Below are 288,358 nucleotides of genomic sequence, written 5' to 3'. Positions count from 1 at the left end.
CACATCCACTGAATGATATAGGTTTATTAGTATACCATGCCAACACAAGCTAAGATATTGTCTTTGAACAGAAACTATGGATTGTATACCCTGGTTATTCTACATCACAACAATGCATGTTTACGTCACTGGTTCTGCAATGCTCAAAATATGAGTCTAAGCATTCCAACCTTCACTTTTCCCATTTTTCATAAATTACCGGTATGCTTAAATCATATTACTCCACAGTATTTTTCTTCATTCAGCTGGAAAATACTTGCGACCTTTGGGTTTGTCACTACTTGTCAAGCAACTCGGTGACAAGGTCCCTCAGGTCACTCTAAACAGTCCTGGACTGAACAAAGAAAAATATTGGGGAATAACATCTCAGTACACATACACAATGAGTAATTATTGCACATACATGTATCCACTGTAATAATAATGCTATAGGTGGCAACTGTTAAATATTGCAGTGGTTTGCATGCAAAGAGTTTTACATCCAGGTTTGATCCAATCTGACTGAAATAAGCTGTTTTAGGTAGCTAGTTGTTTAGGGCAACTAAATAGTCAAAATTCAATTGTATTGCCTGTATTTTTTGCATTAAATTATTATTTGCATTCCATTATGTTTATATTTTCATCTTGATACTTCAATAATACCCTATAAATACAGGTAACTGTTCTCTTTGATGTTGAATCCTCAGCCTATATGAAGACTTTAAGTGGTCAAAACACATAAAGTAGTTCAAATTGAATACATCAGTGAATTTGTCTGTAGTACAAATTGTACCAAATGCAGCTCTTCAGTTGTAGATATATTGGAAATAGCAAAGACACACATGTGAATTAAAGTGGAACAAAATATGATTGTTGGATTGAAAAACAGATACATGATGTGAGACTTTGTAAAGAATAATTCTCACCAATATTACAAATAGCAATCATGCAACTAATGTATCATATTTACCTACAGTTGCCATAGCTGAATAAATTTGGTAGGTGAAATATGATGAAACCATTTGTGAGAACTTGAATGACAACCTTTATATTAGTACTGACAAGCCAATAATGCTCTTTCATCAATCAGCTCACTGCATATTTTGTGCTATATCTATTTAAAGGCTAAATTTATTTGCTATTAGGTTTTAACATCTGGCAATTTAAACTTCTACACATTTACAACTGACATGGCCAATTGATTATTTTGTTTGGAATTTTCATAGCCTTTCTGAGTGCATACATACATTTAGTTCAGGACTTCATACTTGACAGAGCATACACCCTCAGACTACATGCTTATGGTATGATGCCACATGTTGGGTGTGTCGGGTCGTGACCTGATGGAGATTGAACATGCTACTCGACATAACTTCAGAACGTGAAATGGCTTGCCATCTATACATAGACAACACTGCATTCATGTAATTCAACATTTATCTATCATCAAAAGGTAAGAATGAAGGCTGAAGAGTTGTACACATACTTTTATATTTTGTTTTGATATATCACAAATGTATGGGTGTATGTCCTTACTATGATCACAAATTACTACTAATTATGTCTTTAGACAGCCAATGATAACATAGTTATCAGCAACAAATGAAGGTGAACTAATGTTCCACTGTTTGTTATCCATGCCTACCTAATTCTCTCTGGTTTCCTGCATGAAAGGTCATAACTGAGTAGTCATAATTGCCAGGGTCATTACAAGTAAATTACAACTACGATCAATTTTGATAACTCCTTATCCACTTATCAACTTACCTCCAGTGCCAAGCACTTTCAACAACTCAAAATTTTCTCTTCCAACTTTTTCATGAGGATAGCCTGTCAGGTTTGCTGTGAATGATAAAAGATAGGTAGGTAGGCATTTAGTACTGGTTTTAATAAATATAATTGGTTTAATTTCATGACAGTGTGTTTACTTTCAGTAGTTCATTGTTATTTTGAATTGTTAAAACATGATCAAGTTGATATGATTTCAATTGCAGCCAAATAAAATGTCAGTTTAGTATCGCACTAAATCAAACTACCTCAATGACCAATAATAACAAATAACTAATATTAATACTATTATACAGCTATGCAGTGTGCCCTCTAGTAATGATATCCAAATGTTGTTGTTCCGAGTCAAAATGAGGAAACTGGCATTTCTTGTGAGTCAACACATAGTAAGAGATAGGGGAACACCAAATTTTTGTATGTCACTAGAAATTGTGTGCATCAGTGGCATGTCAAATTGGTTTAGAGGGCATACTGCAGCTATGCATAAATTATGAATTATCATTTTTTTTAAAGTAGACTACACAAACACCATTTTCCCCGTCAGATGATTAAAATGTCATTGTGGTTGTGTGCGGTACTTCTAGGACTGTACAAGATGTTGGGTCCATGTTACTTGGCTACTACTGTACATGTAGTTTGACAAATGTCAATTCTGTCATTGATTCTGTATTGGTGTATTTACTGGCCACAGCTACAAACATGACACACCACCGTCACATCATCAATGCAAATCAAAAAAAAAACAGCTGATACTGAAAGTCACACTGATAACCTTGCTGCTGAGAAGGAATATAACACATCTTGATTAAAGCAATCAAAATGACTATCCAGGCATAAATACGGGTAACGATATCCACAAGTATGTACATCATATTTTTATTGGATTTTGTGCTTTACCTTGGTTTAAAATTTTGGAGATGTTGGTGATGTGAGGTGACCTATTGTCAATTGTGACGTAGCATAATGTACAAGTTTGTAAGTCATTTTGGAAGTTTTCATGACTAAATATTTTGGTTACTTGCACCATAGACCCTATGCTTACTGACCTACCAGTAGTCAAAAAATGTGACCAACCAAATCGTTAGCTTTGAGTTGTACATAATGTGTTACTGTTTTGACTCAATGACATTTATACCCTTTGGTGACAGACTATTAGTTGTATTATTGGAACAGTACTATGTAGTGTGTGCGACACAATATGTCCCTCAATACCTACAGTATTCTAAAATTACAGATTCTATTTAAATAGACTAGGGAAGTAAACGGAACTCCATTTTTTTAAATTTACATCTAAATGCTAACATATTGTCATATTTTTGTGTGTGTATTCTGTGTACAAATATCTAATACTTCCCTATGGTGTTAGAAAACCTTCACCCTTTTATTATATTGTACTGCTTCAATTATTGGTGAGCAGATGTTTACAACAGAGAAGGCTGCTGTGAAAGGATCAAACACTGGACGTTGAATTTCTCAACTCTGGCCTCCATACATCTTTAATAGTTATATTGGCTCGTTTTCAACAAGTCCACTGCTTGAAAGGGAGTTAGTGATTTCAAGTTCACTGTTAAAGGGGGTTAGGCTATAGTAATGGCATTCAAGGTTAAATTTTGCTAAGTAACTACATGTACCAGTCCACAGTGTTTTGTCTTGATATCTGGGATACGGTACAAGTTGACAATACATATGGTGGTAGTGCAATAGAAAGTTCATAATTCTACAATTATGTATTTAATGGTTTGTTCTATTAAAAGGAATGAGGATGAATATTTCTTACATGTTTCCACAGATTTCACAAAAAAATGTTAAGGCTTTACTAACTACTGTTGTTTCATGGGTGGCAACTCAGCAAGGATAGATTTTCTATTCCATGTCTATTGTATTATCCCAAGTAAACCCAGACTGTCACACACAGAATATTCTTTATTGGAGTCATCAATACTGTTACCTTCATGCAATAACTATATAAAAGTTTGGACTGCAGTTCAGCAATTTATCATAGTAGTACTTTGTTAGTATCGCGTTTGTAATTCTCTCCAAAAAAAAACCAACACAATATTACTCTGTCTAAAGGGCACCTTGCTTTCACCTTGATCAAGTTGAGTTTGAATTTTGTACTGTACATGTAGATTCGTAAGACAAATACATTTTAGCCAATGTCAGCATCCCAATATCTCTGTTGATATGCACAAATGTTCATTAACGTTTGAGCAGGACTTCCTACCATTTAGTCTGAATTGTACCCGTATAAGATTCATGAGAAAAATATGTTGTTGCCAATATGTCATTGTCAGTACATTGTACATGTGATACACATGAGGTGTGCATCAATATGTTGATATAGATAAAATCAAAATGTTCACAAAACTTTGAGTACTGCCTACAGAGAAGAAAACTGCCGTAAAATCTTCCCACATATTTTCTGGTATGTTGTCATCAACATATTATTGCTAGGTTAGCTATTTGGATCAAAATGAAACTCTTAAAAGTAAATAAAGTATATTATGTTGACACAGTCACATACACAAAGCCCTGATCAAACTCACATATTGTAATTTCTAATATCCCTGTTTACCTCCTAATGGAGTTGTTTACCAGAAAATGATAATCCTTATTAAGTTTTAGATTTAGAATAACATTCATGCATGAGCAATTCCTATAACATTTATTTATTAATATTGATTCTTTCTATTTTCAAGGGCAACACACATACACAGCAGCTCTCTCTCTCTTTTAGCAAGGACATATTTGTTTTTGTTACACTAATTACATGTAAAGTCATATTATTACTTCCACGTTTGCTATATCAGTCGTGAAATCATTTGAAACTGAAAACATGCTCCAGATTCAGACTACACACCATGTAGCTTTGATCTGACAAAATCCAGTTCTGTAAGTCAGTGACCTCGCCAGAGTACATGCATAATCATGTAAGAACTTAGAAGAATACTTCCAGCTACACGTATGTGATAAAGTATCAGTTTTTTAAAAAAAGAGTGAAAGGAAAGAAACTGTCTTAAAGTGGTTCCTGTGGATCTATTTTGAGACGGGATGTTTTAAATTGGGATTCCTAAGTAGGACATTGGTGTCAACCTAGATACATATAGGTCATACTTATACGATTACAAATCTACAACTCCTATGTTTTGATGTCTACAATAAATTCAACTAGTCACAAAATTTCATCAAGTCTGATATTTTCTTAAAAGAAGATTATTCAATGGTTTGTGATCAATGCACAGATACTGAGATAGTCATAATCTGGGTGATGCATTTAGGTAAATATTCAAAATGTAACATGTCAGGATTGTGACAAACGAAAATCAGGCATTCACTAATTTTATTTTTTTTTATAAGTGGATACAAATGTACCTTTAATCCATACAATTACAAACAAATTAGTTCCGAACGTAGAGCGTACATCATTTTGTATATTTCAGCTATGACTCCAATATAGTGTCCTTGGTTGTACATGTAAATACAATTGAGGTTTCATTTTATAGGATGCTCAAATTGTACCAGATTTCCACCTCCTTGTTACATGAGATCTAGGGAGTAAGAATTTGTTCTGCAAACTATAGGTTTGCTTTGCGCCAGTAATCTTATCTAGTTATGATGCTAGGTGCACACACACACATGTTACACCAGTAAGACAAACCTGAAATGGCAACAGTACCATTTGATATGCACTACCTGAGAACTGACAGCTTGGACTGTTGCTACACATATATCTGAGTGCTATCTGAATATGAAGTACAAGTCACGAGAATTCCATGGTTGTGTGGTTCTTTTCATTACACGCAAGACATATTACCATAACTTGGTTTTCCCTGTTACTCCACGACTCAATAAACATTCCTAAATTCAAATACACAAATGAGTTTTGGTGGAAAAATATCATTTAAAGGTGATTCAAAATGCTCACATTCACTTTTGCTAATTTGCTAGACTACATGTTTGTGAAATGCATTCTGGTTTTAAAACTTTTCAAAAGCGTCTGCAAACACCTTAAAATGACCTTTTTTCAGTCACTTCCCTTCGGATTTACTTCGAGAGTTTTCGGGTATTTCCGGTCCCACCTTGACCACGGAATTTTATGACGTCATAGAGAGACATGGTTAGCACGTAGCCTATGACGAGCGTAGTCAACAGGTGAATAAAACTCAACAGCATTGTGAAAAAAATACATTGCTGGTGGTTGTAATAGACATCAGTAAACAAAAACTACACTCTACATGTCTTATTAACCAACATTTACCGATATTTACTCACACTTTCTCACTAATTGGCAGTGTCTGTGGGTATAAATGCTAAAATATTATCTCCCCATATTATGGCAAAACGGCGAGACTAGATATATATAAACACTTGTAATGTCGCGTGTTTCACATTCATTGACTTTTATTTATCTGATTTTTTATTTTTTTCCGACAAGAAGCATTACGATACCGTCATGACTTTTGACGGCATCCCCGGGCCAAGGACAGCATATTTTAGCCCAATCGTACTCGCGTCGCCTTTTGAACAGTGCATTTAACAACAAAGTAAACATATTTCATCTCGAATAAATATACTAGCTATTAGAATACCAATGGGAAACTTCAAGAAGGCGTATCGGGACATGTGCCACAATATATTTGTTGGTCCCATAATACACTAATTGATTCGATTTGCTCCCAGCATATGGAAGTACGCTCCGAGTCATTGCATCATGTAAATGGAACTGTGACCGACCTTATTTTTTGTCCATATATAAAATGAGACTGACCTGTAAATTTTTCACAGTTTTCGTTGTGGTCTTGTATTGTCACATGTTTGGCTTGTGAATACAAGTTTACATCTATTATTGTCTAGGGCGTAATACTCTAGTCCGAGTCTGAAACCCATATAAAACCTAAGAAACTCGCATTCGGATCGGACAGAACAGAAGTAGGTCTCATCGACTTGTTGGGGACTCGAATTATTGCTTGTTTTTATCACGGTATACAGGTGATTATTATATATCGGTAGAGGGGTAGTGTTGTCAAGTTTTGTGCAGTCACCGCGGCCGCGGCATAGGCTTATACTAGGATAGTTCCGCCGATCAAAGCTGAAGCAGTGTATGTACAATGTACGTATGGAATCGGGAGAGCACAGCGCACATTCGTGTCGGGTTAAATTTATCCACGTTTTGATGTAATCCATATTTATCAATCAGATATATTGTAAAATTCTTCAAGTCGTACAGAAATAACGTCTCTAACTTCAAAACAAACCCTGAGAAACTGGACCGGACGTGGCTAGCCAAGTATCTAGTTGCAGGCTTTCTTTCATAACCATGTGCTGGGGTCACGACCTTGATTGCCGACGTCAATATTGTCCAATCATATTTAATATCATGAACACATCGCGATATTTGATTTGTTGGTTTCCTAAACTGTATACTTCGAATACCATGATTCGTTACAGAATTCTTCTAATGAATATTAAATAGGCCGCTTGTTGCATTAAATTAAGTGATATCGCAACAAGGGAAACCATACAAGTTTTCTTTCAGACGAGTTGCTAAAGTCATGTAAATGACAACACTAAACTCACGAAATTTCCTCAATTCTTTACAATTTTATTGCCGATAATATGGCAATCTAATAGCTAGTATATTTATTCAAGATAAATATGTTTACTTTGTTGCTAAATGCGCCGTTCAAAAGGCGACATCAGTTAGTATAGTCGAGTATAGTGGGCTATAATATGCTGTCGACGCCATGCCTGTCGAAGATATTGTAATGCTTCTCCTCGGCAAATAATCAAAAAAATCAGATAAATAAATTGAAACACGCGAGCGACATTACAAGTGTTTATATATATCTACACTGTAGTCTAGCCGTTTTGATTTATTTTGCCATAATATGGGGAGATAATATTTTAGCATTTATACCCACAGACACTGCCAATTAGTGAGAAAGTGTGAGTAAATATCGGTAAATGTTGGTTAATAAGACATGTAGAGTGTAGCTTTTGTTTACTGATGTCTATTACAACCACCAGCAATGTATTTTTTCACAATGCTGTTGAGTTTTATTCACCTGTTGACTACGCTCGTCATAGGCTACGTGCTAACCATGTCTCTCTATGACGTCATAAAATCCCGTGGTCTAGGCGGGACCGGAAATACCCGAAAACTCTCGAAGTAAATCCGAAGGGAAGTGACTGAAAAAAGGTCATTTTAAGGTGTTTGCAGACGCTTTTGAAAAGTTTTAAAACCAGAATGCATTTTACAAACATGTAGTCTAGCAAATTAGCAATAGTGAATGTGAGCATTTTGAATCACCTTTAAGGCATCCTATTCAGTTCAGTTCAATGTCTGCACTTTTAACACTGGTGACCTCTGAATGACCTCCCCCATGTTGAGAAACAAAACAATTTTACCTTGTACAATATATCACAGATATAATTAGTACAGCTGCAACACTGTAATCATGACTGTCTTCAACATAAGCAAGGGTGTTGTAACACAATAGGGATAGTTTAAAAGTTTGAAAACTGTCACCACAGGAACATACCACATGTTGCTTACTTTGTTTGCAAATCTAAGTGAAGGACAGCAGTGTCAACAGCTGGCCTACCATCACTTCACATGCTTCACTTAGGTTAAAATAATACCATTATGTCTACAGATCTTTGCTAGAAATCAAACTTAGGTTTCATTTTACAATGCATAATATGGGGTCCTTTTTTTTGTTCTTTAATTAAATACTTATTTTGGGCTACTGTGATAAGAAATCATAATCTATTTAATATAATAAATATGTTAGAATTTGCATATAGAATTTCATACTTGGAGACCAAAATTGTCAAAATATTTTACTTCTCAAAAAATAAACTGTGATTAAAAACTGGTTGCTGCAGTTAGATGAAAGGCAACAACTTAAATTCTGAATGTCACCTTTGTTTCAAGGTATAATAATAATAATGGAAATTTTCCATGGGGATTTCCCACGCTGTGCTGGAATCAAAGACTTGGAATCCCTGGCAAGGACCAATGGCACCAGCCTTTTTAGTACTGGGGCTGGGTACAGAATTCCTGCTACTTCTATACATGCTTATTACATCCTTCTCACAGTAACCTCCATCCTACTAATTCCTAGCAAGTCCCTATTTATAAGGCTGGGTTGACTGGGACACAAATTATCTATAGGTAAAATCTTTCCAAACAAGTGGCATTTGCAGCTCAGTGAGTCTCAACTACATTGTAGCAGCTTGTAGATTCCATGCTCACCACTCTAACCATTCTAACATACATGTACATGAAATGTTACAATAATTTAACGTTTTGTCAGGTTTATAGATTTCTATGTAACAAGTAATTTTATCAGATTATTAGTTTGGTCAATACCTAATAATTATTCACACTCAATATGTAGAATATGCAACAAGTATATTAATACAAATGTATTTAGAATTTACTGAGGGTTATCGTTTCACACATTTGCAGGTACTACTACTACATGTACAGATGTTGCAGCTTTACACAATCACTTGATTTGGTGGGGCATGGCAGACTTCTCATTTCACAGTTTTAAGCAATAACACTCCAAACACAATGTGCTAGATACAGATTAAAGTTATGACATTTAGATTTACTGTCCAACCTTTCACAATTAACGAACATAGTCATTTTGTACACAGATGCATTCACTTTCTTACTATACCATGACTACTGTAACTGTAGCACAGTGGGGAAAATTGTATTATTTTTAAAGGCCAATAATCCAATTCCCATGTTCTTGCATTAGTGCTATCTTATCAATGGAGCCATAATTCAATTGCTTCTTTTAAAGATATGGAAACAAGGTAAAGTATATGCACATTTCAGACATGGATAAATATTAAAAGTTGTATAACAAAGTACACTGTCATGTATTTATTATTTAATTTTTGTGTATTGACACCTACTGGCTTAAACCACAATCTTTAAAAAAAAAATCTGATTTGTAATTTACATGTAAAGGTGAATATTTTTGCCTTTTGTGATTTGCCATCATCATGCATAACATTGATCGATATGTAATTCCTATAGCAGAGCTGCCTGCACTCTGATCAGCAAAAACAAGTATATATATATCTTTGATACAGTGTGAAGTAGTTTATTTTGCCTTGTGAATAGACCTTGAGAGTGACAACTGAAAAATAACAGACATACATAACCTACATACACCTACACATAGTCACATAATATCACACCCCAGGCTCTTTATTTTATGCTTGTTTTTTTTCAAAATGGGTTAGGGCATGGATGGTTAGGGTTACCAAAACATGGCAATAGAAAGTAAGAAACATGTTTTGCAATGTTCATTTTGTTTTATAATTCAATTGTACTAGTAATAATACGATATTATTGGGAGTCCATCACTATCCATGACACTCTTCTGCATAGATATCTCGACAAACTATTCATTAGTTTTCAAATTAAAGGGGGAAAATTGGAAGGTGTATTGATGCATTCAGCACTCTGATAGTTTATTTATTTACTTTTTTCAATCAAAAATTTTCCAGATGAAGACACTCAACAAACAGACTGAAACTTTACAGTATATTTGTCCTTCTAGCGGATCACAATAGGTCTTTGAACCGTTCTGCCATGTATGGGTTTCCCCAGGTGAAGTCATATTACGATATTTGTAAAAAAAAAAACAGTGGCGCACTTCAAAATTGCAATTACAAACGTTTGTCAAAGTTTTTTTTTAACGATGAAAAATCCTGCAAGGTCTTTTGAAATATTAGCTATTAAATGTTAATAAATATGTGCATTGTGATGTCAATATTATGATGTTGATGGATTTGTTGCTTCCTCAGATATTGTTTTTCGCGATCGTCAATCGAATTCTGAATTATATTCTTCGATGAAGGTCCTGTTTACGAGCTTTTTACTGGACGAATTATCACAGATCGTTCACTGCAGTGCGCAAACACAGTTGAACTTTATGTAGATAGCAAAATACTAAGAAAACGTCTTACCGTCTTTCAGTTCGAGAGTAACTGTCTTTTGCTCTTCGGCATTTAGTGAATCCATCGTAGTAGTTCACTATGTAGTGATCTCGGGGTATTTTCACCCCTTCCAATAAACAGCCTCCGCACCGGAAAATTGCGGTCTGAGATCTTGATCCCGTCCCGCTAATTTGACCCTTTAACTTCAGTACTAACAACACCACTCCTTTTTTTCGTAATCAACGGACGTGCAGAGGAAAGACCAAAATTATCCACTCATTTCTAGCAACTTTACAATCGTTACAGTTTCACTGCATTTCATACGTCTTCTTTTTCACATCGAACTGTGTGATAGATGTCCAAACGTAAGCTACACTATTATTCCGATAATTTACATCCACTGAGGTGGTCTTGTTTCACACTTTTCTCTCCATGTTCTCTTTTGATTGGTTGTCACTCTGACCACAATTCTCTCTACTTCCGCTATAACCACTTGCTCGAACTTTGACATAAGATAAGATAGCAGCCGACCAACTCACGTTAACTGACGTTACGACGTCATTTGTCGGGGTGTTGATGTCCACTCGAGTCGTATTTTGTGTTGCCCGCAGTTTTCTTTATCGGCGGAAGAACCCTTTACCGTGTAAGTACATATGCATTAGTGCAACTTTAAGGATAACTTTAGTCTGTGGTTCGACGGAGCGTGGAACTGTGATGCTAAGTAATATTTACATATGAATTGGTGCAGCATAAATGTACCCTGCACAAAATGGGGTTGGCGTCATCAAGTTCTTATGGGAGTTCAGTTTTCACTCTCTCGGTACTTGCATTGCCATTACTTGTATTGTATGCACAAAAGTATATGCTATTCCGTTTGCGTTCATGTTATCAAATGGTGATATATTCATACAAGTTGTCGTCGACAAGCAACATACTAGTAAGTAACAGGGAAAAGTCCAGTAACTTGTAAGACTTATTTCTACCTTTTGCACACTTGTATTGATACTGATAGCTGTAATACTGCTATCAACTTGAATATAAAGATGATTTGATTTGAACCTCACGATAACCTCAGCATTAAACTTGCTCAACTTTGAAATCTTGTAAAGAAACCCTTGCACTTCACATATGTTCTGCCATTTTTGGAGATTTCTTGCAAAGGGTTTTTGGGAAAACCATGTGATGACATATTTACATTACAGACAAGTTCAGAACAATCATGTCTTCCCAACCAAATGACGTCAAGACTGGAAAGAGTGTAGAGGACGTAAGTACAATGTTACCAAAGGATGTCAGGCTGATGATCAGAAACAAAAAGGTCCCTGCAGGCACTGGAACAGCTGGTCTATGTGAAGGTAAGAGTTCAACAGCTCATGTGACATATGTATTACTTTGAAAGTATCATACAGTGACACTATTAAAACTATAAGTGGATATAGCAATGATACTGAATTTTGATATATATTACTTGGGGGGGGGGGGGCATTTCGAGCAAATGAAGATCAAGCACATTACTATAGAAAGACTTAGTCTTGCTGCTAGACGTTCGGGCTTTCTTTCGATGCTATAACTTTAATCGAACAAAGTTCGCATGTGAGGGCCTGCCCGAACAGTCTAGCGAATGTCATTTTCAGACCGGACATTCCATTGAGATTACGATAAGCGGTGGGTTGGGCTATATATGCATATATATACTTTAATATATTCAATCTCTGCATGCAGGTGTTGACAAACACATTTATGTCTTACTATATCTTATATCTTTATGGTAATTGTGTTTGATGAGTGTTTAGACGTTGTCATTCACACATTTTAGTTAACGCATTGGTGGTTATTTTTACAAGCCCCTCCTTAAGGTGAATATGCATGAAAATTTAGCTATTGTCCTCTGTTTGTGCTTGTCGCTAATACGGTTCTCTGATTGGCAGTTATTTATATCCTGATGACATTCGCTAGACCTCGGATGTTCCATCCTCGATAGCGTTGTTCGGCTGTGTGTCGTATTTTATCGGAAGAACATCTGAGGGCTAGCTGATAGACTAAGAAAGACTTTGATTCAATTTTCAATTTTTTTTCAATATATTTTTACTACCTTAGTGACAGTCTGCAGAGAAGGTGACCTCTTGTGAACAATGAAACCTGTCTTTGAAATGATTTATTTGTATGCTTTAGAATGTAACATAATGACAGTCAGTCTGAAAATGCCACTGTCACACAACATGAATTATCACTGAGAGAGAGTTTATTTATTTTCATTTTAGGTTACACACAGGCTAATATGGCGATAATACATAAATCGGTAGCTGATGACTTTGAAAAGTTCTGTCATGCAAATACTGGACCTTTACCCCTGATTTTCAAATCTCAACCTGGTCAATATACAGCTCCAAAGATATCACAGTATGATTCTGATATCAGGTACATATCAATTTCCTGTAATATCAAGTGCTATACTTTAAATCAGACTAAACCATTGACGTTTTTTCACTCACATAAATTACATTATTCTGCATCTATGTATGAAGTGTAATACTCTCACCAAATCTGAATTGGGCACATATTTTGTTGTGTTATTTACATGTATCATGACAGTACATGCATATTATTAGCTTCTAACAGCAACTACAAACACAATGGACAAAGTGAACAAGTTACGTTCTCTCCTTTTTTTTTCAAATGTGTTTTTACTTAGACAGCTATTAAGTGTCAAATTTTGCAAATGTGACAGAAATTGCACATCATGTAAACCTACCTGCTTGGTAGCAGACAAATGCCAATAATGGATGTGTTAATAATAGAGTGTGATTATAATACCTCTGCAAAGACATGACCCACACCGATGCCATCATCCACATCTTATGAATGTTTTATTGTCTTATGTCCACATTATATATCAGGACTGATGTACCAATGTATTGTGTAATGGAAGATGGTGTCAAGACTAAAGAAGTAGAAAATCTGATGGGATATGAAAAAGAAATGGAAGACATGAGTTCTTTTTACTTAGGATGCAGTTTTACCTTTGACAAAGCATTATTGGAAGCCAAAGTACCTTTAAGGAACTTAGAACAAAACTGTACGAATGTTAGTATGTACCAAGTAAGTATTTGTCTTGGTCACAAACTCAGTATAACAGTTACTGTACAAAATATCACTGGTAAATCTGTCGTTTTTAATTTTCAGCACAAGATTGTAGGGAAATCATTTATAATAGAGCATTTGTTTTCTTACATAGACCAATGTACATTGTTACCCAGTTGGTGTATTTGACTGTACTCAAGTGATGTCAATGAAACCCATTCCTGTAGAAATGATTGAGACTGCTTATCAAGTCACACACCCAATGGAAGATGTACATGGTGCTCCTGCACACATTGGGGACCCAGGTATGTGTGAAAATTACTTTAGACTCATAAGGAAATTGCTAAATATCTTACTATACAACATCTTATTATAAGAAATCATTTTTTTTTGGCATAAATGAACTTAGTTCAGCTTGCCCTTTCATTGCAAGATCAGGAGAAACCATGCATGTTTTTGATAAAATAATTACCCAAGACTGTCTGAGAACCTTGTATTCATAAACACCTACATTATCTATCACCCATTTGCGTGGCAATTCTTGCTGAATACTAACCACATATATAAAATGTACCCATAACATTCAACTGTGTCATGTATGAAGGCTTGGTTTTTGTTTTGTTGTTGTTGTTGTTGTTGTTGTTGTTGTGTTTTTTGTGGGTTTTTTTTATGGGGGGGGGGTATTTGTCTGTTGTTGTTGTTGGGGGAAGAGGGGTATCATATCCTTCTTTAGTCTGGACTTTGATTAGGCAATATCTGTATACTACTTTATAGTAGTATACAGATATTGCATTCAAATTTAGCAGTTTTAAAGGCAAGGTTGATTTCACCCTAACTGCTGTAGTTGGTGTCCGGTATTAAAATTACAAAAAGATTAACTTTCACCACAGTTGTGTTACTTCTCAAAGAATAAGAGAAATAAAATGATCAAATCAGCCATGAACACACCTGTTGTAAACTGGGTAGAGAATTCTGGGTATGCAAACAGCAGAGGTGCTCAATTACATATTCAGATATCACCAATTCTCCTATATATCAGTCTGTCTACTGTTTCTACCTATGATGTATGGAAATGAGGCTTAAGACACCATGTGACCATAAGTTAGAAACAACAGATACAAGCACTAAAGCTCTTGGTGATGTAACCATATGTGACTGAGCTCCTCCATTGTTTGCATATCCAGAATTCTGTACCTCAGTGTCCTGGATATGATTTGAATAATTTTATTTCTCTTATTTTTAGAGAACTTGCATGATGCAGTCATTGTGAAAGTGACGTCTATAAAGTATGAAATCAGCCTCACCTGTTCCCCCTTAACATCTGTGACAGTTGTCAGTGTACTCATATGCTAAACATTTAGTTTAACTTGTTTTCTGAATAGCAATGATAGGGGTTGAAGATGTACAAAAAGTCAATATGGGTGCAAGCATAAAGTTTCATGATGGAGATGTACCTGTATTCTGGGCCTGTGGAGTGACTGGTAGAACAGCTTTATCTACTGCAAGTATGTATTCAAAGTTAATCAGTTTCTCAATTCATAAACATCTGTCCATACATTTAATGGAAGTTTTTTTGTCTATCTGTACTTGTTCTCTCCAGGCGTTTCTGTCCCATCAACTTCTATAGAATGTCTGCCTTTGTTGAAATGAAACTGTGCATTGAAATAATTTTTACAAATTGTACAATTCGGGTAGTGTTCCAATGTGTTTATGTATAATAATATTTATTAAAATACCATAGGCCATACCATAATGTGTTTATTACATGTACACAATTAATATTTATGATACTAAATATAGCTGAACTTTAAATACTTACTTCAAGTATCTGGCTTTCTTTTGACAGAGTTACATTTGGCCTTTACACACAGACCTGGCAGTATGTATATTTCAGATACACCTGCCATGACACATGATGCTAGCTCTGACCAAGATAAGCCAAAGGTCATCGGCCTTCGAGACAGTCCATTCTTTGCCAGTGTTACAGCAGAGTCAGTTCTAAATAAAGTACATGCATTAGAGAAGAGTATACAAGATGATCCTGGTAAATATGATGATTAGACAGTATTCCCCAGTATTTTTCTTTGTTCCAGCTGAATGAAAACAAATCTTTGGGAAGGATGTAATCATACCTATGCATGCATAATTTATGAGAAATCAGGAAGAGTACCAATAACTTTGAATGTTTTGACTGTGTGTTTTGAGCACTGCTGAATGAATGGCATAGATGCACATTGTCGTTTCATTAAACGACCAGGGTATAAATCCCACATTCTTTGTTTGAATGCATTCAAGTTGGCTAGAATGAGATTTAATCTCAATGATAGACCTTTGCTTCACATTGCATCTAAGCATTTAATTGACTCTGAATTTCCATATTATATGTGCAATCAGATGAACATTACCAAAAAGCACAAAATACCATTTGTTGTTAAAATACTAATAACCTATGGCTGTGTGACTGCTAAGTAATTCACACCTTGTACATATACTTGTGTAAAGAAAAAGGAATGCATACACCTTGGAAATGTTCTACAACACATTTTAAGGAGTATGCGACATACAGTACTGTAGTAGTAATTTCAGCAATGACTTTGTTTGAAAAGTATTTTTCCATGAAGGAATAGCAAGGTTTAATTTTTATTTCTTGTAGGTTGCCGTGGTATTTCCTCTCTACACGTTAAAGGTGAACTAATCAAATCTGCTCTTAGTTTGTCACATGCATCTTCTGTTGCCATAACAACAGGCTTCCCATGCCTTGTTGATAAAATACCTCCATATGAGAATGATGGATTATCAGGAGCCATTGCCATGGCAACAATGTTACAAACCCAAGGGAAAGAAGTCACTATGGTAGTGGATACCATGTGGGAACAATTGATGAGAGATATTGTGGCAGATCTTGTGTCCAAAGGTAATTTTTATATTAATAAGGGAATTAAATTAATTTCTTTCATGTACTATCACTCAGAAGTTTAATATGACAATTATATAAAAATGCAGACACACTGTCCATTATGTAAATTGTGCTATAATGATGTATGAAGGCATAATATGATCATAAATAGACAGTCCTAAGGTTTTATACATGCCTAGAAAATCTATGGTTGTCTTCCATTGCAAATCATTTCTGGGAAAGCCTAGACAATTTGGAAATGGCAAGAGCTTTCCTGGAAATACCCTTATATCACTAATCATGTTTGGGAAATCGTGGAAATTGTAATTGACAAAATTCGAAAATGACAGTTTACCAAGAACTTTCCTGGAAATGTTCTAACATTGCAACCCACCACTGGGGATCCTAGAAAATTTACAAAAACTAACAAATTGACAGGTACCAAGAACTTCCCAGAAATGTTATAACATTGTAAACCACTTCTGGGAAATCCTACAAAATTGGAAAATGACAGTTTACCAAGAACTTTCCTTGAAATGTAACATTGCAATCCACATCAGAGAAATCCTGGAAAATTTTAGTGTACAATTTTGGAAAATGACCATTTACTCTGAAAGTGATTACTAAATCCTGGAACTGTATATAATGTGTGACTCAATATAATGTATGAACCCTAACAGCACAAATTGATACCCAAACGGAATACTGTCAGAGTTACTACTCGGTGATGGAAAAGAATTGTGTCACATTTATAATAAATATTCTTCTTGTAACAATTACACTCTAAGACTCCAATTATATACTTGTATATTTACGGAAGATATGCTAGTATTGACAAACTATGATGAACACAGACTACAATTATTAATGTAGAATGTGATAGATTACACAAGTGAGTGATAGTGGTGTCTGACTGTATAACCTGATACTCAAGGTTGAGTAAAGAACACTTGAGGAAAGAACTCACTTTCAGACACCACCCTATGTGAGTGTAATAATTAAATTTACATCCACTGACAGCTTAAGCCTTATAATGTTAACATGTTGCAACAATAGTTTTAGAGTGTTCACGTTTCAATAGTCGCTCTCTCATTTTATATTATATATAGGTCTTTAAAGTTTTTTATGCGAGTGTTCAACTGACTTTACTAGGAAAGAGTGAACATGCAGGACAAATAGACAAATGTACTACCATCATAAATCTTACTATTTTACAGGAGTAGTAGCCAAATCTATAGATGTGACAAGTTTTCCACCTCCAGGACAAAAGGCGACTTTAGAAACTGCTAGGGAATTCTTACAGGGTAAAGATGAATTACATCCCAAATATCAACACTTGGTTGCTATTGAAAGAGTTGGTAGAGCAAGTGATAAAACATGGCGGACCATGAGAGCTGTTGACATCTCTTCAAAAGTCTCTCAAGTTGATCTCCTGTTTGATGCGGCCAAAGATATGACATATGTTTCCACTACAGGTAAGGTTGTACATAAGTTTCTTTATATTATAATTTGCTGTAAATACCATATATGTAACCCTCTTAGTGAAATGCCATATAGAAAATAAATTACTGTAATTCCTAAGAAAATATATCTTTTGTCAAGATGGAGGGGGAGGGGGGGGGGATGTTCATTGCTATTTTGTGCAAGAATAACAGATTTTTCAATATTTTGGTTGTCACTTCATGGGATGTTTTATTAAGCATTAGTTTTACTCAATACATGCAAGATGTGTAACAAAATATTTTAAGATGTGAACTACTTGTAACAGCTCCCTTTTGAATATTCTAACAGTTGGGCATTTTTTCTTTTGCAAGGTATTGGAGATGGTGGCAATGAACTTGGAATGGGTAAGGTGAAAGATAAAGTCATTCAACACATTACCAAAGGCAATGAAATAGCCTGTGAGGTGGCTGCTGACTATCTGATAACTGCAGGTGTATCTGACTGGGGAGGATATGCCCTCAGTATGGCTCTATATCTAGTTGCATTGTGTCCTATACATGATAGATACCTCAGAAAAGCTGTGGGTTTTCCTCTGCAGAGTAAAGACAAACTACTCCCAGCTCTACCCACTGTAGAAAAGGTAATCCTAATGTCATTCCTTTGCATTCTTGACATACATGTAGCTGAGGAACATACTTTTGTAAAAAAAAAAAAAGTTATTTTCATAATAAGATAGGTTTTTGGAGTGTCATTTAGTTTACATAACTGTTGAAAAATATGCAGCTGATTTATTTACAATCATAGCATGAAATTGTGAGTATAAATTCTATATGGCATTACAATGATTTACAGTATTCAAACAAGTATGGAACAATGTATTTTGACAAAACCAACTCAATGACTTTTAATATCCTATATTGAGCTGTACTGTGTGTATGTGTGTTACATGCACTTTACCATTAAATTACTAAAATTGATGTATAAAAGCGAGTACCACAAATTAAAAGAATCATTATCAAAATTGTTTATTCAGTCTAAAAATGTGTATTTTCCCCTCTCATTTTTTGCAGCAAGAGGCCATGTTAGCAGCATTGATAGACCATGGAATACATGATGGTGTGTTACAAGAACTGAGCATGTCTGTTGATGGACTTCCATTTCATCCCGTTCATGCTGACAAAATTAAAGAACTCACACAAATTTCTGTGTAGAAATTGAAAACCAAGTATTAAAAAGACCATTTACTTACCTAGCTCACTTTTAATTACTCTTCCTTTGGGCTAACGACCAACTGAATGTCTTCCACAAGGGCATTGTAATGTTTTCTTTATTTGCCAGAGATAATACTCTGCTCTATAATATATGCAAATTAATTTTAGAAGATGCAAGCCATGTTACTGACATCTTTAGGACATGTCAGTTTATTCACCGAGATAATACTCTGCTCTATAATATATGCAAATTAATTTTAGAAGATGCAAGCCATGTTACTGACATCTTTAGGACATGTCAGTTTATTCACCGAGATAAAACTCTGCTTTATAATATATGCAAATTAATTTTAGAAGATGCAAGCCATGTTACTGACATCTTTTAGTCTTTAGGACATGTGTCAATTTATTCACCAAGTGAGATAAAACTCTGCTTCATAGTATATGCAAATTAATTTTAGAAGATGCAAGCCACGTTACTGACATCTTTAGGACATGTGTCAATTTATTCACCAAGTGAGATAAAACTCTGCTTTATAATATATGCAAATTAATTTTAGAAGATGCAAGCCATGTTACTGACATCTTTAGGACATGTCAGTTTATTCACCGAGATAAAACTCTGCTTTATAATATATGCAAATTAATTTTAGAAGTTGTAAGCCATGTTACTGACATCTTTAGGACATGTCAGTTTATTCACCGAGATAATACTCTGCTTTATAATATATGCAAATTAATTTTAGAAGATGTAAGCCACGTTACTGACATTTTTAGGACATGTGTCAATTTATTCACCAAGTGAGATAAAACTCTGCTTTATAATATATGCAAATTAATTTCAGAAGATGCAAGCCACACTAATGACATCTTTAGGACATGTGTCAATTTATTCACCAAGTGAGATAAAACTCTGCTTTATAATATATGCAAATTAATTTCAGAAGATGCAAGCCACACTAATGACATCTTTAGGACATGTGTCAATTTATTCACCAATTGAGATAAAAATATCTTTTATAGTATATGCAAATTGTTTATATAAGATGCATCCCATTTAATCATGTCTCCATGTCACCTCATGATATCACTAATTATCATGTATCTGGTAAAATAAAATTCAGCGTAACCATTAATGACACAGCACCTTGTTGAAAAATTTCATTAACTATGCAAATTATTCAATAATATGCAAACAATACGCATCATATTTTTGAGACACATGTCATGGTATTTTCAAAGTACCCACCATGTGAGATGAAATTCCTAACAACCATCAGTGATATGAACGAGATTTGTTACCGTAATATCAACAATTATGTAAATTTGAATTGATGAATTTCACTCAAAAATTGAAGAACTCTATGTTGGAAAAAAGCAGACAGCTTTTGAGATAATAATGACACGAATGAAGTAAGACTGTAATAGAGGGTGTTTTACTGCCCATCATAACTGTTCACATTGGTACATCTGGCAACCATCAGCAATGCTGTGCCTTTGTTGGATCAGATTACATGCTGGTGTAAAATATGTCAGTGCATCAAGCACTAGCATAACCTGTTGAAATGCTTTCTAATTTACACAGCCTGTTGTCAGCTTTACACCATTGTACCAATTAATCTGATTAAAAAGTGATGTAGTGAACTTGGCATGATTTCTTTATTTAGGCTGTCAAACGTTTTTGACCTTTCTCATGTTTCTAGGACTGATATGATATGCAAACGTCCAGCAGGACTCCACCTCCAGTCTCTTAAACTAAAATATGTGAGGATGCGACAACATCATCATGTTTTCACAAACGCTGTTGGGGGGGAGCACATAATTCTGTGCATGAGTCATGGGCTTGACTAGATGGTAAAAGTGTATACTGTCTGCCATGGAACTAGACTAATAAAAGTAAGAGGTACATAATGAAATAGTGTCAAGTTGACTATATCAGATTTTAATCAGATTGACTGTTGCACCAACATTCTTTATGTATATACATGTACATATACTTCTAATCCAAATTACATGTCCAAGATATATATCAGCAAATTAAAACATTACATGATATATGTGTAACATTTATGAATATTATGATTAAAGAATTTTGGCAGAGGGTTACCACTGTTGTCTAGTACTTTATTACTTACAATCGTGGATTCTGACTACAATATTGGTATCACTCCACATTCCTTGAAATCCTTGTTGGGGGCATGTTGTGTGTTTTTTATTTTATTTTATTTTGTGTGTGTTGGGGATTGCTCTAAGTTGTTTTCTTTTTATGCAGACATATACACACTTGCATCATCCTTCATCCTCAAACACGATCACACATTTCTACAGAAATCCATTCACGATATTTGAGAAGGGCTATGTGACAGGGCTATGTTGCAGTGTTTCTTTGTAACTGGGCGAAATTTATGTGATGTGAAATATACATACATTTTCCAGATGCAGCCAACGAGGGAATTTTCTGAATTCTTTTGCAAAAGCGAAACAAATGTTAATTGACTATGTGGACACAGTTTGGGGTTTTTGCAATTAAAGATGTTAAAGGGAAAATGAAAGCTATTTGTATATGCCCTCCTGCTGGATCCAGTGCTCACTACCAAAAGATGTACATGTCCATTTTCCTTCCCATTCCCCATATCTGAATAATCCCCCATCATTCAGCATTGAATTGTATTGTTGATACCTTCACCTTCTCCCCTTGCCCAAACATTTTGCTAAAATATAAGTTATGCCTCAGGAGTCTGAGGTTTAATGCCCACTGACACACTGTCATTGACCAAAATAACAAAATCCCCTCCCAAAATCATGTAGGAACAACTTTTCACACAAACAGCTTCGTTGGTTGTACCCGATTTTCAGTAAAATTTGGTGAATATTAATTCCATATAAAAAATATAAATTAGACCGACGATGGTAACCATAGCAACACATTTCTGAGATGTCGCTTTATAAGTTGTCAGTGGACATACCCTTCCACATACACACATTTTGTATTTTTTCTATCTGTCTGTCTTCACTTATTTATTTGATTGTTTGTTTGTTTGTTCATTACAAGTCGTATCCAATTTATATATTTAAATAATATTATTATTATCATCTTAATGTAAGATTATTGTGACAAATAGACGTCATTGTGGGCCATGTTATATTTATTTGCTACACATAATCAGTCCCTGGGGATTATTAAAGAGAAAACAGCTATAACCAAATTTTAATTACTAATAAAATACAAAGCAAGTTAGAGATAAAAGGAAAGACGCATTGCATTCTGAACTATTAACTTTGAGGTGACGTCATATTGAATTGCTGTATTTACATAATAATTGGCCTAGAGTTATTGAAGTATTATTATTAGACATAATTTCCTTGAACTTATTTTTTACTGGGGGTATTACATTTGTAAAGTTGACTTATTGACTATACCCGCCTCAGAATACATGAAGACCCAAGACAGCATACATATATGAAAGGCCTAAATGATCGACGAGCTGACCGTGAAATTTACGCACGGCCCAGAAATTAAAAAAGTTTTAATTTTCATGTCACCCGCCTTGACCTTTTATTAGACATCATTTGTTTGAACTTTACATGTAATATTTTCTATTGGGAGGATTTAAGGACCAAATTTATCGACCAAATACGTCAGTATTATCGACCATTTCTTATATTCTGAAACATATCTCAGGTCATAAGTACAATGTCTGTGTATAGAACTAGAAGGTGTGTTGATTATGTTGTTTTTTTTACTTGGGAAGTATATGTTAAACCGGTTTACCCGAACAAGGTAAAGTATGTTCTTCCGCAGCAAAGGAAACGTGTTGTCATTTGATATATTTATTGGTCTGGGTTCTTCTTCTTATCTTAGGAGTCACTTTTAAACTTTAAGCTTTCGCAACTAAACAGTTTAATTTGGCCAGAGGGTGAAATTTGTAAATAACTCGACAAGTGTAATACATCGAGTGAAAGTTCTGCGGAATGATTTATATTCTAAAGGTATGGTGATGCGTCTCGGACAAGATTCAGTTTGAGAGGGCCTAGGGTAGCGAGTCAATTCCCAGTGAGTCACGTACCAGAACTGTTGGAAGGTCGTAGACGTAGGTATCCTGTCGCTTCTCAACCAGCTAGTACATGCTATAATGGATCCTAAATGGTTGTTTATCGTGAACTTGGTTATCGGTAGGTACCCTCTAGCAATTCACTTAGACTTAAGTGACACAGCCGTGCGGGGTCACCCATTTACTAAGTTTTATTTTTTTTACCTGTTGGAATGTTAGTATCAGTGTCATACAAAAACAATGCATGTGCTAACAATGTGCGTCGCTCCTGGGATGTCGCTGTGTATTTACCCTGATCATATGATTAAATTTAAAGTTAGAACATTGTACAGGGATCACAAGTACATCAACAATTTCACATTTATATCATACTATGCAGCCATATCTGAGGAGTTATTACTCGAAAAATGCCAAGGGGCGTTTTCGTTCAACACAGGTGAACACAACATTTCAAGGACATAAAAGTCATAAAAGAAGCAGACGTGCTCTAAATTTAAATATTTACAATTGATTACATTGTTCAGCATGTTCCAAGGTTGCAGCAGTACATACGCACTGTCGACAAGAACGTACTGACTTCTCCAATCTCCATGAGCATACCTAAAGTATAATGAAATCTATCCGACTATTTTGTTCGCACTGATATGATGTTCCTGCCAAAGATCTACGGAATGCTAGTGAACACGATACTTGCCTTTGTAATGCTTTACTGCATAAACTTTTTAAATTAAACCACTATGCTCCATGCTGCAAACTCATTCTCGCATAGTTTTTGTTTTTCAAAGTCATGGGTGAATTTACATGATAATTAAAACAAAATTCAACAAGTGTATTAGTCTATGAGACATCTGCGCTTACACTTTAATGCTTTCTAAGAGTTTGTGTGAAGAAAAAGTAACTTCACTGAATTTTCTGAAAATTTTAAACAAAGTAAAACCCTATAAATTTCCTGATTTTTGAATGAATGACTGTATTCTACTATTTTAGGTTTGTGTGGTGCATCAAGGAAAGATTGGATTCCAAACATTGATTATGAAAATCCAGACAACTGGAACGTGAAACGCCTTCCATGTTCAAATGATCGTATCATTCTTGGCAGTCCCGTAAGTAAACCAATACATCCGATTTATTTGTTGATAATAATTATTCATTATTATTTTCACCCTTTTGTAAATTCATGTTAGTAAATTTGAAACCCTCAACATGAGTCTTGAAGGTATTTTGATTAAATTAAAAAATGGGTGTGGTTCACCTCAGTATGAAAACATGAATATTTAACATCCAATAAAAGAAACAAAACAGTGGTTCATTCTGGCATCAGTGAATAGAATGGTTCAGTGATTTGTCTGGCCTAGGTCTCTGGCTATTGTGTACATGTGTAGGGCTTCTAAGGTGAGAAAAACCAATCAATCGCAGTAGAATCACAACATCTCACTGCAATACTCCTTTGTGAAAGAACAAAAGACAGTGTTCTACCAGTCACTCCTATTGTCATAGGAGAAGAAGCAATGAAGCCAAATAGTCTATTATCACTGTTGTTGCATTCTTTGAAAGAGAACATGTGAATGTTTTCACAAAAATCATGAATGTACTTATTTCTAGTAAGATGTGTAACAAGTCACAAGCTTCTGACACAGATCTTATAAGTTTTACTTTCAGAAAGCATGTAGTTTCTTTGTTTCAGAACACATTTGCTAAATTATCAGTAAACCTGGTAGATGAGGTAGTCTAACTCTCCTAAAAATCCCTTTCAATCTTATTGACAATCATAGATTTTAACTGTTGGGTCAGAGTTCATGCCAGTGAATTTGTATTAAATTGTAAAGAATATATTGCATGCAATGTGCCCTTTAAACAAAATTAATGTGACACTGATGCACACAATTTCTAGTATGCACCAACATTTGGTGTTCCCCAATTTCTTACTATGTGGTGACTCACAAGAAATGCCATTTTTTATCATTTTGACTCACAATAACAAAATTTGGCTGTCATTAGAGGGCATACAGATGACATGTAGTGTGAGCCCTGGATCTTATTCTCTTATTGAGTTTAATATAGAAGGAGATATTACCAATGTAAATGAGAAATGTTTCTTCTTTTAGAGTGATACAAATGTATCAGTCTTCATCCAATCAAATGCTACAATGAAAGAAGTTGTCCTGCCAAATGATGGTGTTGTGGCATTAGGTAATAATGTGGTATGGAGTTTTAGTGACGAGGATGAAGACGCTTCATGTGAAGGGACAGGTACAGTATTTATATAAAACAATGGTAAACTTTGGAAATATGACAGAATTATAGTCTGTAAAGTGAGCTATGTTGGGCACCCCTTACACATTAATCAACCTTTTTGAGTAATCGCTGATAGCATGGCAACAACATGCTGTATCCAACAGACTAACAGAAATTATTAAATACTTGTAAATATTAAACCAAATATTAGAATTCAATTCAGTAATAAAGTTTAGGACACAGAAAATTCATTCAAATATTCTCGTGTATTGAATGTACATGTATTTTAATCCTTCAACGCCTGACACCCTTTATATTGAGTGTAATTACATAGAGTTACAGAAAAGAGCTCGTTATTGTTACAATGTATTTTAGAACTATAAACATACTGCAGCTATGCGACTTACCTGACATTGTATATGATCGAATTGTAAGTTGGTTGTAAGTGGCATCTCGTGTATGCAATATTTTGAGAAACTGTTTATGGTCAGACCTAGTAACTCAACATACGTGTCTTCAGATGTAGAATTTGTGCGTACTGGTGTCAAGGATTGGTTTGACCCAGCCAACTGGGAAGATTCTCAAGGTGTGGCTTTATTAGAGACTGAACAGATCCCATGTGCATATGATGATGTTGTATTTCCACAAGGCAGTCGCTTCTATGTCCAACTAGATACAGATGTGACTGTTGGATCTATGCAGTTTGCTGGCCAGGTGAGAAAATCAGACATTGTTTATACTAGTTGTAAATAGCAAGGAGAGAGACTGCAGCATCAGAGTGTTGTTTTTTATATATTCTTTATTTCAGGCCATTAAAAAAGTCCCATACAACCACAAAAAAATAAAAATACTATAGAAAAAAACCCCAACTAATTATACAATACAAGTCGGTAGTTTTTCCAGAAACTGGAGTAAAAATAATTGTCGGAGAGAATACACGTCTTAATTATTTCATTGTGGCTCTCAAGTAGCCATTTTGAAACAAATTTGAACAACAAGTTGCGTTGTCATGAGGTAAAATTAAGAATATTCCTACTGACACAATTGTTACTTATGCTAACTGCCCCTCTAAGGCCAAAAACTAATCGAAACGTGTTGTTATATGCCACCTGTATTTTACGAAGCATCGTGTTGCTATAATTACACCAAACTTGTAAACAGTAAACACTATATAAAAAACTCCTAAAAAGTGTGCATTTCACATGCTCCGAGCAATGAATAAAATTTCTGACAATAAAATTTGCCCTCGCATACATAGCTCTAAGTTGTCTCTGCATATCTGCTTCATCGCACCCATTGGAGGTCACTATGTATCCAACATATTTTTTAACTGTAGCAAAATTCAAATTTTTTGTCGTTGAATTAAAAGTTATCAAATCATGCAGTTTCAAAACTGAAAAGTGACAATATTTGCAATCAGGACCATTTATAATATTTGATTATTTTTTATTTCCTTTTCAAGGGTCATACTACAAATTCATTCACGTCATTCTTGGAGAGCAGCGATGGTGAAGAACAGTTCACCTCAGATGGTGTTGTCAGTGTTGCTGGCTGTCAAGACACCTCAGGCTGCCCTTGTGGAAATGACGGTGTGGTAAGTTGTGATAGATAAATAATAATCTTTTATATTCCAAAGTTTTATTGTTGAATTGATAATAATGATATGAAGTTTGCAAATTCACTTATTACCGTGATGATGCACAGAAATCCACAAATCTAAGTGTAAACAGGGTGTATGCCTAAAAATGGGTCTATAACAAACGTACAATAGATCATTGCAATATGGAACACAATTAGGTTTTGCCGGGGGGGGATGGAGCTCAATTTATTGGCAGTTTATACTACAATGGCCTTATGTAAAGTCTAAATGTTGATATAGGGTAGACTTACATTTCTGTGAAACCAGAGGGAAAAATTGATAACTTATAAAGATTTGATTGAGTGGCTGGCTTCTTAAATAGATTTGTGGTAACCAAGTGCTTGTTTTGCTTGATTGTGTCTACAGGTAAGGGACAGGATTTGTAAGATGTCATGTTTACCACCTCTCTGTAAGAAAGCTCTTTTACCAAGTGGTGCGTGCTGTGCAAAGTGTGGTAAGTGTGGAAGAAATATAATGTGATACTTACAATGTAAAAGCACCAAAGTAGATAGTGAAACTAAAGTCTGGAATTTTGTATTAGTTCCGAACTCGACACATAAATAATTTACCGAGTATATTTTTGCTAAATCACTCAGCCCTCTTCAGCTGTTATTGTAAGACCACTAGTTTTCAGCCAAAATTATTACAACAGGAATGGAGTGTCACACATTGCTTGCTCAAAAATGAAAATATGCTGATTTTCAACAAACATATACACTTTCCTAATGATGTTTGCAGACTATCTATTAGACTGATTATATCTAACAAGTGACAAATGATCTGGAAATGCAAATTTTTAGAGTCAACTTGTCAAATAGTGTATCTTACAGCATCAACTATTTGTCTAAATCATTGGAAGCTTTATCTTTTATGGAGTAGTAGGTATCCCTAGCATATAGCTGTTTAAACTTTCATAATTAACATAATTCAAAGTAGTCTGCTGGTTGTGTTTCAGGTTGTACATTGACAATGCAGTACAATAAAGACCAGTTTGTGTTGGACACCTTCAAGAATACCATAAAGAGCAAATTTCAGGTTGGTCAAATTATAATTCATATTTCTCTTATATGAGACCATAGCTAAAATATGTCGCAGTGCTTTGAATCTTGTTTGGCGTAACATATATATTTTTGAATAATACTAGAAATGTTGTCTTTTGGTGTTGTGGCCAACAGTGATAATCTGCAATAAAATATTAAAGTACAAAAAAAAGTTAGAATCTCCTAAGATTCATCTAGCAATGATAGAGTAGATATATGATCTTAATGGCTGCTATGGATCATGCTACAATGTAATTTTTGCGTCATCTTAAAGGCCCACAATTCGATCCCTGGTTCTTGCACAATGCTATCTTATCAATGGAGTCATAAAGATTACTGTACATATGATCATTCTTTTGTTTAAGACCAATTTTTCTATAGCTTTACTGTTTTGTCACCATGATTTTATTCCAAATCCAATATGACATATTAATATACACACGTATCAAATTTCCTCACAACATAAACAAACAAAATTTTAATGTTTTTGCTGATATGTTGAGTATATAAAGAACAGACTGTGAAAATATGGAGTCAATATCTTTATTTTTAACAAAGTTATGACATTTTTACTAAGTAAAGAATGGGGATGAAAAATAGCCTGCGCAGCAACCTTAAACATTTCTGTCCTTATTTTGTTATCTTATTACAGAATGATTACACCAAAGTATTGACGAGTACGTCTAAAACTAAGGATGATAACATTCAGTTCTTTGCAACTGATGACTATGAAGGTAAAGATGCCGCAGCAATGTGTGAAGCCCTACGTCAAGATATCCTAAATAGTAAGTTTATCTCAGTCTTTATGAATACACAATAGCAAATGTTTATCTGACTACAGCAATGGTAGGAAATTGAGATTAAAATCCTGTTAAAGGGTGCTCAAGATATAATATTGCTCTAAGAGATATTTTCTTTCTAAACTTCTTTACTCAAATTACTGGTGCAAGTTTGATATAGTCATGGACATTCACTGATGAAAAGAGCAGAGAGAGTTTGTACGTACAAATTGAATGGCTAATGGCTTTTACTTGATAATTCAGTGTATTGTGGTATATGTTCCACAAGGGAACAAAATAAACATACTGTAGTATTTTGCAATGTGACATCAAAACTTTGCTGTACATCATCAGCACATGGCCATCAAACATGTACAGCTTCCAACTGTATCATTGTCGGTGCAAAATAGTGAACAAGAATGCTGGAAAAGGATGTGTAAGAGCAGAGTTAAATTCATTGGCTGTTACTAAGGAAGTTACACTTACAGCGTCCATTTTGGTATAAACTCATAGCGGAGAATTTCCTTAATCATTTGGATTTCAACATACAATTGTTTTCTGATATTTTTTTAACTCAGATAAGGCGACTTATGGAATCACCAATGTGACCAAATTAACATCTGGAGAAGGGACTGGCAAACAAACAGGTAAGCATGGAGAAGGCTTAATTTGTTTCAGCTACAGCATTTGAGGTCTACTATGATTTAGTCCTTGATCTTTGTATCATCTTTTGTATAGAAGGTCATTTTAAAATTGAACTTGTTGATGAAAAATAATCATGTTCATACACAGATCAATTCAGCAAAAGTATTTTTTTAATCATCCGTTTATAAGTCAACATACTAAAAAAATGAACTGTTCAAGTATGTTGACTTATGTCAGTGTCGACCTCAACGTGATTAGTTATTTAGTTATTTATTTCTGGACCTCTGGCCATTTGCCACAGTATTAAAGATAATATTATATGTTAGGCTTTAGCTTCCACTTTTGATCTCAACTGTCAGCTATTTAAATTTTCTTCCAAATGTTATGCACTGAGATTAAACGTTACTCATCTTTCCAAGTCAAATTATTGATAGAAGTGATGGGTTTTTTTTCTACATACGTGAATATTCGTTTTTGTCACTTTTACCAGTAACATACTTTGTGAAAGCATGAGGCAGATATATTCTGACACAAATTCTAATTTTTTTTCTTCCTTGATTACTATCCTGTATAGATTCAGCTCCCCTTGAAACTGGTGCTATTGCAGGCATTATTGTTGCTGTCTTAGTTATTCTTGCCCTGGTTATGGTGGTTGCATTGATATTACGCCGTGGGTAAGTTTCATACCAGAAAGCTTTATTTTGTAATAATATAGTTTGAAAAGTCCAGTGCTATTATGTAGTGTCACTCTGCGTGTGTTTATGGAACCATATACCTACTGAAATACCTTGTATGCTTTCACCTGCACCTAATGAATACTGAAGGCTAATCTTAGTATGTTTTATGAAGAACCATAAAGTCTGTGCTGTCTGATTTCACTGTTATCTCACCCTGTGTCATCTATGTAGATGGTGTAGCAGACGTGATAAAAAGCTAGACATTGACATGGAACTTGCCGGTGCTGAATTTGTTAACCATCCCACTGATCAATCGGCTGTATTGAGGGGTTTTGACAATCCAATGTATGACACCCCTCCAAAGGTAAGCCTATATTGTTCTTCAACCAGCAAAGTGAGATATGATAGTCTTCAAAGGAGGATAGAGATTTGAAGTTGGATACAGATAGACCTTTTTAACGAATGATCTGATGCATTACACAAAGAATGTATTCTTACCAGTATAAGAGTGCCTACATCATGTGTTGAATTTATACCATTGAAGTTGTACTGATGTTCTGAAAGCATCTGTGTATGTATTCTATTGTAAAGCCACTAAAACTATTTCAAGGCCTTCCTCACAGGCATCACTTATAGTGGATTTACATTATCACTTCCTGTATTGTTTTATGGATGGCCACTCCTGTACACAAGATGAATTCAAAAAGCCTAAATTGTGTTGAAATGGAGCTTGTCCCAGGCTAAGCATATGCCAGAAATAGTCAAGTGATATGTAATACATAATCTTTCCATATGACTAATTCATTTATTTCTAGTCAGATACCAACGGTGGTAATTTCAATTGACACATTCACTTTTTGACTTCATTCACAGAGCTACATAGATGATACAATAACCAAGTACAACCCCATGTATTCATCAGCTGGTGTACTTGATGACGATGATGATACAATGAGAGGATTCAGTAATCCTGTTGACGTTGATGTAGAGACAGCCTTCGCTGACAGCCTTGCTGACTTAGACACAAACATTAAGACACCATTAGATAATAGTACTGCTTAGGTAAGGAGGTAATTTTTAAAGGCCAGGATTCCAATCCAGGTTCATATCATATTGTATTGTATTATATCATATATCATATCATATCGTATCACATATCCTATACCATTTTCATATATATCATATCATATAACATTTATCATATATCATATACCATTTATCATATATCATATACAGTTTATCATATATCATATATCATATCATATACCATTTATCATATATCATATACAATTTATCATATCATATAATACCATTTATCATATATCATATATCATATCATATACCATTTATCATGTATCATATATCATATTAATTTCAGCTGTGAAAGGGCTAAGAGCTCTATGAGCTGATCAAGTGTCAAATGCCAGAAAAATACATGTCAAATTTCCAAGAATTAGCATTTACAGTACATATCTGCAACAAAGTAATAAATCAAATACAAATACTACTACAGCTAGTAGCAGCCATCGATTCATAGTTGACAGTTGATAGTTCAGTTTCATATATAAACAGTGTACTACATAAATAAAGAAATAACAAAGTTTTCAGAAAATGGTTAACAGTTTCCAAGTTCCAGAAAATACCACATTATGGTGGGCTTGTATTGTCCTGTATTGCTTGGGGATGACATGGGCTTGCTTAATGGTTCATGCATAAATGTTAATCTTATCAGTGGAGCCATAAAGATTGAATAGAATTAGTCTTTTGTGCTGGTCCATCTCTAGTTCTGCTAGACAACTGTTTTCTACACCGTAAAACTCATTTTTGAGTGCCTCCAGAGTTGGAAATGTTACAGAACTCAGAAATTGGTTCTTTTTAGAGATTTCAACAGTACAAGAAGCTGACAGCAATCTATGTTATGTTCTATTTCAGGTACATTAACAACTACTGTGATTTCTATATAATCAAGATTTGACCAGAAATGGTGAAATGCTAGCAGTCCTGCTTTTGCCTTGTAGTAGTGTGTAGCTGTCACATTATGATGGATGGCAAAACTAGTGTCATGGCGACAACATCCAAACCAAGATGAACTCCCAGTATCAAAGACTTTGGTCAAGATGTAGAGGTTTAGTGAGGTGATGGGATATTTTATAACCATGATTATGGACATTTTACTGCAGGAAATATGCCTATCCTGATTTTAAGCTAACAGAATTGTAATTTGGTCATAAATTGCCAGAATGAATTGTACTTAAAGAGCATTGCAATTCATAAGATGAAGTAGCCTTTTAACATCATTTTTTAATTCAGCTGAGCATTCAGTGGCTTGTGTACCTTTCATAGGTGATCATGAACTTATCCACTTACTTGTTCTGACACATTTGAAAGCTTTTTATTCAACTTTCAAAAGTTAAGACAGCATTATGCCAGAATGTGTACACAGGTGGAATATAAACAATGAATAAATCACTGGATGTATTTTTTTAAAACAAGGCTTTTACTTTTTAGATTGTTGATCAAAATATTGAAGAAGTTTTAAAATGTACTTCAGTTGGAATGAATGACATGCAAGAATTTTGATGTTTTTTTAGACAAAAGGATGGCAGACAAGTATGACAACTGAATGTGTTGTATTTTATCACCAAATCAACAGAATTATTCTGTGACAAATTCAGTTGAATGTCTTACATTTTTTAGTACTTTTTATATGCAACTCATTAATAAAGTTAATAAAGTCTTATAGTGAACAAGCAACATCAGTTTCAAGGATGCTGTTTTCATCACATTGTGATGATGTAGTTTGTGTGTGTGTGTGTGTGTGTGTGTGTGTATGCGCACATATTTCTTAAACTAGACCCAATGAAACAATCTCATTAACACACCACATTAACTATCAATGCAGTAGGATTTACTAAACTGATAGAAAATATGACAACACATACACTACAGGCAAACAATACCAATACCCCAATTGCAAGTATGCAGTTGCACTACTTATACCAAAACCCCTTGCACCCAGTTACATTATTACATTGTTTTATTAGAATTGGCAGTGATGTTCCACAGCATGGGGGTTGTGTAAAATTATGCTGATGGCGTCCGAGCGATCCAAACGAACGCTACGTAGTTGCTTCAAAAACTAGATTCCAATAAAGTAATTTCACTACTACTAAAAAAAAAAGTATATAAAAAGTGGAATAAAGTATCAATTTGTATTTTATTATAGAGTAGAATCTTTATTGCATCCATTAAGAAAACTATTTCATCATTGGATTTTCTGCAATAAGTATTTGGTGCTAAAACAAACTAGTAAACATATAAACTACAATAATATTAGTTAAATAAGGTTTATATGCAAGTTTAAACTTTAGGTTAGATAAATGTAATATATAATATCTTTAACTCTGCAGAATGTCTTTCCTGTTGATAAGCACTGATTTTATGAAAATTATTTTATGGAGTTGCAGAAGTCAAGACTATATATAGATCTACTCAAAAAAGGTAGTTATTGATAAATACAATATGAAATCATGTGTTGGTCACTATCTTTCCTGAGTATTACAAAGCTGACAAGTTACTTTTTCAATAATTTATCAAATTTGATACATTTTTAACGATGAGGAAAACATATTTATGCCGGCCAACTAACTGAGTGAACTAGGTCAAAGTTCAAATGAAGTTCAAATCAATCCAGTGAGGGCGCTGTACTGATACTGCCCTCAACCAAGTTGACAAATACATGTAAAAGGTTGTCATCTTTCCGTTACGTTTATTTATGTCGTGCCTAAAACCTTGTGATGTTTAAATTGTAACATGACATGGAATTGTTGTTAATAAAGCTGTGTGTTGTCTTTTGTGAAAACATTCTGTGAGAGGATGTCCTACCACCTTGCATAATTTCATGAAATAACACACATGAATGATAAGTATGTAGTCAAAGCATAGACCCTATGGTCAAAGTTTATTACCAGTAACAGTAAATTGTCAAATTATGGAAATATACAATTATGAATAGTGCACCAAAATTTACAAATACAAATTTAAAATTACATTGAACATTGAAAAAAAAATCTTGTATAAAAAGTAAGTCTAATTCCTGTAACTTGTGTCATGCACACATGGATATTATTTCATTTTGTACCACAATATTAAAACTGAATTTTCTGCCAAGTCACTTTGCATTAGTGTTACTGAAATACTGCAATTACTGCTTATAAAACACTTATGTATTAACTACTGTCAGGCAGTATCTTTTAGTATATTTACAATTATACTATTACTACCCCAGTTAAATATACAAAGCACACGGTGGACAACTACATGAAAGTGTAAAACTAGAACCATTGTTTACAAAACACTAATGGATTCATTGACTACAGAACTGCAATATTATGACAGAACCCCATGATGCATGAATGCAAGTGTGGTATACTCTGGGCATTTGCACAAGTGCTTGTAGAGTTCTATGTGGTTATACTTCCGCAAGCATAGTGAGTGAAAGTGCACCAGAAAATAACCCAAACACAAGTGCAAATCTCCCCCCCCCCCCAATACAATGCTAGCACTACTGTGGCATGGTGTTCTGTATCATGTTTATCTGAAGAAGCAAATCTTCATAAAAATCAAACTGTGCAATCAGGAGAATTCATTTGTCAGGAATGGTTGCAATTTGCATATCATTTACATGCAGGTTTGCAATAATATTTTCAGTATTGCAGTGCAGTACAAATACCACTAGTATGCACATGCATCAGTGCAAGTAATCACTGTTACATATTGCAGTGATACAAAGCAGTAAGTGCACAACTATGAAAGCATGTAAACACTAACTACAAACAAACCCCATGAATCAACTACTTGCATGTTATATCTCACAATAGATTTAGAATTATACCTAATGTACAAAGTAGAGAGTGTACAACTCCATGTATTTAACTATAAAAGCATGCAAACATTGATTTTTTCCACAAAAAGTCCTCTATTCTGTATCAAGCTTTGAAAGAGCAACAAAATATGGCTCAACAGCTTTAAAGCATTGACAACCTTGGCTAAATACAACACTAAAAATTGAGAATTTGAAGGTAGTGTCTCTGAGTACATTTACAATTTACTAAATAAAACAAAGTGGAGAATACCATAGAGAGATTGTATGAAGCACCAGATGGCAGTCATGAGAGTGATTCAGTAGTAATAGCTATAACTGTGGTACAGGTTGGTTAGAGCAAAGCCCCTCTTATTACAGTAAGATCTCCTTTGATTGAAATGTTATCATATTATATTACAACATACATATTATATGGACAGCTGATGTGTATCCATGGGATCAGGTGTAGAGTTCAGGGTACCCTGAGAAATGTCACAACTTTGGTGGGACAAAGTTAAATACTCACAGCAAAATTGCATGATATGACTGTAAGTAGCATTTTCCACATACATCAAACAAGTCTTCTGCTACTGTCAATATGTTGTAACTTTGTGTTATTATTGCTATCTGAGTGCACTTTTGATTTGAATAGTACCTTTTTAAAATTCACTAGTAAGGTTATGTTGTTTCATTTATTGGTTTTATAACTATTGCAGACAGTCTACAGCAACTTACAGGATTTATCTATAGCCCTATTTACATGAGTAGGACAAAGCCTACAAACTCCTGCTTGTATACATCCTGAACATACCTCTCTACCATACTCAATATAAAGGACAGAGAGACAGAGAGTCTCCTGTAATGGCCCTGAATCCTAAACTGAGTCCTAAGCTTTATAGTACACGCACTATGTAAATCTATAAAACTGTCTCTACTGTGACTGAATGACAGAACCCCATGAGACATCAGTCCAAGTGTGTTGAAATCAGGGTATTTTCACTAGCACTTGCCATGTTCTTTGTGGTCTTACTTTCACAAAAACACTGCCAGCACAAGTGCAAATACGCCTGAATACCCACACTGCCATTCATGCAGCTAGGGTTCTGGTACTATTAAATATGTATATCTGAAACAGCAAATTTCCATAAAAATCACACCGTGCAATTATGCACTTTTGTGGACAAGGAATGACCACATCCTCATATTTGCATGCAGGTATGTAATGTTTCAGTATTGCACTGCCAGTGAAAATACCACTAGTATGTATGTGCACTGGTTAAAGTAATCACTGGTATATAATATACAGAGTGCCTGATGTAGAAACGGCCAAACCTACATGCATAGAGCTATTTAAGAAAACAAAAACAGCAATAGTCTAAACTGTTGATGTGCTTCCCTGGTAATAAAACCCTTAATACTTTCACTTCGCAGATCTATACCATATAGTATATCTACAGTCCACAAATTGGATTCTGACAAGTAAAGAAATACCGCTCATCTGTTCCTTTAAAACTGGCACTTAAATTTTAATATCTATTGACGATTTGAATTATTGTTTGTGCTCACATTTGATTCAATTCTACATGCATTTAGATATTAGATAAATAATACTAGAAATATTTCATTTTTGAAGTTTACTGGTAATATCTTCTCACTGGAAATAACCCCCAAAGTTTGGAGTATACATTGTGTTAGAATGTACAATACCTCAATGAGTATACATTTGACAATATATACACAATGTTTACAGCTTGTTTCCTTCGCTTTAAAATTTTGATTAATATTGTATTCTTGAACAATTCTAAGTATGGCAGGAATGTTTTTGCAAATCGAAATGTTCATTGGATGGCTGTACAACTTCCTAATGAAAGATGATGGTAAAAGAGCAACAAGTTCAAATTGAATAATTGAAAAAACAACAACTCTATCTTGCAATATTGTGCCTTGTCCTTGTCATAGACTTAACACAATACTTCCCATAATAATAATAATGGAATATATAATAAATACCATAAAATAACATCACCTGCAAGCCAGCATAACCCATAATCTCACACTCTAGGTGTGCGATTGTAGTGTTTAAGTTAGATTAAGTTCTTGTAATCCATCTTGTTCATTATGTGCATGAATTTTTGGTCAATTGACATGTCAACAAGAAATGGCAAACTTAAAAGTTTCTACAAATCAACAGAATAGTTAAAATTGTACAATTCAATAAGTTTTGAAGATAATTTAAATTCAATGTTAAAAAAAACTGAAAAAGTACCCAGTACGTATGCAGTGTTGCTTGACTAACAGGAACATAAAAGAAAGCATAAAATATCACTGGGTGCAAGCATAAATCATTGTTTTAGGGAATGCATTGTAAATAACTTGATCAAAGAATAGGACTACTTCAGTACACTGAATTTCCCCATGCATAAGTAAATGGTTTTTTTTGTTCTTTTCTTTAAATAAGAAACTAAACGTATTGAAACTTCTCACTGAAAATGTTCAGTTGGATGTTCCATTGGGCATGAGTTTGCTTGAATGATGTGGTTATAAATCTACCTTGAGAATGAGGATACATTATAATATGTACTTCATACTCTGCCGTGGGTTGGCTTCATCCTTCCCCAGTTTGAAGATAAAGGTACATAAATTACATCAAGTAATGTAAGTACATGTAAGCCTGAGGTGAGTGATCTCAGTTGTCTCATACCATAGTATTGGCTTATTTCAAAGGTATACCATGGCAAATATAATAATGTGTATGATGGTAAGCCCAAAGTATTATATTCAACATTCATGTAGTGTATAGTGATTCTAACATAACGGCAAAGGTCTTGAAATTTACTCATCTTGTGTGAACCAGCTATTTCCAGTACACTAACATTTGACATATATTTTATCAGTGGGGGTTATGACCACATGAAATGTTACTGTGTCATTGACAATGAATTCAGAAGGTAGGGAGTGTCCAAAAATCCTGATGCGATGGAAATTATAATCTCTGACCGTCAGCTGGGTAGAGTGATGTACCTTCTTGAACATACTACCATTCCTTTTCCCATAGAATACAGCTAATACCTGTACTGATCTTTCTTCTTGTTCTGGTCCAGGGTTTGATATTTCTAGGACTGGCTCCTTGTTGGCTGTACCCAGTCGATCAGTTCTACCACCCATTGCAACCGATGCAAACCAATCCCAGTTGAGAGTCCTGGCTGGTCCATTGGAGGAATATGCAGGGAATACCTTGACATATCTGTTGTTGTCATTATGACTCTTAGAATAGTTGGGTAGGGTGAACTTACAGGAATAACCTTGGTAGTAATGTCGTGGTGTTACTTTACTCATGGACCAGTCACGGTTTGGGATTGATGTAGCATGAAATTTGTAACTACTGTTGATTTCAACTCTCATACCTGGATAACAGGCATTGATGGCATCATCTTTCTCTATGGAATCTAGCTGTTCTCCTGTCATCATAGGATAACGTACAAGTGGTAAGAGCACACCTAGATTTGACTTGATGTCATCAGATGAACATGATCTATCATACGCAAATGCCCAATCTTTGACACTCTTGAATAATGTGTACTCATCTGGTACATGTACATCTGAACATTGTAAGATTTTGACAAACTGATCAATATCTAAATTTAGAAATTTCTTGGAATCTATCAAGAGATCTACATTTTGTTGCATGAATATATGACATTCAAGTGACAATCGAGTGATATTAAATTTGTTGGCATACTGATCCCATCCTATAACATTATCACAGTTGAGTTCATTACACATGTAATCAATACAAAGCCTAGAGAGTCTGTGTACCATGTACTTATCGGCTAATGTTCTTAGAGGAATTACAATGTCGTCAGAAATAAATATACGGTTAGTATACAGGAATTTGAGGAAGTCTGGAAATACTGGCTCACAGTGGAAACCTTCTTCTAACTCGATCTCATGTGTTGTACTTTCAGCCCAGTTGTGGCCTGTCAACATCGTACGAAATACATCACTACCACTGACTAGGATTAGTTTGTGGGCATGATAACACTGCTTTCCAACCTTCAGAATGATATCACTCAATTCATGGTTATTGTAGTAGTTTCCAATCTGGGTTAGGAAGTCATTAGGATCAGCAGTTCGATTGGCACCACATAATACTTCATCCTTTGAACTAAGAGACTTAGTTATATCTTGCCTTGGATAATCACTTGCAGAACTAGCCATTCTGAAAAATACAATTGATAGATTATAATCATGTGCGTTTTCAACAAGCTGAGATTACAAGTTTCATAACATTACACAATTAATTGAACTGAAATAGGAAACAGATACCATTGATGAGATAAGTCAGGCATTTCTTTTAAACTGCCAATGATAGGATTATAATCATAACTGTACATCATATAAGCAGGTGAACGCGTTTTCTGTCGGGTTCATATTTCTGTACTATGATACAATACTGAACAGACAGTGATCACAGTATGTGCTACTGATCTTTACAACCACAAGCTTGATTTAGACGGACCGGTATTGTTAGCAAACGTATCTGGCCTTGCTAGGGCACATGAAGTGTATTGCCACTTCAGAAATTACGATGTATTGTATCAATAATTATACACAGATACTAACGACCTAATGATAGTGACACACTTTGTATAAAACTTACATGTAAAAGAGCTTAAAGTAGCACAAGATGGGTTTATAAAGCGTTTTTACTTGAGTGAAAATACTCAGAATCAAACCTAAACTAATGATATATTCAATGGCATTAAAAATAGTCTTCTGGTATTGTTAAGTACTACATGTACTACAATTTTTTCTCTCTCTTTCATTTCTATATATTTTATTCAATATCTGTATAATCTGTATAAGTTCTGGTGAAATAAATTTCAATTCAAATCAATTGCATAATAGGGGTTCCTGACACTTTACTAATTATGGCAGTGAAGTATTACCATATGTCTTATACCAGAATACCAGGCTTTAGTTCTTCTAATACTAGTAATATTAAGTAATAGGTAAGTATGACTCAGATACAATACTATTACTATACTACAAGTATGTGTATAAAATTCAGAGAACCTTACCTGGTTTCCTTGGATCTGGTGAATGAAACCCACAAAGGATGAGTGACCTCAAATCATCAAGTCAACAATCCATCCAACCTGTAATTGTAGATAGTTTATATTGTTAATGTCATCATACATGCAGAAAGCCTTGGATGAAGTGACAACGAAACTGTAGTCTTGTTGATTCTAATTCTAGACAGTTATTGTCTATTTATATCAGCTTGGAGCAATAGATAATGGAATCTTGAGGTTTATCACACTGATGTCACTGAATTTGATGAACAATGACAAGATTAATGGATATCTATCAAATTACTGTGATGTAACCTGTCACCATTTTTATTTTTAGCTGCAAACGGATTATTAAAATTATAAGTGTGTTCCAGCAATGGTTTATATAAGCATGTTTAGGGAATGCTCATTTTCACACAGGGAGGCGGCACAAAGACATGATCATCCTGTTTAGGCACAGATAAGTATTTCTCTGTGGTTTAAGTAATTTCAGACTGGGGAGGGAGAATTAAATTGCTACAGAGAAAATGGGGAGTGTGTAGGGGGGGGGGGGGCATGAAAATTCTGGTCTGAAGGGGGGACGGACAGAATATTTTGCTCATGCTTTGAGCCAAATTAATGTTAAACCTCAGAAGTGGTCATTTACCAGGTACATTTGCTTAATTTCTTGCAACTTTGACAATACATTCTTAAACCTATATTGAATTATAAGGCCACTGACTGCCATGAGAATGGGTGTTGGTTTTTTCTCTCTCTCTACTGTTTTTTGATCCTCACATCTTCAATCTCTCTGAAATTGTTTAGAAACATTATTTTTCAAGACAGTATGTCTTGATTGGATGCATTGTAATGCAGGGTGGCTTCTCTGCAGATCTGGTGTACTGTCGCAACTCATCAAAGACCTTAACAGGTACAGTTGGTGAGACAATAGTCTTGTTTAGGTCTAAAAAAAATTGTTTGGTTCCAGTTAACCGACCCCCACCTACTTTTTCACTGCCGACCCTAAACTTTTTTTTTTTACGTTTTCAAGAAAAAAAATAATTAAAAAATTGTGAAAATCGTGAAGTCTTGCAAGAAATAGTGGATGTGAAAACTGTACATCTGATGAGAAGAAACCAATAACACAGAGACCATATGGAAAACAACATATATATAATTTTTTTTCTATTCTAAAATTGAGCGTAATTGGAACCACACATGACGTTTGTTTTTGTTAGGCCTTAGACACAATACTGGAGTATGGGACTCGATTCTGACAATGTCCCTAAGAAAGGGGAGGGGACATTGTCAGAATCTAGTCCCAACTCACTTCACCTACTAGTGACACCAGTTGTTTCATGAAAAAAAAGACATGGCGCCATTGACAGAAAATACTAGCACACTTTTGCATGTCTATGCATGTATCCCCACTATAGAATATCCATGACATTGGTCTACTACGTAGCAACTTGACATTGAAATGTTTTGAGCAGTTACACTGTACAGGATGGCATGGAGGTAGTCCTGCTTGCAGATGGTGCACGGGTAAGGTCTAGATTACTGACATGACACTCAACACTTGTCAGAATCGAGTCCCGAATGACTCCTTATCATGCAAGCAGGACGAGCAATAGCATGTAGGTAGAAGATCGTCAGACCACTGGGTCTTGCAACGTTACAAAGCACAATTACCTGTGGGCTGAAGAAAGTTGTAACCAAAATTTAGCAATTACTAGCATATGGGAAATATAATAAACTCCTGAAAGTGAATGTAAATTTCACTCTTGAGTCTTGGGTGTAAACATGGAGATATAAGGCCAAGGGGAGATCCATGCCCAAGGTTTCCTGAATGAATAAACTTGAATTTACAGCCGAACAGCAGGGTTTTTATACAGGAATTTATGTCAAATACAAATACTCAAGAAAGAGGTATATACTTCCAGAAAATCATTATTTCAAATTTATTAAGATGTTTACATGTACGTATTTCCGACGGCCCGGGCCCGACGACCGACCGACATGCACAGTTTGTAACATCTCTTAGTGGTCTGAGGTATCGGTAACATGCGTGTCCCTGTGAAATCCCACAAGAAGTACAAGCGACCGAGCGACCGGGACCGTGACCGACCGTCGACTACAAACACGAAAAGGTTTCAGAGGACTGAATCACCATAAAGTGGGTCCACAACCGTCAATGGCAGGTCCAAGGATTAGCTAATAAATGCTTACCCGGAATAAAGTCCTTGTATCAAACAAGGTTCAAGGTCGTTGATACAACAAGGCGTCCCAGATCCTAGATTCTGTCGTTGACGCTGCTAGCACTTTCCCTCCGCTCAGCGCCGATTCACTGCTCTGCATGTTACAGCGCCCCCGGACGATTCCCTAGTCGAGTTGTTTGTACGAACTTCGACCCGAAAGGATCTCCAGCTCAGTCACCGCGGCATGCAAGTACCAGTAAATATTGTAAACACAACAATTTCCACGATTTAATTTGCTCCGAGGAGCAGAACGATTGAATATTGTATTCCCACTATCACAGTATATGTAAGTACTATTTTACAGTCGACAGTTTCACTTGATAATCCTAAATTTTACAGCTTCATTCACGATCGATGTTTGCCGTCCCTCAACTTCAAGCAAGCAAGCAAGCAAGCAAGCACTGAATTGTTTTTCCGTACTGTCAGAGCTTCTAAGAAGAAGTCTTTCCAATCAGTGTTTTATATCAATCACAAGTGGTCAGTAGTCTTTTTGTAGTAAAATGTGTACCAATGTCAAAAGTATATTTTGCCGACGAAATATTTAAAAATGACCGCGGTAGTATATTATGAATTTATGTAACAATACATTCTATTGGTTCATTATCACCTCATATTGTTCAGAGTGGAGTAAACAGCCAATCACAGTCACCTTCTCGTGGTGATTTTGTTAGTACGGGTGGCTGCATGGATGTGTTGTTTATGCGGCTTTTATGAGGCAATGTATGTTTATTTTGGATAATTACACTGTTTGACAAAAAAAAACAAAAAACAACAACAACGTATTGACTTGTTCATGTTATATTACCTTTTGATAAAAGTGTGGTGAAAACGTAACGTTTTTGGGGTGAAAGTTTTCAGTTCATCAACTTTTATCAATGCATTGACTTATGATAAAGAAAGACTTCAGCTAAATCAAACATGTGTGAAATAAATAATATTTTTGACACAGTGCTAAGTTTAAAAAAAAATTATGCAACATGTCAGATGTGAGCTCTGTGTGTTGTACTTGGATATTTATAGGACATTTATAGGGAAAAATTTCTGTTGAAGATTTGTATTTTAATTCATTCAAAGTAAATAATCTAATTGTAAAGTCATTTTATGCATATCAGTGTCACTCTACTATGTTCTTTGTATGTCACATTATTTCAATAACGAATCATGTATATGACCAACCCAAGACATCAGACTGGTGAACTTACTCTGCAGTACAAATGAGAACAAAAGCTTGAAAGTTTTGCAAATTTTCAACAGTGTGTCATAGTTTAAATTCACTGTTGATCAATTTCTGTTGATTAAGAAGGAAGTGTGAGAAATTAAGTGACACTCACTTGTTTCTATACTTATTTACACAGAGGAGTCTGGTGGATTCAAGCAAGGTAGTACATTATGGATGATCTAGAAGAAGAGGTTGGTCGTCCAGGATCCCCAGTAGACATGCTCTGGGACATGAGCTTTGCATTAGCTGAAAGTGAAAACATAGATGAATGGGTTGCAAACAATATTACTCAGCTTGTTGATGATGGATGTACTATACCTTTCATTGCACGATACAGGAAAGAAAACACAAAAGGCATGGAACCTGATAAATTGAGAGAAGTAGTTTCTGCCTATGACCAGTTGAAGTAAGTGTCTTTTATATGACTAAGATTGAAGCTGCACTAGTGGCCAATGAAAGATTTTTTAAATCTGTTTTGTTAGAATAATGGTTTAATACTCATAATATTGTACACTGAAGAGAACTGAGCCACCCATGGATAAATGTATTTATGCCACCTCTACATAAATAAGTCCAATCAAACTGGGTTTTGGGTCCACGCCCAAAAAATTAGGACCTCAATGCAATCATCATTTTGTTACTTTTATAAATTTGTAGGAGGGTACAAAATAAAGCAGCCAATGTGATAAAGCAAATTAAAAAAGTGGGTAAGATGGATGATTCCCTGAATACCTCTATTCGATGTGCCCGAACTATGGAGGAACTTGATCACCTGGTAAGTCACCAGCAAGATGAAAAATACTTTATATATATTGCAGTTTGTGGACAACAAATATGCTCTTGTCTAGATATTTTTTTCTACATTTTTTATGCAAATAGACATATTCATATGGTGCTTACCAGAGCATGTTTAGCTACTATCATCAACATGTATTTTGCATTCTTTAGAAATTGACAAATTATTACAAATAATTATTTGTTTACAGGTAAATGATTAGATTCAACACAGAATTTTCACTAAAACTTAATTATTATTTTTTTTTGCAATTACAACGAGTAACTTGTATATCACATTTCATAAGAAAGGTTTTTTACTGCTTAATAATAATATATTACTTTCATTTTTAGTATACACCATACAAGACAGGAAGCAAGACAACTCTAGCAGAAAGAGCTCGTAAACTTGGACTTGAATCAGCAGCAACTTTGTGGATGAAAAGTCCTGGTGGCATCAACATTCAGTCATATGTGAAGCCGGAAATAAAAGGTGAACATTTTTCTGATCTCAAAATTATTACGGAAAGTAATCCCTCTGAAATTTTATTTCTATTGAATTATGATGTAACAGGCCAAAAGCACTGGAAACAGTGGAAAGAAGAAGGGAAGAAGCACACTAATTTATAGCATATGTGGATCTTGTCCCAAAACTAATCACCTCTTTTTATCCCAAAGAATATATGTACAAACTTTTCTTGACCTTTTGTGATACCAATGCATACTTCTGTTTATAGGTCTGTCCTCAATTGCTGAAGTAAATAAAGGAATACAACACATTATAGCTGATACTGTAGCTAAGGATGTGGAAACAATGACCAAGATTAGAGAACTGTGAGTCAAATTACTAGTATATCTCTATTAGAACTGATTGCATGCAATGACCACACAAAAGCCACAACTCTGTATTAGTAGGTCTCTGTACTGCTTGTTGTATTTGGTACAATGTACACTTTGTGTATTCACAAGAAGATACTAGAAAACATTATTATATGTCATAAATTAAGAGAACTTCCCCTTCGTCAAACAGAGTGAAGTATACAGAGAAAGTGAAATATTATACATGCAGCCAGTATTCTAATAAAAACAGATAACAATCCTCATTACACAAAAATTTAAACTTGTAAAAGATACACACTCATGCAAACAACTAGATGTGTGTTTAAAATCAAATAAAAGTTTGATGAAGAAAAGAGTGGAAACTATGGAGGTGCAGGCCATAAACACATTTATGAAAATCAAATGTACACAAAAACAAACCAATGTAAAGAAAATATACATTTCAACTATTTCAGTTTAGGATGCTAATTGTAGCAGATAAATATTGACTTGGTTCTTACTTTTGTTGTAAATTTTGGGACACAAAATCATCTCTCTGATCTCAAAACTTCAAATTCCTGAGACAATGTGACATTTATCATATACCGGTACTTCTGAATCTATATTTGGGTTCATATTTTCAGATTACAAAGGAAAATTTGTTCTCACACCCACAGTCAAAAAATTGTTTTGAGATGAATCTCAAAATTTTGCTAATGTCTTGCCAGCATTGTCAGGGGTGTAGTACAATGGGCTGGTGTATGGGATTTACTTCCAAAAGATTTTTTGCCTGTGATTTTTTTTAATTTGTATAAACTATGAACCCAGAGTCCATGAACATTCATTCTTTCATCATTACAGATGTTCAGTAGGTTATGTGACAATACAGTCAAGCAAGAAAACAAAACCTGCTGAAGATGAAAAGGCATACAAGTTTGAACGATATTATGACTTCAGCTGCACTGTGAAAAATGTCAAACCTCATCAGGTACGTTATCTTGTGGTGTGTAGAAACTGTGTACTATTTCATTGAATGTGTTCAGTCACATTCATGTGGAAAAATATTATCTGGTGTTTGAATCCCACAGTCTTGGTTTAGACATAGGAATTAGACCCTTTCTTTGGTTCAGGACCAACATTTTCTAGAGCTTTTACCAAATCCTAATACAACATTGGCCTTAAAAAAATGTTGAAATTTAATATTGAGCATGAATATTTTAGATGGTTCCAGAAATATACCACAAAGATACAATATGGAGGTTTTGATCATTTGAATATTTCAGTGTTTATAAAAGTAAATGACATAAATACAATTTATAATTAATTATTGTATCAATTTTATTTCCATTATCAGGTTCTTGCCATGAATCGAGGTGAAAATCTGAAAATCCTGACCATAAAGGTTATCATAACAGATGGTATTGTCAGGTCATTCAAAACATGGTGCAGTAATAGATGGGTGCCAAGAAACTGTAACCAGACTGTGAAAGGTTTCATTCAGAATTGTATAGACGATAGTTATACCAGACTTATACAACCACTTGTCGTTAGACAAACCAGGTATTAAACCAATACTTAAGATACAAATGTAATTAATGAAATCTGTACATGGATGTATTGGTGGATCAATTTATAGATGCACGGTCTCTGAGATATGATGTGTCCTGCCACACTATGAGCTATCACTTCATATAAGAAGCCGGATAGGGCTGAATAGACATATTGTATCTTACAGTCTACAAGATAATATGCTGTCAAACCTCGTTAATATGAATAATTTTGGAACTAGGAACTAGAGTTTGTTGTAACAATATTTCAATATAACTGTTTACTGACACTTGGGGTGCTAATGCTGTACATACCCCATTTACATTACAATTCAATTTCTTGCCGATACAACCCGTATCAAAATATGTACCCCTAAAATAGAAAAAAAACTTTTCACTTTTATCTTTATCTTCATATTTAGATCAGAATTGACAAAGAAGGCTGAGAATGCATCGATAGAAGTATTCTCTCACAATTTGAAAAGACTGTTGCTAACTCCTCCTGTACGAGGCAAAGTTGTATTAGGTGTTGATCCAGGATTCAGACATGGATGTAAACTAGCGATGCTGTCACCTTTAGGTCAGTGATGATGATATCTGATAATTAGAGAAATTGAGGCCATAAGGAGAGAACCAAGTGCCAACACAGCATTACTGGAAATTATCTCCCATCTGCGGCTTATGTTTCCATTCACACATTTCAAGTAACGTTGCAATGAATAGCAGTTTATATATTGCATTTGTCAGTACTGTTGATAAATAAAAACATGTTATATGCATGCACATTTCACTGTTGTCATATATAGTCTACAATATTCTCCTAACCTTTGAGAAGGAATAAAATATCATTGATATAATACTATGTTTGTTGTTCACCCATCATCTCTAATAACAACAAAGTCCAAGTTTATGGGAAAAAGAAGTGCCATGTGTGTTTACAGTATGATGTGATGCATGTGATGTTGTCTTGTTTCAAGGCCAAGTCATTGCAAGCAACCAATAAGAAATAAAATATGGCTGCTACTCATGGCGGCAATACTTATGTTTAAGGACCATGAGTTTAGGATGTTATGTGTTATACTTATACATTTTGTACTAGTTACAGAAATCGTAATAAATTGTAATAAGTTGTGCTATGCTACCCTTGGCTCCATTTTCAAAGCTTACATGATGTAATAATGCTGGTTAGTGTCCTCTGTAATCATGGTTTCCTTTCTTAAAGCATACCAGTAAGTCTCAAACATACCTTACCCTTATTAGACCCCAATAAGTCAGCTGTAACCACAAATATAAATAATTGTAACTGGCAGCAATTTTCCTTTTAAAAATGGTAGCATATAATAGATAATTAACCATTATGCAAATGAAACATTAAAAGTGTGATCAAATATGTACAGACATGTACCAGGATTAAAGGTATGTTGTATTGACCTGATAAACATCTATACATTCAACAACCATAATTATCTTTAAATGTTTTACCTGTTATTAGGCCAAATACTGTTTACAGATGTTATGTACATACATGATAATAGAAGAAATAGGGAAGCTATGAAGATTAAAAACATGCTTATCAACTACAGGTGAGATTATGACCTTACAAAGCAATATCATACAATATTGTGTTATGGTTGATTTAGAAAAAAAAAGGTGGTTAAGGGCCATTTTGCTGAGTGTGTCTGTAGTTTCCAAAATGATAGATTCTAAATATGTATTCCAATCATACCAATCTAAAAAAAAAAATTAAATTTTGTTAAAAGTTGATATACAGGTCATTTTGCTGAAAGAGCAAATATGAAGAGCATTTCATTTGTTTAATTTAAACTTTTTTAAATTTGCTTATCAAAGTAGTTGGAAATACTGAGATGAACGGCAATATCACATTTATATGATAATAGAGGTGTGGAAAGGACTATACATTTTCTTATGCTTTCAGACATGCTCTTGAAGAAATCTTAATATGTAATGTATTTCCATCATATCTCTTTTTCTACCACAGTTGTGAAACTTTGGCGATAGGGAACGGTACGGCATGTAGAGAAACAGAATCATTCTTCAGTAATTTAATAACATCAGGGTTCTTTAGGCCTCTCAATGTCATGTACTGGTATGTATTTAACACTGTCAACAAAGTCTTATATAAGAATTCTGGGTTCATAGTTATGAATATGTATTTCCTTCTCACAAAGAGAAACCTACTTTTAGAAAGATTTTGAAATTTTCATTGATATATTGGAATAGGACTGATTCAAAACTGTTTTGACTATGAATGTGTTAATTTGAATGTTTCCAAACCACCCCTCAGTCAGTGTATTGCACAACAGACATCATGGTTAAATCTAACTACTGACATGCTGTCACATTGCCAAAAGTTTGGAAGTCCATGAAGCCATGCATGTTCAGTCACTTCAGATATATATGGAAACCACAGAGCTGTATTACCAGCTAATCATTTTCAAGTACTAAACATCTGTTTTTCCTGTTACCATTGGATAGAGTCAGTACTGGAATTATTTGAAAATGAACTACAAACCACCTTTTTGGTTAGACCAAATTACCAATCATCGTAAAACCACTGGCCTCTTTATGGCATCATTCAAGTTGCACCAGTGTAAAAACTTGCTCTGGCTTGTGAGAATGAAGTCTTGATACAAAGGAATCTCTAAATGTTGTTGTTTTTCTGTACCCATAGCATTGTTGATGAAGCAGGAGCGTCCATCTACAGTGTTTCAGATGACGCGCAAACTGAACTACCAAATATGGATGCTAACCTTAGAAGTGCAGGTATAACTATGAGTTTATGATTTATACGAGAAATCCAGACTTGATATTGGCAGCTAGAAGCAATATGAAGTCTGACCATGCAGGTTTAAAATACCTGTTAAAACACATAATATGATTGCTATAATTATCACATTTGTGTTATTGATATGTTCTTTTTTTATGTTGTAGTATCAGTTTTCAAAAGTTGATTGTCTGAATTTGATGTAAAGCTTCTGAATATGCTTTTTGTAAAACCTGTGTCTGAAGTATTATTCTGTGTTTGTTACAATAGTATCTATCGGACGAAGACTTCAAGACCCATTGATTGAACTTGTCAAGATAGAACCCAAACATCTTGGAGTTGGAATGTATCAGGTGAGAAGATATTAATAGCACATCGGATAATGTATTTATTACATTCACAGTTCAGATGGCAAATTCAGTTTCCTTTGCTTATTCTCATGTACTTTTCAAGCACATTTTAGAATCAGAAACTAAAATGTGTGTGTGTAAGTACTTCACATATTCTGCCCACCAATTGAATTTGTACAGTCATAGAAGACAAAGAAATGAGTGTGTTATCTGTTTTCTTCCATAGCATGATGTCTCTGCTAGCAACCTAAAAGGAGCCCTGGACAGTGTAGTTGAAGAATGTGCTAGCTTTGTAGGAATAGATCTCAATGTATGTACTGAAAGTCTGTTAAGGTTAGTTACTTTTAAACATTAATATATAGGTTTGTAAACAAAAAAATAAGTCACAATCACTTTCAAAACACTTCCAATATGATTGTGATAAGCGCAACAAATTTTGAAAGCTGTAAGAAAAGTTGATAAAACAAGCTTGCCAAAATGCTATTTGTTTCATAATATTTTTTCCCACATTTAGTAAATGGCTGTTCAATTTCAAGTCTTATGCTGGAGTGTGTGTATTGCAGTCTATAATATTGGAGTTTGCTTTACTATAAACTGTACAGATGCACCAGAAAACATACTATCTTTGCTCCCATATTGATTACAAATCCATATATGTGTATACATTGCATCCGTTTATTCAAGGAAAAAAAATATATTGTGAGGGTTTATTAAAACCATATCATCTTATACTTCTTGAACCACTATGTCCATAAAATGATGTTAGTTGATTGTGGATCCATACTGATTCTAAAAGTACATTATACTTACATTCCTTGTTATTATTTACAGGAGAATAGCCGGGTTAAGTGCAAGTAGAGCAACCAAGATTATTGAGTGGAGAAATGAAAAAGGATCATTTACAAACAGAGAACAACTCAAATCAATCAAAGGACTTGGACCCAAGACTTATGAACAGTGTGCTGGATTTGTCAGAATTAATCCACAAACAATACAAAGGTACAAATAAATGACATTATACAAATTAAGTTTTCCCCCACTTTTGACTACAAACTGCCATTATTGGTTGTGGTTGTTGTTGTTGTTGTTTGTGGTGGTGGTGGTGGTGGTGGTGGTGGTGGTGGTGGTAGTGGTGGTGGTGGTGGTGGTGGTGGTGGTGGTGGTGGTGGTGGTGGTGGGAATGATGTTGGTGGGGTGGAGGTGGAGGGGTAGTGACAAGATGACGATGACAATGATGATGATGGTGATGATGATGATGATGATGATGATGATAATGATGATGAGGATGAGGATGAGGATGCAACTGTATACATAATGAAGACAGAAGCAATGAGAATAATTCTTGATACCCATAATAAGCATTTTATCTTATGCTAGAGGGTCAAAATAGAACAAGAAGGTTAACTTATTCCCATATGTGGTTATAGTTATGCATGTATAGTGCATGGAGTAGAAGTCATTGTGTCAACCAAAATGTCAAATTCAACTGATTGTTAATGTTATGACATGACATGTATACATCCCGAGTCATATCACATAGCAGAAAAGTAAGTCCAAACCTGTGATACCTGTAGGTGATAAACTCTATTTTATGTACCAAGAATTGTGAGATGATGATGCTATTGTATGTGTAACATGGTGCTTTCATTGTCTTACTCCAGAGGAACAAAAGAAGAGAATGAAACTGAGCAAAGCAGTAGTAGTTCCAGAGGGAAGAGAAAAGCAGGGACAAGTAAAAGTAGTAAATCAAAGAAAGCCAAAACTGTGATACAAACAGCAATAAATCCCCTTGACATGACATGTATACATCCTGAGTCATATCACATAGCAGAAAAGTAAGTCCAAACCTGTGATACCTTCAGTAAGTCCAAACCTGTGATACCTTCAGTAAGTCCAAACCTGTGATACCTTCAGTAAGTCCAAACCTGTGATACCTTCAGTAAGTCCAAACCCGTAATACCTACAGCAATAAATCCCCTTGACATGACATGTATACATCCCGAGTCATATCACATAGCAGAAAAGTAAGTCCAAACCTGTGATACCTTCAGTAAGTCCAAACCTGTGATACCTTCAGTAATAAACCCCCCTTGAAATGCTACATTTAGGAATATCTTTGTATCGATTTTTGTATAGAGGTGGGGGGGGGGGGGGGTGTCACTGTGGGTTTGATGTTTTCATGAAAATACTTCTAAAATATGGTTGTAGAGTAATTGAATTCTTGAATTTGTACAGGTTTCTTAAGAAGATGGATGCATCTGTAGCAGAAATGGGCCAGTCCAGTATGAGAACAAAGATGGACCGGACTGTGAGACAGTATGGTATGTCCATAGTAATCATTCTCGCAAACCAGAGTTATTATTTCTACCACTACATTTCGGTGGGAGGCTCGTTAAGAACGTTGCCGTAAAACAGGCCATGGTTTGCGACGATGATAATAATTAGCTTGTCATATCTCATTTGAAACAGTCTTCGTCACTCACTCTAAGTCTTCCTTCTGCTCTGCCCTTAAAACTTACCTATTTCAATCTTAACTCTCACCCACTTACAAACTTCTCTCTACATCCTTCCATGTTTTCAAATTGTTTCTCTGTATCCTTTCATTTTGTTAGTAGTTCTGTTACTGTGCCTGTAGCTTTTCTGAGAACAGGCGCATTATAAATGCACTTTATTTTTACAATGTATATTATCATTATGGTGAAAAACTGCAAGCAAACTTAGGTCATTGTTCAGAAATGGATATCTTTACAGACTGTAAAGTACATGTATATTCAGTAGTACTACAACACCATTGGCTCTATAATTATTTTTACAATTAGGAATGGATCAACTCGCTGAAGAATTTGAAGTTGGATTACCTACATTACAGTTGATCATGGATGGTTTGAAGCAGCCTTTAGACTATGATATCAGAGCTAGTAGGTTCATTCATTTTGTCAGTCAAATGTATCAGACCAAGTTGCTTGGCACTGATCAGTCTGTGTCTGCATTGACTTCTCAAAGATGTTGTTTTCTGAAAAATGCACCACTAGTCTTTTATTCTGCAATTAAGTAATAATTTACCTAAAATAGGTACTGAACTTTGTAATCCTTAGCATATACTTGGAACTCTGTGAAAAACTTTGCATTCTCTCTGATAATGTTCACAAAAATGTCCAATGAATGTATGAGTTATCCTTCCCTATGCAATATGCATTACACATACAGCCTAAGTTAGTGACTTCATTTGTAAATACCTTGGTATTGCACACTTTTGCCACTTTCCATTAAATCAAACTGTTTGTGTAGATATCCCTGTGTCCTTTTTACATGGCAGGGCATATAAAATTTGTTGTGATTTTTTTGAGTTGTTGATATATTGTGTGTTTTTTTTCCCCCCAGAATATGAAAAGCCTTTATTCAGGCAAGGTTTGATGTCTGTAAATGACCTGCAGATTGGAACCATATTGACTGGTCGAGTGTGTAATGTGGTACAGTTTGGAGCATTTGTAGACATTGGAGTAGGCCAGAATGGACTGATTCACAACAGTGCTATGCCTGCCTATAGATTACAGAATGGGAAACCCCTTGGACCTGGAGATAAAGTACAAGTAAAAGTTACAAAGCTGGAAATTAGCAAAGGAAGAATTGCATTGGAGCTGATAACTGTATTGTAATAAGTAGAAATTTATTCCAAAAGGGTTGTGAACTAAATTGTCAATTTTATGAGATCATTTACTTCTATTAGCTCTGTACGTAGGAGCTCAACCTGTTTAAAGTATATCACATTTACCAGAATGAGCACTAAATTGAGAAGTGCCACAAAACACCTGTATTTGTGTATTGTTGCAAACATTTCATACATTCATTTCCTTGCCATTGAATGGTATTGGAGAAGACATGTGTTGCTAATAGTAATGTATGTTGCCACTGCTAAATTATGTGCACACTGCTTGGCAATATTTCATAGCTCCTAACATTCTCAATGATCAAGTATACTAATAGTATTACATGTACTATTAAGTCAGGAATGTCTCAGTGTTTCCTTACTTCAGATTCACCTGGGTTACACTGTTTAAAATTATTCCCTAATAGTAATAGACATGGTCAATGTTTTTGAACTTTTGTAACGTTAGTGTTAGTTATTTTGAACAAATCATGTGATAAGCTTTATGTGTATACATATGTAAGGTATACATTTATATAAATATAAACTATCAAAAATTAATCAGATATATTGAAAATTTACCATAACTTTATTTTCATAATAAAATATCTTTAGAAGATTATGTTATGAAGTCTAAAAGAGACAATAAACAAAATAGTGTGTAAGGTACGCCATGACGAGGCACCTTCACACATTGGTCAGAGGAGGCCAGTGATGGTCGAGTGGCACGGTGTATCTTACAGTCTATAAACAAAACAAGTTATAATTATGTGTACAATTTGTCGTAGAATTGAAAAGGAAATATTTAATTTCCATCTTCAAGTTATTTGCTTTAAATCTCTCAATATCAGTTTCTGGCATCATGTACTAGACAACTTTTGTACTGTCTCATTGTCAATATTCTCCTTGTAAATATAAAAAGGTTATTTATCTTTTTAGAGCAGGTTGAAATCTCCTGTTATGTTTATCAGTCACATTTTCTCTTCTGATGAACCTTGAATAAATACAAAATGTCTTGCCATTTCATGTTGTGTTTGTGACTAAAATTTAGATCAAACCTGTAGAGTAGGTTACCTTGTACATGTGTATGGTAACAAGCATCATAAAGGAAGCTATTGATTAACCACCAAATGGTTGTTCGAAACTCTAGGTGTGATCTAGCTCAGTCGAGATCTTCTCACAAGACAAATATTACAAAGTTGTAGTGTCCACCTTATGAATGCTCAAAACAGACAAAGTGACATATTAAACAAACTATTGATTTTTATTCTGGACATAAAATGTTACATTTTTAACGTTAACAGAAGAAGCTAACAATTTATGTACCTGTTAGGAAAGCTTTGGACAACTGAATAGAAAATTGCAAATCATGAATGTTTTATATCCAGTGCATTAAAAATTTGATTGAAGGCATGCATTGATATTTTCTGTGTTACTTTTACTTAGTATTTGGGATAACTATTTGTCTCAAAAATGGCAATATTGACAACAGAGCAAAAAACAGCAGCAAATCACAACAACTTTAGACGAAGGTTTTTTTTAATTATTCAATAAACAGGAGGAATATCCAGCAAGGTGTAACAAAATAAAGGTGTGAGAAAGAAGAGTTACAACAACAGACAAGTAACACAAAGTTAGTCTCCAAATTTACTTCACTTGTAGAAGTGTACAGTAAGGTACTTGAAGATTTTATGATCTTATCACAGTTGGATACTGATAAGCTAGCAGTCAATGGATTTGCCTGAATGAATAGACAACTTTATGTACAACTTCAAGGAGTGCTACAGTTGTCTGCTTTTCCTTGACTATTAAAGTCTTGCTGTCTTTTCAGAGATATATGCTCATCAATTTTTTGTTTGAATTAGTCCGTGTAAATACCTGCAAATTACAACTATGAAAAAATGCACATTTTTAAAGTAGAATTACTGCTATTGTTACACGTAGAAGCTATATCATTCAAAAATACATGGAACTAGTATTTCCAGACAAGGCGACTACTTTTATGTAATATGTGTGCACCCTGCAGGTGTTTACTGCCGATAGTATCGCTAAGTTTTAGTGTAACTTCAACAATGTCGACGTCTGTCAATGTTGAGACAAAGTTGGAAACCAACACTACTAATCTTTCAACATCATAACATTACCGTTCTTTCTTTTCTTGTAATTTGTCGAATCGGCTGGTTCGATTCAGAAAGTGCAAGTGTTAGATCACATGATCATCATGAACGTCAGCGAAATAGTGACGTCACACGCATACTGTGGGGATTCCCCGTTTTAACAGGAAGTATCGTCATTGCTATTTATAGTTCACTAATGGCGACGTGAACCAATCTTTCCTGAGACACGCTTTCTCATTTTTCTGCCTAGTATTTTGAGATATGCAGACGCTGAAAGATGGCTGCTGAAGGACATGCTCCACAGGAACGAGTTCAAGAAGGTAAACGCTGTGTTTGAACATTTATATCGAGAGTTGGTTGATTTGAATGCGCCCTCAACAGATGTGTGTGTTTGAAATTGAAGTGAATCACTTTGTTGGTTTCGTTGTCAGTTTTCGCCTGTGATGAGTAACGTTGGTGTTATGTTATTGCAATCCCACATACTTAGCTCGGTTGCCCTTTTGTATATTTTGAAATCCCTTGGAGAGTACTCTTTGATATATTGGATGGCTGGTTAACACCAATAGATTTAATACAGAACGTACTAAATGTTTAAAAATCAGGGTTAAAAAGTGCTTCAAACATGTTGATGACCCCACTGAAAATGTAAATCAACTGTAAATACTAGTGTAGAACACGGTGGACCGAATACAGGTATGGTTAGGGTTATTTTATGTATATGGATATAGTGTCATTCGGAGGAAAGAGTCCCCCCCCCCTCCCTTTTTTCTAGCGAACACTAGATCAAGGGAGGTGCTAAATTAAATTTGTTTGAGTGGACGTTAGAGTATAACGTGGGAATATGTCTTCAATCATGAACACAACTTTAACTTAGATGTAGAAGATATCTATATTCTTCAATTAGGGCCCAACTTAGAGTTGGAAATGTTTCTGAATCTTGTTCCTAAGTAGGTATCATATACATGTCACTTATCACTTTAATATTTTTCCCTTACCAAATCATTCTGAGATCGATACTAACACTTATTTATCATTGTTGAGTAACATTTTCCCTTACCAAGTCATTCTGATCCATGCTGACACTTATCACTGTTGAATATTGTTTTCCCCTTACCAAGTCATTCTGATCCATGCTGACACTTATCACTGTTGAATATTGTTTTCCCCTTACCAAGTCATTCTGATTCATGCTGACACTTATCACTGTTGAATATTGTTTTCCCCTTACCAAGTCATTCTGATCCCTGCTGACACTTATCACTGTTGAATGTTGTTTTCCCCTTACTAAGTCATTCTGATCCATGCTGACACTTATCACTGTTGAATATTGTTTTCCCCATTACTAAGTCATTCTGATTCATGCTGACACTTATCACTGTTGAATATTGTTTCCCCTTACCAAGTCATTCTGATCCATGCTGACACTTATCACTGTTGACTATTGTTTTCCCCTTACCAAGTCATTCTGATCCATGCTGACACTTATCACTGTTGACTATTGTTTTCCCCTTACCAAGTCATTCTGATCCATGCTGACACTTATCACTGTTGACTATTGTTTTCCCCTTACCAAGTCATTTTGATCCATGCTGACACTTATCACTGTTGAATATTGTTTCCCCTTACCAAGTCATTCTGATCCATGCTGACACTTATCACTGTTGAATATTGTTTTCCCCTTACCAAGTCATTCTGATCCATGCTGACACTTATCACTGTTGAATATTGTTTCCCCTTACCAAGTCATTCTGATCCATGCTGACACTTATCACTGTTGAATATTGTTTTCCCCTTACCAAGTCATTCTGATCCATGCTGACACTTATCACTGTTGAATATTGTTTTCCCCTTACCAAGTCATTCTGATCCATGCTGAAGATGACAGTAGTCGTGAACGCCTAGTTAGACCTATTGCCAACAATATATCAGATTACTGTAAACTGCCAGGACAAGTGGAGTTCAAGACACACTTCAAGGAAGGTAAGTAACATCTGACATAAGCGAATTATCAGTAGTTGTCATGGAAACATGGATTTGAAGACACAAACTCCCAATATACACAAATTGGGTCAAATTTACAAGTTAGCGTGAGTTGTAGAAACAAAGCTAAACAGTTACTAATGGAAGTGTGTGTGCTTTGACTATTATCCTAGACCAACTTGTTGGTTTTGCTGTCATTTACTTTCTGCAGAAAACTGATGTGATTATGTAGTGAAATGTGCTGAGGTGAGATGTGCAAACCCTTAAAACTGACTTGATTCTGTAGTGAAATGTGCAGACCCTTGTTGACAAATAATAAATACATGATATTAACTCGCTGATTTTAACATTTGAAAAATCCCATTCAAGAAGAGCATATTTTTGCTCAGGTAACTCCTATAGAAATATAAAATTCATCCTAAGGAAAAAATAGTTCATCAATCATTTATGATTTTTTTAAAATATTGCTTACATTAATTATTAATATTGCTTACAGGACAAGATGTTGGAAAGACTGTTTTAGAGCAAATGAATCGAGCAAAAGATTCTACCAGACAGAGCAGTACCAAACAACTCCATGCAACTATTTTGTTTAGTAAAAAATTCTTGGAATCAGTAAAAAAAGACAAAGATGTAAAAAGAGCCATAGAAGGTGAGTAGAAAATGGTGTTTGAGAAAAGATGTAGGAGAAGTAGGACACTAAACATGCTGAATCTGTGACCAAGACTGAAAGATCCACCGTTGTTTCATCTAGTTGAAACTTGTGGTTAGAGAAGTGGAAATTGATGGATCTTTTAACACTACAGGTATTACATTTTCTGTACCCTATCCATAGACCCTCCACCAACCTATCCTCTATCATGTCACTGTACCTGTACTTTATAAAAGTCATCACAAATTAACATATTTGGAAAAAAAAAAGTTTACTCAACAATGTTGATGGTTTGTGATGTCCTGTGATTACTGAGTGTTTTAGCTAAGGTTTGGAAAGCCCAGTAACATAAAGGGGAAGATATGGTAAAACTGACCTAAAGCCCCCCATACATTATACCATAATATTAGTGTGGAACCCTGGAAAAATGACAGGGGAACTCAGATAGATTTTACCTGTTTGCTGCCCTTCACTGAAACACTTACATACTCTTTGATATTAACCCACCCCCACCCCCACCCCCAATATTTTCTTCGTTCCACCAAGGAAAATATGAGCAACCTAAGGGGCCATATGTCATTGTGAGCTGTGAAACAAGTAGTAACAAAACCCGTATAGATCATGAGTATTTTGTGCCTGACTGAAGAAACATATTTGGGAATAATGATATTTATACCTCTTCAAGGATAATGTCTGAAAAATTAGGAAGAATATAATTGCCAATTTGAAACGTTTTAACTTTTATGTCAAGCACCAGAGAGCCAATGACGTAACTACAAGTTGTTGTGATACAGGGACGACTAGAGTGTAAAACCCAACAATTTTTGTTTGAAATCATTCAACCTGGCTTGTGTGTGGTATGGTATGATGACTAGACTCATGTCATACAGTTGTACTTGTTAGTATTCATATCTATCAATGTTATAAGTAAAACTGAACTGAATAACACCAGAAATGAACTCTTGGTGCTATTTACATTTCAGTGTATGATTATTACTGTAAAACTGAAATTCTGTTCCATCATTGTTTTTTTTTGACATTTGCATGGCAAAACATCTAGGTAATAGTTTATGCTAACAATTTCTTATTATTGGTATAATATCATTGCTATTGCCTCACAAATTGGATATTTAGAAGTCTCATTTCTTTTTTTTAGAACTCCTCTTGGAGGATAAAAAAGGAACACTGTTTGCCCTTATATGGATTGATGTCAGTCAAACTGATGTTGAAGCATTTTCTGCCAAACTAGCCAATCAGTGGAAAGATCTGAAAACATTCCCAGGTGTTCAAGCTGTCAATTACAGAGAATATAAAGATGATTATGCTGCACTTGCTGAGGCAGTTTATAAAATTTGGAATGGTAGGTTGACTATCATGTACTTGGATTCCTCATCATAAGCTGGTTCTGTTGTTGTTGTTGTTGTTGTTGTTGTCGTTGTTGTTGTTGTTGTTGTTGTCATCGTCGTTATTGTTGTTGTTGTACATTAAATTTGTAATATATTCTATTTTGAGATAAACGAAGTCTGAAGTTTTAAACTTTTGACTGTCACTAGCTTTTGTTGATAATTTGATTTAATTTCTTTCTTTCAGGGGCAGGTACCTATGTAGAAAAGCCCAACCAACCAATGTCATCAAGAGAAGCTCAGATGAGTGGTGGGTATCTATTCTATTCACTTGGGAGTGAAATTTGTGTTCTTTATCGCCTGAAATGTTTGTAGTCATGGTAACAGTTATTCCTGCTTTTTATCCCTCAGTATTTATTTTCATGTTCAAATACTGTCATGTATATATTGCTGGGATGAATTCCCTTGGGATAATTCACACTGCTTAACCCACCCCACCCCACCCCATTCCATGTAATTTATTCCACCTTTAAAAAAATACTATAAATAGAATACTTAAAAACTTTGATTCAGGGTTTTAGGTAAATGATAAGGTCATTCAAAGAGCCAGATAAATACACGAAGCATAGTTAAAGAATTTGTGAAATTATTTAGATTTCAAATAAAATGAAATGATTGACAGCTTCAAATGAGTCATACCCATAGCAACAATTTTACTTGATTTCAGAACCAAAGAGAGAGCCTGTAGAATCAATGGATCCAACTGTTGCTATGGCGATGGATGCGGATTCTACAAGACCTACCATTGGAACTGAAGCAAATGAAGGGTTGTTCATGCTCCAGGACAAAATGTGTAAGTCCATACAGTATTTGTATATTCTTAGTTTCCTGAGTTACCAACTTTTTAGAAAGGATCATATCATTGTCATAACTGCAGGATTGTGTGCCCTAGATTATGATAAATTTTATTTAAAAAGTTTGTCCAAAAGACTGATTATATAAAAATTCTTTTACAGCATCAAGTGATGATAAAAACATGACAGTAAACAATGTCCTTGACAAAGAACAAAAGAAAGAGGGAGGAAAGGTGACACAGCATGACACAAATAATGAAGTTGGTCAACTAGCTATAGATGTCAGTGATGGCAAGAATTTATTTGATAAAGAAGATTGCAGATGTAAGTATACAACTGTATCTTGTAAAGTATGCTAACAATATTGAAAAGTATCAGTATAATAAGCTTACTGTGTATATTTAATTATTTGGTTTTGGTAGCAATCTCATAAAAAAAAAACTATTTAAAAAAATTGCTGTATGTATAAGTATAACGTAAATTGAAATTTGATAGCCCTGAATGTGAATAGTTTGTCACAGCAAATGCTTGCCTGAGATATGGATGCACCATATAATTTCAATATGTGTGTCTGTATCACTTATTTATATGGAAAATAACAACCAAACAAATGAAAAAACATGTGTAATTGAATTATAAATATAGTTAAGATCAACTTTCATGCACAATATTAATGGAATAACTTAGTTAATGATCACATGAAGTCAGATGTTATAACACTGCATCACAGTTTTGCAATGCTACAAGTTTATTTTTTTATGGCTCCACATTTTTCTGAATCTTCTATATTGTAATACCAGTGTTTGTATATTTGGTCAAAAATTGGGCTTCAGTTTCAGACTGTGGTACCTGAACAAGACATAGTCAATGATTTCACACTGTATCCTAAAGCTTAGTGCTTGTATTAACATGACACAGTGTTTGTGAAGAGACAAAAAAGTACTTTACCCAGACATGCACATCAGACAATCACTAAACATAAACTTTCAACTTCAAGAATCATTCAGGTTGTAACTGCAACTGTTGATATTTACTCACATGTACACTTTTCTTGTTTATTTCCAACTGACTAAAGTAAAGTGTTATACTTTCAAATTGTCATTTTAGCATCTGAAAAACATGAGAATGCAGACTGCAACTTAAAAGGAGCATCAGCAGTAGAAACCGGTAATGGTAATAGTGAAAAAGTCATTGATGTCAATAATGCACCAGATTTCATTAATGGTATGTTATATTGTTACTTACAGTTTTGTTTACTCTATATGTTTTGATGTTGGAGGGGACTGCGCTACAACTGTTAATAGAGACTGCAATCTGATTGACACAACTCTAGACAAATGCACATCTTCTCACAAAAGTTGCAGGGTTGTCAAATCTCATCCAATTAGGTCGCTTTGTATTTAACAATTATTGTTTTGTGTGTTGATATATATTTAAAAATTTGAATTATAAGCACAGCTTTGATTTACTAATTCAGAACTATATGTACAGCTACTTGCTCAAACTACACACAGTTCACTAGCACTTCCATAAGTAAAAGGTGCTACAATGGGTACCATGATTTCTTTATCACAACTGAACAGTACTATTATAATAGGTATGGTTTAGTCTGGCTATTAGTTAGTATGTATGTAATTGATTCAAAAAACCACAAGATTGATTGCCTTGTAATCGGATTAGGTTTAATTACTTTTATTTTCTACTTGATAATTTATTGATTTGATTTGATTACTCGTTGTGTTTGCCAAATGTAAGCCAAAAGTATTTGATGTGTAGTTCACGTAATTGTTCACTTGTTTTCAACAGGTGTAGAACCAGACTGTAATGAAAAGGACAGCTTGGCACATCAAAGTGAGGGTTGTATGAGCATTCAGTCAGCTGGCCAGGTAACCACATCTAAAGTATAATATGTATTTATCAATTACATGTAAGATGTCAAACCACAGACCTTCAATGTATGAATTTGGTATCAATATGATAAAGTTAATGTATTATTAGAATCCATTATGATGTTAATCAACTTAGAATATTTTACATTAAAAAGTGAATACTCCATCAACATATAGTCAATGTAAATGTGTAATAATATATAAAGTATCAAGTCTACAGTCTTTCCATGTATCAATTTTCATTAGCTAAATTTGAAATTTTATAATCTTTGTACGTATCGAAAGTAACGATTAACCATAAAATATGGTTACTAATGGAGCGTTGGTGACTCCAGGATAGGCTGTGGACTGACAGGGAAAGTCTTCAGTGACAGTTCCACAACAATGTGATATTGAGCATGCAACATAGCTCTGTCATATAGTCCCAAGTCGGAATGAAGTTCTGTAGAAATGTGTGTATATGTCTGCTTCAAGATATCACTGGGAGCCATTATAAGCAAGCACAAAATATGAAAATATATGGTTAGTGACCACCATCCTTGTATTGCAGGATTCAATTGACTTAGTACCTAATGCTCTACAAGAAGATAGCACATTACCAGTACAGGATGTGGACAGAGAAAACGATGACTCTAGTAAAAAAGAAGAAAACGAAAACTCAAGTAAGTTATCATAACAAATACCTCATCTTACAATTAAATTATTTACCATAGTGAACAAATTATACTGTGATCTCATTATGATAAACTCAAATATTTTCCCCATGAACTTTTGGCTGTATAGAATATATGGCACATTCTCTATATAGTCTACACATAATAAAATGTCCAATAACACTGCTAAACAGAGTTTAGCACAATTGTTTCTACTGATTTGATAATTACAAAACTATAGTGTAGTTATGTTGCTATATTAGTCTTTCACATTCACTCATGTGACAGTTGATATTATTTATAGTCCCCTTTTCTCTTAGTTGCTATGACTACAAGACTGCAGATTATAATTAGAGTGACAGAAAAAGAGCAAGCTAAAATAAATATAAAATATCTGGAATCCTTGACACTCGCATGTGTACATTTGACATCAGTGGCTCCTAGAAGTGTGACAGAAATCATACAAACTGGAATGAACAGATAGTGTGATGTATTCATGTGATGTTTAACACATCGTAAGGGTACTTTATGTAAATATTTCTGTGTCTCGTCATCAATTTCAAAATCTGTTGCAGGGTCAGAAAATGAGGAACCTGAGGAACCAGGATTGATGGTGAATGCAAATGGAGATGGAAAAAATATCCAGGTTAAAAAGGTGATTATTAGAAGACGACTTGTGAAAATACTGCAACTTGGGTTTGATTAAAGTTTCAAGTTTTAAAGTTTGCAATTTTTGTATGCACTGGTTTTTTATTCCACAAATGCTACATGATGGGATGGCTGCCAAATATGATCAGGCACACATACTGTCAGTTAGACCACTCTTTGTTTTATGACACAAATATTTCAGAAAGATTGAAATGAGTTTTGATGACTGTTTTATGATTTAAGGAAAACACTTAAACTGGACATTCCAAAGAAAATGGGTAGAAGGAGAAGAAAACAATTTCACACAGTGTACTAATTGATACACTTATTTTTTTTACTTACAACCCACTTGTCTGACATTTTACCTTCTTGCAGTCTGTAGAAGAACAACATCCACCTGAGGTAAAGGAAAACATCACTTGTGATGATCCGGAGTGTCATTCCAAAAACAAAGGTTGGTCAAATATTGTCAGCACAAATGTATTATGCATCATATCGTTTCATAGGTGCACCTAGACTATACCAGTGGTGGTACTCCACATGTATATAGGCTATCATGTTTGTCGGTGGCCGAATGGTTAAGCCACTTGCCTTTTACCACTGCAGTCGGGGTTCAGACCCATTTAGGGTTCGATTAAATTTACCACGCTGTAAGTAAGAAGAGTGTCATTCAGTTTGACTCTACCGAACAACGCAGGTTTTCCCCGGGTACTCAAGTTTCCTCCTTCATTAACACTGAACCCATGAGGGATGGGCCTCACTGGACTTCTTGGGAGACAAGTGTTTAAATGCTTAAAGAACTATCCAGTATAAATAAAATGATATGGCCAGGTAATCAGTTGATAAAGTCTAGTAAATGTGTGATGTGGTCAGGTAGTCAGTTGATAAAGTCTGGTAATTGTGGGATATGGCCAGGTAGTCAGTTGATAAAGTCTGGTAATTGTGGGATATGGTCAGGTAGTCAGTTGATAAAGTCTGGTAAATGTGTGATATGGTCATCTAACTTGATTAGAAAATACATCTTTTCTTCTTTACAGTGATACCAGAAAGCCAGTTTTTCAGTTCAACCAGTTCTAGTAGTAAACTGGTTAAGAACTTCAATGAGGATGTAAAAGAGGAACTTATGTGCCTATTGGATCCTCCTTTTGCCTGTGTAAAAGACTGGAGACATCTAGCAAGTAGAAAGGGGGTGCCAAACAAGAAGATAACATATTGGGAGAAACAGAAAGAGAGTGGTACAATATGTTATTTAGAGTACCTTGCCAGCAAACATCCAAAGTACACAACAGAAGAATTCAAAAAAGATATCAGAGGTATTAGTCGGATGGATGTTTTAGATATGTTGGAGGAACTGAAGATTTAGGTTGAAGAATCCAGGAAAATTCATGTCAGAAACTAAATTCATATATAAACTTTCAGTTTATTGACAACTTGTATATTGTAGTACTTTCAGAGTCTTGTAATCCAGAAACAAAAAGAATGTCGTTCGGTTTAGGTTTAGATAATATCTTGCATGATTCATTAGTAGCAATATATCACAATCCTCACGATGTTATGAATTGTTTGCTTGTTTGTTGAATAAATTTTCAGCAAATATTTGTCCAAGATCATATATATAATGTGGAACAATGTTTTGCTTTGAGGTGCTTCATTTGGTTTAAAAATTCAAAAGTAAACAGTTTTATTGATAGTCTGCCACTTTTGTAAATTAATTTTGGTTGTATTTGGCCAAACGGAAATGTGTGATTCCAACCAGACCCAGCCCTACCATAGAACATAGTGATGGAAAATTTTTCAAAAATCAATCATGAAAGTGAAATATTCGAGTCTTATTTTGAGTACAACATGGCCTATCCAGAGCCTATCCTAACCTACAGACCACAAAAGTTTAAAAAATCATAGATAGAAAAAAAAATGAAAGGAAAACTTTGGAAAGTTTAATATCTAAGATCCAAATATTTTCAGTCTTAGATCTTGACTCTTGTAAGTTGACATATTTTAGGTTGTAGGCAGGTGTTTTGTGAAGTTGAGTTTCATATACTTATTGATATGATAATCAGAAATGTTTAGTGTCGTTCATCTCATACAAAAAAATTCCACGCTGTTTTTATTTTGTCATAGGTAAAACATTCTGATTATGTGGAGGATATATTTATACCTGATAAGGAAATATATTTGTATGATACTAACCTAAGCTGTGGTAAAATTCAAATCCTCTCATAGCAAAATAAAAAGTACAATGTAAACAGTTTGATTGTTAGTAGAGGCAGATGTTTACAAAGTAAAACATTTGTAACAATTATGTAATTTTTTCACAACAAATTTTGCTTCTGCTGGCATATTCATGCCTGTTCTGTTGTATTATATACATTGCATACCATTGGCATTGCAAATAAAACTTAGAATTTTCATCCATTGTCTACTGTACTGTCTGTTTCCCCCCCCCCCCCCCCCAAGTGTGTATATACCATGGGTACATTATTATTGGTCACAATATTTTTCAATATGACAACAAACTGCTTTTTCACAAAATGTACAACATTTGTATTACCATTTCAATAATGCTACAAGCTTGGTGAAGTATTTGTCTGTCTGTGCATACACAAGACAAGATGATCCCATAGTCAATTTGGGTCTAAACATAGATTTTTAAGCTTTAAAAATAATAGGATATTTTTAGGGTTGTCAAGATGAAGAATTGTTCACATAGCATATATTCTGAATGATTTCCACTGGCTACTAGTTCAGTATGGAATCAATGATTTCCACTGGCTACCAGTTTAGCATAGAATCAAATTCAAACTCCTATAGGCCTCCTATTAAGCTTGTATTGATTTGGCAGCAATGACATGCAAACATATGACTATCAAAACCTGCACACACACACACACACACACACACACACACACTTACATCAACTCAAAACACTAGAGAGTACTGAATAATAGGCACATCGCTTGATATTAAAGAGGTTATTTATTCATTCATAGACCAACGTATCACCATAGACAAAATTGAAGGCATTCAGATTTCTATATTAATTTTATACAAATGTACAAGTTTATATACCAAGTATTTCTAAACCAAAAAAGGCACTTTTTGTATATGCTCATTTCAAGAAGCCACAACTTGATAGAGTGATAAACATCATTTAGGTTGGTTTGTGATCACCTACCTTTATAAATTACTTGCTACATGCTCACTGGGCACAATTCACATTACTGTACAATATTTTGAGCATGAGTTTACCTTTCACTTGAGTTTGGAGATATTTGTGGTGCATGAGAGATGAAACTCTGTCTTTATCGACCAATGTTTGAGAAATGAATACATTTAGACATAAGTGGACCACATTAATTTTTTTGTGAAAAAGTATCCCATTTTTAGGATGCCTTCCCCATTCACCATACTATGGGAATAACTCCCCTACCCTGTTAACAAACCATTCACTCCAAAATATCAAATACCCTGCCTGTCGACTGACTAAAAATTATAACTATCTAAAAATCTCCATTCTTAGTTTAATAGATATATTCATAATTGCAGCACATTTTATTAGAAGGAATGAATTATTTACTGATCCCTTCACAAAATTTGAGTGTGTGACAGAAAAAAGAATTTAAAAATCATAATGTACACACTCATATTCTATTTCAATTGAGGCACTTGTACATGTAGGAGAAGAACACATTTGATGAATTCCAGTACTTGCAAATTAACATGAAGTATCATAAAGTGAGCTATCAGCAATACACAATGTCTTTATCAAACATCAATGTAGAGTCTAATGTGATATGGGCATGTATAACTATCTAGCTGCATAACATGTACATGGTCTAGTAACAGAAAATAATCTTCACGGCCCGGATATAGGTTTTGTGGCCAGAAGGGCCTGACTTTAGGAGTGCCTGTAAGCCATACTACCAAGGTCCCCAAAACTCATATCCAGGTCATAAAAGTTTTATCATATACCCCACATAGTGGCATGGAAACATTGTTTGAATCATATAATCTGATTACAATTTATTATAAATTGGCAGAGAAATAATAATTTATTTGCAAAAATGTAAAATAGTTCGTGACACTTTAGTGACAAGTGAAGAAATTAACAACGCCAAATCACTGAGTGAACGGATATTGATGAGCATGCCAATTGCCATATTTGGAGAAAGTGTGCCGGGGCGTGATAACGGAAAATTATTCCCTGGATTCGCTACACGTGCTCTCCATTGAATTGCATTAGAATTGATACTGGGTATATGATAACATTTATTATTGTACATTTCTGATATGATTAAAAAGCAGGACACAAAAAATAGGAATTCTTTTTCGTAAAGATATGTGGATCCTTGTAAATCACTAAAATTTTATGATAAATTGTTCCTCACAAATGTAATAAACCCAAAATAGAATAGTTCCTGACAGGTCTATCCACGGATCATCACGGTTCACACCATTTAATTGTTGTTATCATGAAGAAGTTACTGTCTGTCGCTCAACTAACCGTCTGAATATTCCCTCAGACAATGCCATGAGTTGGTCATAAGTTCCTAACTCAGCTATTCCACCATTATGAAGTACTGCTATAGTATTAGCATTTTTGATTGTTGATAGTCTATGGGCAATAGTGATAACAGTTCGTCCAACCATCACTCTCTCCAAGGCTTCTTGTACAAGGTGTTCACTCTCAGCATCTAAGGCACTACAAGTCAAACCATATTGTTGTAGTCGGTTACATTTGGTGACAATGTTTTACATGCATATATTCTGGTCAATCTAAGTTTTAATAGACATTACCAAGAATAAATAACAGATATGAGCAGGATCAGTGGAAAATGTTTTAATAAATTAGTTGTAGTGGCTATGGTATTCTGTTATATGTTTACATCATGTCTATGAAAAGGTATATAAGGATAATTTAGTTCTTGATTACAACTTGACTGCCCCAAGGAATTACTAATTTGGTTCATCTGCCTTTATAGTTCTCATTAGATTTTCAGAACAATGCAACAGAATAAAAACTATCAGCAACCAGTATCCCCCCCCTAAAGTAATTAGCCATGTCACATTAACCTATCCCATACCATGATGTGGTGACTCTCAAGAAAATCTACTTTTATTTTTATCATTTTGACCCACTGCAACAGAGAGCACACTGTCAACTACATAGTGACATGTATGTTTCATGTAGTATTAGATGGGACAGACATGCTCCAGTACTGTAAACACACTGTAACAACCATTCTATTCTACAGCAAAGTATTCACACATGTGTAACATGATCTTACCTTGTTGCTTCATCTAATAGTAGAATTTTAGGATTCTTCAGAATAGCTCTAGCAATAGCAATTCTTTGCTTTTGTCCACCTATAAACAAACCAGGTATTAATAAGCATCACCACACATAGAGTATAAGATACATGGTGTCCTTCAGTCCTCTTTACAGACCAAATATGGGTTTTGCAGACCAAGGTTGTATGGCATTAGGGCCTGACTTTGGAAGGGCCCATTAAGTCACAATATCAAGGTCTGCAAAACCTATATCTGGCCTGTAAAGGTTTTGTCACGTACCCCATGGAACATTAGAATACATTAGAAATATTCTTTTGCTTATTTTTCTTAGAAGAAATGGTTGAACAATTTACACAACTGACTTTATTTGGGCAAAGTGTGCCTGAGCGTGATAAAGTAAATTATTGCACTGATGTGAGGGCGCTGTTCCCCACCAAATTAAAATGTAGGCTATACAGATGTGACAGTGGGTATATATGATAATGTGGTAAATGTTGTATCTTACAGACTATACCACAACATGCTTGCATTACAGTCTGTTTTGAGACAAATTCCAAACCCAAATTATTATCTAGCCCTTTGAGCACACACTATTTTCTTTCTTTGTCAGGTGGATATTTTTACTGTTAGCTCATCCGGTATGAATTTATTTCTATAACCTTGGCACTCTGAAGAGAACACAAATGCTTATTTTAAAAATTCCATGAAAAATATGAAGTTAATAGTTTGAGTTGAAAAGAATTGTTTTGTCACCTGATAGCATGATTCCTCTTTCACCAACTAGAGTATCAAACCCTGATGGGAAACCTTGTACAAAATCATATGCATTTGACATCCTAGCTGCTTCATATATGTCTTCTATTTGAACTTGAGAAATATCTCCTGCACCGTAAGCTATATTATCAGCAATAGAACTGGAAAACAAGACTGGTTCCTGGTAGAATCCAAACAGAAAACAACTTTTATTACATGTGTGTCTAACTTTCTTGGTACAAAACCAACTCTTCATTGTTTTTGGGTTGTGGTAATTACCCTACTAATAAGTTTACTAAATAATCTCTAAAATATTTGTTGGTATATTGAATCAGAATTTCCTCTACAAGAGATTATGTCTGTTCATCTATGATCTGAAAACTGGAAATGAGATGTATCCATTTTGTGTATGGTTTTACAGTCACAAATCATGACAAATTTTGTGGTCATTACATACTCACATACTCACCTTTTTAATCTACAAAAATGACAATCAAAATACCACTGGCCTTAGTTACTGTCAATGTTTGATAGCCTCATGTAGAAATGATTTCTGTACATGTGATTTATACTGTGTCTTGGTTGGAGACAGACTTACCTGACTAACAATGCCAATTTGATTCCTTAACCATTCAGGACTTAGAGATCTGATATCAATATCATCAATGAATATAAGACCTACAGGAATGTCAACACAAAGTATGATGTCAACATATCTTAGATAAAATATTTTGAATGTAAATGAAATGCTGTGTTGCTCCATTGCACACTTGTAGAGAAAAAATGAAATGCTATAATTCAGAACATCATTCATCAGAATTCATCTATGTCAAGCCAAGAGCATACTTATTACATGTACTTACATTGCATCAATCATAGTAGTGTGACCACTAGTTTTCATCATGATTTACATAATATATAAAGGTATGATGTTGCCCTTGTGAACATTTCTTTAGGAGGAGGGGGGAGGGGTTTTTGTCCTAAACAAATGATGTTCATTTATTGAGCTCATGTGACATTGTGCGATCGTCCTTAACAAACCAGTCTATTAATCAGGAACTCCACAATGTATAGCACCATAGACAGTGGAGGGGCCATTCGCAGTTGTTGACAATGGTTTCAATTACACAATTCCCGAGTATCAGGTAGTTCACTTGCACATTCTGTGTTTTGATTATGTGTGGGTAACATTTAAAATCTACCTGTGCTCAGAAAATATTTTTCTGGAATTCCCCACCAAATTTATGCAACAAGATATGGAAATCTGTTCAACTTTTACCAGACCCCCTCCTCTTTGTTATCAGGGGGCTCCAAAATCTAACCAAAAAACACTTATAGTTATCGATGACATCATCATCATCATCATCAGGCACTTTGTGATAGTCCAAATTGTTACTATCAAAATTCAAAACACCTGATCAACTTGTTTGTTTACCTTGACTGGGATCATAGAATCTCATGAGTAATGCTGCCAATGTAGATTTACCAGAACCACTGGACCCAACTACAGCAGTTACTGAACCTGCATCAACTTCTAGATTAAAACTCTGAAATATTGATGCATCAGGACGACTAGGATAGGCAAAACTTACATCCCTGAACTTAATTGCACCCTGAACCTTTGATAATACTGGTCGAATACCATCTGGAAAAGAATGAAGTAATACATTTAATTCTGTTGCAGACATGTTGTTATTTATTTGTTTTACTACATAGTCATATTATTATATTAGGGTATGCCAAACTTTGCAGACTGCTTTACATTGTATGTCATTTGTTTTGTCAAAACATTATTTGTGTATGTTAAATACAGTAGTCTTTTTCATACTGAAAAGCATTGTTACAGAGCAGATACAAACTATATATTCAATTATCATGCTGTGGTGAAATATACCAATTCCCTCATCTTGGTGTCAGTCCACCTTAGTCACACAAATAGGCAACATTGTGATGGTTTCTATCAAAGTCTTAACTTTTCTGTTGACACGTTAGTAGTGGAAGAATCAGTGACAAGGTACTTGAAGATAATTCATATTGAATGTATTTGTGAAATCACAGCAACTGTTTTAATAATTTCAAGACCATTCAAGTTTAAACTAACCTGTGAGTGGTATCGATGGTTTTGTGTCAATCAATTCAAACAGTCTTGTACTGGCTCCTAGTGCCTTCATTAATTCAGAATAAAAAGAACTCAACCCTGAAAGATCAGGAAAAGAAAGGTGTGACAATACTTGTACCATGACTGTCAGTAACATAAAGTGAAAACATTATACAAAATGTATGCAGTATACCATGCAATGATAGTAAACGTATATTAGTCAGACACTACACCAAAAGTGTGAATAATCAACACCACTTTTTCCATATAGAAATAGTACATTACATGGGATGCTTGCTGATTGACTTTCACAATTATCACAACAACTTTCATTTGTTGCAAGCTGACTACATCAAATAACGTAGGTCCACTTCAACTTGAACATGAGAATTATCACTGGGTAAGAATTCATATATTCTATATCAAACATTGTATTTCAAGATGAAATATGTTGGTCGTTATTGAATTTTGCTGATACACATGTTGGGCTGACATTTTTATCCACAATAACATGTCTTTTACTCCAGTGCATAGTTATCTATTTACAAAATGTTCATCAAAACTTATTCAAATATCTGTTTCTGTTTCCTAATTAACAGTTTCATAATTACTGTTGTATATTTATTCACGAAAATAGGTCAGAGAAAAAGACACAATTTTTGAGTGTTAATTTTCAGATGTACCAAACAAAAATTAATTTTTTTTACTTTCACACAATTCTACTTTTAGAAATTATTGAACAGAATTCTTACCACCAATTGAAATTCCTACAAAGCCAGCATATAGTAAAAATGCTGACAAATCACCAATACTTAGTTGTGCTGAATTCATCATCATACCACCACTATATAACACTGATAACATGATAAAATTCCCAGACAATCCCATCTAATAATAAAAAAACAACATGAAATATGAACTTTTTATTTTCAACTTTTATTCTCATAAAGAAAACACTGTCAAAGCATACACGTGCATATTCAGTTACAGGAAAGACAAAAGATTTTACGGTTTGGCCACTAGGTGCACTGTTTTCAAGCTGTTTTGGGACTGGAAGTGAGGGTCAGACTGAAAATAGTAGCGTATTCTAGCATAAGACACCAGACAAAAAGTTGCAACTCGTTTACATATTGTTCTTGCTGTACTATAAATTGTATTAGTGAATACCAGTGATCAAAATAGGCTTAACCACTTCATGGAGATTTTATTCACAGCTTCTTACAATGCCATACAATCAGTGCCATGTCAAACATTTTAGCCCTCACTTTACCAAATCTGGGGCACACTCTTGTCATACTTTACCTTCAAACACTTGTTAACTGGAATTTGGCATATTCCAATCTGATTAAAATCCGAGGTAGATGTCGGCTAATCGTTCATTGTTATTTTACCTTGGTATTTTTGCTTGAATTGACCTTCATGATACAAGTTTATGTTTTCGTCTTTAGAGCCACCTCTATGAAAATGTAAACATGTATCACAAAGGTCAATTCAAGCAAATATACTGAGGTAAAATAACAATGAACGATTAGCCGACATCTACACTGGATTTCAATCAGATTGAGCATATTCATGCCTTTGCCACATCATAATTAAGGAACTCCACTGTAGTCTACATCCTGGCAGACAAGTCATTAGTTTTATATAAATAGCAATCATGCTATTAAGGTATTAGTTGGTTTTTTTCACCATACTTTACTCACCATACCAAAGAATCCTCCCCTAACAAGCGCTTCTTTATAAACTAATACCAGGACTTCCTGTAGCTGTTTAGAATATGACTGACTTTCTTTATTCTCCTGTGCAAATGCCCGGACTGTGCGTATATTACTTATCCTCTCATCAGCAACCTGTTAATAACACAATACTGAAGGAATTGGAATTGGTGTATATGTACGTCAGTCACTAATGATGGTTGATTGAGTTAAATTTCAGAGAGTAACATCAAATGTAAATAACTTCTTTTGAATGATAAACTCATTCTTGCAAGCCAGAGCACACATTGCTGCTCAAGCAATGAAATATGAATATGAAATATGTACCTGTTGACTGGTACATTTCGGATGGTGTTGTAAAGAGACCTGAGGTTTACAACACAGGTTAAACTATAAAATCAAACCTTACAGGTGATGTCTGAACTTTCTTTCTTCTATCAACAGCACTGATATCTCACTCATAATATTGACAAAGACAATTAAGTTATTGTCGTATTCTTGACTTTTTCAAAAAGGTACTCTATTTAGTATCTTGGGGTAAATTAAATGTTTTTGGCCGGACATACAATGTTTTGTTTCACCCCCTGTCCCTAATGCAAGTAGTAGTAGTAGTAGTAGTAGGCTGAATAAATTGACAGTTACATTGCAGGGCTGCAGTATATGTGCTCATCGTGAATCTGCTGGATATTGATAGGTACATCCAGACATTGAAAGTGTGTTATCATATCTGGCTCTTAAAATCCTCACGTATGACACAAATTTACATATTCATGATACATACTAACATGCTACAGTTAAATTATTTCATCATAGTTCCTGTGAGACTGATCCATGAAAACAGAAGTCTCATTCACAGGACAAGTACAAAGCATATCGCAATACGATGCACTGTCTTGGGAAGACGGGCAGAGTTCTTCTATGGCCTGAGTTCTCTTGACACCCTTCACTGTATATTATCAAAGAAATTTCTACTTACCTCAGTGGCTTTAGCGAGAGAATCCTGTATATTTGTAGTGATTTTTCTCAAGTATCTGCCATATATAATGGCAAAACCAGCAACTGGAGGAACTATGGCCAATACTACACTGGCAAGCTGAGGTGATGTGTAAAACTGTTGAAACATGGAATATTATAATAATAGTAAATCAATACATGAAATAATCAACTCTGTGGTCCAGAATTTGTGCACAATCAGTGTACATGTGTCTATCAGACAAAGTTTGAAAATGAAATAAGGAACCTAAAAATTGTTTCTTCAAGACAGAAATGAGACAACGGTTTTTAACAGAATATATATGATAATGTGTAAACTGACTTTTTTATACTTGAATTGGTCTTCATAATTATAGATGATGGTATTTCAGTTGGTTTATAAATCTATGGAGGGATGCTATTGCAATATTACTGATTTTGAATATCACATGACATCATGACATCAAACTCAATGTCATTAGTGACTATGATTTGGCAAGGATTTGTTATAGCTGAATCCATTTACAAAACGTAACAGCAAATACCAATATGTTACATTACTGTTATCATGTCTTATCCATTCTTGCATTATTATTTCTACCACTGCACTTCGAAATAAAGTAGGGACCGGCTCGTTAAGAACAGAACTGTAAAACGGTCGCGGTTTGCGACGATGGTCTTATCTTGTCTTGTCCTGTCCTGTATTTCAAACACAAACCACCTCTGATGTGATTATAAACTTACCATCATTCCAACACCACCAATGACTTGTGCTGTTGATCTCAGTCCATCAGATATATTGGTGGTGACAGACTGACCAACAAGCTGAGCATCAGATGATAAACGATTTATCAGCTCACCAGTCTTTGTTTTATCAAAAAATGCCACATCCTGACGCATTATTGAAACAAAGACTCTCTCTCGTAACCGCTTGATAATCCTTTGCCCTGAAAGACAATAACAGAAGGGCATTATATAAGATCAAGAAAGTCTGATTTGGTCAATATGGTGTGACAGAAATTGTGGGCAGGGAGGTTCCTAGATCTTTGAACTTGTGATGTAAGCGGTAACTCAGAGAAAGAATACATGAAATAAAAAGAGGGATATTTTGGGTAATAACATATGCTATTTCCATATACAGACTTTAGTTACATGTGTCACCATCATCTACTGCAATGACAACTGATCCTTAGCAAAGGAGTGCATTTTATGATTCATATGGGCATAACATGTAGCCTTTCAAAATATGAGAAAAGTTTAATAAAAGCATCTGAACACACGCACACACACACACGCACACACACACACACACACACACACACACACACACACACACACACACACACACACACACACACACACACACAATTACATTTCAATAGATATGTAATTGGAGCCACAACATTTCTTTTACTCAGCCTAATAATACTAATTACATACAATGTCATCATGGCATGCAACCTAATATGAAAGCTGGGCAGAAACAAAATTCTTGTTGGAAATTCTTAACAAAATAAAATACTTGTCAAGTTAATAACTAGCATCAGATACTGACCTGAAATTTGCATCAAATAGACACGTCCAAAATTAGCAGCAGCCCCAAAGACAAAGACTCCTACAAGGATCTTAGTTATAGTTTTTAAAGTTTGGATCATTTCTTCTGTATCCAATGAAGAGTTAATAATGTCTATAATTTTACCCATACAAAATGGCACTGACATTGTAACAGCACTGGAAATACATAACAACACAATTGCACCTGTACAGTAAAAAAAGAGAAATATTTGGTTATTCAATTAAGAAATGACATTTTTGACTGTTAATTTCCCTGCAAATGATTCATTACTTGTAATCTTGTAAAGTTGGAAGACGTTAGAAAAGATATGAGTTTTGTCTTCTCTACATTTACTAACCTTTATTTCAACCAATCTCAGTTTGAAACAGTACCATGACTGCCAGCCAGCCAGTCAGTCAGTCAGTCAGTCAGTCAGACAGACAGACAGACAGACAGACAGACAGACAGACAGACAGACAGACAGACAGACAGATTCACAGATAATTTAATATAATAATAATAAGTGGTACATTTACCCAAGCGTATAAATGATTACAAAATAATGGTAACAAAAAAACAAAGGAGAGAAGGGTAAATGGGGAGTCAAGAAATAGCTTACAGCTAGTCTAGCCTTACCCCGACATTGTACATTGTGAATGATAATTATATTGAGGTTCAGCCATCTAGGCCAGACTAGGGGACTGAAACATAAGTGGGAGAAGAAAAAAAATAACGTTACATCTAATGTAATAACTAATATGTATGTTTGGAAAAAAAATTACGAACCTGCAAGTTTTGTTCTCTCTGGCTTCGCCATGGAAAAAAGTCGCGAAACCTCTCCTTTCTTTGGTACAACAACACTTTTCTGCCCTACATTTTTAGCTTTAGTACAGTAAGTTCTCCAGTAGTATGATTTGCCAGTTTGCACACATCGAAACGAACGTGTACATAACAGTGACGTAGTTCTGCCTATTTTCAACACTGACTGCACGGACTCACTACATTTATAACATCCATGTTTTGAGATTTGATGAGTAAATGTCCTGCATATACTCAAATAATGTACATTGGAGTAATTTGGAAAACCAGTTCGCAAAACACACAGTACATGTCGAAGAGGACTACCCCCGGTACGAATAATTGCAGACGACATTCTGTGACCAATTAGCGCACTCGTTGGTATAGACGTGTCTTTGCCATCCACCTCGCTTAAAATCTTCTTATCAACAGTTTACATCGATAAAACTTGCCAAAAATCGGAATCCTGAGAGGTAATCACTGCATACCCGGCCCTGTGTAAATGAATATTGACCTCAGGCCTATGCTTATTCAAAATGCATGCTGGGAGGTCAACCGGGAATCTCTCGGCCTCGTTTTCAGTGCAAGTGAATGTTTACGTTAGCAATGACACCTCAAGGCTGCATTCACAAATAATGGGCGGGGGGGGGGGGTCGGAGGAATCATGACAAAATTAGATTTTTTTTTCAAGTCCCCCCCCCCCTTTATAACCCAAAAAATTCAGATCCCCCCTCCACATGGTCAGAAATTTTCAATACATACATGCATACATACATACATACATACATACATACGTACGTACATACATACATACATACATACATACATACATACATACATACATACATACATACATACATACATTGTCTCTAATGTAAACTCATGTCACATAGTTATATACTATGGTGTTTACATTACAAATGTAATTTTATAACTCAAACAGTTTTCAAAACCATTGTTTTCATTGCAATTTTGTATACTTTCATGTCTCTTTTTTCATATTAAAAATAGAATGAAAGTTTAGCTGGAACTGTCATAAACGTTTCGCTTACATGTAATAAATCAGAATTTGTTCAACAAAGATGATCAATATTCATTAACAAAACGACAAACACATTGAAGTAGGGTAGGAACACAGTGATAGAGGGACTTTGGCAAAACAATTATCGGCTGATATATTTACTTCAAACAAACAGATAAACAACTACGAAAATCATAATTATCAACACACGCAAACATACACACGTGAACAACACTGACATAGGTCATCGTTGCTATGCAACTATTGACATAACATCTGTCTAATGTACAAATATAGACTAGTGAACTTTACTACGTATATGCTCTTGATTTATTTGTTTGAGTGTGTTTATGCCTTGTTTACATGTATTTTGTGCAAACGCCAGAACAGTCTGAAACACGCCACCATATGATAGTCATTGAAAATGATCACGTGAGATGATACATGTTGATTGACAGTGATTAACCTCTGCTTCCGAGTAACCGTATACCTACCAGCCGTAGTAAAAGTCAAGCTAAAGACTTGTATGAATTTCCTTCATTGTATACTGTTTACGATTGAACACCTCTTCATCTGATATATAGGCCTATACAATGTAAAGAGATGATTAATTAAATGTACATCAACTGTTTCTTATCAAAATCATTGTTTGATCGTTCCATATCAAAAGGTACATTTTGTTTTACCGAATGTGTTTAGGTAGTGTCATAAAAGTCACAGTGCGTATTTCAAGTACAATACAAGGCATAACAAAATAGGTCAGAATAGAATAGAACACAACACGACACGACACGACACGACACAACACAACACAACACAACACAACACAACACAACACAACACAACACAACACAACACAACGCAACGCAACACAACACAACACAACACAACACAACACAACACAACCATAACAGGCTGCACAGTTGAAATTACTAGCTGATAGTTCGTTAACTTAAAAAACCTAACTAACTAACTAACTAACTAACAAACAAATGGTATTACATGTAAATGAATTAACGATGACATGTGATGTCGGATTATGTCGATTAACGACAGATGTGACATCACAAACCTTACTGCTTTAATACTCTTTTGTTTATCATTCACCGTTTTATCTTGCAGTTGTAACATTTGAATTTATTTCTACCATCACAGTCGGCCACTTTCCAAAGCTGTGTTTAAAAATAACTGATAACGATGTTATAACGTCATGTACATAAAACACATCCGATTGTGTACGTACATTTCTTGACCGTAGAGGACAAAACACTACTTTACTGCGTCGAATAATAATATTGCGATGGAGGCTCCACCCTTTTACATGTAATAGTATTGTACACCTACAATTGAACAGGTGAAATTGACATGTATAGTACAACAATACCGCTTTGAAATCGACATCAGTAGCCACACCCGAGAATAAAAATTGTGAATTTATGTCACGAACAAATCACTTTAGGAAAAAATGTTCAAATACTGTTTTATCAGAAGTGGTGGATGCAGACTTTCTGAGTTATAGTGCTGATGTGTTTTAAAACTTACGATATGTTGTGTATAATTAGTCTTACTCAGTTTGGTCATGTGTCTCCATGGTAATATAATGAGCCTTTACAAACTTATGTGGCATTTATTATCATACAACGCTTGCGTCTCACAACAAATTTGAAAATAGAAAATGATCACCATAAGGAATTAGTAATAAAATCAAACTACATGTACCTCCATACCGTTGACTTGAAAGGCTTACAGATTGTACAAATTCTATTTTTAAAAAATTAAACACAGTATACGCAAAAACGACTGACGAACAAACACCAGTTAAATTCTGCCTAACTACGGCTTTAACGAAAAAAAAAGTCTCCGCAATTTCGAACTTTAATAAGGGAACATACTCAAAAAGTCTTTCAAACAAATTACTCCATTTTTTTCTTTAAAACACGCCCATATATGGCCACATTAGAAATGTCAACATTGTTCGGAAATGTCAGGCTCGAAATGTTGACATTGCATTGCGAATGTTTTATAGAAACTACTTCCATGAAGATGAACACACATACATGTTTTTATCTCGCGTTTGAACCAAACGTGGCTTCTTGCTGAACGATGGAATTATTGTATATATACCGGAATTCCACCAAACACAAATAATACACAGTACAATGATTTGTGACATTGAAAGAGGCGAAGTTTTCAATTTTAAATATATCGCGTGATTTTGGACAGGCTTTGAAAGACGAAGCAGTGATGACAGTTTGTATTACAGGATTTCGAATACATTTTAAACAGTTTATAGTTTACAACAGAATAGTTTTAAAATAAACGAAACTGTTAACAAACCCAAAACTTTCAGTTGACCAAGTGGTTGAAAATACGGTGCAGACAGTGTAATGTTTGATTAGGACCAAATAATCCAAAGAACTTATAATATTGATGCAGATAACGAATAACGAGAGAGTGTGCTAAATGACAAGGTTTCGACGTGTGTATGTTTAATAGGCAGTGTACCGTTAAAGAAAGTACCCTAAACATTTTCAAAAAAGTTATGGGTCAATTGTTCTTTCATGAATAATTCTGTGATGTGTGTACATTTCACCGATTACATATGTATTATTTACATCCTAACAATAAAGTCTTTGTTTATATAAAAACTGCCTTTATGTCCGTATTTATGTTGTATTTGTATGTCCACTAAAATGCAAATACTAAGGTATTATACTACTGTATGTATGTATGTATGTATGTATGTATGTGTGTGTGTGTGTGTGTGTGTGTGTGTGTGTGTGTGTGTGTGTACGTATATGGTACTTTTTTGCCTTCAGTATTGCATACAATATGTCAAATTCAATAGATTACATGTATTTGTGCCATGATAATATTTGACAACTTAGGTACGCATGTCAGTTTCACTAATATACAATTTAAAGCCTTATCACTTCGCTCAAGAATATTGCCTATTGTTGCTCGTATAAGGCTGGGATGAGAGCATTGTTAAAGGCTTAATCTCGGCGAAGTATTCACTATTTTACAATAAGGGCGAGTAAACTATGGAGATGTCTCTTATGTTTCGCACTCTTGCTGAATTGGCTAACTGAATGATATACACTTTTACAATGCCACTATAGTAGCTCACTGCACTGTCCGCCCTTTGCTGTGCGAGGAATGACAATGCGTCTTCGATTGCCCTACTTTTACCTTTATGTACTCTATGAATATTCAAATCGAACACCTGGCGTAATATTTTCGCTGTGTGATTGGGCTTTGAATGCTATATCATCAATAGTACCAGGATCTGTATGGTAGCTGTCACGTGATTGAGGTCACCTCAGTGCAGATATTTGGCTCACCTGCCTTTATCTTGTAGGGACTCTATTCTTTTTAAAACAGTGTATATTCTGTGTGTTTTGATAAAGGTGAACAACATCTCAAGATATAATCCTCGAAGACACCCGTCTCCAGGTGAGTAACACTACTACTAAGATGTAGTTGTCCACTGTCCTTGACAAAACCATGGAAGTATAACCCACGATAAGTGACAGGGACTTTAATGAATCGTCTTTTCGTTGGTTGTTGTTAGGGAGCCTTCAGTATTTACAGGGGGTGGGGGTGGGTCACATTTTACAAACCTGTTCTTGGGGGGGGGGTCATATTTTGCATTACAATGTTTGGAGAGGTCAGATTTTACAATCCGTAGTTTTGTGACTAAATTGAAAATTCAATTATTGTCAATTTATAATTTAAGTATACTTGAGTATATTTTTAAGTATAATTGAAATGTACTTGACATTCCAAAGTATACTTCAAGTATAGAATAAGTACACTTTAAGCATACTTTTTACCGTTTCATTTTGGTAAGGGTTGTTTTGTGTGTTTTGAGATGTAAAAGTTAAATGAGTACTCAACATTTATTTTTACGAGTACTTTACATGCCAAAATACAAAAAATAAAATACATATATTGTTGGAAAATTGTTTAATAAAACGATGCATATTGTTGAGTGTACCATCTCACCTTATCATTCACACTGTTCGTGAATGTTCGTTAAAATATGATGGTGATGGTAGCAGTGATGATGATGATGATGATGATGATGATGATGATGATGATGATGATGATGATGATGATGATGATGATGATGATGATGATGATGATGATGATGATGATTTAGTTTTGAATGTCATAGAGAACACGGACAGTGATACAAGTACTGACCTCAAGTAGTGACAGTGAGTCAGATTAAAGTGACACTGATAATAGCAATACTGAAGGTGAGGTGATGGTGATGACAATGATATCAGGGAACTTTTACGAGTGACCAGATTATGCACAACATGGAAATCACATTTTAGATACTAACTAGATTGTGTATGATTATAAAATACAGAGTCAAAATCATTTATTTTAATTTGTATTCATACATATAATGGGAATATTGATTAACTTTCAGTATATGCAATTGTCATGGGGAGGGTCATGTTTTACAAAATGGGACAAAAGGGAGGGTCACTTTTTACAAATGAAGAATGGAGGAGGGTCATGTTTTATTTAACATACCATGTGTGATTTCCTCCGCCCCCTGTAAATACCGTGACTGGAAGCTCCCTTAGATTCGTTAACACTGTATCCACTTTTCAAATCGCTGTCATTCGCTATCTTTGTATTAGGTTTTCGCATCAGAGCGTAATCTTCGGTATTTTCATATCGTGTAACACCCGTTATGAAGTTTGAACAGGTATCATAACAACCTCAACGTATTCTATTCTCTACAGATTTGTCATATCGACCGTAAAAACACAAACCCGTGAAGACGTGATTCAAACACTACCACGAATGAACAATACCACAGATGAACAATGCGAAAGTTTAGACATTATATCTGTTAGCGTATACTTTCTCCGTTGATAATAGTACGGAGTGTGTCACATGGGTTCTAATAAAAATTCCCCCCTGGTCTCTGCGCCATTCTTTATATAGTCAATGCACCCCATAAAATGCGGTCAGATTGCTGCCTTACCCGTTACAACAAATACAATCTGCAGGCTCTCTTCACCTAGTAGACATTAAAGGAGTCCGACATGTAATGTAATTTAGCACCGTGGCCATTCGATACGAAATATTTTTACTTTATCGCTGTTTTTTGTTCACTACGAATTAAAATGTTCAGTTTGATAAGTATTAAAAAGCCCACAGCTAAATTGTGTGTAAATGCACATAGGCTTACTGGAAATTCTTAACGGATTTCTTTCATTTCAAGTTATTCACACGCTTTATTCTTTTAGATAAATAAATTGCCTGCAACCAGTGCCACGTAAATTGACAATAGATTGCCTCTTCCGACAGATCAATGTATTCCATAGAAAATATGTGACAGACATACTGTTTGTATGCAAGGGAACAATAAACTGAATTAAACTCGATTTTCAAACAAATCTTCAAATTTATCATTATGCTGAGTCAACCAGAGACTAAATGAAAGTGGAAATGTTTGAAGATGTCAAAAAAATAAATCCTTTCTATGCTTGATCTTACACAAACATTTAGAACCATAGTTATATAGCACGTCTGGTCAATACTGTAAATACTTAGAACACTCTAATAATGCATGAAGTGGTTCAAGTTACTACAGCAATTTATACCATATAAAACCACACAACAATAACAGGTAAGGTCAAGAGGTGAATTGGTAATATCTCTTGGGGAGTGTTTCAAGTCAATTACAGGATATTTTCCTAAGAAAACAACCACACAATAACAGTTTGGGTAAATCTATGTAGGATGGGGTAATCTTTTAATTGGAACCACACCCACTTTATTTCACTTGATGTAATGTATTATCGTGAAGACAACCATGATGAAGACGAATTAATTAACACTCGCTATTTCAATTGAGATGTGTATATTTGAAAGTGGTATTGGTTGACGCATAGACCCTACTATGGTTGACGTGGTTGGAATACTACTAGTATTACACGTACAGTGGAATAGTGCTATGTAAACAATTTGCCCTTACACTTCGTGTTTCTTTTAGGCACACGGTGTTATTCTACCGTCACATAAAATATGTCACTGACGCAGAACTTCACTAGTTATGTTCACACTAAAGAGCTACGTATTAGATCTTTTATTGACACACAAATTCGGCGATAAAATCCATGCGTTTTCGTATTTTTTCACCTTGGAATTTCACCACCACAGGTGTAGCGCATTTCCTTCGTATTCCCTTCGTATATATCCCTACCCATACCTACCATATTCTTTTTTACTGGAGAAGCTTTTTTCTATAGTTATACCAGTCATAGTTCGGGTAACACAACTTGTCCTGCAAACCTTGCTTTTGATAGGATTGAGTGTCATTGTCGTATGATTTCGGTGCTATTACTTTCTACAAAAAACTTCAAAAAAAGTCTTTTACACCAACTAAAACTGACAAAAACGAGATATGATTTCTCGTAAAGAAATGAATAATGCATGAGAATAGTTTAGCTGTATAACCTGAGATGTAACGAATCATGCGAACTAAAAGAACCCAAACCCCGGGGCTCAAATACCAAAACATATACAAGTCTTTCTTGTGTGAAAATCATTGTATGTCTTTTGTAATGCCAATCTAATTTATGCTTGATATCCAATGATGTGTTAGTGTAATATCAAACTAGCATTCTTCAAGTTAACAATAATCATGGCAGGGTAACAAAGGTCCAATGACGTCATCACGTGAATTCAGGCTTAAAGATGTTCACGACTTTCAATTCACATTGTACCCTTATTCGGTTGTCTGCAAATTTAAAGGTTATCGTCTAAGTTGTATGTTTTCTTTGTTCAAGGCGGAGGTATGTAACAATATGAAGCAGTCGGTTGTATTATTCGTAACAATCAGTCTCGCAATAATCTCTATTTGTGGAGCTCAAGACGATAGTAAGTACATTTATTGCAATTACATAACAGATTGAATTCTGGATATTCTAGTACAAGGTATAATCATAAACGATGATTGCGAAATTTTGACGACTTTAATGAAGAAGAAAACCATGTATTAAGGAAGTATTTTTTGTCATTGTGTACTCCAACTCCATGCAATATAGCCAGTAGGTGCACACTTAGTGACCCCAAAAATGGTTCTGGGACCAGTGTCATTTTCCATGTCTGACAGCATTTAAACCATGATTTTGAAATAGAGAACCATATTCTAGAGAAAGCAACAGCCCGAGTCGTATCCCCCGGGACTCCCCCAATTGTAATCACTGAAGGTTCCTTAAACCTTTCTTTTTCCGTCATGTCGCAATAGATAATGATTGTGAATATGGAGGAGAGACATACAGCCAAGGAAAGACCAGAGAAGAAGATTGCAATACTTGGTAAGATTTGTTGAATGGCAATTCATACACACATGGTGTACATGTCGACACCATCATTTTATAAATGTAAAAGATGGTGTCAAGTTCATAATTGAAAACAAGATAGTGTTCACATAGGCATGTCCACACAAGAGGACACAAATCCATATATACAAACGCAAACAAACGCATCTATCCATCCATCTATGCGCGTGCATGAACGCATACGTACAGAGAGAGAGAGAGAGAGAGAGAGAGAGAGAGAGAGAGAGAGAGAGAGAGAGAGAGAGACAGACAGACAGACAGACAGACAGACAGACAGACAGACAGACAGATTTTGACACACCGTAAGACTTGAAGGCGGTCGTTTTCTTCTGATTTTAGCCGTTGACCACTTACTTCAAAGTAAAACTGTTGTCTCGACTGCGTGTTCCTAGCCAAATACTTGAATTGTCTGTGGTCACAAATTAATTTATAACGATTCGACAGATTCTACTATGCTAAATAAACATAAATAAATTCCAAAATCATATCGTATTTTTATGTTAATTATCTTATACATTTAATTCTTCAATTCTGTACTGGATACTCATTTTAATTTGCTTTTCTCTCATTAGTACTTGCTCAGATGGTGAATGGGCGTGTACGGAGATTGGATGCCAGCAAGGTAATACAATTAGTAATTATATCGTGTTCTGTCATTAACAGTGTGATCATGATGTGAATAATTATCTTATACCAGTATATGTACTGTATATTATAACGAATTCAAAGATATTGCATTTAAGATGGGGGTGTCCTTCTCCCACAGTAAGCACTTAAAAAAATAAAGACATGTAGGAGCTTTAATGCCATAAAATTTCAACCATATAATGTAAAAAATGTATTAAATGTAACATAGTCAAGGACTAGCCATCACTCACAGGAGGGTATATACTTAATACTTTGCTGTAAAGAGGAGGGATATTTACTCAATACTTTCCTGTAGAGTGGGGGGGGGGGGAGATATACCCAATACTTTGTTGTAGAGAGGAGGGTCAATACTTTGCTGTAAAGATGAGGGGTAAATACTCAATACTGTGCTGTAGAGATGAGGGGTATATACTCAATACTTTGCTGTAGAGATGAGGGGTATATACTCAATACTGTGCTGTAAAGATGAGGGGTATATACTCAATACTTTGCTGTAGAGATGAGGGATATATACTCAATACTTTGCTGTAGAGAGGAGGGGTAAATACTCAATACTGTGCTGTAAAGATGAGGGGTAAATACTCAATACTGTGCTGTAAAGATGAGGGGTAAATACTCAATACTGTGCTGTAAAGATGAGGGGTAAATACTCAATACTTTGCTGTAAAGATGAGGGGTAAATACTCAATACTTTGCTGTAGAGATGAGGGATATATACTCAATACTTTGCTGTAGAGATGAGGGATATATACTCAATACTGTGCTGTAGAGATGGGGGATATATACTCAATAGCTTGCTGTAGAGATGAGGGGTATATACTCAATAGCTTGCTGTAGAGAGGAAGGGTAAATACTCAATACTTTGCTGTAAAGATGAGGGATATATACTCAATACTTTGCTGTAGAGATGAGGGATATATACTCAATACTGTGCTGTAGAGATGGGGGATATATACTCAATACTTTGCTGTAGAGATGGGGGGTATATACTCAATACTTTGCTGTAAAGATGAGGGGTATATACTCAATACTTTGCTGTAGAGATGGGGGGTATATACTCAATACTTTGCTGTAGAGAGGAGGGGTACATACTCAATACTTTGCTGTAAAGATGAGGGATATATACTCAATACTTTGCTGTAAAGATGAGGGGTATATACTCAATACTGTGCTGTAGAGATGAGGGATATATACTCAATAGCTTGCTGTAAAAATGAGGGGTTTATACTCAATACTGTGCTGTAAAGATGAGGGGTATATACTCAATACTTTGCTGTAAAGATGAGGGGTATATACTCAATACTTTGCTGTAGAGAGGAAGAGTATATACTCAATTACAAGCTTAATATTTGACAGTGGATAGAAAATTAAGAATAAGTGGCCTGATTATCAATGATAAAACACTTGATGAACTCCTTATCTAACGCCACATTAAAAAGGTCAACAAATTGGAATATATTAAGGTATATTCATTTCAAGTATATAAAAATCATGTGCCGTACTGTCTTTTGTCACCTTTTGATGAAATTGCCCTTGTCATTATAACCTAGCTCCTTAAAAGTACCACAACAAAATATGCTGTCAGTGAACGCATACCCGCGACTTGATTCTTTTGGAAAAATGTTTTGAAGGAACAACTTTCTGGCGTCATCCACGAGAGGTATAAATGAATTGTGCAATGATTTAAATATTATCTTTGGCCTAGATGTCAAACCTTGTAGTAGCCACCCTTCCCTAAACTGTGCTATATGGTACAATGGTCATGATGGCAATGTCTTTTTCTGTATGTATGTTATGTATGTTATGTATGTATGTATGTATGTATGTATGTATGTATGTATGTATGTATGTATGTATGTGTGCATGAGTGTATGTATGTGTGTGTGTATGTATGTATGTATGTATGTATGTATGTATGTATGTATGTATGTATGTATGTATGTATGTATGTGTGTATGTATGTATGTATGTATGTATGTATGTATGTATGTATGTATGTATGTATGTATGTATGTGCTGCCTGCCTGTGTCTGTGTCTCTGTATGTATGTATGTGTGTATGTATGTATGTATGTATGTATGTATGTATGTATGTATGTATGTATGTATGTATGTATGTATTTATTGGTGGAAGGATGGATGGATGTATGGTTGGATGGATGTGTCAAAGAGAGAGAGCGAGTGTGTATGTATGTATGTATGTATGTATGTATGTATGTATGTATGTATGTATGTATGTGTGTATGTATGTATGTATGTATGTATGTATGTATGTATGTGCTGCCTGCCTGTGTCTGTGTCTCTGTATGTATGTATGTGTGTATGCATGTATGTATGTATGTATGTATGTATGTATGTATGTATGTATGTATTTATTGGTGGAAGGATGGATGGATGTATGGTTGGATGGATGTGTCAAAGAGAGAGAGCGAGTGTGTGTGTGTGTGTGTGTGTGTGTGTGTGTGTGTGTGTGTGTGTGTGTGTGTGTGTGTGTGTGTGTGTGTGTGCAGATGAAAAAGTTGTCAAATGAAAATGATCGCACCATATGTGTGTGATTTGGGTCGAAAAATATGATTCCTGGTGTGAGAAAATGCTTCCAGTCTGAGCCTAGACTGAAAGGTTATTGTTTTAATGATGTCATCTGCTTTTAGCACAGCTAAGACAACATGTAACAGGTTCATTCATGCTATAGACATGAGACATGAGACCTGCCTATCTGTGGGTGGCTTAAACTTGAAGTCAAACCACCTGGGAAGATTACTTTGACATATATTTCAGTCTTTAGTTAGCATATTGCTCAAGACAAAAAAAAAATATTATCTGCTTATCAACAGGACCACTCTCATGGCAACTGCCAAATGGTGTTGCATACTGCAAAGGTAACAACAGGGATGGATAGGCAAATAATAGATAAAACAGGAATGGAAGGACCATGTTACCAGAGACAGGGTGTTTAGCCAGACTGACTGTGCAATATTATGCTCATGTATCAACATCTTGGACTAAGTAGAGTTTAATTTTCTCCTGTAGTGGTTTGGTGTAAATTCACTTCTGAATCACTTAATGTTATGTGCAGATATTACTATGTATTGCCTGATGAACTTATGAATTACAGGACCATATGTTAGACTCAAACAACACGTTAGTGTAGGGGATTATGTCTTCGAGTGCACAAGACTTGTTTTATTTGTATATATATTGTACTGTGGGAGGGGGATACCCCTCCTATACCCTTCCCCATCAGTATATTCCACACATACATATGGGCCACGTGACATGCAACACATATCGAATAAGAATTTCAAACATTTAGTATTTGGGTATATAGTAATGGCTAGTTGTGTATTAGGTTAGAGTTAGCTTTCGTTTTCATTAAATTCACCACCAGTATACTGACGATAGTTTTAACTGTTGATTGAACTGACCATTTGTGTTTTAATCAAGTTGTCATTCTCAAGATAAAAACTTGTTCTGAATGAAATTGTAGGAGCATTATGATATTAGCTAAATCTGAATGTATTAACGGAAGGCATAAAATGTTGAACATAATGTACTATTGGTATTGATACACTGCACAGAGTTATATTGGATTCTATACATTTTGTTTCATCATGTTTTACTGCAGTGCATAATACCACAAACATGTATATCATGTACCATAGGTAGCCTCATCAAAATATATTTTATGTTGCTTTCTGTCAACAATTGCTACGCTTGTAAAGACAATTTTTATAGAAAGAATTGTATAAATTGCAAGTAATTATTGTCTCCTATGGAATATGCTGTGTACTGAGATACCCTAACGAAATTACGTGTTCCATAGACTCTAGATTTAAACATACAAGAAACAAAAATACCAAAAGTAATGTATTCTCTTAATAAGTAGCAACATTCGATTATATCCATATGGTGTTATAGTAACATATGTTAAAAATATACAGGGGTGTTTGTGTGTGTGTGTGTGGGGGGGGGGTAATGGAAAGTGTGGTCTATACTGAGGGGGGAGTGAACAGTTTGAGAAAACCTATGTTCAACTCCTAAACACCATCCCCTGCTAAGTTAAAAATTCCCTGCCCCTTATGTCTTCGAACGCTCAAGACTAGTTTTATTTGTATGCACGACCACTCATACAATTATGAGATGAAAAACAGAGAATAGTGAATTCTATGGCATTAGTTAATTTGTCTTTAATATAATGTTACAGCGGATTGCGAGCACGAAGGAGAACAATACCCCCATGACAGCAGAATAAAGGAAGATGACTGTAACACATGGTAAGACTCGAAGGCAGCCATTTACTTCTGATTTTAGCCGTTGACCTCTCACTTCCTTGTTGTCACGAATTGAATTGAAATTATAACGATTCGAAAGATTCTACTATGCTAAATAAGCAGAAATAAATTTCAAAATCATATCGTATTTTAGTGTTAATTATCCTATAAATTTAACATTTTCAATTTTTTCTACTGAATACGCTTGTATACTCATTTAGTTTGTCTTTCTCTCACTAGTACTTGCTCAAATGGTGAATGGGCGTGTACGCTGATAGCATGCCTAGAAGGTAATACGATTTGTAATCATATCATGTCCTGTCTGTAACATTTTGATCACGGCATAAAAAAAGTGATTTAATACCAGTATTATGTAACTGTATATTTTAACCGAAAGATATTGCACTTAAGTGGTCTCTAGATATGCATTTTGGGTGGAAATATTATTGTACAATACAATACAATACAATACAATACAATACAATACAATACAATACAATACAATACAATACAATACAATACAATACAATACAATACAATACAATACAATACAATGCAATGCAATACAATACAATACAATACAATACAATACAATACAATACAATACAAACAATACAATACAATACAATGCAATACAATACAATATAATACAATACAATGGATGTTTAATTGTTATTGAAATGCATTAACATATTGTCGCTCCAGGTGCGTCGACCCAATCACAGCCCAGTCAGTGGTTTATAAGCGTGGTGTGCGGGGTGGGGCTCCTCCTTACCGATTTTCTCTCGAGACGTTATGATGGACGAGAAATCAGAGAGAAACAAGAGAAGAGCCCATCACTGTAAAATGTGTAACAGACGATGTAAGGACACCAAGGCCCCGGCCGTCGGAGAATCCTGTGAGTTCAAAAAGTGAAAGAATTATCAACAAAGTCGGGGAAGTTCATAGTTTTATAGAGAATTGTGTTTTGTGCGTTTTTTACAAATCGCCTTTCCTTTTAAAAGAGACGTTATTTTTTGTTACGTTGAAGCTAGTATGTGAAACCTGATGTCTTTTTAGATTAACTTGATTCAATTGAATGTAATAAGTTGATTGATTTACGTATAGTTCATACCCCGATTCTGTACTTATGCACGGAGGTGACTTTAACGCCAGAACAGGTACACAAGATGATTTTTATAATTGATGATTCGGTAGAGTAACTACAAAGCTGGTGTCTTCCAAATTCCACGTTATTCTAAAGATGTAGTCGTAAATGAAGCTGGCAAGAATTTTCTTTAACTTTGTCATGATTTTGATCTGCATATTTTAAACGGCAGGCTGTATGATGACAAAAGAAGGGAATATAAAATATGTTACTTTTAACGATAGCAGTGTAGTTGATTATGTCATCGAGTCATCTGAGCTATTTAGCTATGTAAATTACTTCAATGTCATCACTTTCCTCTCACCTGTCACTTGCAATGTGAAAATACTCCTACCCAGAGTCCATAATGACCATATAAAGCTAACAAAGAAGACAACAATGTAGAAAAATATATCAAATCTGATAAACCTGACGGATATGTAAAACACATGTTAACAATTTTCTATGGAACGAATTTTTTACACTTTCTCTATATATGTAAAAGTCACATACCCCTCAAGATGTGAACTCATGTCACTTAGTTTATATACTATGGTGTTTACATTGTAAATGTAATTTTATAACTCAAACAGTTTTCAAAACTAATCTTTTTCATTGTATACTTTCATATCTCTTTTTTCATATCAAAATTGGAATAAAAGTTTAGCTGAAACTGTCATAAACATTTCGTCTAATAATCAGAATATATTCGACAAAGATGTGCGAGCCGTATTGATCCACAAAAAGACAGTCAAGCACATTGAAGTAGGAACACAGTGATAGAGGGACTTTATCAAATAAATTATCGACTGATATATTTACTTCAAACATAGACCCTCCACCCACAGACGTGGGTGGAGGGTCTATGCTTCAAACAAACAGATAAACAATTACGAAAATCATAATTATCAACACACGCAAACATACACACGTGAACAACACTAACATAGACCATCGTTGCTATGCAACTATTGAAGTAACACCCGCCTGATGTACAAATATAGTGAACTTTACAACTTATTCTCTTGATTTATTTGAGTGTTTATCTGGGGTTTTTTTTATTTTGTGCAAATGCCAGAACAGTCTGAAACACGCCACCATATGGTAGTAATTGAAAATGATCACGTGAGATGATACATGTGTTGATTGACAGTGAGTTCAGGAGTGGTGGGGCATTTAACCTCTGCTACCGAGTAATGTATACATGTGACCTAAATGCTTAAGCACTACCAGTCGTAGTAAAATAGTCAAAACGAAAGACTTGTATGAATTTCCTTCACTGTATACTGTTTACGATTGAACACCTCTTCCTCTGATTATAGGCCTATACAATGTAAAGAGATGATTAATTAAATGTACAGCAACTGTTTCTTATCAAAATCATTGTTTGATCGTTCCATATCAAAATTTAAATTTTGTTTTACTGAATGTGTTTTGATAGTGACATAAAAGGTCACAGTGCATATTTGAAGCACAATACAATGCATAACAAAATAGGACACAACACAACACAACACAACACAACACAACACAACACAACACAACACAACACAACACAACAGGCTGCACAGTTGAAATTACTAACTGACATTTCGTTAACAAACAAACACTATAAACATGAATTAACGATGACACGTGATGTTGGATTATGTCGATTAACGACAGATGTGACATCACAAACCTTTATACTCTTTTGCTTAGTCACCGTTTTATCTTGTAACATTTGAATTTATTTATTTATACTATCACAGTCGGACACTTTCCAAAGCTGTGTTTAAAAATAACTGATGACAATGTTATAACGTCATGTACATAAAACACATCCGATTCTGTACACACATTTCGTGACCGCAGAGGACAAAACACTATAATTACTGCGTCGAATAATATTGTAATATTACGATGGCGGCTCCACCCTAATAGTACTGTACACCTACAATTGAACAGGTGAAATTGACATGTATAGTACAACAATACCGCTTTGAAACCAACATCAATAGCCACACCCGAGACTAAAAATTGTGAATTTATGTCACGAACAAATCACTTTAGTGTTCAAATACTGTTTTATCAGAAGTGGTGGACTTTCTGAGTTATAGTGCTGGTGTGTTTTATAGTAAAACTTACGATATGTTGTGTATAATTAGTCTACTCAGTTTGGTCATGTGTCTCCATGGTAATATAATGAGCCTTTACAAACTTATGTGGCATTTATTATCATACAACGTTTGCGTCTCACAACAAATTTGAAAATAGAAAATGATCACCATAAGGAATTAGTAAATCAAACTCTCTCTATACCAATGACTTGAAAGGCTTACAGATTGTACAAATTGTACGAAAAAATTAAAACACAGTGTACACGCATAAATGGTTTTATCTCGTGTTTGAGCAAAACATGGCTCCTTGCTGAACGAAAATCTTTTGTTGGAATATATACCGAAAGTCCGCCAAACACAAAGAATACACAGCACAATGATTAATGACATTGAAAGAGGCGAAGTTTTGAATTTTAAATATGTCGCTGGATTTTTGGAGAGGCTTTGAAAGACGAAACAGTGATGGCAGTTTTTATTACAGGATTTCGAATACATTTTAAATAGTTTATAGTTTACAACAACAAAGTAAACAAAGTAAACGTAATTGAAAATACGGTTCAGAGAGTGTAATGTTTGATCAGGGCCAAGTAATCCAAAGAACTTATAATATTGATGGAGATCATCACGAATAACGAGAGATATACCATGTACGTTGGCGAGATTTTAGCCAAGTCAATTGAGTTGCATGCAGTAGTAAAATTACGATTCTCAGTGTGCCAGTAATGATACAGTTTCGATGTGTGTTAGGCAGTGTACCTACCATTATGCGAAAGTACCCTAAAAATTTCCTAAAATGTTATGGGTCCATTGTTCTTTCATGAATAATTCTATGATGTGCGTACATTTCACCGATTACATATGTATTATTTACATCCTAACAATAAAGTCTCTGTTTAAATTAAAACTGCCTTTATGTCCGTATTTTATGTTTTATTTGTATATCCACTAAAATGCAAATACTGAGGTATTACACTACCGTAGTGTACGCCAGCTACAGTGCGTGCGTGTGCGTGCGTGCGCGCGCGCTCGTACGTGTACGTACGTACGTATGCATGAACGTATAAAACGTATGTACGTATGTATGTATGTATGTATGTATGTATGTATGTAGAAAATAATTCACAAGGAACTTGTGAGACAGTCCGAATAAATAGATGGAATCCGATGTTTCGAATAAAAATTCTTTTCCAAGGTATAGAATGTATGTACAGGTATGTATGTATGTATGTATGTATGTATGTATGTATGTAGGTAGGTAGGTAGGTATGTATTCTGTATCCGTTTAGGGTACTTTTTGCCTTCAGTGTTGCATATACATCAAATTCAATAGGTGAAATGTATTTGTGCCATGATAATATTTGACAACTTAGGTACGCATGTCACTTTCACTAATATACATATCAATAGTACCAGGAGCTGCATGGTAGCTGTCACGTGATCGAGGTCACCTTAGTGCAGATATTTGGCTCACCTGCCTTTACCTTGTAGGGACTCTGTTCTTTTTAAAACAGTGTATATTCTGTGTGTTTGATAAAGTCGAACAACAACTCAAGATATACTCCTCGAAGACACCCGTCTCTAGGTGAGTAACACTACTACTAAGCTTAAGATATGGTTGTCCACTGTACTTGACGTAACTGTAAACAAAGGTAAAGGTATTGTATTGATCAGTGATAGAGGCTTTAATCATGGAATACTTCCATGCTTTAATGAATCGTCTCTTCGTTGTTGTTGGATTCGTTAACACTGTGTCTACGAGTTTTAGTTTTTTTTTCAAATCGCTAGCATTCGCTATCTTTGTATTAGGTTTTCGCATCACAGCGTAATCTTCGGTATTTTCATATCGTGTGTAACACCCGTTATGAAGTTTGCACAGGTATCATAACAACCTCCACGTATTCTGTTCTCTACAGATTTGTCATATCGACCGTAAATATACTTGCACTGGGAATTGTCGCTATGTGCATAACAATTGTCTATATCCTCGCTGTGTAAATACATAGATCTTGGGTCTATGGTAAACAGAAACCCGTCAAGACGTAATTTAAACAATACCACAGATGAACAATACCACCACAATATAAACAAACATGGCGAGGTACACTGTGATATTACGTCTGTTAGCGTACACTTTCTCTGTTGATAATAGTACAGAGTGTGTCACGTGGGTACTAATAAGAATTCTCCCTCGTCTCTGCGCCCTTCTTTGTAAATTCAATGCACCATGATACAATGCAGTCAGATTGCTGCCTTACCTGTTACAACAAATACGACCCGTATGCTCTATTAACCTGGTAGACATTAATGGATGTAATTTAGCACCGCAGCCATTCGTTACGAAATTTTACTTTATCGCTGTTTTTTGTTCACCACGAATTAAAATGTTTAGTTTAATGAGTATCGAAGAGCTCATAGCTAAATTGTGTGGAAATTCTTAATGGATTTTTTTCATTTCAAGTTACTAACAAGCTTTATTCCTTTAGATAAATAAAATTGTCTGAGCTATGTAAATTGACAGTAGATTGCTTTGTTCCGACAGATCAATGTATTCCATAGAAAATATGTGACAGACATCCTGGTTGCATGAAAGGGAACTAAAAACTGAATTAAACTCGATTTTCAAACAATCTTCAGATTTATCATTATGCTGAGTCGACCAGAGACTAAATGAAAGTGAAAATGTTTGGAGATGTCAGAAAAATAAATCCTTTCTATGCTTGATCTTACACAAACATTTAGAACCATAGTTATATAGCACGTCTGGTCAATACTGTAAATACTTAGAACACTCTGATAATGAATGAAGTGGTTCAAATTTTAAGTTACTACAGCAATTTATACCATATAAAACCACACAACAATAACAGGTAGGGACAAGGGGTGAATTGATATTATCTCTTGGGAAGTGTTTCAAGTCAACTACAGGATATTTTCCTTTAAAAAACTACACAAAAACAGTTTTTGTAAATGTAGGTAGGATGTGGTAATCGGAACCACGCCCACCTTTTTTTTTCACTTGATGTAGTGTAGAATCGTGAAGTCAAACCATGATGAAGACGGTATCATTCTACTATACGTCGGGTTATTTTCGTTAAGTCAGATTAATTCACACTTAAAAGTATACTTGCAATTTCAATTAAGATGTGTGTATGTGAAAGTGATATTGGTTTTCGTGATTGGAATACTACTAGTATTACACGTACAGTGGAATAGTGCTACGTAAACAACTTATACCTATATGTATTTTGTGTTCCTTTTTAAGTACACGGTCCGCGCTATGATGTTATCCTACCGTCACATAAACTCTGTCACAGCCACAGATCTTCACTTAGTTATGTTCACACTACAGAGCTACGTACTAGACCCTTTATTGACACATTTTCGGTGATAAAATCCATACTTCAGCGCACAATTAAGTGTTTTTTCGCATTTTTTCACCTTGGAATTTCACCACCAAAGGTGTAGCGTTCCCTTCGTATATGCATTGATGACCTTCGAGTGTGTTCGGACTGTAAGTATAGTCGATGACGTCATGAGTATGCCATACAAATAGCGATATCTCATCTCTCGCCAACTATACTATACTAGTGTCGAGGAAATAGACAATGCATGCGGTATTAATCTTAAAGGCAAGGTTTTCGATCACAGCAGGTTCTTGCATAAGTGCTATTTTACCAGTGGAGTCATAAGGATTACATACCCTACCCTTACCTATCATTTCCTTTTTTTACTGGAGAAGCTTTTTTTTCTATAGTTATACCAGTCATCTGTGTTCCAAAACCCAAGTTTACATGTAATCCCAATCCATGACTGTAACACTTGTGTTAAAATTTGTAATACAACTATTATGGTGACATTTAGTTACTAGGGTAACACAACTTATCCTGCAATCCTTGCTTTTGATAGGATTGAGTTTGTCATTGTCGTATGATTTCGGTGCTATTACTTTTATAAAAACACATCTTTTACACCAACTAACTAAATCTGACAAAAAACGAGATATACTTTATCATCGTAAAGAAATGAATAATGCATGAATAGTTTGTACTGCCAGTAGCATCATTAAGTTGGGTGCCAACTTCCTTCTCTTAATTTTATTCCAACTTATGCGCTCAGGCGAGCGGTACCGTTCGATCAAATCAGGTTCTAATTGCACATTGTTTAGCTTTTATTCAATGAATCAATTTAAGTTCTTTATTAACTCATCAATCTCGCATTAGGAGTCATCTGCAGAATACTGTTTTGTAAATGTTTCATCAATTCATCAAAATCAATACACATTTCACTATATATGTATCAATATATATATATATAGTTTTGGTAGTACTGGAACTCTTCCTTGGTTGTAACTCGGAGTTTCACGCATAGTGCGATCATCAGACAACACTACCAAAACTATTACGCTCTGCCACTGCGGTATAGAGCACTGTCTTAGCAGATTGACACTCACCGAGTTATATATATATACATATATATATATATGACAATAAAACACATATCATATCATATAACCTGAAATGTAACGAATCATACGAACTAAAAGAAACCCACATCCCGGGGCTCAAATACCAAAACATATACAAGTCTTTCTTGTGTGAAAATTATTGTATATGTCTTTTGTAATGCCAATCTAATTTATGCTTGATATTCAATGGTGTGTTAGTGTAATATCAAACTAGCATTCTTCAAGTTAATAATAATCATGGCAGGGTAACAAAGGTCCAGCCTGGTTTATTTGGCTTATAATGCTTTGGGTGTAATTTTGCACTGTAATTTTGTAAAGACATTTGTTATGGTTGTAGCTCGATAGAGTATTGATCAGCGTTTAGACGAAAACGAGATATGTCCGCCTTCAACGTAGGAGCTTTATCGTTATACTCTACGACGCAGTTTCAACTGTTTGTAGATTTGTATGCATACTAGAAGTGTTGTACGCCCATAGAGTTGGGAAATTTGGGAAATGGTGACAAAATTTGACTAAATCCAAATCGCTGACATCAGAGTGTGATTGATTGTGCAACGATTGTAATGTCGTCGAGTTAGGACGTGCCAGCGCATTTGAGACAATCAATTCGTCGGACTATAGTGTAGACAATGGGTACCAGTTACCAATAAGACAGGTCACTGACTTTCTTTTTTCAAAGAGAAGGTGCATGCTACCCACCCCATACATGCTGACACTTGTGTACGATGATGTGATTTATCACAAATAGAACTAAATAATGTTGACTACGAAAACAAAGCATGCCAGGTACCCGTATCCCAGTTAGACTTACAATTGAACGTCAAGACGGAGATCATAAGATATTAAGATATTCACTGGAAAGGTCGCACTGAATCACAATTGTTGTAATAATATGATTTCTTTACGTAAGGTCGCCTATTATGGCGCGTAGTATAGCATAGTCACCGTTCTACAATGGTGTCACTTTGACACACTAGGCGTGGACATCGTTCTAGGTAGCTCTCGAAATACATATCGGTAAATTCTCATACTATGCTATTTTTAAAAGAGCTCGTCGTCGTCGTCCATGTAATGCTTTGAGTGCGTGTTGATGTCTAAGGTGGTGGGTTGAGAGTCAATATCTAACTTGTATTGTAATTCCTGCCAGTGTTTATCAAATATACACTCCAATGGAAATATGCGTGCCGGGGGTCCGAAACCCTCGCAGCGCATATTTCCAGCGCTACTACGTTCTAGGCTAATGCCAAATTCGAGTTGTTGTCTAAAAAAAAGGTTACAGACGTCTGTACGCTTTCTATCCCTAATAGTTCGAGTTAATTTTATTTCATCTCAGAGTCATAAATCTATTATGTAAATACCAAATGAAAGTAAGATAAAACACATAGTCATGCAGTATGTGTCTGGCATGACTCTCAAATCAAGATGTATTGTCAAGCGTTTTCTTTTGAATAGTTAAATGGACAATAAGGCTATAGAGAACAGATTTGTTGACTATCGCCTATTGATTGTATTCGTAAAGTTAAAGCACGTATTACTAGTGAAAATGCTGATATAAAGAAAAACTATTAAAAATGTATGCCGTACTGGAAATATACCTGACTAAAGTACTTTAAAATCATAGCAAGGTCGACCCAAGTTACAATGACATTATTTCATTTAGATGATAGAATAATTAGGACTCATACATTGTATAAGTTGCGTTTTATTTCGCCGCCATCTTTAAGAACCTAATTATCGTCATTAATTCCAAGTACTAATCATTTACCTCACATTACTATGAGTCTTTACCAATGACGCCATCACGTCAATTCAGACTTAAAGACGTTCACGACTTTCAATTCACATTGTACCCTTATTCGGTTGTTTGAAAAGGTTGTCTTCTAAGTTGTATGTTTTCTTTGTTCAAGGCGGAAGTAACAAGATGAAGCAGTCGGTTGTATTATTGGTAACACTCAGTCTCGCAATAATCTCTATTTGTCGAGGTCAAGACGATGGTAAGTACATTTATTGCAATTACATAACAGATTGAATTCTGGGTATTCCAGTACAAGGTATACTCATAAACGATGATTGCGAAATTTTGACGACTTTAATGAAGAAGAAAACCATGTATTAAGGAAGTATTTTTTGTCATTGTGTACTCCAACTCCATGCAATATAGCCGGTAGGTGCACACTTAGTGACCATAGCTGCTGTACTGAATTGCTAACTTTAGTTTGTATTTTTATTATAGGGGCTGTATGTGTCTTTGAAGGACAAGAATATAACCACTTTACCCAGATTGAAACTATTTGTGGAAATTGGTAAGAATGTTTTCTCCTTAGGCTGCATTTACAACCATCGCTTGAGGGAAGGAGGGGGACCCGGAAGAACTGAGGGAGTGTAAGGGGGCCGGCCGGACTTTAAAATATATATCGAATGCCCCGGTTGCTTTTATCGTAGAACAACGCTAGGCAGGGAGGGTGCATAAATTATAGGGTGGTGTATGCATACAGCTGAGGTACTGGTCTTTAAATTACTGTCAACGCCATAGATTATAATTCTGGAAAGCAAACTGAATGGTCGTTTATGTCAAAACTATTGTTATTTGTCATGAGTGAGTGGAATATTTGGCTTATAACAACTTTTTTGCATATTGAATATAAGATTATTTTTTGTTAAACTGCATATCCCTACGTAGTTTTCTAATAGAAGTCCAGTAGAAGTCCAAACTTTTATGGGCAAACGGTACAAGACTATAATTATTCTCAGAAAAAGTTCTAACCTTATAATAATAGGCTGCAATTTGAAATGTCCATTTGTTTATGTGTCCACATGCTACATTTATATACATAAATATATATAAAAAAGTTTTTTTTTTAAAAATTCGAAAATAATTAATATCGAATCTTGGTTTAAAAAAACAACAAATATACAAACAAAAAAAGGTATATCTTCGGACGGACCACTCCATTTCCATAGCATGGTGTGGAGTAACTCAAATGACTGACTTCCGGTAGGCCTAACACGTTGGTTAATGTACACTGGCGTGGACGTTTGATTTGTATACATAGGAATACATACAACTTAGTGCTCCTACTGACAGATGATAGACCATTCTCTGTTCTAACTTCTAAGCGTTCTTCGTCCAACCGGTACCCTTGAACTAAAAGTGATAAACGTTCAATCTACGATTTGTCTTATTCTGCGACAGTCAAAAGATTGAAAATGGCAGAAGTCAGAGCCTTGTAATTGTTTCGGGGCCAGCAAAAAGACTCTGAACCTGGGGCATCTGACCTCCTTCCTGCATCTGATCCCTATCTTTGATTTTGAACTAACTTTCTTATCGGGAGCGGGGATGGGGGCTAGCCAGGTGTATGTTGAGACATATTACCTACCATAGACGTAGGACAAATTTAACGTTAAAACTCTCTGGAGTAAATGAGTACAAAACACCTTGGATATTCCACTAGTTTTGCACCTCAAATATGTCAATACTAGTAAAGTTTACATTAAAGAGGCACACGCCAAGAGTGGCACAAGCTGCGGTATAAACATCTTAAGCAGGTGAAAATTTCTACATGAACCCGTAATGGTAGGGGGGGGGGCTTTTATTTATTTTTATTGCATTTATGGTAAAGATATCATCCCTCATCATCGAATCATTCATCAGGATGAGTTGTATCTTAATGCCAGGTTTGAGTTGACAACTTTAAGTGATGATAACATAGTCTTCAGTAAAATAGACTACTGCTACGACATACTGTAACATGTAGCCAATAAAAAGCTCCAAAATTTCAGTTTGGTCCCTTTAAAGTAGAGTTAGTTGTACTAAGCTGCAAAATTTACACGTATATTGCCTGAAATTTAAAAGGCTATGGTCAGCCTAGAGATTGAAGTCAAAATACGTTAAGGCTTCTCCCACCCCCGGCCAGAGATAATGGCCAGTCCCTAAATGCAAGGGCTTTCCTTGTGCGAGGTCTGTATCGGTACGTCTCATTGCGTCTGGGATGGTCTGAGTCTGAGTCGGTCCTAGTTTGGTGAACTCTCGTAGGCAGAGCCCCCAGCGGTGAGATCATCTGAACGTTTGGGGAGGTCTCGTAGGCAAACGTTTATGGCAATGAGTTGTGTGGTTAGACCTTTGGGTTGGATGAAGAGCATGCGAGCATTTAAGAACTCGACATGTATTCGTGTGTATTCAAATGAAATGTCCAAGCGAGTGCAATATAAAGCGACCAACGTGTTCGGTCTACCAGAAGTCAGTCATTTTAGTTACGCTATGGATATGTTATCTCAATAATAGATCCATGGTTACGCACATCCCTGCTAAGGGAATCGAGTGGTTCGAGGATAGACTTTTTTTTCTTTCTTTTTTTGACCACGACCCGATATTATTTATTTTCGGGGAAAAAATTAAATTTAAAATAAAAAACTTTAAAAAAATATATTTTGACTTTCAATTTTATACAATCCTTAAAAAATTCTGCTTTGACGAAAAATAAAACAATCTCAAAGTAATAAAAAAACTTGTTTGAATTAAATAATGTTAACATGGATTAAAAATGTGGATTCCATCGAAAAACTACTTAAAATTAGTTTGTAACTACGAAAAATATAACATACTGTAGTTGAGATAAAATAATACTTTTGGCCTAAACGGCTTTGCCCTAATAAGCTCCTCGTTAGCAAACTTAACTCTCTGCTTTTATTTGCCTACAGTTTATGTTTCGATGGTGAGTGGATATGCCAAGATGCAAGTTGCGGTAGGTACAAATATTACAATCATTCGTTACAAAAAATACCAACATATTTGGTGTTCAAGCCAGTTTGGTTTTAGTGTAGTAGTTTCCTCCTGTCTGTTCAACTCACCTAATAACTAAAAATTAATGCGGGGCCCGAAATGTGAGATCAGCCTATGTTAACTCACGTGTAAAATAAACGCATAGGATTAAAGCATTCACACCAACCTCTATCCTACCTCTATCCCACCAGGTCCCCAATTATACAGCTGGGTTGACTGAGGCACAATCGTGGTTTAAATCTTGCCCAAGGACTTAAGTCATTCAGAAAGAAACGGCAGCGACAGGGTTCGAACCTGCAACCTGCAGATTCCAAGAAATTATTTTGGTTAAAAAAATGTTCGCTAACATGGATCAGCATGTGGTAAACATTTTTTTTTTAAAACTGTACAGTTGTGCTACAACGCCATCGGCACTTTATTTATGTCATCTTCTTTTAGCACAGCTGAACCAACATGAAACACAGGTTCATTCATGCTATAGACATGGAACATGATGAAGAGTTTTGTCCGTCTGCCTATATCTGCCTATATGTGGGTAACTTAAATTTCAAGTCACAAACCACCTGGGAAGATTATTTTGACATGTCTGCCTATCCGTGGATGAGTTAAACTTAAATAATTTTTATTTTGAGCAATATATTAACTAAAGTGAACTAATACCAGTATATATGTAGCACTTAAAACGTGTCTCAAAACATACATTTTGGGCGGAAATATTATTAATTATTATACTAACACAATACAATACAATTCAATACAATAACTACCATACCGTACCATACCATACCATACCATACCATACCATACACTACAATACAATACAATACAATACAATACAATACAATACAATACAATACAATACAATACAATACAATACAATACAATACAATACAAAGCTATGCCATGCAACACAACACAACACAACAGTACAATACAAGACAAGACAATACAATACAAGACAATGTGATGCAATGCAATAAAATCTTAATTTATCTATAATTTTCATTAAATTTTACTCCAATCAATACAATCCAATAATTTATTGAATACATGAAATGGAAACATTCAATCAATTTTCAGAAGGCAGACATGAATCATTTACCTTTACCTGACCACACGTTTGTGTGTTATGGTGGGTTTTCTCTGACCACACGTTTGTGTGTTATGGTGGGTTTTCTCTGACCACACGTTCGTGTGACATGGTGAGTTTTCTCTGACCACACGTTCGTGTGATATGGTGGGTTTTCTCTGACCACGCATTCGTGTGTTATGGTGAGTTTTCTCTGACCACGTCCGAAAACAAACACCTGTTAGAATTCTTTCAAGAGATTCCAGAACGGAACTGCCACACAGATGTTGATGTCTTACTAGTATTTCTTTCCGACCACAAAGTAATATTTCTAATGTAAATACCTAATACATAGAGTTGATTTTAAGAGATTTATTGATTCTCACACTAGTTTTCTTATTAGCTCCGCTTTCAGGGACAGCTAAGCGGATACGGGTTAGGTTGACTCTCTTTCAGCACCTGTTGTCCATCGTATTTGGTTGTCCATCAACTTTTCTACTTTCATCTTTCCTACAAAACTGCATGGTCAATTGACTTGAAATTGGTGTGTAGGTGTCATTTGATAAGCAAATATAGGTTTGTTCCAGACAAATTGATTGGGCAATTGTTATGCAAATTAGTTCTAAAATATAATTTTTGGTAAAATGCTTCAAAAATCTTCAAAACTATTGGGTCAATTTAGTTGAATTTCTTGTGTAGGTGTCTTGGGATGAGCAGATATAACTTTGTTCAAGACAAATTCACTGGGTCATTGATATGCAAAGTAGGTCTAAAAATAGGATTTTTGGTAAAGATGCTTAAAAAAATCTTCTCCAAAACTACTGGGCCAATTGAGTTGAAATTTCTTGTGTAGGTGTCATTTGATGAGCACATATGTTTGTACAAGACAAGTTGGTGAGTTGAGTGTTATGCAAATTAGGTCCAAACATATAGCATTTTTCGTAAAAGTGTTTCCAAAATCCTCTCCAAAACTACTAGGTCAATTGAGTAAGCACGTTGTCAGTGGTAATTCATTTATGCTGTGATCTGTACATTGTATTAACTATACGCATTATGGGTAGGCTAATATAATATTTCTCGATATCGATTACACAAACTCTGTTAATTCGAGCAGTATATTTGTTACTGACTAGATACCAGCAACTCTTTACTTATTACATTGCACGTTGTAGGGTCAACATTTTTTCTAAAAGTGAACAAAAAAAAGAAAGACAGTACACAAAAAAATGAATTCAAAGGGCTTTTCAGAATCACAGTGGTTCAATATAGGATTGCCTGTGTCGATTACTCCAGCTTCATCAATTCGAGCTATATATTCATGATTATCTAGATACCAGCAACTCTTATGATATAGTCGTATAGCATACGAAGACTATTACGCAGTTGACAAGACATATCTTTTTTAGTTTCACAATCTAAATTAGAGAAAGGGTTATGTTATACTACTTTTACATATTCTGGTACAATTCATTTAGACATGTATCCATGTAGGGTAGTCTAAACCATTGTGTTCTTACAATTTGAACTGATGCTTGTCAAACAAATTCGTTAGGGTGTTTGGGTATGATATTACTTTGACCTCGTAAATATTTTCCCATTTCTCCCATCGTTACAGAAATCTATGGCTGCCCACCAGTTTTTTATGATCAAAACGTGTATGGTGCACCATGCCCAGACCTTTGTAACAATGATGACTCTTGCCTGAACGGCATGAAATGTTGCGGTACCGTTTGTGGCCGGGAATGTGTCCAACCCATTGTCAGAAGTGAGTATAGTGCTGCAGCAGATCCGGTCAACCACAACCGCAAAATAACCAGCATAATATATATATATATCAAACTCTTCGATAGAGTGTCAGGAATATGGAAATCCATGTTGGCCTTAGTCTTCCTACACCATGCTACATATTGTGCTCTAACTTAATTTGATTTGTAATAATTTTTGGCTCTGTCATCATGGATTTTCGTATTCCTGAGACTCTACTAAAGAGTCTGATATATATATTATGCTGGTTATTTTCTGGTTGCGGTATCTCAAAAATTAGGCCACTTTTCAGGCCTCTGCTGTTCCACTTGTATGCATGTCCATCAAATATTTACTCGTATCTCGTGAACATTTTCATTTTGGTAGTAATTACATGTATCTTTATCAGAATTCAATGTCTGTGAGCCTTGATAATCCACCCCTTTTATTCCTACAGCTTATACATGTACTGATAACCATTCCTGTCAAAATGGCGCCACCTGCACCATTACAGACCAATATCCATATTTCATGTGTCTTTGTCCCAACGGATTTACCGGACGTCTCTGTGAAAGCAGACTGACCGGTAGGTATCTGCTATAACAGACTGTGTTGAGCGTGACACTGTGACTATCTCAGATTTGATGGGTAACATGAAATACATGTAAGGAGCAGTGAATAAACGACTATTCATAAATACAGGATAACTCTTTGTGATGTTACAGATGAGAGACTAAAGATTACGACCTTCTACAAATGCATTTCATCAGACCCTAACCCGATGTGGCAGCAGTGAGATGTAGAACCAGTGGCAGCAATGGGATGCCCAAATTACAAAATAATTAGACAATACACCGAGTCACAGTAAAATGTGACCACCCCATCCCATTTTCTGAAATACAGTCCTGGCTCTCCCAATAACCGATAACCGATTTAGAAAAAAATGATAGGTGGGTAAATGATATAATAATAAGCTGGTATTCAACTAACCTGATTAATATCTGAGTAAATACTCACTACTTTGTTGTAGAGAGGAAGGGTATGTACTGAATTCCTAGCTTAAAATCTGACAGTAGATAAAAACTTAAGAGTATGTGGTCTGATTCTCAATGCTAAAACTCTGTGTGAACTCATTAGCTAACGTCACATTAGAAAGGTTGACAAATTGGAACATATTAAGGTATGTTCATCCATGTATATAAACATCATGTGCCGTACTGTCTTTTGTCACATTTTGATGAAATTGCCCTAGTCAACATAATGTGTTGAGAGCTTGACACTGTCTGAGATTTGAGGAGTAACATGAAATATATCTGTAAGGAGCTCTGAATAGATGTATATTCATAAATACAGGGTGACTCTTTGTAATCGAATAATTGTTGAATTTCATCCAAAGGTACCTACAGTTATAAAATATGGATTTTTGACAAAGTGGCAATCGAGATCTTGTTTTGTTCTGTTAAAATGAGCGAGTATAGACTTCACATGTCTAATACTAATACTAGTATGTATGATTTCATCTAGCTACAAATGCATTTCATCTGACCCTAGCTAACCCTAACCCTAAACCGTGGCAATGCCTTTTTCTGTACGTACATATGTACGTAGTTACGTATGTATGTATATATGTATGCATGCATGTATGTATGTATGTATGTATGTATGTATGTATGTATGTGTGTATGTGTGTATGTATGTATGTATGTATGTATGTATGTATGTATGTATGTATGTCTGTCTGTCTGGGATTAGGTGCCGGACATTTTTAATTTACTTGGGTGGTGTTTTTTTGGGGGAAGGGTTATTTTCAAAAAACACCACTTGAAGCTGGGTTGGGGGTCATTTTGGAAAACACCACTTGATGTGGGGTCGGGGTCACGTTGACAAGATAAGTGTCATTTTGGTGCCGTGAAATGTCTTCTGAACAACTGTAATTTGTAAAGAAAAGTTGTACTATAGGAGGGGGTTACCCGCCTACTATACCCTCCCCATCTGTATTTTCCACATGTGCATATGTGCCACGTGACATGCAGTATTTATCGAATACGAATTTCGAACATTTAGTATTTGGATATATAGTAATGGCTAGTTGTGTAGTAGGTTAGAGTTAGCTTTCGTTTTCATTAAATTCACCACTGAGTATATTGTCGATAGTTTTAACTGGTGATTGAACTGGCCATTTGTGTTTTAATCAAGTTGTCATTCTCAAGATAAAAACTTGTTCTGAATGAAATTGTAGGAGCATTATGATATTAGCTACATCTGAATGTATAAACGGAAGGCATAAAATATTGAGCATAATGTGCACAGAAAGTTGTATTGGATTCTACACATTTTTGTTTCATCGTGTTTTACTGCAGTGCATAATACCACAAACATGTATATCATGTACCATAGGTAGCATTATCCAAATTATTTTATGTTGCTTTCTGTCAACGTTTGCTATGTTTGTAAATACTAATTTTTAAAGAAAGAGTTGTATAAATTGCAAGTAATTATTGTCTCCTATGGAATATGTTGTGTACTGAGATACCCTAACGAAATTACGTGTTCTGTAGACTTTTAAACATGCAAGAAAACAAAAATACCAAAAATAATGTATTCTCTTAATAAGTAGCAACATTCATGTTCAACTCCAAAACACCGCTCCCCCACCAGTTAAAAATGAACGCAGAAACAGAAGCATGTTTTATTTGTATCGAAGCACGACCACTCATACAATTATGATATGACAAACAGAGAATAGTGAATTCAATGGCATTAGTTAAATTGTCTTTTATATCATGTTACAGTGTGCGAGCATGGCAGCACAAGACAGGAAGATTGTAACACATGGTAAGACTCGAAGGCGTTTGTTTTCTTCTGATTTTACTCTCTCTCTTCGTTGTTGTCACGAATCCATGTTGCGTGTTCCTAGCCAAATATTTGCGTTGTCTGTAGTTAAAATTGAAGTTATAATGATTTGATAGATTGACCCATGCTAAATAGGTATAACAAAATTCCAAAATCCTATCGTATTTTAGTGTTGATATCTTATAGATTTAACATTTTAAATTTTTCTACTGAATACGCTTGTATACTCATTTAGTTTGTCTTTCTCTCATTAGTTATTGCTCAAATGGTCAATGGGCGTGTACAGAGATGGGATGCCCGCAAGGTAATATGATTTGTAATTATATCATGTCCTGTCTGCAACAATGTGATCACGGTGTAAAAAGTGAACTAATACCAGTATATATGTACCACTTAACACGTGTCTCAAAATATACATTTTTGGGCGGAAATATTATTAATTATTATATTAACACAATACAGTTCAATACAATAAATATCAAACCGTACCATACCATACCATACCATAGAACACAATACAATACAAAGATATGCCACACAACACAACAGTACAATGGAATACAATACAAGACAATATGATGCAATGCAATAACTTCAAACGCAGAAGACTTGTTTTATTTTGTATCGAAACACGACCACTTTTACAATTCTGAGAGGATAAACAGAGGATAGTGAATTCTATGACATCAGTTAAATTGTCTTTGATATCATGTTACAGTGAATTGCGAGCACGAAGGACAACTATACACCCAAGGCAGCACAAGACAGGAAGATTGTAACACATGGTAAGACTTGAAGGCGACCGTTTTCTTCTGATTTTAGTCGACGACCTCTCACTTCGTTGTTGTCACGAATCCATTTTGCGTGTTCCTAGCCAAATATTTGAATTGTCTGTAGTCAAAATTGAATTTATAACGATTTGATAGATTCTACTAAATTCCAAAATCATATCGTATTTTAGTGTTAATATCTTACACATTTAACATTTTAAATTTTTCTACTGAATACGCTTGTATACTCATTTAGTTTGTCTTTCTCTCATTAGTTTTTGCTCAAATGGTCAATGGGCGTGTACAGAGATGGGATGCCCGCAAGGTAATATGATTTGTAATTATATTATGTCCTGTCTGCAACAATGTGATCACGGTGTAAAAAGTGAACTAATACCAGTATATATGTACAACTTGAAACGTGTCTCAAAATATACATTTTTGGGCGGAAATATTATTAATTATTATATTAACACAATACAATTCAATACAATAAATACCAAACCGTACCATACCATACCATACCATACCATAGAACACAATACAATACAAAGATATGCCACACAACACAACAGTACAATGGAATACAATACAAGACAATATGATGCAATGCAATAAAATCTTAATTTAGCTATAATTTTCATTAAATTTTACTGCAATCAATACAATCCAATAATTTATTGAATACATGAAATGGAAACATTCAATCAATTTTCAGAAGGCAGACATGAATCATTTACCTTTACCTGACCACATGTTTGTGTGTTATGGTGGGTTTTCTGTGACCACACATTCATGTGATATGGTGAGTTTCCTCTGACCACACGTTCATGTGACATGGTGAGTTTTCTCTGACCACACGTTCGTGTGATATGGTGGGTTTTCTCTGACCACGCATTCGTGTGATATGGTGAGTTTTCTCTGACCACGTCCGAAAACAAACACCTTTTAGAATTCTTTCAAGAGATTCCAGAACGGAACTGTCACATAGATGTTGATGTCTTACTAGTATTTGGGCAATTGTTATGCAAAATAGGTCTAAACATATAATGTTTGGTAAAATGCTTCAAAAATCTTCAAAACTATTGGGTCAATTGAGTTGAATTTCTTGTGTAGGTGTCTTGGGATGAGCAGATATAACTTTGTTCAAGACAAATTCACTGGGTCATTAATATGCAAAGTAGTTCTAAAAATGGGATTTTTGGTAAAGATGCTTTAAAAAATCTTCTCCAAAACTACCGGGCCAATCGAGTTGAAATTTCTTGTGTAGGTGTCATTTGATGAGCAGATATGTTTGTTCAAGACAAGTTGATGAGTTTTTTGTTATGCAAATTAGGTCTGAACATAGCATTTTTCGTAAAAATGTTTCCAAAATCTTCTTCTCCAAAACTACTAGGCCAATTGAGTAAGCACATTGTCAGTGGTAAGTCATTTATGCTGTGATCTGTACATTGTATTAACTACACGCATTAGGGGTAGGCTAATATAGGATTTCTGTATCGATTACACAAACTCTGTTAATTCGAGCAGTATATTTGTTACTGACTAGATACCAGCAACTCTTTACTTATTACATTGCACGTTGTAGGGTCAACATTTTTTCTAAAAGTGAACAAAAAAGAAAGAAAGACAGTACACAAAAAATGAATTCAAAGGGCTTTTCAGAATCACAGTGGTTCAATATATGATTGCCTGTGTCGATTACTCCAGCTTCATCAATTCGAGCTATATATTTATGATTATCTAGATACCAGCAACTCTTATAGTCGTATAGCATACGAAGACTATTACGCAGTTGACAAGACATATCTTTTTTAGTTTCACAATCTAAATTAGAGAAAGGGTTATGTTATACTACTATTACATATTCTGGTACAATTCATTTAGACATGTATCCTTGTATGGTAATCTAAACCCTTGTGTTCTTACAATTTGAACTGATGCTTGTCAAACAAATTCGTTAGGGTGTTTGGGTATGATATTACTTTGACCTCGTATATATTTCCCCATTTCTCCCATCGTTACAGAAGTCTATGGCTGCCCACCAGTATTTTATGATCAAAACATGTATGGTGCACCATGCCCAGACCTTTGTAACGATGATGACTCTTGCCTGGACGGCATGAAATGTTGCGGTACCGTTTGTGGCCAGCAATGTGTCCAACCCATTGTCAAAAGTGAGTATAGTGCTGCAGCAGATCCGACATTTCTGACGTCAACCACAACCGCAAAATAACCAGCATAATATATATATCAAACTCTTCGATAGAGTGTCAGGAATATGGAAATCCATGTTGGTCTTATTCTTCCTACGCCATGCTATATATTGTGCTCTAAATTAATTTGTAATAATTTTTGGCTCTGTCATCATGGATTTTCGTATTCCTGAGACTCTACTAAAGAGTCTGATATATATATTATGCTGGTTATTTTCTGGTTGCGGTATCTCAAAAATTAGGCCACTTTTCAGGCCTCTGCTGTTCCACTTGTATGCATGTCCATCAAATATTTACTCGTATCTCATGTGAACATTTTCATTTTGGTAGTAATTACATGTATCTTTATCAGAATTCAATGTCTGTGAGCCTTGATAATCCACCCCTTTTTATTCCTACAGCTTATACATGTACTGATAACCATTCCTGTCAAAATGGCGCCACCTGCACCATTACAGACCAATATCCATATTTCATGTGTCATTGTCCCAACGGATTTACCGGACGTCGCTGTGAAAGCAGACTGACCGGTAGGTATCTGTTATAATATCTGACAGTGGTTTGACTCTCTATAATAAAACTCTTAATGAACTGCCTAGCATGAAGTTTCATTACTTAACACCACGTTAAAAATGTTCAATATATTGAAACATAAGATATGTTCATTTCAAGTTTAGATGTATATTCTAATTTGCTGTATTTCTGTAATATGTCAATATGTCATATATGGATATGAAAACGAGTAATTTGTATTATCAATCTTATCATAGTTTTCATTACGCTTACAGTTCAAGTATGCCCTCCAGTGTTCGAAGACATGTATGATGCATGCGCAGATACACAAATATGTGAAGGTGATTACAGCTGTGACAATGGGATGAAATGCTGTTCAACTTCAAGTAGATGTGGGCATTCCTGTATACAACCTGTTAATAATGGTGAGTGAAATCACTCCAGATTACATCTTGATCACTACAAAATAGGCTATCTTGATAAATATGAGTTTATCTTTTAATTTAAACCTTTTGTCATTTCAGGAAGTATGTGTGAAGCTGGCCATCCATGTGAGAATGGTGCCACATGCATAGTGATCGGTGGTTCTCCTCATTACAAATGCCTGTGTCTTCCTGGACTCACGGGAACGCATTGTGAGTAGATGATACATATTGAACATAGCGCGTAAATGTAACTACAGAAGTAAGCTTATAGTTTGTTCCAGTGTCAATCAAATTATAGTACATTGTTCAGCATGACCTTCTAAATCTTACAAGAACATGAATTAGACATGACAATACCCCATGACTACCATTCAGAGTGACTAACTGACTGAACTGACTGACATGTGCACTCTCCAAATACTCAATATCATTTTCATCCATGCTCAATATTACATACATTTTATAACTTTATACGTTAAAGCATATGCTTTATGTTTTAAACCAGGACTATAAATTCATCTCATGCGACCCTATCCCAAACCGATGTAGCAGCAGTGATGTAGAACCGATGGAAGCAATGGGATGCCAAAATTACAAAAAAATGCAAATTTAAACAATACACTGAGTCAAAGTAAAATGTGACCACCATCGCATTTTCTATTAAATATTTCCCTGCCACAAGAACTGATGTGACTCCCCCGCCCCCTAATTCCCCCAACCCGTTATTGCTGAAGGCTATCTAACTTCAAGAACTTTATGGTGGGTACTGTTCGCAGTGCTGAGTATATTCAAACCTTATGACGTATACATTGATTACCTTCACTTTTATACTCAAATTTCAAAAGATACTTTATGAATATCTACGACTACCATATATTCATTTTTTACTATCACATTTTTTAAATCTATTGTTCTGGTCTTTTGTTACATTGTAGGCAATGAGTGCCCATTTTTCAACCCTTGCAGAAATGGTGCAACATGCAGTATAAGCTATATTGGTGGTCTGCCAACGTTTAATTGCTATTGCCCAAATGGTTATTCAGGACAGCATTGTGAACAACCTGTAGGTGGGTAAATGCTGTAACAATAAGCTGGTTTTCAATCACCCAGATTGATAAGATATCTGAGTAAATGCTCAATACTTTGTTGTAGAGATGAGGGGTATATTCCCAATACTTTGTTGTAGAGATGAGGGGTATATACTCAATACTTTGTTGTAGAGAGGAGGGTATATACTCAATACTTTATTGTAGAGATGAGGGGTATATACTCAATACTTTGCTGTAGAGATGAGGGATATATACTCAATTCTTAGCTTAATATCTGACAGTGGATAACAACTTAAGAATATGTGGTCTGATTCTCAATGATAAAACTCTGTATGAACTCATTAGCTAAGGTCACATTAGAAAACTTAAGGTTGACAAATTGGAAAATATCAAGGTATGTTCATCCATGTACATAAAAATCGTGTGCCGTACCGTCTTTTGTCACGTTTTGATGAAACTGCCCTAGTCAACAGACTGTGTTATTTCATGGAAAGTTACCTACAATTATAAAATATGGATTTTTGACAAACAAAGTGGCAATCGAGATCTTGTTTTGTTCTGTTAAAATGAGCGAGTATAGACTTCACATGTCTAATACTAGTATGTATGATTTCATCTAGCTACAAATGCATTTCATCTGACCCTAACCATAACCCTAACCCTAAACCGTGGCAATGCCTTTTTCTGTACGTAAATATCTACGTAGTTACATATGTATGTATGTATGTATGTATGTATGTATGTAGGGTTTGTTTCAATTTTCTCCTGTAGTGGTTTGAGTGGTTAAATTCACTCCACTTGATGTTATGTGCAGACATTGCTCTGTATTGCCTGATGAAGGTATGAATAGTTGGGACCATATGTAAAAGCCAGAAGTAACACATTAGTGTTGGGGATTATAGGCCGGGCATTTTTAACTGACTGGGGCGGTGTTTTTTCGGGGGAGAGGTTATTTTGAAAAACACCACTTGAAGTGGGGTCGGGGGTCACGTTGGAAAATGACAAGATAAGTGTCATTTTGGTGCAGTGAAATGACTCCTGAACAACTGTAATTTGTAAAAAGGAGTTGTACTGTAGGAGGGGAATACCCCCCTACTGTACCCTCCCCATCTGTATTTTGCACATGTGCATATGTGCCACGTGACATGCAATATTTATCGAATAAGGATTTCGAACATTTAGTATTTGGGTATATAGCAATGGCTAGTTGTGTATTAGATTAGAGTTAGTTTTCGTTTTCATTAAATTCACCACTGGCACCAGGTATATATTAATGGCATTGGTGATTGAACTGACCATTTGTCATTCTCAAGATAAAAACTTGTTCTGAATGAAATTGTAGGAGCATTATGATATTAGCTAAATCTGAATGTATAAACGGAAGGCATAAAATATTCAAAATAATGCACTATTGGTATTAATACACTGCACAGAGAGTTATATTGGATTCTATACATTTTGTTTCGTCATGTTTTACTGCAGTGCATAATACCACAAACATGTATATCATGTACCACAAGTAGCATTATAAAAAAAATTATGTTGCTTTCTGTCAACGTATGCTATGTTTGTAAATACTAATTTTTAAAGAAAGAGTTGTATAAATTGCAAGTAACTATTGTCTCTTATGGAATATGCTGTGTACTGAGATACCCAGACGAAATTACATGTTCCGTTAGACTCTTGCTTTAAACATACAAGAAAACAAAAAAAACAAAAGTAATGTATTCTCTTAATAAGTAGCAACAATCAATTATATTTATATGGTGTTATAGTAACATGATATATTAAAAATATACAGGGGTGTTTGTGTGTGTCGGGGGTGGGGGTTACTGAGGGGGTCATTGTGGCTTTGGTCATTTGAGCTTGGGGGGGGGGGGCAGTTTGAGAAAACCCATGTTCAACTCCAAAAGACCGCTCCCCTCCCCCAGTTAAAAATGAACGCAGAAACAGAAGCATGTTTTATTTGTATCGAAGCACGACCACTCATACAATTATGATATGACAAACAGAGAATAGTGAATTCTATGGCATTAGTTAAATTGTCTTTAATATCATGTTACAGTGTGCGAGCATGGCAGCACAAGACAGGAAGATTGTAACACATGGTAAGTCTGGAAGGCGTTTGTTTTCTTCTGATTTTAGCCGACGACCTCTCACTTCGTTGATGTCACGAATCCATTTTGCGTGTTCCTAGCCAAATATTTGAATTGTCTGTAGTCAAAATTGAATTTCTAATGATTTGATAAATTGGACTATGCTAAATAAGCATAACTAAATTCCAAAATCATATCGTATTTTAGTGTTAATTATCTTATAGATTTAACATTTTAAATTTTTCTACTGAATACGCTTGTATACTCATTTAGTTTGTCTTTCTCTCACTAGTACTTGCTCATATGGTCAATGGGTGTGTACGGAGATGGCATGCCTAGAAGGTAATACGATTTGTGATTATATCGTGTCCTGTCAATAACAATGTGATCGTGATGTAAAAAGTGATCCAGTACGAGTATATGTAGTGTATAAGATAACTCAAAGATATTGCACTTAACGTGGCTGAAAATGTGCATTTGTTGGCGGAAATACAATACAATGCAACACAACCGTGCAATGCAATACAATTCAAAATAATACAATATGATGCAATGTCATAAAATATAACTTTATCTATCATGTTCATTAAATTTTACTGCAATCAATGCAATCAAATAATTTATTGGATACATGAAATGGAAATATTCAGACACATTTACAGCATAGAAATATAGATATTTATTCAATCAAGTTTAAAAAGGCAAACATGAATCATATACCTTTACCTGACCACACGTTCGTTTGATATGGTGAGTTTTCTCTGACCACGGCCGAAAACAAACACATGTTAGAATTCTTTCAAGAGATTCCAGAACGGAACTGTCACATAGATGTTGATATCTTACTAGTATTGGTTTCCAAGTTTTTGACCACAAAGTTATATTTCTAGAAACTTGCCCACCTGTGTATACGGTATCTTCAAGTATGAATTGTGTCAGTAACTGTCGTCCTGGTGACACCTGTGGATATGGACAGATGTGCTGCTTCAATGGTGGTTGTATGCTATGTTTGGATAAGGTAACAGTAGGTGAGTGAAATAAAGAGTATCCGTATCCTCGTTGTGATATAGCCCGAGTATTGTATAACCTTCATGGTAAAGTATTCCTAATATAAGTCTAAACAACATAGCACTGTCAAACCAACTAGAGTATAGAACAACTTTGCCCCTTGTAAAGGAAGACAGATTAAGGTAAATGTATGTAATTACTGACCGGATGATGGTTTGTAGAGAAAAGTTAACCTTTGAATCATCTGTCATATCAGGAAGTGACTGTGCAGCTGGTCATCCGTGTATGAATGGTGCTACATGCAAAGTGGTTGGCAGTGTTCCTAACTATGAATGTCAGTGTCCTTTGCCATTCATGGGAACCCATTGTGAACAGAGATACGGTGAGTAGTTTAGTGAGAAATATGCCATGTAAATCTTAACTATAGCAGATAGACTCTCACGATCACCTGTCATCTGTAGTCCGCGGTAAGCTTAATTTATTTTGTTTAGGTTCCTCTAGATGCTTAATCAATATTTTTAATTCAAGGTTCAACTTTGCTTAACTTGCACGAACAATGTGTTTCTGTCTTTGTTAATAGTCCCTGGGTGAACTTGTCATATATACGTCAACAGATTTCTGGAAGCCATCGAGTTTTAATTGAATAACTGTGTTATTACTGCTTTAAAACAAATTATTGAACAAATCTGACCCAGTCTCAAGATATACTATCTATTACCACCATTACAATTTGCAATAAACTATGTTGGAGAAAATATTCATTCTAAACCTTCATTCTGACAAGGATATATTATGCACTGCCTGAGATTAAACGAGCTCTAACTATTGTATTCGATTGCCTTGTAAGTTGAATCATCATGCATGTAGCCTCTTGGTGTTTGTATTACGTCAGAAAAGTAATTAGAACATATCAGATAATAACCAATCATCCAATTGCAACCTGTTCTTGTACAAGTACAAAATGTTACGTCATTGATTCAAGGTGAACATATTAGATATAATTTTACATAAGTTTTATAACTTTGAAAGTTATATAAAGGGTGTACGTTTGATGTAAATTGTTATCGATGTGATGTGTGCTGTTGATATCACTTACTACCATCGCGGTCATAAAAGTGATCCAGACTAGGTTGTATTGCGCGCAATTAAGTTGGAAAAACCCTCTTCTTAATTATTGTCTTTTCTGTTAAACATGGGGGAATTGAAAAAAAACCCATAGAGGTTGAAGATGTAACAGAACAAAACTTTTGCCTAGCGTTGAGATTTCATAGCTCAGCAGCGATGGCTTTATGTTAATCGTTGAATGTGAGCCAAAGTATTTGTTGTACAGTAGTATGTTTAACGACACTTCAGCATAATGATGTGCACGTGCACGTTATGTTTTCCTTGCAGTTGATTTTAGTAATGATATAATTGCATAATAATTTAAATATTATCTTTGCCCTAGATGCCGAACCTTGTAGTAGCCATCCTTGCCTAAATGGTGCCACTTGCTACAATTCTCATGCTGGCAATACCTATTTCTGTGATTGTCCTGGTGCTTACACTGGAACCCTGTGCGAAATGGGTAACTCATATACCTGCTCATTGACTATATTCGATGGTTTCCTCTCAATGTATACGTTTATCCAATGAAGTAATTTAGTGTTATTTATGTGTATTTCTATTGTTTTCCTTGCAGTTGATTTTAGTAATGATATAATTGCATAATAATTTAAATATTATCTTTGCCCTAGATGTCGATCCTTGCAGTTGCCATCCTTGCCTAAATGGTGCCACTTGCTACAATTCTCATGATGGCAATACCTATTTCTGTGTTTGTCCTGGTGGTTATATTGGAACCCAGTGCGAAATAGGTAACTCGTAGACTTGATCATTGGCTATATTCGATGGAATTCCTCTCATTGTATTTCCAATGAAGTATTTTAGTGTTATTTATGTGCATTGCTATTGTCATGTAATTGCCAACCCTTATAGAATCTTCTCCAGTTCTTGTAGTTTTAATTGTTATGATTAATTGCAAGGTAATTAGAGTATATCATTTGTGGTCACCTTCTCTGTATTGTCTGTATTAGCTTGGTATCTATGCTCTTCTATCGGCATAAACACACCTCAAGTTTCGTGCTATGTCAAAGTCTCCTGGCTATACTCTTTCAATTGTTACAATATTTATAAACCTCTACTAGTATACAGCGTCCTTCTCATCAATTTGTTAAACTCGGGCAGTAAGTGTGATGAAGTTATCTGAGTTTAGTATGTTACACCAACGATCATAATTTTTTAAATCCAGAGGTCATTGACATCCCTCCTTCTCAGTAGCCAAAATTCTAGGGTCTTCGTGATTACTCTTTTTGACCATAGCCGAAAAGTAAACAGTTGGGAAAACAGATCAAGAAAGGCGAGACCTCAGTATAGCTACTCTAAATCTCAGGGTAGATTGGATGATCGATATGAATACATGGAAAGACATTTCTTTTGAACCTGTACACTAACCTGTATTACACATTTACAGGTGAAAACATGTGTTAAAATGTTCTCAAATTCCAAGGTAAATCGTTATTTAAAAACACGAAATCTAAAAGCATGATGATTGAAGAAACGAAGCGCGTAGAATATTTCAATATGGAGCACGCAGTTAAAATGATATAACACGCTCATTTATTGACAAAGTTCATTTACAAGACACTACCTTTTTGAAAATACTGGTATTGCCACAGGACGAAGTTCAATTTCTTAACATTAGTAGCCTTTACCCATTCGTTTACCGGAATTGTTACACCCACCCAAAGAATAGATGGCTATCCTATATATCTGCATAGTTGATGTCTCTAACACTGGCATACATACGTGTCAAAAGTGATGGGATATGTCAGTAAATACATGTATAATGTTTATAGTTGTTACTGTAAGAAAGGGTTCGTTAGGCGTGTACTGCTAAATGCCAAATATCCAATAGATAAGCATACTTAGCTGTGTTCTGGTAAAACGAATCATTACCCTTCGCATATTTGTTACTGTCTTCGATATCTGTGATCTCAGATGAATATAACTGATGGTCCTTAGTTCCATCACACATACTTCTAGCTTTAAAAGACAGCTAGAATGTATTACAAGTTGACAAACTGTACTTTAGCAAGCCCACCACAAGAGGAAAATGTTATGATGGCAATATCTAAACTTTATTTGAAATATAGAGAAAATAATAGTAGAAATCCGGAAAATCTCGAGAACAAATTTAATTATTCGTCCTTTTCCCTATAGTAATAACCTCGTAATATCCTTTACGTACATCATTTTCCTCTTTGTGTCGCAACATATGTAAAGAGCACCCAGTTGAAAACACCGCCCACTTTTAATAAATGGACAGGTGAATGTAACGATGGAAAATTGCTGTAACCAATGATAACCGACACAGATTTTATCACCAAGAGCTTTGAAATGAAAGAGGGTATTAACTTCTAACATATTTTTCTTTATCAGTATATAACCCGTGCGACTCAAATCCATGTATGAATGGAGGTACTTGTGGCATGTCATCATCAACGTTACAGTGTATATGTCCTATAAACTTTAGTGGCATGTACTGTGAAAACCATATTGGTAAGTGTGCATATGTTATACTTTCCTGATATATAATCACATTTAGTACAACATGAAATACAAGGTCGATACACAGAATAAAACACTTTTGACATGAGCGTCTCAATGCATTGTATCAGACAGTCGGATCGACTGGATATAAAGACCACTACATATTACTGGGTAGAAGGAGAAAGGGCAATAAAATCCGCGTGTTCCATGACACATGACAGGTTGCTTCAAGTCCAGTTCACTGATATTGTGTAAAGTCGTTAGGCACATCCGAATATCTTATGTTAAATGTACACAATGCAGGATTTGCAGGACCTCAGTAATCAATGTGTCTATTATGACAGGGAATGATATGGAGATGACAGTACCCGAATTTTTCTTTATCGGGGGCGGGGGGGGGGGGGCGGAGGATTAAAGTGGTGTATTTTTTCAGTGACCCCCTGCTAAAAAAACATAAAATACCTAGCTCTCCCTAAGATTTCGTGTTTTACATGCCTCTCCCCTTTATGAAATGCATGATAAAACCTGTAAATAACAATGGAATCAGGTATCAAAGAATACTCATCTACCATCTCTGTCAATCGAGCAAATAGACAGCGAAAACATAAAACCATCCATTAAACACACTTCTAGCTTTAAAGACAGCTACAACTATTACAAGTTGACAAACTGTGCCCAAAAAAACACAATAAAAAACAAAAACAAAAACAACACCACAAACAAACAAACAAACAAACAAACAAACAAACAAACAAACAAAACAAACAATCGAACCAAAAACTTCCGACAGGAGGAGCAATGTATTTGTAGGCTTAGATAGCGTAGATTTTACTTTGAATGACTGTCCTGGTTAAGTAAGGCGGTACATGTCTGGCAGTGACACAGTAACGGCATTTCCACCTACATTTGAATACTATTTTATTTGAAGTATATTATGGTTTATTGCTGGATAATTTAACCTACAAGAGTCTATCACACAACGAATGCATTAAAATCATTTATATTCAGATCATCGCAAAAGGGCATGTAAGTCCGTAATCTGTGTTCCATATCTGCAAGGACACCTCTGTGTCGACATGGTGAAAAATGTTGTTGGAACGGAATCGTGTATGCTGTCATCGACAGAAACTACCATCTGGTTTATAGCTTCAATTAGAACTTCGATTCAACTGTCAAGTGCAAACTAACGACGAATCTTTATATATGATGTAGGATTGCATAGATTGTAAATTGAAAACGTTTGATTTATTGATTTAAAAAAATGGTAATTGTAGGAATGCTAACGTCTCTGAAACAACTTCGTCTTTATGTTACATTGGGCATTTTCTCTCGTGAGTATAAGTTAAGCTGCTTTTTGTATCATATAACAGGTGTTCAAGTCTGTCCTCCAGTGTTTGAGGGCATGTCTGGTATTTGCGTAGAAATGTGTCAGGGTGATTACAGCTGTTCCAGTGGTATGAAATGTTGTTTCAATGGATGTGGACATTCCTGTATGCAACCTGTTAATAATGGTGAGTGAAATCTCTGCAGATTATACATAAATCATTACAAAATAGATTATTTTGTTAATATAAGTTAACCTTTCAATTTAAATCATCTGTCATATCAGGAAGTCTGTGTGCGGGTGGTCATCCATGTATGAATAGTGCCACATGCATAGTGGTTGGTGGATCCCCTATAAACTACAAATGTCTGTGTCCTCCCGGATTCATGGGAATGCATTGTGATCAAGGATATGGTAAGTGAAAGATACATATTATATGTTGTAAAAGTTGAAATGATGTTATCAAAGTCTTGTTACATTTTATGTTTTCTGGTAATTTTGCTTAGTTAGAACATTTTGAATATCTCTATACTATTAATATAATATAGTGTGTGTTTTTAGCACAACTGGAATGATAAGGTTCAGTAGTGCTATAGGCATGGCAAAGTGTTGGTCTGTCTGTCTGTCTGTCTGTCTGTCTGTCTGTCTGTCTGGCTGTGGATGTGTGTGTATGTAAACAACTTAAAGTCAAAAACTGCCAGACCGATTGCTGTGATATTTGGTGGGTTTGAGGAAACGAAAAAACAACACCTTGGGTGTCTAGTTTGGAAATTGTTCAAATTGATCTTACCATCGGTGTCTGATTTGGGTCAAAAATGAGATTTTTGGTCAAAAAAGTTAAACTCAAACACTACTGGGCAGATCAGTCTGAAATTTGGTGGGAACATTCTTAAGGGTGTTTCGATTAAGAATTGTTCAGGACATAATGATCCCATCAGTGATATACAAATTAGGGGTTAAAAATGTGTCATTTTGGTAAAAAAAATTTAATTCCAAAACTACTGAGCAGATTGGGCTGAAATTTAATTGGGATGCATCTGGGGATGTATAGATGAAGACATATTAAGCATATTGTGATGTCATCAGTGATATGCAAATTAGGTGTAAAAATGTAGTTGGTCAATGAGACTGAAACTTGGTAAGATGTTTTTGGAAGTTTTATTCTTCAGTTTTCCTCTAAAGATTTTGACACAATTGTCCCTAGCAACCATGACCACACCCTTAGCAACAACCAAATGGCAGCATATTTGATGAAATCACAACATCATCTGATAGGCAAGTGCGTAAACATTCAAAAAATGTATGCAAATATCCCTAGCAACCATGGCCACACCCATAGCAACAGTCAAATGGTTGTGTATGTCACTAAGATAACAACAAGGATTCGTAGACAAATGAACCAACATTCAAAGAGTGTATGCAAATATGCCTAGCAACAAGACTACGCCCATAGCAATGCAAAATGATCACATCTATTGCAAAGATAACAAAAGGGATTCATAGACAAATGAAAAACGTTCAAAAATATATGCAAATGTGCCTAGCAACAGTGCCACGCTCATACCAACAGCCAAATGATCTTATATATTGCAAAGATAACTGATTAATGGACAAATGAGCAAACATTCAAAACATTTATGCAAATACACATAGCAATAAGACCACGCCCATAGCAACAACCAAATGTCTGTGTATATTGCAAAGATAACAACTGGGTTGGATAGGCAACTGGATAATCATTCAGCAAATGAACACCTATACCTAGCATGGATAAGCATGTGGGTAAACATTTTTTTAAAATTTGTACAGTTGTGCTACAATGTCATTGGCGTTATTTTGTCAAAAGTAAGTACAGAAGTAAGCGTTTAGTTTAATCCAGTATCAATCAAATTGTAGTACATAACATTGCTCAGCATAACCTTTTATTCCATCAATCTTAAAAGAATATGAATTAGACATGACAATGACTACCATTTAGAGTGAGTGGGTGAGTGACTGATTGACCTAACAACTCTCTAACTACTTGATATCATTTCATCAACTTCCTCGGTCAACATTACCTACACTTTCGGAATATTTCTTTGCTTGATTTTTCGTTTCCCCATTTGATTCATTGTCTAATTTTATTAGGTTACAAACCAGGACAGTGTCCACCAATTCCAGAACCAGAAGATAGACCTGGAATGACAGATGAAAGTGTATACTGTCAACATACCTGTACGAATGATTATGGATGTGAAGGAACTAAAAAATGTTGTATGTCAACATATTGTGGAATGGTGTGCACAGAGGTAGAAGGCAAGTTTCGCTCTGTTTTGCTTTAAATAAAGACATCTTATCATTATAAGTTATATTTATAGAGGTGTAGACATCAACAAGAATTACAATATCTTTGATAGGAGCGTCCCCATCCACTGTATCAGACACTTGGAGTAATATTACAGGGTAAGGGAGAAAGGGCAATAAAAAGTCTGTTGTTCCATGACATACAAGAGGTTGCTTCAAGTCTATAAATTTTAGAGAATTCGCTTAGTTCAGGAGAACGCTGTGAAATACCAATGCATAAGTACAGTTTTTAGTAATTTAACAGTACACACATTACCCAATTGCTATTAGTACAACATATCGTGTCATAATCGTAAAATTAACTATATTGTACAGATCCCTGTACAAATGTCGTCATCATACTAAGGACAGGTATTCATCTTTTACAGCCTGTAATTGTTTTCCCTCTCATCCGTACATGGCTGTGATGACACCAATAATCCGTGTATGAACAATGAGACCTGTTTCATGATACCGACTATTAATATCTGACCATTTATGAAAATCAAGCAATGTCTGCTTACTAGTTTACAACTCAGACCGCTAAATATTTTACAACTACTTCGTCTGTATATCCGTCAAATTATATATGTACTTGCGATTCTGTAAAAATAATGGAATGAATTATAACTGTTGTTACACAAAGTTGATATTCTGCCGATTTTAATAAATGTCTTATCATACATACAACAACGTTTTCAATTTTTGTTACCAGGTTGTGACTACTATCAGAATAGATGTCAAAATGGCGGTAGCTGTGTTATGACACCAGGTGCTATTGGAGGCTATTGTACATGCACGGATGGATTCACTGGGAACTTATGTGAACAGCCAATAGGTATGTCAGAGTATTTTTTTGATGGCATGATTATGTTTCATTCAATTGTGCGCATTGTCTTGTGTGTAATCCAACAATACTTTAAAGGCTGATGATGACTGAAACCCTACATCCGGCGTCACCCCCCCCCCTTAAATCCGGGTCACCCCTCCCTTAAAAAGTTCAATATAAATCATACCCCTCTTTATCGACATTTTACGAATATAGCCTATGTTACATTTCCTTATTTTCTTATAACGACTTTATAAAATAATGTTAAGAAATGATTTTCGAAATGATAATGGCTGTGATTATGTTCATAATACATGTCGAAATGGTGGGACGTGCATGATGGCACATGGAGGGGCTCATTCGTTTTGTATCTGTACACCGCAATATTCTCGACGACGACGACGACGACGACGACGATGATGATAGTAGTAGTAGTCTAAAGATAGTGTGCTGTATAATTTATATTTTGGCTCCTTTTTTCGTTTCCTTATTTGACTCATTGTCTAACTTTAATAGGTTACAAACCAGGACAGTGTCCACCAATTCCAGAACCAGAAGATAGACCTGGAATGACAGATGAAAGTGTATACTGTCAACATACCTGTACGAATGATTATGGATGTGAAGGAACTAAGAAATGTTGTATGTTAACAAATTGTGGAATGGTGTGCACGGAGGTAGAAGGCAAGTTTCGCTCTGTTTTGCTTTAAATAAAGACATCTTATCATTATAAGTTATATTTATAGAGGTGTAGACATCAACAAAAATTACAATATCTTTTATAGGAGCGTCCCCATCCACTGTATCAGACACTTGGAGTAATATTACAGGGTAAGGGAGAAATGGCAATAAGTCTGTTGTTCCATGACATACAAGAGGTTGCTTCAAGTCCAATCCGCTGACATATCCTGCAAAATCTATTAGGCATATCCGAATATGAATAACAATTTGGTACACATATTCTGTTTGTTCTGTCTAGACCATATTAATTTTTTATCAAGATGTATGCCAATCAAACACCCTTATTTACATATTATTGCACAAACTTTGTGACTTTCCTTTTTGTTTCTAGCATATGATCTGACTGACTCAATCAATGAGCTGTCCTTATAACTGTGCACTTTCTTTTTGCTTACAGTTTACTGTTGTTTTATTTTCTCACTTGGGAATTAATCTTTAGGTTACCTGATATCATCCTCATTCATGGTGTAAAGTCTTTGTAAGATCATTATTCACATGATTTACATTTGTTACCAAGACATAGTTTTGCACTTTAAGTACAAGATCATTTTAAAATATTACCATATGGAAACATTATCATTTAGGATATGGCTGCGATTTGGGGAATAACCAGTGTTTAAATGGAGGAACGTGTCTAATGTCCACTACTGGAATGAGTTACTGTCTCTGTGAGGATTGGTTTACAGGGGTGAACTGCGAAACAGCATTGGGTACGTGAAGTGAAATGCAATATGCGATAGTGTGATATCCATCATCACTGAATCGATAATTGTACCAAATTGTAGCCTCCAAAGCCTAACATCAGCCTCCATCATGTTTATTAACATAGATCCATTCTATGATGTAGTTGTTATACGTTATAACTGCAGTCATTAGGAAACTATTGAACCTTCAGTACTTTAATAGCTCTAATACAAGCTTAAGGTTGTGGTAGTATGAGCATGTGTTTGATGACACCGACCATTGATTCTGTTCACTTGTGAAAATCGAGAATGGCCTCCTTTTTTTATTAAGTACTAATGTGCAACTACTTATGGTAGTTCACATAGGTGTATAGTCAGCATATACTATCTCGTACGTCTAGAGACATGAGAGATGTGATTCAAGTTGTAGCGTCATTTGTTTCATGTTCCAGACGCTCATGATTATGCATACATATTGTCTTCTTAGGACACTTATTTACTATGCAGATCTTATTGTAAAGTAATGTAATTATTGTAAAGACCATGGTGTCGGATATTTCATGGTTAGCTATAAATTTTAGAGAATTCGCTTAGTTCAGGAGAACGCTGTGAAATATCAATGCATAAGTACAGTTTTTAGTAATTTAACAGTACACACATTACCCAATTGCTGATAGTACAACATATCGCGTCGTAATAGTAAAATTAACTATGTTGTACAGATCCCTGTACAAATGTCGTCATCATACTAAGGACAGGTATTCATCTTTTACAGCCTGTAATTGTTTTCCCTCTCATCCGTACATGGCTATGATGACACCAATAATCCGTGTATGAACAATGAGACCTGTTTCATGATACCGACTATTAATATCTGACCATTTATGAAAATCAAGCAATGTCTGCTTACTAGTTTACAACTCAGACCGCTAAATATATTTACAACTACTTCGTCTGTATATCCGTCAAAGTATATATGTACTTGCGATTCTGTAAAAATAATGAAATGAATTATAACTGTTGTTACACAAAGTTGATATTCTGCTGATTTTAATAAATGTCTTATCATACATACAGCAACGTTTTCAATTTTTGTTACCAGGTTGTGACTACTATCAGAATAGATGTCAAAATGGCGGTCGGTGTGTTATGACACCAGGTGCTATTGGAGGGTATTGTACATGCACGGATGGATTCACTGGGAATTTATGTGAACAACCAATAGGTATGTCGGAGTATTTTGTTGATGGCCTGATTATGTTCGAATCAATTGTGCGCATAGTCTTGTGTGTAACCCAACAATATTTGAAAGGCTGTTTATGACTGAAGCCGTACATCCGGGGACATCTAAAAAATTCAGTTTAAATCCTACCCCTCTTTATCGACATTATACGAACATCGCTGAAATGTTACATTTTTTTGTAACGAACTTTTATAAAACAATGTTAAAAATTTTGGAATTTTTTTTTTGTTCAACAATCAGAACGTGGTTGTGACTATGTTCATAATATATGTCGAAATGGCGGGACATGCATGATGTCCCAGGTTGGAATTCATTCGTTTTGTGTCTGTACACCGCAATTCTCGGGAGAACACTGTGAAATGCTAATAAGTAAGTATCGAATATTAACCAATATTGTTGAATTTATATCTGTCAACATATTTTTCAAACAACACCTGTGGCTTTACGACGACGAAATATGCACCGGGGAAACTCCAATAATTCACTCCAATACTAGTCTAGTCGTCAGATTTTCATATACGCAATCTTCTAGGAGCTTTTAGATTTTGATTTAGATTTATTATTTTGAAAATAACATTGTGTAACTAGATTGATACCATGTTGCACCCCCTCTCCCAACCCGACATTCGACACCGACTTGCAATCATAACATCCAGGATGGTTTAGAATGTGCCTTTACGAAAAAATTTAAATGTACTACGAATGCCATTATATTTTAAGTATATGGTTTATCGCTGGAAAACTTAACCTACAAGAGTCTATCACACAACGAATGCATTCAATTCATTTATATTCAGATCATCGCAACAGGACATGTAAGTCCGTAATCTGTGTTCCATATCTGCAAGGACACCTCTGTGTCGTCATGGTGAAAAATGTTGTTGGAATGGAATCGTGTATGCTTCGACAGAAACTAGCATCTGGTTTATAGGTTCAATTAGAACTTCGATTCAACTGTCAAGTGCAAACTAACGACGAATCTTTATATGTGATGTAGGACAGCATAGATTGTAAATTGAAAACTTTTGATTTATTGATTTAAAAAAATGGTAATTGTAGGAATGCTAACGTCTCTGAAACAACTTCGTCTTTATGGTACATTGGGCATTTTCTCTAGTGAGTATAAATTAAGCTGCTTTTTGTATCATATAACAGGTGTTCAAGTCTGTCCTCCAGTGTTTGAGGGCATGTTTGGTCATTGCGCAGAAATGTGTCAGGGTGATTACAACTGTTCCAGTGGTATGAAATGTTGTTCCATTGGATGTGGTCATTCCTGTATACAACCTGTTAATAATGGTAAGTGAAATCTCTACAGATTATAGATAAATCATTACAAAATAGATTATTTTGTTAAATATAAATTAACCTTTCAATTTAAATCATGTCATATCAGGAAGTCTGTGTGCGGGTGGTCATCCATGTATGAATGGTGCCACATGCATAGTGGTTGGTGGTTCCCCTATAAACTACAAATGTCTGTGTCCTCCCGGATTCATGGGAATGCATTGTGATCAAAGATATGGTAAGTGAAAGATACATATTATATGTTGTAAAAGTTGAAATGATATTATCAACGTCTTCTTACATTATATGTTTTCTGGTAATTTTGCTTAGTTAGAACATTTTGAATATCTCTATACAATATAATATAGTGTGTGTTTTTTAGCACAACTGAAATGATAAGGTTCAGTAGTGCTATAGGCATGGCAAAGTGTCTGTCTGTCTGTCTGTCTGTCTGTCTGTCTTTACTACATAAATCTTACTAAAATATGAATTAGACATGACAATACCTGATGACTACCATTTAGAGTGAGTGGGTGAGTGACTGATTGACCTGACAACTCTCTAACTACTCGATATCATTTTCATCAACTTCCACGTTCAATATTACTTACACTTTCCGACTATTTCTTTGCTTGTTTTTTCGTTTCCCCATTTGATTCATTGGCTAACTTTATTAGGTTACAAACCGGGACAGTGTCCACCAATTCCAGAACCAGAAGATAGACCTGGAATGACGGATGAAAGTTTACACTGTCAACATACCTGTACGAATGATTATGGATGTGAAGGAACTAAGAAATGTTGTATGTCAACATATTGTGGAATGGTGTGCACGGAGGTAGAAGGCAAGTTTCACTCTGTTTTTTAAATAAGGACATCTTATCACAAGTTATATTTATAGAGGTGTAGATATTAATATTGACATGGAGTTGTATTGTAACCTTTCATAAATGACATGAAATACAAGCTAGATAGGCAGAAAACAACACTTTTGACAGAATAGTCTCAATGCATTGTATCGGACACTCGGATTGACTGGGATATAAAGAACACTACATATTACTGGGTAGAAGGAGAAAGGACAATAAAATCCAAATGTTCCGTGACACATGACAGGTTGCTTCAAGTCCAGTTCACTGATATATTGTGTAAAGTCGTTAGGCACATCCGAATATCTTATGTTAAATGTACACAATGCAGGGTTTGCAGGACCTCAGTAATCAATGGGTCTATTATGACAGGGAATGATATGGAGATGACATTACCCGAATTTTATCGGGGGGGGGGGGGTCGGAGGATTAAAGTACCCCTGCTAAAAGACGTAAACTACCTAGCTCTCCCTAAGATTTCGTGTTTTACATGCCTCTCCCCTATATGAAATGCATGAAAAATCCTGTAAATAACAATGGAATCAGGTATCAAAGAATAATCATCTGATATCACTGTCAATCAAGCAAATAGACAACGAAAACATAAAACCTCGTTAGTGGTCTGAGATAAAACACAAATCATAGATGCTCATGTACAAACAACTTTTTAACTTAGATAAGATGAGAAGAATGGACAAGATGTTTTTATTTAGTCTAAAGTGTGAATTATATATAGCTGAAAAGTAGCCAGGAAAGATTACTTTAATTGGGCGAAAAGCCCGTGAGTGTGTTCTAGCAATCAACTAATTAATGCAAAGTTGATAAACTCTGATAAGACAGTGATAATGGTAGGAAAAACGGTGAGAGGAAAGAATAGATATGGTGGTAATAGTTAAAACGTTTTATTTGAATATATAGTAGAATATAGAGAAAACTGTGGTAATAACCTCATAATATCCTTTACGTACATATATATATATATATATATATATATATATATATATATATATATATATACAGAGAGAGAGAGAGAGAGAGAGAGAGAGAGAGAGAGAGAGAGAGAGAGAGAGAGAGAGAGAGAGAGAGAGAGAGAGAGAGAGAGAGAGAGAGAGAGAGAGGGAGAGAGAGAGAGAAACTGAAAACTGAGCAAACGGTGAAACACTGTAAGGCCTAAAAAAAAGTTGTGTGGTTCCGGTTACCCGATCCCACCTATATTTCTTATCACTGTGTCCAAAATACATACACATAATAGTTGAAAAAGGTGGAATATTGGTTAATCGTGTTGTCTGAAGTTTGGTTTATATTATTTTGGTATATCAGCATTTCACACATTATTTCTTAGATTATTTGAAGTATATACATGTACACATATATTATCTTGGTTGAAGGTATAGGCTGAGTCTATACGTTTTGGGGCGTACCTTATATAATGTTGCAGATTTAAAAGTTACTCGTAGTGTTCTACTTAACTTTGCAATTGACACAAGTCAAATTAAGAGATATACCTTATAAACGATCTGATGACGTCATTTATTTCTATACGTGTAAAAAAGCCCATGGAATCCCTTCTATTCAATCTTCTATTCTAAGAACACCTGAAGACAAATGTAATGTAATACTTGGCGTGCGTGTACATTAACATTATATACCAGAATAGTTAAATTGACGTGTGTTTAGTATTTTCATTTCAGTGAAAAGCTCGTGTGTGTCTAATTATTGACTAATTGTTTTCCTGTCAACCAACAGGATATGGTTGTGATAATCTAGTGTGTCTAAATGGTGGAACATGCACGATGGTGGAATATGGGGGCCATGCTTATTGTATGTGTGCACCAGGATTTTCAGGAGAAAACTGTGGAATACAAACGCGTAAGTACAGTTTTTGGTAATTTAATAGTACAGACATAACCCAATTGTTCGTATTATTACAACAGCTCGCGTCGTAATCGTAAAATTAAAGTGCTTACTGTGGGAGGGGGTTGCCCTCGCCACTACCTATCATGGCGGATGCGGTTTCAGCCCAGAATCGAGATTGAATGATAAAACCCTGCTGACTAAGTATCTCAAAGTATAGCCCAAATGTGAGACCTTTCTTTGCAAAGCCCACATATATTTGTAAAGAATGAAATATCTCATTATTATGTACTGACGTCACGTTCAGTGGATTTCCACTGTTGTAGTGCACCATACTGTACAACTCTGAAGTGGAGCGGGGGGTACTGCACCATTACACATTAAAATATGTGGTTCATTTCGGGGGGGGGGGGGTCATGTATATTTTTGAGAGCGTGAAGGGGGGGGGGTGATGCGATTTTTTTTTACCAAAATAATTCCCCCCCCGCCGTAAATTCTGACTCCAGCCTTATATGGGATAGTTTCTCTAGTGAGCATAAAATAAACCACTTTTTGTATCATATAACAGGTGTTCAAGTCTGTCCTCCAGTGTTCATGTTTGGACATTGCGCAGAAATGTGTCAGGGTGATTACAGCTGTTCCAGTGGTATGAAATGTTGTTCCAATGGATGTGGTCATTCCTGTATACAACCTGTTAATAATGGTGAGTGAAATCTTTACAGATTATACATAAATCATTACAAAATAGATTATTTTATTAAATATAAGTTAACCTTTCAATTTAAATCATCTGTCATATCAGGAAGTCTGTGTGCGGGTGGTCATCCATGTATGAATAGTGCCACATGCATAGTGGTTGGTGGTTCCCCTATAAACTACAAATGTCTGTGTCCTCCCGGATTCATGGGAATGCATTGTGATCAAAGATATGGTAAGTGAAAGATACATATTATATGTTGTAAAAGTTGAAATAATGTTATAAAAGTCTTGTTGCATTATATGTTTTCTGGCAATTTTGTAATAGTTAGAACATTTTGAATATCTCTATATAGTATAATATAGTGGTTTTATTTAGCACAACTGAAATGATAAGGTTCAGTAGTGCTATAGGCATGGCAAAGTGTCTGTCTGTCTGTCTGTCTGTCTGTCTGTGGATGTGTGTGTGAGTGTGTGTGTGTAAACAACTTAAAGTCAAAAACTGCCAATCCGATTGGCATGACATTTGGTGGGTGTATTACCTTGCGATAGTGTGATATCCATCATCACTGAATCGATAATTGTACCACTGCAAATTGTAGCCTCGAAAGCCTAATATCAGCCTCCATCATGTTTAACATAGATCCATTCTATGATGTACGGTTGTTATACGTTATAACTGCAGTCATAGGAAACTATTGAACCTTCAGTACTTTAATACCCTAATACATGTGTTTGATGACACCGACCATTGATTCTGTTCACTTGTGAAAATCGAGAATTATTAAGTACTAATGTGCAACTACTTATGGTAGTTCACATGGGTGTATAGCCAGCATCTCGTACGTCTAGAGACATGAGAGATGTGATTCAAGTTGTAGCGTCCTTTGTTTCATGTTCCAGACGCTCATGATTATGCATACCTATTGTCTTCTTAGGACACTTATTTACTATGCAGATCTTATTGTAAAGTAATGTAATTATTGTAAAGACCATGGTGTCGGATATTTCATGGTTAGCTATTAATTTTAGAGAATTCGCTTAGTTTAGGAGAACGCTATGAAATACCAATGCATAAGTACAATTTTTAGTAATTTAACAGTACACACATTACCCAATTGCTGATAGTACAACATATCGCGTCATAATCGTAAAATTAACTATGTTGTACAGATCCCTGTACAAATGTCGTCATCATACTAAGGACAGGTATTCATCTTTTACAGCCTGTAATTGTTTTCCCTCTCATCCGTACATGGCTGTGATGACACCAATAATCCGTGTATGAACACTGAGACCTGTTTCATGATACCGACTATTAATATCTGACCATTTATGAAAATCAAGCAATGTCTGCTTACTAGTTTACAACTCAGACCACTAAATAGATTTACAACTACTTCGTCTGTTTATCCGTCAAATTATATATGTACTTGCGATTCTGTAAAAATAATGAAATGAATTATAACTGTTGTTACACAAAGTTGATATTCTGCCGATTTTAATAAATGTCTTATCATACATACAACAACTTTTTCATTTTTTTACCAGGTTGTGACTACTATCAGAATATATGTCAAAACGGCGGTAGCTGTGTTATGGCACAAGGTGCTATTGGAGGGTCTTGTACATGCACGGATGGATTCACTGGGAATTTATGTGAACAGCCAATAGGTATGTCGGAGTATTTTGTTGATGGCCTGATTATGTTCCAATCAATTGTGCGCATTGTCTTGTGTGTAATCCAACAATACTTTAAAGGCTGATGATGACTGAAACCCTACATCCGGGGTCACCCCCCTTAAATCCGGGGTCACCCCTCCCTTAAAAAGTTCAATATAAATTATATCCCTCTTTATCGACATTTTACGAACATAGCAAATGTTACATTTCCTTCTTTTCTTATAACGACTTTATAAAATAATGTTAAGAAATGATTTTCGAAATGACAATGCTGTGATTATGTTCATAATACATGTCGAAATGGTGGGACGTGCATGATGGCACATGGTGGGGGCTCATTCGTTTTGTATCTGTACACCGCAATATTCGCGACGACGACGACGACGACGACGACAACAATGATGATAGTAGTAGTAGTAGTAGTCTAAAGAGAGTGTGCTGTATAATTTATATTTTGGCTTTCACAACTTGTGTCAAAGAGCTGTGGAATCTCATAAAGTTATAAATGATATAAGCTTACCTGTGTTTGTGTCATTTTGTCCTTTGACATTCATATCTTCAGCACACCATCTATGTTGATCCCTTCTACATTCGTAACTATATGCATATCAAATAGTGTATTAAAGGTCCAGGTGATTGCTCCCATGTTGTATCCTCATAGCTGCGCATATTCAGTGTTTGTATGTAGTAGATTAATATTGTTCTAATTCTTCATCAGGAAGATGATCCTGGCCGGCTAGAATTCCCGTTCATGGCGCGTGTTCTGTGTGATCTGATTTTTTACTTAAACCACTGTCAAAATGCTTTACATTGATCATATGCATACATTCTCATTTAGGATATCCTTGTTTTGTTGCCGATGACTACTGTTTAAATGGAGGAACTTGTGAAATGTATCGTAATGGTCTGCTCGTCTGCCGCTGTGCAGATGGGTTTACAGGGGTGAGCTGCGAAACAGCATTGGGTGAGTCAAATGAGTCGATGCCTCAACTCTTTCTCTGATATAAATAAGCAACAGGGAAAATACACGTGTGTTATGACACCAGGTGCTTTTGGAGGGTTTTGTACATGCACGGATGGATTCACTGGGAATTTATGTGAACAACCAATAGATATGTCTGAGTATTTTGTTGGTGGCCTGATTATGTTCCAATCAATTGTGCGTATTGTCTTGTGTGTAACCCAACAATATTTGAAAGGCTGTTTATGACTGAAGCCGTACATCCCGGGCCATCTAAAAAAATTAGTTTAAATCCTACCCCTCTTTATCGACATTTTACGAACATCACTGAAATGTTACATTTTTTGTAACGAATTTTTATAAAACAATGTTAAAAAGTTTGGAATTTTTTTTTCTGTTCAACAATCAGAACGTGGTTGTGATTATGTTCATAATATATGTCGAAATGGCGGGACATGCATGATGTCCCAGGTTGGAATTCATTCGTTTTGTGTCTGTACACCGCAATTCTCGGGAGAACACTGTGAAATGCCAATAAGTAAGTATCAAATATTAACCAATATTGTTGAATTTATATCTGTCAACATATTTTTCCGACAACACCTGTGGCTTTACGACGACGAAATATGCACCGGGGAAACTCCAATAATTCACTCCAATACTAGTCTAGTCGTCAGATTTTCATATACGCAATCTTCTAGGAGCTTTTAGATTTAGATTTAGATTTATTATTTTGAAAATAACATGGTGTGACTAGATTGATACCATGTTGCACCCCCTCTCCCAACCCGACATTCGACACCGACTTGTAATCATAACATCCAGTATGGTTTAGAATGTGCCTTTACGAAAAGATTTAAATGTACTACGAATACCATTATATTTAAGTATATGGTTTATCGAAAATGAGAGTTCAGAGGGAGGGGCATGAAAATTCTGATATTTTATTTATGATTTCAACCAAATTAAACTTCAGGAGCGGTCGTTTACCATGTAAATTTAAAACAATGATACCTTCAAAAACATATATGCAGTGAAGAGTTGGGTGACAGCCATGCGAATGTATTTGCGTATGCATTCCTCTGTCTTACTGTCTGTCTGTCTGTCTGTCTGTCTGTCTGTCTGTCTGTCTGTCTGTATGTCTTTATGTATGTATGTATGTATGTATGTATGTATGTATGTATGTATGTATGTATCTCTCTCTAGTCTCTCTCTCCGAGGAGACTTTTTCGAACAATCAAAACTCACGAGCAGTCGTTTACCTCGTACTTTGCAAAATTGTACACTTCATTTACCAATAATACATTTAATTATGAGGCAATCGATAGCCAAGCAAATATGTGAGTCTGCCAAAATATCTCGGATTAGGTAAGTTAAAGTGTAGGTAATATAGCCATACAATTGTATAAATAATATATTGACTCGAGTAAATATAGGGTATTGAAGGCAATTTTCAAGTAGTCTATGGCTTTCGATAATGTGTATGGTTTGAAATGTTATGACATTAAATGGCCTCCTATATGTCCTTATATTTTTAAAAAGTGCTTACTGTGGGAGGGGAAACCACCTCCCACACCCTCGCCACTACCTATCATGGCGGATGCGGTTTCAGCCCAGAATCGAGATTGAAAGATAAAACCCTGCTGACTAAGTATCTCAAAGTACAGCCCAAATGTGAGACCTTTCTTTGCAAAGCCCACATATACTAGTATTTAATCTCTCATTGTTATGTACTGACGTCACGCTAAAGTGGATTTCCACTGTTGTAGTGCACCATACTACAACTCTGAAGTGGAGCGGGGGGGGGGGGGTTACTGTATCATTACACATTAAAATATGTATAGCCGGGAGGTCGGGGCTACGAAAATCCTTTGGTTCATTTCGGGGGGGGGGGGGGGGGCATGTATATTTTTGAGAGCGTGAAGGGGGGGGGGGGTGGCTGCGAATTTTTTTTTCACCAAAATAATCCCCCCCCCGCCGTAAATTCTGACTCCAGCCTTATATGGGATAGTTTCTCTAGTGAGCATAAAATAAGCCGCTTTTTGTATCATATAACAGGTGTTCAAGTCTGTCCTCCAGTGTTTGAGGGCATGTCTGGTATTTGCGCAGAAATGTGTCAGGGTGATTACAGCTGTTCCAGTGGTATGAAATGTTGTTCCAATGGATGTGGTCATTCCTGTATACAACCTGTTAATAATGGTGAGTGAAATCTTTACAGATTATACATAAATCATTACAAAATAGATTATTTTGTTAAATATAAGTTAACCTTTCAATTTAAATCATCTGTCATATCAGGAAGTCTGTGTGCGGGTGGTCATCCATGTAGGAATGGTGCCACATGCATAGTGGTTGGTGGTTCCCCTATAAACTACAAATGTCTGTGTCCTACCGGATTCATGGGAATGCATTGTGATCAAAGATATGGTAAGTGAAATATACATATTACATGTTGTAAACGTCGAAATGATATTATCAAAGTCTTGTTCATTATGTTTATTGTATTTTTTGCTTAATTAGAACATTTTGAATATCTCTATGCAACATACTATTAGTAATATTTAATCCAGTATCAATCAAATTGTAGTACATAACATTGTTCAGCATAACCTTTTACTACATAAATCTTAATAGAATATGAATTAGACATGACAATACCTGATGACTACCATTTAGAGTGAGTGGGTGAGTGACTGATTGACCTGACAACTCTCTAACTACTCGATATCATTTTCATCAACTTCCACGTTCAATATTACTTACACTCCTTTTTTCGTTTCCTTATTTGACTCATTGTCTAACTTTATTAGGTTACAAACCAGGACAGTGTCCACCAATTCCAGAACCAGAAGATAGACCTGGAATGACAGATGAAAGTGTATACTGTCAACATACCTGTACGAATGATTATGGATGTGAAGGAACTAAGAAATGTTGTATGTCAACAAATTGTGGAATGGTGTGCTTAGAAGGCAAGTTTCGCCCCGTTTTTTAAATAAGGACATCTTATCACAAGATATATTACAGAGGTGGAGACATCGACATGGAGTTGTATTGTAACCTTTCATAAATGACATGAAATACAAGCTAGATAGGTAGAATACAACACTTTTGACAGAAGCGTCCCAATGCATTCGGACACTCGGGTTGACTGGGATATAAAGAACACTACATATTATTACTGGGTGGAACAAACGCTAACTTGAATATACATAGAATAACACTATTAGCTTCCCCATGCATTGTATCAGACACTTAGAGTAAGTGGGATATAAAACACATATTACTGGGCAAGCGAGAAAGGGAAATAAATCGACGTCATTCCATGACACATGAGAGGTTACTTCCAATCGAATCCGCTGAAATATCCTGCACCATGTATAAGGTATATCCCAATATTTCATGCTAAATATACACAATGCAGGGTGCTATCATGGTAGGGAATAATATGGAGATGATATTACATGAAATGTTGTAATGCATTTTTTCAAGAGAGATGACCACTATTACCTCAAAAGACGTTGTCTTAAATGAATTACAGTTTGGTACATATATTCCATTTGTTATGTCCAGATTATATTAAACTTTTATCCAGGTGTGTACAAATCAATCACCCCTATTTACATTGCACAAACTTTATGATTTTTAGCTCCCGTATGGGAACTGATGGCGTAGCGATGTCTGTCTGTCTGTCTGTCTGTCTGCCTGTCTGTCTGTCTGTCTGTCTGTCTGTGCAGAAATTTTATTCCACTGATATCTCAAAAAGAACTAAAGCAAATGTTCTGCAAATTACTATGTGGCGTTGTCAGGCTGTAACTTAGCGCTGATTAGTTTTTGGTGGGAGTGGCTTGCATAATTAATGATTATTTGCATAATTAATGATTTTATAAATGGGGCTATATATGCATAACGACAGCACCAAATTCAACGAAACTTGCTACATCTACGGATCATACAAAGATATAAAAGCGTCAAAAAATGTTGACTTATGTCAAGTTAATTAAGGACTAATTTGCATAATTAATGAATGTTTGTAACTCAGGTTATGCATCCAGAATGACATTTATCAAATTTGATGAAACTTGACACAGATATTGATCATACAGAGATATGATAGTTCTTAATGAAATTTAGTGCTGTCAATTAATTACTCATTTGCACAATTAACGAACTTTGGCAATTAGGGCCTATTCCAAGAAAGACTGTGCCAAATTTGACGAAACTTGCTAAGATATTGATCGAGCAAAGATATGATGATATCGAGTCAATTAGTTGCTTATTTGCATATTTGATGAACTTTTGCAATAAGGGATATATAGCCAGGACTGTACCGAATTCAAATGAACTTGCTACAGATGTTGATTGCACAAAGGTACGACAGTTCAGAAAGACATTTCAAAGTCTTGTGTCAATTAATTGCTCAGTTGCATATTTAGCTAAGTTTTGTAAATATAATGTAATCACTAATGTAGAACGGCTGCACTTTATAATCAAAGGAGTGAGTGCATTGCAGTCACTGTACTGATAGTTTTCGGTGGGAGTGGCTTGCATGATTAATGCTACTTTGCATAATTAATGATTTGGGGCTATACATGCAGAACGGCTGCACCAAATTCAATGAAACTTGCCGCATCTACGGGTCATACAAAGATATACGGGAGCATTTTCAGTTCATCTCTGGTTTTATCAAGTACTAATGTGCAACTACTTGTGATCTTTCGTTTATTCATTATCATTATTATGTATTTGCGAATTATGAATAAATATCATTTATAAAATATCAATTATCATTGGACGATTAAATTAATTTATATAAAGTAATACATTGTAATATCCTTTTTCATTTTCCTCTTTGCGCCTCGACATAAAATGCTCCTTGGAAGAGCACCCTTAGAGTTGAAAGCACCGCCCATTTTTAATAAATGGACAGGTGAATGTAACGATGAAAAATTGCTGTAGCCAATGAAAACCGACACAGATTTTATCATCAATTGCTTTTAAATGGAAGAGTTTATTTTAACTTCTAATATATTTTTCCTTATCAGTATATAATCCGTGCGACTCAAATCCATGTATGCATGGGGGTACTTGTGAAATAGCATCATCAACGTTGCAGAACATGTTGCCACACTGTATATGTCCTATAGACTTTAGTGGTCCATTCTGTGAAACCCCTGGTAAGTGTGTTTATGGTATGCTTTCTTGATATGTAATTAAATTTAGTACAAAAATATGATGCTGACCATTCTTTAAAAATGTTTTGTTATCGCGATTTCCCAAATATTATTTTTCTTATTTTTGCTATATTTCAATATATGTACTTCCATTAGACAGATCAGTAGATGTTTACACTCACTCCGCTCTGTGTCAAATGAGCAATTAGCCTGTGAGATTGTTCTAGGATTAGCAATCTACTATTTAATGCAAACTGGTAATCTCTGATAATAAGACAGTGATATATGTAGGAAATAGGCAAAAGTAATGAGATATGCAACTGTAGTTAGGATGGCAATATTTAAAATTTTATTTGAAATATAGAGGAAATAAATAATATTCGAACTCCACAAAAACACGAGAACAATCTTAACCTCGTAATATCCTTTACGTACATTATTCATTTTCCATTTTGTGTCTCAACATATATAAAGAGCCCCTTGGAAGAGCACCCTTACATTTGAAAACACCGCCCACTTTTAATAAATGGACAGGTGAATGTAACGATGGACAATTGCTATAACCAATGGTAACCGGCACAGATTTTATCACCAAGTGCTTTTAAATGTAAGAGGGTATTTTAACTTCTAGTATATTTTTTCTTTATCAGCATATAATCCGTGCGATTCAAATCCATGTATGAATGAAGGTATTTGTGAAATATCACCAACGTTCCAGAACATGGTGCCATACTGTAGATGTCCAATAGGCTTCAGTGGCCTTTTCTGTGAAACCAGGATTGGTAAGTGTGTATATGTTATATTTTCCAGAAATACAATTGCATTTACTACAACAATATGATGTTGACCATTGTTTAACAATGACGTAAGTGTTAAGGATGTAGGGTCTATGCTGAACAATTGCAGTTGGGCTTATATAAAAACAATGTCCGTTCTGTTGAACTTGTCAAGAATATCACTCGATATTATGATACTTCTGTGGAATGCCGGCGTGTTGAAATTCGTCCTTTAACATACACATCTTACGTTATTCCGATATTCTGGCGATTTTAGGAAACGTCCGATCAGACATACAACAACTTTTCAATATTTTACCTATAGAAGTTGGTTGTGACTACAATCAGAACAGATGTCAAAATGGCGGTAGGTGTGTTATGACATCAGGTGCTATGAGAGGGTCTTGTACATGCACGGATGGATTCACTGGGAACTTATGTGAACAGCCAATAGGTAAGTCGGAGTATTTTGTTGATGGCCTGATTATGTTAGAAATATGGATAGAGGATACTACAATAAGTAATTCCAATACCAGGCTAGTCGTCAGATCTTCATATACGCAATCTTCTAGGTGATTTTAGATTTAGATTTACCCCAACCCAATGTAAAATCTATAGAATGTAAAGGACAACCCAAGTTAGTATTGTACTATAGAATGTAAAGGACAACCTCAGTTTATATTGTACGGCCGGATGTGAAAGAAATATAATCATAATCGTACCTGATGCATTAACATACATACTAGTATTTAGGCGCTATTATTTTATTTTACTAGCGTCTGGTATATGTGCTTGTAACCCATGTCTGAACGGCGGAACTTGCCATGATGTAATGGGAGTGGCATACGGATGCATTTGTCCACCTGAATATATGGGTAAAAATTGTGAATGGCTGGTAGGTGAGTGTCGAATTTGTGTACATCAATAAATTATTCCTATAACTACTAGGTATTCGTCTACTATTGTCCAATAGTATTTGGTGTGTTTTGATCATAATATGCAGGTGTATTAGGAAGTCACAACTTGAATGTGATATAGGTATTATCTCTATTGCTTGAAATGAAGGTAAAGTTGATGACAGGATAAAACATTTAAAGACTATTTTTTTCAGGGTCGTATGAGTGTCCTACCGGAAGCCCGAGAATGCAATGTATGATGGATCCATGCATAGTAGCCAAGTGTCAAACCAATGAACAAGCTTTGTGTCGGCCTAACATGTGTGGTGGCTGCAAGGCAGAGTTTTATGATGAACAAAACAACAGGGTTGAATGTGAAGGTATATATCAATATTACACACCAAAATGTATTGTACACGAAATAGGAAATGTGCAAAATTTAGTATACAAAACGAAATATTTCCCTACTTGATGTTTAACAACACTGGTTGTCATAACTGGATAATCGTTGTGCAGCTCAGGAAATTTGGGGGGAAACGACATACAAATACATACTTAAATTGACAAATACGAAAACCAGAAATGTACACGTCAGAATTTGAACATCTTCATGGCTGATGATACGGAGTTCATTCGTGTACAAAAACATACAGAACATGATGATAGCCATCCTCCTCCCGTTTTAAAATAAGTGTAGATTGAATGTCAGAAGAAGGTGATAACATTTGCCTTGGGCATATTTGCACAACCTTAATTTTTTCCATTAATTTTGGCAGCAGCGAAATTTATTTTTTTTAAAAGAAAAAAACTGTTTATTGTGATTTACAATGGCAAGCCAACAGTAGGTCCCGAGAGGTTCATAATTTCTGCCATAAATTGCAGCAGGTAAAGGGCGCAATCGACGAAGCATGTAACAACTCTGTTGCTGAGACAAGTATTAAACGATTATCACCAACCCATGGTGATAGACCTTATGACCTACCTATTTGTAGACAACCCCTCAACAGTTTCAGCTTTGTAGCACTATATTTGTATTCTTCAATGGTTGCAACACTGGTTTATAATTATCCCTACTGTAGATCCGTGCCAGCCCAATCCATGTCAAAACAATGGCCAGTGTTACAATGTGAATGGAAAAGATTATATGTGTGTGTGTCTAGACACAGTCCCAACTGGTCAAGATATCCACTATGGAAGAAACTGTGAAAGTCCTGCCGGTAAGTGTAAAACCAGGCCTCTTTACTTTATTGCGTCATGTTCCCCAAATCTGTTAAAGATAGTAAAACCTGGGAGTGAAGTCTATATGCGTTGGTATGCAGTCTTTTTTACGTATACTTCGCGTTGCTATTATATTAGTAATTGGTGGGACCAATACGAAACAAGGTCGGGCGTTTATCACTGTTTTCGTTCTCGCGTATTGCAGTAGTGAAAGCTGCTCAACCTCCAACAAAGTTTTTGAAAATGTTGCTAGCTATATTACTTGTGATATCGTGAGCCCTAAACAGTACTTAATAACCTATGGGTAAGCGTACTTGTGCAGCCCTATACACAACATGGTATAATCAATCCATTGAAATAGATTTTTGCGTCCGCATCCGAAAATCGGCTCCTCGATGACGATGCCATCCCATTCATTGCTGTTACAGTATTACCTATGGATACAACCGACCCCTATAATTAACATGCACAATGTCTAATTATTGGTATTTTAACATGCTTCAGCGAATGTATAGTTAGTTGTCTGATTGAAAAAAATAATCTTCAGTTACAGCTAGTGCAGCTTGAATCACTTTTTCAAATTCACCCATCATATCTATAATGAAATTAGAGAGGTTGATACAGTAATACCCTTTCTCTCATCTATAGCGTGCTCGGGAAATATGCAACCATTGACGTGTGTTATTGATCCGTGTGCCGTATCGGTGTGTCCATCCAATCCAAATGCACAATGTAGAATCAACATCTGTGACAGAATTGGCTATGATGAATGCTTTCCCGAATTCTTTGACGAACAGGGACGAGTTGTCGATTGCTATCGTAAGTTGCAGTGTCAAACATTTGATATTTTGTAGGGAATTGAAAATATGATGTTAGTCATAAACCCAACAGTTCTTTTCAAATACGTCAGACGTGTATTTCTCTTATAATTAATACATATTATGATATTATTCATCATGGTATATTTTTGCTGTAAAAAAGATTCAACGGATTCGAAACGGATATTTTCAGAATTTCACTTTTTACATAAAACACGTCGAAGGCTAGAATTAAATTGTTCGAAAATGCTAACGGAAAACAAACTTGTAATATTCCTACATATCTGTACCTACGAAACGATACGTTTTACCTCATAGAAATGACCTGTCCCGGGAACATGGCACCACAAAGATGTTCAGCAAACCCATGTTTATTGGCGAACTGTCCTTTGCATCCTGAGGCAAGTTGTCGTCCTGAACCCTGTCACGAAGATAGGTGCATGGCGGTATTTTTCGATACGTATAACAACCGAATTAATTGTGAAGGTAAACAAACTGTTATTGTAGTTGTGTGTTTTGTAAAAGACATGCTAAGCATGTTTGTTTGTTTGTTTGTTTGTTTGTTTGTTTGTTTGTTTGTTAAAAGGTGATTAAAAAGAGCTGGAACTATCCTAAATTTACTAACGATGTTTTAAAGCCTAGAAAAAATATACATGTACGTCTTTGAGCCGCATGTCCTTCCTAAAGTAGAGAAGTCGATATTTTCGTAGTCATTGGGCTCTGCTTTGTGTTTCCCTTAATCTCCCTTAGCCCTGGAAAATGGTTGAAAGCCAATTAGCCTTGAAGGTTTAAACTGAGGTTCTTGCATCAGTGTTAACGTTGTCTTATCAATGTAGCCATGACGATTACTAGGGGTGTTTTTGTTCTAGACCAACGTTAACCATGTAAACGTTTGCTAAAGCTCTACCGGACAAATATTTTGCACATTATATTTAACTGGCGTGCCTAATTATGCATTGTCAAATTGCTCAAAGTTTCGAAAGGTAATATGAAGTTATACTTTCCTTATATTTTCATTACCCTGTTTTTTACCTCCCTACCAAGAACCAAGACAGTGCCCTGATGGACAACCTGTGGTTAGCTGTGTAATCAATCCATGTGAAGTTAACGAATGCCATGCAAACCCCAATGCCCGATGCGTGGCAAATTATTGCGGGAGTTGCACTGCAGATTTTTTTGATGAAAATAATAGAAAAGTCAATTGCGAAGGTAATAATCAAGTCCATTGCTTCTGACTATGTGTTATCAGACATTATAAATGCATTTTCGTGACCTAACTTGGCTTTCAACATCATAAGACAAGCGTGTGTGTGTGTGTGTGTGTGTGTGTGTGTGTGTGCGCGCGCGTGCGTGCGTGCGTGCGTGCAAATCAATCCCATGTCTTTAATCAAATTGTTTCTATTCATGTAATGGGTTTCTCTTCCCTTCGTGCCCAGAACCGAGACCTTGTCCAGATGGAAGTACCATGTATAACTGTTTGGTTGATCCATGTCAAGTTACTGAATGTCCTGCGAATCCTGATGCTCGATGCGAGGCCAATTATTGTGGTGGTTGCAATGCAGAGTTTTTTGATGAGTATAATATGAAAGTCAGTTGTGAAGGTAATTCTTGTTCATAATATTTGAATCAAAAACAGTAAAGACAACGTTAATGACAATGGAAGAAATGTATGCAGTTGAGTATGTGTATTTGAGAAATTAGTACTGTAATTGGAAGGGTCGAAGTGTAAATAGATATCTTTTTACAGTAACTTTGTTCAATTCACACCCAAGAAATGGTAAATGAAAGCATAGCATTTTTAAATGCATACTTACTACGGACAGCTGTGCTAATCGCCCATTAAAAAGCAAGATTGTTACTGACACTTCCCAAAACTCAAAATATCTATCGATACATGGAAAACAAACACTTATTTCAGTTCATAATAAATAAACTTAATGTATTTTATTACTTATGGTCTAAAATAAATCATTATCTAAGTTAAAAAGTGGGCATTCGCCAAGCAGATTGCAAATGTGTTTCTAATAATTGCAACAACAACAACAACAACAACAACAACAACAACTTCTAGTTACTGTCATATTATACGTAAAGACTATTCTTATTATAAAGTCTCGACAGTTTAATAACTTTCCTTATCCTTTTATTCCCCTGTTTTTTCTCTCCTTGAAGAACCAAGACGGTGCCCCGATGACCAACCTCCGGTTTTCTGTGAAACAAATCCTTGTCAAGATATTGAATGCGAAGCAAACCCCAGAGCTCAATGCCAGATCAATAACTGCGGAAATTGCACTGCAGAATTCTTTCTAAATAATATAATTGTCAATTGTGAAGGTAGTAATCATGTCCATTGCTTCTGACTATGAGTCATTATTTAGGTTAATTATGAGCAGCCATATCATAAATACATTTTAGGGACTTTAGCTTAAACATCCTAAAATAAGCCACTGGCAGGCATCTTGTCGGAGGTTTCTTCAAGAATGCAATAATTCTGAAATAACCCAAATCCATAATATGTAACATGAACACTCATAGCACATGCTGGAGTAATATTTGAATACGCACCATATACCATAATTTGCATGTTTGGTTGTGGTCAAATTTGGAATATGATTATCCTTGACAGAATCGTTCACTATGGATATAAGAAAAATATGTATGTATGTATGTATGTATGTATGTATGTGTGTATGCGTGTATGCGTGTATGTATGTATGTATGTATGTATGTATGTATGTACGTATGTATGTATGTATGTACACTGTGCAACAACATCTTCTAGTTATTGTACATATTATACGTAAAGACTATTTTATTTCAGTACCAACTGGACCAAAGCCAGGATCATGTCCAAGAGTTGAAGAGTATGACTGCGAACATGATCAAGATGAGTGTATGAATGATAGGGATTGTATTGAAGAATTAAAATGTTGTACCAATGGATGTGTTATGCTCTGCACAGTACCAGGTAACTTTGACATTCTTGAGTGTTCGATTGTCGAGAGACTACAGAGGAATTGATGTTTGTACAGTATGCCAGATAACAAGATTTATTATAAATATATTCAAAAAACTAGTTTCGGGGAGATATATAATATTATCATCCCGTAATTGGTCATATCCTCTTTAATACACAGTTGATGTACCTAAGTGTCAACGCAATTATGAATGCCTCAATGGTGGTACCTGTGAATATGGTTCTTGTAGATGTATGGCTAGATACTATGGAGATTTATGTGAAAATTACGAAGGTAGGTATAATGTTGTGGCGCGTGTTATCGCTAAAATAGACATTAATGACTTCTTTTAATCTATACTTGGATGTACTTTTTCAAATTTGTTACATTCATAATTGTCTGTTGGCGAGTTTTGTAGTGTATCATCTGCACACATGCAGTCTTCTGATAACTTGTTGGACTGTTGTTATTTAAGAAACTAGAGATATTTTAGCTAATGATTATATTACAGTATCTGGAGTACACTAGTTAATCCATACCCAAGCCCATGGGGTACTTTGAGGCATAGACCGTACACGTGGAGGGGCAATCGTTCATTTGTTCATACACGTACAATACGATTTTCAATCCAACTCTATGTTACCATAAATGTATATACAAACTCCGATTGTGGACACGTCCAAGTCAATTTACGTCTATAGCTATAATACAGAACCTCGGTTACCATGGCAATATGAGCACAAGATATAACTTTTACAAGTTAGATATTGGTGTTTGAAAGAATGTACAATTATTGTTCAATACTAGATCTTAGTTGCGTCGGTAGTGATGGTACAATCTATGCAGATGGAGAGACCATGATGCCGGACGAATGCAATACTTGGTAGGTCTCTCTCTCTCTATTTACTTCATTTACAAGAAATGGGAAAAGTGTTCTCAAATTGCAAAATTTATCTTATTCTACTTTTGAGACAAAAATCTTATAATTTGTTACATCAATATTTTTATACTGCACTGTATTCATAACTTTACGTATATTTGAATAATAATTTATCATTTAATGATTCAATTCAATCAATGCCGAAAACAAACTTATATGATATTTGAATACCCTTTAAACTAATACAAATATATAACATTTTCAAAAAAGAACAATCTAGTAATGCTAGTTAATACAAGGGGCTAAAAACAAATTACCTGATTTAGTCCAGTTTGACTCCTTAGATGCTAATTACAGATTAATACAATATAGAATTAATTCAATTTGATGAGAGCGATAAATAAGTACAGAAAGCATGAAAAAATAGAAATGACTTGGCTACTATATAATGGATATTCCAAGGTTTAGCGAAATGTATGTGACATTGATTGGGTGGATCATTTCAGAAAAAAATGTGTCTGACTCATTGTAATAAGATGTCAAAGTTTAGATGTGCACTACATTTTGAGTGTTTCGTCTCGTCTGTTTATATACTGTATATATTTATAACGGTGATACTCTTTGTTGACAGCACTTGCAGTGGTGGTGCGTTGGTTTGCACCTTGATGATCTGTGGTAAGTAATGTTCATGTGAATTACGTTGTAGATAGCAAGTTGTAAGTTTATGTTTCATAATTCTGTTGTGCAGATATGCTTCACTTAGTGTCAAACTTTGGCTATAAATAAGATGGTTAATGACTTGGCCAACAATTAGATATCGTTCCAAAATATTTGTCTTAGTTCAGCTGATGAAAATGAGTAGCCTATTAAATGGGGCCTTGTCACTACGAGTCGCGAGACGAGTAGAGAAAACCCTTAGGCCACGAGTATTTTCCGGTTGAATGAAGAAATAATGCAATTATACCTCCTCAAGCATAATTCATGTAAAATCTGGAAGACTAATGGCGATTTGGAACGTTTTCACTCGTATATTTCAAGCAAAACCATCAATACATACACGTGTAGTCGTGATGTAGAATGACCTGGATATATACTCCATATTTTCTGTTCAAATACAATAACTTGGCTAGATTATGGTATAATAATCAGTACAATTGTACTATTTTATTCTTCAGAACACCGTTGTCCCGATGGCATTCCAGCCACTGATGCTAACGGATTAGATATTTTTTGTGGACTTGGACCAATACGTCAAGAATGTCCAGCAAATCATTTCTGCAATATTGCACCCGATGATAGATATGCAGTATGTTGCCCAGGTTCTGGGTATACTTGTCCCCCCAACGAACCAATGGTTGAATGTTTGGCAAATCCATGTGATGGCAGCGAATGTCCTAGTAACGCAGATGCTGAATGTCGACCCAATTACTGTGGCAGCTGCAGAGCAGAGTTTTATGATAACCAAGGAGAGATTGTTGACTGTGCGTTGCCAAGTAAGTCAACTATTTCAGAATGTGCATGGAGTGTCTTTGCATTTGACCGCTGGAACATTTTCGGGATGAAGAAAACAAATGAGTGGTATATGTGATCACAAGGCTGGGGTTTACAAAAGTATAAGCTTATAATGCATTGTTAGGTTAGTTATCCATGTTTTCTGTTCAAATACAATAACTTGGCTAGATTATAGTATAATAATTAGTACAATTGTACTATTTTATTCTTCAGAACATCCTTGTCTCGATGGCATTCCAGCCACTGATGCTAACGGATTAGATATCTTTTGTGGGCGCGGACCAAATCGTCAAGAATGTCCAGCAGATCATTTCTGCAATATTGCACCCGATGATACAAAGGCAGTATGTTGCCCAGGTTCTGGGTATATTTGTCCCCCCAACGAACCAATGGTTGCATGTTTGGTAAATCCATGTGATGGCAGCGAATGTCCTAGTAACGCAGATGCTGAATGTCGACCCAATTACTGTGGCAGCTGCAGAGCAGAGTTTTATGATAACCAAGGAGAGATTGTTGACTGTGCGTTGCCAAGTAAGTCAACTATTTCGGAATGTGCATAGAGTGTCTTTGCATTTGACCGCTGGAACATTTTCGGGATGAAGAAAACAAATGAGTGGTATATGTGATCACAAGACTGAGGTTTACAGAAAGAATATAATGCATTGTTAGGTTAGTTATCTAAGAATTACGTTGCTGTGGCAATAAGCACAAGATATGGCATAGTCTTTGTTGACCAAAATTATTGTTTGCTACTAGGTCCAGAACCGTGCCGAGGTAGTGATAACAAAATCTATGCAGATGGAGAGACCATGGCGCCAAATGATTGCAATGTTTGGTAGGTATCTCCACCTTTACTTATACTAGTCTTATAGACGTGCAAATTTTTCTCACATTGTGGAAAAACAACTGTTTACAAAACAGTGTTTTAGACTTTTTCACAAACACTTACACCAATTCATTACTCTTTCAATTTTTATAATAACCTTGCATATTGTATGCCATTACGTTTATTGAATTCGGTTGATGTTGTAAAATAATACCTTAATTATCCGCTGTTTGTGATCTCTAGCTTTGTATGTATCGAAATTTTGCTTTACAGTATTTTATGTATTTGACAGTTTGACCTATCTTATTATGTCTTATTATTACACATTTTGTTCTTGTTTGCAGTACTTGTAGCAATGGTATAATGGCTTGCACTGAGGTTTTCTGTGGTGAGTTACGTTCATTTAATTATGTCATGAACAGTAAAGAGAAAACGCAATGAAATTTGTTTCCTCTTGATATTTTTCATCTTCGTAACCCGGTAATTTACAAATTATCATAGTTATATTGAGTGAGTGTAGACCTGACCTTTCCTACGTATACAATTATTTTGTTAGGGGACACAACATCTTGTGAAAACTCTGGTATTCATTTTGAACATGGCCAGGAAAGAACTTCAGACTGTAATACTTGGTGAGTATTAGACTGTAAGATACGTCGTGACGTTTCGCCCTCACCGGCCTCCTCTCACACTGTTAGGGGTTGGCCGATGTTTGAGGGCGCACCGTCACGGCGTACCTTACAGACTAGGTGAGTATTTGATCCACATTAAACACTATATCATCGTCCACTCTATCAAAGACACGTTATATCAGCTAATTTCTCTAATGATTGTAATTTTTCACTTTCAGTTTGAGCTAACGATATTGAAATTCTAAATTGCATCCAGAAAGGTGTAGAGGAACAGTGCTAGCAATAGTGTCAATTAGGCTATATCGGCAACATCGGAGGCAAGGAGACAAGGCACCTTGTTTACGAGGCGTTATAAGCACAGTCTCAGCACCAAATTAAAATTCTTATGAGGTCAGCAAAGGATTATTACCTCATCCTAAATTCAACTTGTTCACCTTTATTTCTTACAGTTACTGTAATTTCAAACAATGGGTATGTTCACAGAAAGCATGCGGTAAGTTATCATTATTGTATACTTTTCATTTAAAACAATGCCATTATGACATACCAATGTGTCCACTAGTAAAATTATCTTTTAATTAATTAGTATCATTCAGTTGAGAGATCCCATCGGTGTCACCAACGTAGCGAATGTCAACAACTTCATGATAGATTGAAATGTTCATGATTGTGTACAATGTGTTGCAGGGACAATGGGGGATTATGAAGTTATGTGAAAGTTCTTGGATTAGCCGAAAGTCGTTACATTTTTGGCATATACATTTTTAATGTGTGCTTGTGTGCTTGAAGTACCACAGGGGCACGTATTATTGCTTAGATTGCCGTTTTCTTTGGAAAATATCGTATTAATCCTGCTGCTACAAATGTATCAATCGTTATACTAGTAGAAATATTATTTCTCCTTACACTTACCGGTAGGAATATATAGTCAAAAGGTTGTTATATTTAGTCTGTAGACCTGGAAAACAACAATCTATGAAATATTACACGCCCCTATGTGAAGTACGGGTGTTTAGTCTGGCTGCCAGACTCGTCACTGTCGTCCCTAATCTTTGTATGTATGCCGAGCGGCTTAGCAGGGACGAGTCCCGACTGAAGTCCCTCACTTCTCGTGACTTCGCCGCTCATGGCGCACTTCGTGCGCCTTACACAGCTAAGGGTTGATAGTCACGAGTCTGGCAGCGAGACTATTAAAACGGGTGCTTTGATTTCATTTTTCAGTTATTCATGACAAAGCCATTGTCATGTCACGTATAGTTGTTTGACCAATTAGTGAGTTGTTTCAAATAGACTGATTACCCAAGTTTAGTTTCTCATTTGACCTTATCACGATAACCTAATTGAAATCCTGTTTTTTCTTTCTTAAATGTATTCAATTTTAGTTGATACTGGAACTCTTGTGTAAGTACCACGAGTGCCTTTATTCTTTTATATTTCACCACCACCCCCGCCCCATAAAAAGGAAAACCTTTGGACTTGGCATGGAGTGCTGATAATTTATAATTGTGTAGTTGACAAATTCGACCTAAAAGACTATTGGTAATTTATAAGTTTGTTGAGATTGTCAGTTTTATCGAATATGACACATGTACACAAGAACAACGTCACCCTAGCTATAACTTGTATTTATTGATTGTGTTCGACGAGGGAAGATGGTTACAGCAGAGACCCCACACATGCCACACGTGTTTGGTACAGTATATGCAGAGATACTTTTTTAAATGATCATGTAAACCCGGTATATACATAAGCTTACAGAGTGTGTGGTATAACGACCACACCCAAGAGAAGTAAAGTTAAATGCAAAGAAAGGTGTTATTTGTGCAACATGTACTCCACACTCTATCTACAAATATTTATTCTAAATTTACAGGGGGATATCAGTCTCTTTCCACCTAGAGGGTAACTTTGCAGAAATAGAGAACAAGGTCGAGGAATTCAAAGGGTAAGACATGATCCAATCATGGGTAATTAGTAACGATAATTATATAGGAATGAACACATGTTTTTCCTCTTTGTAATATTTGTGAGAACAGACGATCTATGACCACATGAGTAGAATTAAATCGAAGCTTTCATTGTTAAATTTAACCATCCTCTATACTTTACAACAGCTCCTTCCTCTATACTTTACAACAGCTCCTTGTATATTTGAAAGCTTTGTTTACAGTTTATAGCATTACGGTTTCAATTTTACAAATCACATAAAATATACAATCAATTATATGTTAGCTATGATTCATCTTAAATGTGTTATCTTTCTAAACACGAATAAAATTATAACAGTTGGGGTATCAAACGATTACTAAGATGTGACAAGTTTAATACATAACTGGTTGTTCTGATGTATTTTTTACAGCGCCCTCTTTGACAGTGTCGTTGCCAATTTTAAGGTTCCTGTGTCCATGATCAAGAATTTGAGGGTAAAAATATCTACATTGTATTCTTCAAAAGGACAAATGTTTGCGATTAAATAATTACCTAGGTGTTAAAAATACATTTAGACTTTTGCGGGTATTCAAGGCAATACGTTCAATAATAGTAATTGTGACGTCATAATTCATTGTGTGATTGAATATGACAACTTGTCAAAATATTATATATTATTTGTCATAGCTGAGTGTTCTTGGGGTATTTATTAGTATTAGTATGGTCACCAAATAGTAAAACAAAACAAAACTTATCAGATGATTAACTGATGGTCTAAAAGCCGATCATAGTCATGCATTATTGTACTAGTATATATATTGCGTACTGTGAATCAACCAACAGCTATATAATAACAACCTACAACAACAACAACAACAACAACAACAACAACAACATTGATAACATGTTAACAGCGACGGCCATTGCAATAACAATGGCCAACAATGACAACAAACCAACAAACGGTAGAGATATAAAAAGGGTTTAAACAAATAAAAGCTGGTAGCTAGACATTAGTGCGTTTGAGAGACTCTTCTCCCCTAACTGTTCAAAGCCTTACGGTCCGGGTATTTTTTTTTAAATGTAGATTTCGAGTGGAAGCATTAAGGTCGAATTTGATATTCAAGACAATTCTCAGGAAGAGGTTGACATCGAAGCGATATCTGCAAACATGGAAGTGAAGGTACGTGAATACAAACTATCGATAAGATCAACTTGGATTGTATGTTGGTGTGAAAGTTGAAATATTTTTACGTTGAAAAGACATTACATGTAAAAACATTACGAAATAATGTTCTGATCTCTAATATTACGTCACTTCCTGTCAGTTTGCATGTTATCAAAGGCCTTTTTCAGACAAGATACGTGTGTATCCACTTTCTTTTAGATAGATATAATTGTAGATAAATTAGTCGTGACTGACAATTATAACCTGAAACGTAGCTGTTCGAATGCGCGAGTTTGCCAAATGAATTAGAGATAGGATCTGAGCATTCGCAACTCTTGAAGTACAAAGAATCACTATAGAACTGAATTCTTGTCCTCTTTCAAATCAGATCACAGAGTACACGTTTGTATATGATGGCAAGAAATACGATGCCAAAGATAATACCGCTGTCTTTGAGAATATGTACGAAGAAGAACCTGCTGTTGAGAAGCATGTGAAAGAAATTCTGATCATTGCAGCCATCATAGTTGGTGTTTTTGTTGTGCTCATAATCATTGCGATTGTTTCCTGCCTGGTGAGTCTTTTTAGTTTAGCTGTTACCGCCATCATTGATAACGCGACCGTCATCATATATCATAATCATTCCCATCACCGTCTTCATCCCCAATGACTTGTGCATATGTTTTAGACGACGACGACAACAACAACAACAACAACAACAACAACAACAACTTCTACAACTTCTACTACTACTACTACTACTACTACTACTACTACTACTACTACTACTACTACTACTATAGCAAGTGATTTTTTGTACAATTCCTTTCGAAATGACCTTGATGTAGTGAAATATGGACCCAGTGGTGAACAAGGGTTTATGACTTTCTGACTTTTCCTTGAATAAACTTTCCTCCTTTTTCTCTTTTTTCATAGGTTGCAAGCACATTCAATAACAACAGACGGTCAAAGCGAGAGAAGCAGTACGTCAATAGAAGGGTATGTCATTTAAAAAGAACTCTGTGTGAAGAAGCCTGATTTCAAAAATGAATGTTCCTTGCATGATCTTTTATATCTACTAGATCCAAATCACATCTTTAATAGTATAACCTGTATATGTTATGCTAGTTATTATGCCTCAGCCTATACTCTATAACATCTACTTTATTCCATACTTGCCAGATACAACGTAAGCAATTTTGAAAAACGATGTATGTCTGGCAGTCATTAAAATCATCGTCAGCTATTCCATTGACAAGTGACAACATTGTTTTAGTAAACGGTAAAAATTCGGGGTTTTTTAAATATATTTTTTAACTGTAATGGGTTTACATATTTCGGATGTTTTCTTTACAGAATGCAACACCCCGTGATATTGTCCATGCCTATGATAACGACGCTTACGCAAAGTCACCTCCGCAAATGGAAACAGAGAATGTTTAGAGAGACAACTCAAGACAAGTGGACCAAAAGAATATCATATAAATGTGCCTTGCTGTGTACCGTGGAAGCAATATGCAATACATTTATGTTTATGTTCACAGTTTTTTGTAAATGGTGTTTATAAACTCTTACAATTTTTCATTTGATTATCTATATATATATACACAGTACTATACTTTTAATGTTGTGAAAAGGATACTGTTCACCCACTGTACTATAATTATGCAGCCAACTTTAACACGGCAGCCTATAATGAAGACGACTTATGATATATAAAATATTGAATGCTATATTTTGGTGTCCTGGGATGGTAGTATTACATTACCTTTCGTAGTTGAATAAAGTCCAGTGGGTTACTGTGTAACTGCATTGTTTTCAGACAATTAACACTTAATATTAAACTCAGTGGTTTCCCTGGTGGAGATACTACCAATACTCACTTTTATATTAGGTTCGGATAGTACATAGTTTGCATATATTATGTACTGATAATTCATATCACGTGTACATATATCTTTTGTAGTTTTTTATGAAAAGAATCGAGTCTGTTGTATGCTTTTGTAATTGCAGATATATACACTGGAACAGGAGTTGGTTTTACAATAATGCCTCAGACCAAGATAGCTGTAATGGTCTGAGATATAAATACTCACCTTTTTTGTCTGTATGGTCCCAATTATTAAAAAAGAAAAGAAAAGAGAACGAAGTCTGTCAAAACCTCGGCAATGACTTAAAATTTACATTTGGCCATCATTTATGGCCGTTACATTTGTTTGTATTACTAAACTTGTATTTGTAATTGTAGAATGGCTGCAATAAATTACTCTAACCCTGCTCATTCTGTTGCCTGAAGTAGTATTTTGTGCTTCATAAGATGATGAATACGTGTACCCTTTGTAGTCCATGTGGTTATTTTGTGTCTAACTACCAATTCTACACCACCACCACCACCTCCTCCTTTCTCCGATGGACACACACACAGTTGGACATTACCTTGCTGGTAATGTATCTGCGAACCAGCTTAGTGACTGCTTGTTACATATATGAATATTACACATGTAAGTCTTTGTCAGCTTTATGAGACTATTTGTCCGTATGAGTGGATGCTATAACTGCAAACTTGCTATGTATGAATAAAGTTTAGAACCCATACTCGGAAACATAACAAATTAAGAAATAAAACGAAAGTACTTCAATAGTATATGGTTTTACCCCGCAAATTGTTAACATTTTGCATGTCAATATCTTGTTTCTTTATTCGTTGGAGATTAGCTATTAAAAAGTTTGACCAGTATTTGTTTATGTACTATCTTGGTTTTAATGGCTGCATTATTTACTTATTTTAAGTAGTAGCATGAAAACAATGTTAAACATACCATTTCCTTCAGTTATAAAATATTATCAAGACATTTAATATTATAAATCTTTCAAATATCGTTGACAAATACGACTCACGACTTTCGAAAACACCAATAACCCATTAATCTTAAGGTCTCAATTTTAGTATGAGAGAGAAAGAAAGACAGACAGGCGAGGGAAGGACGGGGATACCGAGAACTTGACAGGGGGAAGGAGAGACAGGGAGGAGGACAGACAACGATGGGAAGGAGGGAGGAAGGGGCAGAGAGGGGAGGGACAGAGATACGGACAGACAGATGGGGAGGGGCGGAGAGAGAGAGAGAGAGAGAGAGAGAGAGAGAGAGAGAGAGAGAGAGAGAGAGAGAGAGAGAGAGAGAGAGAGAGAGAGAGAGAGAGAGAGAGAGAGAGAGAGAGAGAGAGAGAGATGTTCTTTGTAAAGGTTTGGATAAAAAAAATTAACCATCTCCAGCTGAAGAAGCTGACCAATCAGCACATACATTTATCGATAGAAACGGGTTGTTTTTATTTTCATTTGTACCAACAATAAAATTTAAAGTTATAGTAAAATTATCTCCCGACGGGACATTTAGTTTGGGGAATAGCTGTTTAGGTGTTTAGTGAACGCTAGAAACGCCTTGGACAATCGAAAATGAGTGCATTTGATTTAGCAATTCGAAGCTGTGAGCTGATTGCCGAAAAGGCTATGGATAATAACCTAAACAATGACTTCAAAAAGTAAAAATTGCTTTGCGGCCCCTATATTTGGGACCCCTCGGATAATCGGGGACATAGAAATATTTCGACTCTTTATATCACCAGTCTCTGATGTGTATTATCTTATTATGTAAATCATTTTGTATGCGATATATAGTCAGAGTAGTTTCGGGGTCACAATGATTAACTTACCCGACATGAGAAAGATCTGACATGGAGGGGGGGGGGGGGGTTATATGTTAGAAATAACTGGGATGGGATGTCATTTTGTTTTTAGTCTTACGGGGGGGGGGTCACAGTTTTTTGTCGGCCCGATTGAATAATTCATCGACCCCCAGACTGAGAAAATGAGGAGTCCCTAAACATCGTGTGTGTGTGTGTGTGTGTGTGTGTGTGTGTGTGTGTGTGTGTGTGTGTGTGTGTGTGTGTGTGTGTGTGTGTGTGTGTGTTAAGGGTTACATTTCAGGAAATGGCAATTGGAGGGTAGACTTTTGTAAACATCCTATCCGGCTATGTGTAGCCCAACAATGTCTAACAACATTATTAAAATATATATGTAACGTTGTCCTAGATTGGCACAGTCTCTTGGGGGATATTTTTTTCTTCAGTTTTTTTTTTTAATATTTTGAGTTTGTAATTCACTTTTGGTTCAGGCCCTATTAAATAAGAAAGTTGTTCTCAGTCACTTTTTAAAATATTTTTCCATTTGATATTATATAATAGTAGTACCCAAAGCTGGGCCTTCGCGCTCACCCAACTCACACAGGTTAGTATTCCACATACGAGAACAAATATTCAAATAAGCAAATATTAAAAAAAGTCCGTCGACTTTACTTGATGCATGTTTACCTTAGTCCAGGCTAAAATGGCTCCTGATTAGATTTACTATGCAATATCTAAAAATCAAAGTCTGATACCCTCACAGGTATACTTCCCTTGGACATTTATGTATACACTGTGTGTGCATTATTACTTCTTTTACAACAAAAATTATTGGTAGGCCTGATTATTCCTAAGTAAGGGACCGGTCAGTTTCTTCGGCCTGGGGGGGGGGGCGGTGGATTGGGAGGGGGGGTCACCCTGTTTTTGAAATTGGCAGTAGGGGGGTCATGCTGTTTTCAAAATTGTGGATAGGGGGGGTCATTGTGTTTTGGATTGTGATGGAAGAAAAAAAATCCTTTTTCTACAATGGCACATAGCCTTGTCTGAAATGTGGTACATGTAAATATTTGTTCTTCTCCCTGTTTCTTACATGAATTCTTTAATATTACTTATTAGTTCAAGCATAACTTAGCTACCACACTAGTTACAGAACATGCCATGTAAATGCTTGACTGTTTCACAATCAGTGCTTCACTTATATTGCACTTTGGGGCAAAAGTGAACTTGAAGGTTTCGTAATGGTAAACTTCATAGATAGTTTTTAAAAGAAGTTAATCTAAAATGTTCCCTACTCGTCACTATGAACTTGTCAGAAGGGATTAATACACTTTCTATTTTGGACACATATTATTGACACTACAAATCACTTTCTATTATACACTCGGTATGACCACCTAAAGTTCTCTAACATACCGTTGACTTTACTATACATGCAATATTAATGCCCCTATACCAATGTTATGGGGCCATTTTTATGTGACATGGGAAACTCATTTAAAACTTACATTTACGTTAGTTATTCGAAGCTTGGAAATATTACCTCAAAGGCTATGAATAACCTAAACATTGCCTTAATAGAAGCCAAAAACTACAGATCTGCCAGGGGGAAAACCCCAAGGACTCCCTCACCCCGCCCAGGGGTCACTCATGCATTCAACCAACAATCAGCTGCACCAACAACCTTTTTACTGTCATAATGGTATTAAACTTTTCTTAAATATTTTCACCCTATTCTAATTTGAGATGACATTGTCTTTTAAAGATGTGAAATGTTAGCCAAGGTAGTCTAAAATTGCCTTAAACTCCAAATCCCCCCTACCAATGATACTACCAGTAGATGTGCTGACCTTTACTACATATGTATATAATGATGCCATTTAACTGTTTAAGAACATATTTCAACCCTGTGTAAGTTATAAAGAATAGTTTCTGATACTTGATGGTGTTGTCTTGTAAAGCATGGATTGAGTTATTGCTTGAAAGGGTCTGAATAGCCTAAAATTGGCTTTAAGAGTAAAAATCCTCCAGGGCTTCTAGAGGGAGACCCCCTTGGACCCCCACATGAGGTGGACATATCCCAGTCTCAAGCTCTTCCCCTCTTACTGTCAAGATGCTATCAGAGTATAATTCAAAAGTATTTCAACCCTGTGTAGTTGCTTTTTACATGTTGGTTCTGTCTTGTAAAGCTTGGAAATTATTGTCTGAAAGGGTCTGAATAGTCTCAAAATTGACTTTTCAGAGTAAAAAACCTCCAGGAATTCTAGGGGGAGACCCCCTAGGACCCCCCATAAGAGAAATACATATTCCCTGCTCAAGCTTTCCCATACCTTTCACTGTCAAGATGCTATTAAACTCTTTTTGGAATATATTTACCCTGTGTAGTCAATAATTATAATTATGATAGTGCTAACCCGGGCTCTTATAAAGTAGATGCAAGACAGTCAAGCAGTCCACACTGAGTCACGATCAAAAAATACCTGTCATGTGAATATTATATATATATATATATATATATATATATATATATATATATATATAGTTTTGGGTTTCACGCATTGTGCGATCATCAGTTGTCTGATGATCGCACAATGCGTGAAACTCCGAGTTACAACCAAGAAAGAGTTCCAGTACTACCAAAACTATATATATATATATATATATATATATAGTTTTGCAAAACTATTACGCTCTGCCACTGCGGTATAGAGCACTGTCTTAGCAGATTGATACTCACCGAGTTATATATATATATATATATATATATATATATATATATATATATATATATATATATATATATATATGGGGGGTCATCATGTTTTAGAATTAAGTGATAGGGGGGTCAGCCTGTTTTTGGTTTTACAGATCATAGTAGGTTTACAGATGGGGGGGGGGGGTCAGTGACTTTTTGTCGGCCCAATTTAAGAATCCACCGCCCTCCCCCCAGGCTGAATATATATATATATATATATATATATATATATATATATATATATATATATATATATATATATATATATATATATATATATATATATATATATATATATATATATATAGTTTTGGTAGTACTGGAACTCTTTCTTGGTTGAAAGAGTTCCAGTATTACCAAAACTATTACGCTCTGCCACTGCGGTATAGAGCACTGTCTTAGCAGATTGATACTCACCGAGTTATATATATATATATATATATATATATATATATATATATATATAAATTTGGGGAGCTTTTTGGGATAGTCACCAAAACAAACACCAGGGCTGGTATATAGATAGCTATATAGATATTTACAATTATTTGCCTATTAAAATATCTTAATACCATGTTTTACTCTCACTTATTTACATTTGGTCCAGTTGTTACATTTGTAGGGGTGCGGACATCGTAGTAGGTTTATTACTTATTCTGTATATGTCACGAGTCATACGTTGCCTCGTTGTTTTCACGGGGGTTTCCATCCGAGCAGTATTCAAGTTCAAAGACCAAGCCCTCACCCTTCCAGTTAAAAATGACAACCTGGTACTGTGGTAGTAGTAGTACTAGTCGTACTAGTAGTAGCGCGTATAGCGGTCATATCAGGTGACTTAAATTTGCATACTATCACATGATATTATATTTGCATACTAGTACTCATATCCTGCATGTAACCACTTCCGCGGTACCTGTTTTGGGCTTGTCTGTCTTGTCCACACAAACACGGGATAGAAGCGCGCATAGATGAGCGCAGTGGTTGTATTTTAACCCAATTGCTGACAGAAAGCTACATGATTGCCTCTAGTCCAAGGTAGTTTCAAGGTATGAGTACAAGTGTGTGTAAGAACCGTAAATGTGCTGTGTCTATGTCGACATGATATTCGATGTTTATGTTTCGGATCGTATGATCTCAGCTACACCAATGCCAATGGTCTATCCTCGTGTATCGTTTCATCCTTAATATTTTTCGACAAATCAATACTCATCAAGGAAGATGTATTTTTTGGTGTATGATCTAATGCCAATCGTATCCAATTGAGGTCATTTCAGCGTTTATTTGTGAAGAGATGTCGTGTTTATTTTATAAACACCACGGGAACGGAATGCCGCGTCTCGACACAGGTGGCGCATGTCTTGGGTAATGTCTGCAACGAATGTCCCCGCCCCACCCAGGGGAACATTTGTGTATATGTGTGTGGGTGTGTGTGTGAGTGTAGGTTTTGTATTTACAGTGTGAGATGAGATGTGTATCTATACTTAGCATTATACGTGCAGTCAAAGCTTTGTTATTCGAGAGCACGACCTTTATATTACCAACAAAAAACGAACAAAAAGTGCACCAACTCGCCCACTATTCAGAAACTAGTCTGATGTTTGGCGTTGGAATTCCAAAAATGCAGATTTAATAGTTGTCCCCTCATTTCTATTATGCAAAGTTGTATGGCAGAATAGAAACATAGAACAGTTTTTTGTGACAGTGACAGAAAATAACACGTGCTATAAAACAATATTATTGATCATTCATGTTACATGTAGCTATAGCATAGATGGATGCGGTATTAAGAGAGCTCATGAATCCATGATGTAGTGTTTCTGGCTCACCGAGCACAGTAATCTAGTTATGTTTACAAATTAATGTATCCACGTGCTTCTTCTTCTTCGTGAGATTTAGATCAAACGTTAATGCTCCATAAATCATTGTGTGTCACAAAAATTATGCATTGACCTAAATTACACCTCACCCATAGTTACCTTTTTGTTCCAGATAAAGATGAGGTTGCTTTTGGTCCTGTTTGTGAGTTCTGTTACTTTGACTCTTGTTCAAGGAGAAGGTGGTTTTGGTAAGGAAATTTCCTCTCTTAAGTTTGTATGTTACCTGTGTGAATTAAAGCAAAAACCAGTTAACCCAGTTATTGAATTAGACTGTAAGGTATGCCGTGTTGTTCAGCCTTATCATGCTTCTCAAATATAGGAAGTAATTACTTAAATTAGCTGATAGGAGACAAGACACGTGTATGGTACAGACTATCATCAAACCTGAGTACTCTTGAGCTGCACTAGCTATAACTGGATGTTGTGTGGAAATGTCTTGTTTAGATATCATTACTTACTCATAAGTCTTCTTGTACACCCTGCACAGTATTGAATCACCCTGTGGGTAAAACAAATTTGTGTAGCAGTACACATACTATGTTGCAGTATATCCAATCGAATGGATTTTTGGGTCCTCACCCAAAAATCAGTGCCACAATGAATCACGATTTCAACTTCTTACTATACTACATGTACTTACAGATAAAATAGACCTCTACTTGGCATGTACTAATAATTGGTATTTTGAACAGTTTGAAGTGAATACATTGTTGGTTGTCTGATCGACAAAATAATACCCCTGTTTCAGCTAGTGGAGGTTTAAAACTGTATTTATCATGTGAAATGAGATAAAATATGAGTGAGAAACAATCTAATGAAAAGGATCGTTTACACTGATATTTGATTATTAATAATATAAGTGTATCACAAAATGTCTCGATGAACTACTAAGTTTGCAAGTTTTGTATATAGTTCTCTATATACCAGCATCTTGTAGGGGTTATTATTGTTAACAGTTGAAATACAGTAGATGTAAAGTGATATAGGAACTAGGTGTCAACTTCCTCAAATTTGGTTTGTGTTTGTCTGTCTACACATACTTAATCTCACTGTAATTTACTTTTAAACTAGTCCCCCCCCCAAAAAAAAAATAATAAAAAATAAAAAAAATTGTAATAAGTATTAAATTACTAAGTTCCTGGATATCAGAAAGGGTTCAAATATATTGTTGAATTGATATACAACTCTTAGTTTAATTCTGTATTTTTCTCTGGTGTACCATAATTAATTTTGTATGATAATGTTGATAAAGCATAACAGGAGAAAAATGCATGTAATTTGAATTTTCAACAGTTTTAACATATTCCAAGAAATTTTTGTCATTGTTGTCACAGAAGCTTTTGCTAACGAGAGAGAATGGTACTACATTGTAACTCAAACTTGTATTGAACTGCAAAGCACCATATCTTTTCTAACACCACTTATGTCACCCAACACCAGGGCAACAAGAATGGACTGTAACAATGCTTGCAATGAGTCTGTGTCGCCTATTGTAAACATAGAAATTACCAAGCAGCATTCTTAGGGCAATAAATGTTGTATTAATATGTAGACTTGTAGACTTGTAGTGCAGTGTAATTGATTTGTTTTCATCATAAATTTTGTGTTCAGTGTGTACAGTAAGTGTTAATACTTGTGGCTGTACGAGCTGCAACAGGACCATTTTTTGAAAATTTTTGGTTAGATATAATGACACCATCAATATTATACACCATGTGATGTATTGAATCATGTATGGGAAGACTTGTGTGTACACATAATACAGTGAGAATGAATTAGCATTTTATGGTATGAACCCTGAAATCATTGCTGCCATCAACAGAAGACATTGAATGTGCACATAAAATGTAATCAGTCATGAGACGCTGTGACCTAGCATAAGCAAGCGTGAATATTTAATGAGCACTACAATGCTTAAAATATGGAAAATCAAACTAAATTCAGAACCAAGATTTTGTTCAAGATTTAGACCCATTCCCTATACTACCTGGGCATAAGAAACCCACTAACTGACTGATACAATGTCTTTTTATAAGTAACTGGAGAATTTTTAGTGAGTATATCTTTGGTTGCTTAATGGAAATAAAATGTCCCCTGTTTCAGCCAGTGAAGGTTTAAATGTTGCAATCATACATTGTATGTTGGCACAGAGGCGAGGAAGTTTATTTAACTTCATATGTTGATAAGATGTGGCAGGCGGATCAAATTTAGTGAATGCATTTTTTTTTTCTAGACACTTATCCTGGTATGTGTCCTATGGTTAGTATTGATGATAACGCTGTTTGCAATGACACATGCACTACAGACATAGACTGTCAACAAACACAGAAATGTTGTTTCAACGGATGTGCACATAGATGCCAACAACCCTTGAAAGGTGGGTAAAAGGTCAAAGCATGGTCAACCATTCTATGAGTCATACATAAAGAATGACACCAAACAAACAAGCCTGTGCTTGGCACCTGTGTTATGTATGTATGGTACGAAGGTTTTATAGGATATACAAGGTCTGGCATTTCTCCAAGACTGTGTCACAATAATGCAATTTGTTTTATTATTTCAGAGAATTCATCACATCCTAATGGTTAATGACCACTCTTCATGAAATTGCGTTCTTGTTTGAAATGTACTGTTTATACATGTTGTATTTTGAATTTTGATCATGCTGTGTGGTCATTATTGTGTTCGTAAATTTTATATTGTTAGTTTGAAATGTAATGATTCTGGTTAGTGGGACTCAAGAGATTCCAATATCCTCATTATAAATTGATTTTTTTTAAAAATAACAACAACAACAACAACAACAACAACAACCACAATATTCAGCTTATTCTTTGACACAATACACCAAAAGAAATGCTTTAGAATATATAACTGGTAGAATATTGGCCTGCACGTGCACACCACTACCATCTCAAATTCTAACAATTATTAAAAGATGTTTGATATTATGAATATATTTTCGTACATCTGTAAATCTGTAAGAAATCCTACGTCAATGAATACCGTTTCATGATTTTGTCCTTCTTTACTAAAGTATATCACCTCTTTGCCAAACCATGTCACCAATGCAACAGTATACAGAATCTATTGATACAGAGACAATTTGTTCAGCTGTGGTACAATCAAAATCCATCAAAAGGGTGTGTGTACAGAATTTCACTATATACACCCTTTTATTCTCAACTGAATGGTTGCAGCCAGATTGGCTCATATGGCACCATGTGTGTGCCATAACAAATATTTCCCAACTAAACCCTACTTTAATTTATATATAAATACGTTTCTGTCTTTTTCTATAAATTGAATCTGATGTATTCTGGTTTTTTATCTCCTGTCCCATATTGAGGGGACCTTTAGGGCAAGCAAAGCAAAGAAACCATCTGTCGCCTCAGATGGGCATCAATAGCCAATCTGTGTTTGCATAATTTATTCCCATGTCGTCCTATTGTTTACTTCCTAATACCTACCTGTGTCCAATTCTTTCATAAAATTCTTAGCACTATAAACACAAAGTACTTTAACGGTCGTATTCTGTTCACTTTTTGAAAAATTTCAATGATAGATTTAAACTTCTAAAATCTGTGCAATGTAAATTGATGGATTTGTAAATATAATGGTAATTCTGGAATTCTTTCAATTTCTGTCAACATATGAAATGAGTGGTGTCATATTTCAGTCAATACTAAACATCAAAGGAATTTTTTTTACATGTGATTGTTTAAAACATATCAGACTGTTCTCAGTCTATTTACAACAGGTGCAATAACATGAATGTGTGTTTTTACTGTTAACTCAATTGAAAAAAGAAATTATTGAATATAAATAATTATGAAAAAAATGCCCCAAATATTTATGAACCTAGATGTTATAATATCGTATATTTAAATGTGATTTCTGTTCAAGTATATTTGTGGCTAATGGAAGAGTTTGACTAAACTATGTCGGTTTGTCCAGTGGTAGCTGATAGGATGACGTGACACTTAACACATTCGTACCTTACAGTTAATATGCAGTAAATTTCTTTTACTCTTCACAAAGTTCCCAATAAATTGATTTAATTATGTTTTTATTTGATATGATGAGATCAGTTATTTCTATAGGGTAAAAACTGATGGCAAAGAATGTTTTATTACCGTGATACAATTTATCTCACAAAATATGTACATTGTCTTCGTTTCCTGTTACAGTGTTAGTTCAAATTTTATCGACACTACATTTTGGGATGTAAAATTTTAGTATGAATTAAAGTGGCACAGGCTGAGCTTATAAGTTATTCGACTCCAGAGTGAAAATACTCTAAAAGCAACCATTAACCTATACAGGTATAATAATGTTAATATCGATATATGTAATCGATGGTACTGATATCACTTTTACTCCGTTCACACTAGGACCTATCCTCCGGAGAATCAGTGACTTAAATTAACTCCGGAGGTAATTTGCGTGTGTGAATGGTCGACTCCGGAGAATCTGTGGATTATTTTACTGCGGAGGTTTTGGTTGATTCAGCTCCGGAGATCCTCCGGAGGAAAGGATTAGCTTGTACTCAGTTGTAGGTGTGAACGCTTTACGCCGGTGTAAGCGCCCTCAATCGGTGTATTGCAGTCATCGCACTAATTTCCCCGGTCAGCAAATTACCATGTTGCCAGCTAATTAGTGCGCAATATTGAGAGTTCGATCGACAATTACCGAGCCACATCATCATACATGTATTGTAAACTGATGTCGCCGCGTACTTAGGCCTTTCTTGTTTATTAGGATAGTGGTGTGTAGCACCATGGGTGAAGTCATAAAACTTTGTCCGGAAGAAACCATTTCATGTACTGGTTATAAGTTGGCATAAACACGTTTGTATTTATATACTCATCTTTACTATCACACTTTGGTAAGCTTGCTAATCTTTATTCAGAACCACCAATGTATTTAAAAAAACATTGAAGTCGGCAACGAATCATAAATATTGTTATTATTATTGATGTACCACACCACATCATCCCTTCAATGAATCATCCTCCCATGTAACGTTTATGTGGTTCACTCAAACCATGTTGTATACTAACTGCAATAACTGTAGCGTGTACTGTGATTTTGGGGTTCTTTCCTCTGTTTTTGTACCTTTTTCCGTTCCGATGTTTGACTGGAAGCAATCGCTACAATTTCTCCAACGGTAACGCAAATGGCCGAGGTCACAGTGAAAACGCCGTTTCAAAATGTTGCTACTTTTAGGTTTTCCTGTCGAATTGCAGAGCCAAACTTACGCGAAATATTATTAGGAGAACAAGACTCGTTAATTTGCTATTCAACCACCACATATTGCCCAAAATTTAACACGTGTGAGATACGTTTTCGTTACGATCTGAAAAGATACCTTATGTTTAGCACACGATGTCTTCGCCACCGTATTTACGGAAACTGCTATCAAAGAAGTTGTTGCCGAGATAGCACAGTAATTTGCGTAAATATTCTCTTCAGATTTTGTGGATTTCCTTTGTATTAACTCCCGATTATAAGTTTTAACGGTACATTTTGGCCGACATATGAGCATCACAGCCATATAAGTTCAGACGCTGTGAGCATTGGAGGTACATGTATCTGTGAATATATGGTTTGTGTAAAAGTTGCTATTGATGTCTACGTTTTAGGTACTTGTCCTCGGGTTTTAATTTTACGATATTTCCATCTTGAAGTTTTTTACTGAGACTGAATGTGAATGTACTCGGAAAAGTAATGGGGTGACTGGGGGAACCCGTCCCGTTTTACATGTGCAAGTCAGATGGTGTCACGTAATTAATCTGCAAATAAATGCAGCTAGTTCTCAACATCACGTAATTACGTACAATTAGTGTTCGGTAGGATTTTTTTTTCGTTTGGTTTACTGAAATATTTCATAGCAGACGACTGATGTGCGATGTGAAATTGATAACATATATTGGGTCATTTCACCACTGAGTGCCGTAAGTGTTTGGAAGTTGACTATTGCGTGAATCATTTTTGACTTTTTTACCAGTGAATGTCTTCGCCACACTTATTCCTCTGAAGATTGTTCAGTTCAAATAAATTAAAGTAAAGACGATACGAGATTTGATAAATACTGATATTGTTACATGTACAGTACTACAGACATGCACACAGTGCACAGATCACATACGGAAGTGCAAATTTGCCGCCATAACAACGAAAGGCCTTGCGTGGAAAGTATTTCGGAAGGCAGAATTTGCTTGCGGTCTCGTTGCGATATTATTTTTTTCATTAGCGGGTTGTTCACCATTTCCATCACTCCTACCTGGCTTACTAGCCGGAGAAAAGAAATTAGTTATTTGCCGTTTACTCATACTGAAACCGGCGGTGGTTCTCCGCCGTGTAGGCTATTTGCTGTACCATGGAAGTAGAACCATGGCTGTACTATGTCGACAAACTACCATTATTTGAGAAGAGACGTTTAATGTCAGGGGCAAACGGGAGTAGAGAAAAACCATACAACATGTCCCTCGCTAATAGTAATACACCCATGGTCCACAACAGCGAAAGAGGTAACAACTGGTGTGACTGAATTCAGAATTTGTACGAATAGAAAACACATGAATTCACGTTGGTCGACATGTCAACGTCGAGCGTGTTGCGTGGCTTGTCGAAATAAAAGTTAAACTGGGCATCACGACGCGACGACGAGTGAAATTGTTAACATGCATGAGATCTGAGAAGACATCTTCGCTTATTTCTCGAACGCATGAACGTACACAGCAATAAACAGCAATAAAAAACACAAGGCAGTCTCTACAACTCATGTTGTTTACAATGATCGCACTATGCACTTATCGTTGAACTTATCGTTTACGCCGGCGGATAATGGTGTCACATTGTGTGTGTGAACACATACAGCTGATCCCCTCTGTTTACTAATCGTTCTCACCTATTTACGCCGGAGAAAAAAAACCACGAAAAAAGCAATATGAACATGCCTTTTATAGTGTAGTAGCGGGATAAGCAGTTTCGTCAACCTTTTAGTATACTTATGGTATAATAAATTATTTTACCTGATGTATTATTCCTAAGTACCTGGTTTGAGTTCAGTCAAACGCAACTGATGGTTAAGTATGCCTCAGTAATTAAAATACAACAAAACATCTTGTAATCTACCATGAAAAAATACAGCCCAGAATGTAAAAATCTCGGCGTGTACCCCTTTTAAGTGTACATATCTTTGGTTTTGTTTGTCAGGAGGAAATGGGACATGACAAATATGAACAAGAACAGCATGAAGTGGCTGTACATCATTGTGCAGACAATTTAGTAGAGCCAGGATACTCAAATATGTATCTATATCTATAAGTGATCAATCATGCTGTAGTAAAATGAAGGTAGAACTAAAAATCACATGCTAAACATAAATGTACATTTACAGTGTTTTAGTCAGCCATGATGCATTCCTGATGAATATTGTCTGGTATGCATAAAAGTGAACTAAACAAATAATATGTAAACAAAGCTGATGAACAATGGGAAGTAATTATCTACAATTTGACAACTTAAATGTTTTGTTCAATTTAAAATAGTGTCATTTTAGTGGAATATTTCACTAATTTTTGCTGCCGTCATTCATTTGTTAAAACAAACTCCATGTGAACAGTTAACATTTTGTCTTGTGTAAGAATGGAGTTGTTGCTAGAAGTCTAGGTCAGTTGTCCAGCTTTTTATTATTTCACATATTTCAGGACAACTAAAGAGAATTAAGGACTACATCAAGGCACACATTACCACACCCTTAGTAATTAGCTTAAAACAGAGGCGTTAACACTGAAATAAGTATGATAATTTGTAAACTCCAATCTGAAATCTAATAATTATTACAACTGCATATAAAGTTATTTATTTCTCTTATTGAAACAATATGGATTTCTATATTATACTGGAACGTCATCGGTAACTTTTAAGTTATGTTTAATAGTGTACAGTACAAATGCCTGATGTCAGCATAATAACTATTAGGTGTAAAGACTAAATTTTCATGATATGAGTGCACATATCATATAGAGAATTTATTTTACCTCATTGTATATTGCAATTCTGATACGATGCATGTATATCCAGTCAAGCAATGGGAGGCAAGCCTCTGCTCTGGTGTTTTGTTCAACCTTTTGGCAAGCCCCTGCACTGGTGTTATATGCAACCTTTTGGTATTTGAGTGATAGTATGCCAGTTTTTCATCACTCTAGCTTTGACACTAATACAGAGTTAAACTTCTCCCTACATTATGGCTGGCATCATGTGTCTTTTTTTGTAGCCTGGGTACGTGACATTTTTTGTCAACTCACAGTAACACATTTTGTATAATTTTAGAGCGAATGAAATATTTCACAGTAAATTGTATAACAATGACCATGTTTTCATCGTCATTGCAGTCAAGCCTGGTCAGTGCCCTTTGGTAGGAGATGAGATTGGAACATGTGCTGTCTTATGCTCTGAAGATGAGCAATGCTATGGAAATAAGAAATGCTGTCACAATGGCTGTGGTACTGAGTGCATGGAACTTCCTATGCAAGGTAAGTGTGAGTCAAGTATGACAGAAACATCAAATATCTTTGATTATTATAGTACATGGAAATTAATCAACCCAATATCAAACCTGGTAATTATCTAAATGTAAAGTTTGAGAAAGGCAATATGTACAAGATAGTGCATTCTTGCAAGCAAGCACATAATTTTCTGCAGACATGGTAAAAAATAAAACTGGCATAATTGGGCTCTAAAACTGGGAACTTGATATGGCCATCATCATTTGTATGTACATGAACCTAGCCTTAAAGACCATATTCCCATTAGGATGAAAATTTTGGAAGGAAAAGTAGTCTGGAAGGGAAATGTTAAATCCAGAACAAAAGGATAGTCCTATGTAACACTCGTACTTCCACAGATAAGATAACACTAACACAGCTTGGGATTGAATCTCAGGTCTTTAAACTTTTTGGGGGATTTTTTTTAGATGTGAATCTGAAATTTACACTCTATCGCTGTTTTATGATTATGAATATATTGATATTTGATACAATTCTTCACTCTGATGCTTTTTTTTCCAGATGCACAAGGAGTATGTTCTTTTATGAGGGTTATGTTAGAAAGTGCAGTTGCTGCAAAGAAATCATCAGCAGGGGATTTGAAATTGTATGTGCCAATTTGTGATGATGATGGTAACTTTGATATAGTGCAGTGTAACGACAACATTGATGTGTGCTGGTGTGCCAATAAACGTGGAACTAGATTAGAAGGATCTCTTGGCGAAATAGTAAAGGGTGGAGAGCAATATCGATGTGATGATTATGGTAAGTTTGATAAATTAATTTATGAAGTATGTGCAATGTTGGGACAATGTTTGCACATATATTTATGAGAAGTACATAATTATGCTTTGGATGATGAAGAATGGGTATTATTGTGCTTTTGACAGTTGGATGTAGAGTTACTAGGAGTTAGGAATTTGATAGAAACAGTCAAGGCCAGATACTGGTAATCACTATGATAAGATTTTTACATGTACATGTACGTTATTCTTACTTTGAAATCTTCTCATGATACAAATCATTGTATTGTATTGTATTGTATTGTATTGTATTAAATTGCATTGCGTTGCATTGTATTGTATTGTATTGTATTGTAAAGATAATTCTATATGTCTTTCAGATCTGTCAGAGACATGTGATGCGCCAGTTTGTAATCTTGGGGATATGTGCAAATTTGGATACAAAGCAGACCAAAATGGTTGTCCAATCTGTCAATGCTTTGATCCTTGTGAGGTAAGCAAATTTAAATCTAAATGTTTATCAAGTTTCTATCAGACTGAAGTAATGTCCATTAGATTATTATGAACCGAAGATTATTTGCACCATACTGTACATGCATACTAGTGGTATTTGCACTGCCATGCAATACCAAAAACAGTATTGCATACCTTCATGCGAATGATATGCAAATGAGAGCACAGTTGTTGTTGTACACAAAAGCTTATGATTGCATAGTGTCATTTTCATACAAATTTGCTGTTTCTGATAAACATAACAGAACCTCATTCTGTGTGAGTGCCAGTGTGGGTACGCAGGGGGTATTGGCATTCATGCTTGCAGTGTTTTCTGCTGCACTTTCACTCTCTACGCCCATGAAAGTGCAGCTGAAGAGAACACTGCAACTGCTCATGCAAATACCCCAAGTACGCCCCACTTGAGTTAAAAAAACATTTCAAACAACAGTATTCACAGATCACTAAAACAAAGAATATATTCAGTAAACACAGGACAGTACAGCAATATTATGACTCATTTGCAATATGAACAGCTGTTAGATAAAAACTGTTTTTGAAACAATTGGTTTTGGTTTTAAAAGACCTATAATGTGTACCGGACGGTAACATGTCAAACAATGGGTTATACAGGTGATAAATGTCACTAATGATAGACATTGACTACCTAGTAGTGTGGGTTGTAAAAAGATACTCTAAGGGTGGAAGTTCCTTGCCAATGATCTTAGCTGCTGTCCTAACTACTAAGTATATGAAATTTTGTTCCCTGTTCTTTGAAATAATAAGAGGAGGAGAGAGGAGAGGAGAGGAGAGAAGAAAAGAAATGTTGGGGTTATTGTCTTGTTTTCAAGGAAATCATCAATCTTCTCACTGTATTTGGTGGCCATATTGGATTCTCAAATGACAAAAGTTTTTTTTTTTATTTATTTATTTTTCATTTTAATTTTTGTGCTGGGAATAGCTCCCAGCGATTTTCTGTTATACAGACAAATACACACAAACACACACACGTGCTACAGAGATCCATTCAGGTTTGACTAAAGTTTGGCATCACTTTGACCTCTATTTCAGAAAATGTGTACTGTGACTCAAGATTTTGTCATTGTTGATTTTTAATTGAGAATAGGCTGAGTTTCCTTGAACAAAATAGCAGCAAAAGTTAAGAGAGTTTATTTCTGAGGTGCATTCTAAGTTGATAACAAAGTGTGATTTTAAATTTCATTGGTTTCAGTGAATATGGGAAACAATATGTCTTCCTCTGTCCCCATCGCCTTAACACTTACTGAACTATCATTGTCATAGGGTTTATATACAATCAACAATATACCATCTATTGTGCTACAATGAACTGTTTCTTTTCTTTTTTCCATTTCAGGGAATTCAATGTCCAGGAGGTACTGAATGCCATGCAATGCATGTGTTGTGCTCATCAAAGGATTGCAGTGGCATTCCCCAGTGTGTGTGTAAGTAGAATACAGTATGATTTGATAATGCTTGATTTAACCCATGAAAATTACTACCTTTAAAGGCCCAGAGATTAACATTTAGGTTTGCAAAATATTTTTGGCAGCGCTATAGAAAACCCTGGTCATGAAAAAAAGAATGATCCCATGTAATCCTTGTTATGAAATGAAACACTCAGTAATGCGATGACCCGGGATTGGTACAGAGCCGTTTAAGTATGTTATTGAGCTGTATGATGGTTTTACAATTGTATGTTTATATACACTATTATGAAATGTATCTTTCATTTATGTTGGTAGTCTTTATTTCAAAATTGGGTTTGCCTAAGTTACTGACAAGTGTAATTAGTTGATAACAATATCAACCTAAAGAGGTTTATGGTTAGCCAGTAATTAGACATGTGTTGTTTCCTTTATAGCTCCACCACCAGCATGTGACAATGGTAAAACGCCAGTCAGCTGTCTTATTGATCCATGCAATACTGCTACTTGCCCTGCAAATCCTACTGCATCTTGTCGAACTGACAATTGTGGTTCCTGTAAAGCTGAGTTTATTGACAACAGTGACCAGATAGTTGACTGCACTGCAGAAGGTAGGTATTCCTGTAGAGCTGAGTTTATTGACAACAGTGAACAGATAGTTGACTGCACTGCAGAAGGTAGGTATTCCTGTAGAGCTGAGTTTATTGACAACAGTGACCAGATAGTTGACTGCACTGCAGAAGGTAGGTATTCCTGTAGAGCTGAGTTTATTGACAACAGTGACCAGATAGTTGACTGCACTGCAGAAGGTAGGTATTCCTGTAGAGCTGAGTTTATTGACAACAGTGACCAGATAGTTGACTGCACTGCAGAAGGTAGGTATTCCTGTAGAGCTGAGTTTATTGACAACAGAGACTAGATAGTTGACTGCACTGCAGAAGGTAGGTATTCCTGTAGAATTGAGTTTATTGACAACAGAGACCAGATAGTTGACTGCACTGCAGAAGGTAGGTATTCCTGTAGAGCTGAGTTTATTGACAACAGTGACCAGATAGTTGACTGCACTGCAGAAGGTAGGTATTCCTGTAGAACTGAGTTTATTGACAACAGAGACCAGATAGTTGACTGCACTGCAGAAGGTAGGTATTCCTGTAGAGCTGAGTTTATTGACAACAGTGACCAGATAGTTGACTGCACTGCAGAAGGTAGGTATTCTTGTAAAGCTGAGTTTATTGACAATAGTGGCAAGAGAGTTACAAACTGCACTGCAGAAGGTACATTTGTACCTGCCAGATATGAAATAATACTTTTTGTGTTTTTGTGAAATGTTGCAATATTTGTTTCTTCCCCCCAAAATACTTTCTTCCGTGTTTCCTATTAATGTACCAACATTCCACAGCTTTTTGTGACATTACATGACATTGATATTGTAGGTACATTAACGTGTCCAGAGCAAGACCCAGGTATCATTACAATTTGTGAAGATAAGTGTGGCAAAGGATGTAAAGAAGGCAAGATGTGTTGTTCAGTGGGATGTTCTAGAGATTGTCTCACGCCAGTACTTGGTTAGTATAGTTTAATTGTGTATAAAATGTTCACGCTGTGTAGGATATTCTACAACACAGTGTATGTAATCAGCATGAACTATTCTCTGTTTGAGTTTAAACCAATACTTTCCATAAAGGTCAAAGTCATATTAAAGCCATTTCCTGCAAATTCCAGGAGTCAATTGTGCTAATTTTGATTCAAGTATTCAACACTTTATCCCTCAACTGCATTATGAAATGGACATATTGATCATTCATACATATGTATCAGAGATTACTTGCACTGTTGCACACGCATACTACTGGTATTTGCACTGCAGTGCAATACCAAAAACATTACTGCACACCTGCATGCAAATGATATGCAAATGTGGATGCGGTTGTTCCTTGTATGTACACAAGAGCATGCGATTGCAGAATTATAATATCAATTGTACAGAAATTTACTTTTTCCGATAAATATATGAATTGATAACAGAACCCCATTGTGCATGAGTTCCAGTGTGGGTGCTCAGTGGTATTTGCACTTGTGCTTGTAGTGTTTTCTGTTGCATGTTCACTCGCTACGCTCGTGAAAGTGTAGCCACAGAGAACACTACAAGCAAGCTTGCATACACCCAGATTACACCACACTTGAACTCAGTCGTCATGGGCTTCTGTCATAAAATTATTGTACTTTTGTGTAGCAAGTGAAAATGCAACCTGCAAGCACAAGTGCAAATACCTGTGAGTACCCACACCGGCATTCTCAAACAACAAATTTCCGTAAAAATCATACTCTACAATCACATGAATTCATTGGCAAGGAATGTTTGTATTCCAATTTGCATATCATTTGCATACAGGTATACAATGATGTGTTTGTTGTTGCACTTGCAAATACCACTAGTATGCACATACATCAGCGCAAGTAATTACTGGTACATACGTAAGAATACACGCAGATGCATACTTTCATGTTGAGTAGTTAAACATCTTTGCAATTACTGCTATCAAAGACAACCCAACAATAACTTATTCATGTGAAAAGAACGTACAAATGTATTTTATAGCATTTAATCACAGATGATGTGAACTTTTATATCTGGGTACTATGTTATCGTTAGCCACATTTCTTCACAGAAATGTAGACCAAAAATATTCAATAACGATTTTAAGAATCAAACTTGACATGCCATGATTCATTAATGCAAGGATGATGAAGCAGATGTTCTTGTATTTTATATGCAAATTAGAAGTATTAAGGTAAAAACCTCTTTACTTCCAATATAGAAGTCAAATTTCATATTTCTTTCTGTTTACTAACATGTAGTATTTTTTTATTATGTTCAGCTGGGTTGACTGCATGTCAACTAGCTGCCAAAAGAGCAACTAGTCCAGAGGTTTTTTCCATGTCTGAAGGAGCAATGACACCACTGGAAAGAATGGTACCAAGGTAAACACAGAGAGATTAGTATTTTTACAGCATATTAAAGTGTAGAACCTGCAGTTATCTATTTATGTTGAAATTTTAACTACCTGTACAAACTTACAATGTGATGTACAGAAGCATGTCAAAGTGACTTAGAGGGCACACTGGTCGCATTGCGCTACCTACATTGGTCTGGTCATTTGTGAGTGCTGGCAAATACACACATAGTAACTGTAGTATCTCACAGATTATATGTGTATATATATAGCCTATAGTCTGTAACAGATTCCCCTATTTATTGTTACAGCAATGTTTGAATTCTTGTTTTATTTTATCTGTTTGTGTAGATAAATGGTCAGTGCTCAGTTTGATATTTGTAATGGATTCTTCTGTGTTGTTACAGTAATGTTTGAATTCTGGTTTGATTTTCAACTATTTGTATAGATGTACAGCAGATGGTCGCTATGAAAAAATACAGTGTGCTGATTCTATTGGTATATGTTGGTGTGTAAATCAGGGTACTGGTGCTGAGGTTCGAGGCACAGCAGTCAGAGGCATTCCAGAGTGTGAAAGTGAGTATAACAGCACACTTTTCTTCAAGCTTTAGTCTGTAATTCAACAATATTAGTATTGTTAAGCGTGTTGATATCTCATTGATGTAACACTTAATGCCTAATTCTTCAATATTTGGCAGACTGTTTCATTATATCAGGTATAACACCTAAACTCAGTGATACTTAGCAGTGTTTGATACTCTCAATGATATAAAGCATAATTCTGTAATTCATCATTAGTTCACAGATTGCTTGATATCTCTCACAGTATCAGTATGAAAGAAAGCCTTGATGTGTGTCACTCATGACATAAAATTCAGAAAGAATGGCGTAACCATTGCATACTGTGAAGTAACACCAACCTATCAACAAGGAAATAAATTAAATGAAAAGTCGTTCGACTTATTTCTACCTTTATGACCGTCACAGTTGCATTGATTATTGCTATCAACTTAAAGTAACAGTCTAGTCAGACTTATTTCTGCTTTACTACATTTGTATTGATTACTGCTGTCAGCTTAAATTAAAGTCCAGTCAGACTCATTTCTGCCCTTAGCACATTTGTATTGATTACTGCTATCAACTTTAAAGGAAAAGTCTAGTCAGACTTATTTTTGCCCAAAGTATGCTTGTATTGATTATTGCTATCAACTTACACATGGTTTGGGTGATAAAATGGCACTTTATTAACTTAACTTACTCAACTTTGAAATCTTGTTAAAAATCACTACTGCACTTGACATGTGCTCAGCCAATTTTCGAGATTTCTTGCAATGGTTTATGGGAAACCCTCTTGTGATGACATCACATTGACCACTATCTCATTGTCTTCAAACTCTGTATTTGTCAAGACAGAGATTGTGGTAAATTTGATGTCATTTCCTGCAAGAGTTTGTGGGAAAACCTTGTGTGATGACATCACATTGACCACTATCTCTTTGTCTTCAAACCCTGTGTATTTTTCAAGACAAAGAGATTGTGGTAAATTGTAGTCACCCACTAAAACTTTATTATTTGCCAAGTAAGTTAGTAACCTTTTGGTATTTTTTGATTTCATGCAGGTGGTGAACGTAAAGATCCAGTAAATAGTAAGTTATTTATTAAAGTACAGTTATTTACAGATATCAAGGACTGTACAGGAATTAAGTTATTTTAGCCCTTCCCTTGAGATTCCCTTCATTTTCTGTTATCACAGTAAGGTGTTATACATGTCCAAGAACAGTACAATGTACATGCGTCAATGATATGTTCACTGTACAGGATTTGAGTTATTTTACCCCCTCCCCTCAGATTCACTTTTTTTGTGTTATCACAATGGGGTATTATATATGTCCAATTTACTGTACAAGGTATCAAAGCTATGTACGCAGCGCCACTTCTAGGAGTTATTTTCTCAAGATATCTCTCGAAGAAAGACTGTTCTCTAGGAAATGATTGTCATGAAATGCAAATCTTCCAATCATTACGCCTGAACACTGATATGCAAAACTATTTCAAATCATTCTAAAACCTTACCAGATAATTTTTTTTTGCCATTTTCTTTGCAGGAGAGATAAGTGTAGTTTTTTCAGTACATACTTATTTTACCATTTATTGTATAAACGTAGCTATTGAAAAAATCTTTTCTCACGGGTCACAGATTGTCACATAATTAGTTTGTCACGTGATTAATTTGAATATTGATATGTACCTTGTCAGCTTTGACTGTGGTATTAAGTAGCAGTGATGTTGATATATGTCCCCAGTTAGATACAATGTGTCAAGTTACATGTGTATATGCCCACAGTGCCTCATTTTATGTTGTATATAGTCATAATCAACTTTCAAAAGCACAATAGCACATGCAATTTCTTGGCAAGTTAAAAGTTGGAATTTGTCTTGTCACCTAAATTAATATTTGAAATGAAAGATTTCTTCAAGATTACAATAGAAAGTATATTGATACAAGAACAGTATTCAGTCTGTCCTCTTAATGTGCAGAATTGAAATACTGACAATTAAACATTTATGTTTCAGTCTGTCCAAATGGAGAGGAAGTAGAAATATGTGGACAGAATCTGTGTTACCAGGCTGTATGTTTAGCTCATCCTGCAGCAGTGTGTAGAGTCAATCCATGTGGCAGCTGCACAGTGGAATTCTTTGATCACAATAACAACAGAGTTGATTGTAGTGTGGGTAAGTTGACATAACCTGATACGGTTGTCATGGTATGGTTGCCATGCCAATAACAAAGGTGATTGTACCAAAGGTAAGTTGACATAACCTGATACTGTTGTAAGTGTATGGTAGCCGTACCAACAGCAAAGTAGACTGTACCAAAGGTAAGTTTAATTTGACATTCAGCACTTAGTCCTGCTGTGTTACCTGGTTCCTGATCAATTTACCTGCATTCCCCATGGGTGTGGCCATGATCAATATATATACTTCCTTAACAAAATATTATCATCCGAATATACATATTTAAGCTTTTCATCTGTATTTGTTAACCTTGTAGGTCTGTCAGAATGTCGAAGTCAGCGGCAAGTTGCCTTGAATTCCAACAACAGAGGATTTTACCTTGGAAGTATAATGAAAAACTTACCCGAACAAGTGAAGGATTTTGTAAACAAACTCGGAGGAGTATGTGGAATACCTTATTCCTCAAATGGTGATTTCCCCAAAATGGCTGGTCTCACAGGTGGAATACCTAATCTTGACACCATATTCCAGATTCTGTTTGATGAGGGAAACAGTAACTTACCAAGCCTTGATGATTTAACTGACATAATAGAATCATGGGGTGGTAACCTAGGCGATGCTGCAGGAATTGATGTGGAGGATCTCTTCGATGGCCTGCAAACCTTACAAGAGCGTCTTGGAGATTTAGTGGGAAGCATTTTTGGTTTCGGACCAACAAGACGACGAAGAAGTGATGATGGAAATGACTCCACCACAAGTACGTATAAATCATGACGTGTGTAAAGGAAATAGTTCATAGATTTTATTAACTTAGTTTATTTCATGTTTAGAGACCGTCAACCCATAATACATAATATATACAAAAAAACTAAACAAAAAAAGGATAAAGATTTGAAAAATGTGTAATAGATTTTATTAACTTAGTTTATTTCATGTTTAGAGACCGTCAACCCATAATACATAATATATACAAAAAAACTAAACAAAAAAAGGATAAAGATTTGAAAAATGTGTAATATATGAAATGGACATGGTATACTATAGTATCAAAATGTTTGACTATGACAATGTTGTCGTTCACAGATTTGCCACCATTATTTGGTCCATTTGTCCCAAGATGTAGTGATGACGGTGCATTTGCATGGAAGCAGTGTCATGGCAATACTGGCGTATGTTGGTGTGTTAGTAGTGACGGTAAAGCTAAGGTTTCTACCATGTCAACCAGACCAGCCTCTAATGCCTTAAAATGTGATGAAGGTGGTAAAGTGGATAACGACGACGACGATGATGGTGGTCAAACAGGTATGTATACACCTGTAGAGGCCCAGCTTAGATTAGGATTAAAATCTAGGTGTAAAACAAAAAAGGTGTCTGGTATAGTTATAGAAACAGTTGGTCCCGAACAACATAATGGTCGTGTGTAATCCTTGCTAAGATAATACTAATGTGAAGACCTGGGGTTGAAACATAGCTCTTTAATGGAAAATATATAGTCATTGATTTTATCTTCTGAATAGATAGGCAAATGTTACAAACTGCAATTGTAGTCGATTTGACAAAAGAAGTTTCCATTTACCACTCTTACCAAATGTCCAGTAAGCATGTGTTAAATCCCATGTACAATTGCAGTAAAATGAATCTGTTTTCCCTGTGTGTGTTCAGTCGTTGCTTATTTACTCAAAGACATACTCACCAGATTCACAGTACACAACATTCTTTGACATATATTATTAACCACCCACCATACATGTACATGAACTTGTTGATCATTGTGTGTGTGGTGGTACTGTCAGAACAAAAAGAGGTTATATACAAGTGAACATTAGTAATGTTGTCCATCACTACTTTTGGCTTCATTTGAATACAACCAGTTTCAATGTACCATTCACCCACTCTGTTTGATACAGTCACGCAGAAACAAATAAGAAACTGCATATTCTAATCTATTACATGTTGGAGTCTGTCATGATGGGCGAATGGTTAGCATGGCCGGCTTGGAATCTGCAGGTTGCAGGTTCGAGCTGCCGTTTGTTTCCGAATGGCTAAAGTCCTTGAGCAAGATTTGAACCATGATTGTGCCTTGGTCAACCCAGCTGTATCACTGGGGACGTGGTAGGATAGAGGTTGCAATGTGAATGCTTTAATCCTATGCGCTTATAGAGGCTACAATGGATTGTATACTCCCAAGGGAGTTGAGGAAGTATAAAGGGCTGCTGTGCTGCCATTGATCTGTGCCCAGGGTAATAATTGTGTGCTCTCAGGAGGAAAATCACATTATAGATTTGCATAGTTATTAAATATAGCAAGATTGCAACATTTTGTTTATATGTGTTATGAAATAAACTATTTAAAATGTACTGTAAGTAGACACAGACGTGAAGGCACCAACATTTTGATGTCTGCATTTGATGTCTGCATGGTGGTACTTTCGTTCATTTAATTTAGACAAAATGGTGCAAAGAGACTATTCATTCAATCTTGCTATCTTAAAGTGTTGTCTCTTATTGGTGTCTACAGAGCTGATGAATGGTAACTTGAAATGAGCTGTATGTCACATTTTAGCAAAAAAAAGATTGTTGCAATGAAATATATGCTAAGAATGTATTATTTTCAACTGCAGTTACATGTCCTGATGGCACACCATTAAAATTATGTTTGGATGTATCGTGTTCACGTACACTTTGTCCCGGTAATCCCGATGCCTTTTGTGTGATTGATCCATGCAATAATTGTGCAGAAACTTGGAAGACATGTTATGATCTGGATGGAAATGTGGAGTGCGATAAAGAAGGTAAGAGTTTATTTGGTGTATGTTCAGTAAGCCATTTGATGTCATTGTACTGATTTCTGATTGCCAACATCTATGGTTTTGTTAAAGTGGCCATATGGATGAGGATTGGGTAACTATTTATTTTGGATTTTTAATTTATAAGACTATTTTATCATAGTTTCCTACTTGAAAAAATAATGTGAAAGAAGTCTTTGTTTGTAACTCAGTACATTGCAAAAAGCCAAAAAATGTGTAAAATGTTTGCTATTGTACGTACAAGAAGAAACCTTTTCAAATTTATTGAGTTAGAAACAAGGACTTGGCATAATACGTTGTTGCACATTGGTTTTTCAAGTAGGAAGCCATGATAAAATAGTTTTAAAAATTAAAAATCCAAAATAAATATCCAATCATCATTCATATGGCCACTTAAATTTAGTAGGGCTTGAAGTAGCAATTAGTAATTTTGTGTTCAGTGTGGTGAGATGAATAGCGACTCACCAGATGCTCATCGTAGAGTAACACAGAATGGTAATCATGGCAGTCATCTTATCCAAATCAAATACCAAATCTCACAATTAATTAATAACAATGGACTTGGTGGTCATAAGGATGACCCTTTATAACATAATTTTATGGTTCTCATGGCAACATCTTAAAATGATGGGTGAGTTTATAGGTTAAAAGAAAATGAAAAGTATGTGCTGGTATGTGATATTGATGCTTTCAATTTCATAGGTACACTTCTAATAGTCTGGATGACTTCATAGGAATGAGAATTAAAGTCAGGAGGATACACTGGTATAATATAAATAAAACAACCATATACATTGCAATTTTGTAATGTATCTAAAGATAACTGAAAAAATATCAGTTTATTTAATGTATCAAAGATAATTGGAATTTAATATGTCACTGAATGTAATGCATAGGCGTCAGCAAATCTAGTTATTTATCAAATTTTGGATCTTTAAATGTAGCACTAATCAACTGATAATGTAGCATTAATGTTGAATGATATTGTAGCAACATTATTACAGGATGTTTTATGGGTAACACTTATTCAGTATGCATACTTTAACTTTGGTAATTCACATTGCAGCTGCACAGTTGTGTTCAAGTGATCAACCTGCCCAAATATGCACACAAGATTTATGTGCCCAGCAAACATGTAAATGGAATCGTTGTGCAACATGTAAAATGGATATCTGTGGTGAATGTAAAGCAAAGTTTTACGATCGTCAGGGAAATGAAGTCAACTGTCGCAAACGTAAGTTTTTTTAAACTGTGTATATACACGTGGGGAGATTTTTGTAATCTTGCCATGCAATAACAAAGCACCTCAACAAGGTGTACATTAATTAAGCACACCTGTTTTTTATTTATATTTATCATGTACATCAATTTGAAATACTGTGAATGTAATTATTTTTTGTATTGAATATTTTTAGCTGAAAGACAATTTTTCACATTTTGGCGCCATTTTGATTTGGCATTACAGAGAAAACACCTTGACAACAGTATACCATATCACTTTTTAAAAATATTATAATGTATTTATTTTTTAAATTAAATTTATTACCTCTAATTATTCACAATTTACCAGTTAAAGTGATTCCAGTTTTATACTGATTCATTTTGGAACAAACGATATTTGAAGTAAATTAGCTAAAATATTAGTTTAGAGTCAAAATGTATACATTCACAGTTGTGAGTACAGCTTGATGTACAAAAACATGTACAGAACACAGTTGGCAGGATCATCACACGGGTAAAGAAACATCAACACATTACACCATTGAATACTAAAGGAACTGCACTGGTTGCCAGTACAGTCAGTACAGAGTTGATTTCAAAGTTCTCCTGACCACCTATAAAATATTGCATGGTCTGTCACCGCCTTACTTATCAGACACTATCCGTTAGAAGCCTAATCTCTGCACACTTCAGTCATCCGACAAATGCTTACTGTTTGAACCCAATTTAATAATAATACAGACTTTAATAATTCCTTTGGTGGCCGTGCTTTCTCATGTGCCGTACCACGTCTTTGGAACAAATTGCCACTGCAGCTTCGACAGACACCCACAGTCAATGTCTTCAGGAAGAACCTTAAAATGTACTTATTCGTGAAAGTTTTCAATATTTAACTGTACAGCTCCTCTGAATTCTACTTCGTATTGGATACAGGCGCTCTATAAATTTTCTGAATGATTGATTGATGTATTGCTATAAAATTTGTTTGACAATTATTATTTAAGAATAACGTTCTATTACTTATTAAAATAATACTTGTATGTTTGTACCTCTATTTTTTGTTAATGATAGCGGCCAGTAAGTGTCAGCTAGAGAATCATTGTGCCCCTGTTGGTTTGATTGGTGCCGATGTTCCTGAGTGTTCTGATGATGGTAAATATGAACCAAAGCAGTGCCATCCCAGCACAGGATTCTGTTGGTGTGTGGATGAATCGGGAAAAAAAATAGAGGGAACAGACACAAGAGATGAACTTGAATGTGGTAAGCGGTGATGCCTGGTTTCAAATTTACATACTACCAAACCAGAGTGACTGTATAGTTTCAATTAGGCAGCACAATGTTTTTTACGTCTCACACAACATTTTTAGTTTAAAATGACGTACGACAAAGTACAGGCACTGGTGGCACGCATGCATACAAAATAATCCATTTTAGGCAAAAAAAAAAATTGTGTGGTTCCAGTTACACTCCATTTTAGAATAGATGGGGTAGGTAGATTTTTTTTTTTTTAAATATTTTTTGTTCATATGTGAGTGTCTAGTTCAGATAGTTATGTTTTCCATTGTTTTCCATATGGTCTCTGTGTTATTGGTTTCTTCCCATCAGATGTACCGCCATTACAGATTGGAAGAACAGTAATGTTTTATATTGTCTTTTTAAATTGATGTCAGTTTCCGCACCCCAATACCAGTGTTGCGCAAATGTATGTCCTTACGTCCGATGCCCGCACCATAATAGGGCAGTTCTGCTGGCATGACACAATCAAGTCTGACAGTGATGGCATCCCAAACATAATTAAATATCACTATTTCTCACGAGACTACACTCTTTTCGCGATTTTATTAATTTTTTTATTGATTACATAAAAAAGTTTAGGGTCGGCAGTGAAAATCTAGGTGGGTTCGGGTAACTGAAACCACACAATTTTTTGAGGCCTTATCTCGTGATTACAATTCAACATCACCATTGGATGAAACAGTGGAGGATTCAACAGTTAGATAAAATGTAACATTCATGTGTGAGTGCACTATCTGCCTTTATATTGTGTTTGTGTAATTCCTAACATTGTCTGAGATGTAAAAAAAACATTGTGTTGCCTAATTTATACTCAAATGACTTTAGTGTTTTGTAGTAAGATTGTCCGTTCTTACTGGTAAAGTTCTGTGTCTTAGATATCAATGATTTGTATCCAGACTAGTGTAGGACAAATGCAAAGTTGTTGGTATACCACTTATATTTGGGAAATTTACAGTAAAAGGGAGAACATCTCAAATAAGAGGATGATACCGGAACGAAATTGAGAAAAACACATTTCAACCCCTAATACACAAATAAGGAAATGTTTGTTAAACTTGTAGTGCCTACATATGCAAGCAAACGTTTAATTTCCGAGTAGTCAATATTGATTATTTTTTATTTTTTTCCTTACAGATGCAGTTCCTATACAGTAAGTTGTCAACCAGTGATCATTGCAGTACAAAATGTTTTAAGTTTCTATCTGTGCGTGTGCATGTGTGTGTGCATCTATTTGTGCGTGCGTGTGTCTGTGTGGCAACCATTGAACATTGCAGTACAAGTTTGTGTGTGTGTGTGTGTGTGTGTGTGTGTGTGTGTGTGTGTGTGTGTGTGTGTGTGTCAACCAGTGATCATGTGAAATGTTGTAAGAGATGATCGCACAATGTTGCACAAGCTCAATAAGTGAACTTTGTTTGTTTAGGACAACCCCTACCCGTGAACATTCACAAGTGTGACAACAACATGTTTATATAGGATATAATCCATGATGAAAATTGTAGCAGTCACACCATTACGATTGATGCAATGTAAAAACATGACAAATTCAAATAACCCAACACTGTATATCACATTTGAAGTGAATTTTAATCAATTCCTCAACTTCTCACTAGTAAATACAGAACCTGTTATCATTGAAGGTGTGGAAGTGTTCACTGAAATTTGGTTAAAAGTGTGAAAATGAAGTTCAGCAATCGCATTGACACCAGACCCCCTTCCACCTAAACAAATGAAGTTCACTTATTGAGCTTGTGACAGTGTGCAATCATCCCTAAGTGTGTGTGTGTGTGTGTGTGTGTGTGTGTGTGTGTGTGTGTGTGTGTGTGTGTGTGTTGACCACTGATCATTGCAGTACAAATGTTATATCAGAAGAATGCTTTCTGTCGTGTACTTGTAAGGTCAATCACGTGAAAGGTTGGTGTTTTATACATTCTTACCTAGGATATTTAGAATAATAATCATTTGACATCGGAATACTTTCATTGTACAAAAACGTTTCATTTGTTACAGGAGTGTATCAATCAGTTTTACAATTCACGGAGATTTCTCTTTGATCAAAGACCAGGTGGCAAACTTCAAAATGTAAGTACTCGTATTCATTTATCACATGTTTATTTGACATGGCCAATTGTGTTTGTTTGACTTGCTATCTATCCCTGCATGCGTACACAGTATTCACCCACATATCTTTAGCATTCACCAACTGATTTCAACCAAACCTGGCACAAAGGTAACATGCTGCACATATGCACATCACTTTGTTTTACAACTGAATCAAATATGGCCGAATGACGGCCATATTATTTATTTCATAACGTACTCACTGCTCCTCTGTTTATTCAACAGGATACTTACTAATCACCTGGTTGAAGAATTTGATCTTGCTGATGCTAAAATGATCCAAAATATGGAGGTAGGCAATCATCAGTTATTACATGTACATAGTACTGTATACTAATTTAGCAATTTGACAACATCGATTATTAGTGACTAGTTTGTGGTTTATTTTGCATTTCCACCATATATCAACATCAAAGATGAAACTCTCGGCAATTGATTGATCTTTATTTCACCAGAAAGTGAACAAACAAAAACAAAGGGAAAAGATTGTGATGAGGACTGTGGAAATAGTTCCCTAGGAAGTAATCAAAGTCCATGCACCTGACATATATGTAGGACAAGATTGGATACAAGATACACAACAATAAAAATAACAATTATGAGATTAAAGTACATCTATAAAAAGAGAAATGCTGATGACACTATTATATACAAAGGGTCTTTGGATCAAGCAACATAATAAAAAATAAATATGAATGAATGAATGAAAGAATAAATAAATAAATAGCATACATGACTGAAACTATGTTACTGTGTAAAATTAAAGGGAACAGAAAGAAAGTTCATTCACTGAAAAATGAAATATCGACTAGGGACTTGGCTTTTTACCTTTGACACGGCCCTCCAGAACTTTCCTTGAATGATCAGGGAGGCTATCAATATTAGACGTGACAATCACAAGATCAACAGAGATGAAAGCATCAAATTACAGTGAAAGTAAAAGCTATATAGCCTGTCAATCATACCACCTCGTCACTCAGATTTGGATTGTTTTCCAACATTCAATGTTCTTCACTATGTTTACTATGCATTGTGTATGTATAACCATTGTAATTCATACTATTTGTGTAGCTAATTCTAAAGGTTTCCTAATATTCCTGTTTTGTAGGTTAAGGAAGGAAGTATCATTGTAAGTTATGACCTTGTATCGATAGAGGAATCTGAAACACCTGTCTCTGATATTGCCCAATATATGGAGAGTGAGGTAGGTAAAAGTGATCAGCTCTGACCTTCAAATACTTAACGTACTTCACGTACTCACACAGTGGTTTATACCATCCTTCAGGGACTATCGCACGGTGTCACACAAGCTCAATAAATGACCTTTGTTCATTTAGGTGGAAGGGGGTCTGGCGTCAATGCAATTGCTGAACTTCGCTTTCACACTTTTAACCAAATTTTGATAATTCTTTCTCGCCTTCAATGATAAAAGGTTCTGTATTTACAACTGAGATTCTGAAAAGTTGATTAAAATTTACTACAACTTATTACCCTCAATATTCATACAGTGGGTTATACTATAACTTATTACCCTCAATATTCTCTCGCAGTGATTTTAATACTACAACTTATTACCCTCAATATTCATACACAGTGATTAATACTACAACTTATTACCTTCAATATTCGTACACAATCATTAATACTACAACTTATTACCTTCAATATTCATACACAATCATTAATACTACAGCTTATTACCCTCAATATTCATACACAGTGATTAATACTACAACTTATTACCTTCAATATTCATACACAGTGATTAATACTACAACTTATTACCTTCAATATTTGTACACAATCATTAATACTACAACTTATTACCTTCAATATTCATACACAGTGATTAATACTACAACTTATTACCTTCAATATTCATACACAGTGATTAATACTACAACTTATTACCTTCAATATTCATACACAGTGATTAATACTACAACTTATTACCTTCAATATTCATACACAATCATTAATACTACAACTTATTACCTTCAATATTCATACACAGTGATTAATACTACAACTTATTACCTTCAATATTCATACACAGTGATTAATACTACAACTTATTACCTTCAATATTCATACACAGTGATTAATACTACAACTTATTACCTTCAATATTCGTACACAGTGATTAATACTACAACTTATTACCTTCAATATTCCCACACAATCATTAATACTACAACTTATTACCTTCAATATTCGTACACAATCATTAATACTACAACTTATTACCTTCAATATTCGTACACAGTGATTAATACTACAACTTATTACCTTCAATATTCATACACAGTGATTAATACTACAACTTATTACCTTCAATATTCGTACACAGTGATTAATACTACAACTTATTACCTTCAATATTCATACACAATCATTAATACTACAACTTATTACCTTCAATATTCGTACACAGTGATTAATACTACAACTTATTACCTTCAATATTCATACACAATCATTAATACTACAACTTATTACCTTCAATATTCATACACAGTGATTAATACTACAACTTATTACCCTCAATATTCATACACAATCATTAATACTACAACTTATTACCTTCAATATTCATACACAATCATTAATACTACAACTTATTACCTTCAATATTCATACACAGTGATTAATACTACAACTTATTACCCTCAATATTCGTACACAGTGATTAATACTACAACTTATTACCTTCAATATTCGTACACAGTGATTAATACTACAACTTATTACCTTCAATATTCATACACAATCATTAATACTACAACTTATTACCTTCAATATTCATACACAATCATTAATACTACAACTTATTACCCTCAATATTCATACACAATCATTAATACTACAACTTATTACCCTCAATATTCATACACAATCATTAATACTACAACTTATTACCTTCAATATTCATACACAATCATTAATACTACAACTTATTACCTTCAATATTCATACACAGTGATTAATACTACAACTTATTACCCTCAATATTCGTACACAGTGATTAATACTACAACTTATTACCTTCAATATTCATACACAATCATTAATACTACAACTTATTACCTTCAATATTCATACACAATCATTAATACTACAACTTATTACCTTCAATATTCATACACAGTGATTAATACTACAACTTATTACCCTCAATATTCGTACACAGTGATTAATACTACAACTTATTACCTTCAATATTCGTACACAGTGATTAATACTACAACTTATTACCTTCAATATTCGTACACAGTGATTAATACTACAACTTATTACCTTCAATATTCATACACAGTGATTAATACTACAACTTATTACCTTCAATATTCATACACAGTGATTAATACTACAACTTATTACCTTCAATATTCATACACAGTGATTAATACTACAACTTATTACCTTCAATATTCATACACAGTGATTAATACTACAACTTATTACCTTCAATATTCATACACAATCATTAATACTACAACTTATTACCTTCAATATTCATACACAGTGATTAATACTACAACTTATTACCCTCAATATTCATACACAATCATTAATACTACAACTTATTACCTTCAATATTCATACACAATCATTAATACTACAACTTATTACCTTCAATATTCATACACAGTGATTAATACTACAACTTATTACCCTCAATATTCGTACACAGTGATTAATACTACAACTTATTACCTTCAATATTCGTACACAGTGATTAATACTACAACTTATTACCTTCAATATTCATACACAGTGATTAATACTACAACTTATTACCTTCAATATTCGTACACAGTGATTAATACTACAACTTATTACCCTCAATATTCATACACAGTGATTAATACTACAACTTATTACCTTCAATATTTTCACACAATTATTAATACTACAACTTATTACCCTCAATATTCACACAATTATTAATACTACAACTTATTACCCTCAATATTCATACAGTTATTAATACTACAACTTATTACCCTCAATATTCGTACACAGTCATTAATACTACAACTTATTACCCTCAATATTCATACACAATCATTAATACTACAACTTATTACCTTCAATATTCATACAATCATTTATACTACAACTTATTACCCTCGATATTCTCACACAGTGATTAATACTACCGGTATGACTTATTACCCTCAATATTCATACACTGGGTTATACTACAACTTATTACCTTCAGTATTCTCACACATTGATTAATACTACAACTTATTACCCACAATATTCATTCAATCATTTATACTACAACTTATTACCCTCAATATTCATTCAATCATTTATACTACAACTTATTACCCACAATATTCATTCAATCATTTAAACTACAACTTATTACAGTGGTTGATATTCATTTCATTTTTTTTTTATTATATGAAAGTACAAATTCAGACATAAATTTATATTCTAATTGTTTTTTTCAGTTTAAATCTGGGCATTTTAAAGTTAAATATGAAGACCATGAGTTCAATATTGATGAAGAGACAACCAAGTTTTCTATGCAGCAGGCAGAGCCTGCATCTTCTGGTGGTAGTTCAGGGAGTGGCAGTGGTGTAGTTGTGGCTGTGGTTGTTGTATTACTTATTGTTGTCGTCGTTGGAGCTGTTGTTGGATATGTGGTATGTAGTCAATAAATATTTTGATAACTTGTTGTTAATGTATTCATAGTATCAATGAATAGATTTCAGTCGTAGCCAAATGATATGGTAAAGATATTTTATTTATAACTTTGTTTTCATGAGTACACATATGTCTGACCAGAATGATTTAAACCAGAATGATTTAAACTGACATCAACTGATTCTGTATGAAACATGCACTTTGTTATAACCAAGTAATGTGTCAAACTGTATTTGAAGTTTGCATTCTAAAGATGTTGTTTGATTACCAAAATCATTATTAATTCTGCAAATGAGACATTCAAATTATAAGCCTTCATCAAAATCAACAAGCTGTATACGACATCTGTGTTTTGTTTTCCTCAATGTGTGCACAAAACTGTATGAAATTTGAAGTTTGCATTCTAAAGTGATTGCTTGATTACCAAAATCATTATTAATTCTGCAAATGAGGTATTCAAATTATAAGCCTTCATCAAAATCAACAAGCTTTATAGGACATCTGTGTTTTGTTATCATCAATGTGTGCACCAAACTATATGAAATTTGAAGCTTGAATTCTAAAGTGATTGCTTGATTACCAAAATCATTAATTCTGCAAATTAAAACTTCACCCGCAAGCTTTATAGGATACGTGTACATTTTATCATCAATGTATATATCAAGTTTTGAAATTTGCATTCTTAAGGATATTGCCCAATTACCAATGTCAGTTATTTATGCAAGTGACTCATCAAAGCTAAGAGCTACAACAAAAATCTTTACAGAACCTGCATACTTTGTTATCATCAATGTATGTATTAAGTTATATGAAATCCAGAGCTTTTATTCTGAAGATATTGCCTAATTACCGAACTGAAAATCTTGAGTTATGCAAATAACTCATTGAAATTAAAAGCTACATCAAGATCAGCAAACTTATAGGATATGCACACATTGCAATCATTGAAGTATGCACCAAATTATATTAAGTTTTGTGTTAGAGTTTTTAAGATATTGCCTAATTACTGGAACTTTGTTTATGCAAATGACTAGTTAATATTCATAGGATGTTTCTCAACCCTACCCAGGTCTTGCTATTGTCAATACAGGAAAATATGTATCAAATTTCATTAGAATTGATGGAGTAGTTTTACAGATACCATGACAGACAGACAGACAGACAGACAGACAGACAGACAGACAGACAGACAGATAGACAAAGCTATAACTTAACCTCCTCTTGCTTATAGTGAGAACTATGCACTCATCTACTAACCAAGATGTTATATGTAATTGACACACAGGTTTATCGTAAACAATGTAGGATGGGCGGTTCCACAGCTAAGTACATGAGGAGTAAAGATGGCCCAGAGGTAAGTGTACATTATCACATTAGATATTAAATTAAACTGAAAACTTGTCTAACTTGTCAGAATAGATGTTGGTTTAATAGGAAAAGACATTTCAAAGGAGTATACATACACACTCTAAAATGACTATATTGACTTTCTCATAGTACTATACTCCAGCAAATAAAGGTATTTTCACATACTTTGGTTTTTAAGGGTCATTTAATAATTTTCACCTCCATTGTTCTAGAAGTTTTCACTGTGTTGCCCCATGGGAGTTAGCATACATGTATACATATTAGATGAGCAATAAATAGTCATGGCTATTTATCTGAAGGTAATACATAGTTAGGGGTCATGAATATTCATTAGCCTGATAATTAGAGTACTTGTAGCATGATTTAGAAATACAACAAATGTCATTGTATCTTTTCCTTTCTTCTATTCATACAGGTTTCATTTGAAACGGATACATACAGCCTACCATCGCCAAACAGTGCTTAGAACTCCAGCAGTACTTCAAATGAATGCCATGTTTACTGTGTAGCAAACAGCTTTGCCACTAGCAGTATTAATTAGGCATCCCTTAATGTTCCCCACCAAAGCTTTTTTTTATCAAAAAAATTAAATGCAACCATGCTAACTTCGATTTTGATGTAAAATAATTTAAAATGAATATAAAATAATTTAAAATAAATGACTCTTTTGAATGCAAAATCAAATTTCATGTGTGAAGCTTTCCAAAAATATTGAGTGCCTTTTCCTCAGTGTAAAATTATATAGAATTTATTAATTAGGTGTGAGAGATGTTTTTGGAAAAAACAAATTAATTTGATATGATTTTGATATTAAAAAGGGTGTATGACGATCTTTGAAATTACATAGTTATGAAGCATAATGTTGTTTATATGTGAAATTTGTTGTTCAGCCTACAAAGTAACACTAATTTATTCATGTTTGGTCTGTGCTTCACAAGGTATGAACCGTTAGTTGGACGTTTATGTTAATCGATGACCTTCGGTTTAAAAAAATTTTGTCGTTATTTCCAGTGATGTAAATCAGTGATTTTGTTTCAATCTTCTTCATTTGTTCATACAGTTTCCGGTATTTATTATTGGCAAGTTACTTGCTTTATGCCAAGCATCTCCCACTTACTTTTTATTTACTTGTTTTGCAGTTGCAAAGAGTCATTTAGTTTTGCAATTCCTTTGTTAGTACAAAGACTTTCTGTTTTTTTGTCAAAAGCTTTGCTTATGCCAAGCATCCCTAGTTTAGTTGTAATTACTTTGGGTTTTTTTTTGTCAAAGAGTCCTTAGTTAAGTGGTAATTAGGATCCATAGTTTAGAGGCAACTCCCCTTGTTCATTTGTTCATGGTGAATGTCTCTGTTCATCTATGATGTAAATATTTCATAAGTTTGAAAGTTGTCAAAGGACAGATTTTTCATTCGTCGTCATTTTGCTATTTTTGCTGTCAGGTACTAGTATTTTGTAGATAGACCGCCCTCAGTGGTGATATGGTGTAAAAAGAACAGAAGGCAATACAAGGATAGATGCTTTACATGGAAATATACCGTGGTAGGAAAAAACTAAATTATTATTTCAGTGATGGAAGTGAGCTATAAAGCCAAGAGTTTCTTCTTTTTCTGTACAATCTTTTCCAATTGCAAGGACATACTGATATACAGGCAAAGGTTTTTGCATCAACCATTTTGTCTTTATAGCACTCACGGGGTGCAAAAACATTGTTCATTGTTAGACTGCCTGTATATCTGGTTAGAACCAGCTGTACGCTATAGCTAGAAAGTGTATGTCTGGTTAGAACCAGCTGTATGCTGTACATGTACAATGTGACATAACTACTCCAGTGATATGGAAATGGTAGAAATGTATGCCAACTGTTGTAATGTACAATGGTACCAGTTGAATTACTAGTATGCCTCTATATAATTGTCTTAGCTTTTTATTCACGTGTTTTCAATCCAAGTCACATTTTTGAATTACTTGAAAAGTTATAAAATCATTGAAACTCTAGATATTGATGTAAATAGCTAGCTTTTGTCATGAGTGTTTGGTGTTGAATTTGGTAATACACAGTCATGTATCATGCACATGCAGTGCTGATTCAGATTTTAGTTGTCACCAGACAAAGGAAAATTTTCAACTAGAAAAGTTACGTTTTCATAGCTTAGGTAGTTTGCAGCTGTATATTTCTTCACTGGCAATGGCAAAATTTGGGTTTTACAAATGAATGTTACTGAGTAGGAGTGAAAGTGGGAAAAGTTTTTGTTACCTCTTTACATTTCCAAGTTATCAGTTGGAAAGTTTGGTTGTCAAGGGGATAATTCCCAGATGGGATAACTTTAGAGACCTGATGACAGCCATATGAAAGCATACAGCTATAGAGTGTACATGTACAAGTTTCATATAGCATTGTCAAAGATAGAAGATAAATCGAAGGTATTTGCAAACTCATGAGAAGAATTGCTATCAAAACTTTAGGAGGGCTACAGGGTAAAGTAGTTATTGTACTGTGTTTTTACCCTCATTAAATAAAGTTAGTTGTTGGTTGGTTGGTTGGTTGGTTGGTTGGTTGGTTGGTTGGTTGGTTGGTTGGTTGACTGACTGAGTGACTGAGTGACTGACTGACTGACTGACAAGTGGGCTGTCTGACTGACAACAAACTGATCGACAGATTAATTGATTAATTGATCGGCTGACTGACTGACTGCCTGCCTGCCTGAATGAAAGAATGAATGAATGAATGAAACCGATTGATTTATTGATTGATTGGTTAATTGATTTATTGATAGGGATCTTGTTTAATCAGACAGACAATCTAGAGTTAGTGAAGGATACTGGAATACTTCACCTCTATTGATGTCATGTGAATATTTCATTTCTCAGTGCCTAATTGCTTCACTTGACATACAATGTCAATACTCTTACACTGTGTGTCTGCAATATGACACTAACTGTTGTAGTACAGAAATGTCACGTTATCTGATGTACAATAAATATCTTTCACAATTCCTTGTTGAGAAAAATCTTGACAAAGTAGATATACTGATATATGTACCGGGTATGTACTGTGTGTTGTTAAGGGGAGTAAATGTAAGTGTGTTCATTTGTACTTTTTTTGTTAACTTATTATTTTTCTACATTTAACATTAAGAACACTTTCTTTATACTTTTGTAACTGATATTATTTATATCTTCTTGTTAATCTAAACTTAACCAGTCTTACTTATTTTTAGCACAACTGAACTGAGGTTGGGCATGCTATAGGCATCAAGTTTTGTCTGTCTGTGTGTGTGTGTGTGTGTGTGTGTGTGTGTGTGTGTGTGTGTGTGTGTGTGTGTGTGTGTGTGAACAACTTAAAGTGAAAAACCGCTGGATTGACTGATTTCAAATTTGGTAGGGACATTGCTTATGGTGTAGTTTTTTTTACGTCCAAAAGAGCGATTTTCTGTCAAAATAGATCGTCTTTTACAAGGAAGTATATATGAGGTATGTTTATGTAATGTTACATAATCACTTGAGTAAAGTCCACAGGATGTTCCATTATCCTGTAGGGGTGTGTTTCTCTCACTGCATGTGTATGTGGGACATTGGATTTCATTTGTGCACATGGCAGTATTATTATTGTTGTATGACAGAATTGTAGTGCTAAGTCATACTGAATCATGATCACAGCATGATTGTGAAAAGATCTATCATATTAAAAACTCATACTTTCTTGTAACTGTCCCTGTATTTATGTTAAGAGTTTTTCTACCTGAAGACCCGTGTCAGTTTAGGATTAAAATCAGGGTGTCCTAAACAGTTTAGTAGAGCTATATAAAACTTGGTCCAGAACAAAGGAATGATCCTATCCAGTCTGTATGGTTTCATTACTAATATAGCGTGACTGTAAGAGCCTGGGATTAAAACATGGGCCTTTAACACATTAGAGTAATCAGATTTTGAACTACTGATTTTTTTTTTAATCCTGGAGCATGGGGTTTTTTGGAATTTAAAATTGTTGATAATTCAATACTGTGGTGGTATCTGGTTTGGCTCTAAAACTTATGTTTAGCTTGTTTAGCACCAAAGTAAATCAGTCTGAAAAGGGAATTACTTAAAAGTGGTAATTCTGAGTACTTCAACTATAATTAATAAAGGTAGATTTATTTAGTGTGAATCCGTACATTAACTTACAAATGTGATAGGGTTCGAAATACACTTTAATCGAGCATTGTTTATCAGCCAAAATAAAGTGAGAAATTGCATTCCAACTAAAGTAGTTGTGTGCCGAAATAGATACACTCACAGTATGCAGCATGTTGGACAATTTGTACTCTGTATTTGTAATATAATGAAACAGTAAATATATTTGTTTTCATTGATATAACTAATCTGTGAGATAGGATGTGGGAAAGAGTCAGCTGATTTGGGCTGACAGACGCCAGATGTCATATTGTGTATAGTTTGACCCCTCCACGGTCAATGCTTTGACTCTGAATCATGTATATTTCATAGTCATGTAAGTTTCATAACTGATGGATGGAAGGACTTACTATAACTAAATGTTCATTATAGAAAGGTTACATGCAGATATCGTAACATTTTGTGCATCAAATCTTCATTTTTTGTATGTTTTTAGGTATAGTCACTGAGTTGATTGTAATTTATTGCTGTTCCAATTATTCAGGACATGTGTTGTATCTTTCTTGTTTTATGTCAACCAATGCAAGGAGTTTGTAAGAGTGTACTAGCATATATTATAGTGTGTAATATAATTTTTTTTTAAAACTTTTAGTCACTCTTATTATTATAATCACCATTTGTATCATGTTGTTTCTACTTTGATTCAAAGCCAAAGAGTTTGTGTAGAGTGTACATACTTGAAATTGCATCCACTTACCAAACGTTTGAGTTCGAGGTGACTTCTTAGCTCAGCCCTCAGACCCTTTGAGGGCTCCGGAGTGTGTGCAGTGTTTATGTATATGCTAGGTGGTCTGACCCTATACTCCCCATACATTATTTTGGCTTTCACTCCCTAGTTTGAATATAAATATTTATCTATCCTCAGACAACCAACACAAGACCTATTGTACTCTGGGCATCACCTATCTTGATACAGAAACCCTGTACACGCTCTCAAGCCCTTGGTCCGGAGCACATAACTGAAAAGTCAACTGTATCAGGGAGGCTCTTTTATGTGGTATGCAACTTCCATTGTTTAATATCACTTATAAAAGTTTGGGGAGTTGCATATCTCACAGAAGAACTTCACAGATAGACTTGATATCAAATGTAAAGTATATATGTACAAAGTAACAGAACAAATGATGTCAGCTTTGTTGAATTTATGTTCGCTGTCATGTTTACTTGCAAACGAGATACAACATTAGTATATAGGTGAATGTGGTGTAAACGTATTACCCACCATGTCAGATTGTAGTGTTTAACATAGGAGAACTGTATGTGAAACTGATTGAAAATAAAATGAATCATAAAATATATTTGTATGGAAAATGAACATTATTTTATAAGGTCTCTATGACCAAGTCGATGTATTCGTTTCAGTGACGTACCTGATAAATTTGATTTTTCTTTATGAAAATATTGGAAAAATCCTAAGTGACGCTTAGGTATAGCGCCCCCAACGTTTGAATCCAGCACTTTGCACATGAGGGCGCCATTTTGAAAATTCCAGAAGTTGAACACAAGTTCAGCTGTGCTTGTGTTGTTACATGCAATGAATTATTTTGTCTGACAAACGCATACAGTCTTAAATATCGTAAAATGGACAAGCCACAGATAATAGCACATGTACAGAAATCTTTGAATTATACACTGTTCGATTCTAAGTGGATTCCATGCAGTGCTAAGTTCGTCGTACTAGGATGTCATGCTCGTCAAACAGGTGCCTTCCAAATTTACGAAATTTCACATGGTGACGTCAAATTAATACATGAGGTAAGATGACATTTCTAATGTTTCAATATATACCACGTCGTATACACCATATTGTGTTCATGGTATAGGTGGCCATGCTAAGTGTATTCAAAGAAACCCAGTGAAAACAGGTTCAGATCACCCTTGTCCAATCCGATTATGTTATGTGTTTGTTTGATGAAAGCCTGAAATAAATTAAACTCTGCTAGTACTACTGGAAGTATATAACCCATACCGATGGTTTGCAGGGACAAAGTGTGATGTTGATATTTACATTTTCTATGTTACCACTGTCACTGCATCAAATCCTCCGTTATTTCGTTGGGATCGGGACCATCGTTAACAACACAATATACACTATAATTCCAGATGGTGTTTACATCAGTTACTGTGGTTACGGATTACGACATTTTACCATATTTACAAAATAATCATTGTAATGTAAACCAATTGTATTAACTCACACAAAGTCAATCCTTGTTTCTAGAAATAAATGGTAATTGTTGCCACTGTGATAGTGGCAACAATTACCATTTATTTCTAGAAACTGTCAGTAATTCTCTTGAAAGTGCACACTTTTTTTTCAATTTTTTGTCAAGTCATTATCATAATGCATTTTATGTTATTTCCATAAGACAATGTAATCCACTTACCTTCCTCACTTGACCACTGTAATCATAACTTTTTCTTTTCTGTATGCAGACTGAGAAAACCAAAGCTTTTAAATGTGGTACATTTGGAGCATCCAGTCTTCAACAACGAAATTTTGCCACAGGGGACTTCGATGGAAAACTTATGATATGGTACTAAACACTTTCCTGTATAAATGTAGTGTTTTAAATAATGTTATATTTGTGATGAGATGGTTTTGGTTTGTCACCATTCCTTCAGGTAGCCAGTCCTGTTTGACATCCCCACCCCCACCCCGAGGTACTCATATAGTAAAGGTATATACACATATGTGCTGAGGTTTTGATCGCCCTGTTTCAACTCATCCATGTAGACTTTTGACTCTTGATTTTGAAGCATTATATAGAGATTTGATCTTTCCTTTGATTACATGTACAACCTTTGAACCAATATTTAATATACAGTCTTTCCAGGTTTCTGATTTTCACATTTTTCCACAGCATGTGATGCCTATTTTCATGCAGAATGTGGACATCTGACCCTTATATTTGTAATTTCTGGCTGAAATGTAGACATTTGAATTGTTTTAACATTACCAAGCCAACTAGTAGTACCCCTGACACACCACCCCCACCACCCCATCTCAATAGCATCCCTAAAACACAATTTCCACTTTATATGTAACCACTCATATGCTTCCCATATCTAACAGTTTCTAAACAGCACAAAATTTAAGATTCAAAAACTGACCCATAGATTTCAACAATTATCAGACATTTTAAACTAAGTTATGTTTTATTTTAGGGACCTTGAAAAAACAGAACTGCCCATCTATTCTGTCAAGGCACATAGTGAAATCATTAATTGCATGGATGGTGTTGGAGGCCTTGGTATCGGTGAAGGAGCTCCTGAAATAGTAACGGGCAGTAGAGATGGTAAGACTATTTAGTATTACATGACATCAGCATGCAATGGCTGGTGTCATCCCCATAATGTTAACCTGATGAGAGAACAAAGTAAACTTGTTTCTCATTTTGTAGTGAAATTTGATGAATTTATTTGGTAATTAGAGCAACTAGAAAAAAAACCCTATGCTCAGCAACAAATTCCACAAATTCCTTGTAGAACTGTTTTGTGAACATAACTCAGTGCTACTAATTGTCTAACCCATTCGACCAAATCGGAAAAATACCCCCCAGACAAAACTCATTCTTAGTGTTATAGATGTGTACAGGAAAAGTGTTATGGTGTTGGAAGAGCTGGGTAAGCATTTGAGGAAAGACTTCCATTGTGCCCTTTCAACCCATGTGCCATATACACAATATATAATTACTGTGAAATGAATCATGGCACCAATTTCACTCTTCTTAATATTGTTTTTTTGATGTTCACATTTGTATTTCAGGTACCGTGAAAGTATGGGATCCTCGGCAAAAGGATGAACCTGTTGCCAAGATGGAACCAGCAGAGGGGGAAACAAAGAGAGATTGTTGGGCTGTAGCATTTGGTAAGTGTTCAGTGTTGTATTACTGGTATAGTTATTTTATCCTTGATACTATATTTTTTGTTCATATAAAAATACTAAAATTGTAGTGGAGAGATAACAGAATGGAAAGTAGCATTTGACATTGTAAACTCACACGGAACTGGAAACACAAGACTGCCAATATTCACACTTATGTACACTTAGTGAAATAGCTGATAACAGCTCAATGTAAACATCAGGAATAAATTACACTCGACATTAATAGTATCATCTTTATTGAATATAAAAGTAGTCAAAAAACATCTGTAAATCTTCACGTTATAAGCTTAAGCTAGACTACAAATGTTTACACAGTGATCAAAATGTGACTGAGCAATTTAAGGCCTTTTATGTACACATAGCTGATAAGAGTTAAAAGATAAAAATTGAGAATGAATTACACTCAACAGTTATAATTCATTTTCATTGAACATAAAAGTAGTCAAAAACATGTAAATGTCCACATACATGCCTCCTGTTCCCTGTGGTAAAATGTCAAACTTTGACAAGAACTACGAACTATCTCAAAATGATCAGGAAATTGTTATTACACTGTGTGATATGTGGTACCAATCTGGACATTTGTTTAACTATTTATTACACAGGGCATGCATATAACAAAGCAGATCGTGTTGTAGCAGCAGGCTATGATAATGGAGACATCAAAATGTTTGATCTTAGAGCTATGTCACTGAGATGGGAGAAGAACATATCTAATGGCGTAAGTATATTACAACAATTGTAAAAATTGAAAAGAAATTTATTAACAACAACAACAACAACAACAACAATCATAACTTTCTTGCAAGCAGTAGCTCATATGCCTCTTACTACTACTGTGGGTTCAAACCAGCCCAGAATTGGCTGGGTTTGATGACCAGATTTGTATGTATGAAGGTTGATGCTCAATTTGACGTGACTGAACAACACAGGTTTTCCCTGGATACTCCAGTTTCCTCATGCACTGAGATGCTGCTGAATGGCAACAATTCAACACAAGTTCCAAATGATGAATGATTAATTAATTTTCTGTTAATTATTATTGTTGTTGTTGTTGTTGTTTTTGTTTTTGTTTTTTGTTGTTGGCATAGAACTATGATACCATTGCTGATAATTTCCTCATGTCAAATACTGCTGCAAATTAGAGATCTTTATTCTAAATATGAAATGCATCTTGTGATAAAATACTGACAGGTATTGTGTAAGTTTTTGGTTTCAATTGTTCATCTGTTTTGTTTGATTTCATATTTGATAACTAATCACATCTGGTGTCATTTCTTTCCTCCAGATTTGTGGTTTAGAGTTTGATAGAAAAGACATTAATATGAATAAATTGGCTGCAACAACATTAGAAAGTAAATTCCATGTGTTTGATTTGAGAACACAACATCCACAGAAAGGCTTTGCATATTGCACAGAAAAGGTAAGATGACAATATTGTTGTTCATGATCACCAAATCAGCTCTACTGAAAGCTTTTTCTGCACTACAATTACTAAATACACGTATCCGATATATTGTGTGTACTTGTATTTTAATTGTAGGTTGAGTTTGAACTAGTAGTGTGCTTTAACAGAAACAAAATACTGACCTCTTAAATGAGAAGGCACTAGGGATAAAACACAGACTTCAAGTCTTTTCACATCTATATGTGCATATAATGACAGCCAAATCTTTGAAAGACAAGGGTTCTACACACACTCCTGTAAGCTTCTACACACTCCAATACTTCAGACTGTGTAATATCCAAAAACAGACTCAAAACAATTACTGGTAGATGTTATTCCCCAGTGTTCTCCCTGAACAAGGTAACAGGGGCGCCGCGCCCTCTTGTAAATTCTTGGCGCCCCCTTGTAAGTTTTGACGAAAAAAAAATGAATTGAATATTTTTTCAACAAACGGGGCAAAACGATTTACTTCTCTCGCGGTTTCGCTACGATCTCATGGTCGCCATTTTGGAAAGTCAAATATCTCGGTAAAGAGGCTACTGTCACTGATGTCAAACTTCGTGCGAATCACATTCACGCATACTTTCATCAAACTTGTCATTCATTCTATAGCTTTCAAACAGTCAACATGTCTTTCCTCCGTCATTTAGCTCAATGAAGATCAGGAGGTACACGGAATATTTTACACGTCGGCCCTTTTCAGGACGAACTTGAACTCAGATCGTGGGATTGTTTGCATGTAAACACACACTGTCTCGAGTTTACGGTACAAAAACAAAATGAAATGCGAAACTTTGAAAGGCTTGTGTTGTTCACCGACACTACTTAGATGATACTAAATAATATGTCACTAAAATGAACAAAATGGTACATTCTAGTTCCTTAACTATTTATTGAATTGTAATCGAAACGAAAATGGGCTAATATTTTCGTACCCATCGAACCACGATCGAACTTACGGAGATATCGGGTGAGATGCGATGGCCTCAACACAGATAAACACGTGGTGTCAATGTGGGCGATTCCATTGTTCATGGATAGGTGGGCCGTGACAAAAGTCTCGGAACGGTCTGTTTTTACGTGTACACTAAATGTACTACAAAATCTATGGTTTTCAGAGTCACTGTGTCTATGAATTGCTTCTCTTAATATAAAAACACGCAAGTAAGATTTTCCATGGCTACGTCAGTATTGAAGTTGAACGCTAAGTTCCCCTCTGTCCCTTCCCTTTAGTTTAATAGTTCGGACGTTGCATGTGTCGTCATAGTACAATCTTAGACCTTTCAAAATCTTAGTGAGTCGTCGTAGCAGAAAGTTTTGTCTGATACCTGTCCCACTTGAAAACTATGTATTCCGATTCGTTCTATTTCATTTTCTTTTGATTGACTACATTACCACCCATAGTGACACGAAGCGGTTTCGCCTTCTTTCAAAAAAGACCTGTGCTAACCGAAACTGCCATGCCGTATTGTCACCGACTATTTTTGTTTTCGTAAAAAAAAACTGACCATGATGAAGAGAACTATATCATGGCTAGGCATGTCTTACAGTGTGAGTTTTTTTTTTTTGACGTGGGAGCGTGACGTATTGAGTGTCCATTTGAACATGTGCAGCTGTGTTTGGCATGTACTATTAATTTTCCAGTTAGACACAACAATGGCAACAAAAATTGCAACATTAGTGTTGCGTCTTTTTTACATTGACTGTAACAGGGCCAGGGTACAAGTTCGTTAGTGGTCTATAATAATATGTATCAAAATAAAAACAATCGACTCTCACTCAGTATAGTACGATCGTCAGTCGAGGGGTATGGCAAATGTAACAAAAATTTTTGCGTATAGGATACGGATCGTTCGATCAAATAATAAAAAATCATAAAATTAATTTCCATTGCGTACGGTATAATACGCATGGTTTTGCGTCACCGCAAATACTGGTCCGTCATTCTGAGCAGTTCTCAAGTCCGGGAATTAAATGATAAATTTAATGAGAAGTCAACTAGAAAACAGTACATTTAGACGAATTGAATCACTATGGGAATATCAATACTTTAGATGGACCAAATCTGACACTGTTTACTTTGAACAAGCAGTCACCAATGGGGAAATTACAAAGACAGGAGAATTCTCACAGAAGTGAGACAAGTTACTCAGCTGTTATGCATAAAGGCAAAGTTATCTTCACCCTTATGTGTTTGACTTTTGTTTGTTTTGGTAGTGGTATGGTGATGATGCAATGAAGCTCTTGAAAATGGATTTCGTTTTGTAGTTAACACTACAACTGTCCTGAAACATCTTGAAATTTGCTGCAATTTTTTACAGAAAGTTGGAGATTTTGTTTTGTTACACTCTTTCAGCATTTGTGTTAAAAAGAGCTATTTGAGTAACTATTTAGGACAAACTATTAAAAAACTATTTTTTTGACACTGGTAAATTTGGCTAAATTCTGTCACTATTTAAACATTAAGATATCAAAACTCACTTTGACACTTCAGTTGTGTTGAAATTCACATGATTAAAGTGGGTTAAAATGGCTAAATAAAGTGCCACCAAAAGCCACCATTTCAAGATGCAAATTGCAAAAGCTCCTAGGCAGGAGGGGGGATACCCCCCTCCTGACCACCCCCCCGCGTGCGCAAAGCGCACGCAGTGCTTCGCTCCGCTCAGCAACAATTCCCCCCTCTTGTGACAAAATCCTGGGGAGAACACTGATTCCCCAATATTTTTCTTCATTCAGCCTGGTAAATTACAAGTTACCTAGGGGGCCTTTGTCACTACAAGTCGCTAGACAAAGCCCTTAGGTCACAAGGGTTTTTTTTGGCTGAATGAAGAATAACATGATTATACCAGCGGCAGTAATATCAAAGAACAATTGGGGACAGTATTGGCAATTTTGAACGTTTTGACTCATATTTGGCACACTGCAGACGTAGACATGTGTTGTCGTGACGTAGACGCACATTGTCAAGGTAGAATGACCAGGATATATATTCCATATTTATGGCATATGCATGTTATAAATGATATTATTACGTGTTGAAATGTGACAGGTGTATTGAGATGCTGTCTTCATTTCAGTGTATGAAATGAATGAACACACGCACATATCTGATTGAACACGCAATGTTTTTTCTTGCCAGGCACACAAGTCTACAATTTGGGGAGTAAGACATTTACCACAGAATAGAGATCTTTTTATGACATTAGGAGGCAATGGTTCTTGTAATCTATGGAAATAGTAAGTATCATGTTATTATTGCAACTCTCATTAACTCATGAAATATAACCAAAAGTTATAATCTTGTTTTATGATTAGTTGTATCTCAGGTACAGGACATTTGAAGCAGAGAGTTTGCAATTTGTTGTCATATTATATGTTCACCAATTACAATGGATTAACTAAGATATAACATTTATGGCATATCAAAGTAATTTCCAATTCTCTAGGTGTGGCCACCATTTGCAATTCTCACTGTGCAGTGCCTAGTTGCTGTTGTCAAGGTGCCGTCACTAGTTGCTGTTCTCAGGGTGCAATCACTAGTTGCTGTTCTCAAGGTGTGGTCACAATTCCAAATGAAGTAAGCTGCTTGCCAACTTTGAAGGGGTCAAAAGCATTCCTTTGAAGCACAAAGAGTTCTGTGTTTTCTGATTTTGTACAGAAATGTTGCATACATACGTACTTCTACACGATTTAGTCCCTCCAATGGTGTGACATTTAATGTCATTATCCAAGGTATCTCAGTGTTTGTAACATTACATACCCCAATTTCACCATAGGTGGCGCCCTAATAGATGAAAGTATTGGCAACACTTTTACAGTTTTGTCTACACTCTCATTCCAAAACACTCAAGTTCATACACATGACCAAAAATATAGGAGGACGCCTGTATGTTTTATTCTGGCATAGAGGACGCCTGTATGTTTTATTCTGGACTAGGAAACAAGCTACAGATTCTTGACAAATCAAGAAAACAATGAGACAAATCATTCCTCACTAAATCGACACACTTCGCCCTAAAAAACCAGAGCAGAAAAAGCCCATGCAATTGTAGTGTTCTTTGAGGAGAAAAATCTCTGGAAAAAGCGTAAGTGTTCAATTTGATTATTCCGCTAATATCACATGTATATACACACTTTACCAGTAAGGTACCCAAAAATATAGTTAGCCCATTTACAAAGGCAAACAGACTTTGGAAAACTATTAAAGAATTCTCCTGCAAAACAGAAAAAACAAACATGTAAAACACAATCTGAGTAACTTTTGGGTGGGGGGGGGGGGGGGGGGGTGAGTTAAGGTTACGGCCCTAGTCCGCAAACATGCAAGCCTGGAATGGTTCTGCCTCATGCAGCAACTCCAGGTCATACACGGCTTCAACAGCCTTGTCCAATCACGCCACTACACTTGGAACTTCTGACCAATCGTTGGTCCTAAAATTCCCGCAATACCATTGACGTCACGTTACCCGTGACTCCTTCATTCTGATACATTTCCCGCCTCACCTAGACTACAACAATTGCTACATTTCTCGATCCGACACAACAATATTTTCACGCTTTACTACGAACCGCTAGAAAATATTAGTTTTGTCTACACTCTCATTCCAAAACACTCAAGTTCATACACATGACCAAAAATATAGGAGGACGCCTGTATGTTTTATTCTGGAACTCACCAAAGTATAGATGTGGGTCAGTGTCTAAATCTATAATCCCAAATTTTGTGTTACAACTAATCTGTCCTTCAGACTATCTTCCACGTATCTATCCTTACAACTTTCGGATCGCCACCTACCATGTTTTTTAAAACACCGATCCTTAACTCCAGATGTGGCTGCTTTTGTTGCTCCCCCTGCTCTGAACGAATGAACAGTAAGGTGTGAGGAATTAGAAACAAATTCGGCCAACCTTGACCTAACTATTTCATTAGCCCTGGTATAGCTTAATGATTTATTTGAATTAATCAACTTGACGGTCTTTCCTGACCTCACAACTGGTTTGATTAAAAAATCATGACTATTCAGATCAATACTACCTGCTGAAATGTACCTCTCTAAATTTGTTACTGGACATGACAGCTTTCCTGTACGAGCAATTACAACAGTGTCCCCTTGTCTGTACTGATCAGTTTTACTCCCCCTTATTTTTAGAACTAAGTGGGACTCTAAGAAAGATACATCACTACATGTTAAATTTGCCATTTCATCATATCTTAGAAAACCAGAAAACAGCAGTAAGCACATCGCAACGTCACGTCTTACCAATAAATCTGAAGATACTACAAATTTCTTAGACAAATGTAACAAAGCATCAACTGAAACTGCTTCTCTATGCGTAACAGGTTTCGATAATAATCTCTTTGCTGATTCTAAAACACTCTTAACAATAGGATTTTCTGTAGGGTTTATCTGACTAACACTTGAAAAACTATGTAGCCATTTAAGTGCATAGTAAACATTCATGATAACTGCTGCTGACTTTTTTGAATCCATTAAGCTCATAAAAAACAAAGTCAAGTCTAAAGGACTTGCTGGAAAAACAGTCAATTTGAAAACTTTTGCAAAGTCAATCCAATGTCGAATATAAGAAACATAGTTCAAAACAGTTCCTGGTGCTTTGGAACGCAGGATAACATCTGGTAACACATCTAAATACTTCTGTAATTCGGGATGAACTGCTGCCGAGCGAGTTTCTTCACCCAAAAGGTTGGACCATAAATTCAGTTCTGTAATAGAAAATATATAGCAAAAACACTATAAGAAAAAACATGGTGAGTTTCCAAAAATCTTTATTTGGTAAAATCCAACTTTAGGGCCAACATTCTAAATGGTAGCAAACCTGCTGTAAAAAGGGACTGTTTAAACTTGCCCTGTAAGGCAATACCTGGCATATGTGGTAGACGCTTAGACTCAGACACAAAACTGTCAAAGCAATTGCCATCGGGGCAAAGCATTGGCCAATAACATGACCCTTTCCACTCTGGAACAATAAGCACCCCCTGTGCCCTGCACAAGTGCATGTGGGATATTACCCTAGTAACCATACATGGTGGAGGTACAACCCAGTTGTTCTCACCTCCCCAATCAACAGAAAACGCATCTACCGCCTCTGTTCCTGGATTCCAGTATCTGGAATTAAATCTAGTACATTTGGTATTGTAAAAAGTAGCAAATCTGTCAATTGTGAATGGACCCCACAAAGCATTCACATCACTAAAAATCAGAGGGCTAATGCTCCAGTCATCTTTGTCTACAATTTTACTTATATAATCAGCTAGCTCGTTTTCTGTTCTTGGTATCCACACCAAGTTTAGTGTAACCCTGTTTCTAACAATGTATTCATTTATTCGTAATGCTATGTACTGTAAGTCTGCTTTCATACTTCCGTTATTAATTATTTTAACAATATTTTGATTGTCTGTGTACCAGGTTACTGATTTGTGTTTCAGCTTATCAGAAAAACTCAACAGTGTATTCTCCACTGCTTTGGCCTCACGCCAAGTTGAACTCATAGTAGCCTCACCTTGAGACCAATTGCCATGTGCAATTAAAACCTCACCCCTCAGCGATGTAATGCCACCATAGGCCACTTGAGATGCATCAGAGTAAATTACTGTATCACCATTGGTGGTCAATTTGTCACTCGACATTGACCAGTTCCTTGAATTCAGCTCGCAAATATTATTTAGCCAGAATTCTAAATCTAACACCAACTCATGTGGGATGTCCACAATGTCGCTCCATGACTTTCTGGTTTCTATTATGTAATATAAATACCTTGATCGCAGTTTACATAGTGAGCCTATAACTGCATGCATAGATACTATTAAGCCTGCTACCTTGGCTAATATAATAACTGGTATTTTACATGCCTTTTCATGTAAACGCAAAACAAGTGCAATTACTGCCTTAAGTTTTACCACTCTATCCCCACTAACTGAGAAGGAGTTGTTTGTAAGATCTATATCATATCCAAGCCAGGAAATTTGTGGGGTGGGTTTCCACACACACTTCTCCTCACTCAAAAGAAAACCTGCCTTCTCCAACACGTCTTTGACATGTAAAGACTCACTGGTGGCAACTTGTTGGGTAGGTGCACCCCCTAAACCATCATCAAAATACATCAAAGATCTGACACCCACTTCTCTACATGATGTAACAAGTGGCCGCAACAGTTTGGTAAATACGTACGGTGCAGAAGCCAGACCAAAAGGTAAAACATTAAACACAAAGTAGGATGCCTCACCGTCCCCTTTAAAAATCCAAGCAAACCCAAGGAAGGTTCTATGCACAGGAAAAATCTCTACATGGTGATATGCGGACTTGATGTCAAATTTGTACAGAAATTTAGCGTTGCCTAGCAACTCCCTTGCCACAAAGATATCATCAATTTTGAATTTATGCTTATACAAAAATTGATTTACATACCTTAAGTCAAGAATCAACCTTAACTTACCAGAATTATTACTTACAGTGAGCGGATTTACCACTTTTGGTTTAGAAACACACTGCGTAATACACCCCTTCTTGAGTAAACAAGAAATTTCTGTCTCTACAAAGCTAGAATGATTGACAGCTGTACGATTATTTTTAGCAAAACTATTACCAGGCTCAAAATAAAACGGCAATTTGTATCCCTCGCTAATCACTCCAAGAATAAATTTAGATGAGGAAAATGACTTCCAAAAATTAACCGATTTCGCTAACCGGGCTCTGGGAGACATACGAACTGTGACAAATTCATCTCTAAAATTAATATCAACTTTGTCGCCTAGGTGCTTGCTAGAATTAAATACATTTATCATTTCTGAGCGAGGAGCCAAATGAGATACGCTAGGAACTCTACCATTTTCAACAAGAATATTAAAAATACTTAACTGTCCGATACTGGTCTGCAATGAACTTCCCGCCGTCAGTTGTTGCAACATCGGGCAGTCGGCCCGCCAATGCCCGGCCTTTCCGCACACGTGACATACGTCCCGGGACTTGTCACGAGTCGTTCGTCTCCCTCCTTGCTGCCACTGGCCATGGCCGCCCTGACTGTTATACGACATGGCACCAGCATTTAGCAGTTGATGAGTCGAAGGACCCGTCAGCTTCCTCCGCTTGTTGCTCTTTTCTTTCTGTTCTTCCTTAACTCGTCTCTCTGCCCTCTGAGCTGCCTTCCACAGTCTCTTTTCGTCTTCCTCGTCGCTGGCTAGTTCATGTGTTTCATATTCCTCTGCCGTCTTCCATCCTAGCTTCTCTGAATCGGCAATTAAAACTAACTTTTGTCTCTCTTGGATTATCTTCATACCTGTATCTAAAGTCTCCTTCGCTTTGTCCAGTCATTTTGTGTCTATTTCCTTCGCTGCTTTTCCAAGACAATCCAAAACCTGTTCGTTGTGTTTAAACTGTTTCTCACATCCCTTCTTCTTAAATGTTCTCGGTTCTCTGTACTTCAGGTGACTACGAATTTCGTTTATGTTTTCGTCTGCCTTCTCATTAATTTCCAAGCGGAAATCTTGTAACTTGGAGTCCATCAATCTGCCTATATCGTTGAGGAGTTTATCGTCCCTGGCAGTCATCCGTTCAGTTACTTGCGCCGTAATTTCGTCAACGGAAACACTGTCCGTGTTCGACGTCTTGGCTGGGGTGTCAGCATTAGTCTCCATACTGCTTAAGTTTGACTAAGTGGTAAATAATTTGGCGGTAAGGTACAAAAATTGGTGAGTTAAGGTTACGGCCCTAGTCCGCAAACATGCAAGCCTGGAATGGTTCTGCCTCATGCAGCAACTCCAGGTCATACACGGCTTCAACAGCCTTGTCCAATCACGCCACTACACTTGGAACTTCTGACCAATCGTTGGTCCTAAAATTCCCGCAATACCATTGACGTCACGTTACCCGTGACTCCTTCATTCTGATACATTTCCCGCCTCACCTAGACTACAACAATTGCTACATTTCTCGATCCGACACAACAATATTTTCACGCTTTACTACGAACCGCTAGAAAATATTATTTGTAATTCCCCAATCTTACCATAGGTGGCACCCTAACAAACTTCATTACAGTACCGTACTTGGTCAAGAATGAAGTGACCTGAATATTGATAGTTTACCTTGAGTATCCTGCTATTAGTAAACAAATGTGGATGTCTGTTTGTTTATTTACAGTGAGTATCCAGGGAAACGGAGTAAAGAAGACAAAGATGGTGTAGAGGAAGGTGTGCCTGGATCAGTTCAACTTTTACAAAATGCAGTCATAGCAACACAACCTGTAGCTTCATTTGACTGGAGTCCAGACAAGGCAGGGTTGGCAGTATGTACTGGATTTGATCAGACATTGAGAGTTCTTATCGTTACCAAACTGAATCAGTATTAAGAAGCAGGTAGCCGAATAAAACGTGTATTCTATGATTAAAGGAACCGTACAGCATGACAATAAAGTGATAGGTTTACGTTTCAGTACAATGGAGTCATTTATACACCATATTGGTCATACACTGGTGATACAGCACAAGATGCAGGGCCAATATAAAGCATATATACTGGAAGTGATGTCATAAAAAAGTCCCGGGAGCAGTGCGCCCTCTATCAAATGAATGACAAAAATTTCAGTCATGGGTCAAAATGATGAAAAGTGGGGTTTCCTAGTAAGGGATAGGAGAAGGGGTGAATGTACAGATCTAGTGATTCACAGAATTACACTTTATCCAGATAATGTATATGTGTTACCTTATCTTGACAAGACATGTCATTCGCCAGTGTTCCTAATTGACTGAATCTTCTCTCCATAACATTCTCATGTAAGAAATATAATAAACCCAGGATACTGATAGGATCAAATACACTGTACCAATACCAGTAGTCAACACACTGTACAGGTGCCAGTTCATTTGACTTACAACCCATTACACCAAAGTAAAGCGTTTTCTGTACATACCACAATCATTTATAGCATCCATATCAAGTGTAAAAGTATACTGTTTCATTCGCTAATTGACCACATGCTAGGCTTTTAAATAAACCAATTGAAACAGTATACTTTTACACTTAATATGAATGCTATAAATGAGTGAAGCACATAGAGAAAGTGCTTTACTTCAGTGTTACTCATTGTAATGTGAATGCTATAAATGAGCATAGCACACAGAGAAAGTGCTTTATTTCAGTGTTACTTGTTGTGATTTAATACATGCAGAGATTCATGCTCGTTTTTATTTTGATGTAAGTTTTGGCAACTCCAATCTGTCTTTCCATGTTCCAGCCTGTATAATTATTCATTCAGATAATTTTCTTATTTTTTTAAAAACAATTTTCCCTTTAGTTTTCTATGTAAAACCTGTTTCATGACAATGTGTATAAGTTTGACTTTTGAATTAAAAAATTGCTTTTTTAAAGAAATTAAATATCAGTTGTTGATTTAACATTTCTGAATTGTTGTATCGACTACCCAAATAATATATTCATAGCATCCAGTGATGCAGCTCACAGTGAAATCTTCTATTTCAATGCAAAAAAAAGGAATTGTTCATTTAGTATAAATCAGCATAACAAACACTTCATTGAATATTCATGACTCCTAAGTGTCTATTACCTTCATTGGAAAGTCATGAATATTCATTGTTCACCTATTGTATATGCATGTCTGCCGACTCCCATGAGGCAACGTGGCCCACAGCAAAGATCTCCAAATGAAGGTCGAGTTCAACTTGCTGATTCTCTGAAATCATGGGTACTGCTGGGTGATATAAAATCATGAAATGACACTCAAAAGTTCATGAAAATGCCTTTATTTCTTAGTTGATTCCAACATCAGATTTTGATTGATCAGACTGGACAAGACTGTGTCGTTTGACTGATATGCTTATAAATCGTGAGAAATTCCACACAATATTGATGACTACTGTACATGTCTTCAGTGTTGATTTCTTATTGCCGAGACCGTGCAAGTCTTCTCAAACACAGGTAATAAAACATACAATTTGCAGACACAGATTTGAAATAATTTGAATGAAATGAAAATAAAACACTATTTACAACTAGCAGGGAGTCTATAAATAACAGAATACTATACTGTTTAAATACCCTGTATATCCCCACCTATAAAACCCACTAGTTAATCTAGTTTAGTATGCAAAACAAACAGGAATCATTAATCTAGTAAAAATCACCAGTAGAAAGACATTGGGTAACTTAATGGTGAAAAGTGTGCAGGTAGAATGAACCCAAGATCATAGTAGAAAAAAAATTGAATTAAGAATGGTTACTGGCAGTTTTATTAGCTATCACACACAATAGGGTTATTTGTAGTATCAGTGTCTATAAGCTCAAAAGGAAAAGCTCAATATTTGAATTCCCATATTCAGCAAATTTTCTTTGTTTTTTCAGAAAAAAATGTTTTGGTAAAAATAGCTCTGCCTAGGGGATCAATTGACAAAGTTCATACATACTGAGATGAGAGTACAGAACATAGTTGAGCAGCCAACATTGTTTTGGGCCAAAAATTATGAAGTTGCAAGAGTATTTACTGACATTAATTATTCATAAGAAAGTGTCCACTGCTCAAGGTATTACTACGTAGTTTGAATACAATCACCTTACAATGATTTAGCACACAGCGTGAAATAAAACAACATTGCTAAGATTTGTTATCACTTAAAAACAAAACAGACAACTGTAGGAAAAGTGTATGCTGGGATGGTTTACTGAAAGAAAACTTTGCTCCTGTCTTGTTTGGGAAATGTGTTTGGATAAGTCTATTAGGATATATATACTGTGTTATTAAATTATATATAGCATAAATTATGCTTTATTGAAAATATATAATTTTGTTCACATTTTACACCTGAGGATATATTGATTTTTGAAGTGCTATAACGGATATTTGTGTCACCATGATTTGTTAATATACACTATATACATGTATGCTGCATGTCTAAATACTGAATCTATTGTAATAAATTAATCAACCTCAAGAAACCATACAGATAATAAACAATTAATAAATCGGTCAATTATACATAACATGGGATGATTTTGACAAAGTATGACAAAAATTTGTGTTAATAATCATATTTTCATGGGCAAATATTCTAGACTATTCTAGAAATGAACTTATAGAAACAAAATGGCGAAAAGTTCAACTTGGGCTACATGGAGTCTAAATTTCAAATTAGCCTTGCTTTCAGTATGTAAAAGAAATGTACTGTTACACAGAAGCCTCAAAACTTTGACACAAAATACCTCAGAGAGTACTTATGATAAGTACTTTTACTGTGTTAGTAGATTTTACCATAGCAAATATGGAACCATTTCTTAACTCCGGTGGTAAGGTACCAATATTGCAATGGTGCTGAAAAGTAACAAAACTTGACTGAACACATCAAACGAAAGCAAGTGTGTCTCTTGATTTTGTCTGCCTGACAGCTGCACATTACAAACATCACATCTACGTGATATGATTTAGATAAAGGCACACAATCTCATACTTAGGATACTGCATTGTGGGGGACGTTGTATGTTAGTATGAACTACAAATTATACCAAAGATGGTATGTTAGTATTAGAAGTGTCTCTCAAATCAGTCTTTGGGGCCTATCATTCTGTGTGGTCTCACCCATTCGTCAAACTGTTCAGCTGTAAGATGACCAAGTTTCAAAGCGGCCTCTTTCAGTGTCAAGCCTTCAGAGTGGGCCAACTTGGCAATTTGAGCAGCTTTGTCATAGCCTATGTGTGTATTGAGACTTGTCACCAACATGAGAGACTCCTTCAAGTACCGACCTATCTGGATGGTGTTTGGTTGGATTCCCACAATGCAGTTCTGGGTGAAGGAAGCACTTGCGTCACCAAGGAGACGCAGTGATTGTAAAACATTGGCTACTATCATTGGTTTGAAGACATTGAGTTCCAAATGACCATTACTTGCACCTATAGAAACTGCTGTGTGGTTACCCATCACTTGGGCTGCTACCATGGTTACAGCTTCACACTGTGTGGGATTCACTTTACCTATGAAAAGAAAGGAGGCTGTTTAGCAGACCATTTCTATGAACAATATTTACAAAGTTTTGTACAGTAATATTGCACTGAATTGATATATATTTTAATCAAAATATTTTCAATAGTTTTTACCGGTAAATCTGTCCTCCCCGAAAATATGATTTGAAAATATTCACAGCTAGTTGAAAATGCTTCTATTACATTACAGCTCCAAACATTTCATAAACCTACCACATGATGGAAAGTGAACCACATAAAGTACTAAACACTCAGAAAACTTTCAAAAAACTGGCTATTCACACAACCTTACAAAATACTGGAAACACACATAGAATAGTGTCCATCTATTGAAGGCAACACAAATTAGGTTTATGCTAGGGAGTCAGACCCTATTCATAACCCTAACCCTAACTCCCTAACATTGAATACAATGTGTATCTAATGTACAGTCAATCCACTGTTCTACATTCTGTCCAAACACTAATGTTACAATTACCTGGCATAATACTGCTTCCTGGTTCATTCTCCGGTAAAACCAATTCACCTATTCCACATCTGGGGCCTGAACCAAGTAGTCTGATATCATTGGCTATTTTCATCAGACTACAGGCAATCACATTTAATGCACCATGTACTTCTACCATAGCATCATGGGCTGCCAAGGCCTCAAATTTGTTAGGTGCTGATGTGAAGGGCAAGTCTGAGAGGAAGGAATAGAAGTCAGTTCAAATATCTCTTCATGTAGAGCTTTCTAAATTTCCCAGTTATAAAACATAAATGCTATTGTTATTCATTTACTAAATTTCATTTTCCATAATTTTCAGAAATACATTCAATTTATTTTTCCAGAAGTAGTGTGAAAATGCAATGACTTTCCATGATTACATGATTCCTGTGTTAAATCATCTCTTCAATTTTGTGTTGGTTTTCAGTTGTGCCAGTCAAGGAATGTTACATCAACCTACAAGGCTACAGTGAGTTAAAGTATATGCATTATCTTACTTGTAAGTTCTGCAATTTTAGCTGCCACTTTCTCTGCAAATCCAACCCTTGTATTTAGACCAGTACCAACTGCTGTACCACCTGGTGAGAATACAACAATCAGAGTACAAAAGAGATTAAAACAACCAATCAGGGTACAGAAGAGATCAAAACAACCAATCAGGGTACAGAAGAGATCAAAACAACCAATCAGAATACACAAGAGATTACAGCCACCAATCACAGAACAGAGAGAGATTAAAACAACTAGAGTATAAAGTAGATTACAGCAACCAATTTTATCATGTGTAAACTCCAAAATTTGTCATTTCCCAATGAAACGTAAAATTGAAATAAAATGTTTACAGTTAGTTTACTATGTGGAACACATACCTACTGCAAGTTGATGAAGCCTGGGTAATGTTGCACATACTCTTTGAATACCATTTGATATCTGTGTTACATAACCACTTAGTTCTTGTCCTAAAGTCAATGGAACAGCATCCTATAACAGACAATGGGAAAAACCAAGGAAATGAAATCCTGTATCTATGTGAATTGTGGGTGAAAGTATTCCTATACGATGTCATTTGTAGAACTAGACCAGCAACACTTTTTATGTCTCATATACTTCCAACGTTTTGACTTTGTTATTCGCTTTAGTTTTTTACAGGAAAATGTTCTCAACTATTTAATTATTTTTCCCTGAATTTAAGTAACGTTCACACTCAATAAATCAAATCAGGTGTTTCATACACGAGACAGATAACATCAAAATTACCTGCAAGTGTGTTCTTCCAATTTTCACAATGTTCTCAAATTGCCTGGATTTCTCTTCTAAAGCATCATGGAGTATTTGTAGACCAGGAAGTAGCCGACTGTTAATTTCCTGGGCTGCTGCTATGTGCATGGCAGTTGGAAACGTATCATTGGAACTCTAGTTGAGGAAAGAAACACAGATTTTATTGTTAACTTTTGAAAGTGTTGTCAGTTTTTTCATTAATTTTGAGTATCTAATATTTGAATTACTGCTTTTTTCTACTGGGTTTACATATCATGTTTCATACCTGGCTTTTATTGACATGGTCATTAGGATGAATAGGATCTTTACTACCGATGACACCACCTGTCATTTCAATGGCTCTATTACTGATCACTTCATTCACATTCATATTGGTTTGTGTTCCAGAACCTGTCTGCCATATCACCAATGGGAAGTGGTCGTCCAACTTACCACATATTACCTAACAGTAGTGAAAAACACAAGTTATAACATGACAACCTAAAGCATTGAGCTATTGAAACCATCATGACTTGACTGAATGAGATATTGTGTATGAAAGCATAGAAGAATTCCAGTATTGTTTCATTTATTAAAAATATGTACATTTCACATAATGTACATTTCAAATTCGCAAACCTGCATTATGTATGCCAACTTTCATAGATACATCAGTAATATCTGACTGATTGGGATTTGAAGAACTATAAAATTAAGAAACAAGAGATGGAAAAATGATTTGAAACTATCATTAACTTTTATTACCTTTGTTGGTATCATTGCTGTACATGAATAATTCAAGTTATTCTTTTGAGTCAACATACTATTTCTCTATATCTTTTTTTGCGTGTACCAACAGTAAAACTAAAAATAAAGTGAAATACACAATAAAGGCCCAGTCCTGATTAGGATTACCATTTAGGTATAAATAATAACCAAAAGACTGTCTGACAGAGCTATAGAAAAAGTTGGTCCAGAACAAAAGATTTATTCTACATAATCCATATGGCTTCACTGATAAGATAACACTGAGAACCTGATTACTTTGTAGTGTTTGTTAGTGTGTGTGTTCTTACCTCATCTGCTGCTTTCACTATATAATCTGCTTTGTCAGGATCTAACCCATAGTCCTTGTTGACTATTGCTGCAGCTTTCTTCAGAATACCAAATGCTCTGATTAAGGGTATCTACAGTGTACAACAAATACTCAATATAACTTCACTTTTGACAATTCATACAAAAGATTTTATCTATCAACCTTTTTTAACTACAGATAGTTTTGAAAGGTGATACTAGTATCCCTTATAATGTCATTGGAAAATTTACATGTAATATTTTCCATATCTGATTATCACATGTAATTTTCCCATATTTGTTGTGGGATTTGTTTATTTTTTTTATGTTATGTCACATTTTCTGAAACATTTTTAGATTAACAATAAGTTTACATGACTTATATACTTACAGGCATCCGCTCACTGACACCTCCAATTGGAAAGTTGCGCACAGACCTTGCTGTATTTGCACCATAGTATTTATCACTTGGTACCTGTATGGGTCCAAAGCTGTCTTGTTCAGTTCGGAAAGTAGTCTATAGAGATGAGGGGAAATAAAGAGAGGCAGTCAGTACACCTACCTCATAGTCAGACATCAAAAGTCATGTGCCATCACAATTCACGTGTCATATCAGAGACAAAGTGAAATCCTGACCAATGATACATCATCCATGGTTTTGATATTCTTCCTCCACCCAGTATATAATATTACCGATTGGTAATACAGTGTTTTCTGGGGATAGATCTTTGGTTATTTGTTCTCCATGGTTGTGGAATACTAGGCTGCCACAAGAACTCCACTGTGCTAATAATTTGAATGTTTTTAAGTCTGGTCTAAAAATTCATCTTGTTTTAGAAAGTTCATATTATGCAAAGTAGCTACTCATATTTTAACATGACCTTTATAATAAAGTCATTGCTTTTTAGTGCTCTTAAATTGTACGGTTTATTTTTTCCTTACATTTTTGGGGGGTTCTGATTTTAGTGATTTTACAGTACTCTTTTCTTTACTTTTTTTATGGAAGGCGTTTTTTAAGAAATAAATATTGTTAATATTATCATTATTATGTCTCACTTCATTTACAATCTAATGTGTGTAAGACGTGTGCGGTGCAAGTATGCAACGTATATTTTAATTGTGATTTATGATAGTTCCAGCCTTCAAAGTAACGTCCAGACACTTATTTCTGCCTTGTAGTACACTTGTATTGATTACGGCTATCAATATAAATATGAGTTTGGGTAATAAAATAGCTACCTTAGTAACATTGTCTGTACTTTATCAACACTAGTTAGATTAAGGTATTTGTCATGTCATATCATCATCAATTTCCCATAAACCATTGCAGGAAATAAAAAAATTGAAAATCAAAGTTGAGCAAGTTACTGAGCAAGGTTCTGATTTAATTTCTACTCACAGTCAAAAAAAAATTCTTCAACTTTCAAGAGAAAAAAAATGCTAAATTTTCACTCTGAGTAGAAATGTTCATTTGCAAAATATTTTTTGAACAAAAATAATTTGCAACCATCATTTTTTTTTTAAAAAATCATGCTGGTTCAGTGGCTATACATTGCTAGTATTTGTTGACCACTACCAGATTGAGGTCAAACAACCAATCAATCAAATTATCAATACATTTTTATTACACGATATATTAAAACACACACAAGCAAAGAGTGTACTGTATGGTACAATTCAGAAGAAATGTAACGTTCATACAATTAGACTAGAGTTTTAGAGGAGAGTATTACAAATTCGAAAAAGATTATTAATCGAAAAAGATTATTATTATTATTATTATTATTATCATTAAAAACTGGATAAAATGCCCATGCATGTTATCCGTGATTGTCTGTCTGTCATTTTGGGGGAAGGGAGGGACACAGAGAAACCTTATGACTGATCCACGTGTGCTGTGCCGCTATGCGTCACAATTTCATGTTGTGACTCTTTTGACAGCCTAATGAGTGAGTGAAATATTATACTGAATTGTCCCGACTACGTCCACGCAAATTCCACTCTAGTTGTTGAGTACACACTTACCATTCTTCTCAATGTTATGGTTCCAAAGTTATCGAACTTTCGACACGTTCTCAGGACACTGACGGAAGTAGTGAGAGTACCCAATAGTTTGACAATCACCACCATCTATGCACATACGTAACAATCAAATAGGCAATGCGCACGTATGCAAAGTTTACTACCATCAATAAACCTGTACCGTACCATGTGACATATCCGCGTATTTGCAACCGTTACCTTTAACCCGGAAGTGGAACCTTTACAACTATCCATATCCACACAGTGTATGTTCACAAGAGTTGATATAATATGTAAATGCTCGGCACGTTTTATGTTTTGTACTGAAATGGTAATTTCTTTTGTTTCATGCCGTATATGCTAACGTGTCTAAACATCCGATTAAAAATCTGTGAATATGTTCATAATGAATATGCAAATAAGAAAGGTGAAAGGTGAAGTGAATAATTACAGCGAGTCAGATACCCAACTAGTGGTGCATGCTTCAGTGTGGTGACAACCGAAGGTAATGGCAATGTGGTTCTCAATCTTACATGTCATGCTGCTATCAAGTATGTATTCATAGCTCAACGAAGAAGATCAACTTTAGGATCGCTTGTCAATTCTGAGGAAAGTGGTATCCAAGACGAAATTTACACGTAAGTAGTTTTTACAATGCAGTCTGGTCGGTGGACTGACGGATGGTTCATAATATCATGTGAATATTATACGGTTGAATGAACTTGACATGTGTGTTTGGGAGAATGAAAGTTAAGTTCTGCACGAAAGATGAAATACGCGTGATTTTTATTTGCACTTGGTAAGATTTTTATAGAAGCTTAAACGACACCAGTAAAATGTACCGGTGCGAGCATGATATGATGTGGCATCATTTGATAACCCTTGGCCCTCATTTCAAAACAGAACCAAAAGTCCAAAAGATAGTGATAAAGAAGATGTGTGTCATCATCTTCCATCCTTTTGTTGGTATCTTCATCAAGTAAACAAAAATCGAATAAACTATGAATTGTAATGAAAAAAGAATAAAATATTGTTCACATTTATTTTAACAAGTTGAATGTGGAATATCTACCCTCCACATGATATGTCATAATATACATGTAAAATGTTTTAGAGTAATCATTTCTTTAAATCAGTCAGTATGTCCGTATTAATTCTTATATAAACACACACAAATTCATAGAAGTACATTGTATGAAAGTGTTGTAACATCAGTAAATAAAGATTTCTTTCAATTGTCATTTTACTACTCAGTGAAAGTGTAGGCAAACATACATTGAATTAAATCATTGTTTTGTTATACACTGCACACACTATCAGAGAGAGTCATATGGTAGAAATCATGAAAAAACAATGGAATATACAAGCTTCACTATTGATAAAAAAAAATACACAAACAACTTTCATTTGTTGAATGGAGCTACTGGAGGGTCAGCACATATAGCAGTGCTTAATTAAGTGGTAGACAATTTTAATATTTACTCAATTTCCTTTCTTTAGACATTTTTGAATTTGTTGATTTGCTCATGTGTATGGATGTAGTTTATGTAATTGTTATGTAATTATTGTATGGTGTTGATTATGATGAGGAGGGAAAGTTTACAATTACATGATTAATTAATGAAGGTACATTATAATTGTGTAACCAAAGAGACTATATTTTCAGGTGTGTATGTTGCAATTCATTTTCCTTTCCAAAGGCCTTTTTAAAATTTTAATGAATGTCATATATGTATTTTTATGAAAAAATGCCTCATGAAACACAAGCTGAGAACCACTAGCTTCCCCATGTGGAAGACAGTTGGAAGTCAGAACATAGCTAAATGAAGGACTGAAAATAACACATGATAAGTCTCTAGGGATCATTAGCATGCATGCCTAGAGGAAACCTTGAAAATATATAAACCCCATAGAAGTGATGATGCTTTCTACGTCTAGGCGCAATTTGTGTAGTTGTTACTGAAACCATAGAAGAAAGCACTGCACTGACCAAATATGTGCTCAAAGTCTGCAGTGAAAGTGTGCCATTAAAATAGGGTTGACCTTTGTTCACTTTCCTATTGATCTTATTGTAAGTCCATGGATACATTTATCTATACTATTATATAACCTTGCATGTTATCCTGCCTCTTAGCCCTGTCCTTTCCAATTCTGTGCTTTACTTTTATAGTTTAGTTGAGATATCATGAAGACAAGTCTCAACAATGTTTAGTCTATTGATTTGTGATATTAAGAATATTTAAAAAATGTAATCTGTACCTAGAGAAGTCTTTTTGTAAAACCTTGAGTATATTGATGTGACCATGGAGGTATAATATATACCGTCATGGTGTGACCATTCCTTCATCTGTTTTCAAAAGATTAGGTGTACTTGTACTGCTATTGTCTTCACTGGTATGGGTGTGGTACTACCTGGGAGAATCTAAAAATTGATTTACATGCCAGCAATATTGTAACATTTCTTCAGTGAATTCAAACATGATGATTGTGATTCGTTTAATGTAAACTGTTTTGCCAAATTATCTGACATTACGTAGGATGTAGTGAATTACTTCTTTAAATTATCTGGAAAAAAGTCATTAGATGTATGCAATCTAAAATCTATTTTTCTTCATTTAGCCAAAGAGAATATGAGTAACCTAAGAGGGCTCTTGTCACTACGAGTCACTAGATGAGTACTGACAACCCTAGGTCATGAGTATTTGCGGCTGAATGAAGAAAAATATTGGAGAACAACATAATTATACCAGTTCCAGTAATATCAAAGAAAAAATCGGGGAAAGTAACGGCAATATTGAACGTTTTGATGTGTATTTCGAAGACAGCAGAACCATCATCACTTAATTGCAACAGTATAGTAACATTATTGTGATGTTTTTTTGAAATCACTTTAATGTTCAAAATAACCTTTAATAACCTTTTATTTATATATCATACTTTGTAAATTCGATGAAAAATATTGTAAAAATCATGTCACTCATGGCTTATCATAGAAAATTATTGGAAAATTGATATGCAGCACAAACAATTATTTAAAAAAAAAATATTCATAAATTATCATAACACAACTTTTACACCAAATTATCCCATTTGTTAATTAACAAGTTCCTTGTGAGCCCTTAATTTTGCATAAAACATGACACAATGCAATCATTTCATTATGATAAACATTACATAATGATTTTTTCATAAATTTCATTAATTAAGTTATACCAGCACTTGTGATAATTATGGTATAATTGATCAGTTTGATAAATTAATGCAGTTACTTAAAGAATGTAGGGATAAAGTTTGTGTACGTAACAAATATGCATCTTAGCAACACAGTTATATGTAAAGAAATATGGTGAAGTATATGTATTTTGTCCCTGGGTATTATGTCCTATCCATATTGTGTTATCACTCCCAATGCCATGTTATTGGTATAGTCAATGTTGACTTTAAACTTGGCATTCAGCTGAGGACATCCATAGTATTATATAAGTATACAATAGACACCGGTGGAAAGATAAACAACAAGGCGGAGCCGCGTTGTTTATCCTTCCACCGGTGTCTATTGTACTTATGCCCGACAAGTTCACAGGATGGCAGGATTAGTCCATCTCACCCTTGCTAGACTAGATTAAGATAAAGTACACACTGTCTCACCCCTTGCCACGCTAGGTGATGATAATAACTGAGATAAAAGTGTACACATTCGGGTGAGGACACACACAGCATGCAGTGTTCACGGCGAAGAAATAAGCCATACAACATTCACAAGCCCTGATATGACTGAACAACGAGATGTGTCTTATATTATATAGTGTAGCTCATCTGAAGATCTGTGTAAAATTCTTTTTTTAAATGTTTACCGTTTCTTTTGAATGGTAACAGTTGTGCCCTTCATCCTTAAACCCTTACTGTGCAGTCACTACTCCATTCATGGTACAGTAGTATGACTTATTTTTAATACTACTCGCCACAACTATTTTTCTCCGTAATTAAGTTCTCCTCGTAATTTTGGCAAATTATTTTGGTCCGGGTCGTACTCTTGCATTTCATTCTTGAGACCATGGAGGCTCCCCTTCTATACTTCCATGTGCAGGCATATGGTTTCTGACTTTGCCGGACTGGTTTTACTTGAACTACAAAGGTCAACCCAATTCACACCTTCTAAGTCCCCCTTTGTCTTACACTATCCAATACTGATAAGACTTCAGCGGCAACTCAGACAAGGAGGTGGTTATAACCCGCTACACAAACTTTAATATTAGCTCCGGTAGAGGACTGCTAATCCCGTACATGTCAAACAATGTGTCAACATTATGACAGATAAAGGGCATAAAGTCAAGTACATGTACTTTTATATAAATCTCAAAAACCAAAGTCCTATACAGGAATTCACATGCCATGTGTTTCTAAGTCATAAAATGTAAGGGTGAGAAATTTTGTGATATGATTATTTCTTTCTCACTTTTAACCACAATTTGATGTGTGATATTTATGAAAGATATAGAGAATCAGACGTACGTTGTCTATCTACTGACTGTCCTTGGCAAAAAATCCTTATCATATCTTATAGCACCAAGTCATACCCTAATCTGCTATGTTAACAAGGTCGAGTGTCATGATCTTATGATACTGTAAGGCCATGCAGTCAAAGATAGGTGTCCAGTCTGTGCAGATGATTGCGAGACTTATCACTTTAGTGGACTATGATATCTAATGTATTCAAAAGAGTATGATATAGATACTTCATGATGTGTTGACTTTGCTATTCAGTGTCTATAGTGTTATTGTCATGTCAACTAGTTATTGGTCAGACAGCTCATTAATGCTATTTTTTAAATTAATGTATGACAACGGAAGCTGTAGTTTTGGTTATGATTATCAATAGTGGTATTTGGTTGTTATGTATTCATATATGTGTTTGTGTGAATGTTGTTATGAAACTAGAATGTTGATAAATATTATGAATGTCTATAGAACGTTGGTGTATATATATATCAAACATCAGACAATTAGTCATCTAAAAGTCACTGTGAAGTGTGAAACTAGAAGTTACCAGCTCTTCCAATAATATCTTACTACTGTGTTACTTGTTACTGCTCTTCATATAATGTACTGAACATAGTTTACCCCCGCACATTTTTGCTATACTCAGTTAATACATACATACACACATACCTACATACATACATACATACACACATACACACACACACACACACATACATACATACATACATACATACATACATACATACATACATACATACATACATACATACATACATACATACACACACACGTGCGCACACACACATACATACATACATACATACATATATACATACATACACACACATGCGCACATGCATATATCTGTATCTATATACATATATCTACATTTATCTACATGTATATATCAATATATCTATATATGTGAATGAATGGGTTGTTTCATAGGTATCAGTAACCTTTCAGTCATCTTGTTACTCCTTTTGGTTTGTACTTTTCATTTTAAATTGCTGTCTTATGTATTAATCATATTTTTGTTCTTTTTTTCAGATCAACATGATGTTCTGACACACCCAGTCAACAACTAACACTACCAGACACACAACTAGAAAGACAACATGATTTCATGAACGTCAAACTAACTTGTAGACTAATCCCTTAATAGTATGACAAACACATTAAAATACCATTTTAGATAGAAATTGAATTAACCTAGAAGTTTTATTTCCATAAAGATAATTACACACACACATGTACAAATTTTAAAATATTTCATTTCAACACTGCATTTTTGTCCAATATAGGATATAGTATTTTCAAAATTAATTTATTTGGCCTTCAACTTGTCTTTTGATTTTAATTCACTTGGACACTTCACCTTCCATCAATCACATTAAATATTTTATATTGCTAAATATAGCTACAGTTTGGTGGGGTTTTTTTTTAAAAGACAGTTCTGTAAAATATCAGATTTGTTATTTTAACATGTCAGTGCATGATATGCAGAGTAGTATTTTTGAGTAGAATTGGTGACATTTTTATGATCATATTGTGTTTGGGTAGTGTATGATACAGTATTTATTTACAAGCACTTTGACTGAAACCTGCAAGTGAAGCACAATGAATGTGACTAAACTAGCACAGCTTTCTACCCTACTGGGTGTATTAGTGACTCTCTTTTGCTCAGTGGAAGCATCTGCCAAACCAAAGAAGCCAAATTTTGTGTTACTGATGGTTGATGATCTTGGCATGGGAGATGTGGGTTGTTTTGGAAATGATACAATTCGTACACCTAATATGGATAGCATTGCCAGACAAGGTGCTAAACTAAGCCACCATGTGGCACCTGCACCATTATGTACACCAAGTCGGATTGCATTTATCACAGGAAGGCATCCAATAAGATCAGGTAAATATCACACCTTATCCATTTACTATTTTCAGAAACTAGACAGTGTTAAGAAAACTTGATATACAGTGGTTGTTGAGAACAAACTCTCTCGTTTTTTGACTGTAAATAAAAGGGTAGTCATTTTACAGGCTAATAAAAGGAAAATGATATTTTACCGAAGTACAGTTATAATAGGCATAGCTGTTTTCATATTTAAAAAATGTGCACATGTTTTTAATGATGAAAATTTACCTTAGAAATCAAAATGTTATTCAGAAGATATATGATCAGGTAATATTGACCAAAAATATTACCTAAATACATTTTAACAATATGGTTGTCATTTGTAAATTGACAGTTAAAAATACCAGAGCAGATTGACCTGAATATGTGATGCCTTTAATTAGTGCCCATTCATGTGCTTCATTTGCATATAATTTACATATTCATCAACCATGCATATAAGCATGGAATAACAATACAGAGTCTGAGATCATTAGTATTGGCAGAGTGACTGCTTGTGACAGATATGACGAACACAATATCACATTTGTAAACTAAATAAAGTGTGATTTATTACCCTGACATTTAAATTCAAAAAATGTCACTGAATGGGATAATAAATATTAAGAGTAAACAGTTAACATGTCACACATTTCCTACACAGCTCTGAGAAAAGTTACTCCCAAAACAGCTATTTTTACAATTTTTTTGCACTAAGAACATTCTATCTTATCAACTTTTAGTAACAGTATTGTTTTACTGTAAACCTGGATATTTTTGGTACTAGAAAATTTTGTGATTTTAAAGTCTTCGGCTTGTTCTCAAAGACCTATTTTAACTAATGACCAGATTTGTACATTTTGTTTATGTACAAGAATGCATTTTAGTCACTAATTATTTTTGTGGATTTGTTCTCCAATAAAGTAATCGAAAGTAAGTCTTTAGCCAAACATTTCCAGGTTTACATCATGTACTTAGGCGCTAGTGGTTATAATTTATAAACCAATGTAATCAATTAACTTTGTATTTATACAGCTTGAACAGTATATTGTAAATCAAGGACTATTAATTGTTGGAAAATGCTAAATTCAGATTCCAGAGTGCAATTAGTTTGTGGTTATAAAAATAGTTGTAGGCAATAAACGCAAATTTACACAATGTATATGTGAAGCATTGTGGTAACAGTAAGTAGTTCAGTCACACTGGTTACCATCAGTCACTCAAAGAAAGATACAGTTGTAGGTAACATCATAAGCACCGGAGAGATATATGTAGGCATGATATGTCTGAGTTTTGTGTATAGATGTTTGTCTAATATATTTAGAACTCAGCTATATTTGCTGGTTAAGCAATACACACTGCCTGTCACCTATGTTCACATTTGTTTGTACTCCCATTCAGAACACTAGTTGAATTTTACATAGTGGTACCTCATACTTTTTTTCATTAATTTGAACTCATCATTTCAAAATATTGCCATTATTACAATATAGATTGATTTACTTGACTTGTTGTGATGAAAAGAATTCTTTTATTTATTTATTGCATCCCTTTTGAATCATGGTCTCACTATGTATGTTAAAATAGTAGCACTGGCTGTAAATTTAAATGCATACTGTTATGATACATGCCTAAAAATAGAAAATATGACTAATAAACCAGGTACTCAAACAAAACCAAAATAAAGATGTAAACTGGGGAAGAAAACAAGGCAATAGTTCCTTACTATCAGATACACTTCCAACACCCTTTTACTACTTGTATCAACATGTTGAAACTCTCACAGCCATGATCTCCACTTTCTATAGGAATCATTTTCATGTACAATATAATCTTTGATTATGGCGCTGGATTAGACTGTCGACAGTCTAGTGCTGGATATGAAGAGAACATTTTAGAAAAATAGATTTACTATTTCGCCAAATAAAGACACAACACAACTGATCAAGAATGAATTTACAAGAAGAAATATAGTTGTCTTACAAGTTACAATTTTGTCCCCATTTATATTTTAAAATGCTACAAAGACTTATATCCCATAATACTATTTTTGTTTTGTTTATTATCAGGAATGTTAGGTTATGGGCGTTTTCGAATGATACCATTTCTTGCTGCAACTGCAGGACTGCCGTCAAATGAAACTACTTTTGCTGAAGAATTGAGACAAGTTGGATATAAAACAGCATTGATAGGTAATAATTTTGTCTCTGATATTTGACTTAATGTAATTGTTTTCTGTTCATAATTTTGACATTTCATTTTCAAATGTATAGTAGCTACAATATAGACAACAAAAAAGAAGTACAAAGAGGTGAAAACACCAAGTACACCAGGATAAGAAATTATTTATTCAAATATCAAAAAGCAGTACATTATTTCACATTTGACTGCTGTATGTTTTCATAATATAGTTTGTAATACAGTAGCTACAATATTAACGACAAAGAAGAAAGATGAAAAATCAAAGACAAAAAATCTACACCACAATAAAAAATGTAGCCTACACCTGTAAGAATATCTATGAGTGGTTATATTATTATTTCATATTTGGCTGTCGTATGTTTTCATGATATAGTGTAATATAAACAATGTTTCCAACTTTGATGTCACAAATAACACAAGTAAAAGTACAACTTCATAATACTTTTATGAATACATAATAATAATTTCCACTCAACTTTAGAGAAAAATAAATGGCAAGCAAAGAAATGAAAGAAATATGTATTACTAAAAAACCTACCTCCTAAGAAACTTATAAGTACCATGGGGAGGATATTTTAAGTTATATATTTGATATGTAGGTGTTGTCATCATTTGTTTACTTGTTTGTAAATAGTTTCTACTTGTTAATTCACAGGTAAATGGCACATGGGACTACACTGTGGGAATTCAAAAGACTACTGTCATCACCCCTTGCAGCAAGGTTTTGATTTTTTCTATGGTCTTCCCTTGACGAATTTACGAGACTGTGGAGCTGACACTAGTCGAAGTGTCGTCACTGCCTGGTGCCCACTTCTTTTTGAAAACATCAGTTGTACTGCTGCTGTAATATTCCTCTCAATACTGCTTCTATATAAATTGAAATATATTACAACTAGAGGTTTGATATGTTTGACAGTCATGGCAACTGTTCTTCTACTTTCACCTATTATTGCCACAAAAGGTGTGAGAGTTATAAACTGTTTACTGATGAAGAACTACGATGTCGTAGAACAACCAGTGGTTCTTGAAAATTTGACGCTTAGATTTACAAAACAGGCTGTGCAATTTATTCAACAAAACCAAAATGACCCTTTTGTGCTTTTTATGTCATATGCTAAAGTACACACAGCATTATTTAGCTCGCAGAAGTTCAAAGGAATAAGTCGGCATGGGCGATATGGAGATAATGTCGAAGAAGCTGACTGGAGTGTTGGTGAAATTTTATCAGCATTAGAAAAGTTAGGATTGAAAGATGACACGTTTGTGTTTTTGACGTCTGACAATGGAGCTCACCTTGAAGAGTTGGGATTTGATGGACAGAGAGAAGGCGGTTATAATGGTATTTATAAAGGTATGCAGTACATGTCCTTGTTCTATTACCGGCAGCAACTACCAAAATTACAATTTTGTGTTGTTTGAATGATATTCAGTACAGATCATGTGCAGTTTCAATCAAACCAGGTACAAAGGTGACATATACGGGATATATGCAAATGTGCCAAATGGTTGTCATATTTGTAATTAAAAATCAGTATTTACTGCATAACTCAAAACTGTACGATATAGATACTCCATTCAAGTGTCTACCCCCATACTCATAATATCAGGTGCACACTTTCTCTTAAGACTTCTACCTTGACCTTCAGGGTCAGTTATCAAAATCAAGCCATTTCTTGCATTATTTACAGACACTTTGCAGTATTTATTTTTTGTCACAATTTCTTTTAAATCCTGCCACAATGCAGTCACATAAGGTAATTTAAAAATACTTTAGGGGTTATGTGTTTAAAAAGACTTGTCTATAGATTATCTTCATTATAAAAATGTTTTTAAAAATGAAAATAAAATTATACATGCCTTTAAAAATTTAAATCGTAGTGTCAGATAAAAGCAGACTGATTTAAAAAACATATGTTTCAAGATTTGATTTAACATCAGAAAGATTGGACAAAAGGTAGATTCAAAGTGACAAGTTGTTCTAAAGACAGGGTGCTGCAACAGCATGTCACTTGTATATACCATTCTCTGTAAAATACAGGTGCATTTAGTGTCTTTTATATATTTACATAAATACAATGAAATTCAACTGACCAGCATATGAAAGGAAGTTGTAAAGGGGGTCATAAAATACAAGATGACAGTATCTAGACTAAGTGAAGTTGACCACCTTACTAGACACACTATTTTTATAGACAATCTTGCAATACAATGGATTAAACCTTATACTCAGATTGAAAACAGGACATATATTTTATGATCTCCTGTAATCTGATACCACACTTGGCGTTAATTGTTTGAAATGGACCATAAACCCTACATGTGTAGGGTTTGTGATTGGACATGCCAAAGAGTGTAATTGTTTATATAAACAGGGGTCTAATCAATTGAGTTTATCTTGAAAATATCAGTTGAGTCTATTCCTTTCACACTGGTCATTTGAATTTCATTGTATAAGTTTAGTATACAATATATTTGACCCCTAAAATCAAAGCAACACCATTCATGGAAAAAACAGAATTTACATCTACTGGGTAGTAAAATTAACTGGACATTAAATGTTTTTGGAAGAAGCTTCACGTGTAATTAATGTACCTTTTTGAATTGGTATGAGTAGAAGATTTATAGAGATATTTGCAGCAACTCTTACATTTATAAATCTTATAAATCTATGTGATTATGAATTTTGTACATTCAAAAGTGTTGTGTTGTTGCTAAGTACTTATTTGTATAAATCAACTCGCTAGGTGGAAAAGCTCAGGTCTGGGAAGGTGGATTGAGAGTTCCTACTCTAGCTATGTATCCAGGAATTATTCCGGCTGGTGTCGACGTATCAGAAGCTACCAGTATGTTGGACGTCTTCCCAACCATGATGAATCTTGCAGATGCTGCCATGCCAACCGACAGAGTTATGGATGGTAAAGATCTCATGCCGCTAATGGCAAAAGGCAGTACTGTTTCAGCTCATGAGTTTATGTTCCATTATTGTGGTGCCTATCTACATGCTGTAAGGTATAGACCAAGAGAAGGTAAGACAATCATAATGATTTATAAAGTGATTCAGTGTTCGTAACTGCCACAATGCCGCTTTCAAAAACAAAGGTTTACAGCATCTGAGACAAGTTAAGTTATTTGTATACCTCTTTCTCCGGGAAAGCCCAAGTGTAATTCTTCTAGGTCACAGAGAGATCTTGAAAAGTGTTGAATTATGCATTCAAATATTAAAGCCTATTGAAATACTTGCCACAACTGCAAAAATAAACTATTCAAAAATATTTCTCTCTCCTTCAAATATTCATGATATGTGTTTTTGTTCATAGGTAAAAGTACTTACAAAATTTTCTATGCAACACCAAACTGGACACCTGGTACAGAAGGCTGTTTTGAAGAATTTGTATGTCAGTGTTGGTCACCTCATGTCAGTCATCACGACCCGCCATTGGTCTATGATGTGACCTATGACCCATCAGAAAGAAACCCCCTAAGTAATGAAGATTTAAGATATACAGCAATTGTTGAAAGAGTTAAGGAAGCTGTAGGTGACCATTTGGCTACATTGGAAGATGTACCATTACAATATGCATATAGGAAATTATGGTGGTATCCATGGCTACAACCCTGCTGTAATTTTCCGTTGTGCTACTGTAGAGAAGATGAAAATATTACAGAGTATCTCTAGCAGTTGCTTTGTCAATGTACTCCAGGATGATGCATGTTCCTTAAACTCGTTTATGTCAAGTTTCTAACATTTATTACTTGGTATTTCTTGAAGAACTGTATTGTTGGTGTACTTTACAATAGTGTGAGTGTTTTAAACCCCATTGTGCAAGGATGTTAACATTCATTACAGGGTGTTTCCTTAGCAGCTATTTTATCAGTGTGCTTTGATCCTGTGTTTTAAACATGTATGTGCAAAGTTGCCAACATTTGTTAGTTGGTATTTCTGTATTTCCATGTCATTTTCCATGCGTTTAGTAAGTTTGCGTAGATGCCATAGATTTGCAACATTTCAAGTGATTGACCGAACATCTGAAATATATGCAACGGGTCCGAAATTGTATTGACGCACACTGTGTGCAACACATCAATACTAGTACACTTTATAGCTGTTAGCATTTAATCAAATTAATGTATAATTAGGATATTAGAGATAAAGGAAGTTGTAGGTATTTCGTGATAAACCAATCTTACCTTCAGTTAGTAATGTAGGAATATAATGGTCAGTAACAACACAAGATAAAGAGGTGATGTAATGTGTGTGTCACTTTCACATATTATCAAGGAACACCTGAAATACATGTGTACCAATTATGTTAATTATTTATTGTGTGATTTGTAATTTGATCATTTGTGACTGTTGATGTTCTAATATTTGAAAAATTTAGAAAAAACACTAGTGATATTGTGTGAAAGGAAATGGTGTTCTTGTCAAGAGTTGCAAATATTTGTACAAGTATTTAAAAAAAAGAACTTCAGTGGTGTTTCAAAATGGCAGCTAGATATTTAGATAGTCTCTAAATACTTAAGTAAGTATTTTGTATGTTGTCATATTATTACATTACTCCAATTTTGACTGAAATAGCAATTAGCTGTGTGGTACAACAAAGAAAGGGAACATAATAACTAAATTAGACTTACAAATGTGTGCTGTTAATTTTATATTTATTTTTCTTTTAAAAAATATGTTTGTATATATCAGTTTGTTTTGTTCATTTGTTGATGGGGTGTTACTTGATGTTTAGTTTTAAAGAAGTATTTGATAGAATTTGATTTGATATCTAATGTGACACAGTATTGACAGACCATGTAGCTAAAAAATGAAAACCTTGAATCAGTTTTTGATACTTAGTATCGAATGTGACGCATTGTAGCTAAAAGATTGAAATCTTGTGGCAATGTATTAACAGGTTGTAATATTTAGGAATTGTCATCTGATTGATACAGTAGCTCAAGTAGCCATTTGTATACATCAAAACTCCTTCCTATATCTTGCACTAAATTTTACATGCTATGTGCAATGTGAATGCATTATGGACAGTATAACAAAGGCTTTGCCCATTATAACTTACCAGTCATTTGATGGCAATGTTTCTAGGGTTGTGTAGATGATGAATTGTTCATCATATCATCCTCATTTACATGTAAATGTGGTATAAGAATGTTATATATATTCAAAGGCTTTAATCAACCACCACCCTTATCAATTTTGTTGTTTGAGCTTATGTGACAATTCCAGTCACCCAAAAAGTAACAAAATTCAAATTCAAACTGTTTGTAACAATCCTTACTTGTTTGAACTGTCAAGAAGAATAATACTAGTACATATTATTTTCATGATAGTGGGTTTCCATGTTACAATTTTCTCTACATTGAGGCAGATGCAATGCAGTTCTTGTAGGAGTTCTATTAGAGGATTCTGGGTAGAAACATGATGAGCATTATTCTTGTGAATGTTGGCATTAGTAACAGCTATCGCAAGTGTGGTTTTATATAGAGTACAGGGAATCAAGAGATGATTTGTTGGTGTTGATAAATAGATTGTTTCTTTCCTATACACAAGTACAAACATATCGTTATATTTGACATTTCCAATTCTCAGGACTATTCTATTGTTAAGAACATTTTTCATGCCTTTTTTTTTTCATTTTTATGACATCGGTTTTATTAGTTGTTACCTTATGTATTCTTATCTGTGTTCATTTCAACACACATTAATACTTACTATAATTATAAAAACAATGCTTTTCATGGCTGTGAGTTCTATTTCACACAAATATCTTGACAATGGTGCCTTTACATTGTAACCTAGGTTTTGTCATATTCATGATTGGCTTTACAGTGATACAGCACACCCACACACACACCCACACACACACACACACACACACACACACACACACGCACGCACACACACACACACACACACATGCACACATCCATCCACACATCCATCCATCCATCCATCCACACATACATACATACATACATACATACATACATACATACATCCATCTATCCATACATACATACATACATACATACATACATACATACATACATACATGCATACATACATGCATGCATGCATGCATGCATGCATGCATGCATACATACATACATACATACATACGTGCATGCACATACATACATACATACATACATACATATGTACGTATGTACGTACGTACGTACGTACATATGTACGTACATACGTACGTACATACGTATGTGCATGCATACACATACATACATGCATGCACACACACACACACACGCACGCACATACATACATACATACATACATGCATACATACATACATACATACATACATACATTATTTCTACTTGTTGGGCATTGTAACACTATAAGATAAATATACTACAACTTCCCCTGTTTCCAGACTTGTTTTCAAGTATTAGTTTCAATAGTAAAATCTCAATGTTTTTAATTGGGAGTTGTAGAATAGACAGTGATGTGAAAATTCACATTCTAAATACAGTATTACAAGTATAAAGGTCATTTGATGACAGGGTCAAAACAATACTCAGGGAGTACTGTAATATGCAATATATATAATTCTAGCTACTAAATTATGCATGCATGCCTTATAAATGTATGGCTGATCATTTGCTATGTTGGGATCACATTACTACCTTGTGCTATTTCTGAACTAGACTAAGTCTGACATAAAAAAAATAGTTTGCATACAAAGTGTTAGGTTATATAATTTGTGTGGATGTTAAAGTGCATACTTTTTATTTTACCATTGTCAATTGTTTTGAGCATAATTTGGCTGTGTTTGAAATTGATACACCAAAGGAAGTTGAAACCTTACGCCTGAATGTGATGTGATCTGACGTAAAATGAACAGTAGTTGATCAGCCTTGCAATAACTTAAGGTGGTTTCCAGTCGTATATGGTGAAACTGTGAGTGACCACTACAAATTCACAGTACAATAACTATGAGTGGAGCAAGAATCCATTAATTGGGACAGCCAGATTTTTGCATTTTGAGAGGAGGTGTGAGTGTCTGAAGTTGAATAACCTGTATGGAGAAAGCATTCAGTGGGACAGCCACAAATGGCATTCAATGGGACAGCAATGAATGGCATTCAATAGAACAACCATGAATGGCACTCAGTGGGACAGCCACTAATGGCATTCAATGGAAGTGTTATTGTCTGTCATGTGAGAACTGACAATAATAAATCTACTCTGTTAACAAGAAAGTATGAAACAGTATTAGCTTTAACTGCTTATCAAATTTAAATATACAAAATATCATTATGAAATGATATTCCAAGTCTAGCAGCTAAGTTCATTACTATTGATTTCAAAACATAGAAAATATTAAATGTTATCCTAAGTCTAGTGTATTGCTTGGTAGATTCAAACATAGAAAATGTTAGACATGAAAACAAGAATAAAAGTTTAAGTTATCAACTGATGTTATGTTATGTACAATTTGACCATAAGTAAGTTGCACAAGTTATTAATGTTTTCCAAGTGAAAACCTTTCTGTAAGCCTTTATTGCCATTTTGTAGAATATTGTGTGAGTAAAGACTTCTAATATTGTTGTTATATATTTATTTAATTTCCTTTTAAATGGTATTGCTTGTCACCTTTGAGTTTGACAACATCAGTAAATACATAATGCCAGTTTTGATATTTTAGAAATATACATATGTTTGACAAATCTAATTTGTTATGTGTGTTCTTTCTTTTCCCCTCAGTATACATTGGATTTAAAGTCCATCTACCATGTGTACATTTGTGTTTTACACACACACACACACACACACACACACACACACACACACACACATACGTACATACACGCACGCACACATGCACGCCGAGTGCGCGCGTCGGTTTACTTTTTTGATTTTAATAAGTGATTCTGTGAACATGTTACTATTAACCCAATCATATGAACTTGAAAGGGAAAATGAAGATGCCTCATTCATGAGACAATGATTTTTACACACATTCAGACAACTTCAAATGGAAAAGAAACAATTTATTGTAGCGATGCCACGCACAGTGGATAGACATAGACAAGTCCCACGACACCAAGGCAATTTCATCTCTCATTTCTGGTGATGTCTGTGATTATTTCGTTACAAAATCGATACAGTGCCCTCTACCGATACACGCCAGATTTAGAATTATCAAACAGAAAATGTAAAGTTCTATCCGGAGTTCTGTGTCCATACATTTGTAGCTTTGCCAAGGGAATGGCCATGCCCATGGCTTTGTCATGCACGCGTTACATCATGAAGGTAGAAGGGGTCGCCATTGGTTACACACATTGGGAAGACATTGAACTGGTAGTACTCTAGTACATGTAATGAACCTCTGCCCCAACTTTGTCTGAGGGTGAACGGAGTGAGCCGTGCTTTGATTTGTTTCAAAGTAGCGAACACATCTTGGGGGAATACATTATCAAAATTTAATACCACACTTAAATTGAATACTTTTGGCCATGTTTCGAAATGTTCGGTTTTTTCGTCAATTATGGGCTTTTGTCCTGTTGGGTTTGAATTTCACACAAAAAAGAGTTATTTTTCTAAACGTACGTACATGGAATGCTATCGAGTCATTGACTTCAACACTATCAGCACTCACATACAATGTATCTCCCCTCAGGCTCGATGACATACAATACTTGTAAGAAAATATACCAGTGATACTTTCACTACAGTTTCTATTTGAGTTTTCCACTTATAATTCAAGCCCTTGATAAAACCTCAAGAGACTGTGATTAAATAAACTTCGGTGACGGGTAATGTATCTTGATCTACCTTGAGGAAAATCAGCCCTGCAGTTGGAAAAAATCTTGTCTACTCCTGGGAGGGGAAATGTTATCTCTTGAATCCGAAGCAATATAATTTTTAAGAGATAACCATACCATACCATACCATACCATACCATAGCAAACCATACCATACCATACCATACCATACCATACCATACCATATATATAGTATGGCCCTTTCATTTCATTTCTTCGTGATGGACAAAGTGAAGTAATTTCGATGTATATCACCTTCAAGTATGACCCCCATCCCATTGATTCATGACAACTTCAAGTGCTACCGAGATCGGTTGAATTCAGAATTTCTGGCCTAAGAAAAGAAATACATTGAATTGATCAACGCACGTGCCAAATGAGTGGAATGCCTAAACGAGGCACGACTACACATACTCATAACATACCACAAGTCCTTTGTTTCTACTGTTGCTATGACAACCATTCTGAACGCGAACAACGTCACGTTATACATAGTGTAACTTACTTAGTAATCAGTATCTTTGTCAACGTTCGTCACTTCATCTTCTTTTTATTTCGAAATGTTAAAATAACAAGTGACGCCTTTTGTTGGGGGTTGCAGAAATTCAGATGTAACACGATACACTGTATTTACTAGTATGTATATGTACGGTATAAGCTTTGAGCTTATACCGTACATGGGAGATAAAACAGTTATTCGCGAGACTTTACTATTGGGCCAACATACATGTACCAGCACATATTTCATTGTTACTCAAATATAGTTTTTCTATGGAAACCACATGTCACATCCGGAATTAAATCTACATTTTTATAAATAGAAATCTATCATCAATTTCATTCAAATTTTTAATTATTGAGAATACGTGGGTCACAGCCCCGTGTGAGAGGGGGTGTGGGTACGGGTCGATGCCTGCTATATACTCCGGAAAAAAACACGATTGGCTAATACACCTCATGTGTATACGATTGGTGATAGATTACACGGCCTCTAAGTCTTATATGATGCCAAGCTATTTTTTTTTTCATTTGACAAGAAAAAAAAATTGACAGCAAAAGTGAAATATCGACAACTAACCTTGTTTTATCATTTTTATACAAAACTTAAAATTGAAACAACACAACTCTATGGACACTGATGAGACAGAAAAACAGTCACTTTTGTGCTAATATTCTAATCAAGGATACATCGTTTATGTTTTATATAATATTTATAATTATCTATTGTTTTTGTTGTTTTTGTATGTTGTTCTTACTTTAGATAATGTTTTTTTTTTTAATTTTTTCATGTCAAATAAAATATACTATACTACACTATACTATCGTTTATGTGCAAATGCCGACGACGGTCGTAAAAACCCAACCTAACGTGATTGTTTTGTACTAGCACAGACAAGTACAGAGTGTGGTACTAGGACCATCCTTGAATAAGATATTCACCCACAAGTGACTGTGGTGAAAACTTGTTGTTAAAACTACCGACTCTTTGAGATTAGCCTACTTTTGACATTATGATAGAAGGCTGACAAATATATTCCACGTGCCAAATCAACAGGCTCCACATGCCAATGATACTTATACCATGGCTAGTCTACAGTTAAATGATGCAACAGGTGCCGATTCGCTGTGTGTCACACGTTGGATATTGTAAAATCCGGAACTCTGCAGCGAGTCAGTCTTCTTATCGTCGTTCATTAAAATCTCAGACAAATCGAAAAATTCACTCAAATTTTACCACTTCGCAAGCTAATCGTATACAGTACGTGGGGATGTATTTCATCTGTACAACTTGGGCGGCTAGCTAGATGATGGTTACCGTCCTCCTACACGATGCCTCAGACGACTAAACAAATTATAGTGGTCTGAGACGGTGCTAAATGTTTGATTGGTTGAATTTCTTTCATAAGAATAGGATCACCGCCCATCATTCGACAATAAAGAGTATAAATAATACAGTAATAACACTAATGACACATAAAATAGATATTACACATATAACAGTGTCTTCAAAGTAGATTTGTATACAAAAATAGACAAATGAGAAATTGTAAGTTGGTTACTGGTCGAAATATCGTATTGGGTACTGTATCTTTTTAATGGTATTAATTCTTTTCCGAACGACTTTGTATTGCATGGCGGTCAAATTCTCACTTAGTATAGTAAGTTACACTTCAAGTCTTTCTGATTACTGCTAGTGGTCAAGTAAGTGTTATATGCACCAATGGGTATTAAGCATTTGCCTTGTATCAACAAGATTTCACTTATTCGGTATTACACGCACCCAATACCGGTAATATAGAAATGATATATACATGACGCCGTTCTGCCTTCCACCAGACGTATTTGTCCTTAAATCTATTTAAGTAAGGATATAATAATGACAAAATTCCGGCACATTTAGATGCTAGGACAATTTCCGTCAGATATTTACGCATCACAAACGAGCAATGATAATTGTTATTTAAAAAAAACATTTGTTTCTATAAATCCACGTGTAGTCTCGGTAATGAGTAATGCTGTGTCGTCATATACAGGATGTCGGGTCCTTCAAGATGACGTCATGTCAAGTATACTGAGTCGATTTATTGGCTATTTATGCCAATATTGTATACTGGGACCATATAAGAATTGAGACTTTGGTCACAGGTGATAAGTGTCACACTCGTCTGTTTCATGTCACTGAACTCTACCATACCATACCATACCATACCATACCATACCATACCATACCATACCACACCACACCACACCACACCACACCACACCATACCACACCACACCATACCATACCATACCATACCATACCACAGGCACTCGAATAAATCCCTATGATTTTTTTAATGTAAGAGTATACATTTTTTTAAATCATACAGATTGATTCATTCGAGTGCCTGTGTGCCATGTCATATCATTCCATAAATTATAAGCGTACTGTGAATATGGTGGAAATATGCCAATGAGTGTAAGCAGGAAACAAATTTATTTATAAGGTTTGATAGATAATTTATGTATACTCAAACTTCACATTAATGTGTGTCAATATACTTAAAGGCTACAGCAGCATCAGACATATCAATTTGATCTTGTCTATGAACGTCAAAAATAGACGACTAAAAAATATATATTGTACAAAGTTCTGGAGAGGTAGCCTTCTTCCGTGATTAAAAAAGTTGTTTCAATGCTTACAGGAAACGGCTACTTAACCCAAATTGACATATACATACTTATTCATATATATTCAAGTCGGTAAGCTATTATAATGATTCAGGTCTGAGGGTTTTTTCTCGAAAAAATATTCATACTGGTATATATACATGTACTATCCACTAGGACAGGCAGAGGACAAGATAATCTTCTACACTATGGCGGTTATAGATATGCTTTAAAAATAAAATGACTTAAGTTTGTAACTTTTAGTAGAAACACTGATTTATCACTTTTGGTGCCATTTTAATGTGAACAGTACCGGTCGTTTTGAGTGGAAACACCGACAAGCAAATACACCGGTCAGCTACACTCGTATATATCTCCATGGAAACGAACTTTGCCCTCTTGATTCAACTATTTATTTCACCATCTTCATATTTTAATAATTCGAGTGTTTAATCCAATGTATTAAATAATTTTCTCTAATTAAATTAAGAGTCTTCTCTTTAGCCACTATATATGCGATGTCCTTGATAATAAAGTCAGCAATGGTCAGTGGTTGTTATTTTACAATGCGGGTGATTACGTGTCCAGCATAATAATAAAGCGGCCTCGTGACAATAAGTCACTGTTCTGTCACCCTCTCCTCTGACCAGACCACACCGCTGTCCACCTAACCATACAACCCGTATGCAGCAAGAATAACCCACATATCGTAGCATTTGTGTTCCACGTAGTTCATAGCTAATCACTAAATACCGGGTGTTGGTGGCCAAAGTAACAGGTAAGTTTTCACTTCTACCATACAGGTAGATGTTGATTTCTCTCCAACGTCTATGCTTCTATACAGTCAACTGCTTATTGTTGTATATTCTATCCCACTGGTTTTAGGTGTTTTACATTCTAAGAACTGGCATAACATTAGTTGGTTGTTGTTGTTTTTTAACTTAACGTTGTTTTCTACAGATTTCCACGTATGTATGTCTTAGACTTATGATTCATGACAAGTTTTACTCAAGAAATGTTTGGTTTTTATCCTAATAAATTGCCACTTTTCCTTGATCAATACACTCCATTGTTATGCCTAGTATTGACCTGTAGTTGCATGAGTTGGGGCATGACTTGGTATAAGTTTTATGCTTGTGAAGTGTTTAATGTGTCAGGCTTTCACTGTTATTTATGTCACCGCACTGAAACTGTTTACTCTAAACTCTGACATGGATTAGTCGGAAAAACTAAATCAAAATGGGTGACAACCCGACATATACTTCAAAAATGGCTATTTTGGGGAAAACGTGTATATTGTAGACCGATATAGTATATATGCTATTTCAGTTGGGCGTGACCGTGAATCAAGGGTTCTCTTTATAAAATTGCCAACAAAGCTTTATCAATTGCACAAGGAAAGCTTTCTTGAACATGTTACAGTAGTACAGTAATTTGAGATGACATGATGAGAACCACAGACAAGTTTGTGAGAACCAAGAACTCTATAACGACGTTTTCAGTGTATGCAAGTCTTGACCTGGATACCTTGCGATACTCGCCGTTTCTCAAAATGGAGTTTTAAATGATTTAAAGAGCAATTTATACATTCCAGTTATGCTGCCGCCATCGTTGACAAGTAGGGCGTAAGATTGATTCTCTCCTCTACACATTTAAACTGTATACAAGCTGGTGTTCTCCGGCCATATGAATAATTATAAGACATGAAATTTATTATATGAAATATGATATACGAAAACCATTGCATATCTATGGAGTCTTTATGAACAGAGGCTTTCATTGAAGGGTTGGACATTTCATTGAGTGTTTATGGGTAGAAGTTCATGCTCTCTGACCTGGAACGGTAAGAACTCCTACAAAATGGAAGTGTTTGTACTGCTGTCGACAGTTCAGATTGTTCTGTTGTTTTGTCGTTAGCGTGATTATTTGCATACTTAGGTATATGTGTGGCGGAGTGCCATCGCTATTGTGATGTCAACGCACTATGTGAAAAACCGTCAGTACCATTCACAACGTCAACGCCTAATGTAAGATGGTGACCCCTGGTGGTGAGGCTTTATGGTAACATTGTAAACATGGTAAATGCATGTATGTGTGCAAGGAGGATTGATGCGATAATTAATCCAAAATTATTCAGGTTTAAGATTGACAACCGTATCACCTATAGAACTCAACGAGAGAAAACTGTGAATTTCGACAAGTATATGTACTTACTCATCTTACATTAGGCGTTGACGTAATGTAAGATGAGTAAGTACATATACTTGTCGAAATTCACAGTTTTCTCTCGTTGAGTTCTATAGGTGATACGGTTGTCAATCTTAAACCTGAATAATTTTGGATTAATTATCGCAACGAGTTACATCCGGTACGTTTACCCCGGAGTGTTATAGTCACAAGATGAACGTTTACTTTCGATGCGTACAAGGTGCATAGGGACACGTATTATAGATTGTTGTTGTTTCTATGGAAAAATAGCAAACGAATCCTGATAATTTACAAATTTATATACGTTCCGCTAGAAGAGATAACCCAAAAGGTAGGGATAATACATACATTGTATAAGCTTATAAGTCAAAACATTGCTATACGAAGATTTAGCCAGTAGACAAGGAAAACAACAATCTATTAAAGAAATAATACACGCCCCTATGACCTGGTGTGTGTGTCTGTGTGTGTTACTATGTATGTATGTATGTATGTATGTATGTATGTATGTATGTATGTATGTATGTATGTATGTATGTATGTATGTATGTATGTATGTCTGTCTGTCTGTCTGTCTGTCTGTCTGTCTGTCTGTCTGTCTGTCTGTCTGTCTGTCTGTCTGTCTGTATGTATGTATGTATGTATGTATGTATGTATGTATGTATGTATGCATGCATGCATGCATGCATGCATGTATGTATGTATGTATGTATCGTAACGTTACGCAATCATACATTTCTAACCAAAATATGCACGTAGAAGCTAGTATATAACTATCATAGATACACAAATCGATATATTCGATTACATCATCATCACCATGTACTTACTGGCTTTGCGTATTAATGAAATCATAAACAATGCCCGTGCGATATCCAGGTGCAACTCTAACATCCTAACCAAAGCAAAAACACTCCTATACATTTGTGTCTTCCTATGCAATAGTCTGAAAGATCCAGTCGTTGTTCAACGAGTGGTTACCATGGTTACACGACGACTGGACCTTGAATTCAGACTACCTATGCAAATACTGTGAAGACTGAAACGGTCTTTTTATAGGGTGTGATTTCTACATTACTGTATTCATTAATTTCCACAATGTGTAAATGTACATAAAACGTGCGTACGAGTACATTGTATTCACATATCACGAATGAATACTTTATTTTGTCTATTGACAATCAGCATGATCAGTAATTGGTTGTTTTACAGTTCTGTAAATCAGACACGTAGCATTTAGTCATAGGATGAACATACATGTGTCTACAATTCTAAGACAGACATATGACTAGCATGTATAGTTATTGATATACAATAAATGTATATTGAAGTACAACAAGAATGGTTTACATTTATCAATATCATTATCTTTAATAATTTAAGTTTTACATGTATGTTTTCGTAATGTAGTAGTACCGATATTTATTTAACTCCAAGACCTCAAAATGACATACAAAGTATTTTTTTGTGATTACATGACAAAGTAACGTCACAGAAAAATAACCAGTTGAAGTTGTGTAACATACGCCGTTTTGCATCCAAGTATAATACAACATCATGGGTTATTTAACATATAATAGCCATCTTATATATGACGTCACCCAATGTTTTGACATACAAAGAGTTTGAAAACAACTAGCTCTGAATACACACACTCAATGTTCGTTCACACAGCAGGGCACACTAATGTCGACAGCCTTGTACATGTATGCAGTGACTACAATTATAATCCTCACTGTCGGTGGCAATTCTTCGACACAGATGTACTTTTATAGGTACGTGTTATTGCGTGATGAAAAGGGGTTGTCATAATGCCTTACATTACTGGACTCTTGGCATCAATGCGTTCTCACTTGCAAAGTACTTTCACATATCTGGAAAGCCAAGGGTTATCACATTATTTAGTCGCGAAATAAATGTCAAAGGCCCATATATTCAATTTGTGTTCACAAGTACGGCCAGGGACCCGAAGCTTGCCAGGGATAAATGGTATGATTTATTTCAATAGGTTTCGTTGATTTAAGTGTCTATTACATGTATATAGTGTTCTGCAGGACACTGGGGATGTGCCTTTCACGCGAGAATTCCAGCTGTAACGGTTTGAGTGCTTGTCGCAGACTGTCACGTAGTAGTACGGTGTAGTCTGCGTGCACTGCGAGTCGGTATGCGTTGTTAAATTTGAATGAAGGTCTGTCTGTCTATCTCTGTGTACCGGACTATCACTCGTCGTTGTATCAAGGGTTTGGATGACATACAAAGGTCATTACGATCGGTTTAGAGAGTAGATGTCTGAGATGCAGCGATTGTGGAATTGTTGAATAGTATCAATACAGATGTTACAGTGACGAGACTATGTGAGTACGAGTGGGTCAACAATTGACTCTTAGCTGTTCCTAGGCATGGACAATATGACTGTATACATGTATGTCGACCTTTTACTGATTACGGCAAGAATCGTGACAAACTACACGTTTATATTATGCTTCATATATGTGTACATAGAAGTGATGTACTTGATTGTTATGTCTTTCTAGCACTGTTTCATATTTCACAATCAATATCACGATTTCTATCGAAAAATATTTTGTCAAATCGAAAGTACAATTTTTTATTTCACTGTCTAGCGTCAGTTGCTACCACTTCTTCTTGTTGTTGTGAACTTCTCTACATTGTGTTTCTATACAACGCCTTAGTACACAGGAGCAAATTGAATTGCAATAATGTGGACGAGATAGAGGTTTCCAGCTCTTTCTGTCAATTGTCAAGCCCAATGGGTCGCCAAGAATTTGACCTCTGTTCACATACGATTAAAGTGGACATAACGTGTGTAACAATGAAACGAGTGCAGGCAGTTTTTATAGGCGGCTATCTATTTATAATGGCTTAACAGGTATAATGATTATCTATCAGGGGCACATATTATGTAGAATAGAGAGAATCGGCCTTACTGCTAGCTTGATATCTACAGTCACATGACTGGTGTATAAAGGCTGTTTAATGGCCAATGACAGTGATGATTACAACCGTATTTGCGGGCCTGAAATGCAGGTCAAAAGTTGAAAAGAAAGGGCACACTTTGAATATTTATGTATGTAGACAGTATCATAGAGATTTGGTAGAAACGTTACAAGCTGTAACATATTTAATACATACAAAGATCCTAACGATGGCTTCGTTTTACTACAATGGGAGCATTGTCATACTCCCAACAAATGAAACTCACTCGGGCGTCTTTACTGTATTAATCTGCCCTTGATCAATTGGCCTATTTTATGATTGAAAGGTATTTACAAGATCTAGACCGTGTTTGAAATCGGTAGACCATTACATAAAGTTTTCACCACGGCATTTTCATCATTGTACTGTTTTTCACACAACATTTCGGCGGATTGGAGAATTTCACACATTAATTATATGTTCACAATAATACAATTTATACTGTTTGACCTTATGTATAAACAGCGTTGTCAGGCGCGACAGAAAATCTTGGTACTAGACATAATGTTGTCATACATTATCTTAGCGGATTGTTATATCGTTAGTTAGTTAGTCCTGTGTTGATTATAATTTCGATTTTTAGACTGTAAATGATTTAAACGATGAAAAGGAAAAAGCAGCAGTGGTGAGAAAAATTGCCCTCGAACTAGACGACGATCTGTTTTAGCACAAAAAAATGGGTCAATAGTAAATGTAAAATATTCACAGTCAGATATTATGATGTAATATAACCATATGGTTTAACTGAATATGTATGCCCTTTACTTGTACTGAATGTTTACTCTACCATTAATTATGGATACAATACCATTATCATTACAAGCTAGTTAGGAATCATTGCCAAGTTCATTTACATGCGTCATGTGTCCATGTAACCACCTGCAAGCTTTTTACAAATGTAGATAGTTTCCAATCGAAAATTCTTCGGTTACTACGGAACGAGTATGAATCCAAAAAAACGCGCTTGTCTTGACGTATGTAAACGACAACCCATGTCCATTTTCGCATCGCATGTGTGAAAACACTCGAACTCTTATTTAACCCATAAACTCATCAGCCTGAACCAATTTGTCATGTTATATATTCTAAATTATAAAATGACTCAGGTTTTTTAACAGAATAATTTTCGTCATTTTTGGGATCGTTTATGTTGTTCGAAACACCTTGAATTCTTGACATTCTATATGCACACAGTTCTCGCCAGACAACCGTCAACTAGTATGTAATGACAGAACACACCTTTTACAAACAGAATTAAAAGTTACTAGTTCGTGTAGTTTTAGAAAAAAAGGATAAACTATTACAAACAAAACTCATTGTGGTATATGGAAAGAACGAAGGAAATGGTGACATATTTAACCACACGTTCAAGGTCAAATTTAGGGGTGGTTAGTTTACCTATTTTACTACATTAGTTCGTTGACCAGTACATCCATTTAGGTTAACTAAATACAATTCTGTCAACCTAGACATGATAAATTACTGAATAAACTATCAAACAAAACAGAAACGTAAGTAAATATGATTTATCAATCAGATAATAAACAATGTTTTTTTTGTTAGACTCGTGATTTTCTACAAACACCAGACTTTAGTGTACTTATCAAGGAGACCAACATGTAGTAATTAGAATCAGACTGAATATATATTAAAGTGATTGTTCAAACTCTGCCAAATTACAACTATCACTAAAATACAATCTAGTCAACTCAGTATCAAATATATTCATTCAAACGTGACACATGAATGGATGAGTTGGATATCTATCATTTTGGGATACGACGATGTATTGACACGTATACTGACGGAATAGAGATACTAGTAGTTACATGTACATATAGGATGTGTACTTCAATGTAGATGATAATTTCACGATTTGTATCACAATGTACACGTCGTTTCCTCACATATCCGTGTTACATTATCGTACTACAGCAGACAGTGGCACCTCGTTTATATCAATTTGGAACGTACATGTGGCGATGTATCGACATGTACTTAAATTTATACGAATAGATACATAGGATATATACTCTGTTGACAAATAATTACAACGAATTGTCTCATCTTGTGTACCAATTCGTCATACACACGTTGACCCCTAATATAATAGATAATCTCCATACTAACTGGCAATGGCCCTTATTTATCTCACAGCCCACATTGCATATATTAATAGGTTATGTTCCTTGTTTGCAATGAGTCTAGCGTTGTTTTCTTTCTGTATCATACGAAACTCAGAGCAACACGTTAATCATTTGAGAAGCAGAAGCGGGCAATTTGCCCAAAATGATCTAATGGTGTGTCAATGCTGTTACTGGGGTAACCATGAAGTGTTAGTGGTATATTGATAGCTGTATTAAAGAAGCATCATTTATAACGGGTATAATCACCTAGCAATAGATAGAAGGACATTATTTCACCATGAATGTAAGGGTGTGGACAATGACGTATAAAGTGTTCAACTAGATAGTTTTTACTGCATTGCCTGTTGGCAGATTGGGTAGACTAGACCAACTTTGTGTCATATAAATTGTACCGGTGATATGCGACGGATATTACACACAACTGCTGCCAATTCTAAGCTAACTGTTAGTCTTGTCTCTTTCAATGTGCATGTTTGACGTCAGTTTCACATAAATAGCCACACTGACTTCATTTGAATATGACATATTGCTGGTGGGTCCATACGTTGGATGTCCAAAATCTTTCCTTCTAACGATATCCTTTCTCTGATTCGCCCACGGCACGAGAGCATTTTCCTAGGGAAATAATAACACTGCGTTCATTTCTTTATTTTATATCAAGGTATTTGTGTCTATTTAACATTTGACATGTACTCCACCAGGTTTCCAAGCGTCGGTCGAGTATCCAATACGTCATATTTGTTGACAAATACATCATGCAGTATGGTAATAATCTGTCTTTATTTTATAGAACAAACACAAGTCGACCAATCAGAACAGCTGACACAATCGCAATACTGGGAGTTAGTGGTTATTAATATCATACATCCATTGCCGTTACCTTGCGGACGACAACCTGTAGGCCATATCTGCCATCTTGGTCCAACGTTAGAAAATTAGGCACCGCTTCAATTTACTGGAACCCGAAAGCATGGATCTATCAACTCTTTTATCCATGGTAGGTAACCTAGGACAATATGGAAGTACTATGTCCCGTTATAAGGGCCTTCCATTACCAATCATAGTCGATAGCAAATTAATGGAGAAAATTGAAAACTTCAACGTACGAAGTGATGATGTTTTCATCGTTGGTTTTCCGAAATCCGGCACTACCTGGCTTCAGATTGCTCTCTCCATGATGTATAATAATTGGGGAACTTGTAGACGTAGCAAAAAGGGTCGCGTACCAGTGCTGGATATACCGAGTCTTCCCGGTGTCGAAGGCCACGATAAGTGTGCCAAGTCAGCCTCACCACGCCTTATGAAGAGTCATTTACCGTTTGCTTTCTTCCCTAAACAAGCAAAGCAAAGTGGTGAGAGTACGAGTAAACAATGTAAAATTATTTATGTCGCTAGGAACCCGAAAGACAGTTGTGTATCCCTTTTCCATATGATCCGTGGATATCATTTCCTGCAATCGGACGATTCTTGGAATAGATTTATCAAAGACTTCATTGATGGTGAGGTTATATATGGATCATGGATGCAGCACGTGTCAGGCTGGCTAGAAAATAGCGACAAAGTAGATATGTTATATGTTACCTACGAACAAATGAAATTAGATTTCCCATCCGTACTTCATATGGTGGCTACATTTTTAGACAAACCAGTCAGCGAAGAAACGATTCAAAAAGTCTCCGAGTCCTGTGGATTTCAAGAGCTTCGTCAGAACGGGAAAGATAAAGTGGTTATACCTAAGGTCTTTTACGATTCGAAGAAATCACCCTTCTTCAGGAAAGGAATCGTCGGCGACTGGAAGAACCATTTCACCGAGGAACAGAGCAAAGATTTCGACGAAAAAGTCGAGGCAGAGCTACGAAAAAGAGGAATTCACTTCGTCTACGAGCTGTAAATGTTTGTATATATAGACTTACAGCCGATGTGTGTTCAATCGATTATTTGATTAACTGATAAGGGGCACAACTTAAAATAAGACATCAGACACACAGTAATAACTGAAATATGGATATAATACAGTTTTTTTCCATGTAACATACTCATGTCTTATCAGGGATAATTATGATTCGAGTTGAATATTTTCTGTGTAAATAGGGCACATGATGAAACTGTCAGCTAATTTATGGTTTAAAACACGTACAGTGGACTGTTACGTCATGTACATTTAGTTAATATACTAACGCTGACATGATATAGGTAAATGCTAAACCAATATTCCGTTGAATGGGGCACTGTCGTCTCCCTAGTGTACCCCAGAACGAAATGTTGGTACTGGTTATCGTAAAAACGATGATATGCACGATTGTGTACCCTTTTCGAAAGTGGTCTCCAAACCGTATTGTTATGCTGTTTTGCACGTGACATATTCAAGCTGTCAACGAAACTCATAGTCATAAACACAATTTACAATATTGTCATATTTTTTTTTCATCCCAACTCAATTAATATTTGAATTCCTCTCTTTGTTTTAACGATGTAGTGTGGATAAATTTGCATGTAGTTGCCAACTTTTCTGTTGTTCCGTCACACAAATATTTCCGGCCTGACGTTACCATTGACTTGGCTGTCAGATAACAAATTTGAACGTTTGCCGTTTGTAACAAGATGGCGACGGATTGTCAACGCGGCCAGCTGGGAGATAAAACGCACCATCCTGCAGTACCACTGACATTGTTAAACACCCACACTTTGTTAATATTGAAAAGGGTCACTTCAAACTGTAATTTATCTTAACAGGTGATATATTAACGTTTCATCTAAACAATATTCAACGATTTATAATTAGCCTTTTCAAAAGATGTCCACTTTAACTATAATAGTAAAAAGTATTTTATATCATTAAGAGACCAAATGTTGTCGTTGATTAAAACATACAACAAAAGGAAAATGTGATTACAAAGAATTCAACAATCCGCCGTGTAATGGGCATATTTTCACTGAATGGTATTTATTTTGATAAAAAACAAATTGGTGATTTTAACTGAGAAATGTATATATTCACTTGGGGCAGCTGGTCTTCCGAGCCACCAGACTAATCCAAATTGTAAATCTAATACCGTCAAAGCTATGAAACATAGTCACAGAACGTGTCGAAACAAAGCCCTTTTAATAGCAAAATATGTATAATTACATTTTTATTCAAAAAATGAAAAAGTTGTGATACACAAAAGACTAGTACACGCATAAATCATAACTAAATAAATAAATAAATAAATGACTAAATACACGTTCGTGTATGCAGAGCAAAATAATAAGGCTCGTTCGCTTGTGCGTATGGGCCTTTTCTATTTTCAGCGACTGTGTGACCCTTTACCCACTGTTTTCTACGGCTATCAATATTTTAATAAACAGAAATGAGATCAAAAATGCTAGTGACAGTCTAGCTATAATTTCGTAGATAATTCCATTTCAGGGAAAATCATTGCATTATGAAATATGCATTTAACATTAAACATTATCTCTTTTCTGTATAGGTATGACTGTTTGCTTTTTATTTCCATTTGTGTTTCATATTTTATGAGAGATTTTTAGAGAAATGACTTTAATTTGCACTATCATATTATTAGCCTTGTTTGACTGACTGTTTGAATAGTTTTAAAAACTACATGAACGAACCAGATCATGCCAACTTATTTGAAAGTTTACACTTTCCAGATTTAACTTATTTCTTGAAATGATAATTTTTTTTATCCATTTAGAGCGAGATGGATTCCAGACAGGTATCAATTCGACTGTCTGGAAATTCCTCGTGACGTAATATTTACGTAACTGAGGCACATGTGTCACTAATAGTTTATCTATGGATTATATGCGATAGAGTCTTTGGTGATATGGTATAACGAAGGTTACGTTGGCGAAATCTATCTGAACCATGGACATACAATTGTTCTCACATGCCCTTTGCAATTCGACCACGGAATCCACTGATCAAACCACAGGTTGCCCAGGAACAGTGGTGAAAATGAATAAACAAAACAAACAAACAAACAAACAAACAAACACAATATGCATGGATAAATGAAATATTTTAAACTCATAGATAACTATCCAAATACATGACTGGTATATATATATATATATATATATATATATATATATATACGGGCCTGTGTACAATTGAAATAATATATAGATAGTTATCAATGAGTTTAAAATGATATTTCATTTACCCATGCATATTTTTTTGCTTGTTTATTTGTTTGTTTGTTTGTTTGTTTGTTTGTTTGTTTGTTTGTAACACGGTTCCTAGGCTCCCTGTGATTAAAGATTAACTCCTCACACACACAATCAAGGCCATTTCGTCGGCAGTTATGATGAGTTACATTTATAAATGCTTATTAGATGATACAATAATTTGCTAATATATGCAATCTGTAAAGAAATTATTAACACAGTTTTTCGTGGATGTGTGAGAAATTCTGAACTGCAACTATATGGGCGAACTATCTAATGTAAATGTCGTATGACCTGTTGAAATCTTTTATGTAAAGCTTGATTTTTGTAATAGCTATTCTTGTTGGACAGGTCAAAATTATTTTTATCTGAACACTGTGCCTTATTGTGATCAACTCCGCAGCAACTGACGGCCTAAATCTTCATTATTGTGAATTAACATTTCTCATTCACAGTCACTGTAATTTCTCACACGTTTCGCTGAGATTTTGTCAGAATGTACTCCTACCATTTTCATTTTATCTGTGAGTAGAAATTGTTGGTTGAGGTTTAGAGTCCACACAGACGTGTATTCTCACGGAGTGCCTTTAACATATTTATGCTTTTGATAACTTTGTTGTGTGTCAGACAGAAACAGTTTCCGGTATAAAGCATGATGGGTATCTCTGTTATACACTCCAGGCACATGCTCCCAGCTCCATCTATATTTAGTTTTCATATTGTTTTCTACCAGGTTATGATTCTTATTATACTATGCAAGCTGATGTATATGAGTGACATTTAATTTTTATATTTTCATCAGATACGTTTAACCAAACAGCCTGGAATCTATCAGTTCTATATGGGGTATCATATTTTCACATAGTGCCCCGTGACTCTATGACAACAGAATGCAGGCATCGGGCTGTTTGTTAATCGTCACACTGTACGTTTTATAACACTAATTATTTGTTTCATTGTCACGTTTATTTATACTGGGAATTTTACATCTTGTGTTACCATGGTTACTTAAGTAACGCCTTATCTTGGAATATACATTTGTGAAGCTCTATCATATTCTGTACATTTCAATCACAAGCAAAAGAAAATACTGTCTTTTACATGTCTGTGTTTCATTGTGTCATTTGTCTTTTATATCTTTTTTGCCTCCTTTTGTATGTCGATCAAAAAGGTGTTATCCATTCTGAGGCCTTTTTTTATCTGATTGAGAATGGCACAGGGTTGAAGTAAGTACAATTTGTATAGACCATATACATGATATAACATTAACAACAGGTTGTAAATTGTATTTGTTCTTGTCGATGTCAGTGTAGATTGTCAACGAAAGCAAATACAACACATGATCGTGTATCAGATGTAACACATGACCGTATCAGATGTAACTGTTTTAAGTGACGTCATACGTGATTATCCATGAATATGTGACATACAGATGAAATAAAAATCAATGAAATTGACTAATTTAACAATGTCGAGTTGTCACTTTCATTTCGTCAATTTCATTTCGTAAAGACCACGCGGCTGTTCTTTCTCCCTTTCATCGCATAGCAGCGAGTGATGGGGTAATGACTATAGTCTAGGTCCTATACGGTGTCATTACGATTTACACCTCCAGAGACCACGTTGGCATCCAGATTAGGTAATGACAATCAAACGAAATCGATATATCGTCAGATACAAGGATACAGTACAGTGGAGATTTGCTTCGAAAGACAGTTCAGGTGTGGCAACATAATCTGATCGTGCTATTTGATAAACAAAGGAATGTAAGACACGATACTAACGAGCTGATGGTAATATTAATGGTGTTTGCTCATAGGCCCAGGGTTTTCAAGACATGGCATAGTCTCATTGAGACGATCACCGGGGACGATCTGAATGACTGATTGTTTCAACTATATATGAATACATCCATGATTCAACACACAGCATACAGACACCGTGTCCCCCCCCCCCCATACTACAGAACCCACTATAATTTTGAAACACCTCAGACAATATGCAATGATATGTAGGTATGGGTACGGTCACCCATCATTGCATCATGGTGGTCTTCACTTCACCGTCCTTCTGAACTCATATATATCTTGTCGAACTATAACCTATGCGTGGTAAATCTTCCCACTTCCAGTAAATACATATGTACACAGTTAACACAAATATATTATGCCAATAATTGATACCCCATCATCTGATTCTATGTTATTATAATATCCCATTATGTGTTATAAATGAATCTTATTTACATAGTATAGTATAGTATATTATTTGAAATGAAATAATGTAAAAAAAAAATACATTGAAAGAATCGACGTTATGAGTTGCACGCACTCAAACACACACACGCACGCACGCACGCGCACACACACACACACACACACACACACACACACACACACACATATACTCGTACAATGACGTGTGCATATATATATATATATTTGCATTCGTTTAGTATATCCAATCCTGTGCCATCATTTCTGTGTTAATTTACCTTTATTTTATGTCGTAGGAACTATTATACCTCAGTATTCCCATGAACCATATCAATCACAGTTACATGTATTATCTTTTCGATTGGAGGGAGGGGGGGCGGGTTCGGGTAAAGGTCAGAAACTAATAACAGAGCCAAACAAGTAGGATTCACTCACTGGACTCAGTATATGTGTCACCCATCAACATTAGAGTGATTCATTCAACCTTCACATTACACCGTTTTCAATATCTTAACAAACGACATAGGTTGGGTCTACTTTACACTATTTGGCTGTATGACGTACAACGAAACTTCCATATCCTAATAACTCGTTGTAAACATCACGTGTAGGTGACATCATTTACATGTTTTATACAACACGTCAATGCATGTGACAGGCCTAGGTTCACTAGGTCAGGGATGAATTGCTGCTAATTAATGACTCTGGAGAATGTCCTTTGACCTTGAATACAACCAGCCGAATCCGGTAGCTAAACACAATGATGAATCACACAACAATTAACATCTTGGGATCAACACGTGTGTTTTCCTCTATATCGTACAATGAGAACTTACATATCACAGGCACTCGAATCAATCTATATGATTTTGTTAAATTGTATAGTAAATATAATATATGTTATTATTAATATTATTTACTATACATTTAAAAAAAAATCACACAGATTGATTCGAGTACATGTGTTTACATATGGTCTTTTAATATATTCAATTAACTAGTTTAGTCAAGCGAAATATTCCATGGTTGTGTGTTATCCGTTTAGAAAGAATATAGAAAACAGAACGAAGACGTATATGTCGTGTACAAGCATTTGTACACACACACACACACATACATACATACACACACACACATACGTACGCACGCACGCACGCACGCACGCACGCACGCACACACACACACACACACGCACGCACGCACGCACGCACGCACGCACGCATACATACATACATACATACATACATACATACATACATACATACATACATACATACATACATACATTCATACATACATACATACATACATACATACATACATACATACATACATACATACATACACACACACACACACACACACACACACATACATACATACATACATACATACATACATACATACATACATACATACATACATACATACATACATACATACATACATACATACATACATACATACATACATACATACATACATGCATACATACACTTTACTACAAGCAATCCTCTCAACAACAGTTAGTCATATTTTTTTTCGATGTGGGTGGAGTAGGGTAGGGGTTAGAAACTAATAATCGAGCAAATATTATGATATACTGGACCCAGTGCTGTGTATCACAGAGTGATTCATTCTTAATCCTGTTTCTCCCAACTTGTGTTTCTTTTTGAGCAAACAAATATCCCACTCTGGTAGAAAGGGGGTTAACCTTCACATTACACCGTTTCCAATGCCAACATGAATGACACAGCAGGTTAGATTTGCCTATTTTTATTAACTTTTTGTCCAATAATCCATGACGTATATCCAAACCATCACATCCTTTAATAAAACCTCACGTGAAGGTGACGTTATTATTGTAATAAACTCAGACCACTACAGAAATAATGGTCTGAGTAATAAACAACCCCTTGATAAATGTGATGATGTGTTTAGGGAGCCTTCAGTAATTACTTGAAGGGGGCTGGGAGTCATATGCCCGATCAGTTGCGCAGAATGTTACCCCCCATCGAATCGTAGTGCTAACACATGTTGTCAGTAGCGATTTTATTGACAGTACTTTGCCTAACCCTAACCCTAACCCTAACCGATGAACTGATTTGTACAAGATGACACCCCCCCTGTAATTACTGAACGCTGCCTTAGTTGCTCAACCTGAATGGTTGACATTTGAAAATTCGCCCTAATGTCGAGCCCATTTTCTATGGTCGAACTAACTCTGAGTGGGTCAGATCATATACAGATCTCGGTCATGTAGCTTTTCACTTAGTTAGTAAGTCCTGGTATCCGCAGGTACATCATTTTCACGAACAATGCCGAATCTGTCCGAGATGTTCCGAGTAAAAATCCAGATATGCGGACAAATACAAATAGAGTTACTAATAATGAATTTTTTACTCATACTCATAGAATCAGTCATCCCCCCCCCCTCCCAAGATTCAGAGTCCATGGTCATCTGTTGTTGTAGTTGTAGACCTATTTTGGATAGCCACCTCATTCTGAACTATACTGTTGGCCATTACATGTAAGATAGTTGTTATGTACAAAGTGCCTTTTGTGATAGCTGTTCTCCGAATAGTGCCAATAAAAAAATTTCATGAACAAACATGTGATTTCATGGACTCAATGATGTAACAGAATCAATATTCACACACGGGTAATGGAAGTATTAGCCTGTCCCCACCTAAATACTGAACCGGTTCCTAATATATTTCTCTTTGTAGGGTTCGTTCGTTAGTTCAGTAACATACATGTATATGTATATGTATATCATGATCATCAGCAGAACATGGCGACCACAATTCCTACAGTCTTATTTGACATTTCATAGATTGTACCAGTGTACACGTATAACCTATTTTAAACTCATATCATGCACATTAGTCATTACTAACTTCTTACTCAATTCTTACATCACAATAACTTTGGCAAAAATGACAGTTTGAACGTACATATGTTTGGGATGAGAGTACTTGTAAGAATGGAGAAAACTCCAAATGTTATGATCAAAGTGTTCTTGTATACCGATTAACTTTAGATATATGAATGAGAGTTTTGACAATTTGCCAGTATAAGATCATTGTAGCAACTTAACCTTCGATTCTATAACAGATAAGTAATAATCCCTGGTTGAGAAACTGCAATGTTTACCTAACAAGCATTGTATCTATGGTATACCCCGAACGAAACACGAGTTATTTTCCTAGTTACTCTATGAATTAAAAATGGACTTGCACACTGTCACCACATGTGTATGCGGGTCAGACTCCACATCAGATTATTCTACACTATATACATTCAAGGAGATATATGTTTACAATAAACCATTTTAGATAAAATACAAGCTTCTCTAGGAGGTGTACAAATCATTTACAAAAATAAACAAAGAGAAAATATGTTGAATTATCAAATAATTTAAACTCTATTTGTGCACTCAATTGTAAATTTATTGATAGGAGGATTTCAATATGTTATGTCAAATTACATCTAACAAATTAAATTATAAACCAAATATACGAGAAAACGAGAAAGGGTATTACAGTTACAGCTTGCCTTGACCTGACAGCACAATCTGGGATAATTTATCACTATTTTCATGCGTATCCCACTGAACTACAGGGTGCAAGAATGAAATAGATTAAATCGCCACGTTCTGAGTGGAGTGGTGGACAACAGTGTGGAGCGCCCACAACGACGAATGTCAATCTAAACTTTTGAAAAGATCGCTTTTCTTAGCGAGTTTTCTTATATCAGTAAAACGTTTATATATGTATTTGACAATGATTGGGTATAATCATTAGAAACACGACGTTCCAGGTTACGCCAACTTACGGTACACATAGAAGTAAATTAGCATTTTGTTTCAAATAGCATAAAGTGAACATTGTTTAATGTACTCTTTAAAAGGTCGTTGAACTATAATTGTGGAAAATAGATCGGAAATTACAAACTACGAAGATCATCTACAAGGTCAATCTGTAGAAATCTAGGACATTTGTAATGTTTTCTACGTCTTCAAACATAACACATCTCAATATTTGATATACATTTCTGGTAATTGTCTTTTGGAAATATACCAATCTTTTAGTTAAAAACCGAAGTGAACCGATGTAAACATGTTCCCATCCTAATGACACTCTCTATTCAGCTATTTGATATACGTGGAATGATCTAGATATTCGTTTATCATACAACATTTACGTCTAACACCGTATGAGGGCGGTATTGAGCATTGTAACGCCATGACTCTGCATGGTGACACTACAGTACTTGTTAAATTCTCCATCAAAGTACACACCACACAATGCAATGTATATCTCAAATGTTCGTCAACAAGTAACTGCCATCACAATAGAAAAATAGAACGGTTTTATACAGTGGTTTGGTAATCCATGTATCAATTATGTGTCTTTGTATTCTCTTACACCAAATGCACCAACACAACCTTACATGAAGTGACTGTGTAAAGCGTATGGATTATGTTTGCATGGAAGGGTTTGCATCTTAGAAAAATAAAAACCTAGTTTTATATGCCGATATTTTGAAACTATCGTAAATCATTTGATACGTTACGTTTTGACCAACACCCCTTCCATATTTTTTAAAACAAGTTCTGACGGAGAGAAAATAAAAGTTGTAAAAAAAGGTGACTGCGACAGAGAGTGTTTTGCTAACTATGTTTGCTCGGTGGTATATTCATAACAATATCAACAACAGGGCGGCAGTGAGCATGTCGTCTAGGATTTGAAGATTTTTGGTGGAATGAAACCATTACATTTGTGTTGTTGTCTTAACAGTTTGCTGAATGTTCATCCTGTTTCTTGACTTAAATAAGGAATGACATCTTATATTTAAACCATGGGTTCTGTTTCTTTCCCCTTTCAGTTGTTGTACGGTACACCATCGTCGCTGTGCCCTCATCGGCCTTCTCATGTGTGTGAGGGTGCCCCAACACTGTGAAGCTCACGTTGCATGTGGTCTACAGTTATAAACTGCCAGTGACAATTTATTTTGCGTCTTAATTTTTGCGGATTATGAACACGTTTACACTATTAATATATTGGTCACCCAACACATTAGATCATAGACAATGGAGAGAGACATTTAGTCGTCATCTTCATTCTCAAAAATTCGAACATAAAATTGACAATCGCTAACACATCACTCGATTTTTACGAATAATCTCGATAAGACGACCACAGAGGAGTAACATATACATTTGAGATTTCGATGAATAGATGTTTAATAAATCGATAAAAAAATATAGGAATATACAGAATTTACATTTACATTACATTTTGTAAATGCTTTGTTTAAGCAATCTGACACCAGAAAAACATTGTAGCTTTATGAAAGGAAATGTGTAACAATGGACCAATATGGACCAAAAGTATAAATTTTGATTATTATTTTTAAATGATTTTTAAAGAATACAAAAATTGTATTTAACCAGATTGAATTGAATTTCACCATGAATAAAAACATTAAATTTATATATATAAACAAGAATTTATACTTTGCAAAGAATAAATATGTAATTAACCGATGAAAACATGAACTTCGTCATTATAGCCATTACTTAAAACAGTCATGCAGATGCAAAAGTGTTTTTTATTGAATATAGCAACATATGGTCCGCTATGCTATAATTTTGGCTCAGTAATGTTAGGCAAACGAAGTGCAATATAATCAATCGGTCTTGTGTGTGATCAAAAAAGTCGATCGTTGAGGGCCACAGTCAATCATCAGAACTGTACAAATTTTGCAATTTTCATTTTTCCCAATATCTATACATTCTCCGTCTATGACAAATCATTCTGTGACGTTTTCCAGTATCTAACATTCTGTGACATTTCCCAATGTCTACCCATTCCGTCTATGACATCACGTTCAACCTGTTCCCATGTGCCCAATAAATTGTTCAACTTTGTTTGTCGTCTATCACTAACATTTTCACGTGACCAAACAGATTCATAAGTTTTATAAATCATACGTGGTGAATTTCTTACACCTTTTTACAGCCACTCTCGTATATGCGCTCAGATTAGCAATTTGCAAGATTGTCTGAATAAGTGCATGTCTGTATGCGTACTATCAACGTAAGTAGATACTTATATGTAATTTCTATGATTGGCCTTATTTATATTGACTATTGACTTGATTGTTAGCCACAACAAAGATATACAACTGAGTACGAGACGGAGACAAATGTCACAAAAAGTGTTTCTTTAATATTTGAAACAATCACCCCAGTTACTGTATGATAATAGGTATAATTTGTATGATTTCTCACAATATGTTGACAATTATTCAAATTTGTGTTACGTTTGTAACGTGCAAGTCAACCATAAGTTAGCTAACACAGACACATACTAAGGGACCGGACAGAATTTACGGCAGGGGGGGGGGCCTGGGGAGAAATTATCTCTGACTTGTTTTTTTTCCTGGCCCCCCCATCCACTGTGACCAAAATTTCACAGCCCCCCCTTTCAAAAGTATAAAAATTTCATGGCCCCCCCCCCCAAAAAAAAAAAAAAGAAAAGAAAAAAGTGCACAATATCCTGCCCCCTACAATAACTAAAAAGAGTACAATTTTTTTTGTTACTGTAGCACAACTGTAATATTTCTTTTGGTACTACTATTATGTTACTATTTCAGCCCAAACAACTTAGTAGTTGTAGAGGAAGTTTTTTAGAAAACAAAACAAAATAAAACATTTTGACCATACATGTAATCATACACATGTGGTATAATCTTGTGTATTTCCCAACTAGACACCATAAGTAGTCATCACTTAATACCAAGGCATTTGATGTGGTGGTTTTAACTGTCATTCACTGATACATACACAGAAACACAGACACAGAGTTAAACACACATTCACATGCGTGATTTGTGAAAAACTGTAGTGGGGACATTTGTGGGGAGTATCTAAGAACATCACATCACCTACATAGTGTATTCAAATATCTATTTATACTCATAACACAATAACTATCTAATGTCAGACATTTGTGATGTCATGAAGTGCTAGCAAACTAAGGATTTTATGCAGCTTTCACTTTCCTACACCAAATGCATTACCAATACACCTGTAAATGTAAGACATTTGTGACTTCATGTCACTGATGAAAAAACACTTAACACCACGCAGACATCTAAATGCTTTACAATATTTAGTACAGATAGATGCATTTGATGATGCTGAGGAGGGAAATAGTTTAATTTCACTGGTTTTAGATAGAAAGAAAGACAAGTCTTGCCTCATATCTTCAGACTCTAGTGAGTCTGAGAGTGAAACTCAAGAATAGTGTCAAGGAAAGAAATAAAACACCTATCTAAATTAATCTGGCCAGACGTTTTTGTATTTACATTTTTCACCAAAAGGTCACTTTTTAAACACATAAATTACAGGTCCTATGCTAGTATATTACCATATATTACGGTTCCAGAATATGTACTTGTACTGATGTATAATGCTTTTGTTCTGCCCCATATCACCTACTGTCTCGAAGTGTGGGGTAACACGTGTCCGACATACCTGAATGAAATATTTTTAATTCAAAAAAGAATATTGCGCACCATAACAGATAGTCATTGGTGTGCTCACTCGGAGCCATTATTTAAAAGGTTGAATATTCTTGACATTTTCAAACAGCACAAATTACAGCTTGCCGTTCTCGTTCATGACGTTTTGCACCTCAGATTACCGGATACCTTTCAGGATTTTTTCACTCCCATTAAACACTCCTTCACAACACGACAGAGCTCCAGAAACGACCTTACTATCCCAAAAGCAAACCATAGGACTGGTCAGTTCACTGTCAAGTATGCAGGTGCTAAACTATGGAATAGCATCCCTTACAACATTCGCAACATAAATAGCAGAAGTCATTTTCAAACAGAGTTCAAAAACTATCTCCAATCATTGTAAACTAGTTATACTTCATATTCATAGAGATTGATTACCGTTTGTCTGTATATTTAAGTAGGTCATTTGTTGTTTCTTTTCGTGTATTTGCTTGTTTGGTGGTTGTTGTTGTTGTTGTTGTTGTTGTTGTCCACCTATATTTATACAATGTATTTTGTAAATCCTTTATGATTTTTTTTTCTTCTATTCTATCAATATTGCAATATACTCAATTTGACCAGCAGCCCCAGTAATTAGTAATTCCTAATCCCTAAGATTGTAAAAGGGGACGGACTCGACTAGTTGCAAAGACAACTATTTTTCGTCTCCCTTTCCCAAGTTGAATACTTCATATATTGTAGAATTGTTATATATGTATATGTATATATATTTCTGGGAATAAAGAAGATTATATTATATATATATATTAGGACCTGTAATGTATCCTTGATGGTAATTACACACTGAACCTGTTTCCACAGTGCTAAAATGTATGTATGTATGTATGTATGTATGTATGTATGTATGTATGTATGTATGTATACATACATACATATGTGTGTGTGTGTGTGTGTGTGTGTGAACAACTTGGAGTATATAAGAGTAATTAAGGGTGTATCAAATTAATCTTGAGTAGTGTTTTTATGCTTCACTAAATACAAACGTACACACTTCCATTTTAATACATAAATGAAAGTGTAGACATTCAATATTAAAGGCGATATCAAGTGCTATCTCATGCAATGCTAAATTTTCTAACATATTAATTTTTTTCAATGACAAAATATTTCGCGGCCCCCCCTTTCAAACCATGAGAATTTTCATGGCCCCCCCTTCAAGCCTCCCATTTTTTTCATGGCCCCCCCAATTTCTCCCCAGGCCCCCCCTCTGCCGTAAATTCTGTCCGGTCCCTAAACTATTATTAATGGGTGGTTGTTGATGTAATTACACTTGCAGAAGGGCGGCACATCCGATAACATATTTTGCTCAAGTGACAGCCCATTCAACTATATTTAGTAATAGTGTTTACAAATTATCGCAAACCATAGCTATTGTTTCTTCCGCGACACTGCGAAATAACGATGCGTCTTGGACGGTGCCGTAAAAGAGGCTGTGGTTTACGACGATGTGTTTTATACTCTGAACCAATTATCTTGACAGGCTGATTATATCCACGTGACCAATGCTACGGTGTCTGCGAAGCGCAACAACAATAGTTTTAATTGTTGTGTCTATCAAACTTTGCTGATGGCTTGCTTTCCGTAAGAGTATTTTCAGGTTCAGAAGATCACTCTTGACATTGAAACTGAAAGCAAAATTGTTGTTGTTTTATGCTTTTTTAGACCACTATAGTCAATGTTCTATAGTGTGCAGAAATTATTACAACACTATAATAACAGGATTTGTCGTTTTTGTACAACAAAGTTGTTTGATATCCTATAATATGACTTTGTTATCTAACACTAGGTAAATTGATAAGATCAGATATGTATAAAATGAAGATAATTCGATTTTTTTGTCTACATTTATCGATATATCAATCTCGATTAATATCATATTCGATAATTCGATGTGCTCTCAGACAAGGCAAGAAATCATCGATCAAAACTATGATTGGAATTCAGTTTGTCTTATCGTATATATACAAATAGGAAATATTCAAGATAAAATCCTTAAGTTTATCGTTTAACTGACAAATGAAGTCATGCACTCTATACTTATTTATTTATTATTTTGTTTTTTTTGTATATTTGTGAAGTGAGTTGTAACTCTTCTCTTTGAGGAGGAATAAAGAAACAACAACAACAACAACAACAACAACAACAACAGCAGCAGCAGCAACTCACTCACTCACTCACTCACTCACTCACTCACTCACTCACTCACTCACTCACTCACTCACTCACTCACTCACTCACTCACTCACTCACTCACTCACTCACTCACTCACTCACTCACTCACTCACTCACTCACGCACTCACTCACTCACTCACTCACTCACTCACTCACTCGTTCATTGCGCATTTCATTAGATTTCTTATGTACCAATACATGTAGTTGATTTTCTACACCAAAAAATGATCATATTACATTACATGTGTATTGTGAATTTTAATTTTTCATTCTTCATTTTCAGCCACTCTTAATATACTGCCAAGACGCAATGTGGTACGGATTATCCACCCACTCACTCAACCAATCAACTAACTGACCAATCAGCCAATCAACTGTACACAATTAATCGAAGTAACTCTGCCAATCACCATGAAAGGCTATAAATTTAACCAGTCTCTTGAGCATAATTAATTGCATCTAACCTACTTATCGTAGCACTGGGTGTCTGACAAGATATTATATACGAAAGATCACAATATGTTTTGTTTTACTCGAAGAAAATATTCTGCTGTAAGAATTGTAGGCATATATGATATATATGACAAGTTCAGATTCGATGCATTTTTATATAAAATATCCGACAACGTTCTGAAATTTGGTGAAAAATAATTTGACACTGTGGAGTACATTCTAGCAAGCCAGAGAACATACGTGTATTTCTGTTGAAGCAACGAACCTGTTGGCGGTGCGGTGTTTTCTTGGATGGTGCTGTAAAAGAGACTGTTGTTTACGATGATGTATGGAGTATTGCATGAGTAGTTTCGCCTTTTTAATATATACAAGTCCTGTATAAAAGACTTTTACATGTCTACCAACATCATGAACATCTCAAATGTAATTGCCAATGTAGGCAAGAATCCAGTCTTAACATATAGGGATTTTTTCTCTTGCCATTCGTTCGTGGTAAGGGAATGGTTAAAAAAAAGCAAAGCAAAAATCCCCACACGATTGAATTCTAGCTAGCTCATACCAATGTCGATGACCTATAGTTCAAGGAGTATACCGAGCCGAGCATATACAGCGGCTCTGACATGATAGTGATTCCCTCCGACTCCCTAAACAAGTACATGTATTTTGAAATTGGTCACCAAAATGATCATGTCCATTTTAACTTTTCTTCCGTAAATTGTGTAATATTTGACTAATATATCAATTTCAATAACTAACACCAGTAGCCACCAGGTTGTTACAAAATCGGTATAGTACACTGAGACTGCAGAATGAATTGTTTATGGAAGTAGCTTAGTAACCTAATTCATTCAAAGTGGCTGTTCTGTCATACATCTGCTTTCCCCAATGACATAGTAACAAAAACGGTGAAATGTACAGTTTTGAGAGGTGAAGTTTTATTTGTATTTATATAGTCCGCTTTTAATAAAAATAATATCGTACCAGAGAGAAACAAAGAGCATGAATTCTGACATTTAAATTACGTTTGAAGATTTTTATATATTTTTTTGCAGTGGGGGCACATTTTCAGATAGAACAGCGTGATCTCATTGAACGCGGCGTGAAATCAGTTCCTTCCTACACAAGTTGAGTAATGTATTATCGTTTTACGGTTTATTACATGGAGAGGTAAATTTAAGACTGAACTCAAATGAATTGGTATTTATCCGCTGTGTAACTCTCTTCGCCCAGTAATCGAATCGACACACTAAACGGTCGCCGTGAAGTTGTGCTGTGTTCATACCAGTCGAAGATTTCCGGAAGAAGAGGGCGACGGACGCTGGAACAGTCCCGTGTACGTATGTGTATTGTTGTCAATGTGTACATGGCATGCAGGAGCTAGGAGTGTTTGGACTCAGCTATGAAAGCCCAACCGTTGTTGGAACTGCTGATGCTAGATAGCGGTCACTAGGCCGTGTATAGTACTGAGAGAAGGAACTCTTACAACCATGGCACCTAAGAACCGAGATCCCAGGTCGTATGGCCAAGGGAGACTCTTGACAGTTCCGTCCCGCGACAGTTCACACAGGCCGGGAACGGTATGTATCCAAAAACAACCATTGCCCATACCATCGCACCAAGGATTACACATCCAAGCCAGATCGGACACTGTGTACAATTGCTCCAATCCAACCAGAGAGGCAGTTTTTCGGGAAAACTATGCAAGGAGGCGAAGGCAAATGACAGAACAAGGCTACAATGCCGTCAGCTATAAGCCATATAAAATAGTAGGCGAACCATTCTACTTGGATGAAGGAAAACTTATTCTGCACTCTCTGGGCCAACTTGGCAATGAGGTAACGTATACATTTCTTCATACATTCACAGCTATCGATCGTATGTGTTTCATTGATAAAGCTGACTGATCTTTTGATCTTTACAGACCCTCTACGCACTACTAATTTTACAAATAAAAAAAATATCTAAAATATAAATGACAGAACGAAGAGAAGTGTGACATTTCGTTATATCTATAACACATCTGGTAATTCAATTATATATTAGTGAATAAGCTTTAAAGTTTGAAGGACGTGTAAGCTTGCACGTTATATTTCAGACAAGTTACACAAAGTCGCTCTCAGAGGTAATGTTAAAAAAAAAAACCTTTGAAATCGGGAAAATAAAAATAAATCAAGTCATTGTCACGATGACAAGTCTCATTTTGTGCATTATGTAGACGCTAGATACTCAAACATTTTGGTCAGAGTGACAACAGAAGTTTCACATTATTTATTGAAGTCAGTCGAAACAGTATAGATAATGGATGTTTTGGGATCTATCTTGAAAGATTAATGATGGAATGACAGGACTACACAAAGGTGTTATGTTTCTGTTGTTTAGAAGAATGATTCCCCAGGTATTTGTTACAAAGGCAACAAACTTTGTGAGCTCTGCTTCGAGAAATGGTTACACAGGTAGCGTCTTAAGTCACGACATAGGCAACATATTGTGAGAACTGCTTCGAAAAGTGATTCCATGGGTTATTGCCACAGAGGCAACAGATTGTGAGAACTGCTTCGAAAAAAAATGATTCCCCAGGTAATTGTAACAAAGGCAACGAATTGTGGGATCTGCTTTGAAAAATTATTTCCATATATTCCCAGAGGCAACAAACTGGGATCTGCTTCGAAAATGATTCCCCAGGTACTTGTCAGGAAGGCAACAAAAACCCAATAGGTATCAGCTCCTGGTTCCCCAGGTAACTTAATCATTCCGATAAGCAACAAACTCTGTGGGGAGTCCTTTACACTGTAAAATCACCATCTCATCAATAACAACATATCAGCTTAATTTGATTAAGCATAGCATTGGAGGCTAATTGTTAAACTGATTGCACAGACTTTTAGATAATTAAATCAAATTGTATTTTGTTTTCAAATAACCAGAACAGTGATATCAATACTATAGTTAATATTACCTAATTTAATCAATTCTTTAGGCCACAACTGATATTAAAGTTTCGACATTTGCATACAAATTACTTGTAGATCAAATAATGTAACAATTTGTTTTGACAAGTTCCATTAACTTGTAATCTAATATGTGCATGTTTTCAAATCATTGTTTCAGAATTTATTCTCGGGTATTCTGAGCAGAAAATTCATCAAAAGAAATTTTGACTTTATCTGTACCACATTTTTGGCACATTGTTGAATATAATGACAGTGCTCTTTTGAGCAGAAATTAGCTTTAAAGTACTTGAAAGTTGCCAATCAGTAAATATACTATCGGTCAGTAAACACATGTAGCATACAATACCTAACTGAAATGTATTTACACAAAGCAGAATGGAGTGAAATGCTACAGTAATGGTGTTTCCCTTTACACAATCGATAAAGTACGAGTTACAGCTACAGGAATGGTCCATTAGAGAAATGTCAATCGCACTCTTTGTGTGCATGCAGGGGTTAACTTGGAAAAGTGTCAGGCATTCTAAAGTGGTTATTGCTAGTAGTCAGAAAGGGAAAAGAAACAGTTAATTGATAATCACATAATGTTATTTTAGGTTGTAATTTTTATAAAAAGGAAAACAAAATTAATGAGATAAAAGATAACATTTATGTAGTAAAGTGCAATTTTAATTTCAAAACTCAAAAGTATTCATAAAATGAAAATAGACATTTAGTACAAAGAAAATCACAAAACCTGAAGCAAAACATAATTTGGTTCAACAAAAATCTTACCAACATTGCTACATTTTATCATCAAGCCAGACAAATATCTCAGAGATGTTGCTAAATCTTATTGTCTGACTTGATAAAAAAATCTAATTAACTTTTCCTCTTGTTATAATCTGGCATGACAAGAAGTGAAGTACAATTGTTATGTTAGTCTGTTTACTGCGCTGCTGATACATTGATGGTTGTACATCCTAGCCCTAGGAGGCTAGCTAGGAGGTATATCCTAGGTGGCTATTTAGAAGATACATAATATGCCCTGGAAGGTATGACCAGCTAAGGATGTATCTCACCAGCCCAGTATTAACAGGCTACAAATATATCAGAATGAACGTGTCATCATTTAATAGGTTACCTTCAGTGTTGTCCTTGTACATTGGACTGATTATGGTAGCTCACCACCAGCCAAGAGAAAGTGTAGCAGTGTTAGTAAGATTTGGGCCAGCTAGGCAAAGTTTTCTATTGAGTTTCATAGTTGTCATTGTAAGACATTTTTGTAGAAGTGTGGGATTTATATGAAATAAACCAGGATTACAACATTGAAATCTTTGAAATATTAATTAATGAAATCAATCTAGGTGTATTGGTTTTAATAAAAAATAGTTTTGATTTCTTGCAAAAAAGCAAATCGAACCATCAGTACTATCCTGCTAAATCATTTTTTATATCACAAATTGAAAACTGTTATTTTAAGACAAAGTGCCAATAATCCAATGTGTACTGTTTTTGACTGAAAAATTATGTTAATTGTTATTTCTATAATTTGTAATGGCAGTTTAGAGATATAACAATAGCTATACAATAGTTTGACTGTATTTTCATAATGGTAGCATACACAATACTAAAATGGCTAAGGAATTTGTTTTGTGGTACATTTCACTTTATGAGCTCATAAACTTCATTGGTGTAAAGTAGATTTTACCTAATAAAGTACCCACTTTGTGATAAACATCTTGGTTTACTAGAATGTTCTAAAACATATTGATTTAGTTGTTGTTTTTGCGTGAAATATAATGTGTTAAGGTTCGTGATATCACCTTTCCTATGGTGCAAAATTTTTAGAAGATTATAGAAGGAGATCGTAGCAACGCCATTGTGTAGAGGTAAAATGGGGGCAGACGCAGCCATCACTGTGTTTTCCATTGTACACGCAGTTACGATATTTCTCACAACAACAAAAGTTTTAAAAGAATGTGTTGAGATAATGTTGGTGCTTGGCAACACTTGAACTCTCTGCAATACTTGGCATGCATGTATATTTATCTATGAACAACCAACATAATGGACTGTTGACATGTATTACAGGAATGTCATTAGAAATCTTAAAATGTTGCACTTTTTTGACCCCAAACGGTCAATCAAACTTACATTCATTGAGATTGTAAAGGAGGAATAAATTTAATTATCGCTATACTTGGGAATTAATTCAATAGTCAGTTTGATAAATTTAATTATTTCGCTATACTAGGTAATTAATTCAGTAGTCAGTTTCATAAAATAAAGTTCTCATTAAAATAGATATTTATACTACTTTATACAGAGATACAGGACAGCAAAATAGAAACTACATGAAACTCTCTCTCTCTCTCTCTCTCTCTCTCTCTCTCTCTCTCTCTCTCTCTCTCTCTCTCTCTCTCTCTCTCTCTCTCTCTCTCTCTCTCTCTCTACATCTCACATTGCAAAAACTACAATAGTAAGGTGAGGTTAGTGAAATTCAAGCTGCGTACAACATGTGAATTCACGTCAGTTACTCACATAAAAAATGTCTCTGTTTGGTAATGTGATTGCCCTATGTCTGAACAACTCAATAACGTCTGGCTGCTTGTTATTGGTTACAGCCAGGTTTGTATTTCAAAAGGTAAATGCCCCCTAGTGTAGAGTTGTCTTTTAAGTATTAACGTCACTCAGAAGTTATTTAACCTACAGGAAAGGAATATTATGTATAATGGACGCTTATACTGAAAGGATTAATTTTTTCCACAATTTAATCTTATGAGTTGACTATTGATGTATGGAAAAGTTGCCTCAGGGTCATATTGTCATGTGTAAATAAGTCATACTTTAGTATTTGTTCTGTATTGGCTTCAGATCTAGTTGTGAAGTACTACTGTGAAAGTCTCCTTTGATTAACATAAACAAACTTTTGAGAGGTGTGCTTGTGTTGGTAGGGATTTAAAGCTAGTGTAAAGGGTGTAACCATTTCATTTGTAATACTCGGTCAAAGACTTGAAAATAATGGACAGTCAATAAAAATACCTCCCTCTTCTGCATTGTAAGAATCTCAGTTTGGATGCAGATACTTTTTTGCATACATTACATTGAAGTCATTGTTAGAGAGAATTATTCTTGATCCGCCAACAAATTGCTCAAATTTATGTTGTCATGGGTGATGTATCTAATAGGTTTACAAAGTGGTTTAAAGACTTGATATGTTCAGAGAAATATGTGGTGAAAGTAAATTTCCATGCAACAAAAAGTCATTCTAGCTGTTTTATGAGCTGAGTTTGATGTGTATGATTTTGTATTTTGAATTTGATTGATGTATGTATTCAGATGATACTCTCAGATTGTTTGTGACGGAGCTGATTATCAAGATAAAAAAATTGGAATGGGATAATGATCCAATAATGATTACAAATGGACAGTTATAGATTACAGTTGCTATAATTAAAGAAAGTAACTTTCGATAATTATATTTATAGATTGCACAACCCTTACAATGCTGACATCAGTGAACATTTATTTAGGATTCTTTTCCCCCAAAAATAGTTTATTCTGTGACTAAAAATATTCACCTATAACTATGAACCTGGAACATTCATTCTTGCAATTTATTATAAATGTTTGTTGTTTATTTGTCAGGTTGAGGTGGATGAAAGGAGTAGTAGTTCTGATGAGGATGGTGATGCTGACAAAGATAACAGTGGTGATCAACAAGGTGAATTAGATGGAACTCAACCAAAGAAGTTCGTTTTACGAAGGAAGTCCACTAAAAATAAGAAAACACTCAGCAGAGAAGTTGCAGATGGAAGGTATACTTTGCTGTTTGATTACAACCTTGCTCCAAAATTAAAGCAACTTTTCCTAGCAACAAAGACCATGTCCATAGCAACAGCCAGGTGGGAAATTGAATGCGTGAGCATTCCAAAGAGCACAAATGTGTATAGCAACCATGGCCACATCCATAGAAAATGGGCAAGCAACAATATCTTTGCAAAGTTATGTGTCCTACAACAATGGTGGTATTTTGAGTAACGAGATAAATTTAATGTTCACTATCCAATTACTACGTAAATACAAAGATGAAAATCTATATATTTTCATTCAGTTGTGATACGTACATCAAATACCGCTGGTAGATTGTCACTCAGTATGCAAATTTACTTTGACACTCATGAATCAATGTTTTATTTCATTTCAGGCGAATGATAACTTCTGTCAAATTGGGACATGGTTTGTTCACAATTATTCGAACCCAGGATAATGCAAGGGTAAGACTTGCTCAATTCAAATTCTTTAATGAAACTCTCCCACTAACATGTCAGCAGTATATTTATTCATGATGCTGAGATTTCTAAATAAACATCCCCATTTTGGGATGTAAAGAAAATGTTGCCTTCTAAAGCCACAATATTTCTCACATCCTGAGTTTAGATCATTCAGACTGATTGTATTGGGTTTCAAAAGTTCAGTAAACAGAGATGGGAATCTGGTAACACCCCTCCAGGTATGATTTACCCATAATTTTAAAATGAGAACCCTTGGACATTCACTTAGAGACTTGTGTAAATTTCACCTAAGTGCACGCACACACGCACACGCACACACACACACACACACACACACACACACACACACACACACACACATACATACACACACTCATGCACACGCTCACGTACTCACATACACACACCCTGACACACTCACACACATACACACATACACACACATACACATACATATATATATATATATATACACATACACATGCACCTCTTATACTGTCATATACTGTGTTTGTACTGCTCTTGTATTATGTCTATACAAAACACTGTATATGTTAATATATCATGTACATGTATAATCTTCTATCAGCTAGCATAAAACATATCCTTGTCTGATATCCTTGTTTATTGTTCTCCAAAAACATTTCAACTTTAATATTCAGGATTAAACTTTAATATCTAAATCTACTAAGGAGTTGGTGATAACAAGTATCTCAGAATGCGAGACTTATATACAACAATAGAAAAGATTACAGAGTTATTTAAACCAGTCAGAGTGTCCAAAGTACAGACTGCTATCAACATCAACAATAGTACATATACATATACACTTGATGGATGAATTTGATGGATTTATCTAATCATGATAACATTTATTATTCTCTTGTCACATTGAGAAATAACTCTATCCTATTCCCATATGTGTCATAATTTTCTAATCAGGCCAAACAAAGAACAAAAATTGATTCTGAGTACCTGATCCTACCTATTTTTGCTCTTTCAGTTGTAAACTTTTAAAAATAAACTTTGAACAAAAATGTGTTGCACAACAATGACTTGATGATCAGAAGTTGATAAAAAGAACACATAGTAGAGAGGTTATACCCTCCCCCCCCCCAACAATTAAAAGAATTCTCAATACCCATTTTGAAAAGTACCAATCTGAAATAGAAAATAATTTTTTACCTGCCCTGATGCATCATATCAGTTGTTTTATAAGTGTTGAATTCAAATGACAAAAGTAAAGAACAGTAAAATGTACCCTCCTGATTCCTCAGGTACAGGTATATCATTTCTTCAATTTTTTCAAAATTTCCCACATTGTAACATTAAGTAATAATTCTGCTTTTCTTGTTTTAGCGGAATGCTGAAGAAATAGAGCATCGAAAGTTGATGGAGAAAAGGCGACGAGAATGGCAACCAGCTCACATTCCAAGTTCTTCAGAAGGTGAAACTGATGAAGAACTTGGTGAAGATGTTGACTTAAGGTAACAGAGTGTTTGTTATTTATCTTCATGTAAATTCCCCATTCTAAAATATTTTCCCTCCTTCATAACTTCTATTTACTTTAAGTAGAGACCTAGATGTCCAGGGGTCAATGGTTTCACTGAGATGTGTCCATGATCTCAGAGTTACAAACAATAGTAATGAAGTCAATAGTAAGATTTGAGTCAGACTACACAAAAGATGAGACCATTTCCAATTAAAAATATTGATTTTATTGATTAATTGACAACAATTAAGCGATGTTGTCTTTGTTTCTTACAACGCTAGTTAAAACTGAGCAAAATAAATAATAGACAACAAGTTTGACGGCCGACACTTGTATTCTGTGTTGTATCGATCCTCTATCTTTACAAGCTAGCATGTTGCCATGGAATGCTGTCGTACCATGTGACTGTTGACCATATTATCAGTGTCCAACTTTTCTCTCATACTGTAAACCCAGATATTGCATTTTTACAGTCTTGAATGACAGCTTAGCGCTAGTAATTCTCAAAGACTAATTTTGACTAATTATCAGACTGGGGTACATTGTATTTATGTACAAGAAGGCATATAATAACTATACTTACTAATTTGCACTTTTTTCCAGCAAAATAAGCAAAAAGAAATTCTTAGTGACAATTTTGCAGTCTTCAGCTAGTTCTCAATGACTGATTTTTTTACTAATTAGCTGACAGGTACATTGTTTTCATGTACAAGAAGACATCTTAGTAGTCACGACTTATTTTTGCATTATTTTCTGTTTTCTAGTGAAACAGGTGAAAATAAATCTGAAGCAAAAATGTCCAGATTTACAGTACTCACATCAAAGAAATTAGACAAATCGATTACTTTCAAAAATTGGTAACCAGTTGTATCAGATACTGGCAATTATTTGTTTAAAAAAATGAAAAACTCAACTTTGAGTGTCCTGTTTTATAGAAGACGACAACATTTTTTACTTTGTTGCTATTGTAACAGTTATGCATATTGCATACAGTTCCCTACCAGTAGTCTTTCTACCTAAAAAGTAGCTCTCATATTACAAAGGGTTGTTTTTTGAAAGGTATGGTTCATTTGTTGGAAACATCAATAATGCATAGTGCTTCTTGACAGTTACAATTTACACTAGTTGTTCTCTGTAATTGGCCAGAAATTCTATGCATGTATGTGCATGTCTTAAACAATGTACGGGACTGAGTGCATGTACCATTATTCATGTAGCATTGATTCTTACAGACTTTTAGCTGGATGTAATATGTAAACAATATATGACAGAATTAATGTACAAAGAAACTCTGCCTTCATGCACACTTGCTTGGTATGCTTTCTTTCAAATTGAAATAAAAGTACGCCATTTTTACTGTACTCGAACTGCACTTTTGTAACAAAGAAGCCTAGATCAGTGATGCATAAACTGGTCAATGCAAGTCACATTTTAACTGAAATATAAGGAGCACAGTTTTGAGTTTTCACATGGGAACCCTGGTGTCTTTAACTGCTGATAGCTGAAAACGGGCAATTCTGTTTACCTGTTTACAGTTCTTACATGTGTTCAGCGCCAACACAAAGAGATTATAGTGACCATGAAGTAAAAGAAGTGGCATTTTCTCGGTAAGGTTGTGCAAAGTAACTTGCACCGTGTTCATGTAGTGTGAGAGTACTACTACCTACCCTAGCTATTCACCATGATGATGCCACACATGCACTGCTGCTTTTTAATACATTATCATAACAATGCTTACAGTTGCTTAGTTTTGCTTTTTTTTTGTAGTGTGAAGCTAACATTTAATCATTAAAATACCCTTTTCAGTTTGCAGGGTTATTAGAAAAAACTAACAATAACATAGCCACCAGTTGTAGTGATGGTATTCTACAAATAATAGCTTGTTGTATTATTAATAACTAGCACAGTTAAAATATTAATGATACTCCAAATGAAGGTCTCCTCTTTAAACTGGCCATATTGGTGAGGACTGGATATTCATTTTTCATTTTTAATTCATAAAACAATTTTATCATGGCTTCCTACCTGACAAATCAATGTGAAACAACATATGCCAAGTCCTTGTTTGTAATCCAATAAATTGCAAAACACAGATAAATGTGTAAAATGTTTGTTATTGTACATACAATAACAAACTTTTTACACATTTTTAAAAAGATTTTTGCAATGTACTGAGTCACAAACAAGGGCTTAGCATATGTTGTTTCACATTGATTTGTCAGGTAGGAAGCCATGATAAAATTGTTTGATAAATTATAAATCCCAAATAAATATCCAATCCTCAGATTTAAAGTTTAAATGGCAAAAACAGAAATCACATTGGTTGTATCTATGTATCATCTGAAATTTAAAAACTGGGAAATACAAGAGGCTAAAACTTCATTTGGTTGTTAAAGTCACTGCAATATATACAGTAACTGATTGCTGCTGCATGACAACAAAGAAGTACGTGGTAGAAGCTGTCGTCAGACTTTAATAAAAGATGTCATATATGTTCACTGTAGATAAAGTAGTAATGCATGGCAACTAGGTCAAAGTTCATGTGCTAGGTCAAAGTTCATTTGGCATTTCAAAACAAACCAAGACAGCAATATCATGATATTGTCTAACACTATTGTAATCTCTTCCTTGTGTTATTTTTAGGTTAGTATCAGATTATAAATTAACATGAATTCATGAATGCATCAATGCATGCAGCTAACCCTATAACTGTTGTGTTTGTAAATAGATGGAGTGAAATATGTGTGCGTGTGTGTTAACCTTTCACATATTACCTGAGATATTTGAAGTAGATGTACTGATTCATTTGACACTGGGGTCATTCTTTAAGAAAGTCGGTAAACATGGACAGAAAATATAAAGTTGTGTTCTTTCATGCAACAGGAAATAAAAACTCTGTATAAAAGTAGAAGCTTCAAAGCAACTTTTGACCACATATATGTCATCCATTTTGACGAAAATGTCTAAATGGCTATTTGGTTGTTTCTTTTCAAAACTGTTTAGATGCAATGTTGGACAGTAAGAATTCATTTACATACAATATGAATTGTCAGGACAAACATAGCTCAGACGGTACTTATGAAAACCCCAGTAACGCTGCGACAGTGAGTTGTATACCCTAGATATTATATACCACGGTATGCTGTCTATGTTATGGAGACTCTGTATAAGACTGATCTTTAGAAATTGAAAATCAATACCACTATGTAAAATTAATGTAGAGAGACATTTAATAATTTGTAGTGTACAGTCTACAATATTGATTATAGTTGGAGTACTTTGTATCAGGATGTGGTAGTTTGTTTATGGATCAGAACAGCTCCTTGGTTACAGTGAAAAATAATGAAATTCCACATGAAAAAGTAATGTCAATATTTAAAGGTTAAATATTATATTTCCTTGAATCCCATTTCAGGGCTAGTTTATTGGGTAATGGAGGGATGGAAGCTACATCTGATGAGGAGACAGTGCGTACAGGAAGTTTATCGCCTACCAAATCAGTACTAACAGAAATATCCACTTTAAGTGCAAAGAAAAGAAAGAAGAAGAAGAAGGTGAATCCTCCAAGGCCATTTACACCTTGTCATTCTAATATCAATGTTCAGCCTGAAACTCAAGCAGAAGAAGAGGCATCAAGGTCTGTATCTCCCCCCTCCCCCTCCTCTCACAGTCCTTCCTCCTCCATGTATATGCTACTCAAAGTTCAGAAAGGTTGTCAAAGTGGTTCTAGTTTCACTTGAAAAAAAACAACACTTTTGTGTTACTGGAACGGAATACTTTGTGAAATATGTTTTAAAATATTTGTAGGTTATTTGTCTTGTCATATACATATGTTCTAACAGTACTTGCCTCCTGGCATTAAAATCTCAATGTGAATCATTCAATGACATAATTTTTCAGGTACTAGAATTGCAACATATTTTTATCATTTTAATACATTTCATCAGAATTATAGTGTAAAGTACTACACCTTTAACTGTCTGTGTATATATATGTGTGTGTGTGTGTGTGTGTGTGTGTGTGTGTGTGTGTTAATTGTGTTTATTAATTATTAAAATGATTTAGATTGTGTTCTAACCAGACATGTATCTAACAAGGTTACTCAAACTGATAAGATTAATCAAATGGACATGTCACATAGATTCTACCAGGATGTAGACTGGTACTATTTATCTACTATAATGACAGATTGCATTGAAGATAAAAAAGAGAACACTTTTTTTGCACTAAGTGTGCTTTATAATTTTTGGTTTGGTTATAGTATGAGTAATAACCATGCAAATGCCTGTTTTCTGACCCCTCACAGAGGATCTATATTTCGACAATTATGTGCCTTGAATTGGATTCTACAAGCAATGAACTTAGACCAACAAAAATTTGTAATGGGACCAATCCTGCAATGTTGGAACATCAATTACCAGTGAGTATAATTATTTTACTATCTTTATATTCTCTCTCTTGGTGACTATATCCAGAGTTTTCTATTAGTTCGCTCAGGGCAAATCATAGATTTCGGTGCCTCAAAGAGAATGATAAATTGTCGCCCACCCTGGGGCAAGACTGTTATTTGGCAGTTTGCCAAATTACTTACTATTTAAACTGTATTTTCATTGCAGAAACCATGGTAACGCTAATGTTTTAGAATAAATATATAGATGTTTTTTATTAGTAGGAATAATTTAAAATCATGATGAAATATAATTGTCTCTTAGACTTTTTTGTATCTAAAAACCAAATGAATTATGTATAGGATATGGCGTGGATTGATATAAAATATCTCAATATGACAATGTAGGAAGTTCTAGAAAATGTTACTGGTAGTTGCAATTGATTGAAGCTACTTATATATAGAGTGACAATTGTGAAAAGTCTTAGTTTCTGTCTGTCTGTCTGTCTGACTGACTGTCTGTCTAAATTTCTGTGAGACTTTCTCTTTCATATTCTCTCTCTCTCTCTCTGTCTCTCTGTCTCTCTCTTTCTCTCAATGGATCTCCTCTTAGACTAAAAGATGACTCAAGTGAAACAGAGCAAGGGAATGTAAAGGACAATCAGGAACGGTAAAAATGAAAGCAGTTGTGATTAATATAGAATATTATGTAGATATCATGATTTTTGAAATTTACCTTGGATTCCTGGGTATCGTTATGTACAATTCAAGGCTGTGAGAAATATACTGCAGAACTCTAAGCAAAGTGCTAGGTGCTAAAAACCAAATGAATTATGTATAGGACATGGCATGGTTTTTTTTGCAGTGTTTTTTGATGTACAAATCGGAAGGAACCCTCATGGAATTCTCCAAGAGTCAGTTATGAAATGAAAAGTAGTCTATATATGTTGCTGTGTCTGTCTGTCTGTCTGTCTGTCTGTCTGTCTGTCTGTCTGTCTGTCTGTCTGTCTCTTTTCTCTTAGTTCTCTTCTCTCCCTTTCTTAGATATCTTCTATATTATAATAAAAATGATGGAACAAGTGACATAACTGAACAAGAAAAAATAAACGACAATAAAGAAGGGTAATTTCAAACAAGCCTAGTTTAAGCAATGATGTATTGTGAATATGTGGTGTATTGGACAACCGACATATTCACTTTGCAAAGTTCAAAATTGCTTAACATCATACAGTTTCTTTGAAGCTGTGCAGTTGTGTGTTGCAAGGTGTAATGAAATACAGTAATGCATGTATATTGTGTGTGTGATCATCTTTGTCACCAACTGTGTTTGTGTGAAGGAATTGTTGGATTTTACATGTAAAGGGTTTTTTTTAATTGTTTGTGTCATCAGCAGTTGATCTGTCATAATATCATTAGGTTGCAGTTTCTGTCTGTCTGTCTGTCTGTCTGTCTGTCTGTCTGTCTGTCTGTCTGTCTGTCTGTCTGTCTGTCAATCTGCCTGTCAATCTGTCTTTTAAAAGAAATAAAAAAGACAAAAAATATGGTGAAGTAATGAAGTGAGGCAAAGTAAGCAAAAATGACAAACGGTAAATTGAGAGGAGTCATAATTTGTTCATAAATATGTAAATTAGACAGTGCACATTTCTACAATGTTACTCTGTCAAAGTATTGAATAAGTTTTTGGTAATAAATGATGTACCATATTTCTTGATATCTGAGAACAGACAGCTCTGTCTGAGATCTAAGCAAATTACAGATCAAATTAAGTAAAAAATATCAAAACATGTCAGTCGTCTCAAATAATTAAAAGACTATCGTAACTAATGGAAAGAATTCTGAAACCTCCAAACCATTGATATAATGATAACAAGCAGGGTTTCCATGGTTACATTGGTTACATGATATCAACAAGCAGGATCTCCATGGTTACCTGAGATCAACACTCAGACAGATGTTGCCTTTGAATTGAATTTATTTAAATGTAGAAAATGTCGACAATTTTAAGTGATCTCCATTAACGATAAAATGTTTGCTGTGTTTGATCAAAGCATTTAGTAGTTTTAAGACTGCAAAACACAACATTTCAAATATGTACAGGAGTTTTAGTAATCGGATAGTTATTTCCCTTGTTTTGTTTTTGCAGCGAACTTGAAGACAATTCATTTAATAAATTACCAATGAGAACTGTTCAAAGAGACAAACAAACAGAGCAGAGATGGAGCAGATTCCTTACGCAGAAAGATTTCATGGAAAGGGTAATTGTAAAGTCAATATTGTCAACTATGTCAACATATTTCTCCTTTCAAAATCTGACTCTAAAAATTCTGTGTTCATTGCAAAGTATACAAAACAAAATTACTAAGTCTTTAATCATATTTTTCTACATCAGTTTTATGCAAGTCATCTGGTGGATAAAACACAAATAGCCTAGAATCAGTTAACATGTCTACTACAGAATAGTCTTTTCTTTGAGTGCAGACTATAGAACTCTCACCACAGTACATTTTGATTTTGTTACAAAACTTTTTTTTAATAAAATAGTGGCCTGCCTCTTGCCTCCTGAGTCAAGTCTCAACAACCTTGTGTATTTTTATTTATTGTTGTTTGAGTTACTAGAGTTGGAAGAAAGAAGTCTTGTATATTCTCTTCTTTTGATGATTGTAATTCTAACGTAATTTTGCTGTCTACTGGTATGTGCCTTTGTAGTTAACAATTTTCATCCTGTGTGTTTTTTGCTTCCAGCAGCAAAAGAGAATAGGCCGTTCTTTTGGTAACACTCTGACGCTGGCATCAGCAGTTGGTAGTATACGCAGTACTCCAAGGAAGAGTTCTCTGGCAGGTCTTGCTAGCTTGATTCAAATGCAGAGGTCGCCATCAACCATGTCCAGTAATCACAGCTCTACACCTATCCCTCCTGACAATTTGCTAGAAAGGGAAGATGTTATGAGTAGGGTTGATGAAGACACTGAATATGAAAGAGGTTGGTAGAATTTGTGTTTTGCATCGATTGTGTCGGAGTATCATTTTCTTGACAAGATTGGGAATATAAACAGGTTGTGAATTATAACCATTCTACTCATACATTTGAGTTCCATATAATGTATCTGTTGATCTAGTATGCAATGTCATTTCTTAATTTGCCATGCACAAACCAAAGCTGGCACAGATCATAACACATGTCACTTTGTTTTGTGAAGTTACCCTACTATCTTGAATTAGCAGCAATTTTGTCATCAAAATACAAAACATTAAATCTCAGTAACGATATACATACTTCCAATAATTGTGATACCAGATTTGAGTCATCTTTGTAGAATACTGATGTCAACCATGATCATAAAGTAGTAATGTTCATAATTTTACCACTTTTGATCTGATATAAGCAATTACTATTTTGACTTTTGTGTGGATTTTATAGTAAATATGCAGTAAGTGTATTAATAATTCATGTATTATGGTGTTATTCCAAATGAGTTTTCAATAAATGTTTGTCATTTTTACAGGTACCCAGAGACGTGATAGTGTATCAGTTGTTGGAAATGAGAGAATGGATGACACACAAACAAGAGAATCATTCTCAGCCAGAAGGTAAGCATTAGACTTCTACTAGTATTTTACAAAATAGATATGAATAAAATGAAGAAACTGTCATAATGAGCTGAAAGCTAGACTTTCTATTTTGATGAATTATTTTGGTTGTAAAATCTGCAGATGTCAAAATGCAAGATTAAAAACCCACTTCTAAACCAAAATGCAATGTGATAATAACATAATAAATGAGTAAAAAACCAGTTTGAATCTTGGACTATAGATTAGCACCAAAGCAAGCTTTTCCAAGAGGGTTGATTGAAACAATATTTACCATAGGTTGATATTTCCCTGAGTCAGTGGACATCACCTATAGAAAAAGATTTTGAGCTATTGATATTACTTTTAAAATCTTCAGCCAGTGTGTGTGACACTCCATTTGAACATCACATGAACATCACATGTAATAATACAATAAATCAAAACATTTTGACTGTCAAAAAGCGTATCTTAAATTTAGATGCTGCCTTTCTTCTCAAAACTCAAATTAGATTATGAGTCATGACAAAGATAGTATTTTAAACTTTGTAGAAAAAAATTGATCTTGTATGAAAACGAGGGTGAATATACACTCATACAATTCATGATTGATTAAATGCAGTGTGTGTTGAATATTATTGTGATATTACAGACAAAGAACTGGCTCAATAAGCAGTATAAGAAGTACTAGAGATATACAGGCCTTGACAGCACGCCAAAATAAAACAAGGAATGCTTCTTTATCAGTGAGTACATGTATTCATGAATTGTCAATTTTGACACAAAATACTCCACAAAATGTGAACTTTTTTGACAAAGTAATATTGTAACATGAATTTAGAGGGTTATACACTAAAATTTGATTCCTAGACAAAATTGAAAGACATACTAGTACACTTCAATCTTCATTAGATACACAAAGGATATTGAAAACTGTATCATTGGCCAGTGAAGAGATATCGATACATTTGATGCATTAATTGATAAAGTCTCAGTGAACACACCTGTTGCATCTATTTGATACCTTGGTTGAGGCAGTAAAGCCAACAACTTGATTTTGGAGTGCTCTGACCCTTTTGGAAAGTATAAGATTTTCTCTGGTGGGATCTGTCTGTATATATTTAGTAAAACGTCATAATTTCACTATGCATGTTATTTGACTGTATGTGAACTGTCATTCATACAGCAAAAACAGTTAGAAGGTACACCTCCTAGGAAAACAGAGCGTGCAATAAGAACATGGGTAGCATCAACAAGTAGAATACGGGCTCAAAGGTGAGTTGATGTGTCTGTTGACTAAATCATACATTAGAACTGACTCAGCTTTTTTATGTTATGTAGTAATTCAACACTAATGAAATAGTTGATAGAATTGAAGTGCCGCTACGAAGAGTTGATGCCAAAATGTCAGCAACTTTTTCTACTTTATTTTTGACCAAGGATATTTTATCTTACCACGTTTAAAGAAAATGCAGTTCACAATACCTAAAGTACCTACCGGTAATCAAGATCATACATGGTTCGCTATCAGTCACTTCATATAACAACAATTAAACAGTATGTAACTTATGTAACAACAATAACTTCAAAAGCAGATAGCCCAGAATGTGTTGTCATCGCAATTGCAAAGTAAAACCCAGTTTGACAATCACATGTTTGTGTTTTGTTATCTCCACAACTACAGTGCTCCCTTAGGTGGACGGGAAAACAAAACTGACTTTCCAAGTTTGAAATATGGCAATCTACCAATTGAACTGAGGCATAAATTTAGTGATGTGGCTGAAGACAAAGCTTTAGTACTTCATGATACATTGGAAGCTATGGAGAAGTAAGTCATCCAGGACTGTCTGTATTTTAAATCTTTCATGCACTTATTTACTATTATTTATTTTCAAAGCTCTCAAGACCCAAAATGAAATACTTTGTAAATAATTTCTCCCCAGATATATAAGATATAAAACACCATCCTGTTAACTAGTATTGTATATTTTTGTCTTCTGTCTTTTTTTGCACATGGGTTGGACACCTTGCAATGCAATAAACATCTATCTACCTACCTACCTACCTACCTACCTACCAACCAACCCACCCACCCACCTACCTATTGTTAATTTATTTACCCATTCTGTCCTGTGTTCAGATATTATTTGTGACGTGAATAATTAGTGAATTTTACCACCTAGGCAAATCATAAAAATCAATCATTCAAATTCTTTGTTGATACCATCATGAGTTCTACTCAGTACACTACACATGCATTATAAATACTATAGGCTTGCATGAGAATGAGTTGACCTTTTTATTCTGTGTTGACCCTCCAGCATGAGGCAAAATTGCTATCCTTACAAATTATGAAAGTATGGCTCTCGTTAATGTAAGAATATTAACTTCAATATTTTTTAGAAAACGACTGTGGAGAAGTGAAGAGAAGTTCAAACATATTACAAATGAAAAACACATCAGTACCCAACTGGAAAAAATCAAAAATGCAGCAAAGGATCCAGATGAAGTAAAGGGGAGCAAAAAGAAAGATTCCGAGTTGAAGGGGGATCAGAGAAGGAGGAAAAATCAAGATGAGGAAGTAGTCAAATGGTAGGTTACTAAAAAAAGTCTGAGGGAATGTCATTGTTGGTATAAGTTAATCGTTTTGTTTAATAATTGTCCAATATTAAAAAGGACGTGTGAAGATTGAAACTCAAGTTTTAACATAGGATTGATTGGAGCCACAGTTGTAAATACTCTCTAATGAAAGACCATACATTTTGTTGTGCCAATCAAAATGATAAAAAAATAGTGTTTTCTTGTGAGTAAACACTCTGTAAGATATGGGAAGGCCAAATTTTATAGGGTCATAAGATATTGTTGTGTGTCAGCGGTATGTCAAATTTATTTAGAGGACACACTAGTGAAGATTGTTCAAACTCAAGAAAGGGATTGTAGTTCACAATGTTGGCAGGTTACTGTATGTCTGGTTCAAACAGCGCCTCTAAACAGCGCCCCCAGTGGCCAAACTGTGCAATTTGTTGTCTTTCTGATAACTTGACTCTAGCATATGTGATATGAATTTAAAATGGTGCAAGTGTACATCTCTCCTTATGTAGTGTAAGATAATTATTGTTAACAATGAAATTTAAATGCAAAATTATGAAATAAACATTTTATTACAATATTTTAAATAAATTATTTTCTTTGTTAAAGGTTTCAAGATCTAAAAATTAACCTACCTGCAGCTATGCATGAAGACAGGAAAATATCTGCTATTATGGACAGATTGGAAAATATTGGAAATTTTGAAAGTAGAAAAATTACTCCTCAAAAATTCCTGAATGTCTTATCAGGCTTAAGAAGTTGGGAATTGTGTTCACCAGATATTAGCGCAGCCATTGAAGTAAGTCGAATTCTGTTCCATCATTGAAATTGTGAACATCTCCAGACGTGCCTGACATCTTAGCATTATTTGTCTACTTGACACACACACACATACATGATGTATTTTCTGATGGTACATGTGTACTGATTTCAATATCAAAATCAAAATGAAGCACATTTTTCATAATCAATAAGTTCGGTGTAACTAACTTATCTCTTTCAAATGCTTATTATGGGATGTGTTGTATTTTACAGTTTGTTCGTGAGAAAGTGGTCAATATGGCTGTGGACGATTTTGAAGACTGGTGTCACCACCACATGCCTCAAGTACTACGGGCACAGAGTGCACCACCAAGATGAAAACAGTGCAGTTCAACTCAACATTTACAAAACTTGGGTATAAATCTATAGACATTTCGAAAATGTAGAAAGATATACCAGTAGCTGCTTGCCCACCAATGCAGGGTATACTTTACAACGATAGTCAAACCCACGAAGTGAGCTCTTCCAACCCATCATGCAACTGAAACAACAGGGCATATGTGGCAATATTAGTCATTAAATGATGTCTGGAAACTCGCACATTCTGTTATATAATTCCCCACATTTCATAGAAAGTGCAATGTAGGTCAAAGTTCAAATGTATAGGTACCAATTTTATATATTTGATAAAAATAGATATCAATGGTGCTGTTTGGTTCAACAGACGATGATGTCAAACCCTTTTCATCAATAAACTACAAACCACTCCAATGAAATTTCCTTTGACAGTAATGATAAAGATGTACATTAGAGAAACAGTCACATCAAAGTTCTCACAGAGATGAAACAAGTGGTACACTCAGATACTCAGATCTGTATGTTGGATAGATCGTCGCAAAAATAATAAATATGCAAATAGCTTCCAGGAGTAGTGTGTTTGTTTGGACAAGATTTTTTAAAGTGAAAGTTTTAAATAAATGAAGAGAAAGTAGTGAAACAAATTGTTGCTAAGACAACAACTGTACATGCTTGAACACCTCACTTTTGCAGGACCAAAAGAATTTTGCTGTATCCTCAATAAACTCATAAATGTCAATATTATTGAAATATACAACACTTCTAACAAGGTAGGAAAAGATACATACAGAGAAAGTTGAATAAGTATTTATCAAATACATTTTACATGAAATGGGATATTAATACTATTCAATATACTTAGCTTTGATGTAGGGCTTCCAGTGAAATCAAAATCAATTTATAGCTTCCATGTACACAGTACAACTTACCAATCAACCAACCTACCAACCAACCAACCAACCAACCAACCAACCAGTATTGTTTGGTTTGGTTCTACATAGCCATTGGTGCTACAGATTTGAATATATCTGAAATATAGCCAATCATGATGACTTTGTGCAAATTTATACTATGCAAATTAAAACCAAAGAAAGGTTTGAAGTGCCTTAGAAGTTGACAACATTATACAATTATGCAAGTCTCTTGATTAGAGAAGAGATTGAAATGTACTTTCTTATGTAGATGAACAAACTATCTTAACTCTGAATTATAAGTAAATATAAATAGTGTATATACAGATTTTTAAAAATATGTTTGTTTCAAAGGTTTAGTCAACATATTTTGTAACTGCTAAAATCTTTCAGTTTGGACATTCTAGTATATGTTCTGCCTCCCTCCTTTTACATACTAGTTGGCTTCAGTGGAGACATTCCATGATGTGTCCACACTCCCACAATCTCTATTTAAGGCGATACTCTCAGTCTCTTGTATGCCACCATGTTAAATGGTCGGATAGTGACTATTTTGTTTACAGATTACCATAGTTACATGATGGAGGTAGAACCTGTTACTAGTACATTATTTTTGTACATTTTTTCATTCTGACATTTGATTGAATTAAGTCAATCTATTGAGGCTTTTAGATTCCGTTATCAAACAACAAATCAAGTTAGTAATGAATGAGATATATACGAACTAAATACTATGTCCATATTCTGCATATAATTATTACAACTGTACTCCATATAAATTAGTAGACACAATCACAAATCAAACGACAAGCTACTGCCTGAATCCAGTGAATTACCCGTCACAATGCAATCAATAGCATATATCTGCTAATTTTTAACAGGAATTATGTATTAAATTTTTCGAATTTAAAATTGCTGAAGCTTGAATTGTAAAAACTGTAATTTATTTTAAATATTGTGGTACATTTGTATGTTGAGATAATGACAATTTAGGATATGACATCACAGTTTGAAATCAATAATTTGCAGATGAAGTGCTGTTTGTGACAAAGAAGGACTTGGTTACAGGAACTTTTGTTTACTTTTTGCACGAGGTGATAGAGAGTGTAGTCAAGGAGTGTTAAACTGTAGGTGCAAAGTTTCTGTACAAATAATAAAATTTCGTATGTACACTTCATTGTAAATTAATACATGTTCAAAGATCACAAAATACAGCAATGCATAATTATTTTCTAAAATATGGTACTTACAAAGCCATCATGTATACTTGCAACTTTTTGTATGAAATAAAAACACTGTATTTTACAACCTTTTATGGAATTGTTGAAGAGTATGTATTCACCACCGTATATATAATACACAACTCTGTTTCTTTATGCTTCCTCACTTGGACACTCCTGTGTGTTCATTTCAAATCTCCTTTACAGACATTTACCTTCCCTTGTCTATTTCTGCACACTTTCCCTTTCCAATGTTAAAGGCCCATTATTCAACTCCCATGTTCTCACATTAACGCTACCTTATCAGTGGGACTGTAAGGATTAGAGAGGCCAACTTTTTCTAAAAACCGACCAGACAACTGATTTTCACACCAAAATTGTTATCCTAATCAGAATGAGGGATGTACATGTTTGCATGTAGACCCTCCACAGTTGGTCTATGGTTTGCATGTGTGGACAGTGGTAGTAATAAGAATTCAGGGCTGTATCAGATGTTTTCATGTCAATCTGATTAAAATCTGATGTGGTGAATACAGTTCAATTTCTTGATTTATTTCTTTTTCATTTGTTTATTGTCGATATTTAAATTTGATATTCCAGGAGTGAGCAACAACAAATTTAAAATAAACTGCACAAAACAAAGGAAAGAGGTATTCACCACATCAGAGTTTAATCAGATTGATTTCATGTGTGATGTTTCTATAATGACTGACGGATACCTACATCGCGATCTGGAATTACAGGCTAGGATTCAAGTTGAACAGTTTTTCAGCAATTTGATACTGTCATACTACATATATATATACTTACATACTTTACAAAGTATATCTCCAAAACAACTTGAAAGAGGACGAAGCTTGAAATTTAATTTTTTTTTTTTGATATTTAGTCAACGTGTGGTAAACTCTTGGAACTGTTTACCAGAAATGATTATTGCAATAACATGAATTTATAATTTTATGTGATAACCACATCAGGGCAGTGCAGGGCTGGGTATGGGTATTTAAGAAATCAAAATAAGTTGTGAGCTCTATCCTTACCCCAAATGTAAATGAGCCAGTAGGAAAGGCTGGAAAAGTTCTCTCTCAGAGTTGATTTAAAATAAATAGCGTGGTGGGGGTGGGGGGTGGGGGGCTTTAAACTAATCTCAATTTAAAGAAAACCAAACCATTTTTTAATTTTTTAAACGGCAATGCATCCATTATTTGGATTTTCATGCAATTGCAAAATATAACAAACACAGATACAGATTTAAGATACAAATCATATGTGACAGTTACAAAAAGTAATGCAACAATATTGAACACCAAGAGTAATGGGAGAATGCAGAAGGCATTAGATTGATGAACTTATTTAGTCCACATTGGATGCGGACAGCGAAAGTATAACGTTGTATGTTGCTTTTTAATGTGATACTGCAGTTTGAATAAACATTCTCACAGTGGTCCAGGATCAGGAGTGAGAAAACTGTAGTTGAGTATTGTATATTTTTTTTTGACGTGAAATAATGTAACAATATATTATCTAGGGCCAACATATACACAAATTAAAATATGTATAAAATCACTAGTGCTAAAACTCCATACTGTACAACAATACCACAATAAGATGTGCAGGGGAGTTACTAAGGTAACGTCACTATCTGATAGGGGCGTGTCCGCTTTCGCGATTTGTTTGTTTAACAGCGGAAGTGGGCTGAATTGCACGCATTGTGGGAATTTACTCTTTAACATCAGTAGATGAAAGCGGCACAGTACAGTACACTTTAAAACTGCTAGACTATACTTGCCGTTCTGTGACGTCAAACTACAGTCTTGCACGACACGGTCT

General features: G+C 35.2%; 15 protein-coding genes across 34 annotated transcripts; 12 read left to right on the top strand and 3 right to left on the bottom strand.

Moving 5' to 3' along the window:
- The first annotated feature begins 11,248 nt into the window (after positions 1 to 11,248).
- On the top strand, positions 11,249 to 19,458 carry LOC144453382 (D-glutamate cyclase, mitochondrial-like). The gene is made up of 11 exons (XM_078144663.1): positions 11,249 to 11,377; positions 11,937 to 12,089; positions 12,996 to 13,152; positions 13,632 to 13,833; positions 13,970 to 14,120; positions 15,198 to 15,320; positions 15,662 to 15,859; positions 16,469 to 16,729; positions 17,929 to 18,186; positions 18,526 to 18,794; positions 19,225 to 19,458. The coding sequence occupies exons 1-11, from the start codon at positions 11,311 to 11,313 to the stop codon at positions 19,363 to 19,365; spliced, it is 1,980 nt and encodes a 659-aa protein (XP_078000789.1). The 5' UTR covers positions 11,249 to 11,310; the 3' UTR covers positions 19,366 to 19,458.
- A 3,932-nt stretch (positions 19,459 to 23,390) lies between these two features.
- Positions 23,391 to 33,173, top strand: LOC144453350 (protein amnionless-like). Its single transcript, XM_078144619.1, has 13 exons — positions 23,391 to 23,538; positions 24,405 to 24,520; positions 25,523 to 25,667; positions 26,173 to 26,366; positions 27,115 to 27,246; positions 27,658 to 27,745; positions 28,247 to 28,326; positions 28,984 to 29,116; positions 29,689 to 29,757; positions 30,330 to 30,429; positions 30,664 to 30,796; positions 31,306 to 31,494; positions 32,365 to 33,173. Exons 1-12 carry the CDS (start codon positions 23,499 to 23,501, stop codon positions 31,492 to 31,494), a joined length of 1,419 nt encoding a protein of 472 aa, XP_078000745.1. The 5' UTR covers positions 23,391 to 23,498; the 3' UTR covers positions 32,365 to 33,173.
- A 4,991-nt stretch (positions 33,174 to 38,164) lies between these two features.
- On the bottom strand, positions 38,165 to 39,514 carry LOC144445413 (BTB/POZ domain-containing protein 17-like). Its single transcript, XM_078134956.1, has one exon. It carries the CDS (start codon positions 39,512 to 39,514, stop codon positions 38,165 to 38,167), a length of 1,350 nt encoding a protein of 449 aa, XP_077991082.1.
- A 4,455-nt stretch (positions 39,515 to 43,969) lies between these two features.
- On the top strand, positions 43,970 to 53,872 carry LOC144453548 (S1 RNA-binding domain-containing protein 1-like). Its single transcript, XM_078144864.1, has 17 exons — positions 43,970 to 44,233; positions 44,485 to 44,602; positions 44,956 to 45,094; positions 45,339 to 45,435; positions 46,282 to 46,408; positions 46,775 to 46,980; positions 47,390 to 47,547; positions 48,460 to 48,550; positions 48,967 to 49,074; positions 49,660 to 49,751; positions 50,023 to 50,105; positions 50,329 to 50,435; positions 50,934 to 51,101; positions 51,764 to 51,937; positions 52,338 to 52,423; positions 52,922 to 53,020; positions 53,484 to 53,872. Exons 1-17 carry the CDS (start codon positions 43,998 to 44,000, stop codon positions 53,756 to 53,758), a joined length of 2,364 nt encoding a protein of 787 aa, XP_078000990.1. The 5' UTR covers positions 43,970 to 43,997; the 3' UTR covers positions 53,759 to 53,872.
- Positions 53,873 to 56,059: 2,187 nt separating this feature from the next.
- On the top strand, positions 56,060 to 66,264 carry LOC144449742 (uncharacterized). 2 transcript variants are annotated; one of them, XM_078140322.1, is made up of 13 exons: positions 56,060 to 56,185; positions 57,723 to 57,845; positions 58,342 to 58,497; positions 59,654 to 59,857; positions 60,088 to 60,150; positions 60,568 to 60,693; positions 60,857 to 61,018; positions 61,802 to 61,918; positions 62,501 to 62,580; positions 63,134 to 63,245; positions 63,812 to 63,891; positions 64,260 to 64,338; positions 64,922 to 66,264. In XM_078140322.1, the coding sequence occupies exons 1-13, from the start codon at positions 56,143 to 56,145 to the stop codon at positions 65,245 to 65,247; spliced, it is 1,671 nt and encodes a 556-aa protein (XP_077996448.1). In that variant the 5' UTR covers positions 56,060 to 56,142; the 3' UTR covers positions 65,248 to 66,264. The 2 variants fall into 2 exon arrangements, with proteins under 2 accessions (XP_077996448.1, XP_077996455.1); XM_078140329.1 differs by lacking the exon at positions 56,060 to 56,185 and adding an exon at positions 56,321 to 56,558.
- Positions 66,265 to 68,354: 2,090 nt separating this feature from the next.
- Positions 68,355 to 77,422, bottom strand: LOC144445404 (ATP-binding cassette sub-family B member 10, mitochondrial-like). Its single transcript, XM_078134946.1, has 12 exons — positions 77,056 to 77,422; positions 76,270 to 76,473; positions 75,459 to 75,661; positions 74,719 to 74,853; positions 73,731 to 73,877; positions 72,780 to 72,915; positions 72,031 to 72,126; positions 71,365 to 71,574; positions 70,528 to 70,607; positions 69,930 to 70,110; positions 69,173 to 69,251; positions 68,355 to 68,586 (listed from the first exon to the last, which is right to left on the bottom strand). Exons 1-12 carry the CDS (start codon positions 77,420 to 77,422, stop codon positions 68,355 to 68,357), a joined length of 2,070 nt encoding a protein of 689 aa, XP_077991072.1.
- Positions 77,423 to 81,420: 3,998 nt separating this feature from the next.
- Positions 81,421 to 91,972, top strand: LOC144453662 (uncharacterized). The gene is made up of 7 exons (XM_078144991.1): positions 81,421 to 81,544; positions 84,910 to 85,000; positions 85,371 to 85,440; positions 86,037 to 86,086; positions 90,316 to 90,385; positions 90,623 to 90,672; positions 91,088 to 91,972. The coding sequence occupies exons 2-7, from the start codon at positions 84,928 to 84,930 to the stop codon at positions 91,225 to 91,227; spliced, it is 453 nt and encodes a 150-aa protein (XP_078001117.1). The 5' UTR covers positions 81,421 to 81,544; positions 84,910 to 84,927; the 3' UTR covers positions 91,228 to 91,972.
- Positions 91,973 to 95,065: 3,093 nt separating this feature from the next.
- LOC144453723 (uncharacterized) lies at positions 95,066 to 155,763 on the top strand. Of its 8 annotated transcripts, none has more exons than XM_078145058.1 (70): positions 95,066 to 95,189; positions 99,980 to 100,066; positions 100,306 to 100,375; positions 102,771 to 102,814; positions 105,537 to 105,686; positions 106,122 to 106,250; positions 108,457 to 108,499; positions 108,772 to 108,821; positions 109,236 to 109,302; positions 109,563 to 109,612; positions 111,315 to 111,464; positions 111,905 to 112,033; positions 112,292 to 112,441; positions 112,541 to 112,651; positions 113,377 to 113,508; positions 115,556 to 115,598; positions 115,879 to 115,928; positions 116,477 to 116,614; positions 116,851 to 116,976; positions 118,042 to 118,161; positions 118,331 to 118,450; positions 120,075 to 120,194; positions 121,556 to 121,696; positions 121,795 to 121,923; positions 123,640 to 123,807; positions 124,550 to 124,672; positions 125,180 to 125,347; positions 125,989 to 126,114; positions 127,190 to 127,312; positions 127,571 to 127,699; positions 128,486 to 128,626; positions 128,724 to 128,852; positions 129,292 to 129,459; positions 131,230 to 131,352; positions 131,906 to 132,040; positions 132,140 to 132,268; positions 133,585 to 133,707; positions 134,555 to 134,680; positions 135,087 to 135,215; positions 136,736 to 136,876; positions 136,976 to 137,104; positions 137,488 to 137,649; positions 139,723 to 139,854; positions 140,502 to 140,633; positions 140,956 to 141,081; positions 141,404 to 141,526; positions 141,739 to 141,903; positions 142,603 to 142,740; positions 143,390 to 143,560; positions 143,878 to 144,045; positions 144,604 to 144,768; positions 144,996 to 145,160; positions 145,732 to 145,893; positions 146,381 to 146,527; positions 146,697 to 146,810; positions 147,324 to 147,399; positions 148,028 to 148,071; positions 148,572 to 148,889; positions 149,122 to 149,439; positions 149,665 to 149,743; positions 150,079 to 150,122; positions 150,291 to 150,366; positions 150,816 to 150,859; positions 151,749 to 151,767; positions 152,240 to 152,311; positions 152,726 to 152,789; positions 153,383 to 153,478; positions 153,852 to 154,037; positions 154,400 to 154,462; positions 154,820 to 155,763. In XM_078145058.1, exons 2-70 carry the CDS (start codon positions 99,994 to 99,996, stop codon positions 154,904 to 154,906), a joined length of 8,301 nt encoding a protein of 2,766 aa, XP_078001184.1. In that variant the 5' UTR covers positions 95,066 to 95,189; positions 99,980 to 99,993; the 3' UTR covers positions 154,907 to 155,763. The 8 variants fall into 8 exon arrangements, with proteins under 8 accessions (XP_078001184.1, XP_078001183.1, XP_078001185.1 ...); XM_078145057.1 differs by having other exon boundaries at positions 140,953 to 141,081; XM_078145059.1 differs by lacking the exon at positions 118,042 to 118,161 and having other exon boundaries at positions 140,953 to 141,081.
- Positions 155,764 to 160,802: 5,039 nt separating this feature from the next.
- On the top strand, positions 160,803 to 195,451 carry LOC144448627 (uncharacterized). Of its 3 annotated transcripts, none has more exons than XM_078138907.1 (25): positions 160,803 to 160,939; positions 161,883 to 161,958; positions 164,004 to 164,147; positions 170,173 to 170,313; positions 170,848 to 171,090; positions 171,449 to 171,561; positions 172,936 to 173,023; positions 173,443 to 173,616; positions 174,439 to 174,570; positions 175,885 to 175,987; positions 176,408 to 176,535; positions 177,579 to 177,605; positions 178,534 to 178,692; positions 179,012 to 179,452; positions 179,779 to 179,997; positions 181,316 to 181,486; positions 182,568 to 182,735; positions 183,794 to 183,982; positions 185,153 to 185,168; positions 186,026 to 186,097; positions 186,362 to 186,428; positions 187,245 to 187,340; positions 190,603 to 190,797; positions 192,084 to 192,152; positions 192,582 to 195,451. In XM_078138907.1, exons 2-25 carry the CDS (start codon positions 161,889 to 161,891, stop codon positions 192,630 to 192,632), a joined length of 3,276 nt encoding a protein of 1,091 aa, XP_077995033.1. In that variant the 5' UTR covers positions 160,803 to 160,939; positions 161,883 to 161,888; the 3' UTR covers positions 192,633 to 195,451. The 3 variants fall into 3 exon arrangements, with proteins under 3 accessions (XP_077995033.1, XP_077995049.1, XP_077995041.1); XM_078138915.1 differs by having other exon boundaries at positions 160,851 to 160,928; XM_078138923.1 differs by lacking the exon at positions 164,004 to 164,147.
- A 2,379-nt stretch (positions 195,452 to 197,830) lies between these two features.
- LOC144449088 (dynein axonemal assembly factor 10-like) lies at positions 197,831 to 212,008 on the top strand. The gene is made up of 8 exons (XM_078139513.1): positions 197,831 to 198,090; positions 198,772 to 198,872; positions 199,504 to 199,634; positions 200,105 to 200,206; positions 200,830 to 200,945; positions 201,513 to 201,647; positions 204,811 to 204,908; positions 210,827 to 212,008. Exons 1-8 carry the CDS (start codon positions 197,917 to 197,919, stop codon positions 211,032 to 211,034), a joined length of 1,065 nt encoding a protein of 354 aa, XP_077995639.1. The 5' UTR covers positions 197,831 to 197,916; the 3' UTR covers positions 211,035 to 212,008.
- A 1,744-nt stretch (positions 212,009 to 213,752) lies between these two features.
- Positions 213,753 to 219,638, bottom strand: LOC144448714 (fumarate hydratase, mitochondrial-like). Its single transcript, XM_078139017.1, has 9 exons — positions 219,516 to 219,638; positions 217,882 to 218,007; positions 217,493 to 217,603; positions 216,703 to 216,879; positions 216,417 to 216,572; positions 216,029 to 216,140; positions 215,657 to 215,737; positions 215,151 to 215,354; positions 213,753 to 214,663 (listed from the first exon to the last, which is right to left on the bottom strand). The coding sequence occupies exons 1-9, from the start codon at positions 219,618 to 219,620 to the stop codon at positions 214,236 to 214,238; spliced, it is 1,500 nt and encodes a 499-aa protein (XP_077995143.1). The 5' UTR covers positions 219,621 to 219,638; the 3' UTR covers positions 213,753 to 214,235.
- Positions 219,639 to 225,635: 5,997 nt separating this feature from the next.
- On the top strand, positions 225,636 to 229,530 carry LOC144445393 (steryl-sulfatase-like). The gene is made up of 3 exons (XM_078134935.1): positions 225,636 to 225,924; positions 227,979 to 228,101; positions 228,767 to 229,530. The coding sequence occupies exons 1-3, from the start codon at positions 225,636 to 225,638 to the stop codon at positions 229,528 to 229,530; spliced, it is 1,176 nt and encodes a 391-aa protein (XP_077991061.1).
- Positions 229,531 to 230,987: 1,457 nt separating this feature from the next.
- On the top strand, positions 230,988 to 232,827 carry LOC144453582 (steryl-sulfatase-like). Its single transcript, XM_078144904.1, has 2 exons — positions 230,988 to 231,137; positions 231,429 to 232,827. Exons 1-2 carry the CDS (start codon positions 231,002 to 231,004, stop codon positions 231,785 to 231,787), a joined length of 495 nt encoding a protein of 164 aa, XP_078001030.1. The 5' UTR covers positions 230,988 to 231,001; the 3' UTR covers positions 231,788 to 232,827.
- Positions 232,828 to 240,697: 7,870 nt separating this feature from the next.
- Positions 240,698 to 251,462, top strand: LOC144451957 (sulfotransferase 1C2A-like). Of its 8 annotated transcripts, none has more exons than XM_078142886.1 (2): positions 240,698 to 240,835; positions 248,200 to 251,462. In XM_078142886.1, the coding sequence occupies exon 2, from the start codon at positions 248,380 to 248,382 to the stop codon at positions 249,298 to 249,300; it is 921 nt and encodes a 306-aa protein (XP_077999012.1). In that variant the 5' UTR covers positions 240,698 to 240,835; positions 248,200 to 248,379; the 3' UTR covers positions 249,301 to 251,462. The 8 variants fall into 8 exon arrangements, with proteins under 8 accessions (XP_077999012.1, XP_077999054.1, XP_077999062.1 ...); XM_078142928.1 differs by lacking the exon at positions 240,698 to 240,835 and adding an exon at positions 242,057 to 242,135; XM_078142936.1 differs by lacking the exon at positions 240,698 to 240,835 and adding an exon at positions 242,088 to 242,105.
- A 13,665-nt stretch (positions 251,463 to 265,127) lies between these two features.
- Positions 265,128 to 286,575, top strand: LOC144448257 (coiled-coil domain-containing protein 60-like). Of its 3 annotated transcripts, none has more exons than XM_078138446.1 (16): positions 265,128 to 265,853; positions 270,597 to 270,766; positions 271,156 to 271,225; positions 272,603 to 272,730; positions 274,271 to 274,342; positions 276,151 to 276,372; positions 277,042 to 277,155; positions 279,266 to 279,377; positions 279,868 to 280,102; positions 280,626 to 280,710; positions 281,342 to 281,435; positions 281,876 to 281,964; positions 282,374 to 282,517; positions 283,093 to 283,281; positions 283,888 to 284,077; positions 284,314 to 286,575. In XM_078138446.1, the coding sequence occupies exons 1-16, from the start codon at positions 265,506 to 265,508 to the stop codon at positions 284,416 to 284,418; spliced, it is 2,367 nt and encodes a 788-aa protein (XP_077994572.1). In that variant the 5' UTR covers positions 265,128 to 265,505; the 3' UTR covers positions 284,419 to 286,575. The 3 variants fall into 3 exon arrangements, with proteins under 3 accessions (XP_077994572.1, XP_077994565.1, XP_077994579.1); XM_078138439.1 differs by having other exon boundaries at positions 279,865 to 280,102; XM_078138453.1 differs by lacking the exon at positions 274,271 to 274,342 and having other exon boundaries at positions 279,865 to 280,102.
- The last annotated feature ends 1,783 nt before the right edge of the window (positions 286,576 to 288,358 follow it).

The sequence above is a fragment of the Glandiceps talaboti genome, chromosome 2, assembly GCF_964340395.1.
Source record: "Glandiceps talaboti chromosome 2, keGlaTala1.1, whole genome shotgun sequence".
Taxonomy (NCBI): Eukaryota; Metazoa; Hemichordata; class Enteropneusta; family Spengelidae; genus Glandiceps; species Glandiceps talaboti.
The sequence above is the reverse complement of the archived record's forward strand: the minus strand, read 5'-3'. Positions and strand labels throughout refer to the sequence as shown.

What these genes read in the sequence shown, in the direction of transcription:
- LOC144453382 (XM_078144663.1), top strand. Translation starts at nt 11,311, where the DNA reads ATGTCCACTCGAGTCGTATTTTGTGTTGCCCGCAGTTTTCTTTATCGG. An exon ending in CGAATGTTAGTATGTACCAA is followed by an intron (nt 13,834 to 13,969) that starts GTAAGTATTTGT and finishes TTTCTTACATAG; the next exon opens with ACCAATGTACATTGTTACCC. An exon ending in GAGTATACAAGATGATCCTG is followed by an intron (nt 15,860 to 16,468) that starts GTAAATATGATG and finishes TATTTCTTGTAG; the next exon opens with GTTGCCGTGGTATTTCCTCT.
- LOC144453350 (XM_078144619.1), top strand. Translation starts at nt 23,499, where the DNA reads ATGGATCCTAAATGGTTGTTTATCGTGAACTTGGTTATCG. An exon ending in TATCGTGAACTTGGTTATCG is followed by an intron (nt 23,539 to 24,404) that starts GTAGGTACCCTC and finishes CTACTATTTTAG; the next exon opens with GTTTGTGTGGTGCATCAAGG. An exon ending in GCATTGATATTACGCCGTGG is followed by an intron (nt 30,430 to 30,663) that starts GTAAGTTTCATA and finishes TCATCTATGTAG; the next exon opens with ATGGTGTAGCAGACGTGATA.
- LOC144445413 (XM_078134956.1), bottom strand. Translation starts at nt 39,514, where the DNA reads ATGGCTAGTTCTGCAAGTGATTATCCAAGGCAAGATATAACTAAGTCT.
- LOC144453548 (XM_078144864.1), top strand. Translation starts at nt 43,998, where the DNA reads ATGGATGATCTAGAAGAAGAGGTTGGTCGTCCAGGATCCCCAGTAGAC. An exon ending in AGCGATGCTGTCACCTTTAG is followed by an intron (nt 47,548 to 48,459) that starts GTCAGTGATGAT and finishes ACCTGTTATTAG; the next exon opens with GCCAAATACTGTTTACAGAT. An exon ending in CCTCTCAATGTCATGTACTG is followed by an intron (nt 49,075 to 49,659) that starts GTATGTATTTAA and finishes CTGTACCCATAG; the next exon opens with CATTGTTGATGAAGCAGGAG.
- LOC144449742 (XM_078140322.1), top strand. Translation starts at nt 56,143, where the DNA reads ATGGCTGCTGAAGGACATGCTCCACAGGAACGAGTTCAAGAAG. An exon ending in AGTTTATAAAATTTGGAATG is followed by an intron (nt 59,858 to 60,087) that starts GTAGGTTGACTA and finishes TCTTTCTTTCAG; the next exon opens with GGGCAGGTACCTATGTAGAA. An exon ending in CATGCTCCAGGACAAAATGT is followed by an intron (nt 60,694 to 60,856) that starts GTAAGTCCATAC and finishes ATTCTTTTACAG; the next exon opens with CATCAAGTGATGATAAAAAC.
- LOC144445404 (XM_078134946.1), bottom strand. Translation starts at nt 77,422, where the DNA reads ATGTCGTCTGCAATTATTCGTACCGGGGGTAGTCCTCTTCGACATGTA. An exon ending in TTGGTGGTGTTGGAATGATG is followed by an intron (nt 74,854 to 75,458) that starts GTAAGTTTATAA and finishes ATGTTTCAACAG; the next exon opens with TTTTACACATCACCTCAGCT. An exon ending in CTCTCGCTAAAGCCACTGAG is followed by an intron (nt 73,878 to 74,718) that starts GTAAGTAGAAAT and finishes TGTTATTAACAG; the next exon opens with GTTGCTGATGAGAGGATAAG.
- LOC144453662 (XM_078144991.1), top strand. Translation starts at nt 84,928, where the DNA reads ATGAAGCAGTCGGTTGTATTATTCGTAACAATCAGTCTCGCAATAATC. An exon ending in GAAGAAGATTGCAATACTTG is followed by an intron (nt 85,441 to 86,036) that starts GTAAGATTTGTT and finishes TTCTCTCATTAG; the next exon opens with TACTTGCTCAGATGGTGAAT. An exon ending in GCTGATAGCATGCCTAGAAG is followed by an intron (nt 90,673 to 91,087) that starts GTAATACGATTT and finishes TTGTCGCTCCAG; the next exon opens with GTGCGTCGACCCAATCACAG.
- LOC144453723 (XM_078145057.1), top strand. Translation starts at nt 99,994, where the DNA reads ATGAAGCAGTCGGTTGTATTATTGGTAACACTCAGTCTCGCAATAATC. An exon ending in ACACTGTGAAATGCCAATAA is followed by an intron (nt 135,216 to 136,735) that starts GTAAGTATCAAA and finishes ATCATATAACAG; the next exon opens with GTGTTCAAGTCTGTCCTCCA. An exon ending in CAACCGAATTAATTGTGAAG is followed by an intron (nt 144,046 to 144,603) that starts GTAAACAAACTG and finishes CTCCCTACCAAG; the next exon opens with AACCAAGACAGTGCCCTGAT.
- LOC144448627 (XM_078138907.1), top strand. Translation starts at nt 161,889, where the DNA reads ATGAGGTTGCTTTTGGTCCTGTTTGTGAGTTCTGTTACTTTGACTCTT. An exon ending in ATGCCAACAACCCTTGAAAG is followed by an intron (nt 164,148 to 170,172) that starts GTGGGTAAAAGG and finishes TCGTCATTGCAG; the next exon opens with TCAAGCCTGGTCAGTGCCCT. An exon ending in ACGTAAAGATCCAGTAAATA is followed by an intron (nt 177,606 to 178,533) that starts GTAAGTTATTTA and finishes TTTATGTTTCAG; the next exon opens with TCTGTCCAAATGGAGAGGAA.
- LOC144449088 (XM_078139513.1), top strand. Translation starts at nt 197,917, where the DNA reads ATGGACAAGCCACAGATAATAGCACATGTACAGAAATCTTTGAATTAT. An exon ending in ACGTCAAATTAATACATGAG is followed by an intron (nt 198,091 to 198,771) that starts GTAAGATGACAT and finishes TTCTGTATGCAG; the next exon opens with ACTGAGAAAACCAAAGCTTT. An exon ending in AGAAGAACATATCTAATGGC is followed by an intron (nt 200,946 to 201,512) that starts GTAAGTATATTA and finishes TCTTTCCTCCAG; the next exon opens with ATTTGTGGTTTAGAGTTTGA.
- LOC144448714 (XM_078139017.1), bottom strand. Translation starts at nt 219,620, where the DNA reads ATGGTGGTGATTGTCAAACTATTGGGTACTCTCACTACTTCCGTCAGT. An exon ending in GTGTCAGTGAGCGGATGCCT is followed by an intron (nt 217,604 to 217,881) that starts GTAAGTATATAA and finishes TGTACACTGTAG; the next exon opens with ATACCCTTAATCAGAGCATT. An exon ending in TAAAATTGCAGAACTTACAA is followed by an intron (nt 215,355 to 215,656) that starts GTAAGATAATGC and finishes CCTTCCTCTCAG; the next exon opens with ACTTGCCCTTCACATCAGCA.
- LOC144445393 (XM_078134935.1), top strand. Translation starts at nt 225,636, where the DNA reads ATGAATGTGACTAAACTAGCACAGCTTTCTACCCTACTGGGTGTATTA. An exon ending in AAGGCATCCAATAAGATCAG is followed by an intron (nt 225,925 to 227,978) that starts GTAAATATCACA and finishes GTTTATTATCAG; the next exon opens with GAATGTTAGGTTATGGGCGT. An exon ending in ATATAAAACAGCATTGATAG is followed by an intron (nt 228,102 to 228,766) that starts GTAATAATTTTG and finishes GTTAATTCACAG; the next exon opens with GTAAATGGCACATGGGACTA.
- LOC144453582 (XM_078144904.1), top strand. Translation starts at nt 231,002, where the DNA reads ATGCCAACCGACAGAGTTATGGATGGTAAAGATCTCATGCCGCTAATG. An exon ending in AAGGTATAGACCAAGAGAAG is followed by an intron (nt 231,138 to 231,428) that starts GTAAGACAATCA and finishes TTTTGTTCATAG; the next exon opens with GTAAAAGTACTTACAAAATT.
- LOC144451957 (XM_078142886.1), top strand. Translation starts at nt 248,380, where the DNA reads ATGGATCTATCAACTCTTTTATCCATGGTAGGTAACCTAGGACAATAT.
- LOC144448257 (XM_078138439.1), top strand. Translation starts at nt 265,506, where the DNA reads ATGGCACCTAAGAACCGAGATCCCAGGTCGTATGGCCAAGGGAGACTC. An exon ending in AGAAAGATTTCATGGAAAGG is followed by an intron (nt 279,378 to 279,864) that starts GTAATTGTAAAG and finishes TTTTGCTTCCAG; the next exon opens with CAGCAAAAGAGAATAGGCCG. An exon ending in GATGAGGAAGTAGTCAAATG is followed by an intron (nt 283,282 to 283,887) that starts GTAGGTTACTAA and finishes TCTTTGTTAAAG; the next exon opens with GTTTCAAGATCTAAAAATTA.